At 30.8% G+C, this 266,229-nt stretch overlaps 26 protein-coding genes and 1 non-coding gene across 47 annotated transcripts; 14 read left to right on the plus strand and 13 right to left on the minus strand.

Moving 5' to 3' along the window:
* Nucleotides 1–1,684: 1,684 nt before the first annotated feature.
* On the plus strand, nucleotides 1,685–5,095 carry LOC114182591 (cysteine-rich receptor-like protein kinase 10). The gene is made up of 7 exons (XM_028069488.1): nucleotides 1,685–3,225; nucleotides 3,393–3,530; nucleotides 3,601–3,722; nucleotides 3,807–4,017; nucleotides 4,193–4,430; nucleotides 4,523–4,676; nucleotides 4,763–5,095. Exons 1-7 carry the CDS (start codon nucleotides 1,701–1,703, stop codon nucleotides 5,093–5,095), a joined length of 2,721 nt encoding a protein of 906 aa, XP_027925289.1. The 5' UTR covers nucleotides 1,685–1,700.
* A 7,310-nt stretch (nucleotides 5,096–12,405) lies between these two features.
* LOC114180276 (embryo-specific protein ATS3B-like) lies at nucleotides 12,406–14,278 on the minus strand. Its single transcript, XM_028066569.1, has 3 exons — nucleotides 14,035–14,278; nucleotides 13,809–13,922; nucleotides 12,406–12,970 (listed from the first exon to the last, which is right to left on the minus strand). Exons 1-3 carry the CDS (start codon nucleotides 14,155–14,157, stop codon nucleotides 12,632–12,634), a joined length of 576 nt encoding a protein of 191 aa, XP_027922370.1. The 5' UTR covers nucleotides 14,158–14,278; the 3' UTR covers nucleotides 12,406–12,631.
* Nucleotides 14,279–18,252: 3,974 nt separating this feature from the next.
* On the minus strand, nucleotides 18,253–19,665 carry LOC114182405 (embryo-specific protein ATS3B-like). 3 transcript variants are annotated; one of them, XM_028069276.1, is made up of 3 exons: nucleotides 19,485–19,665; nucleotides 19,291–19,404; nucleotides 18,253–18,645 (listed from the first exon to the last, which is right to left on the minus strand). In XM_028069276.1, exons 1-3 carry the CDS (start codon nucleotides 19,617–19,619, stop codon nucleotides 18,628–18,630), a joined length of 267 nt encoding a protein of 88 aa, XP_027925077.1. In that variant the 5' UTR covers nucleotides 19,620–19,665; the 3' UTR covers nucleotides 18,253–18,627. The 3 variants fall into 3 exon arrangements, with proteins under 3 accessions (XP_027925077.1, XP_027925076.1, XP_027925075.1); XM_028069275.1 differs by having other exon boundaries at nucleotides 18,253–18,755; XM_028069274.1 differs by having other exon boundaries at nucleotides 18,253–18,758.
* An 8,396-nt stretch (nucleotides 19,666–28,061) lies between these two features.
* LOC114182076 lies at nucleotides 28,062–31,388 on the plus strand. 2 transcript variants are annotated; one of them, XM_028068826.1, is made up of 4 exons: nucleotides 28,062–28,323; nucleotides 28,392–29,301; nucleotides 29,384–29,532; nucleotides 30,947–31,388. In XM_028068826.1, exons 2-4 carry the CDS (start codon nucleotides 28,396–28,398, stop codon nucleotides 31,197–31,199), a joined length of 1,308 nt encoding a protein of 435 aa, XP_027924627.1. In that variant the 5' UTR covers nucleotides 28,062–28,323; nucleotides 28,392–28,395; the 3' UTR covers nucleotides 31,200–31,388. The 2 variants fall into 2 exon arrangements, with proteins under 2 accessions (XP_027924627.1, XP_027924626.1); XM_028068825.1 differs by having other exon boundaries at nucleotides 28,072–29,301.
* Nucleotides 31,389–32,200: 812 nt separating this feature from the next.
* On the plus strand, nucleotides 32,201–35,001 carry LOC114182409 (probable ribosomal protein S11, mitochondrial). 2 transcript variants are annotated; one of them, XM_028069279.1, is made up of 3 exons: nucleotides 32,202–32,409; nucleotides 33,869–33,939; nucleotides 34,027–35,001. In XM_028069279.1, the coding sequence occupies exons 1-3, from the start codon at nucleotides 32,286–32,288 to the stop codon at nucleotides 34,738–34,740; spliced, it is 909 nt and encodes a 302-aa protein (XP_027925080.1). In that variant the 5' UTR covers nucleotides 32,202–32,285; the 3' UTR covers nucleotides 34,741–35,001. The 2 variants fall into 2 exon arrangements, with proteins under 2 accessions (XP_027925079.1, XP_027925080.1); XM_028069278.1 differs by having other exon boundaries at nucleotides 32,201–32,409; nucleotides 33,869–35,001.
* A 396-nt stretch (nucleotides 35,002–35,397) lies between these two features.
* On the minus strand, nucleotides 35,398–36,337 carry LOC114181485 (CDGSH iron-sulfur domain-containing protein NEET). Its single transcript, XM_028067954.1, has 2 exons — nucleotides 35,985–36,337; nucleotides 35,398–35,706 (listed from the first exon to the last, which is right to left on the minus strand). The coding sequence occupies exons 1-2, from the start codon at nucleotides 36,227–36,229 to the stop codon at nucleotides 35,607–35,609; spliced, it is 345 nt and encodes a 114-aa protein (XP_027923755.1). The 5' UTR covers nucleotides 36,230–36,337; the 3' UTR covers nucleotides 35,398–35,606.
* A 2,196-nt stretch (nucleotides 36,338–38,533) lies between these two features.
* Nucleotides 38,534–47,090, plus strand: LOC114182259 (K(+) efflux antiporter 5). Its single transcript, XM_028069087.1, has 20 exons — nucleotides 38,534–38,979; nucleotides 40,521–40,564; nucleotides 40,788–40,855; nucleotides 40,983–41,067; nucleotides 41,170–41,231; nucleotides 41,813–41,888; nucleotides 42,047–42,121; nucleotides 42,667–42,738; nucleotides 42,941–43,024; nucleotides 43,117–43,185; nucleotides 43,293–43,370; nucleotides 43,489–43,577; nucleotides 44,055–44,151; nucleotides 44,239–44,292; nucleotides 44,579–44,674; nucleotides 45,253–45,441; nucleotides 45,524–45,601; nucleotides 45,824–45,868; nucleotides 45,940–46,035; nucleotides 46,764–47,090. The coding sequence occupies exons 1-20, from the start codon at nucleotides 38,748–38,750 to the stop codon at nucleotides 46,800–46,802; spliced, it is 1,728 nt and encodes a 575-aa protein (XP_027924888.1). The 5' UTR covers nucleotides 38,534–38,747; the 3' UTR covers nucleotides 46,803–47,090.
* Nucleotides 47,091–55,166: 8,076 nt separating this feature from the next.
* LOC114182511 (LRR receptor-like serine/threonine-protein kinase ERL1) lies at nucleotides 55,167–62,916 on the plus strand. The gene is made up of 27 exons (XM_028069395.1): nucleotides 55,167–55,470; nucleotides 57,065–57,203; nucleotides 57,302–57,373; nucleotides 57,474–57,545; nucleotides 57,665–57,736; nucleotides 57,824–57,895; nucleotides 58,049–58,120; nucleotides 58,280–58,351; nucleotides 58,475–58,546; nucleotides 58,633–58,701; nucleotides 58,856–58,927; nucleotides 59,033–59,104; nucleotides 59,180–59,251; nucleotides 59,329–59,400; nucleotides 59,489–59,560; nucleotides 59,671–59,742; nucleotides 59,842–59,913; nucleotides 59,990–60,061; nucleotides 60,155–60,226; nucleotides 60,326–60,397; nucleotides 60,490–60,561; nucleotides 60,665–60,736; nucleotides 60,812–60,885; nucleotides 60,984–61,115; nucleotides 61,196–61,534; nucleotides 61,628–61,998; nucleotides 62,218–62,916. Exons 1-27 carry the CDS (start codon nucleotides 55,353–55,355, stop codon nucleotides 62,575–62,577), a joined length of 2,970 nt encoding a protein of 989 aa, XP_027925196.1. The 5' UTR covers nucleotides 55,167–55,352; the 3' UTR covers nucleotides 62,578–62,916.
* Nucleotides 62,917–64,236: 1,320 nt separating this feature from the next.
* Nucleotides 64,237–70,217, minus strand: LOC114181704. 6 transcript variants are annotated; one of them, XM_028068233.1, is made up of 17 exons: nucleotides 69,575–70,217; nucleotides 69,235–69,321; nucleotides 68,795–68,933; nucleotides 68,303–68,384; nucleotides 67,874–67,921; nucleotides 67,461–67,558; nucleotides 67,277–67,355; nucleotides 67,101–67,163; nucleotides 66,950–67,000; nucleotides 66,626–66,684; nucleotides 65,733–65,811; nucleotides 65,504–65,560; nucleotides 65,374–65,427; nucleotides 65,167–65,232; nucleotides 65,025–65,066; nucleotides 64,725–64,826; nucleotides 64,237–64,559 (listed from the first exon to the last, which is right to left on the minus strand). In XM_028068233.1, exons 1-17 carry the CDS (start codon nucleotides 69,753–69,755, stop codon nucleotides 64,545–64,547), a joined length of 1,302 nt encoding a protein of 433 aa, XP_027924034.1. In that variant the 5' UTR covers nucleotides 69,756–70,217; the 3' UTR covers nucleotides 64,237–64,544. The 6 variants fall into 6 exon arrangements, with proteins under 6 accessions (XP_027924034.1, XP_027924030.1, XP_027924033.1 ...); XM_028068229.1 differs by having other exon boundaries at nucleotides 64,237–64,826; nucleotides 68,303–68,381; XM_028068232.1 differs by having other exon boundaries at nucleotides 64,237–64,826; nucleotides 65,516–65,557.
* Nucleotides 70,218–75,163: 4,946 nt separating this feature from the next.
* LOC114180329 (putative box C/D snoRNA protein SPCC613.07) lies at nucleotides 75,164–77,972 on the plus strand. The gene is made up of 5 exons (XM_028066624.1): nucleotides 75,164–75,526; nucleotides 75,970–76,177; nucleotides 76,435–76,503; nucleotides 76,619–76,751; nucleotides 76,892–77,972. The coding sequence occupies exons 1-5, from the start codon at nucleotides 75,283–75,285 to the stop codon at nucleotides 77,513–77,515; spliced, it is 1,278 nt and encodes a 425-aa protein (XP_027922425.1). The 5' UTR covers nucleotides 75,164–75,282; the 3' UTR covers nucleotides 77,516–77,972.
* A 373-nt stretch (nucleotides 77,973–78,345) lies between these two features.
* On the minus strand, nucleotides 78,346–78,416 carry TRNAG-GCC. The gene has a single exon. It is a non-coding gene; the product is annotated as a tRNA-Gly (tRNA).
* Nucleotides 78,417–81,500: 3,084 nt separating this feature from the next.
* On the plus strand, nucleotides 81,501–85,807 carry LOC114182735 (probable aminotransferase ACS12). Its single transcript, XM_028069668.1, has 4 exons — nucleotides 81,501–82,109; nucleotides 82,269–82,397; nucleotides 84,198–84,358; nucleotides 84,433–85,807. Exons 1-4 carry the CDS (start codon nucleotides 81,678–81,680, stop codon nucleotides 85,286–85,288), a joined length of 1,578 nt encoding a protein of 525 aa, XP_027925469.1. The 5' UTR covers nucleotides 81,501–81,677; the 3' UTR covers nucleotides 85,289–85,807.
* Nucleotides 85,808–89,651: 3,844 nt separating this feature from the next.
* On the minus strand, nucleotides 89,652–91,984 carry LOC114182434. Its single transcript, XM_028069300.1, has one exon. It carries the CDS (start codon nucleotides 91,395–91,397, stop codon nucleotides 89,967–89,969), a length of 1,431 nt encoding a protein of 476 aa, XP_027925101.1. The 5' UTR covers nucleotides 91,398–91,984; the 3' UTR covers nucleotides 89,652–89,966.
* A 13,179-nt stretch (nucleotides 91,985–105,163) lies between these two features.
* Nucleotides 105,164–125,815, minus strand: LOC114181786 (cleavage and polyadenylation specificity factor subunit 1). 7 transcript variants are annotated; one of them, XR_003603923.1, is made up of 27 exons: nucleotides 125,324–125,815; nucleotides 122,698–122,844; nucleotides 121,745–121,898; nucleotides 120,108–120,243; nucleotides 118,911–119,056; nucleotides 118,246–118,341; nucleotides 118,073–118,125; nucleotides 117,746–117,877; nucleotides 115,897–115,948; nucleotides 115,662–115,781; nucleotides 115,403–115,534; nucleotides 115,104–115,232; nucleotides 114,823–114,900; nucleotides 114,346–114,486; nucleotides 112,151–112,245; nucleotides 111,682–111,878; nucleotides 110,646–111,424; nucleotides 110,183–110,263; nucleotides 110,030–110,095; nucleotides 109,866–109,943; nucleotides 108,927–109,154; nucleotides 108,709–108,840; nucleotides 108,454–108,630; nucleotides 107,955–108,140; nucleotides 106,765–107,147; nucleotides 106,154–106,392; nucleotides 105,164–105,245 (listed from the first exon to the last, which is right to left on the minus strand). XR_003603923.1 is itself a non-coding variant. In XM_028068340.1 (26 exons), exons 1-26 carry the CDS (start codon nucleotides 125,626–125,628, stop codon nucleotides 106,278–106,280), a joined length of 4,335 nt encoding a protein of 1,444 aa, XP_027924141.1. In that variant the 5' UTR covers nucleotides 125,629–125,815; the 3' UTR covers nucleotides 105,755–106,277. The 7 variants fall into 7 exon arrangements, 5 of the variants coding, with proteins under 5 accessions (XP_027924141.1, XP_027924140.1, XP_027924142.1 ...); XM_028068340.1 differs by lacking the exon at nucleotides 105,164–105,245 and having other exon boundaries at nucleotides 105,755–106,392; nucleotides 115,104–115,229; XM_028068339.1 differs by lacking the exon at nucleotides 105,164–105,245 and having other exon boundaries at nucleotides 105,755–106,392.
* Nucleotides 125,816–127,350: 1,535 nt separating this feature from the next.
* On the minus strand, nucleotides 127,351–130,628 carry LOC114181208 (ATP-dependent Clp protease ATP-binding subunit CLPT1, chloroplastic). The gene is made up of 6 exons (XM_028067593.1): nucleotides 130,319–130,628; nucleotides 130,167–130,202; nucleotides 129,942–130,051; nucleotides 128,262–128,441; nucleotides 127,736–127,863; nucleotides 127,351–127,658 (listed from the first exon to the last, which is right to left on the minus strand). The coding sequence occupies exons 1-6, from the start codon at nucleotides 130,525–130,527 to the stop codon at nucleotides 127,617–127,619; spliced, it is 705 nt and encodes a 234-aa protein (XP_027923394.1). The 5' UTR covers nucleotides 130,528–130,628; the 3' UTR covers nucleotides 127,351–127,616.
* A 6,878-nt stretch (nucleotides 130,629–137,506) lies between these two features.
* Nucleotides 137,507–144,885, plus strand: LOC114181708 (65-kDa microtubule-associated protein 3). 3 transcript variants are annotated; one of them, XR_003603905.1, is made up of 14 exons: nucleotides 137,507–137,624; nucleotides 138,797–138,880; nucleotides 139,008–139,214; nucleotides 140,586–140,831; nucleotides 140,950–141,159; nucleotides 141,269–141,424; nucleotides 141,511–141,670; nucleotides 141,755–141,906; nucleotides 142,383–142,470; nucleotides 142,632–142,705; nucleotides 142,808–142,882; nucleotides 143,117–143,381; nucleotides 144,059–144,227; nucleotides 144,360–144,477. XR_003603905.1 is itself a non-coding variant. In XM_028068238.1 (13 exons), the coding sequence occupies exons 2-13, from the start codon at nucleotides 138,812–138,814 to the stop codon at nucleotides 144,710–144,712; spliced, it is 2,055 nt and encodes a 684-aa protein (XP_027924039.1). In that variant the 5' UTR covers nucleotides 137,507–137,624; nucleotides 138,797–138,811; the 3' UTR covers nucleotides 144,713–144,885. The 3 variants fall into 3 exon arrangements, 2 of the variants coding, with proteins under 2 accessions (XP_027924039.1, XP_027924040.1); XM_028068238.1 differs by lacking the exon at nucleotides 144,059–144,227 and having other exon boundaries at nucleotides 144,360–144,885; XM_028068239.1 differs by having other exon boundaries at nucleotides 144,059–144,449.
* A 1,203-nt stretch (nucleotides 144,886–146,088) lies between these two features.
* LOC114182138 (AT-hook motif nuclear-localized protein 6) lies at nucleotides 146,089–152,772 on the plus strand. Its single transcript, XM_028068915.1, has 5 exons — nucleotides 146,089–146,925; nucleotides 149,256–149,323; nucleotides 149,957–150,088; nucleotides 151,422–151,583; nucleotides 152,074–152,772. The coding sequence occupies exons 1-5, from the start codon at nucleotides 146,574–146,576 to the stop codon at nucleotides 152,383–152,385; spliced, it is 1,026 nt and encodes a 341-aa protein (XP_027924716.1). The 5' UTR covers nucleotides 146,089–146,573; the 3' UTR covers nucleotides 152,386–152,772.
* Nucleotides 152,773–154,708: 1,936 nt separating this feature from the next.
* LOC114181555 lies at nucleotides 154,709–155,536 on the minus strand. The gene has a single exon (XM_028068035.1). It carries the CDS (start codon nucleotides 155,280–155,282, stop codon nucleotides 154,821–154,823), a length of 462 nt encoding a protein of 153 aa, XP_027923836.1. The 5' UTR covers nucleotides 155,283–155,536; the 3' UTR covers nucleotides 154,709–154,820.
* Nucleotides 155,537–167,741: 12,205 nt separating this feature from the next.
* On the plus strand, nucleotides 167,742–171,914 carry LOC114181232 (enolase-like). Its single transcript, XM_028067627.1, has 17 exons — nucleotides 167,742–167,896; nucleotides 168,251–168,314; nucleotides 168,590–168,654; nucleotides 168,819–168,866; nucleotides 168,965–169,051; nucleotides 169,164–169,244; nucleotides 169,332–169,433; nucleotides 169,510–169,590; nucleotides 169,716–169,790; nucleotides 170,044–170,106; nucleotides 170,176–170,256; nucleotides 170,369–170,563; nucleotides 170,651–170,701; nucleotides 170,830–170,918; nucleotides 171,028–171,079; nucleotides 171,234–171,290; nucleotides 171,591–171,914. The coding sequence occupies exons 1-17, from the start codon at nucleotides 167,831–167,833 to the stop codon at nucleotides 171,669–171,671; spliced, it is 1,338 nt and encodes a 445-aa protein (XP_027923428.1). The 5' UTR covers nucleotides 167,742–167,830; the 3' UTR covers nucleotides 171,672–171,914.
* A 2,774-nt stretch (nucleotides 171,915–174,688) lies between these two features.
* Nucleotides 174,689–179,803, plus strand: LOC114182692 (uncharacterized protein At2g17340-like). Its single transcript, XM_028069607.1, has 12 exons — nucleotides 174,689–175,061; nucleotides 176,117–176,182; nucleotides 176,267–176,333; nucleotides 176,468–176,536; nucleotides 176,856–176,996; nucleotides 177,545–177,673; nucleotides 177,791–177,877; nucleotides 178,276–178,350; nucleotides 178,433–178,510; nucleotides 178,633–178,710; nucleotides 179,317–179,379; nucleotides 179,472–179,803. The coding sequence occupies exons 1-12, from the start codon at nucleotides 174,892–174,894 to the stop codon at nucleotides 179,550–179,552; spliced, it is 1,104 nt and encodes a 367-aa protein (XP_027925408.1). The 5' UTR covers nucleotides 174,689–174,891; the 3' UTR covers nucleotides 179,553–179,803.
* Nucleotides 179,804–195,939: 16,136 nt separating this feature from the next.
* Nucleotides 195,940–201,274, plus strand: LOC114180999. Of its 4 annotated transcripts, XM_028067306.1 has the most exons (4): nucleotides 195,940–198,563; nucleotides 199,828–199,952; nucleotides 200,467–200,683; nucleotides 200,892–201,274. In XM_028067306.1, exons 1-2 carry the CDS (start codon nucleotides 196,135–196,137, stop codon nucleotides 199,892–199,894), a joined length of 2,496 nt encoding a protein of 831 aa, XP_027923107.1. In that variant the 5' UTR covers nucleotides 195,940–196,134; the 3' UTR covers nucleotides 199,895–199,952; nucleotides 200,467–200,683; nucleotides 200,892–201,274. The 4 variants fall into 4 exon arrangements, with proteins under 4 accessions (XP_027923107.1, XP_027923108.1, XP_027923110.1 ...); XM_028067308.1 differs by lacking the exon at nucleotides 199,828–199,952 and having other exon boundaries at nucleotides 195,941–198,563; XM_028067307.1 differs by lacking the exons at nucleotides 199,828–199,952; nucleotides 200,467–200,683.
* An 8,096-nt stretch (nucleotides 201,275–209,370) lies between these two features.
* Nucleotides 209,371–211,943, plus strand: LOC114181559 (pentatricopeptide repeat-containing protein At3g62890-like). Its single transcript, XM_028068039.1, has 2 exons — nucleotides 209,371–210,069; nucleotides 210,217–211,943. The coding sequence occupies exons 1-2, from the start codon at nucleotides 209,395–209,397 to the stop codon at nucleotides 211,411–211,413; spliced, it is 1,872 nt and encodes a 623-aa protein (XP_027923840.1). The 5' UTR covers nucleotides 209,371–209,394; the 3' UTR covers nucleotides 211,414–211,943.
* Nucleotides 211,944–213,226: 1,283 nt separating this feature from the next.
* On the minus strand, nucleotides 213,227–216,503 carry LOC114182420 (protein PPLZ12). Its single transcript, XM_028069288.1, has 5 exons — nucleotides 216,209–216,503; nucleotides 215,905–216,025; nucleotides 215,719–215,810; nucleotides 214,050–214,146; nucleotides 213,227–213,856 (listed from the first exon to the last, which is right to left on the minus strand). Exons 1-5 carry the CDS (start codon nucleotides 216,401–216,403, stop codon nucleotides 213,483–213,485), a joined length of 879 nt encoding a protein of 292 aa, XP_027925089.1. The 5' UTR covers nucleotides 216,404–216,503; the 3' UTR covers nucleotides 213,227–213,482.
* A 14,071-nt stretch (nucleotides 216,504–230,574) lies between these two features.
* LOC114181613 lies at nucleotides 230,575–231,851 on the plus strand. The gene is made up of 2 exons (XM_028068114.1): nucleotides 230,575–230,732; nucleotides 230,939–231,851. Exons 1-2 carry the CDS (start codon nucleotides 230,676–230,678, stop codon nucleotides 231,545–231,547), a joined length of 666 nt encoding a protein of 221 aa, XP_027923915.1. The 5' UTR covers nucleotides 230,575–230,675; the 3' UTR covers nucleotides 231,548–231,851.
* Nucleotides 231,852–241,853: 10,002 nt separating this feature from the next.
* On the minus strand, nucleotides 241,854–245,543 carry LOC114182451 (probable LRR receptor-like serine/threonine-protein kinase At5g10290). The gene is made up of 4 exons (XM_028069320.1): nucleotides 244,835–245,543; nucleotides 243,869–244,129; nucleotides 242,899–243,771; nucleotides 241,854–242,550 (listed from the first exon to the last, which is right to left on the minus strand). The coding sequence occupies exons 1-4, from the start codon at nucleotides 245,268–245,270 to the stop codon at nucleotides 242,069–242,071; spliced, it is 2,052 nt and encodes a 683-aa protein (XP_027925121.1). The 5' UTR covers nucleotides 245,271–245,543; the 3' UTR covers nucleotides 241,854–242,068.
* An 11,412-nt stretch (nucleotides 245,544–256,955) lies between these two features.
* On the minus strand, nucleotides 256,956–259,495 carry LOC114182300 (chlorophyll a-b binding protein CP26, chloroplastic-like). Its single transcript, XM_028069149.1, has 6 exons — nucleotides 259,200–259,495; nucleotides 258,976–259,060; nucleotides 258,808–258,858; nucleotides 258,591–258,711; nucleotides 258,003–258,137; nucleotides 256,956–257,374 (listed from the first exon to the last, which is right to left on the minus strand). The coding sequence occupies exons 1-6, from the start codon at nucleotides 259,414–259,416 to the stop codon at nucleotides 257,114–257,116; spliced, it is 870 nt and encodes a 289-aa protein (XP_027924950.1). The 5' UTR covers nucleotides 259,417–259,495; the 3' UTR covers nucleotides 256,956–257,113.
* Nucleotides 259,496–260,496: 1,001 nt separating this feature from the next.
* Nucleotides 260,497–263,939, minus strand: LOC114182301 (ATP-dependent RNA helicase glh-1). Its single transcript, XM_028069150.1, has 3 exons — nucleotides 263,743–263,939; nucleotides 261,737–261,908; nucleotides 260,497–260,811 (listed from the first exon to the last, which is right to left on the minus strand). Exons 1-3 carry the CDS (start codon nucleotides 263,870–263,872, stop codon nucleotides 260,718–260,720), a joined length of 396 nt encoding a protein of 131 aa, XP_027924951.1. The 5' UTR covers nucleotides 263,873–263,939; the 3' UTR covers nucleotides 260,497–260,717.
* Nucleotides 263,940–266,229: the final 2,290 nt, after the last annotated feature.

Below are 266,229 nucleotides of genomic sequence, written 5' to 3' on the forward strand. Positions count from 1 at the left end.
TTCTCTAAATTTTTCTCTTGGGAAGGCAGCACCAAAGGAACTTCGAAATTACATGACACAGAAATGTGGCATATCTCGTAGCTCGACAATGACTGTGAAGAATCCCTCTAGTCAAACATTAACAACCAATAGAAAATTCCTCATCACAACAGTTACCTTCATTGGTCAATGTTAACTTAAAAAAGAATATTACAACAATTGTTTTTTTTAATATAGGGACTAAAATCATGAGAAAAATGTGAGACCAACCACGAATAATAAATTATGAAGACACTAAAATTATAATTTAGCCTAAGAAAAAATAAAAATCCATGTAATATATATGAGTCCAGATTTTTTAAAGGTTAGGTTGGGGGTTCGATTTTCACTGACAACAACCCATCCAATATGAATGGACGGAAAAGGGTGATGGGTTGGGTGCATTGGGATGCAGTAACCTAACATGGTTGGGACACCACCCGGTATGAATGGACGGAGAGAGGTGTGTACGTTAGGGATGTTACAGTTTTGATATGTCTAATAGTCTCGTAACGCTTAAGAGTCAAAATCAATGACAATTTAAACATTTTTTTTGTAATTAACACTCTGACACCCTTTTAAGAATAAAATATTGATATAACTCTAAATCCCAAAGCAAACAATATTTCAGATGTTATCTTAATGAATTTATATGATCATAAGATTTATAATTGAATGATAATAAGGAACTCAATAACCAATTATATTTATACTTATTTTGATTTTATAGTCTTTATTGAGGAAAAAAAAATCTTTGATTATGTAGAAAGTACTTACTCAATTCTCTTATTCACTTTTAAACTTAAATATTTTATGATTTTTCACTCTTACTTGAAAGTCGGAGAATATTTTATTACTGGATCTCTCGTTATGTTTATCAACCACTCAAATGTAAGTGTATGAGATTTTTGTTGAACAATATAGAGTGCTTTCATTTGGGTAATATAATTCAAGTGGATTCAGGTTTGGCATATGTTTTTGCTGTTGATTTTTCTCTCCAACACAAATAAGACACTCCAATATTTAAGTAAATAACTATTGAATTAAAATGACAATAAATTTTTATTCAGATCGAGAATTTGGAATGTTTTTCGTGTTTTATATGACCTATTAATGATAAATATTTTCCAAAAGTCAATATAAACGTGTAAGAAAGTCTAACCCTTGCTGAACTTGACAAAATGGTGGGCGAACCAAAATAATCATTGATTGTAACACAAATTAAATGTAGTATATATAGTATTTATAAAAAAAATTCCTTATTTATTACATATCGTCTTAATTTTTCCAAAATTTGTAGAATTTTTTGTAGAAAAAAAATCTCAATAAAATCTTAAAATTCATGGAAAAAATCGTACAAAAAGTCCACAAAAATTAAGTGATCTATCATTTGTTTTGCACCACAAGCTAAGCTTTCCAAGTTTTATTCACCTTATCACTTGACCTATCTCATGGTTGACTATAATTTTTATTAAAGGATTAAAAGATATCGGTGGACATAAAAAAAAATGCTAAATAAAACTTAACAAATAACATAATAGAAAAAAAATATATAAAAAACACGACACTGATGTTTAAAAGTAATGGATTATGGAATATGTGATTATAAATAAAAAATAGTTAGTAGTAGTGACTTGCTTCATATGACAATGCTCTCAACATTTTTTTCTTACAACGCATGCATGGCTTCATACAACATTCTCATCTTCTTCATCCTTAACTTCCTCAACTTTGCAATCACCGAGCCACAAGATTATCCTCCACTCTACCAATATTGTTCCAGTGAACAAACCACCGACAATACCTCTCTCCAAGTTAATGTCAAAACCCTCCTTAGTAACTTGTCTTCTCTGTCCTCTGGCCACACCCAATACCACACCAATTTCTCATGCGCAAACCCCTCAGACTCTATCTATGGCTTGTTCATGTGTAGGGGTGACACTTCACCTCATCACTGTCAAAAATGCGTTCAAGGTGCCAAAACCAAACTATCCTTAGATTGTTCTTTGTCCAAGGAATCTGTCACTTGGTACGAAGAGTGCATGGTTCGGTATTCCACCAACTACTTCTTCTCCACCGTGGCCACAACCCAGTGCAACACCGGCAAGGTGGTCTCAAACCCTGAAAGCTTCATGCAGTTATATTTTCTGACCATGAACCAAACAGCAGATGAAGCAGCACGTGTTCCAGAGGTTCACAACAATACCAAGATGTTTTCTACGAAGCAAGCACACGTGTCTGGTTCTCACACCCTTTATTGTATGGCTCAATGCACACCAGACCTATCACCCAGTGATTGCAGAAGCTGCCTCGGTGAAGCCATAAGGGATGTTCCAAACTCTCCACAATGTTCTGGGGTGAGACTCGGAGGGAAAGTTCTTTATCCCAGTTGCAACATTAGGTATGAATCTTATCCTTTTTATCTCGTTCCACCAACAAACCCTTCATCTGAGCTTGTTCCCGAAACAAGAACCTCTCACCATGCAGATTTAACGTTTTCAGAAGACCCTCTTTATCTCTCTCACAATTGTTCAAGCAATAACAAAACCCTCGTTTCTAATAACGCTTCACAAATAAGCCTCAACACTCTCTTCTCTTACCTATCTTCCAACGCCACCAAAAGGAAATATTACGAAGCTGATGTGAACAGCACAGTTTATGGCCTCTTCATGTGCCGAGGTGATGTCTCCTATTGCGTGTGTGAAAAATGCGTCCAAAACGCAACACGGCAAATAGCATTAGATTGCAAGTCCTTCCAAGAGGGTATAGTTTGGTACAGCCACTGCATGGTTCGCTATTCCTTCAGAAAAATTTTTAGAACAGTGGAGACAAGTCCTAAGTTTTCGGAGCTGAATAAGACTGTCGGAATCGAGGAACAAAGTTTCTTCAGTGTTACGTTGGCGAAGACGCTGGATAAGGTTGCGGTTATGGCAGGGGACAGTGATGACAGATTTGGAAAATACTCAACGAAACTGAATGATCAACAAACCCTTTACACTCTTGCTCAATGCACGCATGATTTGCCTACTGACGATTGCAAGGGTTGCTTGGGAATTTTGATAGGAACAGAAATTCCATGGTCTGGTTTGAAAAGCATAGCGGGAAGAGTTCATTATCCTAGTTGCAATATCAGGTTTGAATTTTCCCAGTTTTACTTGGACAAACACCAGCAGCACAGTAAGGGCTTTTATTCATCTGCAAAACCAGGTATAATAATATATGTAGTTGTTGTATAAAGCTTCTTCGCAAAATCACTGAATTTTACTTGCAAAGATTATAATACTTTTGAATGACTGTGATGATGTTTTTATGTTTCATGTGCGTGAAAATTATCATAAATAATACTGAAATACTTTGTGACTTGTTTTATTCAGGAAAGAAAAGAATCAATGTACGAAGAATTATATTAGTTACTGTGCCCACAATTATTTTGATGAATCTCTTGTTCGTGGCTTGGTATTTTCAAAGGAGAAATACAAGAAAGAGCCATGCGACTATTCTCAAGGAAAATTGTACGTGCTGTAAAAAGATTACTTTCACTGATACAAGAAGTATAACTAACAATTTGATCATATTTGCTAGTTGGTCATGAAACTGCCACTTTGGAGCCCTTACACTTCAATTTGACAGCAATTGAGTTAGCTACTAATAATTTTTCCAACGAAAACAAGATAGGTAGAGGTGGATTTGGAGAAGTTTATAAGGTAAAAGATCGATAATATATAGTCTTTTCATTGAGTAAACAAAATTTGGATATATTTAATGTTTTTAATTTGTAAATATTGTAGGGTATTCTTCCAAATGGACGTCGAATTGCGGTGAAAAGACTCTCAAAAAGTTCTAAACAAGGTGTTGCTGAGTTCAAGACTGAAGTTTTATTAATTGCAAAACTTCAACACAGAAATTTAGTAGAATTTATTGGTTTTTGTCTAGAGGAAGAAGAAAAGATACTTATCTATGAGTATGTGCCCAACAAAAGTCTCGATCACTTTTTATTTGGTTAGATACTTTCAAACTCAAACTTCCTAGTCAATGTTTATATTCATCCTTATATGGTCTCTTTCAATCAAGTTGATTTAGTCTCTTTCAATCAACTTCATTTAATTTCATCCATATATTACATATATTACAAAGACATGTTTCATACTTACATATTATTTAAACTATTTTGTAGATCCTCAACCACAAAAATCATTAAGTTGGTGTGAACGATATAAAATTATTGGAGGTATTGCACGAGGAATTGTTTATTTACATGAACATTCTCGACTTAAGATCATACATCGTGATCTTAAACCAAGTAATGTTCTACTTGATGAAAATATGACTCCAAAAATTTCAGATTTTGGCATTGCTAAAATTATTGAAATAAGTCAAGACCAAGAAAGCACAGATTTAATTGTTGGAACTTGGTAAGTTGACAATGTTCATCTATCTTTCCCTTTTTTGTTTTTATGAAACATATACTTGAATAAATGTTAATTTGTGTAATTTTATTTTATAGTGGTTATATGTCTCCAGAGTATGCAATGTTTGGACAATTTTCGGAAAAATCAGACGTGTTTAGTTTTGGAGTAATGGTTTTAGAGATTATTACAGGAAGAAAGAATATATATTCTCCTGAACCACGTCGTATAGTTGATGGTCTCCTAAGTTATGTGAGTATTGTAATTAAACAATTTATTTCTTGGTTTCAAACATAAAGCAAGGACCTTTTATAATGTCTAATTTGACATTATTATAGGTTTGGAAACAATGGAGGGCTCAAACACCATTAAGCATCTTGAACTCAAGTATTAAAGAAAATTATGCAGAAATTGAAGTTATAAAGTGTATTCAAATTGGTTTATTATGTGTTCAAGAAAGTCCCGATGTTAGACCAACAATGGTAACAATTGTTTCATATCTTGATGGTCACTTTAGTGAATTGCCAACTCCACAAAGACCAGCATTTTTCTTGCACGGAAGAATGGACTCAAAATCTATTGGGAGGAAATCTAGTTCTAGGAGATTTATGAATATTTCTACACCATTATCAATCAATGAAATGTCTACAAGTGAATGTTTTCCTCGCTAATGAATTAATTATCATGAGTATTTTTATTGAATGATAGTGCCTTGTCTCTAATAATTGTTAAAACAAATAGGCCAATCTTCTTAAACTAAGACCGGGGGGAGGGGGTTGAGTTACTTTTGCAAAAATTTAGCTTAATTTGTTTTTTTCAAAACCAATTTTTAAAAAGAAAAGCTTGTTAACACAATGTGATTGGATGCTTAAGTGTTGGATTGTTTATACCATGACAAAATAAGGTGAAGGAAAGATAAAACACACATAGGGGTTTATACTGGTCTGATTCCTTAGAATCTACATCCAGATTCCCCTAGCAAACACAACTAGAGAATTTTTCCTATTTCTCAAAAGATTTACAAGATTAACAAAGGATTTAGAAAATCTTAACTCAAAGACACAAGACAAGAAAAATACTTATGCAAGGGTACACACATTTGAAGTAAACACAATCACAAACTCAATGATTTTCAGATAACAAAATACATATTCTAAAAGCAGTAATCAGATTGAATACACATATTCAATCAAATTTTCCTTCATCTTGACAAGTCAGGATCCATTTGTTTAACTCCAATCTTGAAGGTTTTGTATGAACTTCAGTTGTTTCCTTCAATGTGCTCCAAGAAGACTTTCTCTGAATCTTTTCCAGAAATGAATTGTTCAATTTTGTCAAAACGAAATTCCATATTTAATGATCAAATACTTATTCTAAGAATTTTAGTCGACTCTATTATTATCCTAATGGATTAGCTCTCTAATCTATTAGATTATTAACCTAATAGATTAATTTGACAGTTTTTCAGATACCTTTCAAACTTTTATACCATGTTGATTCATAATAGATTATGCAAAAGTTTAAGATTCTAATGAGTTCTAGTTTGGCCTAATTCTAACACATCTTGACTTTTATCCTAATCATACGGAGAAATACTTGTCATGGTCCATTTTCCTATTTTAGAGACATCATAAAAAATGAACAACTCTGCCACACACAGATTTCAATTCTAGTTCAATTCTCTAGGCACAACAATCACCTTTTTTTTTAATTTTTTGGTAAAATCTATTGACAATTCGAATTTACCAACGAATTTGTTTTCATCAATAAATTTTGTCAATAACTCCAATAATTTGTGTAGTAATCGTCACGAAAAGGAAATATCGTTTAATCACATTCATTTCGAGTTCAAGCAAGCATAAAGAAAAGGAAAAAAATCATGTCATCTATGTAAAATAAGTAGTTCTTGATTACTATCATTTGTACATCAAACAAATGTTAACTTTTTAATACAACAACATTGCAATTCCAATAATCGTGTAATGGTTTGTAATAATTGTCTAATATTCTAAACTAAGGTGTTTGCTAAAAAACCAGAAAAAGTATAAATAGAATTTACTAACCTAAGTTGTTTCCTACAAATTTGATTTATGATTCACTTTAAAAAGTCCCTGTTAAAATATGCAATAAGGCTTTAGAACACAAAAAGAGTAAAGAGGTTTTAAAATAGTAAAGAAATTAAATAGAAGGACATGTTGATTCTCTAACTCTTCCATAGTTTAATTCTTTATCGGCTATTCTATGATTATCATTCATTTAATTTATAAACAGAGATTAAATAAGCAAGATAAACATCAATATGTTTAGATTATCTATCATTCCAACATATAAAATTAAGACACTATTTAGACTTCATATGTTCCAATATATACATATAAAATCCTACTATATGCTTTTTGTTAGAAAATGATTAATCAAATAATACTATTAATAATAAAATTATTATAATATAATAATAATTATTATAGTTATAGTAATAGTAATACTAATACATATATATATAAATTAACAAATATTAATCACAGACCCAACAATTATAATTATAATAAGAGATAAAAATAAATGAGAAAATGATAGAGAAAGTCTGGGTTGAGGCACGCATAGCGCTATCCTGAGAGAGAAAATGCTCCTACTGCACAGGATAAAAAAATCATATGTGCTTCTCTCCCAAGATACAACAACCCGTCAGATCAATCGAGTGCAGCGAAGGATCTTCGAACCTTATGAACACCATTGTTTTAAGAAATAGTATAGAGGAGAAAATAAGAACACTTCTGGGAAAACTCTAGTGGTTTTTGTGTTAATGTTGTCTTTGTTGTGTATCTCCCATACATCTAGGTGGTATTTATAAGTAGAAAAGGGAAACACAAGAATAAATTGTAATAAGAAATATAGTTGTTAACCATAAATAACATTAACCCATAAGATTAAAATTTCACGAAAATTTCAATAACAATAAAATTTTTATTTTAATTATTTATTTTTTAAATTATAATAAAATATTTCCAATACTTCCATGTAGAATAAATGTTTTAATTAACTTGATATTAATTAGTTCATCTTAGTTTTTTACTAGTTGAAATGAATGTAAGTGAAAACTTATTTCACTACACTTATTCCAACGTATATAAATGAAGTGCTAATTATATTTCATAAGATTAAATGAATGCTCATGAAGTACTACTTTTCACTTAAATAAAAGGTCAATAGTAAACCGACAAGAAATCTAAATAAATCAATAAGATTAAACAATCCTACAAACAATAATCAGGAATAAAAACAAGAAAAGGAAAATATATTTCATTTTAATAAAAGAAAAGATTAACAAGTTTATTGCACGTCATTTTTTAATTAACTATGAAATTACAAGAATAAAGACTCCCGAAACATGAAGAAAAGTGGTGGTAGATGGATAAGGTGATCACTACTATCTTCTTTTTATAGTAGTTCTGGATGGACTTTGGTTGCTGCAGTAGCCACGTTAAACATCCCAAGTACTCTCTTCAATGTGATCTTGAAATCACACTCAAACCTAATTTTGTTACAAATTTTATGCTTGTTTTTTGAAGATATTCAAGAGCTTAATTAGAGATCAAATTCAATTCATAAGATAAACCAAGTTACTTCCAATTTTATCTCTAAGGTTATCTAATGTAAAAATGTTCCTTGAATCTAGCAGATAATAACAAATTAATCAATACATTTTATCTCATAGAAAATTTAGCTCAGCATTTGGTCTAAATGGATCCTCAAAACCTTAAAACAATATTGCCTTGGATTCTTAATAATCCTTTTTTCAAATATAAGTCTTTTCCACATTGGTATATTTCGTGACATTTTTATTTATATCGTTATTTATTTTAATAGTTGTTACAAAGACAAACTTAACTCTAATATCAATGTTGAGTCTTTCAAGAGAGTACATAACGAAGATCCAATAATAATAAGTTATAATATAAGAGACTACAAAATCATTTACTACTCAAAATTTCAATTAAGAAAATATGTTTATGAGTTGTGTTTCTTATATATTACTCAACTTTTTTATTCTATTTAATTTTGGATTAAAACTCATACTTGAATTCTTAAGATAAATTACAACAAAAACAAATATAATTCTCCATGCAAAATTTTAACTCAAATAGAAAATATTTTAAGTTAACTAATTTGTGAAAATAAGTTATGGGTACGGATGACTAAGTAAATGAACTTGGTAGGGTAGTTGGTATTTCCAACCTTCACCTACTTTGGTACATCTTACCTATTTTGTTTTACCTGGTTTGTCAATTAATGGTCAAAAACCAGAGAGAATGTACTAGATCGTCGATTCACATTTTCAAATTAATATTTAAAATAAAAATTAGTTTAAAAAATTAATTTTTGTATTATATTATTTTAGTGAGACGAGTATATATATTTAAATCAAATACGTATAAATTAAGTTTAATTATTAATTGTAATGAAAAGTAATAATCTTTTTAATTTGTCTAAATGTTAATTAATCAATTGAGGATTAAAAAATATTTAAATAATTAAATGTGTTATATATATATATATTGTATATATTAAAATAAAAAAATTAAATAAAAAATAAACTAGCAATCTAACTTGTGAGTTTAGACTAATCAAAATTTCATTTTATCGTATCTCATTTTCTCTAGAATAATAATTGACCATATCAAAATAAATATGACATATTTTTGTCACCCTGAATAAGGATTTTTTTTATGTACTTATTTTATCATTTTAGTTCATAAATTTTTTATTATTTTAATAATATAATATAACATTTGACTATTTTTTATCTCTACTAAGAGACTTTTATTATTAGATTTAGATGATGACATAATAAAGAGAATATTATATTATTAGAAATGAATCGAGTTAAAGGAATAAATAAGTAAATTAACATACAGAAGTTAAAAGGAGTAAATTAGTGAAGAGAAATATATTGAGATAAATAGGATCGAGAAAAATGATTGAAAGAAAGTGTTGTCAAGAGATCGAGAAAATTTTGGTTGAGACAGAAAGACACCGAGAAAAGGACAATCGAGATAGTGACTAAAAATGAATCGAGAAAGAAGTTATTCACAATAATAGCTAAAAAAACAAGAAATAATGGTCATTCCTAGTACAATGTGAGTGGTTTTAAATCGTTACTTCATTTATGTAATTGAACTTTTATCTTACTGTAGTGTAACTATCAGAAAAATGGGGAAATAAGAAAAGGTAGTTTAAATGTAAATTAGTGCAACAAATTATGGATAGAATTTCGAACAAGAAGAAATGATTAATTTAGTGTTGGTTATAACAATTTGGATTACCGCTTTTATTGATTTTCTTTATCCTTTCTTTTTTATCTTTACATTCCTGCAAAATCTTCATTTGCACTCTTTTTTTCATCTATTATTTTCTCTAATATGATCTTATTTAGGAGAGAGTACAATTGCTTTTGAATTTAAATATTTTAGAGGCACGACAAAAGTAAATCAAAGAAGAACGTAGGATAAAATAGGGCATGGAGGACACCACAATCTAGCAGATTTATCAGTCAAGTGAAAGTTCGCCACAAAGATATTAATCTTTTGTAAGAACATGAGACTTAAGTCAATAACAAAGAGAATCATCTCCTTAATGAAATAAAATTCAATATATAACTAAAAGTATTTAGTTTTTGATACCTATATATATAGACTAATAAGTTTAAGAAAACATATAAATCCAATCCTAAAAGAAAGTTCAAAGCCCAAAACACAGAAATATAACAGAAAACGCAAAAATTAAAGACACAGATTTTCACCTAGTGAGGCCCACTCGTCCAACGAACACAAACTGACTCACCCAACGAGATTCATTTGCCCAACAAATTTAACATTTTGTAAAATTAAAATAAAATTATAATTTATTTAATTTCCTAAATTATTCTTCAATTATACTCACAATCTTCTGTTTTTTAAGTTCTCTCTTCCAATAAACATTATAAGCTTCATGGAGATATATTTTAATATTTGACCTTGTCATAAATCATTTGAATTGTAAATGTTCATTCCCAAGTTCTTCTTATATATGTTTTGGAGATAGTTCTCTATCGTTCTTCATTTTATCTTTTTTCATTTATCCATCATTTCATCTCTAAATACAAAAAATACCACAAAAATACATACATCGTTGGAGATAAATATACAAATTCTTAATTAAAATATATGTTAAGAAAGATTTTAATGATTTGAGGACTGTGACTTTAATTCATAATATTAGTGGATTCTCATCAACTTTATTTTAATAATAGATTCATAAATATTAACGCACTTGACTTGAAAATCATAAGTTTGTTAGTCCATCAGAAAAGAATTTATGTCAAATTGATTTGATTTATTGATTAACACTTTGAATTGTATGAAACCAAAATCCTGAAGAAAACACTAATATCATAATGGGTACGTTGTATCATCGTTTAAAAGAGAAGACTTTAGCTATAAGATTAAAATAATAAAATTTTAAGGGACCGAAATAAAAAAATAACACATGTTTAAACCTAACTCATTTATTATTTAAACCAAACTCATTTATGATTTTATGTTATCTTTAACCTCTTTTATGCCACTATTCCACTGTTATGCACATGATCTTTATGTCAATTAAAATTTATTAAAAACCTAAATTACGTCTTACATCTTCAATATCATGACTTTCATAAATTATTTTATGAGTTCTTTTATAAAACTCAACATCTCTTAAAGAGTCAGAGAGATTCTTTATTGAGTTTTTTATATTATTTATCTGTTGTACTTTTATAATATTTTTAATATTCATAAGAGCACGTAGAAAAAATTCACTAAAAATTTGACTCGGATAGGGATCTAGTAAATATTTTTATTGTTGTCAACTTATAAAAAAAATATTTAATAAATTTATTATATTTTAAGAGGGGAAAAATAATATTATTAATATAGCATGCATACACCTTATTTCATTTATATTTATACTTGTATTAAAATTATATGTAAAAATAATAAAAAGTTAATAAATTTAATTATATATTTTATTTATTTAATTTATATTAAAATAGTACTTTTAAGAAATATAATCTTTTACATTTGAGTGTATTTATAGCAATAATGATATAATTTTTATAATTTTGTTAATAGAGAACACAAGTAAGTATATCGAGAGGTGTTAAATTTCAATATTTTTTATGTTAGATGAAAGCTTGTTAGGACTATAAATGAGTAACATTTAAAAAAAAAAAACTTAATAAACATTTAGAGCGTTAAAGTAGATAGAATGTCATAATTTCTAATATTAGTCATACAAACAAAGGGTATATATTCTCATAAACCACATTAATAAAGAGTGCATGCATCATTATGATAATGAAACACATTACAAAAATTAAGTACACATTAATACTAAAGTTTAAGGGTGATGCAACGACAATGGTGACTATCTATCTTATTAAGAACGATTTTTTTAGAATGTTAAAACACAATATAGATGTTAATACGCCAATGAAGCATTATACGATTGAAGTGAAGAATTGAGTTAGAATTGATTAAATTATAAACAGAATATAATGATTAAATACTCCTAATTTTTTATATATAATGATTAAATTATTCAATTTTTCATATTTTAAAACTTTAATTTTTACTTTTTATAATTTTTAATTTGAGTTTTAGTTAACACTATATTTCAAAATAAAATAAGAAAAATGAGCATCAATCTGTTACATATATAGAGAAAATAGGTATCATTTATTAGAAACACACAAAAATGTAAACAACTGCTCTAAAAGTAAAAAACTTATGAAAATCATTTTATAAAAAACATAAAAGAAATCTTTAAAATTAAAGAAAGTGTGAATTCCATTTATCAATCAAAGGCATGTGAAATTCTTCTTGAAGAAAAACTTAACCATTGAGTTATATTATATCAATAGATAAAAACCACTTCCTCTAAAAATTGCATTATTAGATAGATAGATATACCAGCATTTCTCCTTTCATAAAACTACCATAAATTCAACATAACATAACTCCCATAAAGCATAAAAACAAAGTCACAAAGTAACTGACTTTGGCCAAGGGTCTTACACATCTCATCTCATCATGTCCCTACTTTCTGCTGCTATAGAGTGCACTACTACTAAGTTTTACCTTTCATATGTAAAAGCACTTTTGGTGTATTAGATAAACTCCATAACACTATTAAAGCAGAAGGCTAACAAAAAAGCCTGGAACCAAACTCATGAGCCATTTCTGAGATGATAGTTGGAATGCAGAAGAAGAAGGAGAAGGAGGAGTTTGGCACACATTGTAGCCATACCATGTGTCATTGGGAATGGAGGTGCTGAAAGGGAAAGTAACAGGCTCTGAGTCATAGCCAAAGATTTTCACACTCTCAGGTTTCCAACCTTGCTCTGCACCTGATCTATAAAGATACACAAAGCAAATGGGAGATGCACATGCACCATCTATCTGAAATGTGTCTGAAGAACATTGCTCAAATGTCTTTGAAAGTGGATCATCTAGTCTTGGCACATACACCTGGTAAATCATGTTGCAAGCAAACAAATCACATCAAAAGGTTTCAGGCTGCTGCAGAGCCTTTGTTACTCAGATTTTTTTTCACTTTGAATGTGCAACTTTCAAACATGGGTTTAAAGGTATCTAGCTGTTTATTTCTAGTGTTTTAGTCAAATGCAAAATGTTATTATCACCCACCTAAAGATAAAAAAGAATGATTATTTTTTCATAGTAATTACAAGTAAAGAATTTTAGGATAAAAATCATTAAATTTTCACCTACAAAGCTGGCCTATTTGTTGACAAAATTCATGAACCAAGTTACAACAAAAATATATCTGAATAATTTTTTATTTAGTATAACAAAAACAAAAATTAATCACTTTTTATTAAATATGAGCAAGAATCTAGTACTCTGTTAGTTGGCTCTCAGCAAGGTTGTTTGTTAGCCTTTAAAAACAAAAACAAAAACCTTTTCAGCTGTAGAACAAGGGATAGAAGAGTACTTATTTGCCCAGTTTATTTAGAAAAAGATTTTTTTTTCTGTCAAACTACAGAAAACCAAAACTGTCCCTACTACAAAACAATAAACAAATCTGGCTCCACCAAAATGAAATGTAGATAAACAATATTTAGAACCATACAGTAACAGTGTGAACTGCTGCAAAATAAGGAATATCCATGACCTTTTATTCTGGAGTTCAACTTCAATTAAGGGTTTGCTATAACTCTTCTAGAAACAACATATTCATCAATATTTCCTTCAAAAATATATCTTAACCCCTTCTTTAAACACATACCACAATGAATAAACAACTAAATCTTGAAAATCGAAAATTATTGAAGGAAAAAGGCAAAACCTGGTTTCCTTTACCATCTCCAAACGCAATACTGATCTTATCCGTTGTGAACTTGGGCGATGAACAACTCGTGCTTATAACCACCAAGTACGAACAGTTTGATGCAGTTTTCATCTATTGAACAGACAAAATAAAAGCATTAATTGGTTTTCACAGACAGCACAATTAAACTCCAAAAATGAAATACAAAAAAAAAGGGTCTTCTTAAAAATCAAGATTAAACTACCTGAATATACCCAACAGAGAAGGATTCAGCTGCATGAAGTTTCCCAGAAACAGCTTCGGACTCTGAAAATGAAAGGCTCACTGCAGAGGCAAAGCATAACAAGAAAAGAACAAACTTGATCATTTTCTTTTTCAGAAACTGAAAACCCCAAAATTTTGTGAAATTCTGCACAAAAATGGTCAAAGTTCAATGTCTGTGTCTCTTTGTTTTGCTTTGGAATCTATGGGTACAATATTTATATGCATCACGGCACCACATAAACGGCAGGGATAAAGGGTCGTTTAACGAAGGAAGGATAAATGCGACTTTTCATCTATTGCGTTTTTCCTTGTCCATGTCATTCCATGTTCCATGTTTTTATTTTTTACTGGTATATCCTTTCCGTGCTTTGCACGAGTTTGAATTTTAAAAGAGATGCATGGACATAGCAGTAAGGTAACACTAAAAACAACACGGGACCACGAAATTCTGAATTAAAATGAAACGTGTCAGTTTAGCTTCTCTTCCATTTTCTTGTTATTTGTTCTTGGTAGTAGTAATAATAATAATAATAAATATCAACAAAAAATTGTATTAAAAAGTGAAAACGTGCTATCTCTTCTTCAGCCTAACAACTAACTAAACTAACACATATTTTGTCTTGAGTTAAGGTGTATAGCATGTATCATACGATATGTATTTATATATTCATATATTTATTTTAAAAGTAATAAGATACAAAATGTAAAAAATGTGATATAAGTATATTGAGAAGTGTATAATAACTTTTAAAAACATAATAAATATATGATTACTTATATTTATATTTGAATCCAAATTAAAATTGTCGTATCAAACTTATTAATATAAATAATTTAAATTGTTGTCATCATATTAAATTAGTATTATTTTATAAAATAGATACTTTATTTATAAGTATCAGTAAAATGTCATGTAAAATATCAGACTCAGCAAGTTTTTTTCAGACAATAAATCTTGAATCTGCATTGCTCTACTACTATAAATACTAAACACAAATCACAAAGGTGCAACAAAACAAACATGGATACAAAAAGCACAACTATAACATCTACTAATAGTCAAAACCTTTTGACACTATTATTTCCCCAAACCATTAGAATTAAGAAAGGAAAACTACATCTGATCTAGTCATGAGTGTGCACTCTCATTCCTTTATAAAGATGTTTTATGTTTTAAATAAAGTTTCACAAACAAACTCTATTAAACTTGAATAGTTAAACTCGCCACACATGACAAACCCATAACCCTCAAGTCATCCTAAGGACGAATTGTTTTGATACCAAAATGTAACATCCCAATTTTAGCAGCTTAAAAACTAAGAAAATAGGATGTTTTAGCCCAGTGTTCAAAACAGGTAATCTAATGTATAAGACATACTAATACGGTCTTATAAACGATATGACTATAAGAATATAACTTTTACACAAAACAACTAAAAACCAAATCTAGCTTTATACACAAATTAACCACTTATTACAGCTTCTCGTTACTCCCACTAAACTAACTCATAGCTCCTCATCCTCCAGAGGTTCCTCTAAACCTGCAACCACCTCTGCTTCCACCAAATAGGTGATCATCGCAAAAGCAAGACAAACAACACAAGACAAAAATATAGAAAAATGGTAAGCTAATGTGCAAAAGGGATATTCATACACACATATATTTAAATTGTGTCAAATACTTACAAACATGTTATAAAACATAACTCTGATCTATAATCACACAAGTAGTTGACACTAGACTCAATGATTTAGATCATGCTATTGATGATTAAAATGATACATGCAAGCGGAAGAGAGCTCACATGCGACAAAAAAAAAGACCAAAAAGAGGACAAAAACTCAACTTACGCAAATGTTGATCGGTCAAACTTGAAGAACTCGTCGAGAGGATCAATCATACAGTCTCGAATCTTCAATCAGATGACCAGAGAGATAAAACTCTAAACTCCTAGAGAGAAGTCAAAAAACTCTAAAAAAGTGATTTCTAGCATGTTTTAAAATAATAAAACTCTTTTATATCAATTTTATTTACACTACAACTTTTTAATAATAAAATAATTGAATCTCGCTACTTTTAAACATGTATCACTTTTACAACATTTTTTAGGATCTTACAATATTCAACTCAACTATTATGGATTCAATATTTAAAAATTGATAAATTACTCTTTTGGTCCTTCTATTTGTCAAGTAATATCAATTTGGTCCTCAAGTATTTTTTGTCTCAATTTGGTCCTCATTTTCTTAAAAATGATTCAATTTAGTCTTTGTCGTTAGTTTGACCAGGCGATGTTAAAGTCAATGCCATGTGTCAATTTTTGATTTTTTTGAATTATTTATTTATTTTTTACATGTGTCACTTCACAGTTGTGTCACATGTCAAAATAATTCAATTTTGTCCCTATATTTGTTTTTATTTTCAATTTAGTTCCAATTTTTATAAAAATGAAGCAATATTGTCCATCCTTAAATTGATACTCAATTTACTTCTTTTTTATAAATCTTATGGTGATATTCTTACTAAAATTAATGTTTTTATTAAATATTTCTAGAAATATTTTAAATTAACTTTAAATTCTATACAAATCATTAAACTTTGGTTTTGTTTTAAACTTTAAATTTAGTTCCTAAATTTATGTGTGACAAGTTATTTGATTTTTAATCTTCACTAAGTTTGTATAATATGATACACTTGATGTCTTTATATATGATGACAAAATTGTTAATTGTTGAAATTAAGTTTGGGGTCTACAAATATTTAATAAAAATGTCAATTTCAGTAAGAATATCATCAAAAGATTTATACAAATACTAAATTGAGTGTCAATTTAAGGAGATACAATATTGTTTCATTTTTACAAAAATTAGAATTAAATTGAAACTAAAATAAATATAAGAACCAAATTGAATCATTTTGACACGTGACATATGTGGAGTGACACGTGTAAAAAATAAAATATTTTTAAAAAAATAAAATAAAAAAATTCAAAAAAACCAAAATTTGACACGTGACGTGGACTTTAACACCGTTTGGTCAAAATTAGCGACAACGACCAAATTGAATCACTTTTAAGAAAATGAGGACCAAATTAAAACAAAAAAAACTTGAGAACCAAACTGATATTACTTCACAAATAGAAGGATAAAAGAATAATTTAGCCTTAAAAATTATATTACAAGTCTGGAAATTGTTTTCCGAAATATAAAGGACAGCTCCAAATAAAAAACAGAAAGGTATGAATGAAATTAAAAAATAAAAACAAAAGAGTGCAGGAAGAAATTGATCAGGTGCAATAAGCAATTGCTATCAAGTAAACCTATATAAAATATTTGGATGGCCCGTTAAGACAAATAGTGCTGTTTGTTCGGGTTCATATTATTTGAAATGTTAAAAAAATTCAAAAATATGAAGATACTGTTTTGAGATATAATCTACAAGGTTGATTTGAACTTTATGAAGATATTGTTTATTATAATTTTTGTTGGAATATTGATAAAAAGTGATCAAAATTACTACTATACATGTGTTATTCATCTTTTAAAATCATGTAGGTATTATATAGTATAATGTATGTGTATCTGAGTGCCAAACGTATATAAATCACATATAATTACAAACCAATATTGAAACATTCAAAATGTACATTTCACATCTTTATTGTTATTTTTTAATGTTAAATAGACTTTTTTTTTATTTTAGTATATTTCATATATTTTATATTTTTAAAATTTTTATATATCTAGCACTTCCAAAATATTTTTTTGAGATTTAGCATTAAGATAATCTTAATTAGTATAACTCATTATGAATAGATATTATTTGCTAAATAATATACATGTCATACTCGGTTCTATTCATCCTATATAGTATTGTTAAATTTTTTTCTTCCAAAACATCAACAAACATGGAAGATTTTCCGACCACATTGATTTTGTTATTTGAAATTGCAACCTAGAAAAATGCATTTCAAATTCATAAGTTTTGTGATGTGAATGTTTTAAATATGATTACAAGTTTGTAATTAATTATTGTTAAAATAATATGGATGTTTTCAAGTTAGGGGGCATTTTTCTTTTCATTCTCAATGTACAAAATTATGCTTGAAAAAATAAAGTCTCTTGTTTAAAATAGAGATTAAATGTGAATGTAATCACGCTAAATCAACTTTTTGTTAGGTTTACGAAAGATACAACATCAATGAAACCTGAGTTCAATTATATAAGATATTGACATCACTCTCAATCCAAAACTTTAAGATGATGAGTTTATGAGCCTTGATCTTTATATGTTGTTCAACTTTTTCATTTTTACTCAATGTAAAACTTAGACTCACGTTTGAATTTCTAATACCTTATTAACTCCTTATATAAATTCTTACACTCAAACAACATAACTATCCCCTAGAAAAAAACACCATTTCGGAAGGGAAGGCCATTTGCCAGATATGGTGGATGACTCGTATTACACCAATAATGGCCATACCATTTAGCATCAGGGAGGGAGAAGTGTATATTGATTATGGGAAACCATGTGTTGTTGTAGCAGATTTTCACTGATTCAGGTTTCCAATCATCCACTGCACCAGATCTATATAGGTACAGATAACAAATATCAGATAAACATGCCCCATTTATCTGAAATACATCTAAAGAACATTGCTCGAATATCCCTGGACCATCTAATCTTGGTTTGTATACCTGCTAAATCACAACATTTGAGTATTTTAAAAAAAAGATACTTAACTAAGTTAAAAAATAACTAAGAAAAAATATTCAATGGTTCTTATAACGATTAAATATGTGTTTGATTCCTTATTTTTCAGTAAAATTTGGAATTAGACCTTTTTTGAAACTTTGATCTAATTTAGTCCCTAACTTTAAAGATGCATAAATTTAGTCATTTTAACTAAATTTTGTTAAGTTTACTCGATGTTTTAATTGTGTTTCATGATATCATTTGAATTGTTTATACCTTTTGAATTGTTTCATAATAATATTTGACTTAACATTAAAATAAAATTGCATTAAACAATATAAACAACTCAAATATAATCTTGAAATACATACGAAATATCAAGTAAATCCAACAAAATTTGATTAAAATGATTAAATCCGCATATTTAAAAAAATAAAGGACTAAATTAGTTCAAAGTTTCGAAATGGACTAATTCTAAAATTTACATATTTAACCCAAACATTTAAAATTAATTGAATGATAAATGCGAAGCAAAACCTCGTTGCCATGAGCATCTCCAAAAGCAATTCCGATCTTCTCCCATGTGAACTTGGGTGATGAACAACTTGTAGATATAATCACAAGGTAAGAACAGTTCTCTGGGGTCTTCGTCTATTCAACACAAAAACTAATCATGAAAAAACAAAATAGAAAAAAAAAGGTGTTGCTCGAAAGATCACACACTTTCGTACCTGAATATAGCCAAAAGAGAAGGAATCAGTATCAGGATTTTGAAGAGAATCAGATTTGGACTCTGAGAATGAAAGGGTTAAAGCAGAGGCAAAGCAGAGGAAAAGAAGAACCTGCTTCATCATTTTCTTCTGCATAAACTTTCACTACTAAAGTCAATATAGAAGTAGTGCTTTAGATAACTACCAGTTTAATTATATGCAACTATGTACCTCAATAAAGGACCACCCTAAGTTATTATAAAATAAACACTACTTGTTTGAATTAGATTATTCATAAGTTTTTTCAAAAAAAAAATATTTATAAGTTAAAATTAATTCATACATAAATTATAAAAGTTATATCAGATTTTTTATAAACTAATCATAACATGAATTAGTTCCATTTATGAAAAAATGACTCTTTTTTTCACTTTTGAAACACTTTAATGAAAAATAAATAAATTTATATTTTCTGTCAGAGAATTTTTTTTTTAATTATTTTTCTGTTGTGTCTTAAAAATATATTTATAATTAATGACTTTAAAGTTTTAAAATACATTAAAATAATATTTTTTAAGGATAACACAAAAAAAAAAAATCATTAAAAAAATTGGACTCAAAAAATTGTGACATGTATTTCAATCCAAAACAAATTGGTGGTTTGAGTGTAATAACTTTAGCTTTGATAACAAAAGGTGAACAATAATATCAACTAATCAAACTTTCACAGACATAAATTTTTTAAGATACATTTTTTTAAAGCTTTATATACTTCCTTTACGACATGAATTAAAGTGCTAGTGAAAATAATTCATGAAATATTTATAAACTATTTCCTAAAAATATATCAATGAAATATTCATTGATATAAAATATGTTTTCATGATTTTTTTTTGACGGTTTTACATTTATTACTGGGAACAAAAACATGATAATAATTTTATAAATAAATATAACTTTTAATAACGGTTGTTTGAAAGTATCGTTAAAAATAAAAATAAAAATTGAAAAACAGTGATAATTTTACGAAGCAATGTCCATGTCACACCTACTGCCCTATTACCGCGCTTGTTGAATTGTTGATGGACTTGTTGGTCCTTCTTTGCCTCTGCTCGGTGTCGCTCCTATTTGTTTTCAATTAGTATTATCTTTTTTTAAGATGAACATTTAAAACCTAAGACGTAAGATGTACGAATATAATATTTGTATATTTGTATCGATCAAGATAAGTATTTGATAGGTGTAAGCCTTTTTTTCTTTTCCTTTGCTGTCCCAGAGGAGTGGGTCTGGCCCTTCGTAGACCCAAGGGCAGCCCTCTGAAGGGCACCCTACCCTAACACAAGCTCTCCATTCTCCTCATTCCTCAACTTTTCTTTTTTCAGAAACAGCAGTTCCATACCTTGCCCTCTGCTAGGTACTCTGCTAGGGCACACCATCCGCACGTCTCCAAGCTACCAAAACTCCTTTCTTTGTTTCAGGTAAGTGAACTTCGAAGCTCCTGGTTCGTTCATTCCCTTTTCCTCTTCGTTTAAAACGCGTGGTGCGAGTTAGAGTTAAGATTCTTAACTTCAGTTTTGTCCTCTTTTCCAGTTCTAGCCCGCTTCCTTGGTTCAGGAGCTGTTATTTCGTTGATCGCGGGTCTGTTGTCTTGTGGTACTTAAACCAAGGTAAGGGAAGCTAGATTCATCGGTTTTAAGTTATTCTTGCCTGTTTTCGGTCGTTGTCTGTTTGTATGCGTGCATAGTGTGTTTTTATTGGATGAAATGGAGTTGCATGTGTGTTTGGGGGTAGATCTGGGCGGTTTCCGCCATTGCATGTGGGTGGACAGCGATGAACTCTGCTATTTTCGCCCAAGTGAGCTCGTCTCGCCTAGGCGAGAGTATCAGAGCACTCCCTGCCACGAGAACTCGCCTAGGCGACCAGTCCGCGTTCTGAGCGACGACATGTCTCGCTCAGGCGAGGAGGTCTCGCTTGAGCGAGAGATCGTGAAAACCCCACGTTGCTCATCTCGCCTGAGCGAGAAATCGTGGAGACCCCACGTTGCTCATCTCGCCTGAGCGAGAAATCGTGGAAGCCCCACGTTGTTCATCTCGCCTGAGCGAGAATCCGCTGCGTCAGTAAGACCAGCGTCTCGCCTGAGCGAGTTTGCGAATGTGTGACATGTTTTCTTAACTGTTTGGGTGTTTTGGAATTCTTATGAATGAAATTAGCATGCTTGGTATGAGATTGATCATGAGTTTGTGGCTTCGTGATGTTTTAACATGACAAGTGGATGAATGACCAAAAAGAGGTGGGAATTGTATGAGAAATATGTTTGTGATGATGAGATAGGCGTAATTCCATGAGTCCCATGGGGAGACTATGGTGGCGTGTAGTGTATATATTAAGGTAAGGATTCAAGTAAGGATCGCATCCCGAAACTCTAAAGGGTCAATGAGTCTCAAGTAGAGCAAACTGACCCAAGTGGTGAGAGTAGCGGGAGGCCCTAGTCTTTGGCAGGATAATGGCCTTAGACGTGTAAAGGCTAACCTTGTGTGTGGTAGGGTGAAACCCATTGGCAATGGCTCTGCAGAGCAGTAGAGGCCACCACAAGTGCAAGCGTCCAGTGAATCCGATCTTAATATATGTAGCCGGATAATTTGGTAGAGTTGAAGAAGCAGATAAAGGAACTGCTTGAGAAACAGTTTATACGACCGAGTGCTTCGCCGTGGGGGGCGCCTGTCTTGTTGGTAAAGAAGAAGGACGGTGGCTCAAGGTTGTGTGTGGATTATAGGCAGCTGAACAAGCTGACTATCAAGAATAAGTACCCCTTGCCAAGAATAGATGATTTGATGGATCAGCTACATGGGGCGTCAGTGTTCTCCAAGATTGATCTCCGGTCGGGTTATCATCAGATTCTGGTGAAGGCAGAAGATGTTGAGAAGACTGCTTTTAGATCCAGATACGGGCATTACGAGTATGTTGTCATGCCGTTCGGTGTGACTAATGCCCCGGCTTTGTTCATGGATTACATGAACCGGATCTTCCGTCCGTTTTTAGATCAGTTTGTCGTGGTCTTCATAGACGACATTCTCATCTACTCCAGGACGCAGGAGGAACATGCCGAGCATCTGAGGGTAGTGCTTGGTATTTTGAGGGAGAAGCAACTGTTTGCCAAGTTGTCAAAGTGCGACTTCTGGATGAGAGAGGTGCAGTTTTTGGGGCACATTATATCAGCTCAGGGTATAGCTGTGGATCCAGCTAAGGTAGAGGCCGTGATACAGTGGGAGTGTCCCAAGTCAGTGTCAGAGATTCAGAGCTTCGTGGGTTTAGCTGGCTATTACAGAAGGTTTATAGAGGGGTTCTCCAAGATAGTGGCACCCCTGACACAGCTAACCAGAAAAGACCAACCGTTTGCATGGACTGATAGATGTGAAGAGAACTTCAGAGAGCTTAAGCAGAGGTTGACGAGTGCTCCAGTGTTGGTAATCCCAGATGTGAGTAAACCCTTTGAGGTTTACTGTGATGCCTCTCATCAGGGTCTTGGATGTGTGTTGATGCAGGAGGGGAAAGTAGTGGCTTATGCTTCAAGGCAGTTGAAGGTTCATGAGAAGAACTACCCCACTCATGACCTAGAGTTAGCAGCGGTGGTTTTTGCTTTGAAGATATGGAGACACTACTTGTATGGTGCACAGTTCCGTGTGTTTAGTGACCACAAGAGCTTGAAGTATCTCTTCGATCAAAAAGAGTTGAATATGAGGCAGAGGCGGTGGATAGAGTTTTTAAAGGACTACGACTTCGAGCTTCTCTATCATCCAGGGAAAGCGAATGTGGTGGCAGACGCATTGAGTAGGAAGACAATGCATGTGGCACACTTGATGATGAAAGAGTTGGAATTGCTTGAGAGTTTCAGAGACATGAAGCTACGGTTTGAGTTGGAGCCGGAATTCATCAGGTGTAGCACCTTGGTCATATCTAGTGACTTTCTGGGTTTAATCAGGGAAAGGCAAGCAAGTGATGTTAGCCTACAAAAGGTGAAAGAACTACTGGGGACGGATCAGGCCAAGGAGTTTGCCTTGGGGAATGATGGTGTGTTGAGGTTCAGAGGCAGAGTTTGTGTACCAGAGGATGTTGAGTTGAGGAAGTTAATCCTTGAGGAGGGACACAAGAGTCGTCTTAGTCTGCACCCCGGCATGACTAAGATGTACCAAGACCTCAAGGAGAACTTTTGGTGGCAGGGCATGAAAAAGGAGGTTGCACAGTTTGTATGCCTGTTTGACTTGTCAAAAGGCAAAGGTGGAGCATCAGAAACCCGGTGGAACGCTTCAACCCTTGGATATTCCGGTGTGGAAGTGGGATAGCATAGCCATGGATTTTGTTACCCACTTGCCTCGCACCGTGAGAGGACATGATGCTATATGGGTGGTGGTGGATCGTTTGACGAAGAGTGCTCACTTTTTGGCAGTGAATCTCAGAATGTCCATGACCAAGTTGGCCCAGCTCTACATCAGAGAGATAGTGAGACTTCATGGAGTGCCTAGTAGCATAGTGTCTGATAGAGACCCCCGGTTCACTTCCAGGTTCTGGCAGGCACTGCAGGAGGCTATGGGCAGCAGGTTGAGGATGAGTTCTGCTTATCACCCTCAGACGGATGGCCAGTCAGAAAGAGTGATTCAGTCTTTGGAAGACTTGCTGAGGACTTGTATCTTGGATCACCTTGGCAGTTGGGACGAGGTGTTACCGCTGGTAGAGTTTACCTATAACAACAGTTACCAAGCGAGTATAGGTATGGCGCCTTATGAGGCTTTGTATGGGAGGAGATGTAGGACTCCCTTATGTTGGTACCAGGATGGTGAGTCAGTTTTGGTAGGACCTGAGTTGTTGCAACAAACCACAGAGAAGGTGCAGTTAGTGAGAGACAGGTTGCAAGCATCTCAGAGTAGGCAGAAGGCATATGCAGACCGAAGAAGGAGACCCTTAGAGTTTGAGGCTGGGGAGCATGTGTTCTTGAGGGTGACCCGAACCACTGGTGTGGGGAGGGCTATCCGCTCAAGGAAGCTGTCTCCTAAGTTTTTGGGTCCATATCAGATCTTGAGGAGGATAGGGTCCGTGGCTTATGAGGTTGCATTGCCACCCCAGTTGGCTAATCTACACCTGGTCTTCCATGTTTCACAGCTACGGAAGTATGTTTTTGACCCATCACATGTGTTGGAAGCGGAGGATGTGGAAGTCAAGGAGAATCTCCAGGTAGTGGTGCAACCCGTGGCTATAGAGGACCGCAAAGTGAAGGAGCGCAAGGGAAGAGCCACCAGTCTTGTGAAGGTCATATGGGACCAGAGGACGGGTGACTCTACTTGGGAGCTTGAGGAGGACATGAGGAGTTCATATCCGCATCTGTTCTGGTAAGTCTAATTTTTCGAGGACGAAAAATTTTTGTTGTTGGGGAGATATTGTAAGCCTTTTTTTCTTATCCTTTGCTGTCCCAGAGGTGTGGGCCTGGCCCTTCGTAGGCCCAAGGGCAGCCCTCTGAAGGGCACCCTACCCTAACACAAGCCCTCCATTCTCCTCATTCCTCAACTTTTCTTTTTTCAGAAACAGCAGTTCCATACCTTGCCCTCTGTTAGGTACTCTGCTAGGGCACACCATCCGCACGTCTCCAAGCTACCAAAACTCCTTTCTTTGTTTCAGGTAAGTGAACTTCGAAGCTCCTGGTTCGTTCATTCCCTTTTCCTCTCCGTTTAAAACGCGTGGTGCGAGTTAGAGTTAAGATTCTTAACTTCAGTTTTGTCCTCTTTTCCAGTTCTAGCCCGCTTCCTTGGTTCAGGAGCTGTTATTTCGTTGATCGCGGGTCTGTTGTCTTGTGGTACTTAAACCAAGGTAAGGGAAGCTAGATTCATCGGTTTTAAGTTATTCTTGCCTGTTTTCGGTCGTTGTCTGTTTGTATGCGTGCATAGTGTGTTTTTATTGGATGAAATGGAGTTGCATGTGTGTTTGGGGGTAGATCTGGGCGGTTTCCGCCATTGCATGTGGGTGGACAGCGATGAACTCTGCTATTTTCGCCCAAGTGAGCTCGTCTCGCCTAGGCGAGAGTATCAGAGCACTCACTGCCACGAGAACTCGCCTAGGCGACCAGTCCGCGTTCTGAGCGACGCCATGTCTCGCTCAGGCGAGGAGGTCTCGCCTGAGCGAGAGATCGTGAAAACCCCACGTTGCTCATCTCGCCTGAGCGAGAAATCGTGGAGACCCCACGTTGCTCATCTCGCCTGAGCGAGAAATCGTGGAAGCCCCACGTTGTTCATCTCGCCTGAGCGAGAATCCGCTGCGTCAGTAAGACCAGCGTCTCGCCTGAGCGAGTTTGCGAATGTGTGACATGTTTTCTTAACTGTTTGGGTGTTTTGGAATTCTTATGAATGAAATTAGCATGCTTGGTATGAGATTGATCATGAGTTTGTGGCTTCGTGATGTTTTAACATGACAAGTGGATGAATGACCAAAAAGAGGTGGGAATTGTATGAGACATATGTTTGTGATGATGAGATAGGCGTAATTCCATGAGTCCCATGGGGAGACTATGGTGGCGTGTAGTGTATATATTAAGGTAAGGATTCAAGTAAGGATCGCATCCCGAAACTCTAAAGGGTCAATGAGTCTCAAGTAGAGCAAACTGACCCAAGTGGTGAGAGTAGCGGGAGGCCCTAGTCTTTGGCAGGATAATGGCCTTAGACGTTTAAAAAGGCTAACCTTGTGTGTGGTAGGGTGAAACCCATTGGCAATGGCTCTGCAGAGCAGTAGAGGCCACCACAAGTGCAAGCGTCCAGTGAATCCGATCTTAATATATGTATCCGGATAATCGAGTCATAGTGTTTGCTTGCTTGTCATAACATGAATTATGTGCCTCTGTGTTGTATGTCTGAGAATGTTTACGCACTTATTCCTTTATACCATGATAAGTCTTATATTGCACTAGCTTACCCTTGCATGTTGTGTTTGTTTTCTGTTATGTTTTCTCTCTTGCGATGATCACCTTACTGGTGGGAGCAGATGAGAGGGAGGTTCGTGATGGATCCGGGAGACGCAGCGGTGCGGCCTAGACTTCCCTGTCTGGATGTATTAGGAATAGTTTCAGGGCCATGAGGCCTTTTGTATTAGTTGCCTTAGTGGCAACCTTTTTGCAAAACTGTTGCACCCCTTTTTAAATTTCCTTTTACTTAGGACAATGTGGTATGCCTAAGTTTCTTTTAAGTGACTCCGGATGACTGTACTAGTTATCCTTCTTACGTTTCATGTTTATCTGCTTAGGTCTCTTTATCAAAATTTTGTGATGCCTTATTAGGTAGAGTATTCTATTAAAAATGGGACGTCACAATAGGTCGATATATTTATTTTTTTAAAAATATTATATAATACATGAATTATATATATTAAAAAGTGTACAATAATTTTAAAAATTATGATAAATATATAATTATTATTGTATTAATCGAAATTATAATTATATGATATGGCGCGACGGTACATACGAGTCCGGTTTGATAGCAATGCTACCGGCGGGTTTAGGGGTTGGTCACGGCTGGTGTGGTTCGAGTGAAGCAGAGCTATGGGTTGAAGATGACAAGGAAGAAGCTCGTAGGTTGTTCTTTTTTTTAAAACGTGTTAGGAATAAAGAAAAACAATAATAAGTAAAAATAAAAATAATCAGAAAATGAATATGGGCTGGCCTTTTTTGGACTTCTTTGTTTGTTATACTCACTCTTTTTGTGTTTTTAAAATATTTTGGGTCAGATCATTATTCGTACCCATCATTTTGTTGATGCACTCCCACTCTTTTTTAAGGTTTTGGACCGGGCTTTATAATCTTTTTCTATTCTCAACAATTTTATTATTTAGTTGCGCTTATTTTTACCCATATACTAATTTATTCTTTATTTAAAAAAAAAGAAAATTACAATTATAAATTATTATAATGGTGTTTAAAATTATTAATTGTCATATTAAGTATTGTAGTGTACTATGAATGAAACATAGGTGGATGTGTTTAATTTTGCTAATGTTGAAAGAGTTTTTGATGGAGATGAAAAGAGAAGAAAGAATGGTGGTTCTCTCTATAAAGAAAAATATAACAGAGTAGTGATTGTGTGAAGTGATAACTTTAGGCGAAGGTGAAAGTAGTGGAGTGAATCAAATTCTTACATGCAAAGTAAACGTTGGATATACCCTGTCATGTAGCACTCTCTCAACCACTTTAATACAAATTTAATTAAATTATCACATGAAATATTAAAAAATATAACTAAATACTGAGATAATAATTATAAAATAAATTAAAATGAAATTAAAAACAAATTACTAAATAAATATAATTATAAAGTATAATATTTAATAAATAAAATGAAAAAAAAAAATCTTTCTCAATTTTTGAATAGACAGCCGCTTACAAAATCTTTCTCCTTTATCATTTTTTTTTTACTTTTTAATTTTGCATAATTTTTTAATTTAACTTGTTACAATAGCCATTTAATATTATTTTACTTGTAAGATAGGTTAGAAACGATAAAATATTTACATTAATTAATGAGTAATAGTAACTATATTGAAAAATATTCTATCAATTGAAAATATTTACAAACACATTCTTTGTGCCTACTACTTGAGCGCAGGGCATAGCAAACACCGGTTTCATTTCATGATACCGAAAACCACTCTTCACTTCAATTTGGTTTTCCTTTTCTGTTCTCACGTGTGTTTCTGTGATTCTCTCTGTCTAGATTCTTCGATTCTTAACGTTGTGATGTTCTCGCGTCTTCGTCAACCTTCCACCTTTTACCATACTCCTTCGTTCATCTCCACGATTTGACTAACCGCGGACCCAGAAGAATTTTGAGTAGCTCTAAATCTTCAGATTTCCCGTGTTTTGTTTCTGTTTTTGTAATTTGGATTTGGCGTTTTCAGGATCATGGGGTGGTACAGAACGGTTTTTCGCAACTTGGCTTCAAGGGTTACGTCTCAGACTTCAATTTTTCAGCCTAGTTCGAGAATTTGCCAATCAGAAGGAGCTAGCTTTAAGGGGTTCTCTTCGTTTTGTTCAATTTCTCAGAGACTAGGCGCTCGAGCCGTTTATGGAGTTAACAAGAACCTTCGCAATCCGTTTCTTTTTGGGGCTAAGAGATTTTACTACGTGGATCCTTACAAGGTCCAGCATTTCAGGCCAAGAGGGCCAAGGCGCTGGTTTCAAAATCCTAGGCACGTTTTCATTGTTGTCGTGGTTGGTTCTGGAGTTTTAGTCACTGTTTATTTTGGGAATTTAGAAACAGTTCCTTACACCAAGCGAACCCATTTGATTCTGTTGTCAAAAAGCATGGAGAGGAAGCTTGGGGAGAGCGAATTTGAGAATATGAAGGCTGGTTTTAAGGGCAAAATATTGCCTCCTATACATCCTGAGAGTGTGAGGGTGAAAATGATTGCAAAGGATATAATTGGTGCATTGCAGAGAGGATTGAGGAAGGAGCAGGTGTGGAGTGACTTGGGGTATGCATCAGAGCATTCTACGCTAAGTGAAGAGCATGGAAGGGAGACATTGAATGCATTGGCTGCTGAGAGTGGTGACAAAATTGAAGGGAATTGGAACAAGGAGGATGAGATTCTTGATGACAAATGGATTCAGCAAAGCCGGAAAAAGGGTCAGGAGAAAGGTTCCGAGGCTGCTACATCACATTTGGATGGATTCAATTGGGAAATTTTGGTGGTAAATGAGCCTGTAGTTAATGCTTTCTGCTTACCTGGTGGGAAGATAGTTGTGTTCACTGGTTTGCTTGAGCATTTTAGAAGTGATACAGAGATAGCAACAATCCTTGGACATGAGGTATTATGCCTACACCTTACATCTTGCTAACTTGTTCTTTTATGCAGACATGTGAGTTTATATGGGTTTTCTTGTTAATTAGATTGGGCATGCTGTTGCAAGACACAGTGCAGAGGGGATTACAAAGAACCTGTGGTTTGCTATTTTACAGTTGATCCTTTATCAATTTATGACACCTGATATAGTAAACACAATGTCATCCCTTTTCTTGCACCTACCTTTCTCCAGGCGGTATGCTTTGTTCACTATCTCTCTTTCTAACCAATTGATTTTCTCTGTGACCTTTAATAATATTAGATTCATTTAGTGGAAATTCATTGAAAGATAATACTTGTCATGACTTGTTGAAATGTGTTGAATTTATAAAGCAGTGCTGTTGCTTTGTTGGATTTCTTAATAAATTGCTTTGCCAGATCAAGCAGAACGAGTAGATTATCACAATGTTCCTTCAATTTGACTGTTGAACCATAAGTACTTGTATTTTTCTTACATGTGAAACATTATATGAACTTGATATCAATTAATTTTCTTTGAATAGTTAGAGATCTTTTTAAATTACAAAAGAAGAGGCTAAAAACAGAAACCAGTTCATGTCCAATTATGTGTTTACTATCTATATGCAAATTGCATGATTACTATATATTTTACTGTGACTTGAATATATCTTGTGTTCAGATGTATGGTTTTTGTACCATTATAGGATGAATCCAGTTGATGGATACATGTTGAATGACAGAGTTGATATAGGTTGCAGTTGTATGGTCAATAGTTATCCTCTTAGCTTCTTAATCACAATAGAATGTAGGGATGTATGATTGATTTCTTGAATATCCTACAAGCGACAAATCCAACCGATTGGGATGATTCCATATGGCTTGGACTCTGGACAGTAATGAGAAAAAAAAAAAAAAGCAGAACATTCACTATGCTTTATTTTATGAAGGCATTAGAAAGCAAACCTATATATGGTATGTTCAATGCTTAGCAGTTATCATCTACATGAATTACTGCATAAATGGCTTTAGTAAAGGAGCGAATGATAGTAGATGAGTGCTCAATATAGGTGTTACGCAAATTAGTAAATTCAATGTATTAATTCTATAATAATGTTTGTTTTACAAAAGCGAAATAGGTTTCATTTTCTGTCCTAGTGATAATTTCTGTTTCTTGAACATAATTTATTTAGAAGAGGGGGGTGCTTTATTTCTTCTCAGAACTAAATGTTCTCACTCAGTAGAATATTGACCAATGACAATTGTATTTTGATGAATTTAAACCTATTCTTGAACTCGCATGATATTTGATGAACATGATCCAAGTGATAATCAATTCATCTTTTTAATAGTGTGTTCATCCTCTTTTCTTCTTTTTAATTACCTTTTTCTATTACTATTTGTGGTTAGATTTTTCATACGCTTTGTGTTTTCTTTCTGCTTTTCAAGGTTGGCTTTCCATTGAAATTGTACATGCCTGTTTGTGTTTGTTCTTCTTGGTAGGTTTATTTTCATTGAAATTGAAGATTATTATAATTACAAAAACCTTCTGTGATGCAATGCTAATTATGGAGGCATCAAGAATAGTAATATTCGTTTAATGATTGGTTTTTTGGGTTACAAATTTTCTAAAAAACTCAATTTATTCACAGGATGGAAATGGAAGCTGATTACATTGGCCTGCTGTTAATTGCATCAGCTGGCTATGATCCCCGGGTGGCACCTAAAGTGTATGAGAAGTTGGGAAAGATTTCTGGTGGTGATTCTGCCCTCAGAAATTATCTCTCTACTCATCCTTCCGGAAAAAAGAGAGCAGAATTATTGGCCCAAGCTAAGATAATGGAAGAAGCAGTTTCTATATATAGAGACGCCATAGCAGGACGTGGAGTTCAAGGTTTTCTTTAGAACTGCACAACCACCCCTTTACCTATTCAAACTTCAATGGAAGTTTTTTGGTTCTTTATAAACTTCAATGGGAGATTCGGTTTAGCTTAAACTGTACAGAGTTGCAATCAACTTTTCTGTTTGATTGTGTGAGAATACCCCTCTTACATTCTCTTACAAATGATAAATGCAGAGGAACTTTTTCTATGATGTGCAGTGAATTTATTAAAAACAGCTTATAAGGAGTGATTATTGAGTTGGATAACTTTGAATTCAATTCGAACCAATCTACTTATTTGAATTTTTAATTTAAAAGAATGAAAGAGAAAAAACAACGAGTTGAAATCGTATTTAATGAATGAAGAAAATGAAGTTAATACCATAAATAGAAGAAATTTCACATATGATATTCCTGAAAAGATTAAATCTATTCTTGTAATTATAATATCCGTTCTTATCATATGTATGATCTCACTCTACTTCAAATTGGTGATCTCATTAAAATTTAGTATGTTATTTCACTGATTACTTTCACTGCTTTTTTTGTCAATTTGACACGTTCATACGAACATTGTGAAGTCATTTTTGAACACAGCTTCTTCCCTAAATTGACTAAACATCTAAAGTTTCCGACATCTATGAAGAAAAGAAAGAACTTTGCATTGAAACATAACATAAACAATGGCTAAAAAGAACCTTTGCATTGAAACAATGGTTAGAAAATGCCATTTTTTATAGTTGAATTATTCCTTGGTCACTGAAAGGAAGAATTTATATAACTGTAGAAAAGTTCAAGAGTGAAACTGTGAGACTGAAAGTCTCAGTCCTGACGCAAGAAACAACATGGGAAGAACAATCCTTATAATTTTCCTTTTCAGAACATTTAACTCAAATTTTTCGATGTTTTTTTGTTCGAAACATGTTTGTGACTTCTATTTAGGCATTACTCGCAAAGTCTACCATTAAAATAAACACAGGCCCATTTAAACAAGCCCAGTGTCTTTTAACTGAAAAATAAAAAATAAAAATTGAGTACTCAGTTCTTTCTTTCTACTAAGGAAGAAACGAAACAGAAAATCAGAACCCTAACATTACAACAAGAAACCAATGTATCGATTTTTCTCTTGCATTCGCCATGGTCGTGGATCTTCTCTTGTATCTCTCCTTGCACCCAAACCTGCGCTTCCATTCGATGCCGCTGTGCGACCTCGCCACTTACCTCTAAACGACGGTACTATTCGAATCTCTCTACCTTCACTTTAATCGGTTTTGAAATGGAGAAACGAATCGAATCATCTTTCGTTTTGGTTCTCGAAACTGAGGAAATAGAAAGTCGCAGCGGTTCTTACATTTGTAATTTTGATAGCGTCGTTTGGATGTGTGGATGGGTAGAGATTAGAGACCGTGTTGGCTGTTTTCAAATGGGAAAGTATATTATGGCAAAGGGAATGTTCATCTTCCCTGATTTGTGTTGTTGGGTTTGTGCGAAGTGGTGAATTAAGTTGTTACTTTATTATGGATTTCACTTTAGTGCAGTTTTTAACTATGCTGAGAAGTTCGTCATTTTTAGGTTCACATTATGTTTTTTGCGTGTGATAATAGTATTAGATACGATGTTGGATTTGTGCATGAGTGCTTTGCTCGTGGTTTCCTCTACCACTTGTTATATATCAGGATTGTGCTGTGGGTTTACTATTTACTTTGCTCCCAGTTGTGGTTGTAACAGTGGCTTTTTACAAGGAATAATGTCAATGGGGAGACTGTAAGTCTTTCCATCTACCCTTTCTCACTCTGATTTCATTGTACTTTTTCATAAACTCCCTTTTTGCTTAGTGATCAATAACAACTTCAGTCAATGCAAGCCAATTGGACTGCGTAGTGTTGCTAAATTTCTATTTTAATATATACTGAACCTGTATTTAAACATGCAATTACCTTAAGTTGTTATCCAAATTAATGTTCGCAAGCTCCAAGATCTTACAATTGAGGAACACGGCTTGTAATCATTTTTTTAGCTTAAATTACATGAATATTGTATGCTGAACAAAGGTTTTGGAAAACGGTCTGGCCCCTTGATTTTGGCAAGATTTGGAAAAGCTTCGATCCGGACGAAAATTCAATCGTCATTGCAATTTAAAACCTTGTGCTGAACTTGGAAGTGGTCTTTTTCCATGTCTGGAGGAGTGATTTTTTTATTTTAATGTCATGAAGAGAGAGATTTTGACAAATCAAATGGACTCGTTTCTATTATTCTTATATGAAGGAATGAAAATTTAAGCTTCCGTTGTTGTGGGAAAATGACTGTACCCTTCTTTTGAAAGATTTTGATAGGGATCTTCAAGCTATTAGAGATTGTGAGGATCTTGCGTTCTTCATGTTGAATAACTTCAGACCGTCTATCTTTTTCTCATCATGATGACTTTTGGATGCCTACATTTAAGGGGTTTATCTTTAATTTTTTTTTGAAGTACTGATTTCCTTTTATTTGGTTTGAAATATTGGTACAGTAGTGACTGGTTACTTTGTTTATTTGGATTTTCTTGACATGTAGCGTTTGGGGCTTATAATCGAATTCTGATTCTTAAATGGTTGAAATAACTCTATCATCTAATTTTTCATATAGAGGTTTAATTTTTTTTCCAGCTTATCCCCCAACAGTGTTTATAAGGAATTTTCTCTTGTAACCGCAGGACACGTTAGGGGATTTTCTAGTTCAAATTTTGATTGGAGGATTCAAACTAGCCAGAATGTGAATGAAGAGGGGAATGCTCGTCCAAACTTCATGCAGAATTTAGAAAACAGAAACCCCAGAAACTGGAATAATGTGAACCAGAATGTGAATGCAGAGGGGAATGCTCGTCCAAACTTCATGCAGAATTTAGAAAACAGAAACCCCAGAAACTGGAATAATGTGAACCAGAATGTGAATGCAAATGCCAACGCCTATCCAAATTTTATGCAGAATATAGGGAACAGGAATCCCAGAATGTGGAATAATCTGGGCCAGAATGTGAAAGCAAATGAAGACGCCCCTCCCGATTTTATGCAAGAAAAAGAGAACATAAACCTCGAAAGTGAGAATGATGCTGGGACTGGCTTGAATTCTAGGCCTATGGACTTTGTAAGAGGAATTTTAGATGGAGATAATTTTACGAGAGGTTCTTCTTTTGAGTATCAGTATGAGCAGGATGCCGATCATGTTCATATAAAGATGTTACGTAATAATACCTTTGTGACTGTAACAGATTCTAAAGGAAATGTTAAACTCAGTGGCTCTGCTGGTTCATTGAAAGACCTGAAATCAGGGCAAAAGCTTTCTAGGTATGCCGCCGAGGCAACTGCGGAAGTTGTGGGCCGGAGATCTAGGGGTTTGGGATTGAAATCTGTGGTCATGAAAGTGAATGGATTTACCCATTTCAGAAGAAAAAGGCAAGCAATACTGAGCTGGAAGGAGGGCTTTACTGCTGATTCTCGAGGCGGTAGAAATCCAATTGTATTCATTGAAGATACCACTAGAAAACCCCATAATGGCTGCAGATTACCAAAGAAACGGCGTATTTAGGTGTTTGTTATTGAGGTGGTCGGAGAAAACATTATTTTACTTGGATGAAGACACACTTTAGGTCCTGTTTTGGGCACATGATGATACTTATCTTGAGCACATTATTTGTAGACTATCCATTTCCTTCCTCCTTTGTACAATTTTGAAGATTCAATAACCAGAACTTTCTGTAACAGTATTTACTACTGATTGTTGATTTTGTGTCACTGTCGACCATCCTTTTATACATTGAATGAATATTAAAGTCGGCAATTATTAATATTCTGGCGTTTGAAAAATGCTTTATTCTATTATATGTAGATTTGTATTTCACACCATTGATTTGACAGTTTGAAGAGCAATATAATGGGGTGTCATGGATCTGCAGTCTTGTAGAAGACAAGATTTGCAGAGTGACACACTCCCCTTAATGGCTGTCAGTTGATAAATGAATAGATTGATATTCTTCTACATGTTAACTAGAAATTACTCAGTTAGATTCTCAATTAGTTGAAATGAATTTCATTGTTAGATTCTTTAATAAGCTCATTGATAGAATTTTTATAGGTATAATACACTATAATAAATGTCCTTCTAGCTCAAGGACTATATATATTTTAGATGAATACAATGTTTTAAGAAATTACTTTCACATGGTTGCACACTGTCACTCGCAGCTGAAGATAAAAAAGATACTGACACTTGCAGCTGACTTAAACAAAATTATTGCAAAGATACAAATCAAAATAGACAGTAAAAGGAATCACATTCACAACATAAGCCAAGTTTCAATTAAAACATTGAAATGCAAAGTCTGATTCATTAAATAATTCCTTCTAAAATTTAATGTAATTCTCCAACGAAAACAATCCATGATCATCATAATTCTACTTTTTCAAAAGAAGAGGCCCAACATTATCACCAGTGGCTTTGTTATGCTTCACATGGCTTCCATCACACAGAGGAAAAGTCCCAGATCTCCAACATCTGCACCAAAAGCACTCAGTAAGATGAAGATTTGTTGGATGGATGTAAATAAACCACATACATGTAACTTTCAAAGGTAAAACCATATCAAGATAGACTTAACACAACACTTTTCATCAAACAGGAAGTATTTCGATCTATTTTTTCCTCAAACAAAGGATATGCACCCTATTCTATTGCTTTCTTGTCTCTTTCTGCTTAACCAAAAATGGCGCAGAAAAGTATGATACAATGTTAGAATTAACCAGAAAGCAAGAGCTTGATAGAGTGAAGCTTACCTGCAATAAGCAGTGACGGGCTTAGAGATTTCAGTGACCACAACAGAATCCACCACCTTCTCTTCACTCTTCCTGATATCAGGGTTTATACCCACAGCCTCAGCTTTCACCAACACTGCACGCTTTGGTCTCCCACCACCACCAACACCTAAAGAACAACCCTTGAAATGGGTACTAACAACAACCCCTTTTGGGGTAATCCCATTGAAGAAACTTACACCAACTTGGCTTAAAACAGACTCCATTCAAAAGGGTCTCTCTCTCTTTCTCTTTCTTTTTATTTTTTGCTGTGTTTATGAGTTTATTTTCCTTTCCTTTTGGCTTCACAACAACTATCTTGCAATGAACCCTAATGGATGAGATAAGAGAGGAAGAGGATCGAATCTAGTGACACGTGTTCCTGAACTTGTGGACGCCACACTCCTGTGTTCTACAACACGTAGCACTTTGAATGGACACAAATACACATGTTCTTGTCCTACTTCTTTTCCTGTGAAGAAAAAAAAAAATCATGAATGAACATGTGACCAATCTATCACAAAGGTGTAATTATTTTTTTCGTTTTTATTTTTACTTTTTTTTAAATTTGATGTTATTTTTATTAGATTTTTGAAATCAATCAAATTTTTTCATTAAATATTGTAGTTATAAATAAAGATAATTTATTTTATCGTGTAATTTAGTATAGAGTTTGATAAAAAAAAATTAATCCATTTTAAAAGTTTAACAAAAATATCAAATTGTATCAATTTTTAAAAAATTTAAATTAAATTATATTATATAACTAATTTAATTTTTTAATAAAAATAAAAAATAAAAAAGAGTTAAATATATTTTTGATTTTTTAAGTTTTAGTAAAATTTGGAATTAGTCTCTCTTCGAAATTTTTAACTAATTTATTTTTTCATTTATAGAAATGCGTAAATTTAGTCTTTCTAACCAATTGATCTTACATCTCAAAACCCATTTCATTAATTTTCATTATTAGTATTTGAATTGTTTACTTTTGTTGACACATTTTCTCTGACACATCTCATTTTCTCTTTAATGTTAACTTAAACATTATCATAAAACGCAATTAAAATATCAAATAAATTTAACAAAATTTGATTAAAATGACTAAATCTATACACATATTTATAAAAATAAAAGACTAAATTGATTAAAAGAAAGACTAATTTTTAATTTTACTCAAACTTGAGAAATAAACATATTTAACCTAATAAAAAATACCATAAAATTAACTTGACTTCTAAGAAAAAAACAAAAACTACAAAAAGAATTAAAAAAAAAAACTAAAAAAGAAGTGTGGCGGTGTTGATTAATAAAACAGTAAAACAGGTAAGTTAACGAAGAAGACAAGAATTAAAATGTGGTAATGATTAGTCATAAATTGTCATCAATGCACCGCAATACGTAGCTGCCAACAAAAATAACACTACAAGTGCTGAACATTCAATGCAATGTCACATTTGAAACTTAATTTCTTGTCGGGATTCAACATCTTTACATGAAAAATATTAGAACTTAAGAACTTAACAATAAACATTCATTGAGAAAGTAAAATTAGTGGTTAAATTCTTTAATCTTGTATCAGGTTTCATACTACTGTTTCGCTATGACTTTTAGGCCAATTTGAAGTGGAACAATGTCAATATTATCGGCATAATTTTGAAGTTTAATTTTAATTCATTGTTGAATATTACGCCATTATGTAAGAATTTAGAATCTAGAGATCTAAATAATTAATAATAGTATTTTTTTTTTCTTCCAAAAGCAACAGGCCACCACCACATTAGTTGTACCATCAAATAAAAGTGACTCAACTTCCACCAAATCTTTTAAAACACAAAACGTAAAGTTTTCTTCCTTTCAACTAACTAAACTTGGAAATGAAAAAGTGAGGGAAAAGAAAATAGAAAGCTACTATAATTAAAAAAAGAACAATATTTTTCAAGGTGTTTAGCTCAAAATAATAAATTATAGAAACCCACTTAGAAAATTAACTTTTTTTTAATATTTTCATTTAATCTTGTCTAATCATAAATGGCAAAATATGTAAATATCAGGGTTAAATATATTTTGGTTCCTTAACTTTTAATAAATTTTAGAATTAGTCTATTTTATACGTAAATTTAGTTTTTTTAATTAAAGTTTGTTAGATTTATTTGATGTTTTATACGTAATTTAAAATTGTATTTAAAGTTTTTATATAGTTTAATATATTTTCACTTTAATATTAGGTTAAATACTAATATAAGATGCACTTAAAAGATTAAATAAATTTAATAAAATTTGATTAAAATAACTAATTCACATATTTTAAAAAATAAATAACTAAACTAATTTAAAATTTTAAAATAAATTAATTAAAAAAGTTAAGGAAATAAAAACGTAATTAATCCTAAATATTATATATAAAACATTAATGGTGTTAACGTATTTTTTTTGACTAAAATATAAAAACATAAAATATCTCACATTTATTCGCGTAAAAGATCAATGAAATTACGCAAAACCCCAACAAAGTGAAAAAAATGTGCTTGCATTGATGCATTCACAATAACAACAATACCAACCACGATAATGCAAATGCAACTAACGAGAAGTGTAGCAAGCTTCGTCTGAAAACAGAGAAAACCGTTTTCCCACTCTGCATTCATTCGCTTCCATTCCATTTCCTTCTCTTTTTCCCACTTCTGCGCGTAACCCAGTTTTTTTTTTTGGCCCGACCCGACCCGAAGTTTCGCCACCGGAACGACGATGACGACGGCGACTCTCGGCCCGAAGGAGCGGCGGGCGTTTGGGCTCTGGTGCTGTGTTGTGTGCCTAGCGATCTGCGCTAGGGTTTGCGGCGCGGCCAGATCGGACAAGGAAACGCGCGAGAGGTTCTACGGAAACATCAATTTGACGTCGCCCGAATCCAACAACACATTCGCCAAGATGTTCGATCGCGTTCTCGAGAAGGAGTTTTCTGAGAATGACCAACCAGAAGGTTTTGTTTTCCCATTTTCTAAACAAAATGTAATTTTTGCGTTGTAGTTTAAAGTTCCGTTTTTTTTTTTAGTTTGTTTGTTTTGTTGCCGAGGAAGTGACTTGGTGTTTGTGTTAGAGAACAGAACATGCTACTTACTGGAGAGTCTTAAAGCCGAACACGAACTTGTAGTGTATGTGTAGTCTTATTATAGCTTGAAAGAGAAGAGAACCTTGGCCCAGGAGGCCAAAGTTGTGGGATGAATAAACAGAGAAGATTCTTATATTAAGTGAAATTGCTTAAATAGACTTTTGTTCTAAAAAGAATCCCGGCTAGTCCTGTAACGGAGGGAGGATCACACCTACAGTGCACATGATTACCGGCTATTTCAGAGGGTGGTGTGGATGATGCCATTCTCATTTGTCAGGGGAAGGTGGTGCTTTTCGTGCTTTAACCACAAGTGAGAAGATTCTAGGTCTTCTTTATTCTGGTGCACTTGGGGCCCCCACGGGCTTTTAAGGTAGTCTGGTGATAAGGGTTAAACTGAGGCGTGTTATCTTGTCTGGTTGTCTAGGGTTGGTTGGAATGCAATTTGGGATTATTTTGCTCGATCGGCCGGATAGTCTGGTTCGCTAGCTGGGTAGTTGTAAAGTAGTGAACAGGTTGCTAGAAGTAAATATGGAGCATTATAACCTAGGTTGATTTATGGTTGGCGGGGTTCTGGACTTGGAACTTCTTATGGAAGAGGTGAGTAAGCATCGAGATTGGCGTGTGGGGGGATTTACTCAGACAATTCACCTCCTTCTGGATCTTACTTCACCGTTTTGGCATTTCTGGGCTCGGTGTTTGTATTCTTTTCATCGTGAGATTATAAGTAGGTGGGGTAAAGTGAAACTGCATATCAACTGGTTTGCTTTCCCTCTTGTTCTTTGTTGCCCAATGATGGTGGAGTGATGGGGTGTTATAATCATCTCTGTTGCACGATGAGTACTTATAGCATCTATATATTCTGGATCAACGGCAAGGTTTGAAGGATAACAGTATTGTTCTTGTTTTGTGAAATTAGCAGTAAATCATGGTGTGGGGGTTCAACTGTTCTCGTCAAGAGATGTGTTTGGGGTTCATGTTGAGAGATGCATAAAAATCTCATTTGCCCCCTTAGTACCTCATGTTTAGACTGAAGCTAAAACCTTGTTTAAAAAAAATAAAAAATGGATGCTTCGTGTACATTAAAATGTATATTTAATGGGTGTACTAGTACTGGTATGGAATTGATAGATCTGCATTTATTCTTATAAGCTTTAATACTATATAATAATTGCTATACTGCTACAGTTTAACTGTCTTTTTTGTGGTTTTACTATTGATGTCAACATGGATGATCTGTTATTGATTAAATACAGTGTAAATGTTGCTCTATTGTAATTTATTTTTCAGAGTTTGCTTGTGAAATGAAATACTAGATCCAGCTGTCACAAATCAATTTATAGATCTGAAGCTCATTGAGTTCTTTCTTTTAGTAGGTTGTCTGCTATTCTCACTGTTTTTTTTTTCTTTAACAGAATCTGACAAAAGCAGCTTCAATAGCAGTGTAGCAGATCAGCAGGTAGGTCCAGTACTCTGGGTATCAATAGTTGTGTTGAATTGGATTATTCAGTGGAGAACAAGTCGATGTTTCATTGTGTGTGTATAAAATGAGTCGGGCTAAATGTACATCAAATTCAGTTTCAAATATTGCATGAGAAGTTACATGACATGAGTCTATATATCTGGTATCCCACTCTTTTTAATGTAAAGATGAGTTTTGAGCATCTGGTCTTCTTTTGCAGGCTGTATTGGAGACTGTAGCTAAAATTACTCATGACAAACCAAAGAGAAATGATACACATGAGGGAAAGTATGGTCATATACTGTGCAATCTAGTTTCTCAGTTGCATCTTATAATGAATTAGTAGATGTAATCATGTAACCCCGATTGCATACACAATGACTCATTATCTTTTTTAAATGATCATTTCCCGTAGTGCTACGAGAGCATTTCAGTTTCAAGATGTGTTCTCACTGGAAAATGAAGATTCGGATGATGTGACAACTTTGATTGATAAAAAGGTGTGATAAAAGCCCTGACTCTTTTGGCTTGTTCTTCAATATGATGTTAAACTACTTTTATTTATGTTTCAACCTCCTTACTTGTTTATGCTATTATGACAGGACAATGTCTTCGTCATGTCTAACAAGAAATCCAAATATCCTGTGCTTCAAGTGGATTTGAGGTGATATGTTATGAATTTTATCCTTGCAATTACTACTCAGGGAATTCTTTATCAGCTTGATTGACTAATCGAAGGATAGGATTGTGTTAAGAAATTGCTTTAAGTCTGGACTAAATGTTCTGTATCTGGGCAGTTTTCTTTTCATAAATCAGTACTTCTGGATTATGGAATGTGTTATTTTAGTAATGTATTACTGTTAAGAGCGGAATTGTGTTAATTGGAAGGTATAATTGTGAAAATGTCAGATGAATCGTCCTGCAATACCTCTTTCTGTGCTTTTCTCTTTCTTCATGTGAAAAAATAAATGGGTATGGATTTTTTTTCTTGCGCAAGGCTTTTTCACCAAATGCTTTCAAGTTATTTTTGTGTTCTCAAAATACAGTTGCCAGGTATCAATGACTTTTAGAGTGAAGGATAACTTACTTTCCAATGAGTATCCAAATTTTTTCTCCAAGATTATAATTATGAATTTCTTATAATATTAGATTGTGATCCTTTGTGTTTTTGTAGTTCTTGAAATTTGAGTTTCTTCAGTTTGTTCTATTATGAGACAACCTTTGAACAACTGCGCGCTCATGCAGGCTAATATCAGATTTGGTGGTTGTAATAGTTTCTGCAGCCATTGGTGGGATTGTCTTTTCTTGTTTGGGACAACCGGTATGTGATTGTTACTATTTCTCGTTGTGACATTTAATGTCCTTTATGCAGTAGATGATTTTCATATTTAAATTATATTTTGGGGATATTAAGCAATTTATTTGACTGGAAATCTTTGTATAATGTTGGATTTCATGTATTTTTCTTAAAACATGTAGGTTATCGTGGGCTATCTTCTTGCAGGCTCCCTTATTGGACCTGGCGGTTTGAAATTTATCAGTGAAATGGTGCAGGTATGTTGTTCTAAGTGACTCACTACCATTCTTACTGGGGAAAACACAAGTCCGTCTAAGTAGGGGTGGGAACTCTTAATTTACATGCAGGTTTTATGAGATTGAGTTCATTTAAATCCAAATTTGAAGATGGTGTTGGATGGGAGGAAGTGTATTAAAAAAAACTTGTCTCATATTGACTAAAGATAAATTCAAAGTAGATTATATAAGTGGGGGGCAACTCTCACCTAACAAGCCAGTTTTGTGGAGTTGATTTAGGCTTAAATCTGAATTCGTAGGGTTCCTGGGCATGTTGAGTTTCTAATCTGATCAGTCTTTATAAAACTTGTGCCTTACTTATTGTAGTGGTGGTTAAAAATCACTTTTGCAGTGTACAATCTTGACCTTCTTCAGATCTAGATTTCTTCATATGTGCACATATCATGATCATCATAAGCTTCCACTACATTAACTTGAAACATCAACTTAAGCTGTTAATTGTTTTTATGTTTTTACTCAGTCATTATGCACCTGATATCTTTATTTTCCTTGTCACTTTTATGCAGGTTGAAACTGTTGCACAATTTGGTGTAGTGTTTCTTCTCTTTGCTTTGGGGCTGGAATTTTCCCTGGCAAAGGTTTGTTATTCTTGTCTTGCAAAAACTTTCTCACTTTCATCCAATTTCTTGCTATAACACTATTCTTACTAAATCTCAAACCATATTTTAAGATTGTAAAGAAATATATTATTATCCTCGTCTAAGGTTTTTGATTTGGACTTGTGTATTACTAAAACTTTTCTGTTTCCATTTTCTTATTTTAAAATTTTTGTGCATGAAGTTAAAAGCTGTGGGGGCTGTTGCTGTTCTTGGAGGACTACTTCAAATTGTCATTTTTATGTTCATGTGTGGCATTCTTTCCATGGTATGGTGCTGACTTGTCTGATTTGTTCTTCACTGGAATTAAGGAGTTACAAGTTTTTTTCAGTAAATGTTATTGTGCATTTTTGTTTGCAGTTATTTGGAGCTTCATTGTCTGAGGGTGTTTTTGTGGGTTCCTTTCTGTCCATGTCATCAACAGCAGTAGTATGTTTTTACCCCATTTCCCAAAAACATACTGTAAATATTTTTATCAGTGGTTTCTAGTTGATTCTAAGCATTGGTCGCTATTTTTTTTTTTTACCTTTTTCCAGGTGGTGAAGTTTTTGGTGGAGCGAAATAGTAGTAATGCTCTTCATGTTCAAATTACAATTGGGACTCTTATTTTTCAGGTATCTTTCTAGTTAGTGTTTTAAATGTTAAGTTCGTTAGCTTTTCATAAGGTAATATGTTCTTAAGTTAGACTTATATTGCATATCAATCTTTCCTCTACCACTTGTTATATATCAGGATTGTGCAGTGGGTTTACTATTTGCTTTGCTCCCAGTTTTGGGTGGTAACAGTGGCCTTTTACAAGGAATAATGTCAATGGGGAGACTGTAAGTCTTTCCATCTACTCTTTCTCACTCTGATTTCATTGTACTTTTTCATAAACTCCCTTTTCGCTTAGTGACCAATAACGACTTCAGTCAATGCGAGCCAATTCGACTGCATAGTGTTGCTAAATATTAATCTTTCTACTTTAATATATACTTCATGCAATTACCTTCGTAAAGTTGTTATCCAAATTAATGTAAGCAAGCTCAAAGATCTTACAATTTAGAAACACGGCTTGTAGTCATTTTTTGAGCTTAAATTACATGAATATTACCAAGATATTTTGGAATTTGTCTTCTAAACTATTTAAAACATACCAATGGGAGACCACAAAAATTCAGTTTTATTGAAAGAGAGTGACCACAAAAATTCAGTTTTATTGAAATATAGGTTTTCTTTCTGGGGAGGTGCAATTTACCTCAAATTCAGCTTATCGTCATCGGGATAGGATCTAATAATCTAACTACTTTGAATTTCAGGCTGCTAGTGTTGTCTTTGTATATCACTGCTACATCCATATTGTCATGGTCATTTGTTCCTCGATTTCTTAAACTGATGATGCGGTTGTCATCTCAGGTTAGGCTATAACATAGTTTATTTACTACTGTCTTGCTAGCACTATTAGCAGCTCATGAATTATTTTTCTTCCTTTCTGCTCGCCAGACTAATGAACTGTATCAGCTAGCTGCTGTTGCTTTCTGCTTGTTATCTGCATGGGTAAGAAAAACAAATGCTGATTGCTGTTACTGATTCCTTATCATTTTGTTGCTTCTTTTATGCATAGGTTGTGCACTCTTTTCGAAACAGTTGTATGATAGACTGGAATGTCATGCATGTTATTTTTGGAATGAAGAATATTGTTTATGCATGTATATATTCCGGGGTGCGGTCCAGGCTTCCTTCTTAAAAAGGGGATTTAGATCCATTATGCAGCCTATTAGTTAAACATTAGCAATAGTAATGGTGATGTACATTTTGCTAAATTTTTATAATATCTTTCCAGTGCAGTGATAAGCTAGGCCTTAGTCTTGAGCTGGGCTCATTTATGGCTGGTGTTATGATTTCCACAACAGACTTCGGTCAACATACTTTGGACCAGGTAATATTCATGACTGATAACTTCTGAATTGTGTCAGACTTATTTTGCTTTGCATACATGAAGTACTTTCTAATAATTATTCATACTCTTTAGTCTACAGATACACTTATCTTTGGATCACTTGGGGTGCACTTCACATAGTCCATTATTTTACCATCTTTTGTCTTGCAAATACCATGTGTTACAACGATTGGTTTTTTCTGTTATCCCAGTTTTGGAACACTGGACATGCCTTACTTCCAAAATGTTTTGGGATGTTTCTTTTCTCCCAAAGTTCTAGGTGCTCAGTTTCAACTTCTGTGTTATCTTTTGTACTCAGCTCATGTTATTTTTAAGGGAGCGGATATCTTTAATATGCGCCACATAAGGCAGCCTTATTGCTTTTGTACTTTCTTTCCCCCACCCTTTGTATACAGACTTTGAAAGATTATTTTTAACCTCCTAGTTGTACTTCTTTTTCTCACTTTTCTGTTTCCTATAAAAATACATACAAATGATGTATTTGGGGATAATTTACTGCTTTTGAATTATGAATTATTCTTTCAGTTATTGATTAAAGTAGAAGTTCTCTTTTGTAGGTGGAACCAATTCGTAACCTATTTGCAGCTCTCTTTCTCTCGAGTATTGGAATGCTTATACACGTGCATTTCCTTTGGAACCATGTGGATATCTTGCTGGCATCTGTTATTCTGGTTGTAGTCGTTAAAACTGCTGTTGTTGCTGTTGTCACCAAGGCCTTTGGTTATAGTCTTAAGACGGCATTTATTGTAAGTTAATAAGTCAGCTTGTTGGAAGATATATTGATTAACTATACACAGTTTCTTATGTCAACACTGAATGGCTGTTTAGGTTGGTATCTCGCTTGCCCAAATAGGTGAATTTGCTTTTGTCCTCCTCAGTCGTGCTTCAAATCTTCACCTAGTTGAGGTTTTTGCTCTCTCTCTTTCTCTCCTAAGGTTCATCCCAAGTTACACTGGAAAAGTACCTCGGGTTTTCCACTATTCTACGATCAACCCAAACAATTTGTAGTTTAATTGAAAACATTATTTACACCTTCATGATACCTTTTCTTGATTGTATTCAGTGATTTATGTAATTTCCCTCTGTTCTATCCTTCTCTCTAGCTGACCAATGATTATAATATTTTAGGGGAAAATGTATCTTCTTCTTCTAGGAACAACGGCTCTCAGTCTGGTAAGTTCATTCACCTAGCTGTGTCATACTTCCTTTGAATTATTTAAACTTATCGTATTGATTGAATACAGGTTACGACTCCACTGTTGTTTAAATTGATACCTGCTGTCATGAATCTGGGTGTTCTCATGCACTGGTTCCCATCTGAGAGTTCAACACAAATTGAGGTGTCTCTCTTTATTTCTCCCTTTTTGATGGCCTCGTATCAGATGATTTTCTCTCAAACAACTAGGGTGCTTCAGAAGCCTTATTTGAGCTGGTTATTAAAAATAAACTACATTTTGAACTTGCATCGAATCATCACTTTACCATTCATCATTGGCTGCAATGTTATTAAAAATAAACTACATTTTGAACTTGCATCGAATCATCACTTTACCATTCATCATTGGCTGCAATGTTTTTTAGGTGGGGTTATGATTCCAAATCAAATAAAGCTTTTTTGGGGGTCAACATTACTAGTTCAATATGATATTTTTTCAATCACAGATCATATCACTAACTTGAAAGGTTAAAATCTTTCTACATATGATTCATAGTTACTGTAAGTTGATTGGGGATGAATGCTTTACTAGATATTTCCTACCATTGCTTCCTTATGTAGTTGTGTGTTTTTGAGACAGTTTTTTCTATTTTTTCTGAAGGTCACTTCTTATGCATTTACTTTCAAGACACATTCTTCATCCTAACTACTGCCATATTCCTGCTAGATTTTTGTTCTCTAGGAGTATTCCATTTCCATCATGATATACATTATCTCTGTTTGGTATTAAATTCAGTATCCTTGGCTCCATCTTTACATCAGTATTGAAAAACCAAGGATCCTCTGCTCATGCTAAAAATCATAGATGATATAACAAACAACGTGACCTGTGTTTTATTGTTATAATAACAGGGGAAAGTATCTGTGAATGAAGCAAGCAGAATGTTATGAGTGTTGAATTATCAGGTAGAGAAAACAGGATTTCCTTACTCTGTTTCTGTTGCAAGTCCATGGTGAGCTTCACATGAAACAGTGAGCATATTCAGTTCTTCCATTGATAGTTATGGAAGATGTTGTGTATATAGGCATATGATTTTTTGTATTCATTGAGCAATGTATATAGGGAATTGTAGGCCAATCTTATTGCTTACGCTAATCCTATCACATCATACGCTGCTTTCCTTATAATACCTTAGCTGCTATCAAATTGCAAAAAAATTCACGCTGTAACTTTCTAAACATTCATTCCACCAACACTCTTCTGTAACACTTAGCCAGCATTTAATGGAGATCTCGATCAATAAATAAATAAATAAATTCTAATTAATTCCATGTTATTTGATGTCATTTTTTGAAACTACTTCCGCGTCAAATCTGGGTAGCCTCTCCAATGTAATTAAGAGTAATTAGAAAATGCATTTTTTTAATATAAATAATTATATTTTTAATCCGTGTAAAAGTAGTATTTTTTTAATTAATAGTGTACAGAGACAAGATCGTTAAATTTGAGACTATGGTTAGCACTGTGAAGGATTCATAAAATTGTAAATTATGAAATTGGTAAATTTTAAAGTATGTGATATATACCTTAATTATGTTTTATTTTAATTGAAATTTATTTCCGAAAATAATTTTAATTTAGATGTGTTTGAATTTTGTTAATTTATTCACCAATCAGTTAAATAAGTGTTGGAGCTGAAAAGAAAGGTGGACTTTATTTGCATTTTTTTAATTAGGTGGTGTTAGCAGCAGACATAATAAGATAAGCTTTTAGTTATGTTAACCTTTAATTAGGTTTGTGTTTTATTTGAATACAATAAACTTTCTAAAAAGGTGAAAGTAGTGTAATAGACAATTTAGAAAAAAAAATGGCAATCCATACTATTTTATGGGTTTTTTTTTTAATTTTTTTAATTTTACTTTGTTATGATAGTATGTAAGATTTGAACTGAAAATATGAAAAATCGTAAAATCTTAATTATACGAGTTAAATAAGAATTTTAATTATAATGATAATAAATGTACCAATTAGGCGTAGATAGAAAGGTTTTGAAAATTAAGAGACTATGAGTCTCTGAATATAAAATCATAATTGTTCCAGACATAAAATAGGAACAAATTATTTTCTTTTCGTGTAAGAAAAATAAAGAAAAGAAAACTTTGCTTTTTAACAGTTTAGGGAAGGAAGTCGAATTGTTTTTTTCTACAGGAAATAAGGGCTAAATTATATCATATAATATTAAATTATCTGAGTTGGTGGAAATTATTTATTATGAAAAAATAACTATTTTGAGTTGGTGTAAATTGATAATATTTATTACTTAAGTTAAAAGTATGTTTGCACTTAAGTGTATGTTTGAGGAATATAAGGTGATTGGGAATGAGATGTTACTATCATATCATCCTTTCTTTCTTTATTTCATGATTTTGGGGAGTGGGCCCCACTATGAACCACCACCGCCAGACGTGCGCCGCGGACGGCGGGTCACTGGCTAATATGGCGCCGGCAGAATCCCCTGCTGATTCCCATTGCAACTCTGGTCTTTTCTTTTTCTTTTTCTTCTCTTTTCTTTTCTTTTCTATAAAAGTTGAATTTTTTGTGTCGCTATTCATATTCATGGTTCACGTCATTAAATTTTAGATTCCACTCTGTTATGTAAGTTTATTAACCATTTCACTGAATATCTTTTCTTCTGTGGTAAAGTAATTGTTACTTTTTAAGCTTAAAATACAATAATATAATATGATCAGGTTTAAATATGTTTTTTTTCTTAACTTTAAGTAAATTTTAGAATTAGTCCATTTTAAAACTTTACATCAATTTAGTTTCTCATATTTTGAAATATGTGAATTTAGTTTTTTTAATCAAATTTTTTTAATAGTTGATTAAAATGACTAAATTCACATATTTCAAAGGATGAAAGACTAAATCGGTCCGAAATTTTGAAATAAAATAATTTCAGAATTCACTGAAAATTAAGAGACTATTAATCTATTAAAAAGTAATCATTGTTCGGGACATGTCAACAAAATTAACCCGTAATTCTTATATAAGACGGTCAAACATAATTTTTTGCATGTCAAATATAAGATAAATCAAGTTGAGACTGGGTTAACCTACGTTACCATCTCTAAAATTATTATATTTACACACATAATGTTTACGAATATGTATAAAAAATAGTTATATTAATTGATATATTTTGTTTATGTTGGCTTTTATTCACTCTTGTAGTGAGAATACCTACAAAGTTATCATGGTTTTAGATAATAATCACAAAATCCATTAAGGTAATGCGATGTTCTAAATTTTCTAAGAACTTTATCACATAAATTAAATCTATCGTAGGGTTATAAAAGAAAAAAAGGTCTAGTACGTTATAATGAGTGCATGTACCACACTATAACAAAATAACAAATGAATATTTTAAAATATTTGTAATAAATAAGGTGTGTACTTCTCGTCACATATAACACAACCAAAAAGTAGATGTGAGCCAAACCTATTAATAATTGAATTCAGTTATATATATATATATATATATATATATATATATATATATATATAACTGCATAAAATAAAAAAGCTTTCGGTGGTTGGGGAACGTCCTATTTTGCTTCCAATATACCAAGTTTCCTCTATTTATGTGTGTTTTTTTTGATGTGATAACTATCACCACCATTTATTGTTTTAAACTATGAGATAGTTTAAATCAATTAAAGCAGAAAATGATGTTTTTATTTAAATTTGTACTTTTTTTTACTAAACTAGATAATTTTCATTCACTAAATTATTTACATATATATATATATATTATTTATTTTCCTTTATCCAACAAGAAAAAGAATGGTTATTGCAGCTGTGGTATTTATTTATTGTTAACCTCGTGTCTGTGGTAACATATTCACGTGATCTAATCCGCCATAATAATTCCCCGGAAAAACAACGTTGGAAAAACTTGCTACTTCAATGAAATCACACTTTCTACTTCCCTTCAAAATCAACAAAACCATGTCACAATACAAAATTCATTTTTTTTCAAAATTAATTTTTTAGCTCCAAATATTATAATTTCAAATAATAACCTTGTTTCGGATTCGCCCACGAGAAAAGTGAGTCCCAATTTTTTATTTTTTAAAAGTAATTTTTGTTTGAAAACAAGTTTTTGATCTATAAAATCTGAAATTTTTTTTTAAATGGAGTAAGTTTGGTACGAGTGGTGTGATGTTTTTCATAAAAGGAGCAAGTTTTTGGTAACATATGTTGAGAAGAGACGGCTGAAATTTCTTTTATAGTAGAATGATGTTTTCTTTTCAGGGAAATTTATTCGGAGAGATTATAAAAGTTTTGTCCGATCTATAATAATATATAGAAATATTTTTATATTTCATTATTCTAATTTTATCTTTAATTATTATTTTATAAATAATTTATTTTAATTATTATTCTAAAAAATTCTTTTATTTTTAATATTTATTTTTAATTTTTTTATATATTTTATTTTTCTAATTTTATATTTAAAAATAATTTTATATATTATTTTTAATTATATATTTTTTATTAAAAATATATTTAACTTAATTTTTTAAAAAATTAAAAAATGTAAACACACAAACATAACACACCTTTATTTTCGCTAATTTATATAAAGAATTAACCTTAACTTAAATTTTTTAAATAATAAATTTATTCAATAAAATTTTTAAAAGTGTCAAAATCTTGACATAGACATGTATAAAAGTTTTGGGATACCAAATACATAAAATATATTAGAATTGAAAATAAAAATAAAATTAGTTTAAATTATACATAAAAATTTATATTAATATAAAAAAATTGGGGAGCCAAGCACCGGGAGATCTTTATGGTGACAAAGGGCCATGCCTCCAAATTGCTTTTACATCTATATAATTTAATATATAATTTTAAATATATTTTTTTAAAATATAATATTTTTATTATATTTAATGTATTTGATATTTTAAAAAGTTTTTATAAATTTATATTTATATATAAAGAAAAAGTTGTTTTCTTGTCCACATTTATATTTTAATTTTATTTTTTAAATACTTTTAAAATAAACTTTTATTAATATTATCTTTTAGATGATCATTCGTTTAATTTAATATTTTTTATTTGACTAATTTTTAAACTTAATAATTATAAATAAAAATTAATTTATTATTATTAATTTTATAATTATAATAATATTATTAATTATAATTTTATTATTTTTTATTATCATAAAAAAATAAACACAATGTTTTTATCAGTATATATAAAAATTTTGAAATTATTTTTTGTTTCTATTTTGGTTCAAAAATATCAAGTTAGTCATTCAGTTTTTTTTTAATCTTATTTTGGTATTGATTTTTGAATTTTTGAAAAAAATGATGAAATTTAGTTTTTTTCGTTAAATTTTTTGAATTAGATCAAGGTTTTTTCATCAAAATAGTATTTCTAAATAATGATGGTTTGCTTTGTTGGTCTAATTGACACAATCATAATTTTCATGAGAAATCTTTGCTCCATTTTAAGAAATTTAGTGAAAAGAATCAAATTACATCAATTTTTAAATCCAGACTAAATTAAGACAAAAAAAAAAAAAAAACTAGAGGACCAACTTGTTATTTTTAAATAAAGAAATGAATCAAAAGAATACTTCAACCAAAACTTTGACACACCAAATTATTGGTCGAAGATCCACCGGTGGAGCCGAGACTAGGGATGGCAATGGGTCGGGTCGGGCACGGATAGTATGATACCCATACCCGACCTACTAAAAAAAATCCGTCTGTTTACCTGCCGGGTATCCGCTTAAAAAATACCCGCGAATATTTTTAAAACCCGCGGGTACCCGTGGATACCCGATACCCGCAAATATTTAAAAAAATATGTATTTTATAAATTTTTTAATATAAGATTATAAAAATAAAATATAAATTAAATTAAATTATAATTATAATTAAATTTGACATAATAAAATATACTGTTACTTCTAATTTTAATTAAATTTAACTTAATAAAATATAAATTAAATTTTAATTTTAATTTTTTGCGGGTGACGGGTACCCGCGGGTACGGATAGTATGATACCCGTACCCGACCCGTTTATAACCGGGTATTAAAATACCCGCTACCCGCTACCCGCGGATAATAAATACCCGCGAGTAGTAACTATCCGTCGCGGATTTTATCCGCAGATATCTGCAGACATAAATATTTTTGCCATCCCTAGCCGAGACCCTTCTCAAAATACTGAATTACGCCTTTTATTTATTTTTTTAGTTTTTGTTCGTGTGGTTATTGTTATTGTCCTGACAACTTTTTTATTGTAATGATCTAAATCTGTCATGACAAATAAATTCTGATACTATGTATTTTATTTTAAAGAAAGTATTTGAAAAAATTACACAAATCATATTTCTGTATTTAAAAATCTTAAAGATAATGAGTTTATATATTTTTATATTATATTTACTTTTCTTGTTATTCCTTAAATTTAAATTTAAATTCCAGTAGAGATATATAAAAAAAAATGATCACTCTTATGCATTTTTCGTATAAAAAAACTTGTACCACTTCTAATATAAAACATTTAAATATTTGTAGGTTTTATTTCTTTATATACTACTATTTTTATGTGATATTTAAATTCTTAAGAAAGAGGGATTTGTTTTTGTGTGTGTTGATGGATTTTGATCTGGTGACTAATAGGGTTACCCTTTGGTTGTTGAATTGAGGGTTGGAAGAAAACAAAAAGAGAAAGAAATGATAGAAAGAAGTACATCAAAGAAAACATAGACTTTATAATTGAAGACGGAAAAGGACTGCACACATAATAGGCTCAGCTTTATACGATGCAAACCCTATCTATTATTCAGCTTCTTAAAGCTGCATTACCTCAACCTCTTGTTGCCTATTTTCCAAACATTCTTTTCAAATTAATATTACTATAAATATATCTAAATATATTCTATATTTTTTACCATTAAAGTTTAATAAAAAAATATCTATAAATTTATTAATATAAAGTTGGGTCAAATTGCTATCTATTATCTAAATCTGATAATTTTTATTATTTAATATTATCTGTTCATCCAAATTTATTTCAAATTACTTTCATTAGTACATATACTGATTTTAATGGTTGGTTTAATATGCTTTTAATATACTAACTATTTTAAATTTCATACTAATTGTACTATTAAATAAAAAAATCTTTAACTTGGTTTCTAAAAATAAATCTAAATTATGAGATTAAATATTTATGAATAATTCAACAAAATTTTGTCACTAAATAGTTCGAATAAATGTGACTATATATTTTAAGTATTGAATAAAAGATAATGTTATGCTTAGTTTAATCTTTAAAAAAATATTTATAAGATGATATTTGTATTATATTTGTATATTAAAATTTGACCTTATTTATACTTGTAGATTAGATTTTCCAATGTCAATCAATGTAGTAACAATCTAAATAACAAATTCAAAAAATTATTAAGATAAAGTTTTAAAAAATTGTTGTAGTAATAAAAAGTTATTAAACCTTAATTGTTTGTTCTATCAGTTATAGCTTCTTATCTCTATCACTCCTCTATATAGTGTCAGAACTATGGCACGCGCCACCAACTTTTTGTATCTTTTATAATGTAATCAAACTTTTAATTATTCAACATCTTTATGACTCATAAATAATACAATTATTAACTTTTAGACAATAGTACCTATAATTTGTTTAAATTGTGTGAGAAAATTATTAATATTTCTCTTATTGATAAAAAAGAAAACAAAAATCTTGAAGAGAAAAAGGCGAAAATCTTTATCCAAATCCCATCATTGAAGTATAATTAAACCTTTTACCGTTAATTATAATGAAATCATTTTGGTTTTTGTTTTTTCCTATTATTCTATGATCACTCATCACATGATGATATTTCATTATTTATAGAACTTTTGTGCAGTAACATTACAAATGTTAATTTGAGTTTGTACTTTTATCTTCACCAATAATACATAATAACCAACATTCATTTATCAATTAATATCTTGTCTTTTGATTTATGAGGTATAAAATGTAATGCTTTGACATTGATTTAAATTTTCATATATATGTTTTTTACAATATTTGATTAAAAGTATTATATTGATTATTTTAAAGTTTAGACTAAAACAAAATTTGAGACAAATTAATTTTACGTAAAAGTTTTAAAATTTAAAAACATATTTAACTTTTTATTAATTAATATCTTATCATTTTATTAAAATATAATTTTTCGACACAAATTAAATATTTTATATAATTTTTTTATAAAATTAACTTAATTTTATGAAAATTAAGTTAATCATTTATTTTTACTCATATAATCTGAGTATAACTGAAGTCGAAAACCCGTCAATCATTCATCGGTATATAAAAATTATTAAAAATAAAATAAAATAAAAAATACAAGACATCGAGAATCATACCAAATAAAATTTACAATTTACCACACACATATACGAATAATACCCGTTAATATTTAATTGTATAATAATTTAGTGTAAAAAATGTTATAAAATATTAAACACGCAAATGTAACTTATAATTTTGAATTATAGTTAAATTAATAAACCCCAGCTCAATACTTTTGTTTACACACCCACATTATTATTGATTTTTTCTATTGTTTTTCATAAGAAACTTTAAAAGAAGTTTCTTACAAATTTAGATATAAATTCTGCAAATGCTCACGAAATATGAAAATTCATATAGTATGTGAGTGGTAAATTTTGTTAATTTGAAACTACCGAACAAAAATTAAAACTCATATTTAATGAGGATAAATAAGTACTAAAAATATATTTAAAAAAATATATATAACCTTTTTAAGAGCATAGAGCTTAGTTATTCTAAAGTCATAATTTATAATTTTTATACTCTTATAATTGAATATATCTAAAAGTTATTTTTTATGACTTTTTAGAATAAAAAAAAAAGTGATAAAACTAGTTTTAAAACAGTATATCTTACTCATAATAACTTATCTGTGAGATGTAACGACAAAAGTGAGTTTTTTAATGGTCACTTGTTGTTATATTCTTTGAAAAGCCAAAAATGGTGACTTATCCTTTGAAAATGGTGAAAAGAAAATGGAAATGCAGTGCAACAGAGAAAGAAGAGTGAAGAGTGAAGGTTGAGAAGGTGAAAGAGAAGCGCGTGGAACAGCATTGTCGTATGATTTAGCAGAAGTACTACATTGGCATTGGCAATGGCATTGCTATTGTTTTGTGTGTAGAGTCCGATAGACTAGAATGACGGCTACCATTTATGTTTCTTCATTCTCTCTCTCTTCATAAAACCCATTTATGTTTTTCCCTTCACTTCACGCCAAACGCCTGCACTCTACTCTACCACTCTCCCTCCTCTTCTGTGACTTCCTCACTCATAACCCATTCTTCATCATACTTTCTCACTTTCACTCTCTTCCATCTTCATCTCTCTCACTTCTTTTCCAATGAAAGGTGTCTTGGCTTTTCTTGCCGAGCTCAGAAACCACTTTCTGTTGCTTCTCCTGGCAATGGAGTTCCTGCTGCTTCTTCTCTCTCCTTTTGCTTCTCCTCTAAGTGACGAAGGTGTGTGTGCACTCTCACTTTAGACACCCCTTTTGTTCATTTGTTTCCTTTGCATGGCCCAGAGAGAAAACAAGAGTTTCTCTTGCGTCCGTGCATGTGGGTGTGTACGAGGATCGTGTTTTGTTTTTGTTGGAGGGTTAAAAATGTAAGCTTGGTCGTTTTCATGGGGTTTCCTTGAGGACTTGAATGATTGCAGAGTGACTAGTGAGTGGGTGGATGAGTGAGTTCACTTGTTTTTGGTGGAGTTTGGTTTAAATTTTATTTCTATTAATGGTCTTCTGATAATTTCATCTGTCGTTTTAATGTGGATATTGTAAAAGTATAGGACAAAATAACTAAACCTTGTTTTAAATATTCCTTCTTTGCAGAAAATATACAAAGGAGCAACAGTTTTAAATTGTAAAGAACAGTTCTTTTTTCAACAGTGTTTTTTTTGTGTGATTTGGTGCTGAATGAGAATTTTTTGGTGTTTTTTCCCCACTGTTCATGTTTACTGTGCTTTACTTATGGCTTCTGTTACATTGGTGTCTGGTTAATTTTTGGCGACTTAGCAGAACTTTGTTAGGTTGAAAGATTTGAGGCGTATATTTTTGCTGTGATGTGTCGATTTTGTTTCTTTTGAGAACTAAACTCGTGCTTTGTGAGTTCATCTATTAAGTGCTTTTTCAATTGAATGTAACAAATGCATTTCTTTTTCTTGATGCCTCTTGAGCAAAAGGCAAGTTTTTTTTTTTTTTTTATCTCATTAGTTTGAGGTGAAAAATATAAAAAGTTAATATACCATAAAGTAACAGCTAAACAAGAATTATCAAGCGTTCAATTATGCATTTAATTTTTCATTGTTGTATTTTTGGTTAAGTTTATATACTTTTATGTTAGCATATATTAAATATTAATTTCTGTCCTTGTATATATCTTGTTATGTAGCTTCAACAGTAACTCAAACTAAAAGAAATTCGAGTCCTCATAGTTAATCACCCAAACCTGAATCTGTAAAGAATAATCATTTAATTTTCCAGTCCCTTTTATCTCTTTCACTTTTTTTTTTCATTTGCTTGGACAAGGTTAACCTAGTTGTATCCATCGTTTAACATTTTTACTGTAGTGTTTATATCTTTATTTGTTTGATTTTCATTAGTTTAAATTTCTCACTGGGCCTATGAATGTTGAAGAATATTAAGCATGTTTTGAACCTTTTTTTTTAATTTATCCCTTTTTCAATTAATGTATTTTCATAGTCAAGTAATGTTTCTAAGCCATGTTCTAATTGCAATCTCTAAATGGGAAAATTTGACATAATATTATGTTGGAAATTACATAAGAATGGATTGTGAGTCACTTTATATTGATTGTGGAAAATGTCTTTTGAAGTTCAACGTGGAGCAACAAAAAGTTGTCCCTTTTTGATTTTGTTGTGTATTTTTGAGATACAAGTATATGAAGAAGACAGAAAGCAGGAGAGAGATGAAGATAGTTGCATATAGAGTCAAATAGTGTGTCAATTTTCTTACTGTTCAGAGAATATAACTGATTCATTTTACATCCATAAGGTTTTGTTGTGCTTGAATTTTCATGTACGTGAAAATGTATGTAGGACAAGCATTGATGAAGATTAAGGCTTCATTCAGCAATGTAGCAGATGTTCTGCATGATTGGGATGATTTGCATAGTGACGATTTCTGCTCCTGGAGCGGAGTCTTATGTGACAATGTCAGCCTTACTGTTATCTCTCTGTTAGTCTTCTATCTCTGAACTTTTCAATTGCATTAATCACTCTGATTAGTTACATTTTCTAAGATTGAACGACTTACAATACTTCTTGTTTCTAAAGAAACTTGTCAAGCTTGAACCTTGGTGGGGAGATATCACCGACCATTGGTGACTTAGGAAACTTGCAATCCATGTAAATATCATTTTTTGGTTGATTTGATGACACTCTTTTCTTTCTTAGTTTTTTTTTCTTCTTACATTTAACTTGAATCATGCACTTCTGGCATTGACAGAGACCTGCAGGGGAATAAATTAACCGGTCAAATTCCGGATGAAATTGGGAACTGTGCTGCACTTATTCATCTGTATGAACCATGTTACGGTCTTGTTTCTGTTTACTTATTTGTATGCTGTTTTTCCACATTGTTGAAATTTTCCATGATGCAAATGCTGATCACATTTTCTTCTTCATTTTAATTGGAAGGGATTTGTCTGATAATCTGCTATATGGTGATATACCTTTCTCCATATCAAAACTAAAGCAGCTTGTGTTCCTGTAAGATTGAAATTAGAATTTGTATTCAATGTTTTACATTGGTTTTATCATTCTACAACAAGTCCTGAGTTGAGCTTGCGAATGCAGGAATTTAAAGAGTAATCAGTTGACTGGTCCTATCCCTTCAACATTAACCCAAATTCCTAACTTGAAGACTCTGTAAGTTCCCTCTTTGTCATCTTTGCCGTATAGAAATCAAATATATGATCCAATGTGAGTCTTGTGATAGTTAACAAGTCGCTATGTTACGATGTTATAACTGTGACTGGAGCTTTTCACAATGTTCTAACAATTGTATGGTTATGTTTTCAGCGATCTTGCTCGAAATAGACTCACTGGTGAGATTCCAAGGCTACTCTACTGGAATGAAGTCCTGCAGTACCTGTGAGCTCTTCTTTAATCTTTTTTTACCTTAATGTTAATTATTTTTTCAGCTATTACAGATTTCTTGTTACATCTTATTATACTATGCAACTGTATCTTATAAATAATGGTCGAAAGCTTACATGGTTTTGTACTGTTCGTGATATAACCATGAGATAGCGGCTTGCGGGGAAACATGTTGAGTGGAACTCTGTCGCCTGATATCTGTCAATTAACTGGTTTATGGTATTTGTGAGTATTTTGAACCCTTTCAATGAGTTTTCTCTTCTTTTTTTCTTTCTTTCCTTCTAAACATCCTTTTAATCTTTGGTTTATTAAGTTTTTTATTTTGTTGTGTTTTACGTGACTTCTCAGTGATGTGAGAGGCAATAATTTGACTGGCACCATACCTGACAGCATTGGAAACTGCACAAATTTTGAAATCTTGTATGTTACATCACTGGTTCTTTTAATTGCTGCATTATAGTTCGTTTTTGTCCAAATTGTAACTTAACCTTTTGAATGAATTTCAGGGATCTGTCATATAACCAGATTTCTGGGGAGATTCCCTATAATATCGGATTTCTTCAAGTAGCTACTTTGTAAGTACATGGCAGTGAACTTGTTACTATTGTTTTGTTGGGATATCAGATTATGTTCTTAATATCTTGTATCACCTGCTTGTAGATTTGTTTTAATCATCTTGTATCCTTGAATTGTATATAATGCATGAATCGTTGTGACTTTTCTTCCCAGGTCACTTCAAGGAAATAGACTAACTGGTAAGATTCCGGAAGTCATTGGTTTAATGCAAGCCCTTGCCATTTTGTAAGTATACTAATACTGAACATATGTTGTTTGATTTTACGTTTCTGAAAATAATTTTGGTTCACTGATGAATCGTGTATAACGTGTACTATCACATTGTGGCAGGGATTTGAGTGAAAATGAGCTGATAGGACCCATCCCTCCCATACTAGGCAATCTGTCTTTTACTGGCAAGCTGTAAGTATAATCACACACAGAGTAATAACTTCTATTAGTAATGATTTGTCTCAGTTTTTTTCTTCCATAATTTAGGTACCTTCATGGAAACATGATTACTGGACCAATACCTCCAGAACTTGGCAATATGTCAAGACTTAGCTACCTGTGAGTTGATCTCCAATTTATTGTCTTCATTGTGTCCTGCTTTTTTCATGAAGTTAAAAGAAGAGTTGTTTTTACAGGCAATTGAATGACAATCAACTAGTTGGCCAAATTCCGGATGAACTTGGGAAGCTCGAACACTTGTTTGAATTGTGAGTTAGATCTTTCTGCCTTATTATTATTATTATTGCATTTCTCAATTTGGTGGTGTGTTAATTTGCATCAGTTAATGTCATCCAGGAATCTTGCCAATAATCATCTTGAAGGATCTATTCCACTTAACATTAGCTCCTGTACGGCCTTGAATAAGTTGTAAGAATTCTGAGCTCTAGTTTGAAATTTTGTGGAATGCTTTTGAACATTGTTTATTTTTTCATTACCTTAGCTTGGAATATTGTCCAATCATTTGTTTACTTCTGCAGTAATGTGCATGGAAATCATTTAAGTGGTTCAATTCCTTTGAGCTTTAGCAGCCTCCAGAGCTTGACTTACTTGTATGTTTCATCTTACTGCGTTTAGACTTCTTTCATTCTTTTGTAGTGGATTACTTCTCAATTTATTAATATGATGAGAAACTTTTGTTGGATTGCCAGAAACCTTTCTGCAAACAACTTCAAAGGGAGCATACCTGTTGAATTAGGCCATATAATAAATCTTGATACGTTGTAAGTTCCATGAAACTATATCTAACCTAACAAAATTGCTACATATGCTGATTCTTTTTTTCTTTTCATGTTTTAGAGATCTATCTAGCAATAATTTTTCAGGGCATGTTCCAGGGTCTGTTGGTTATCTTGAGCATCTTCTAACTTTGTAAGGCAAATGCTGCTTCTAAACAATTTGATCTACCTTATACTTTGTGTTTCACTTGCTAATGTAGCTGTGATATTTTCACATTGTATATAGGAACTTAAGCCATAATAGTCTTCAGGGTCCCTTGCCTGCTGAATTTGGGAATCTTAGAAGCATACAAATTATGTGAGTTTTGTTAAACTTTGTAAAGGTTAAATTTCACTTGATTCCCATTATATTATTTGTTTCTATGGTTTTATAAGTTTTTTTTTTTTTTTCCTTCAGTGACATCTCATTCAACCTTCTGTTGGGTAGTATACCTCCAGAAATTGGTCAGCTGCAGAATCTAGTGTCTCTGTATGTTAAGCAATGATGTATTTCCTAGTTGATATTTTGAAACTACTCATATTCTAAATAACATGCTATTCGTTTCTCTGTAATTCTAATAGGATTTTAAACAACAATGATTTGCGTGGGAAGATTCCAGATCAGCTTACAAATTGCTTAAGTCTTAACTCCCTGTGTGTATTCCTAGCAGCTAGCCATTGCCTCCTTTCTGATTATTTTCTACAGATTTGTGTTGCGTCTGAGTAGTTGGTCTAAATGCTTTATTTTATTTGTTAGGAATGTCTCATATAATAACTTATCCGGGGTCATTCCTCTAATGAAGAACTTCTCACGGTTTTCAGCTGACAGGTATTGAAGGAAACTGTAGGATATTCTTGGCTTCTTAATTCATTTATCAATGACTTGTAATATGATATGTTGCAGCTTCATTGGAAATCCATTGTTATGCGGAAATTGGTTAGGATCCATATGTGATCCTTACGTACCAAAATCCAGAGGTGTGTGATATCCATCTTAGATGACTTGATAGTTACAATTATATGTATGATGATTATATCTATACATAGTTACAATTATTTTGTACTTCTTTGTTCAGTGGTTTTCTCAAGGGCTGCAGTTGTTTGTCTCATAGTTGGTACCATCATATTATTGGCGATGGTAACTGTTGCTCTCTACAGATCAAGCCAATCCATAGAGTTGATTAAAGGATCCAGTGGAACTGAACAAGGTATGTTCAACATGATACTGTCTAGTATTGTTATGTTAGAAATTCTCATTTGTTTTTCTCTTTTTCTTCCTTCTCTTCAGGGCCACCAAAACTTGTAATTCTTCATATGGGCCTGGCCATCCACACCTTTGATGATATCATGAGAGTTACTGAGAATCTCAGTGAGAAGTATATTGTAGGATATGGTGCCTCAGGTACAGTGTACAAGTGTGTTTTGAAGAATTCCCGGCCAATTGCAATTAAACGACTATACAACCAGCATCAACACAACTCAAGGGAGTTTGAGACAGAACTTGAAACTATTGGTAGCATCAGACACAGGAATCTTGTCACTTTGCATGGTTATGCTCTAACTCCTAATGGAAATCTTCTCTTCTATGACTATATGGAGAATGGCTCTCTCTGGGATCTTCTACATGGTATATTTACTTACACTAGAACCTTATTTTAAGGTAAATATGTATGAAGGTGGCTTAAGATTGTTCTTGTTGCTTACCTTTCTTTTCTAACAGGTCCCTTGAAAAAGGTAAAACTTGATTGGGAAGCACGGTTGAGGATTGCTGTGGGAGCTTCTGAAGGACTTGCTTACCTCCATCATGACTGCAATCCTAGAATCATTCACAGGGATATCAAGTCCTCAAATATTCTGATAGATGAGAACTTTGAAGCTCGTCTCTCTGATTTTGGCATTGCCAAATGTTTGTCAACTACAAGAACACATGCATCAACATCTGTGGTTGGGACAATAGGCTATATTGACCCTGAGTATGCCAGGAGTTCTAGGTTGAATGAAAAATCTGACGTGTATAGCTTTGGTATTGTTCTACTTGAGCTATTAACAGGGAAGAAAGCAGTGGACAATGATTCCAACCTGCATCACTTGGTAAGTGTTTTCTGCATTTTTTTTCTTCTAATAGTTCTGTCTTTAATCAAGCAGAATAGTGTCTGTAACAACACTATAACAACCTCTTCTACTTCAACAAGGCTTTGTTGTCATCCAAAGCTAAACCAAACACATTTGTGTATGCAAAAGAACTCATACATGATTTGAGATATGAAATGTTGAAGCTGGGAATAATGTTGTGTGGAACATGGCTTGCAGATATTATCCAAGGCAGATAACAACACTATAATGGAGACTGTGGATCCTGAGGTGTCTATTACCTGCATGGATCTGACCCATGTAAAGAAGACCTTTCAGCTTGCTCTTCTCTGCACAAAAGGAAACCCTTCTGAGAGGCCAACTATGCATGAGGTTGCCAGGGTTTTGGCATCACTACTCCCAGCACCTCCCAGCAGCATCTTTGCCCCTCCTTCAAAGACCATTGATTATGCACAATTTTTGATTCAAAAGGGTAACAACCTCCATCCCCCACAAATGGAACGGTTACAATCTCAGAAATGCTCTAATGATCAATGGTTTGTTCGCTTTGAGAATGTTGTATCAAATAACAGCCTATAGGCGAAGCCAAAGGTTGGGGTGAAGAGGGTGCTGAAAGAACTCCAATCTTTTTGGAAATTATTTGATAATTTCCCCTGAAACCATTGGATTGTTATAGTTTTTGAGACTATCAAGTCTTAAACATTTAACAGTAAAGAGAATAGGGCTTATATATAGAACTGTATTTTGTAGAAGTATTTAGTCTTTAGAGTAGTAGTCACTCAATGGTTCCTTTCCTTCAGACAGTTTGTGAACTGAATTACATCAACTGAATTACTACTATATTCCTTTGTATGCTCAAGAAAACTTTAGAATGATAATCTTTTGTGAATTTTCGATATTAAACTCTTCTTGTCTTGTATTCGGGTGTCATACACGAGTCTAGAACTTTTACTGGATTTCTTGGTGTGATCCTCTGTTTAACATTGAAAATATACTGTTAGTATATATTTATATACATATTTGTAGTTTTATCGTATAGTGATGGTACTTTTGTCTAAATTTTAGTTTTAATTCATTTTTTATTAATAATAATTGTGTTAACTTTGTATTTTTAGTTCATCTCATATTTACTCTCATAAATTTTTTGGAAACATTATTTTTGTCTTATTTCAATTACATTGATTCTACACTTTTAGGTGTCTGATTTGTTGGATTTGGATTTTTTTTTTTATTTTTAAAAATTTTGATATATTTATTGAAAATTTGTAAAGAGAATCCTACCGTGATTTTGTTTGTTTTAGCTTACAAATTTTTAATGACTTCTAAAGTTGATTAGAGCTCAGATTAGGTCTATAATTTCTTGAGTTTGCAAAATTAGAATTTAGGTTCAAAGCTTATGGGAGACCTAATTCTGGTCAAAACTACATATAAAAATCAATTGCACAATTTTCAATCATAGTTTTTTTTTCTATATATTTTAATCTTTTCATATTCTTCTATTATTCTTTTATTGTGTTTTAATTATTTTGTAATTGATAACTAAATCTCTCACGAAATCAACATTAAACAACATAAATTGACTTTTACACTAATCATTCTTCGATTAATTTTTTTCTTCTTTTCTTCTTTTTCTCAATTTCTATTTTTCTTTCTGTGATAATATGTTTCTCAAATTAAAATTCAAATAATGAATTAATTGAATCTTAATTTGATAATCCAATATGAATTGAAATTTAATTTACATATATTTAATTAATTAATTAAATTGGTTGATTGTTGAACTTAAATGTAATATACAGAGAACTGTATTATTTGGATTGTTTGGTTGTATGAATATAGGATTGATCTCTTCTAATTTTCTGAAATTTCACTATTCATATTTAACTTTATTTTTCAATTTTATATTTTACATTTTGAAGCCTCTAAATATTGAATAACCTAAATTATGCTTTATATTGAAAGTATAGAAAAACTTAACAATTTTCCATACAATAGTGGAAGTCAATAACCAAACAAGTTAGGTGTTTTCATATTATTCCAAGTTTTATTTCAATTTTGAATAAATGTTAAACATTACAATATAGAGCGGCATAACAGTATTTATTATTTTAATTTAAAATATTATAATTTCTGTAAAAGTAACAAATGAGTATTGAGAGTTAGTGTATAAGTAAACGCAATACTACTGGTTGAAGCTTGTCAAAGAAAATGAATCTGAAAAAATCTCAAATGCTTTGAACTTACAAAAAGCAGGTAAACTGTAGTGGAAACAAGCAACAATTTACAAGTATAGTATTATTCTATTTTTACGCCTCAACTGTACCACATTTCATTTGTGTCTTTGAAGAATCTTCAAAGTATAATGCTATGTTGTTCAATACATACATAAGTGCATTAGGTTTTATCTTGTAACTTCCTCCCTAACCAATCCTTTGTTTCCACATATCACCAAACAATGCCCCTTCGTTGGTTTCCAGTGTTTCTTATTGCTGAACTTCCTGTCATTCAGAGTAGCATTTTGTGGAATTTTAACCAAATGTTCTACACTAACGAGCACCAATCTGAAACACCACTATATTTTCTATTAGAATCATATTTCCTGAGTCAAAAACAACAAGTTGCTGCAACTTTAGTACTTCTAAGTTAAGTTCCCATAATGATGCCATCATTATAAACATAAAACAACCTCAAAAAAACAGATTAGATTTGGAATTGTGTCTACTTGCCAGCATACAGGTCTGCTTTGAGATGAGGGACCTCATTTCATTCACACGTTGATACTGCTTCACACATGATCTCTGCATTCCTTCTTTCACCACTTTCATTCTCTAGATGTTAAATGTCAAGTATAAAACAAGACTTGCATATGAGTAATTGTGAAAAATAGATTATTTCAATAATTCATTACATCATGTTCTGCAGAGGTGTTTTTTCAAACATCTTCTCTGCATATAGATTTTTATGCTGTCAAGTGTGAAACATGAATGAATGTGAAAAAAGCTTTGAAAGAATCTACATTACCATACCTCGTTATCTTGAAAGGATCCATGTCTATTCTCCTTCGAGCCCTTCAATAGAATAATAATAGGAATATCCATGCTTTAGTAGGATGCTATATTCACAAACAATCTTAGTTTGTGTCATAAGAATATGGTAAGAGAGATAAACCTTGGACATTGTCTGCTTCTTTGATGATGATTTTGCCGTTTGTTCCACCTCAGAAGCCAGTGTGAGCTGCAAATTGATTCGGCCCCAAGATTAAAAACCAATATTTGTGTCTTTATGCAAACATGAATCATTATAAGCATTGAATTATGCATAAAATGTGAACCTTAGAACAGATTATTTGATAAGAAAATGAACAAGTTTTAGTACCTTGCTAAACAATTCAGAGGGTGGTTCATTTGTAGAATCCTGGTCGTTTAGCTCCTATGAATGAAAAATTGAATTACAATATAAAAACATGGTAAACTCAGAAAAGAAACACAAGAGCAAAACGAATTACCAATGGATATACTTTAATATTTCGGAAGACACCTCTTTCACTTTTACTTGAGAGCTTCTTCAACAAGCACCACAAACATCAGTTAATAACACTCTTCTATGTTTCAAATATAAAAATCTAAATTAATTTCATCCTATTTTAGTATCCCATTTTTAAAATATTATTAATTATTTTTAGTTAATATGATTTTTTTAGTTATATTAAAAAATTGGATGGAGAATTTGCTTACCTTAACATCAGAGCTACCTCGAAGTTTGTTACTGGTTCTACATTTTTCCTGCACTGATCCCACAGTACCAGAGTGTGTCCTGTGAGGGAAGAGAACATTCCAAAAAAATTGCTTATTTATATGCACTCAAAAGATACATTAATGGAATCATTCATTACTGATCCCACTTATATAATTATTAACAAAAATATTTTTATATCACATTATTTTATTAACTATTGTCTTTGTCTTTGGAGTAATTAAAGCCTCAGAAATAAAAATGCTTATTAAGACAGTCTAAATATTTATCAGTATATTTCTATGTGATTTTTACTGAAAATTTTTATTAATTTTTTCTAATTACTTTTAAATAATGATTAATAAATAAGTTTCTCCAATACATACTAATAGTTTATATGAAACTTATATTAAATGCGAATTGATATAAAATAATGAAAATCTTAAAATTAAAAATTTGGGTGTTATACAAAACACTAAATCTTAATAATGAAATACAATATTTTAAGTTACTATTAGTCATAACAACAACACAAACCCAAATTAATTTTTTAAGTTACAAAAAACCGAAGGGTAAGTAAAATATTATAAAAGTTTAAATATTTACAAATTGTGAAGCAAAATTTATAAAATATAACAACTGTTTAAAAGTAATATAATTTAATGGAGTCTATTTAAAGTGAAATAAAAACCAAAACATTAATTAAAAATACTAAAACTCGCATTGATTATGTTAGTATTTTTGAAAACTAAAGCAAACCACAAAAAGTATTTCGATAATAAATATTTTTCTTTTAAGTTTTGAAAGAAAAATGTAAGTTATTTTAAAACCACATTACAAAAAATAAAAACTGCAAACAAAACATATGTCTCCATACAGTATTATATTTTCATACCTTCTGAGATTCCCTGTTTCGGTATTTGAGATAGAATTGCATTTCAGACTTCTTCGCCCCTAAAATGAAAATCATATAAAGTTATGAATTAACAGAGCACTAATAACATATTTTCCAAAACATTTTTAATATATAAAATTTATTTAAAATTATAAGAAGTTCATTGAATAAAATATGTTTAAAAATATCTTATCAGAAAGGAGAATATGACAGCTTGGAAATACAAAACTAAATAATTTTACTTTAAATAAACAGAAACAGAAGCAAACAATTCTTAATACACAACAAGAACATCAACAAATAAAGCAAATTTAAGTAACTAACATTATTAGATGTGTTTTGCATTGCCCTCTCTGATGTTCTCAAGTGGAACTCCTGAAAAACAAAAGTCAAAAAACATAATAAGTACTAACTCACTACATAGAGTTTGATGCACAAGAAAAGAAACATTGTGACAGAAAAAGTTATTAATTACTTGACATTGAGTTGGTCGTGATGTTTTCATCTTAGACGATGTTTGTGCAGGACCCTCCAAAATCTGCCATATCCAAAAAGTTAATTATTATATTATCAAAAGTATGCATTTACATGCTGTATGATTGAGTGCTAATTAGTTTCTTCGCTAAGTACAAACTGATAAAAAGCACTTACTTTTTTATTCAAGGGTTTTGCTTTAGACTCCTGAGAACTTGATTGTGTAGGTCCACCTGATTCACCACTGGTTTTACACCTATCAAAATGCACAACACAACAATTTATCATGCTGGATATGGTTTATTACTAAAATGTAACAAAACCATGATGTTCAATATAACTAGAGAAGTAGTTGATATACTTGTTCTGTCTATGTGCCCTAAGGGCTGTCACCAAATTTGGTTCTTTAGCAATGGTAACATTTGTTTTAGATGCTGAATTGGGAACAGGGTGATCAACCTGCATCATAATCCAAAAAGGGTTATATGGTTCATGTAATAGTTTTCAAATTTTCCAATATTTGAAAGGTTTATTCAATGTGATTTTTTTTTCTCAACCATTTTATTTAAAAGGAGTCTATGTTTCCTTTTGTTAAATTGGTGTTAACATCATTTGAAAGGGACTACGTGTTAGTGACTCTGTGTTTCTCCAATCGTTTACTCTTTCTATGTCTATTCATCTGGCATTTGTTTCTACTCTCTTTAGAGGTGCAGTGCCTAGAAACAGATAGAGTGAATTTGATGGATCATAGTCCATAAAAAGATGATTCATTACCTCCTCAGTCTTATGTGTAAAGCGAATTTGATGCTTCAAACGGGCAACCTGTCATGAATAACAAAAAATCAAACTGAAGCAATATTAACTGTAAACACATTTAAAAAAAATGCAAAGCACATATTTGCTAAATATCAGTTTTTCATGGAGACTAATCCAGATTAAAAACATTGTATATCCCTAATGTTTAATTTCCAGAAAGAATGCAATCTAAGATAAGAACATATACTCCTGTGCAAAAGATAAAAGAAGACAATTGCTCAGTTTTCTTAGTTGAAAATGAAAAAGTAGATTGCAACATGACATTAAGGTATTGTGAGAATTGAGAGAAAGAGATGCATTAATTGTAAGTACTACCAAATTGTATTAAGCTAAAGTTAAGACTCAAAAACTTGAGAAAGAAAGTTTATAATATAAACTATGTCATACCTTGCGCAAGTAACCAGCTTCTAGCTTTTGCCTTTTGGTTAATGCGCTATCTGTGGGAGAAGAATTCGGTCTCTGAAACCTGCTGAGATTAGATGGCAAAAGAGATTAACAACAAAGGAAAGTAATAAGAAATGGATAAAACAAATTTTCACCAGGGAAAAGACATAACAAAGAAATGTCTTGTTATATTATTCATATTGATATGATAAAATGCCAGAGAATGACATCAATATAGCTTGTAAGATCTAACACAGCAATAGAATGAACAATCAATAATCAAGTTTTTATGAGAGAAATGACCAGAGAATCCATAACAATGTGAATGTTCTTATAGTGTCATTCATTCATAAACTGTCATATATAATAAGACTATCAATGTAAAAAATTACTTCATGCATAGAAGAAGTTAAACTCAAAAAATTGTGATTGAACACAAAAGATGACATTGTTCATCATCAGCATGAAAATCAGGAGGTGAGAAATAACTGATACCTGATGGACTCAGGGCTCCGAACTTCTAAAACGTTCTTCTTCTTGGCCAAATTACTTGCTGTTGGTTTCATAAAAGAGAAATCTTTTCCTTTACATGGACTTGACTTTCTGAGAGGCTTTGTTTTCCCACTTGACGTATCTTGTTAAAAGAATAAACATGTAATCAGCTTTCAAAACTACACAATTTCTTCTCAGATTTCATACACGCAGCTGAATTTGGAAAACTGAACAATCTCATGCTACAAGAAAGGGACCATTTTAACAAAAAAAACATCAACAAGAAGTTCTAATATTCATTTTGAGCAAATTCATATATTCGAAATGCAAAATCTTAAGATAATCATTTTGAGCAACATTGAATCCCTGAATCACAAGGCAAACAATAAGCATCTAAACATTGTGTCATTTTAACAACAATGTAGAACGCATGAAACCATTACCTGTGCTATTATCATCATCAACATCTGAAACATGTTCCTTCTCCGTGCTACTAACACAGTTTCCCCGCTTCGTCTTCAAGAGAAACGCTACACACAAAGCAAAGGAAAAAAAGAAAAAAAAACAATCAAAACCCTTTTTTCATTTTGAGAAGCATTCAATCTTAATGCAACGATCAATCAAATATCGCCATGCATAGTAAATTACAGCTTGAACATTAAGACGAGAATTAAACTCATCCAACGATTCATCAACTTCAGACAGAAGAAAAAACAAACTCAACCCATTTCGCCAAACACGACAAAAGATAACAGCGTTGTTTGATTTTCGTGAAAGTCTTACGTGAAGGTGGGTAGCTCGTGGCGTATTCAAACCACTGCTCTGCTTCGGAAGCGTCCCAAGCCGTCTCTCGACGCGTGAAAGCGAAGAACTGAGGCGCGTCGAACTCGTATTCAATGTCAATCTCCTGTCCCTCGGAAAGAGGAGCGTATTCAACCTCGATTTTCTCGAACTCTTCATCCATGACACCTTTCTCTCTCTTTCTCTCTCTCTCTCTCTATCTCTCTCTCTGTTTTCTCTCCCCAGAGCCTAATGAGCTGTGATCAATGCACGCGCACTAAGTTCATAGCCAATTCAGATTCTGAAGCAAGTTTTTTGAAATTTCAACGATTCCCCAACGTGGGACTCCCTGGTCTGACTCGGAACACGGCCAACAGAAGCTACGAAACAGTGATCTCCAAATGAAGGATTGAAAAATGATATTTTTGGCCGCAATCCCGTCACCTCCTCTCTCGTTTCTGGGAAAATTCGGGGTTGGTCGATTTTCCCGGAAACGAGAGAGAAAGTTAGGAATTGAAGCAGTTAAATTAGAGTTTGGAAGTTTTGTTTGGTTGTTAGTGTTGTTCCATTGATGGGGGAATGAGGAAGAAGAAAATGGCGAAGATTTGGTTGGTGAGAGAAGGGAATGGCGAAAGAAAGAGAAGAGAAGAAGAAGAAAGAAAAATAGTTGAAGAAACGTCGTTGGGTTGTTGGTTTTGCTTTTATATATATGGCGCCTAAGATTGAACCAACATTGCCAATTTTGAATTTTACACATCATCTCACACCATTCCATCAACAAGATGATGTAAGATATGCTAAATTTTTATTCAAAAAAAAAAAGATAAATTATGAGACTACATAAATTAAATTCTTTTCTTATAGTATACTTTAATTTCGAAAAAATCATAGAAGCTAAAAATATATAATATTTGTGTTTATAAACTAATGTCAAAATTTTCAGGTTCAATCTTTTATTTATTGTTTGATTCTTGGAAATTGATTCCAGTTAATTGGTTTTAATTCTGTCATGATATTTTAAGGTGGTTATCCATATATTGAAAACAATAAGTTATACCATGAAAGTGTAAAACAGTTTGATATTATAATCATAACTATTGAATATACAAAATCATAGCTGTAAGTTGTTGTTGTTTATTGATCATAAATGTAAAACTATTTTATTATTCAACGTATAATCATGAAATTAATTCTGGTATTAGTTTAATTTTTTTTTAACTTATAAAATAAATCCTAAGATACATTTTTCATGAATCTACCTTTTACAAAATAATGTTATTGTTTAGATTTTTTGAATAATAGTAAATTGAGGAACATGCAGTATAAAATATTACATTAACTATTTCTACATATGGTGGATCAAGCTTATCTAATATTTATTGATTTTATCGTACATTGTACTATTGTTGGGTCACGTAACAGAGTGTACCTACATGTTGACTTTTGTTACGTTTTACATGGTCAAAATTCAATATCTTTTAACTTTCTATAATTTTCTTTTTTCAACATATCTCTGTAAACTATCTGTTATATTTCATCTCTTTCATTAAAATTTCAAATATAGTAATGATCAAACTTATGTTAAATAAGTTTTTCTTCGAGCATCACAGTAAAAATGGTCGATTGAATTTTTGAGAAATTATCAATTTAGTATTAAAATATATAAAAAAAAATACAGAATGACTCTTGAATATAATAGTATAATAAAAAATATTTATGATGATCATAAAAATTATAATTTAATGATAAAATATTATTGTAATCTTAGCAATAAGTGTTGTATATTCTACATTAAGATTTGAATCAGAAATTTTTTTAAAGAGAATCTCATGATATTTATTTTTCCTTATGGATTTGATGAGGAACATGAAATAAGACACGATATGTAAGACCTTCAAGAAAACATAAAAATAAATAAATAACCTTCAAAACCGTTCATGTTTGAGAACAGAAAGACAAAAGCACCATTTTGATGCAAAGTTTTTGAAAAATTATCCAAATGGGTAGATTTAAAAAAAAATGAATATGGATAAGTTGTATCACTTGATATAATTTTATTAAAAACAAATCTTGTTAAGGTGACATGATTTTGGTAAAAAATATTTTTAAGTTGAAACTATATCAACATAGTATGACTTTATTTTAATTTAAATTGAAGTTAGGTCAAAAATAACACCATTTTAATACAATTTTGGTAGAAGTTATTTTAAGATGTATAACTTAATGTTTGGAACTAAAGTTATATTATATTGATATGATTTCAACTTTAAAAATATTTTAAACTAAAGTCACGTCACTTTAACGAAGTATTTTTTTTACATGTAACCGTATTTACCTTGATATAATATCCATCTTCGTAATATTTTTGAAAATTACCTATTTGTATTTTGTTTTCTTTTTGTAAAAAATTAACCAGGTGCTTTTGTCGAAAGAAACATGGGTTAATTTTCTATCTGAAAACCTTAAAAGCTTTGTGCATTAAAAAACATATTATGTTTAGCATGAGACACGGATTTGGTTTCTCTTTCATGAATTGATGAAGTGAAATTGAAGAAAACATGTCCCACTCCATGTTTTGGCTCATAGCAGAAGGGAAGTAGCATTTGTATGAGTCATTTATTAGAACCCCACAACACAACCCTAAGACATGGGATTTTGAAATTTAAATAGAGAAATACACAGAGAAGAAGAAGAAGAAATAGATATATAGGGTTAGAAAAATACAAGTATCGATTCATAATGCAAAATTCTAAACCACTTGTTTGTCTTTACGTGGAAAAAAATGGGTTTGCCATGCAGTACGGAAAGCCATGTTACTATTGAAACCTTTCTTCTTAATGTCTCCAAATGGATGCACGTTCCAATTTTGTCCTAAGTGTTATGTTTTCTATGAACCTTGGTAAAGGACAAATCTGTCATTTTCCACTCAACTCAAACGCTCCTCCTCGTTCAAATTGGACAAATAGTGTAAGTGAATTAGGGTTGTCAATTCATGCTCCTCCATTTATTATGGCTTGATTTATGTGAGGAACAAAATGGGTATCCAACCATACCACCAAAACGTCATTCATAAACATGTTTTATAAAACTCGTGATATATTATATAGTCAAAGAACGACAAAGAAATAAATATGATGAAGAAAAAATATTATTTCAAAAGTTATTAATAGTGAATCCTATATATTACTGTTTAAGTTACTAAGTTTTGTTGTTTTTCTTACGCATGTTAAAAATTCGAAAATTTTCATCTATCTTGCTTTTTTTTTTTTTCTCTTCTCTCCTCACTTTCTCATTCAAGACTTTTAAGAGTTCATGATGAAGAACAATTCATTGTGGAGTTCTATAAACACAGTTCTTGAACTGACGAATCCATCTAAAAATTCAGCTATAAAGATTGTTTTAGGTGTTTGACTAAATTATTTTTGTAACTTGTTTATAATCACATGAATGTATTTATTTTGAAATTTGGATTTTTTACTAAATTTCTATGTGCCTTTCAAATATATTATGTACATTGATTTTGATGTTAAAATACTAACATCAATGTACTTATACTATTCAGCAGATAAAAAAAAAAGGAAAAACTTAATAGATATTTTGAACTCACTGTATTGTTTTGAGATTGTTTTCGATATAGTAAGTAAATGATCTTAAATTTTAGTAAGTGTTTTATTATGATTGTCTAAATTTATTGAGCTATTGATAAACAGTTAATAATATATTAATGGTTAAAATCTTAATTTGATCCTCTACTTTTCATACCATCTGATTTGGTTCAATTTAGACTTTTTAAGTGAAATAATTGATATATTAATTTTAATGAAAATCTAATACCATTCTAAAAAAATTGACCTAATTAGATCATTCTATAAAATTATAGAATTAAATTGAACCAAATAAAAACCAAGGATTTAATTAAATCTGTTATAAAGAATAGTGAACTAAAAGAGAATTTTAACTTATATTAATTTTAATAATTCTAATATATTAAGAAAGAAATTAGTTTCAGTGAGCCACCTATTGGACCTAACTCATTTTTGGACCAAACAATTTTAGTTCAATCATGGCTAAATGCTAAAGCAAAATTCAACATACAACATATATAAAACATATATAAGTTGGGTTTGAAACATTTTGGTGAATTTTCCAATTGAGAATATGCAACACTTCTGATTTGTTTCGGAAAGAAAAGTTTTAATCGTAGATTTCAGAAGTTAGTGACTACAAAAGTTAATTCTAATTCACTCGTAAGAATACTTATGTAAAAATGAATCCTACTGGAACACAGAAAAGTACAAATATAAAATCCCCCGCCATTTTCAAAATGGAATACCAGTTGATCGAAATTTTGACTTAATTTAATTTTTCAAATTTTAGAGATTTTTAAATTTAAATTTTATTAAATTTATTTGATATTTTAAATTATTTTATAATAATATTTAAATTATTTATAATATTTGACACGTTTGAATAAAAAATATTTAAATGTTTTTTTTACATTTTCTCTCCTTTTCTCTCTCTGCAACATTTTGTCTCTTTTTCCTTTGCAACTGCATCAGCAATGGAATAATTAAGGATGATGGTATCTTTTCCTATTATTATGAGGCTTCTATTAGTAATTACGAGAGTGAAGAAAGCAACAGCCTTATTTGGATTTCAGTACACCTCAAATGCAATGTTAGAATAAATTGAACCTGTTGCTTGGATTTGAACCCACCCAGTCCAGTATATGGTTTTGGGCCGAGAGAAAAATAAGAGGATTAATATCTCTATTCACCACCCCCAAATTTTTAAAAAAATTTCAAAAATAATATTTTGATTTTAACCCGTTCCCTAACCTCCATCCGGATTTGGACACACATATGTATAAAATATGTGTTTAGATGAAATTGGTTTTGATATCCTTCTTAATAATAATTATTAAAAGAGTTAAATATTTTTTGTCTTTCAACTTTTATTAAAAAATGGAATTATTCTATTTTAAAAACTTTAAATTAATTTAATTTTTCATTTTTAGAAATATCGTAAATTCTTTTTAAGGTTATTCAACATTTTAAACGAGTTTCTCAAAAATATTAAAACGAACATATATGTTAAACGGTTTAAACAAACTGAAATATTATAAAGAAATATATTTAAAATGTCAAATAAATTTATAAATATTTGGTTAAAAGTACTAAATTCATCCATTTATATCGTTGGTGGACTAAATTGATTTAAAATTTCTAAAAGAAACTAATTTTAATTTTCATTAAAAATTGAAAAACAAAAATATATTTAATCTTTATTAAAAAATCAATTAAATTATTAAAGTAATTGATAATGATTACATATAATATTTGTTAAATAGCCACACGTAAAATGGTTGCAAAACATGTTCTTATGAACTTAAAAAAAATCACTATCTAAATCATTGACATTGTTTTCTACATAGTCTCTTTATTATTTAACCATTATTATTCTTTTATTTATTTTCTAAAAGATATATAGACATGAAGGTTTTTTTATTAGTTATTAAAGAAGAAAAGATATTTAACATTTTAAAAATTATAAAATATTTAAAAACCATTACTATTTAATAGTTCTTCAGTTTCTTCTTCCTCCTTGTTACAGAACAATCCTGTGTTTCTTTCCATCGTATGCCCTAGCCGCGCCGAAGTGCACTCACCGTGACGAGATTTTGAAGCAACGCTATCAGTGGAATCACAAACATGTCCTCTTCTTTGCCACAAACCGAAGAAGAACAAGCCGCAATTCGAAAACTCACGAAAGGACCAACAGTGTGTGAAGAGTGCAAATCGAACCCATGGAAATACACGTGCCCCGGTTGCTCCTTACACACTTGCAGTCTTCCTTGCGTGAAATCTCACAAAGAGCGAACTGGGTGCAGCGGGAAGAAGAACCAGACTCTGTTTGTTCCTCTTTCGAAGTTCGACGATAACATCCTTCTATCAGGTACTTTGTTTCTTAATCCTCGTACTCGGTCTTAAATGCTGATAACTTTTTTTTTCCTACTTGATTGCATAAGCACAATAACATTGTTTTATTCCTTAATGTTCTTCGATTAACCAAAGCGACCTTTTGTCATGTCATGTTAGTTTGAGTGAGAAAGCAATTTTCTTGCTGGATAGAAAATGAGTTGAAGTACTCTTTAATTATATTTGACAAAAATTATGGCTTTGTATTATTTTACTCGTAGAGAGGATGAGACCCCCTTTTCAATTATTCATGAAATTTACAGTTGTTATTCTTGGTGTATTTTTCGGCATTTTTCTGTGCATTTTTTTTTTTATATTACTTGTTGTGTCTGATAGGATTTTTCATTAATGGGTACACCTGCGATGTTTGTTGGTGGATTCTGTTAAAATCCGTATGGCTAATTTGTTTGTTTACTTTAGATTATAGTTTGCTGGAGGAGGTGAAGAGGGTGGCTGAATCTGCTCAGAGAATGAGATCTAAATTAGGCATTCATTCATATTCATATTTCAGGTTACCTCATCCACTTAAAAGCCTAAAGAATGCTGCTGGGAGCAGGAAAACCAAACTGATGTTTCTACCTCCTGGAATGTCGAAAAGACAGAAAAACCAGTCTAGATATGATCATAGGTATTTTTCATCGTTTTATGATAACTAGCTTCAGTTTCATTATTGTTTCCTTGTTTAGTTTTTTATCTTTTGGTGTATAGTGGATATGATCTGTAGTATACCTAGTGGATGTGTGTGTGGTAGTCTGATTATTAGGTTTTCTTATCAAGTTGTGTGATTTATATTCTAACACAATCTCAGAGGGAGGTCTAGCTTGTAGGAATGTTTCAATTTTGGATTGTGAAGGTGGTAACTTTTGTTTCATACAATGCTTTCAGGAAGAAGTTTATATCTTGGACAATTGAATGGCGTTTTCAGTCAACAGATATTGTTTTACATGACCATGGGTGAGTAACATTGATGGTGCCTTTGATTTAGAATACAAATTACTGTACCTTACCTTCCTAGTGCATGCTTGGAGTCCATAGAATATTGAAAGGATGTTGTGCTCATTTTGTCTAGAGTTGATGAAAATTCAAGCTTTTACTCCATTCTAGAGAAGCACCTTAAACCTGGTCCATGGAATAATCAGCTACGGCCATTTTGTGAAGTCCAGCTGGATTCTCTGAAGCTTTTCATTCGTAAATACCCAAAGGTGGGTTTTCTTTGCCAATTTCTACTGTTGAATTTCAGTATCGTACTGAACTTGCAGACTTGTAGGATCACATTGACCGAACACATTAAGACATGCTTTTATTCTTACTCATTAGTTCTATCTGGTTCATGCAAATACAGGGTCCCAAATCACTTTTCAAAGAGATAGATATTAAAATGCCAATCAGAAAGCAACTAGCAGATATAGTCATTTTGGAGTTTCCTGTTGTTTTTGTTTTCTTGCCGTCTCACAGAATCAATTTTGAAGTTATTACGGATGTGAATACAAGAAAGCATAAATCACCACAGAAAGATAGTGAAGAAAATCAAATCCCCCAAGGGTTATCATTTAGGGAGGAGGTGATAGAAGATGACAACAGCTCTGTAGATCCTCAGGTTTTTGATATAATGAAGCAAGTGGAATCAAGTTTATCACATGAATTGGTGAACCAACATACGAGTTCTGAGATAGCACCAGATGATTCCTCCAACAAGTCTCTGTTTGAAGGAGACACCGGAGGTGATCTTTCACATTCTTTGTCAGAAACCAAGAATCTAAAGCTACCTGAAGAAGATATAGATTTTGACTTCGATCAAGATTTGATGGATTTCTATCATGACATTTTGGATCAAACAAGTCCTGGGGATCTTTTTGATTTTGATAGTGATTTTGCCAAGAAAACAGAAAATAAAATAGATATAATTGGTGCTAGTGAATTATTCCCCTTGCCAAATGAATTGGAGGAAGGGGAAATCCCAGAATAATTGGTAACTATAATTCACTCCTGTTGAATAATTGGAGAGAAAAAGAGAAAAATATTCACTGCACCAATAGGTTGAGGTTGAGGTCCAGTTGTGTAGACATGATTGTAAAAGGTCGTGCATTCCTTCATGTTGAGCTTGGCAGAGATTGAAGATTACTAGCTTTTTGTGATACTTGATCACCATAAGACTTGGCAGTAATTTTCACTTTAGATGCAGCAATGACTCCGTAAATCCCTTCGTGAAGATCAAGGTGCTCCCTTGCATAACGATTCAGACACACCACAGAAGCCGTGGGTATTGGTTGTTTTTCTCATCACTTAAGGGCAAATTTTGGTATTGGTTGTCACTTTTGTTTGTTTACATACTTTTGTGGAGGAATTGAATTCAAAGTTACCTAATGTCACTTTTGTTTGTTTAATCCTTTTATTAAGGCTTCTTTATTGAAGATGTTCTTGGAGACTGCAATTGAAATTGAAATTACTACATTATTAACTTATTTTATTAATTTACACTAGAAAGAGTATAAGTTGTAAACTTATGTATGAGCACCTAAATTTGTTTGTACAAGTATGCATTTTCATCCTTCATTGATTTCAACCATTTTTTGAGTCAACAACTAACAATTCTTACTAAGTAGTAGCCTTCCAATTTTTATTTACATAAATTTCCATGCTCAAAAACAAGCACCCTAACATTACTTAGCAAAAGTCATAAAAACTTAGGAAAAAAAATCATAACTGAACCAGGTCAAAAACAAGCACTCCAACACGTCTTTGCAAAAGTAAAAAAGAGATATTTGCACGTCTTTGCAAAAGTAAAAAAGAGATATTTGCACCAGCCGGGAATCGAACCCGGGTCTGTACCGTGGCAGGGTACTATTCTACCACTAGACCACTGGTGCCTACTGTTATATTGCAATATATATAGTATTTTTTCTTGTAGTCTTCTCTTCTGTACTTATACATCATTCTAGAGGATCTAAATGTCATATTGGAGTGTTGATTTTGCATACTTGTTTTTGTTTTCTTCGTTTCGAAACAAATTAAGGTACGTGATTCTAGTTATTTTAAAATATATTCAATTTCCTTTGTCATCTTATTTGAGTTTAGTAGTTATAATTATGATTTATATTTGTACTACTGTTGATGCAATGTAAATCTTGATAAAAGTTAAAAAATGTCATCCTGTCTTTGAACATGACAAGTACAATCATATCCTTTCATTTTCACTTAAATATTTCATTACGAGTTAATTTTTCACATATTAACTTCTAAAAATTAAAAATTTCACCTTATTAAGTCAGACAGTTGCATTTTCAATAAAAAATAAATAAAAACATGTTTTACATTATGACTCCATAGGTGTTTGTTCAATTAAAAATCATTATAAAAAATATTCATAACAATCTATTTCATAAAAAAAAAAAAATGAAAGTTTTATGAATGTTTTTATTCCATTCATCGTGTTGTGTCTATAGAACATGAGAAAAGAAGTTATGAAAAATACATTTGATTAAAGACAATTTTGCAAATAATGAGAAAAAGCTTTTGAAACTCGAAATTCATATTGGGCCAAACGGTGTTATCTGTATTGCACGGTCAACGTGACCCATCAAGCTCTCTAACCTCTTGTATTTACTTTTTGAGGTAATTATTTGGTACTGCTCTTGACTTTTCATCAATGTACAGATGTGTTTGTCATCTTTTATTTTATTTTGTTGTTGAGTAACATTATTTTTATATATGTCTGCCCTTTTCTTTCGTTTATGTTGAGTCAGAAACTTTTTTTACTAAATGAAGTTAATTAAATTTAAAAATTATGTACCTGGCTTCACTTAAAAAATAAATAAAATTGCAATGCCAAGTCGTTTTTACATAACACAACTTTATTGTAAATTTTTATGTTATCTTTTATGACATTTTTATTTTGAACTAAAGTGATCGTTCTCTATGACAACTTCAATATAATTGATTTTTGACTGAAATCATCATAGGAATGAAATTCATTATAGGAATGAAATTGAAATCGTTATTCCTTATGATAACTTCGATGTAATTGTTTTTAATTGAAATCGTCATCTCGTAACAAGTTTAGCATAGTTCATTTTTAATTAAAGTTAGAAGTCGTTAAAAGAGACTGACGACATCAATTCAAAAATAAATTACACTTTTGTTATAGAGGGCGATAACTTCACTAAAAAATGAATTATGTTGAAATTATTATATGATATGACGACTTGATCTTCTAAATAGTTTTTTTAAAAGAATCAGCATAATTTTCAAATTTAATTGAACCCATTTAGTAAAAAAAATAATAAACTGAATATTTTTCAATGATACAATTTATTTATATTTAAAATAACATGTATCAATACTTAAAACTTTAAATTATTTATTAACACATAAACTTATCATTACTTATGTTAATCAAATAATATAATTATTTAATTATTATTTAGGTGATTAATGTGGGATATTTAATATTAGGCGGATATCAATATTTTGTATCGTATATTGATAAAAGTATTATATATATATATATATATATATATATATATATAATACTTTATTTTTATTTAATGTTTTTTATATTTAATTTTAATACAATTTATAATTTTGAGGACAAGTGTTTAATATAAAAAATGGTGGTTAGAGCGGTTATAGAGCAAGAGCCGATTGAAAAATTCTGTTGTACATTGGAAAAATCCAATTTTGCTATTTATAGACTAGGAATAATAGGAACAACTAAGAAATGAAATTATTCCTGAAAATATAATTTATTCTCATAGTGTCAGTGGTAATGCTACTACAAATTTATTAAATAATTCTAATCTATATTTTAGTTGACGTTAATAAAAAGATAAAAAATAATATTAATTAATATTAGAAGAAAAGAAAATATCATATTCAACATTAGTAAACAGATATTCTTAATATTAATAAAAAAATTAACTAATGTCAGCATAGAGATAATAATATTACTTTAGATGGAAAAAAACACCCTTTTTGATTATAATAAAAACTAATAATCATGGATTTTTACCTTGAAAGAGATTCATAGTGATACCAGTAGAGGATATGATATTTCAATAAAGATCGAACTAAAAAAATATTAAAAGAAGAGAAAAAGAAAAAAAAAATCAAAATTCATATTTTGTAAAGAAATTTAAAATCTTATATTTTTAAATAAAAATCAATATCATAAATTTGTAAAATTTCAATTCTTTTAATTTTTCTATTGAAATAATATACATTAGCTTCTTTTTTTTTTATAAAAGCAATTACCATCCAAAAGTTATTCTCCAAACACCAGAAAATCCTTTATTGTTTTGAAGTACTCAATAATTTCGCGATTGTTAGGGTAAATTAGTTAGCTTACGAGGTGCTTCAACGCATATCTCGATTGACTCAAAATACTAATTTTTTTCTTTTTTCTAAAAATGATCGTTTAAACACTATATTTTAGGATGAGCATGATTCAGATCCAAGTACAGTATAGTCTAATCAAAATTTAATATTTTAAAATTTATGTTTGACTATTTAATTTATCAATCTAATTAAATTAATGTTGTCGAGTTTTTTAGGCTGTGGACCAATTCGGTCAAACTTTTCTAGATTACAAGTTTATACTAAATTAAATTTTTCAATAAAAAACTTATTTTTATTTTAAATAATTGATATAAATATGAAGACTCTTTAACTAAAAGATAATAATTATTCATTTAAAAAAGACCCCCAATCTACTGTATACTTTTTAATATTTTTATTTAATTTAAATAACAAATATATATAATATGTAGTTACGTAGCATGACAGAAGAAAACAACAAAATCCGAAGAAGATGAAGAGGCGATTGTAGTCCGTTGAGGGGTGAATCCTCGTTTCCTCCTCCTTAAAATAATAATAATAATAAAAAAAAACAGAAAATAAAACAAAATCGTGAACTGGTGTCGTTTAGAACTAGGAGGAACAGGAATAGGATCGGAAGGGTAAAATGGGAAAGCAAGAAGGAAACAAAAGAAAGAAGAGAATCAGAGAGACAGTGGTTGGTTGTTCCTTCTGCTTCTTCCCTCTTCGTTCTTTCTTTTTCTTTCTCCTCACACCACACAAACCAAACCCCTCTCAACACTCCACCCTCACTCCCTCACTCCCTCTCCGGGTCAATGACCCACGCCCGAAAGCCCACCAAGCCCAACCACCAGCCCCACCAGGCCCACAACCCTTCATTCTCCACCACCGGCATGAAACTCATCGTCCCTCTCCAGGGCGTCGTCCAGGGCCGCGGTGGCCTCCTCCTCGGAACCCTCGTCCCCTGCGCCCTCTTCTACTTCCTCCAGCTCTACCTCAAACGACGCCGTTCCAACTCCTCCCCTCCCTCCCCCTCCTCCGAGCCCACCCTCCCCCGCACCTCCTCCCGCTCCAATTTGTCCACACGTGGCTCCATTTCCCGGGTCCGCCTCTCCAAGCTCGCCACGCAGATTTCCCGCCCCGACCACTCCCTCTACTACGTCGGCTTGGAGAGGGTTTCGCGAGATCCCTACCACGTCCTTCACAATCCCAATGGGATTATTCAGTTGGGATTGTCGGATAACACGGTTAGTTACTCACACATTACCGCACTGTTCATACACTCTTGTTGATTGATATTTGAAAAACATTACGGTTGTTACACTCTTGTTATTGATTAATTTTAACTGATTGTGTATAGTGTGTGTTGCTAATGTGGTTGCTGTTAATTGTTGAGGTGGGTGTAGCTGTGCTTCGATTTGATAGGGGAATGGGTGGCGCGGAACTTGGAGGGCACGATGGGTGGCGGTGTTGATTTGGGTATCAATGGGATTGCGCCGTATCAGACGTTTGATGGGGTGATGGAATTGAAAATGGTAAGAGCTTTTGTTCTTCGTAGTGTCAGTGGTAATGCTACTAGTGCCGTTTTTTTTTTTGTTTGTTTAGTTTTTGTGCGTTGGTTCGGATCACCATGGCCCGGCTAATCTCCATGTGACATGTTACAGATTTTATTAGCTGTTTTTTATAAATTGAAAAACTTGGTTATGTGTCGAGTGGTGATTGACTGGGACCATCGACACATGGTAGTCCTGGAGCATGCAATGATTTCTCGCCAGTGGGGGAATGGAGTAGAGTGTTTGAATTCACTTCTTTCAAGGGGAAGTTGCATGTGTACATTATCATTCTGTGTTGTCGTTTAAGGTTTTGGGGGTTGGTTATTAATAGTTTTGTTGGTATTTGTTGTGACTTGCGTGTGGGGTAGGAAGATTTGGAAAGTCTAAAAGATGAAAATTTATCGTGTCCTTGATGAAAGTGAAAATGACTATCAATTTTGTTTCACTTAGGGAGTAAATTGGCAGTAGAAGACTAATGTGACTTATCCTAAACCTTTCAAGGTTCAAGTTGGTGTTTTCACATTTTGTTGTTATTTTAACAGTAAGGTAGGAATGTAGGAGAGCAAGACAGGTGGCATAGTGTCATGTGAACTCAATATTCAAAAAGTTAAAACTGTTAGACACTGTACTGATATATTGGCGGGTTTTATAGCATTTCTAACACACTCCCTTGCCCAAGAGCTTTTTACCATGGAAAGTGAATGATGCGGGCCTATTTATGCTTGATTTCGATTTGAATATTTATTTAAGAAGTACGGGAGCAGTAATGATCCAACCCTAGACCAGACCACTTGTTTATATTGGTTTTGTCATGACCAATCATTTCAAAAGTTTAATTTGTTAGGCGAAGGAATGCAAATGATCATAAAGCATTTCTAACATAACGGAGGATTGGAAATGTTCTAATGAAAAACATTATCATTACAGCCCTGGCTTGAAGCTGATGCTAGCTAAGTTACAAGCTTGTAAGCTGATAGGTTTTGATTTAAGTATTATTAGTTATAGCTTCTCTTGCTACTCAATAATTTAAAATGCAGGACTTGTGCTTTTAGAATCCGTTAAACTCAAGTTTGAACACACAAACCGGAAGATTCAGTGCATGTTTGGGAAAAAGTTACCATCAACGTGAAAGGACGTTTAAAATATGGCAGACCAGTGTTAACCCCACTTTTACCTAATGGGAAAGTGTGATTGTCTGCTTGAAGCACCTCAAATGGCAATCCAAACACACCCTTTGGTGGTAGAATTCTGTAATTGTTCCAAAATGTGTAGTACAAATTCAGAACACTAACACAGGTGTAAAATCTAACAACGAGTCTCCTTCTTCAGACAAACTTTAGTTATTTAAGATGAATAAAAAATGTGTCATACATCCTATTTAATAAGTACACGCCTCTAACTGCAGTAGAGCAGATCTTATGGCTGTCCAGCAGTTACTAAACACTCAAATTGCGCACAATACATAAGATAAATGTTCTACGTGAATCATTACATTTCAAAATTCTCCTTTTAAGATACGTTATTGTATGCTTTTGAAACTAGTTACCTTTACTATAGTTCTGTATAAACAAGTATTTTGGTCTTAATTAGAGTTATCTGTTGTTTTAAAGGTTAAACTTAAGATGTTGTCCTTTGTTGGTTATTTGTCAATATTTGATATGGACTTGTCTATAAACTGATACTGTTCCCTTATAATCTTTGTTATGTTCAAATTTGGTTCGTTGAAGGGCATGCTGTTCTTCTGATTATCCACTAAACTTTTGTTTTGCTTTGATTTTTCAGGCCCTGTCAGATTTTATGCATCAGGTGATGGGGGAATCAGTAAAATTTGACCCATATAATATGGTTCTAACAGCTGGAGCAACTCCTGCAATTGAGATATTGTCCTTCTGTTTGGCAGACCACGGGAATGCATTCCTTGTCCCTACACCATATTATCCAGGGTAATTTCTGACACTTTCTTGAATTGAACTGCTCTTACTAATATATCGTGCTAAATTTAAATAGAACTGTGCAGATTTGACAGGGATGTAAGATGGCGTCCAGGGGTAGACCTAATACCTGTTCATTGTCGCAGTACTGACAATTTCAATCTAAATATCACTGCTCTTGATCAAGCATTTAGTCAAGCAAGAAAACGAGGAGTCAAAATTCGTGGAATTCTAATTTCCAACCCTTCAAATCCCGTTGGCAATATTTTGACACAAGACATGCTATACAGTCTTCTGGACTTTGCTGAAGACAAAAACATTCATATCATTGTTGATGAAGTATTTGCAGGCTCCACGTACGGACGTGAGAAGTTCGTGAGTCTAGCTGAAGTTCTTCTTGATTCAGATATAGACAAGAGTCGGTTTCACATAGTATATGGCCTGTCAAAAGACCTCTCTCTTGCCGGATTTAGAGTTGGGGTTATATGTTCATTCAACGAAAGTGTTTTGGCTGCTGCCAAGAAGTTGACCAGATTTTCCACTATATCTGCTCCGACCCAGAGGTTAGTTACTTCAATGCTTTCAGATAAAAGATTTATTCGGGACTATTTAGAAATCAACCGAACAAGAATACGACAACTGCATGCTGTATTTGTGGATTGTTTAAGTAAACTAGGAATAAAGTGTGCCAAGAGCAGTGCTGGTATGTTCTGTTGGGCTGATATGAGTGGATTGATCCGACCATATAGTGAAAAAGGGGAAATTGAGTTGTGGGAGAAGTTTTTAAGTATTGCTAAGATCAATATAACTCCTGGATCAGCCTGCCATTGCATAGAACCAGGATGGTTTCGAATTTGTTTTACTACCATAACATTAGAGGAGGCCCCTCTGGTTATTGAACGAATTAGGAGAGTTGTTGAAAGTTGTAATTCTTCTAGTTGAAGTTTCATTATTTTCATTGACGTTTACGGTTAGTGCTGATGTTGCAGTTTAAAATTTTTGGAAAGGAATATACATCTCTAGTTATCAACTTCAGCTTATAACGCCAAGTCTCAACAGAGTAACATCAAAGTTTGCAACTAGAGTTTGGTTTAGTGTAAGATTGGTTTTGGCCTGGGAAACTACTCTTTAGGCTTTCTTTTAATAAACATACCCAGGGCAGTTTCAGTCTTGGAAAGAACTAATTATTGAGTAGTCCTTCATTATGCCACTGGTTTTTAAGGTGCATACAATCTTCAAGAGGTATTTTTCTCATGATTTTGTGCGCATTTCTTGGAGGAAGAAAGTGTAAAAATTAGTTTTAAATGTACTTTTGTACAATGGATGGCATATCCATGTGGCAGTGTACCTTTGAAAGGGAATTCAGTTTTGATATAAATTTTCAGAAATTTATGGATGTTCAAATGAATGTAAATCTCAACTTTCCTATCAAGAGATGTTAGAAAGGAGTATAACTTTGGATTTTGGGGTGGTCCTACAAGAATGAAACTTTTGCTTAAACTAGAAAGAGATGGGAAATTATCCTTTGGGGTCCTGTTTTCTCATTTTAACTATGCAGGTAAGCTAGTACACAGTGGATACAACAGAGAGATGCATTATGGGAAAGAGTGTCAAAATCTCTCTGCTGGACTATTTGCCTATGTTAGTCAGTTGTTTCGTATGGCAGGAAAAAAGGCAGAATATTTAAGGGTGTTGTTTGACAGGTTTAGTTTTTAAACAAAGTGACCATATTACAATGATTGAACAACGTAAGTTAGACACTTGACTGTTATTATAACAAAAATGTTCCCAACGTTGCATGGGACATCTCATAGGCATGCTTAAATATAATCATTAAAACATATGATCATAGTAATTTTTCTAGTGGGCCTTGTTTGGGGAAGCAAGCTATCAATCTAACTGTTATCCATTTTGTAAGGAATAGACCCAAAAGTGGCTTTTGTTTCCAGCACCCCATCATTACTAACTTCACCTCCATAGTAATAGAAAAAGTTATGGGGAACTCTGGACAGAAGAACAAGAGAGAGCACGTGTTGAGGAAAAACAGTTTGTTTTGGAAAGCTTTTTTTCTAAATTTATAACGTTCTCAAAAATTTATTCTAAAAAGTTTATTTTAAAAAGTTTGAACCGGAAAGTGTGCGAACAGATGGCGGGGGTGCACGAAGAAAAGCCCATAAATTTTATTTACTACATTGATGTCTGTCCAAAAGTTTTTCATGTTTATTTCGACCTTGACCTCATAAATCAAAGTTTATCACTAGATTAAAAAAAAAAACTATATCGGTTTTATTAGTTTTATTGATGTTTTCTTTGATAAGATTTAAACATTCTCAATAATTTATGTAATCAATATTTAATTAATAATAGTGAGAAAGTTAGAATATTTGTTTTCAAGGATTTTTAACTTTTTCTTTCAATAAATATTTGTGGCCATTTTTTAAATTATATTTGTTATCAGGTGACACCGTTATTTGAGATAGTTACTATTTTACAATTTATTTAAAATTATGCAATCAAGATCTTAATTGAATAAATTAACTTAATGTTATTTTTTTTTTTTGTTAAACATTAGCTATTGATTAATTACCAACAAATATATCAGCCATTATTCACAAACATAACATAACCCCGTTCTATTCATCTAACACGTTAAACATAGAGTCTCTCTTATAGTATAATGAATACTATACTAAGATAATAATGCAGAACAAATTAATATTACACGTTTTATCTAATACATAGATTTTATACTAATTGCGTATTAATTTCTTTCCCTATCTTTTATAATTTTTATCTTTTGTAACACATTTTTTTCTAAAGAAAGTCATACTTTATTCTGGTTATAAATATTTGTGCATCTGATCTGTCATCTTGTTTATTTTTCCTCAAATAAATGCAAAACAATATCAAGATATTATTAACCCTTATGCAAACCAAGTAAAACATGTTCGTTGTTAAAAAAAAACATGTTTCCCACACTTTGTGCCAGTGGTTGTCACTTCTATGGTTCTGCTACAAACAACGAATGCTCACTGCTTAATTAAATTCTAATGAAATTAAAAATTTAATGTTAATTTTTGATAAATGTGAGTTGACATGAATTTTTAGGTTAAACATAGTCAAGTAGAGGGTTGATTGAATCGAGATGAAAAGGGCCTTCCAAATTGGATTGTACAATTTGCCCCAATAATGTTTTGGCCCACTTGAATCAACTTGTCACTACCATATGAGGCAACAATGGTCAAATTTCTTGAGAACCTCTTCACATAGATCTCAAGAAAACCTAATTGCCCTTCCAAAAAAAATTGAAACTTTGAATAGTGTCATGTGCCTTTCTTTATTTTGATTAACTACTCAAAAGAGAAAGAGCATGATTTAGTTGAAATGATGATATAGAAGAGATAGGGTTCAATCTTTTTTGCTCTTCCTTGGTAAGTTTCACAATAAACAAATACAAATAGTTGTTTGGTTAATGATGTTTTGTAGGGTCTAAGAGTTATAAATATTGAAAAGGGGTTAACATTTATTGGAAACTTGAACTAATTGGACCACAAAAGGAAGAAAAAGATGAAGAAAAGTCAGCAAAGGAAACTAAAAAAATAACAATGGTTACCAACAAGTTGAGGGCAAAAAAAAAGGATTTTTTTTTTCTTCTCTTTAGATGTTTTTGTATAATTAAATGAAATAAAGCCATTATAAAATTCTAAATTTTAAAGTAGATGATATTTCAAAATGATTCATTATAAAAATATTATCTTATATACTACTTGAGGTATTAACACTATAATTTTATGCTTGATTGTGATATTCTAAATTTGCTATGAGTGATGGAGTGCTTTGATTTGGTTCTTAGCAAAATTTAAGTTCTTTCTATTCTAGCCTATAAATTTATGTTCTGATATTCATAATTTCCCATAAGATATCTGAATGTCCACTTCTAGAGTGTTATAAGTAGGTATGGGAAAACTAGACTCAATCTTATTATTAAATTTATTTGAAAGTTACATATGTTTTGTATTATTGCTAGTTAATTTTAAAATTACAAAAAAGTGAGAGTTTGAAAAAACGAGGCAGTATCATAAATACAAAAAGATTTGGGTCTGCCAATCAAAATAAAAAGATTGGGTTTAGTTTTCTCCAACCTACCTTATATATTACTCAAGAGAAGAACATTTGAAAGTAATATATATCAAATTTTAGATTTAACAATTTAACTAATTTGAGTCTTTCTTGTAAAAGAAAAAAAAATTTGACTCTTGCAAGTTTTGGCAATTAACTTCAAGTTCAATTATCAATGTCCTTGGATCTCAAATTTGAAAAAGTGAAGAAAAAAGAAGAAGCTTTTGAATTGTGCATAAGACCATACCAAATGAGAATACTTTAATATTTAGATTACTAAATTTAACATTTATATAAAAAATGGGTTAAATCCGAAATTAGGTGATTTTGAAATTAATATTTGCAATAGATTAATGTCTTACCAAGTATAGTGATTAACAATACATACCTTTTAAATAAGCAAAACTTTTAAATAAAATCGACTAATATTGGAATTATATTTTTGCATTGTCATCCAATTATAAATTTTAAGGTCATAAAATTGTCACTTTTATAATAATTATATTAAATGTTGTACATAGATTAATCATTCCCAACTAGTTGGTCTTGTAAAACTATTCAACATATTTTTTTAAATTAAACAAGTGAATTACCTATAGGCTAATCTTAATAGATTATCATTAATTACATGACTCTATGCACACTAAATTTCAATAATTAAATTATTAAACATTTTGATTTGTTTTCTGGTGGAGAATTTTAAAGGTAGAAGATAATGTCCCCTTTATAAAGAATCTATACTTATATAACTTTAAAGAGAGAAGTGAAAACTTTAAATTATAATTCTATGCTTCAAATTATTTAAGATTTAATATATTGAATATACTTACTTACAAAGTTAAAATTAATTTATAACACAATATGAAATAACTAGTATGAAAAAACCCCTTCCTGATTTCCTGATTTCCATGATGCAGAAAGAAAGTGCAGTGTTCAAGTGTAATCTGATTAATGTTCAATGAAATAGATTGTTTATCACTCATCACATGAACCCCATAGAGCTGAGTGTGTTGCTATGGTACAGCCACAAAATTCAACATTAATAAATCTGATTAAACCCCACTAAGTAGCAGTTGATGATAAAATTAATTATGACAGAAAAACAATACACAGGAATATTTCCACATGATTATGGACAGTATATATATATATATATATATATATGAATCATGAAAGGCCTTGCATATTTCTGGGAGATTTCACTCAAAATTAATAAATCATTTATATACATATACAGACCCGGGTTAGAAACAAATTACCAAACCTCAAGGATCTGAACTTACCACAATTAACTACCTAAAATCAACCATTCATAGAGGCAAAATTAGAACCCTCATGAGAAAGTTCATGATCAAGGTTTTAAATTACAGTTTCATCATGATCTTTTGATGCTGTGAGAAATCTTTTAAAACCTTGATCATGAAAAGGAAGAGTAAAAGAGTAAAAGAGTGAAAGAAAAGAAAAGAAAAGAAAAGAAGAAAGAAGAAACTGATTTGTCTCCTTAGCTTGGCTTGTGCAAGCTTAAGAAGCCATTATTAAATTTGGTACATTCAAACAATGCCTTAGCTGTCATTTCCCTCTCAAACCTCCAAACATAGTTCAACCCCACAAGCAGTTCAGTGATGGCAGCTTCTGTCTTCTCTTTGTTTGCAAAGAACAAAGTCTGCAACAACAACACATTGGTTTTTGGAACCAAGTTCTGTTGCTCATAGCTTCTTTCACTGTGCCACTTTATCATGTTATGTGCCAATGGTGCCAGCCACCCCAGAATCCTCCCCAATGCATCCCTCCATTCTCCGGCGAGCACGTGATCATCACATGCAGAAAACCCCACCCTTCTCAATCTTGCCCTCAAAGATGACCTTATGCTACTTGGTAACATCCCATACAAATCATCTCTAGCATCCACCCCAACCAACTGGGGTGACTTTATCATCTTCTCCAACACCATCACCAAGTTTGCATAGTGCAAGGCCAAAGCTGAAGCACCCAAAGTATCACTCTCACCATCACCCTTCAACTTCAACACCTTGCAATTAGACTCGAAAAACCCATTTCCCAAATTTTCATTTTCGTCGTCAAGTTTTGAGCTTTTCAACGGCCCAGATACAAAGGAGCATGAGGAAGAAATAGGGTTTTGGTGATCGGAGGGATAAACGGAAGACAAACTACGTGACAAAAAGGGAACGCTACTACTATGGCCGATTCCGAAGACAACTTTAATCCGCGCTAACACGGTGAAAACGAACCTTGCTAACAACAAAACAACCCCGTCGAAGTTTTTGTTCCATAACGAACGTTCCTTCAAGTTCTTCACCTCTTGCTTCTGCCAGAAAATCTTCTGCTGAAGATCGCTTAGTTTTTTGTGAGAGGAGTGTTCGGTGGCGGCGTTGTCAGCGCTGAGAAGCGCTTTTCTAAACGCGCTTTCGAGGAGCGTGAGAGCGTCGATTTCTTTGTGGAGTGTTGCCGTGAGAGTCACGTAATGTTGCAGTTTTCTGTGTTTGGCTTCGATGTCTTTGGGAGTGGTGAGGGTCCACGCGCGCGGGTCGAGGCCCGAGTTGGCGAACTCGGTGAAGATTCGGTGGAAGGATCGGAGAGAAGGGTCGTGACAGTAGTTGCTGAGTCGGGAGACCGAGTTGGCGACGAGTCTGAGCGAGTCGGCGAACTCGGCCACGGCGAGGCTCAGAAGAAAAGACTCGTTGTTTGAGATAAGCTTGCGCACGCCTTCGAGCGCGACGGCGTCGTTTCGGAGGCGAACGACGTTGGCGTCGGAGAGGGACTGCCAGAGGTGGAGGAGCTTCGACATCACGTTCGCGATCTCGAAGGACAAAACGGCGACGTGCTTTGGCTTCGACGAGGAAAACGACGGTTTCTTCGTGAGGCTGTGCGACAGCGCCGTTTTGACCTTGATGAGCCAGGTTTCGAGGGCCATGGAAAGTTCAGATTTTGGTTTGACGGGGTTGGAGGAGATTGAGTTTGGTGAAATGGGTCGTGGCTTTTTCTCGGTGAGTACGTGGGTTTGGGTGGGTTTGAGGTTGAACTAGGTGGTGAGCGCCATGTGTTTGTGAATATGCACGAAAGAGAAAGAGAGAAATATTTGATAGATTGGTGGTGTGGTGTTGTTTTTCTACAGAGAGAAATAAGGATGAAGGAGATTGCGATGTTAGAATGTGTGAGAATGTGTGAGGTGAAGACGTAATTAGAAAGAGAGGGGTGAGAGTTAAGTGTGGTTAAAGTATTTAAAGTGTAGACCCACATGCAGTTTGTAGTGGCTGAGTGTGGTAGATTGTGGCGTCAGAGGGTTGGTTTATTGTCAATTCTTGTTAGGATTTTCAGTCGCTAAAAAAAGCGCGTAGAAGCTTCACTCATGATGCAGCTGTTTGCTTTGTGAAGGTGTTTAAGGTGTGGGGAATGGGGGTTTATGCACTTTGGTTTGAATATTTATTTAGCTTTTTTGTGTTTGGAAAAGGCTTCTGGCTGGTGTATTATTGATTTCTTAGTTGGTAAAAGAGACCTTTTCTGTTGTGTTTGGATGCACAGAAACGCTTTTTCTTAGATGCTGCTATAATTTATCAGGAGAGAGAGGGCCATGTAATTATTGGCTCTTTCTTTTTTGGAATTTTATATTTTCTGTTCATATTCACTTGTTTGTATCGTTCCTATGATTAATTAAGTGCCTCTTAATTAACACTTTCTTCTCTCATCTCACATGCACAGTAAAAGAAAACTTGACAGTTCAGTAATATGCTAACACCACACACATCAGTGATGATTAGCAGAAGAATGCTCTCAACTATGTGACTAAATAATTTCAGTCTTGCTTGGTCCAAACATCTTTCATTAATTCAGTTGACTGATATTTTGTATCTTAAAATACACTCAAGTACTCTCTAAGTTCATCCTATATTACAGTGAATTCAATATTCTGAATATTATGAAACCATGATGGAAAATAATTACATATGCACTTTAAATTCCACTACAACTTCACTATTCCTTGTTTTGGCGTACAAAGTATGACATCCAGAAAAAGTTTTATGTTAGAATGTTTTGCGTTTGAAACAGTGTTTGTGTAGATGAAATTATTATATGGCAAACAAGTAATGTCAACTGTCAGAAAGCAATGCTTAGTGTGCATAATTGATGAAGTTTGACTTGGAATAGTTAATGAGGGTGAGGAAGCAATAAAAACACATAGATAGTGGCGTAGGCCTAAAAGAATGATACATTCAGAATAGCATACACATATAGTGCAGATATTTGGTGGTGGAAATATAAAGAAAACTCCTCCACTACCTCACTCATTCACATCACATGGCTAGTGGGTTGGCCAGGTTGATACAAATATTTCGAAACTCATCAAATGCTCCCAACGTTTTTCTATCTATAGTCTATTTTTTAATATAATATGCAGATCTTGGTGATGAAACTGTAACAGTGAATGTACATCGGAGTGAAGGCACATTCAAAGGGATTTGCATTACCAGATAGATTTTTTGTGTTGTTTCTCTGCTTTTTTTGTGTTGTTTTTCTGCTGTACACCGATGAACACTAATTTTGATATTTTAAAATATATTAAAAGAATTTTTGAAGTACCAAAAAGTGTGCTCCAATGAGAGCTGATGAGAAGAGGGTATGTTCACTTGTTATCAGAATAAATTATCTGCAAGAGTTAGTTTTTGACCTATGCCTTGTCTTTAGCCAACCAATGGAAGGGCAGTGAAGGGTTTCCAAGCTGAGATGTTGGAAAATGAAGAGACATTATGAGCCCATTTTTCATTGATATTGATGCCTATAGAGAGAAAGCATGATCATGCATTATCTTATTATCTTCATCTTTTTTGTTTTTACATATGGTGAATAATAAATTTTCTCTTCTGGTTCAAGAAAGACAGCCTGGTATGCTAGTTATTATTTTATCCATTCACTCACCCTTCTGCACATGGGACAAAGAATATATATGGTAAAAATAAAACAACCTCAACATTATTAAGATAGCATTGCACAACTATTTTCTCATTTTGGTGCATTAAAACTTGTATTAAAGGAAAGTTCTTCGTGCAAGGTTAGCTTAAAAACAATCACAGAAAAGCTTATAGAAAAAAAAATCAAACTTTACTACTGATTTTGTGTAAAAATCTAACCAAGTAAGACTAATGACTCATCTTCAGTCAATCTTCACTTAATGTGTAACTCTTAGCTTTACATTTACAGAAAAAAAAAATCATTATCTAACTTTGAGATTTTCATTCAATGAGCTATTAGTCACTTCATACATAAGAGTTTTACACCGCATTCAATCTCAAATCTTAAAATTTGTAAATTTTTTTCTTTATATATTATTCATCTCATTTATCTTTATTTGTGAGACTTCTGACTTCATATTTGAATTTTAAACATTATTCATCTCGTTTATCTCCACTTAATGTGAGACTTCTGGCTTCACACGTTTAATTTCATTTCAGACACATGATATATAATATGCATATGAGTTTATTTTTCTATGTTGGAAATTTTACATCAACTAGAAATAAAATTATTTCATAGTATATAAAATGAGGTGTAAATCCTACTTTTTAAGTCAATTTTATGGAGTTGAGTTAGACTTAAAATTCATTTATAATATTGTGTATTTCATTGTTCATTTTCCTAAGCAAGCATGGCCTGAAGCAGAGGGATATGCAATGAAAGAACAAGAAAACTAAGTTTGCAAAATCCCAGATAAATATATATGTTTGTTGAAGAAAATTTTGGAAAAAGAAGCCTCCAAATGAATCTTTGGCATTCTGATGATGCATTTGACTGCAAGCTGGAAACACAAGACATGTGATGTGAAGAATGTGATCCAAAATATATAGTTTTATGATCACCATGCCACCTTGGTAACTCAGTGAATCAGTATTCAATGCAGCAGAAACAAATGCAAGATGAGTGTTTGAAAAGACAAAGAAGATGAAGTTTAATTTGTCTTTTGTGTGTGTGTGCAATGAACCAGCACTTATTTTTGAAAATCTAAGAAGATTAGATTCTTTTGCTTGTAAGAAAAATGAAGTACCGAAGTACATGTTGATGAAATGTATCAAGGAATGACATAAAAGATGCAATAAAATGATATAAAATTAATGGCACAGTAAGAAGAAGCAGACCATATCAGACAATCCCCGCAAAAAGTGTAAGCCACGATTTTCTCACGAAGAGAATCAGAGTTCACACTCTTCACTCATTTTACATTATTTTACATTAGTCATTTTAATCAAATTTTGTTAGGTTTATTTAAAATACGCTTGAAATGTCAAATAAACTTAACAAAATTTGATGAAAAGGACTAAATTTACGTATTTCCAGAGATGAAGAACTAAACTGATCCAAAATTTTGAAATGGACTGATTCCAAAATTTACTAGAAGTTAAGAGACAAAAAAATATTTAATCCGAGATTAAATGACTTAAGATCTTTAATAAAGTCTACACCGACAAAAAAAAGTATTTTACTGTATTTTTAATTTTTTTACTTTCTTAACATTTTTTTAAGATGTTATATCAATAAATAAGATAAATTTATGATATATAAATCTTATATTAAAATTAATTTTGTAGAGTTTAAATTTAAAAATTACCTTGAGATTTTATGAGATTTAAGATTTATGTTAAAGACTAGTAACTATTATTGAATGTTATATCCATTATTTCACCTCTATTATAAGTTAATTTTATAAGACAGTTTTAACTAATTTATAGAAAGTGGAAAACTTGCAGTTTACAAAATTGTGGTAACTTCTATGCAATTTTAAAAACTCGTGTAAACTTATGGACGGTGTAAAACCATATAAAATTATCCAATGTTTAGAATTCTAAGACTTACCTATTTTAAACTCTCATAAAGCTAAAAAGTAATATTTTTTAGTGATTTGTTTGAGGTTTTAAATCATGTTCTTTGTATGTTCTTTTGAAACATTATTTATGTTTTTTCTTATGTTTAATAAATATATCTCGTTTTAATAGAAAAATATTTAAACCAATAATACATATTAAAAATATAAAGAAATAAAAACAAGCATTTTCAGATTTTATACTTATATTTGAAATGAACATTGATAAATAACGAAGGATTAAATTAAACCATAATAATGCTGTAGTTAATCATAAATTTACATAAAATATAAAGTGGAAAAATAGTTTTCAATTTTTCTTGGTCTTGAACAATTATTATGTTTTTCATTGGATACATTTCCTGATCGAACCTAAAATATAGTAACACTAAAATTATAGTACAAAATGTTATTAATTTAATTAAATTTCAAATATTACAAATTACGTATGAAACATAACACGGTCACCTAGATAATTTCTTTTTTTCCTTTTCCTAAAAACATATATGAGTGGATGCATTTATATATGCTAGGTCTTGTTAATTACTAAGATTTTTTTTTTCTTAAGTCAATTTATATGCCATAGTGTGGATGTGTATAGTACTACAAATTATGTTTGAATTCTCATGAAATCACAAGACAAATCATTGTGTGTTGCTTGATTATTTGTTAGAGTAGAACACTATTTACCAATCATGTTTGGTCAAATACAACAATAGTCAAAAAGAAAAAAATGATTTTGGTTTCTGTTACCAAATGTTTGACCTAATATACAATATAATTTGTGTTTTTGTATATGTAATTTTTGTAATTTTGTGAATGATAGTTAAAAGTTTAAGTTTTGAATCTAAATCTCATCAGATATCTGAAAATTAAACATTGTATAAAAAACAAGACTCATATATCTATTATAAGTTTTAAATTGAAATGGTGTTAATTTTTTTATGTAAATTAGACTCAATTCAATTCATATTGATATAACATATTTCAAATGAAATATCTTGAAATATCCATAAACATACATAACAATTCATGTATCATTTTTTGGTTACAAACTTTCAAAATGGATAGATACCGTCCTTTCAACCTAGTGATGTGACTTTTTTTTTCATGTTAAACAATATTTTAGACTAACATTGAGTTGAAATAAGTCAAACGGTATAACAACTCAAACATTAACCTATAAGACGCAATTTAACACGTTAAAAAAGTTTAATACAATTAGGTTAAAATAATTATATTTATTCATTTTTAAAGTTTAAAGACTAAATTGTATAAACGTGTGTGTGTGATATAGTATAGAGAAATATTATGGTGATGATATTTTGATTTTGATGTTGAAATGAAACCACCTTATCTATCTATATTGGAGGTTTCTGTGTATAATAAGTGAATAACACTATACATCTTTTGCTTTTAGATTTTGCAATGAATCAACCATGCACGTAACGCTCACACAAACCACCATTTTTAATGCCAAAGATAACCATTTCTGTTCTGCCGCTTCAAATTCACAATCACACAATACAATGCGTACAAGTATTTTTTATTTGTCATTAACAAGATACTGTGACTTTTATTTTTGTTTTATTATTTTTAAGTCATTGGTCAATACGATTTTTTCCTTTTATTTTTTTAACATGTTAGAACGAGTTTATCAAAAAAATGAAAGAAAAAAAGACAAGTTAATCAATAATTTTAAAAAATTAAAAAAGAAAAAAGAAAAACAAGTTAAACATGAGTCAAAAATAGAAGGAGAAAATTGACATCGTATTATTCTATTGACGATAAAATAAAATACTGAATATTTTAAAAAAATATTAATGCACCCGTGGGGCTATAAGAACCATGCATATACGAACACCACAAATTAATTACTTAAATAAGAAATTAATGATGAGACACCAAAGTGACTTTTTGTACATTTTAGGTAAAACAACCTTATTAAATAGCCTCATTAAGTCTCTAACATTTATGTCATGCAAAGCTTTTGAGATGGAATTTATAGAGAAAGTAACTTTTAGTATTGTTATATGAAGTGAGTTAATTAATGGAAGAGTTGTTTTATTTTATTTTTTCTCATTTATTATTTCTCTTGGTTTATTACAACTATTATATTAAAAGAAAATCTCAATAAGTGTTGAAAATCTCACCAAAGAAACAATTCATTTAATATACAAGTAGGAGAAATCTTACACTATAATAAAATATCTTATTAACAACCATTTTTAGTCGTTTAAAATTGTTAGTCAATATAATGATCAATTTAAATATCAATTTATAAAATAAAAATTATTGGCTACTAAAAAAATAATCTCTATTATGAGTAAAAATTATAATTGGTCGCTAAATTGATCACTAATAATCAGAGACTAATTTAGAAACCAATTCATTTGGTAGCCATTCTTTGGTAGCTAATGTTTAGTAACAAATTTCCTTTAGTAGCTAAAATTTTGGTAACTAAATTTTAGAAATCAATTATAATTTTTTATTTATAATAATGAGTATTTTAGTAATCAATAATTTTTTATTTTTTAAATTGGTATTTAAATTGGTTATTGTAGTGAGTAACAACTTTTGACCACTAAAATTGGTTGTTAATAAGGTATTTCTTGTAGTGTTGTTTGTATTTGATCTTGAAAAACTAAGATTGTTAAAAGAAAAAGTATTTGAAAATGCAATCAAATGGTTTGATAATAATAATATTGACTTATATGTTTGATAATACATGTTTCGGTACGCTCTACAGTTTTATATCGTTTAGAAGTCGAGACTAAAAATAGTTTAAATATCCTTTTCTCTTTTCAATCTCCAAGATGTTTTTTATGGATAACATGGTGACAGAGCTCCGAGTCCCAAAATAGACAAAATAACGACAATCAACGAACTTGAGATCAAAATATTAGTGTCAACTGAAATTGTGATAGAATTTCATACTTGGAAACAGATAGTACCTAGTATACACAATAATTGACCATAATAACAATCGACGAACTTGAAATCGAAGCAATACTATTTATCCAAAAGAAATTCATATCTTGTTACTTAAGAAATGTGAAGTGCTCACATTCCAGAAGAAGAAGAAAAATAAAAAACACTTTATTAGCCCTAATTAAGAAGATAGCATGTTCATCACAGTGTATTTGTGCACAAGTAAAAAACAGCAGAATTAAGATGATGTGAGTGAGATGGTGACAGCAGTGTTTGGAAATTAATAATATTATTCATACAAAATTGTTAGCAGAAAGGTTTTAAGCATTTCAACCACACTTTCGGCTCAATGAATTTTCATTCATTAGTGTCTCTTCATGCTACACAACAAATTTGGTTTATTAATTAATTAACCATTATTATCATTATCGAGTTAGTTGGGAATTAACTGTACAATATTAATTTACTAATCAACTACTTTTCAGCATGTTCTTCAATAATTGTTCAATCCCCAGTGCTACTAATATACATTTCTTACCCTATTTTCAATTCATATCTTCAAGTTGACCTATGTAAATTGATTTTCTAGTCCTAATTATGTGTGAGCACATTATATATGTGCATGTGATTCTTGCTACGTATTTAATCTATTATTATTATATTATTATTATTATTATTATTCCGAGATAGGGTTAATTAATTTAATATTTGGTGATTTTGTATGAAAAGATACTTTGATATATGTAGCAAGATTCTAAATCGAAGTTAAGTTAGATGTGTAGTTATTTAATTTTTCTAATATAAATGTTTCAATCCCAAGTTTATTATCATAGTTAATATTATTATATATGAAGTATTATATGTTTTAATGATGGGTAATTTTTCTAAATGAAATGATAACTTAGAGAAAAGAATATTTATAAACAATGATTTCAACATGTGACATTCTGTATCGTATCGAAATATTAATATTATATTACAATGAAATATTGATCTACAATATATAATATTAAAGGTTTTTTTTTTTTAAATATTTAGTTGGATTGACTTCTTAGTTTTGTATAAATATATTCAGAAGCTATTAAATTCTGAGCTACATATTTTGAAACATGTGTTGAACAAATTAGGCAGTGGTCCTTGGTTATATACTAAAAGAATATCACAAAAATGGGTTTATTCGGATTTGTGAAAATATAAAATATGAAATATAAAAAAAGTAAATAGATAAATAAAAGAAAGCATGATGATATATAGTTAAAAGTTTGATTTGTGAGTCAAAATGAAAATCGAAAGCTAGGATTGAAGAGAAGTGAAATTGGAATCCAGTGGCCGCAATGACTTTAGAATGGACCCATTTTTATGATAAAAGCATTTCAAAGGTGTTTGAAGAAATGAAAGGTTCTCTTTTCATGTCAAACCAAACACTCATTTTGCCCTCTCTTTCTCTCTTCATATATATGTATGTGATTGTGACCTAAGTGTGCCTTCTTCATATCCCACTATCAAACATTAACATGCTTTCGCAATTTTAGGTTAAAAAAGACCAAAACATTATGGTATGTCGACAATATATATATATATATATATATATATATATATATATATATATATATATATATATATATATATATATTGTGAAAATAATTCTTCATAGTATATTCAATAATTTTAGGGTTAAATATGTTTTTTTTCAACTTGAAGTGAAAATTAGAATTAGTTCATCCTCAAAACTTTAACTAGTCCTTCAATTTTAAAACTATATGGATTTAATTTTTTAAACAAATTTTGTTAAATTTATTTAATGTTTCAAATGTGTTTTATGATAGTCTCTTAGCTAACATTAAAGCGAAAAATATGTCAAAAGGGTGTAAACAACTTAAATATTATCGTGAAACATATTTAAAACGTATAAAAAACTTCAAAATTTGGTTTAAAAGATTAAATTCATACATTTTTAAAGTTGAAAGACTAAATTAGACCAAAATTTTAAAGAGAGACTGATTTTAATTTTTACTGAAAATTAAGGGATAAAAATATATTTAATGCATAATTTTATATCACTTAAAGAGTAAAAGTTAAAAACAATTTAAATATGCATTCATTATTTAATTTTTTAATATATTTTTTTATGGACAAAACTACAATATTTGAAATACGATGCTAATAATATTATCTCAACTCATCGAAATATGTATATAAATGCATGGCATGGACATTTGAGAAACCTATTATGAATTAGGGTCTCACATTTGATCAGAATTGAAGGAGTTATGTTCCACTTTGGGTAGACATTCTTTTTGAGAAAATGGTCCACAAATTAGGATGAAAATGAATATAAGGAAAAAAAAAAGTTGATGAAGAAAATGAATTATAAACATGGGGAATGAGATGCATGATTCATTGATTCTTTCTTATCCCATTCTTCATTTCCATTTTGTTTCTCTTTGTCCCCACTCAGGAACTGCATTTCGCACGTGTGTCATCATCATTGGATATACGTGGTAGACCAAATTATGCAATCAGTCCCACGTGCGTGAACCCTACACACGCGGGACAATATTAACTCCTTTCAAGATATGTTAAAAATTCAATTGCTAATTAGGGTTTAATTAGGGTTGTGATGTCCTTTGTTGTTATATATAGGTTTGGATAACGACAATCGATACTATGTGATGGTAATACAAAGGTAATTGGCTTTAAGTGACAGCCATAAATATTCGATAAGAAAATATTTTTCACGAAATATTGTAAGTTTATTTGTGCTGGGTTTATTTATTTTAAGAAAAATGATTAGGAAAAAATTATATAAATATAATAAGTCTAATCAATATAAGAATTGATATTTATAACAATATATAAAGAATATTATTTCTTTTTGTCCACATTTTTAAATTTTAATTTTACTCTAATTATTTTTTAAATTTTTAAAAATTGATCGTTATTTTTATAAGTTTTTTATAAAATTGTCAGCTTCTTCTCTTATTCTCTATTTATTAACAGTTACTCTCTCATCTTTTTTAATATATTTCATTTTATTTTTAATAAATATAATTTTATTTTATATATTAACTTAATATCATGTATATGTAAAAAATGCGTACAGACAGGTGTGATACCGTTGTGTTTACACTAGTTACTTTTAAACTAAATTAATTAGATATTGAATTTATATAATATTAACTTTGTTGTTTCAACTTATTCTTTGTACTTGAATTATTTTTAATCATCTATCTTTTATCAAGACGTGGTTTTGAGAAGATGTGTATGTGTGATTGAATTCGTAGTTAAAAAAAAATAGTATATCCATTGAAATAGTTGGTACCCAAAGGTTGACATAGAACCATAATCTAAGAAAATAACTAAATAAAGCTTTTAGAACATAAATTTAGAAGAAGAAAAAAAAAATCATTCAATTAAAATAACCCTTCAGACATTCTCATCATTGTGGTGTCAAATCTTGAAAGTGGGGTTACTACGAAGAAATGTTAATAATTATTATGGGGGTAGTTAAAGCTATTAAATTCTTTTGAGAAGGAGAATTTGATTGGTACTTTTACACTCAACATAGCTGCTTAATAACGCGCACTAATCTCTTTCAACATTAATTACAGAAATAAAATCTAATTAAATGCCATGTTTTAAGACATCTACCAAACATTTGAAGTAATAAAATTGAGTTATCTTCTTGAAAAGTCAACATGAATTTGTTATGTGGAAGAGGATGAGTATGACAATAAGTGCTCCCAATTTCAAGATATCAACGATGATAATGATATGATGCTGAAATAATCAAATGAGAAAATGAATTAAGAAACGAAGAGGATAAAACATAAACATGAACTTGAATACTTTGCATAAGATAATTGATATTGATATATATATATATATATATATATATATATATATATATATATATATATATATATATATATATAGGAAAGGAGAACAAAGATAATGTTCATTAGTTTAATAAAAAAAAGCATAAAATTAGAAGAAAACCTCGTTAAATAAAAAACATTATGCACTAATATAAGTGATTTTTAATCCATTTAAATTAATTATAGAAAACATAGGTTAAAAAAAAAATAAGGGTATGAAGAAATATGTTGACTAAAATTCTCTTCATTTCATTACATTTTAAAAGTTTCAATCACAAAAGAATCTAATAATCCTATCAATGTCTCGATTTTTTTTTTTTAATTCTATAATCTATATGATTTCTTTTAGCCTTTTAGTTTTAGCTAAAATTGGTTAGATTTTGTATGCTTTTGCCGAACCTACATGTGTTTTGATAGAAAGATGAAAAAGCTTTGTCTAGCCAGGTAATAAGAGGTGCAAAAAAGGATATATATATATATATATATATATATATATATATATATATATATATATATATATATATATATATATATATATATATATATATATATATATATATAAAAGAAAGAGATAAAAAATTTGTGAAAGTATATATTTTTAGAGAGTTGGTTTATTTTTATATACATTATTCAATATATATATATATATATATATATATATATATATTTATTTATTTATTTATTTTTTATTAAACCAATAACTAAATGAACTTTTCGAAGAGATATACGAGAGAGACTCAGTACCATGAAATCATGAGATAATTTTTATAAAACATCATGGCATCATTTAATTTAAGATTTTAAAGATAAATTTATAAGTCTACCTTTGTTCATATTGTTAACTTTTTTTTTATTTTATATAAAATTCAAAATTATATTTAAATTCTAAAGAGAATTACCCGATATTAATATTAATCGTTCCATTTTCGGTCACCATTATGAAAATGATTGTTGCCTGTAAAGTAACCTAATTGTGCTTTTTCTTTTCTTTTTTTCCTTTTCTCTTCATCAAATTAAAATGGTTACGTCCATGAGTTAAGACTTGAGAATTTTATTTTTCTTTTCCAGCACGTTTCCCACAACAGTCCACACACATTAGGACAAACCGTCTTGCTCTTAGAATCCATCTTCTTCACGTCCTTAGAGGAAGTGATAGACTAGTTAACCACAACCATCAAACCTTAATCACATTCACATATCACACCAATAATATTACACTAAATGTCTTAAACTAGTTTCACCAAACGTATACTCTCCAACACATTTGATTTAAAGTTACTTCATTCACCAATTTATGTTAAAGAATGATAAAAATAATAGTTGTGAATTCACCACTAATATTAATCCTCACTAATTGTTAGGTTTCTCCTTATGTTAAAATTAGTCAATTTCTTATATTAATCCTCACTAATGCTAATATAGATATCGTCTGTTAAGCTATAGTACATTATAAAATAATATATTCATCACAAAAGAAATGTATATTATTGTTGTAAACTTGAAATTTAACTCAATTCTATAAAATTTGTTTGTAAAGTCAGATTCAGTTATGTATTATAAATTGTCTTATTTTTAGTTGATGTGTAACTTTAAATATAACTCCTTCACGCTAAGGGCATATATATCTCAAACATAAAATTAGATATTAATGAGTGATTCAGTAACGATCCAATAATAATGACACGATATATCCAACAAAGAACAAATCTGGTTAGGATAGGTATCAGATAACTCTAATATCATATTAAGTATTTTAAATCTAATTTAACTCTATCAAACCGTTTTGTAAGGTGAATTTACACTACTTGTATATTATAAATTTGTCTTATTTTTAGTCGATACAAAATTTGTAAATATTGTTGTATTCAGCATAAACTTACATCATTATTTATACCAAAACATCATTTTATAAGTTAGTGTAAGTATTGAATAATTAAGTGGAGAAAAAAGGAGTAGAATCTGAAAAGATCACGTGTGATGTGAATGTGTAGAATGAGTAGGAATTTGTCATGGGATTTACGCAATTGCAATCCGAAGCTGCCTAACTCACTATCACTTGCGTGTTGAAGGAATGGTGTATGAAAATAGCAGCAATACTAAAGAAAAGTTGATCGACAAATGGATAATACCGACAAAGAATTTACCAACAAATGGGAAGAGTTGTCAACTTGAGTTGAACTTCATCACCATGCTGATTTGATTAATACTAGACATGTGGAGTTAACTCCTTCCCACTTTCACTTTCAACTTTAATTAGGTTAACGGCTTCAACGCATCTAAACAGAGCATTTGTAAAGCAGGTTTACGTGGTTCGCATTTATGTGTTGTGTTACACGTGCAGTCATAATTGGATCAATAGAACCAGATCATAGGTATCAGTTATCTTTTAACTCATTTTGGTAAGTAGCAGATTTTTATAGCTAGCTAAAGAAGCAAAACATAGGTAATTGATTCGCTGAGCTGTACCATGTATACCAAATTGAAATGACGAAAATGGTAACTTGAATTTTGAGGTATCATAGATGGGAGTAGAGAATAGGGGTAACAATGGTAGTAGCTATTAAGCTTGAGTTTTAGAAGACATGATATAATAACAAAAACAAAGACATCAGATAAAAAAAATAACACAAAAAGGATAAATTGATAAAAGTGTATAAACAGTAAACCTTAGAGTCAGTAACAAAAGGAAAACTTTCCGGAGAACCATCAATAACTGCAAACTTCTAACTTGAAATGGTGTTATTTCAATGTCCATGGTTACTATAGATAAGGGAAAATGTTGAAAAGTGTGTAAGAAAACGACTGATGTAATGCAAAAGAGATGAAAACAGCTTATTAAGTGATTATAAGAGGTTATACATTGTGAGGTATAGTATCCGGTCATAAAAGTTCGCTAATGGAATCATTGAATCTTGCCGAAACACATCATTCGGTGATTTGTAATTGAGGCCCCAAAGAGATTCAGCATTCGTCTTCCTAGTAGTGGACATAATTGGTGGCATCCAATCATTCTTTTTTTGCTTTTTCCGGTCAGGTGAGGAGCATGAAATGAATGCTAACTTTTCAGCAGCCACTGGCTTTTGTTCCAAGGATTAATCTTAACCTTAGATAAGATATTGGCAGATAGGGTAGTACATTTAGATTCCATTTTATACTTCAAGGAAGCAAGATTTAAATTACTGTTATAAGGGGGATTTTGATGCAATAGGTAAATTTGCAGACAAATGTAATTACAATCACGATTGTAATGTCCGAGATTGCACCCTTAAATTATGGTTGCAAAGACAATTTACAACCAAGCATAGAAGTATAATTTGGTCAATTTATTATCATTCTTAATGTTCCCAATATTGTTAATTATGATGATAGTCTAATTCTCATTTTCAAAACAGAGAACTATTTTTAAAATATCAGTGGATACACCCATGTATCATGACTGATCCACAACAGATGCACATGACAACTTGTCTTATCTACAAATGCTAGTTATTATTATGTTAGTAATTAATATGTTAGTTATTGTTAACATAAGAATTCAAACTCACGACTAATCTTTCTCTCCTTCAACTTCTACACTAAACCAACTCCATATCTCTTAACAGCCATGACAGATTAAAATATCAATTGCAACTAATACGTCATATTATGGAGTGAAAAATAATAATACCAATAATTACATATTACAGAGAACTCTGAATGCTGACATACAGAACAATATATGCCTCTATAGTGGGGTTATGTTTCCTACTTGTTTCTTTAGGAGAACAAAATCCATTTTACATCGACCTCGTCCGTTAGGAAATAAAACAGACTCTCCTACTACTACAAGGTCTACATAACTATAATTAAAGGACATGCATGAGGCACATGGCAAATTGACCTTTGATGTACAGAATACAGAATATAAAACATCCATTGGAATCAATTATGGATATCACTATCCTAATACTGTCTGCTTTCATTGTTTCCAACGGCAGTAAGAGAATTAGGCTACATGATCTAATGACTTACCCGAGCCTTCGACATAGTAAAGCATTTCTCGATAACAAGGCCTGATCGAATCAAAATAAACAGATGCTAACAGCATGGGAAAATATGGCAGCACTGTCCCTTGATCTACAAAAGATGACCGAGCTTACAAGAAGCTTGTTCCAAGAGACAGATCACTTAGATTTGAGAGAATTTGTGATCGAGTTGTCCCAACCTGATGAGCAATTTCAAGCTGTTCCTCCAATGGAAGCATTTCATAACTGTAACACAGAAGCAGCATATAATGAAATATGAAGAGACAAATGTAAACATCTGAAACAGGTAACGTCTGTAAGTATAAGGTATAGCTTTTCACCTTAATAGCCCATAGAAAGACTAAGCAAGTGAACAAATTTACCTAGATTGTCTTGCACTGTTACTTTGGTTTATTATCCCCCTATTTATTCCATTTCATTTTGGAAACACTCAAGATTTATGCATTTTATAGGGCCATTAATTGGTGGATGCAAATCACAATTCTTCAACATTTATAGAATAACCAACAGCCTTTATATTTAATTCTTACGCAGACTCAGTTTAATATCCATTTTTCAACCCCCCGTACAGTAATACTGGCTGAAGAATGAACTTACTGGCATAGCAGCTCGCAGTCAACTATACTGTCAGGGCCAGGCTTATGAGCCTTTCCATTTGACTGAAATTGTCTGAAAGCTCTGGGGTTCAGGCCAGCAACATGGGCTACAGCATCAACAAGCTTTCTCTGCAAAGACTGCAGTCTACGAAATGTGATTTCATCAAGCGGGGCAATGCAGCCAATACTGCCATCCAGGGTCCCAAATAATAACGCAAAACGATTGGTTTTATCTGAGCCTGGAGCTGAACCAGCTCTATCTGAAGTGGATAGCATTTGCAATCTTAAGAATTTAGTCACATGAGCACCAACATGAAATTCAGCTCTTGAAAGAAGCTTCTGTCCTTTCCAACTCTCGGACATCTTTGGCGCATAGTAAAAAATCTGTGCATCATACATTTCAAAGGACTTATGTCAAGGGAAGGACAAGATAATAAAACAAAACTAAACACAAAGATATAAATAAGGAAAGAACTGAGGGGAAGGAAAATTTTCAGGTTAAGCTACCCTTAGTGAATTCTTCTAAATGGTGAATCAGGAAACAAAACTACCTTGACGGAACATTGCTAGCGACAGCCTATAGGGTACTCTAATTCGATTCTAGTTGTTTCTAAGATCAAATACAGTCAAACCATATCACTGTTGAGGTTGGACCCTCGCAAAACAGTATATGGTCATTGTAGATTTAACAAGTTTGTATTTTAACAGGCAAAATTGTTTATCATAGATAGAAAATTCATATTAAAGATTCATCTTGCAATTTGGGGAATAGTAGGTTTGATGCCTGTTAGTATTCGGGACTGTTCATTTTACTATGGTCCATTGGATGGTGCATCTCCACTAAAGACTGTAAAATTTTCTCTCTGATAAACAATTTTCTGTCTCTGCTTTGGAAGCATCTTGACTAGAGACTAAACAGGGGCAAAACCCTAATTACAAAGAGAGCTAAGTCTTTAGTCAAGACGAACCTTCCTATGGAAATTAAACTGCTAAGGGTCCATAAAGACTAAAAGAATTCCTAGACACAAGTCAAAAAAACCAATATGCATGTTATTATTCTTCATATTATGTTCGAGAAAAAAATTTTAATTAGAAGAACTTCCTTTTATTTGCACTAGAAAACTTTCAAAAGTGTAAATGCACATCACAAAAAATGAAAAAAGTAAATTACTATTCAATCGTAAGACAAACCTGGATATTTTTTTTATCATCTGAAACCATGAGACTAAGAGTACTTCCATCAATCAAAAATTCTGTCGCAAAACAATCGAGAGAAGCAAAATCCTTGGCTAATAAACTCAATTGAGCACCCTGCTCTTTCCAACTGAGAAAGTATATGCTTTTATGGATGTCGCCAATAAGGATGAAGTTCTTTACCTACCAAAATGACGACAACCACTAATCAAGACATGGGAAAATAAAAAGCTCGATAGCATACACTCATCTGTATTTCTCATGTTATTTGTTCCTCTGTCACATTTCAAAACTCTATCATATCAAGCATCACAATGAAATATTATTGCTCTTGAAAACAACATAGAAAACACTACTAATTTGACCCAACCAACAAATTTTAATTCAATAACAGAAACTTCAGAACATTAAAGACACAACTGCGTAACCAAACTAAATATGTTTTCTAATGGACATTTATTCATCATAGTAAAAGATTTAAGGAACAATCACTCACAATATTTAAGCTCACAACATGTAATGGTGGTGCATCAAAAAATGCAATACCATTCAACTCAGTGCCATTCCACTTGTGCAGAATAATTTTTGGACCAGACGCTATTAATAGATGGCCCTGAAGTGAGGCCAAGGCAGATATAGCACCTTTTAATTCCTTAGAATACACCTCTGAAACCTGTAAAGAAGATGAATATCCATGACAGTGTCCAAATAAAGGCATCACCCAAATTTAGAGTGAAGGGCTTGTGGATACCAGAGATTGTGGATTATCAGTATTTTTCCCCAAAGAAAACAGGAGGATGCGTCCTCTTGCAGCAACATCCTCTCCTTGCACATAAGCAGTCCCAATGGCTAAAAGTGTTTCATTTTCTTTTGAGGTTGTATTCTACAACAAAGATAGATTTCAGAGAAATTTATAAGGATCAGCCGCTATCAGCATCTCATTTTCAAAAGTGAAGAAAAAAACATTACCAGCAGGGTAACCATCCTCACAGTGAGGGCATTTTCAGAACTTTGCATAGGTATTGTTGCTTTTGTTTGCCAAGGGCCACCAGACTTTTCTGGTTCCATAATTCGAACCTCAAATTCATCAATAGGATAAAAGCGGTTTTGCTCATCAGAATTCATATTCTGACCCTCACTCTGATGGTTGACATCTTGGTCAACCAAAGAAATAACTTGATTTAGTGGTTTAAGAACCTGATGAGAATGATTAAAATGTAGCATCACTTTCTGAATAAAAAATCTGTGACTAAAAACTAAAACGCAATCAATAAAATTGCTGCTTCTAATTATTACAATAATAAACAACAGAACAATTCAATTAATGGAGTAGGAAAAAAATGCTTAGCACTAGGCCAAAAAAAATATAAAAACCATCAATTTTTAGTTCCAAATATTGAATGCACAAATAAGCTAAATTACTTAAAATTGACAAATTAGCGACTGGATATTACGTCGTAAGAAAAACCTACATATATTTTTTATTGGATAATAAGAAATACACGGATAAGATAGAATATAATTACTAATCAGAACACAAGCTAATGGAAGAAGAAACTTCATAAGCAGGATTAGTCTATGCAATCTAATTCTTAGCTTAAAAGTATAAAACAGCTTGATGTACTGCGTGTAAGTGACTACAAGTACTTAGATTATGAAAAATATTTGACATCTTGTTTAAGCTTATTAGAAAAATAATTACATTGTGTCAAGATTTTTCATAAGCTGCAAGAAATAAAAGTTTGAAAATAAGCTGATCCAAATTTTGACGAATACTCAAGTCTAAGACTCCAACCACAAAAAATGCTTGAAATTGTTATTAAAATAGTAAGAATTATATGACCTTGTAAGCCTAAAAACTATGTTCTTGAGCATTTCAAGCAAATTAAAAAAGATAGATGTACTTACAGGAAACGAGACAATAAGTGGATATAAATTCTTCTCAGCAAAATATGTTACTTGGTGTGGAGTGGCTTTTAGTGGAATCTAAGAATGATATCACAAATTAGAAAAGATCCAACCAAATCAGGTAGAAAATCTAGAATTTATATTTTGAGCTGTAGAAAGCTAACTTTTTGTACAGGCCAGTAGCTGTCATAGTTTGAACCAGAAGGCAGCTGGCATATCTTCAAAACACCCTATAGAGTAGATAAAAAAAACGTTAGCCACAAGTATATATCTAGTTTGTGATAATTTATCCATAAAAGCAAAGTATCATCCTTTACCTGTGATGTAACATATATAAGTCCATGATTGCAGTTCACGTTGTGAAGTACAGTAAAAGCAACAATAGACCCATCACATAGCTGCATAGAAGACAACAGTAAGATAATTTTTCAAATTTCTTCTGTATAAAAAAGTATTATCAAAAAGAATTATAATTTACATTTAGGTAGTCAAATCAAGCAAAAAAAATGCAGTCATCCAATGTACAGCCAACCCATGAGGGTTCAAACATAATATGCAGACCAATCAGTTGGTAAATGCAATCGGTAGTGGAGCCTACTAAAAAGCCTATTAAATTAAGAGCAGCTAATTTATTGTCACAGCCTTGTCCAACTTCATTGAACATACTCATTACAAAGAAGAGCCATGTAAAAAGTTATAGGTATCCCCAACAAATCTAGAAAGAAATTATACCACAAACACTAAATGGATATAATTAGATAATGATGGATTTGTTCAGACCTGTGGATGAACACGAAGTCGTTCCCTCAACACCATGACCCAAGCTGGTCTTGACCCAGACAGGAAGAATCCTTGATAATTACCAATATTCTTAAAAATAGTAATTTGTTGACGAGGTGATCCATTAGATGTCTCCTCCCTAGCATATGCATCCAAGGGCACACGAACAAATCTCAAATTTCTAAGCCTGGAAACATTGGTAGTGCCAAGGCCAACGGATCCTCCCGCTGATGCTGAATCCTCAACTTTAGAAGTACCATCTGGACTTTCATAAAGATAAGCATGGTAACAAAGAATAGTTCCATCACTCAAAATCCCAAAAAGAAATGGACGGCTATGTTGCCCAGACCATCTCTGTATAGCCAACTCTTCAACCTTCATATCTGGTACATTTTCCTTCCTCCCTTGGCTGACCACTCCATCTCTATCCCCCATTTTAGAATCTTTTAGTACTTCTTTCATCAGAGCATCAACAAGATGGCTCTTTCCAGACATGAAATTTTCCACAGAAAAGACACAATTGAAATTGGGCACATCAAATATTTCAAGGTTGCCATTATCAAAACAAACTACACAATAAATATCCCCATGGTCCTGAGCAGCACCATCAGTACCATCAATAGCCTCACCAACACCAGTTGAAAGCCACGCATCAGTACTAGTCTTCCTCAGCCAAGGCTCAGGTCCTTTATCATGGTACAGTGTGCATGAAGAAACTGATCCCTTGGTGCTCTCGAATGAAGCTGGTGAAGTGACAGAAATTGTGCAGGTAATAGGATCTGTAAATTGAAATGACAAGGACAAAAAGGCATCACAAAAAGAGGGGAAAACAAAGCTAAATAGCATTTTAGATGCCTGCACCATGTAACTCAATCCATGTTTGTAGGTTCCAAAATAGTGAAAACAAGCAGCACAAGTAACAAGCAGCACAAGTAACGCAAGCATATAATAGACAAAGAGGACAAAGCTTATGAGAGCTATGAAAGTGGAAATTTATATAATTTGTTAGAAGGAAAATAACTAACCAAAAGTTTACCTCCAATCAGAAGACGAACACTTCCATCACTCATTCTGAGTAAGACAAATGGATCAGCTATAGAAACAGAAAGTGCTACAGCACTCTCAGAAGCAGAACCAGATTCTGAATTTGAAGCTCCAAAGGTTACATCTTGGGTCATAAAAGAACCATCTAGAATTCGAGCACCACGTTCATACACTTGGATAACTCGACGCCTATGAATAAAAACTGGGACAGCATTAGTTGTATTTCTATAATTATGGAAAATTGTGACAGACATTGGACTAGATGAAAATTAAAAGGGAAATAAAGGTACATAGAACACACTTTCCATTTCACCAGCAAGTGATAACAGTTCATGGCTCCATGCAATATGAAATCAATAATCCCAGTCAAATGGTAAAAATCTACTAACAAAGTAAAATTATAACCCATCTTCTAATTTTATTCTTACAGAAACATCAATAACCAGCCAATAAAGACCCACCTTCCAAATAAATTTCCCGCAGCAAGTGTTTTTCCTTGAACATAATAGTCCACACTTTCAGTAACCTCACTCAGAAGATCGGCTGTTTCTAGTACCTGTTAAAAATTGGCCAAGAAAACACAAGTAACTTCGTTATGTAAACCATGACAAACTATTATGATTTAATTTTGTAATAACGGATAACACATCAGGGGGCGGATGAGCTTTGAAGAAAGAATAAAGCCTCAGTCTAGCCAACTTTTTAAGTTAAAAATGATGTTGAAGCTTGACATCCCCTGGAATCAAACAAAGGATTGTTTTACTTAATTTTCTTTTATTATCCATAAATTAGGTATTTGGTCATGCCTGTGATTGAGTTTTCCCTTATTTACTATATAAATGTCAAAACCCGAATTTCATTGGCAGTCCAATTAAATGCCTCTCCATTGCCAGCAAACTAAACTTTCTACAAACAAGTGGACTTCTGGTTCCCAATCTTGCAAAACTTAGTTCACTAAAGAAACCCAAATTTTCAAGAGTTAAATAGTTGACCCTTACGCAGTGTTCGTATGAAGGAATTGCACTGTTGAATCAGATTTGAGAGCGCAGATTTTGGTCATCTACCTCGTTCACTTTCGATGATTTGACGGGATATACAAGTGCGTATTTGGGGGATGGATGGATTAATCCATCCCCTCAAAACTGCGAAGATAGTGTGGAATGGTTATCAGATGACGAAAATACCCTTTCTATTTATTCCATGTAAAGCACCTGCATCTGCTGCCAGATTCCTTCCTCTCTGCCAGATTCCTTCCTCTCTACCGAGATTCCTGACCAATATTTCCTGCCAGATTCTGTCGTATATTGTTTAATTTTGGAAGATGAGTTTAAAATGGAAGCACTAGTGTCATTCTGAATGGTGGTCTGGCACAGTGGTGTTTTCAGAGGTGAGATATGGTTTTTGAGAGGTGAGTTATGGTGTGTGTGATTGTTGAGTCCATGGAGGGGGAAGAAGATGAGGTGGTTTGGTGTGGTGGTCGAGGAAGAGGATGAAGGGTGGCAGTGGTTGGCGGTGGTTGTTGTTGCAGCGCGTGGTGGGGTGGTGATATGCACCGGTTAGCTAACCGATGTTGTAAGTGTGTGTGAGTGATGGCACCGGTTACGTAACCAGTGCCTCGGTTATAAAGGGACTGACACCGGTGTCGTGTGTGTTTTTTTTTAACTTTTTTTTTACTTTTTTTTAACTTTTTTTATATAACTTTGTATAATTTTTTTTTAATTTAATTGGATAAATTTTTTTACATTCATAAAAATTTAATTTTTTTTATTTTAAAATTTTATACAATTTTAAAATTTTTTTAATTTGTATTAATTAATTATAATTATTTTTATAACATCAAATTACAAAATCATTCTCTTTTTTCATCAAGGGTATTTTGGTAATTTTTTAATTCTATCTATTTTTACAATTAATTTTATCTATCACATCAATCAAATCTCTCACTAACTCCCATAAAACTAATCTCCAAATCCACTCACTTTACTCTCTAAATCCACTCAAAAAAATACAAAAATTCATCCACCAAAATCTATACAAATCTATCTTCACACTCTCCCCCATATCCATCCCCTCAAAAGAACACACCCTTAATCTGCCCTGCTTCCCAAAATGCAAAGGATGAAGAAAGCTGATTTGCCACTCGGCCAACAGAGACAAAAGTAGACATGACAAAGACATGAAGGTTGAGTGGATAAAACTCAGCGATGATTATAGACACTGTAATTAGATGCCCACATTGCTTGCATAGTAGAGACCAATAAGTCAGCTCATGAGCACCAGTCTTCAATTTCCAATTAAGAAAATTAACAATAAAAATATAAAAAAAAAGAAAAAAATCAAAGGAAGTATAGAAATAAGTTATAATACAAGTTTATAAAATACTTGACATCACGTATATACACATACTCGTATAGAACTATCTCTGAAATGTTGTATTATAGGAACCATTACTAATGTCATGTGATTCCCAATTATATATCCATATTCGGAGCTTGATTTAACCTACCTACCATTTTGATTAGGCACTGATGTAATACTTAAATTCCGCACTCCCAAATGATTTGACTACAAAGTCAATCGACAAGTAAACATTAAAATCAAAACGTATTAGACTTTAGCCATAGCTTATTCTTCTAAAACTAAATACTGTATTTACCATTGTACGAGCCTCCAAACTAATAATAAGATAGGCATGATACTCATCATCATCATCAGCCAGCTTAGAAGAATCGGTATTATGAGAGCGTGTGCTCTTATGATACACAGTCCAAATTCCTTTGCAACCAGGAAGTTCAACCTGAAAGTATGCATTACACACAAAAAAAAACGTATGAATGTTGAATACCATTTGCAAGCTTGTCAATCAGAAATTGATTCATAATTTATTAGATTCTTTTTAGAGCATTCAACAAATTGTTAAACAAACAACTAGATGGGTGGAAGTAGCATTAGTATATTAAATGTTTGATGTATCTGATAATAATGGACTTATTCTGTAATTATAATGATAAAGTATAAAAAAATTAAAGTTTCAGAAGTTTTGTTCATTGACATAAAGAAAAACTTAAAAATTATATCATAAACATATTTCATATATTAAAACATGTCCCAACAACGAAAACCATGGACAAACCTCAGTAATCACTTCTGGACGAATCGATTGCCGCAGAACACACAAAGAACCATTCTTTCCATGACCAGAACAGCACACCTGCATAGTGGCTCAATATATGTAAGTTAAAAATCATTGAGAGGAATTAAACTAAGACAAGCATAATGTAAACAAACTCTATGGAATACTACTATTATACAGGAAGGTGCTACAAAAACTTCTTTCACTCCCCGACCTGTTTCCCTGTCTAAGTAAAAAGTAATAGAGCCTGGATTAAAACGAGTAACACAAAATTTACTAACCAATTCATAGTTACTCTGTTTGGCTATCCCTGTAGCATTTGCATCAGCGTTTATTCTTAAACCATATGAGAAATCTTTCAAAGGACCAACATTAATCAATGAATCCCTCACAGCAAACGAGAAGGACTTCTGCAGCAAAAATATAATTATTTAAGTAGTTCAGCAAATTTAATATGCAAAAGAAATTCAGAAAATACCACAGAAAAGACAACAACGAATGCATCTATAAACAACTAAAAGACGTTAAGATGCCCACTAAATCTCATGAGACTTTTCCTCTATCCATATCGACACACTACCTGAGCTGATTCTGTTCTATTTGGAGCAGACCCATACAAGGAGAGCTCTTCACCACTAACCATGTCTTGCAAAGTATCAGAAGGTGACCTCCGCAATCTCTTTGATGGAGCATCCACTTCAATATCACCAACCTACAAAGTTGAAAGGGAATATGTTATAAATTACCTTAGTGATAGAGAACGCAGAAGTAATGAAAAAAGATGACAGCAGGCTTGCTAGAAATATTCATAGAACCAAAACACAAACCTCCTCCATTACCTCTTCTTTTAAATTGGATGACAACATTGAACCACCAGATCCACAAGAAAATTGCACCAACATACTATCCCCTAACCGACTGGCGAGAAAAAACAGACAATTCCCAATGGTCGTAATACCCTTATATAATAATGCAAATATTAGAAAAGCTGGTCAATGAGAAAATTAATCTGAAAATGTTAGATTTGAATCTATAACAACATTAACACAACAGGTGTAGAATTTTCAAACTTACAGATGACAGAACTGAAGCTTTTGACTTGGAAAGATCAAGTCTCTGTACAACCCTGAATGAAAAACAATAATTGTTGATTTATGTACAGAGGAGATTATACGATAATTGTGTTTAGTAATGCCTAGGGCGCATGAAAATGCAACAACAGATGGAAGAGGGGATAATGCATCAACTCCTTTTTTATCTTCAATCACGCTGTCTAGTCTATAACTCTTCAAAATGATTTCCATCTACCAATCTACTATAGATCACGAATTTAAAAACTTATTTTTTCTTTCTTTGATAAAAAAATAAATAAAATCTTTTGGGTACAGAAACACCTTCCACTTTCAAAAAAGAAGCATGAGACGATAGCATGAAAAAAAAAAGGATAGACCACAAAAACACTAAAAGAATGGTAAGATTCTCTTTTATGCAAAGTTGTGTTTGAGTGAATGGATGAATTTGAGGTAAAGTGAATGGATGAATTTGAGGGGATAGAGAAGGGATTATGGTGTTGTTTGTTTTAAGGAATAGAGAGGTCAAAGTGAAGAGATTTGAAGGGAAAGTTTGTGAATGATTTGATAGATGTGATAGATAAAAAAAAATGTTTTAATAGATTAAAATGTAATATTACACCATTGTCCTTGCAATTAAAATTAATATAAAATAAAATCTAATTAGTTAAAATTAATTTAAAATAAAATCTAATATTATTATTATTCTTTTATTATTATAGCAGCTTCTTCTTTCACAGGAGCTGCTGCTCAGCCCACCAACCATCACAACATAGGAAATAGGGCACCTCCTGGGCAAGCAAGGAAGCACCATCCCCACACAACCAACCACCACACAAGCTCCAACAGAACCATCACACAACTGTTCAACGTCAACAGCACTACCCACGAGCACTACAACCACCACCACCACAACAGCCACCACCAGCCATCACACCAGCGCCCACACCACCCTCCACATGACAAAATAATGCATTGAATCGGTTTCGCAATAAACATAATTGGTTCTAAGGCCAAAGAATCGATTCTAAACTCCATAAAATTGGTTCCCTGCTGTATAATCGATTCCCACGTTTATGTAATCGATTCTAATGGTTGCACAACATATTCTCACCTCTCACAATAGCGCAACCTTAACAGCATCATGCAAGGGTCATTAGGCGTGATTTAAAACAAAAGCATGGCCAATTTAGTAATGTTATATATAAGGTTGGCATAGTGGCAAAAGTTGGAAGGAAGGTGGAAGAGATTGTTGGTTCAACTCCCCCCACTAACACTTAGGAGTTATAAAGTTGGCTTGGCAGTAAAGTTAGAAGAGAGAGTGGAAGAGGTTGTGGGTTCAACTCCTCCATTAACATAATACTAACAACTAACATTTGCCAATAAAAGAAAAAAATGTTGTGCATACACTAAATCATAATGGATCTCTTCAGCTATGAAAGGATTTGAATCCCTACCCATCCCGCCTCTCCCACAAATCCTCTCAAATCAACTAAACCAAACATGCAGGACACTTGCATATCCATCCACTTCAACAGTAATGAAGCGGAAGCAAACACTGTGTAAGTCGGTTAGAGTGTACTTTCAATCTACACATCTACCTCCTAATCAGCTTAAAATGAACATATGACCCACAACATAAAGAATGTGACATATGCAAGTAGAGGAATAGACTACAGAACTATGAAAGACTCGTAAGATTCTTTTATGCAAGAAAAATGATACATTCCTGTTATAAGTCAGTTGGAGAGTACTATCAATCTACACATCTAGGTCCTAATCAGCTAAAATGAACATAAGACTCACAACATAAAGAATGTGAATGAGGGAGATAAAATGAAAAATTAGCATACCTTCCATCATAAACAAGTGTAAGCAATAGCAGTTCGCCAGTTTTTGTAGACAGCAAGGCCACATCGCTCAACAACCAAGTTGCATTGGCAGAATCAAGCTCCACGTTAAAACTTGATCTCGGCATCTCTTGACTGGAAATACAGAAGGGAATTGGGGTTATAAAAGCTAACATCCAAATACAAGTCGAGGAAATTAGTCAATGTGCATACGAGGATGTCAAATGACAGTATGAAAAATGAGGGTAATGTCAAATAATTGTAAAAACTAACGCTAAGAATGTTGTTTCCTTTTAAATGAAGAGTATATGACAGAGAAAGAATCACCACCTATTGTCAGGTGAAACAGCATAGCTGTTCAAGGCCAATGAACAAGAAGCAGACTGCAAAAACAACCTATATAATTAGATTATTCCCTGTATAGTGCAAACCAAAAACAATAAAATGCAAAAATACAAACACCCGCAAAACTACAATTAAATATGCCTATGCAACTCGTTTACCTGACTGTGATAATGAACAGTGTTAGCACCTATTACAAGAACACCACCTATTGGTGAGGGCACAGCAAGAAGTTTGTATGCATCATGGGGGAGATTCTGTCAAAATTAATACAACAGAAAAATTTACAAAAACAGTTTAGTGTGTAAAAAAGAGGAGCGAAAATCAGCAGAAGTCAAAAGATGCTGGACTTTAAAATACATATGATTTCCATGAGGAAATATTACTCAAACCATAAGGAGTACATGGGCACATTGATTAATCATTTACGAAAGAGATCTCACATTGGAAGAGATGGTAAATTGTTAAAAAAAATGTCAATATAATAGACACCATTACTCACATTCACTTTTGTTAGCCTACATGTTAAGCAACAACAAAACTAAAATTGTTTAAACAATATAACAGACACCATTAGTTACACTAATTTTGTTTGGCTGCAAGTTAAGTACAAACAAAACCAAAATTTATATAATGAAAAGAGCATTCTAAATAAAAAAGAAATACATAGCAAACACCAATAACGAGGTCAGTAAACAAGTCATATCTTAAATACTCCTGCTTATCTAAGATATTGAACTTCGGAGGGTAAAAATCTTTTATTTCTGCTATTGTCAGTTTTTAAAATCACATTGAAGTGCCATCTAGGCATCTACGTTGAACTTACAACAGCTGACCAAATAAGTGGATGCTGCTTTAAGGTTGTACTGATACTAAGTGCTGATATCATGCAAGTATGATGCTTCCATGAGACACGCCCAGCCCAAGTGAGTTCACGTTCATGTAAAATAACCATTACAGGTTCAATGTAGCCTGTATGACACATTAAATCAATACTTGTTAAGTAAAAATTAACACAAACTTATGCATATTACTATCTTTTCATGCAAAGAAAATAGATACACAAGTAATACAATAAAGCACCAGAACCAAAATCCATTGTATTTTTATTTTTAAATGATTATTGTAAATTATTTTAAATTAGTTAATTCAGTTTTTGATCCAGAAACAACACAACTAATTATTCAAATTATAAAAGAGGGCTACCAAATAAGCAAACAGAAAATAAATTTAAGAAACATGTCATTTTAATCAAACCAATAGTCAATATTTATTGTGCACAAACGCCAAAAAATGTTTATTTATACATTTGAACCATGTATTATAATAACAAAGTAAGTCTGTCTCTTCCATCGGTGTATGAATGAATTAAATACATGCATATAGAAAATAAAATGGTTATTAGTTTATAACTAAAGAATTAATGTGCAAATCCATTATGCCTTGTTTGGCTGAGGCAGGGTTCATAAGTAGGCCTTGTTACTGTGCATAAGCAGGCCTTGTTATTTCAAACTTACAGGAATAATTTCTTTGTATGTTTCACTAAGGCAGGGTTCACTTACAAAGACAATCCTTTTTTCTTCTAACATTTATTATGGCTATATTAAAGTTACGAGTTCTATTTCACTGTGAGGGAAATAAATTTGCAGAATGGTTCATCAACTGGAGCCAGTAACTTTCTTGTGGATTTAATGTGATTCATGTCCCTTCTAGTGATTCATACATACTTATTGCTGCTGATATAGGGAGATATCTTTAACGAGGATGGTTTCATTCTTCTTTAATTTTGCACCCTTTGGATTAAACCCAATTTTCTTCTTCCCTCCACCACACGACAAAATCAGAAAGGAAATATACCATGCATTTAAAGAAACTTATAATATTGATGTTACGATTAGCAACACTGATCCATTTTTTATCAAAACTAAATATAGATTCCATCAAAGAGCTAGAAGTTTTATTTTATAATTTATAAATACATAATCGAGACAAGATGATAAATATTAATATTCTCTTCACGCACCATGGACAAACGTAAAATCTTTTACATGCCTCATATCCAAGTCACGCAGGTTTATCATATAAGATGACTCGATTCGAGCAGCAACTGCTCCTGAAAATCCCAAGGCATCGTCGTCCCCAACTAAACCAGAACCAGCCTGAAAAAAAACAATACAAGAATAATATGATTAAAAACAATAAAAAATATAATAGATAAAGAATTTTTTTCAAGATAAATTAACTAACAAAATGAATCAACGTTGATTTTAAATGTTTTGTGGATTACAGAATGCAACGCTGGGTTACAACAGGTTGTTTGCGTCACAGTTACTTGATTGAAAATTATTAAACAAAAGATCAGGTAACCTGGTAATCCCTAGATTGGATCCCATTCTTCTTCTGCATTAATATGCACGTACAATACAATCACTGGCTTAATGTAACACTATCCTAAAAATTAAGGCATTCTCTTTAATTAAAAGCACCAGATCACTACTTGTATAACATTGCAATGGTACCTAGCTGTCTTAATTCCTAATCCAATAAAAACTACTAACACGGTCTAACCACTAGATCATCATTCAAATGACATGTTCTTGTTGGAGATCCCACATCAACTAGAAATATGACTAAATTATAGTATATAAATGAGTATAAACCTAATCTTATTAACTGGTTTTGCGAGGTAGAATTAGGCTTAAAATATACTTTCCAGGATAGTTTTAAAGTTTATTTTAGCCAGATTTGTTAAGTCATTGTGTCACCTGCTTCTGACCACCCACAAATATTTAGTTCCATACTCAAGATATTCAGTCCTCAGTATGAGAGTGTGTTGAAAAACTTGCATTGATTAAAAGATATGGCCAAATTAATGTATAAAAATGGGTGCAAACTTCATCTTATATGTCAGTTTTATGAGATTGAATTAAATTTAAAGTTCACTTTCTAAGAGTTACTAAAGGTGTGGACCAAGAGATTACCACCCATAGGAACTCCTGGATAGGTCAACTGCAGCTTAGGTAATTGAAATCCCACCAAATAGACGAAAACAGATAAAGATTGTTAACCCTTAAAGGTTGATTTGTAGCCTTGAAATGATTTTAAACAACCTAAGAATCGAAAGAGAATTAAGAAAACAATTGAAATTTAGTTATAATAACAGGACAGAATCCAGCAAATTGAATATGTGATACCACCAAATCCTAAGAGCCCATTGATGTAAAACAAATCAAGGCACAAAACACAATGAAGGGAAGCCTTTGCATGGTTTGCAAATCCACAACAAATCATTAGAATCGATCCTTTTATGTAATTGCAATTCAAATTAAAGATGTTGCCTTGGATGAAACCTTGGACTTTCAAAACAGGTTTACCAAAACAGGTTTATCCCTGTTTGGAGAAAATATGAGGAATTTAAAACAAAACCTGCAACAGCATGACTAAACACCCTAAAACTTGAACCCAAATCCTACTTTCTAGTGCACATGCAAGAAAAGATAATGGATATTTCAAGCAAGTTCCCTTTAATAACATGAAAAGAGACCGGGAATTTTAGGCTATCCCTTCTATTTCTAGTGAACAATGATTCTTTTTAATAAACAGGTAAAAAAGGAATAGTATGTAATAAAGTGTTTAAATTCACAAGGGAAAGAGAAAAACCTGAGTGGCCTTTAGTATTATCATTTGCAAATCATATATAAGTGCTCCACCACACCTGCCTTGAGGATCAACCTTTACCACCGGTCCCCTTGCAAATTGTTCTCTTCCTCTTTTCAGATGAAGCCACTCTGGACCCTCAAAACAATGTAAAGAACTAGGAAGTAGAAACAAGAGTTAAAGACAAGACATAAACTAAATCCTTTACACAAGGCGATATGAGTTTGATGTAAAATGACTTGGATTCTGATTCTCAAATGAGTACTGGCATGCTACAAGTCAATGAACTAACTGTTTTATGTTATATTCAACACCCTGTCCGTAAACAACAAAACAAAAAGAAATGGCAACAACTTGCTTTATCCAAGCCCTGTACCATATTCAATCCCTCGAAAAGACAATGGTAGACTTATATCACGGCAGTCAAATATCGTCAAAATAAAAACATTTCTCTCTTTACACCTTGAAGTAAAACAAACATAACAAAAACACCCCAACCTAGACTGAACATAGTTAAAGTTTTCACCACAATACCAATCATTTCCATAAGCAGGCCACATGGAGAGGTTTTGATGACAACTGTTTAATACAGAAAGCATCTTGATGAGAGGATTCAACCTAGTCTTCCAACCTAAATGTTGAACTAGAATGTCCATACACCTACTCATAACACTCCAAATAGAATACGATACCCCGCAATTCAACTAAGTAGCTAACCATTTTAATATCAAACAAGTAGCACAAAATGTGTATAGTAAGAGTATAACAAAGAGTTGGATAAATCTATTCTCAATGGAACTCCTAACAAATTTGAAGGCTAATTTTTTCCTTCCACTAATGATTCTTTTCACTTTTAGTCCTCAGAATTATGGAGCCAAATATGACATTATTAATAACATAATTTAACAAAACAAAAAGATATGTCGTTGATAAGCTAGTTTAAACTATGCACTCACCTAGTTCGAAGTCCATGAATAGAATCATCATACTCGAGAACAGAAATCTTTGCATCTGCAAAAGTTAAGATGATAGAGTCTCTCTTCCTAGAAGCATCACCACCTCCAATGCTCAACACAGCCATGGTTTCAATATTACCATGCAACCTGGATCATGTGTATAATAGCATGTGTCAGGTAAGATGCCCAAATCAATCACTAAATCCAATAGATTAAAGAAGCAAATGATCGGTCATGTCCAACATTTCCATTATCACCAAGGAAATCCATGTGATTATCACTAACTAAATTCCCTTAACCCAATCCATACAACACTTAATGAAAATAAAATAAAATAAATTTTCCAAACATCACATTTTAAATTCACGTAAAACTTGAGTCTGTCAGTAAAAACAATGGCTAAAAGGAGCAAGAGCAAGCAATCTACTCAATATCCGGTACCATCAAGGAAACCCACTTGATGACCACTAACGTACATATCAATTACAAATCAATATTTAAGAAAACATAAATATTTACAAATTTCACATTTATGTTCCAGCATCAGCACCCCGGTTAGATTTTTATATTGCGGCATAAGATGCTCCACACTCAACTCCATCAGAAAATTCAGCAAACTGACAAATCTGAACATTATCCCAGTCTAAATCCCAGCACCATTAACCAAAAACTTACAATTATCACAACTTTATTGCCACTACTCAATCCACAACATACCTATCAATTGCTATGAGAACTTAAAAAACAGAAAAAATATAAGCTCTTTTGTTCACTACCCTTTTATTTAATCACAGGAATACTCAGTGTTATCAATTAATGGCCATGGTGGTAAGCAGTGGATTCTTTGCCTGCCATCATAACAAAGTGTTGGCAAATCGGGTTTTCTGTAGCAGCACACCAGCTGCTTTGAGCATTGCAGAATTATCATTGCAGAAATCAAGCTACACCTCCACACCTCTATCATAAGGAAAAAAAAAACCTTTGAGTCAGCCCAACCGAGACCCAAGGCAAAAGAAACCCTAATTTTGTTTTTCATCAATGTTTTGGATTCTTATACCCAACCCAAACCCTATAAATTGTTTATAAGATTCATAGAATATGAACTTTAAGTTTAACTCAATCTTATAAAACCAATATGGTAAATGAGCTTTGCACTCACTTATACATTATAGTGTGATCTTATTCCTAGTCAATGTGGCATCTCCAACACACTCCCTTCTTACCAAGAATTGGACATCTCAAGCATGGAACTGAGAAAAACCCGATAGCAGGTGACATGAGTCCCAACAAACTTGAATAGGATAGGCTTTGAATAGCTCTAATACCATCTTAAGAAAGTAGACTTTAAGAGTAATTCAATCTCACAAAAAAGCGACTTAGTGAAGAGAGGTTTACACCTACTTATATACTACAATTTAGTCTTATCTCTAATCAAGATGAGTTCCCAAACATATTTGTATGCATATACTGTATTTTCCTTTTGTCTGTGATGCTTCTACTGTAATCTATTATGGCTCCTGATATATTTTTGTAGAGGACTTTTAGGTGTTCCCAATATTTTCTGATATCGATAACATTGTGGGTGTACTGCTTTGCATACAATCTTGTTTGCAGCAGGGTTGAACTTTAAATGTGAACATGAGCAATTCAAACTTCGATCTGCCACGTCATAGCTACCACAAGACCCAACCCCTGAATTCCACTAAATCCTCACAGCCTCTCCCCTTAACTGCAACAGTAAATTCAGCAAAATAACAAAGCTGCAAACCAAATCTACATCACTGCAACATTAACCAATCACATAAAATTATCACATACTAAATCACCACTACTCAATCCACAATGTACCATCAATTGCAAACAAGAACTAAAAAATAGCTACAAAACAAAAACTATCTTATGGACCACAGTTTTCTTTCTAATTTCTCATATATGTACACAACCATATTTGAGTACAGTCAGAAACTCTATGTGACAAACCTCTCTCGATGGAAAATCAAACCTTCGTTTGCCACGTTGTCAGGAGAACTAACCCCTCCCATGAAATTCTAGCAAATCACGCAACAATCATGGTCCAAATGTCTAGTTCAGATCATTTCCAAGAAACTAATCGCTATTTTCTATTTCTTTAAAATAAGCTAATCCAATCACAATTCAGACTCCAGAACAAGTGAACAAAACACTAAATGTGCGCAGCTCTCTCAATTGCAATCGGAACCCTTGTCAGTTGTTCGACACATTATAGAAATGAACCCCTTACCCTATAATCAACCCAGCCACTATTGGCACTAAACATTCTAAATTCCAGCAAGTCCATACAACTACCACAGCTCAAATGCCTAGTCCAGATCATTTCTGAGTAATCGCTATTTTTACTATTTCTTTAAATAAACTAATATAATCAGAATGCAGACTCCAGAACAAGTGAACAAACACTTAAGTGAGCACCTCTCTCGACGGGAATGCAACCTCGTTGGTTGGTCGCCGCTGCAAATTCACACCACTACCCTACACAGCTTAAAAATGTATGGTCTCGAGGAAATAATCGCCAATTATAATTTCTCAAAAATGAACTAATCTAAGCACAATTCAAACTCCAGAACAGATAAGCGGAAAGAGGCGAAACCTGTAGTGGCACACGAGCTCAAGGGAGGCTCCCTCGATTCCATCGAGGAGAGTGCCGCGACGAGGGTCGGCGGCCTTGTTCGGCTGGTCCTCTTGGATGCGTACGGCGTAGACCTCGAGGACGTTGGCGGCGGTGACGACGAGGTTGGGGAGGGGGCCGACGCGGCTGGGGCGGGAGGGCCACTCGGTGTCTAGGTCGTCGGTCTGTAGCGGAACGGAGTCGGCTCGTGAGTGCGTGAGGAAGCCGGCGGCGCAATTCTCGATTCCAGTGGACCACTGCATCATCTTGTACGCCGCGAAACTCATGGTTGAAGTAGACGCGCGAGATTGAAATCCGGAACAGAAACTGTTAAAGAGAAAAAGGATTGGGTTATGTTGGAGCTTAAACCCTCGATTAGGGTTTAGGTTCGGCGGGACTGGTGTTTCTGTGTCCCCTCGCTCTGATATCTGTCTGTGTAGTTCACTCTCCGCGGCGAGGGAAAAAGAATTTGAGTTTGGCTGGAAAATAGTTTTGAAGAATTTAACAAGAAAAGAAAATTAGTGACATTGTATAATTATTACACATGCTTTTCAAGTTTATACATAAAATAAATTTATATTTATTAAAAATAAAATAAAATGAATGAAAAAAATAATAATAATTTTTGATAAAGATAAATATTTTTATAAGAATGAAAGTAACAAGTTAATTTTTTAAAAATTTAACAAATAATTATATTATAAAATATAAAATTAGAATTATAAAATGTAAAAAAATATTTTTATATATTATTATAAATTATGAAATGTAAGTAAAAAACATAATTATTTTTATAAATAGTGATAATAATATTTATTATATTATGCATATGAAAATGAGGTTATGATAATAAAAAATAACAAAATTATTATGATTATAAAATTATTATGATTACAAAATTTAATATCAATAATTTATATAATTCTATTAATAATTTTTATTTATTTTATAAGTAATTTTATGATTAAAAATAATTAAATCTAGAAAAACAGTAATTGAAGAAAAAATCATTAAATATAAACAAACAAATTAAATATAATAAAACAGTAAAATTGATGAAAAAATTATTTCAATTTGAAAAGTTTTCATTTAAATGATAAATTTAGAATATATATGTGAGGACTGAAATTATTATTGAATTTTTTGAGAGAAAATCACTAAAATGACTTCTTCAGTTTTACTCAATTTAAAATTTAAATTCATAACAATTCCTTATATATAGATATTAACATGTATATTAGATTTAAATTTGATATGTGTATTTATATGAATAATTCTTTATATTTAGACATAGACATTAGTGTATATATTAGTTTTAAATTTGATATGTACGCATTTATATGATTGATTTGCTTACATCTGATATCATCTGAACCGTTAAATGATAACAGTATTACCATGCGCAATGACATGTTTAACAAAATAAAAGCTTGTAATGTGCTCAACCAGAAATCAAAATTTCACAAATTGAGAATTAAAGAGAACCAAATAATATCTCGACTTAATTTAAAAATTAAATTCTCTACAAAAAAGGGGACATGTTTACTTGTTCGATTTCTCAAATTTCAAATGAATCTTATATCATCCATAATTTATAAATTATTTATCCTAACTTTTGTAAACCATATAATACCACATATTTAAATATTCTAAAAAATCAAAGTTGTTATAACAAACATTTAACTTTATTTCATAAATTTCATACTCGATCATAGATTAATACTTGAAGCATTATCACTTGTTCAAAATATTTGTTTTCCTTAAACAACTACGTTTATATTGCAATATCACTTCACTTGCTCCTATGGTAGATTTAGTTAAGCAACATTGATTAACCAACAACAACAATTTTTATGTGCATCTACATAGAAAATTTTACATCCAAAGTATGGGTGATTTATGCTTTCTATCATTTCTCTGTCATATCGATGAGGATCATTGAACCTCATCTGATTACTTTCTTGTTGGCTAAGCATGAAACAAATCAATGATTTTTTTCACAGATTATATAAGATACTTCGAGGGTTCATTACAAGTTTAATTTCATAACGAACGCTGTTAGGAAAATTGTACAGAGATACAATGTGAAGTCAAAAAGGGTGAAAAGTTACGAGGCAGAGATGATACAGTGTGTGATTGCCTTTCCACCATCACACACTGCTTAAAAATTGACCTCAACAAAACTTGTATGAATTAAAAAAGAATAAGAAATGCATCATCTCCAAAATGGAGTACAACACAGTGTTTGGAAACAACCATTAGAACAAGAAATTTTTTATGTTTGCCTTTTGAAACTCAAATCAACATCTCCATCAATCTGCAAACACAGAAACCGTATTTGTACATTAACACATTAAGGTGTTAGCCAGCCAAAGCAAAAAAAAGGAGACTTACTGTTTTGGAAAGTTCTTTGGCTTTTTCATCATCGAAACCCAGAGAAGCCAAAATTATTTGACCTGCTGATTCTTTTTGTGACCAAATTCCTAGAAGCATATGTGTCACGTTTATTTCTCCTCCTTCACCTACATTTTATAACATAATTTCAGTAAATACACAAGAAATTGAGTGAGATCATAAGAGAGCAAGATCAACACTGTAGAAATGCAACATCACAAGGTCATATTGTAGATACATTAGGCAAGCAAAACTGGACAAGGATGAGGCACAAAGTTATACAACCATTAAGGTTAATCATGTTTTTAGTCCCTAAACAGTTTGCAAATTCATTTAAAATTAATTTTCATATTTCAGCATCTTTCTATATCAAAAGAGGCACAGCTTCATTCTACTTGGCAACGCAAATGCACCAATGGATTCATTACATGCAATAAGTAACTAACAAATGGAAATGTTTGAAAAACGAAAATCCCAAATGGAACAATGAATCTAGCTTATGATCATTTGTAAAAACCATGCTTACCTGATTTCAGTTTCTCCTGAATAGCCCATTCAAGGGCTAACTGGGCTGGTTCAGTCAGAGGAGGATGTTCAGGGCTGAAATAATACAAGTCAGATTTGCCAAGTAGATTTAAAGTTTCTTCACGTACTTTGAAAAGTGTAATTCCATTAGCTCTTAAGAATTTAGCAGCTCTACTTGTTCCTGAAAGAAAAAACAAAAATGATTATGATGGACCAATACATTCATCAGGCCAATGCATCGGTGCCAAGGTTTAAGGTATCTGTAAAGTGTCAGCAATTAAGAATAAAAGAGTGCTTAATATACATATAAAGAGTACTTAGAAGTTAGAACTTTTGCTTATTGGTACAGCTAATAATCCCTTGTTATGAATTCTCGAGTTACACATACATAAAATATATAACTTATGTGATTTATTCCATGAAATCATATTCAGGATTTGATATTTAATTACCACTTTATTAAAAAACATGCAATGTTGGTAGAAGCAAATCTCACTCTCACTATTTGTATATACATTTGGTTTATATATAATAATGATTTTGTGAATTGTATATTTTCATAAATATATACTTTGAACACATGCTAACATATTGTATCCTATCTTCTTTAAGATTAGACGAATAGTCATACGACATGTATTGGATATTTGTATTGTATCCGTGCATCATAAGGGTATACAAAAGGCACAAAGCCAGAGCAACATTTAAATTGATTAAGTGCTCAAGAAGGCAAAATACCTTTAGGAATTCAAATGGCAGGATCTAGTGCCAAACTTATTTCAACTACAAGAAACGAAGTAGATTCTAGTGCCAAACTTTGAAAGGCAAATTTGGTTTAGGTTTCACAGCATCTGAAGTTATAATGACAGACAACCATGAATATGAAACATAGAGGGAGAAGCCACAAGTAAATGATTATCTTCAATGAAAACTTGAGTATGTCTAGAGATATATTATTGTTGAACCCATAACTCATTTGGAAGGATAAAACAGAAAAATAAATTCTAACCCCCAATGACTATTCAAAAAAGATAATTTGCATCTTTACTGATACCCATGCAACACAATGCTTAACTTTCTTCATAAGCACTAAAGAGAAAAAGAAATTAAGAAGTAAAATAAATTCTCTTGTAAGTTAAATCAACTTATGCACTAAACATTTATAAAAAAAAATCACTTAACCTCTCTTGTAAAGTTGAATACAGCTTTACAAAAACAACTTAATTTTCATTTTACCATCTTATTTTTTGTCACCTATGTAAGTGTGAAAAGATTTAGGCTTAAATCCGCTTGTTTATCTCCGTAGTTTCTTCTATGTGCAATCTTGGTCCTAACAAAAAACTAAGAGCACATTTGGTACTCCGAAAAATTCAACAATTTTGGTCTAACATTAATATATCATCTCATTGCTAAAAGAAAATGCTGAAGTGTTTCCAGTGATAACATATGCGAGAGTTTATTCTGTTTTTGTGTGATAACAAATCTTATCATTAAAGATATAACATTGCTAACACACATATGACAACTTATTAGCAGTGAACTAAACGTGCAATTAAACGTTTATGGGGTCCAAAATTGCAGCTGTAGGAGCCAAAATTTATCTAAACAAAATGCATTCAAAGATAGAAGCACTAGTTTTCATGGCTATAACTGAAATTGAAAAACACCAATTGCAACAAACCTTCAACCAAAATCCCCATCAGAATAGCCTCGGTTCCCGTGTTGGGAAACTTGATCTTCCTCGCCTCCAATTCTGCCATTGCATACGATTTTATAGCCCTCGCCGACCACCTGAACCAAACACAACCCTCAACACACATAAACACACACAACCAATTACCACACTGGTAAACGCCAACAAAAGCAGCAGCAGCAGCAGCAACAACAACAACAACAACAAACTCACTTTGGGGTTTTCTCTGGCGCGTCAGAAAGGGGTTTCCTGCAAACAAAAAAAAAGGTGGAAACTTTCAGCAGTGCGAGACGACCCAGAAGGAAATTCGAGAGACCCATCAGCGTGGGAAGGTTTCAGGGGCGTTGGCAGAGAGAGAAACTTACGGGGAGGGGAGGCTAAACGACACCGTTGCTGACGTGGCACGGCAATTGGTATTGGGGAGGGAACATGATGATGAGGTGGCGCGTTGGAGGGTGATCCTGGTGCCGAAGAGAGAGGTTGGAGGAAGAGTGCAGTGGTTGGAGTTGGAATGAGGTGTGGAGTGAGGGAAGAGTTTGGGTAAGGATGGAGAAAGTGTGGGGATGGAAGCCATTGGAAAGAGAGAGTGAGGTTTTGGGAAGAGTGGGTAAAGAAGAGAGGTTTTTTCTTTGTTCACTTCGGTGAAAATTATTGGGAGAGAAAGGGTTATCGTGTTTGCTTATGCTATTTTGAAAAACAATATCCTAAGTTTATGATTCTTAAATTCTTAAATGGGGGACGAAAAACCTTAACAATTTTAAGTTTCATAGATAATTTGTGTTTAATTAATCATATGTTATCCATTCTTCTATTTTTATAATACGTGTCATGTTAATATCTATTTTTAAAAGATGTCAATTGAGTTCCAATTGAATATCAATATGACATATTGAAACAAGAGTAAATATCATTCGACTAATTAAATTTTCTTCTTTTTGTAAGGTGTAACTATAAAAAATAAGAAATTTATTAGTGTATGTTATTGTTTTCTAAATTGTGTTTATTAAAGTTAATTTTAATGGCGAATATATGTTCTTTTAAAAATTATTGGATATTTAAATGATAATATTAAGTATTTTAGTTGGTGGAATGCTCACATAAATAATCAAGTTTGCTATCATATGTATGAAGAATTAAGATGTCTCTCTAATAATTATGTTGTAGAATATGATATTCGTAAATGTATGTTTCATAATGACATTTTTAGAGCACCTAAAATACACATTTTACATTCTTTATTATTGTTTCTTATTTTTCAGAAAATAATCTTACTTACCATTTCCATGAATTTAATCAATCCAATATATGCTTGAAAGTACAAAATGACAATGGAGCAATTTAAATTCACATTTGATCACATTATTTATCGTAGTTTCTTTTAATCAATATCAAAATGAGATTAAAGTACCATAAATACACAAATCACATTCAATGAACACATTTATATCAACATGCAACCTCGAACATATATGTTATATATACAAAAGTCTTATGGTATGGTTGATTCAAGAATAATTATATGTTTTCTGTGACCAAGCCAAAATAAACAAAATAGCAATATTTTGGTGGAATTGATCAATAATCATGTGATAAAACATGGGATGGGTTGCATTATTATTAAACCACATGTTTTGACGATTAGATTATTTAGTACAAAAAAATAGTGCCTTCTTATAAATTATATATTTTGACTTTGTAGTAAATTATGAATTTAACATATAGTAGTGAAATGGTTTAAATAATAAAAAAAATTGTTTGGTTTTTTCAATTCAATCTTAATTTTTCTTCTAATAAGGTCTCAATTTGTGTCGATTTTACTCAACATAATCATTTTTACAAACGTGATTTCAATAATAAACGACAATGAATTTTGTATGATATATATTAGTTTTTGGTTTTTCTAATTTAAAAAATATGTTTACATGTCAAGTCAGTATCGTGTCGCGTGATACTAGTTGTTCCACGTGTCATGGTCAGTGACATTTGTTAGTGTGAATGTCATGTGTTAGTGTCACTGTCTTATATTAAATTTGGTTCCATGTATTCATAATTTTTTTTTTCAATTCAATCTAAATTTTCTTAAAAAATGAGCAATTTTATTTTTTTCTAAATTGAGACCAAATTTAATTTTTATATAAATGTTATATATTTTTTATTAAAATATTCACAATTTAAGGTTAAACTTAAAATGAAAATTTTAAATGTGGGGACTAACACCATTGATTTCAAATTTTAAGAGGTTAAAAATCATATAAACTACTTAATATTTTATGTTATTTTAAAGTCAAAATCAATTAAATAGTCAAACGTAAAAATCAATAGAACATTTATATACAAATTAAATTTTGTCTCAATTTGAAAAGGGAAAAAATTGTGATTGAATTGAACAAAAAAAATAAATATAAGACATTTACATGCGACACCTAACATGTGGTACTGACATGTGTCATTAATCCTGACATGTGGCATTACTACTACCACATGGCACGATGTTGGCTTGACATATGAACATTTTCTAATTTAAAAAATGAATTGATATGTAGACATTTTTTAATTAAAAAAATGAATTGACATGAGACATACACTTTTCACTTGTCAATAATTATTTAAGCTTTATTAGAAAAAATGACATGAACAAAATTAACCAAAATTGGGACATTATTGAAAAAAAATGATTGAATTGACAAAATCAAATGAAAATAATAATTAAATGTATGTTTTAACCTATTAAAATTAAAGTGGTAGGTTTAACTTTTAAAAGAACAATTGATCATGGGATTGTTGAGATACATAGTTCATCTTACAACCAAAACTACAAAAAAAAAAAAATAGCTAAGTTAATTGTTCAATGACATTTGAACAACTAAACTACACCCTTGGATATAAATAATTAAGATAATTAATGTATCATATTAAATTATGTAAAACGAATTATTATAATAAGAGAAGATGAGACTAAGGATGGTCAAGGTGGGATGGAATGAGATCATGTCATATTTATTTTTAAGATAAAAATTCATCACCATCCTATAAAAAAAAAATTATTTCGGAGGTAGGCGTCCACCAACATTTGTGATCGAAGGAACGAGATAATTAAAGAAATAAAGAACGACATTAAAATTTTATCAGACTTATGATGACATAATTGCCCTTGTAAGTAGACAAATAGATTGTAATATCCTATTACTTTGTTTATCTAAAATAAGATTCGTTCATGTTTAGAAGGTAGTTAGTTTTTTATGATTTTATAACTGATCTTAGTGTATAACTCTTTTGTATTTGTCATGAACTTAAGACAATATAGGAAGACGAGATACAAACTTTGGAAAGATAATGTTATCCTAAGTTTTCTTTGAATTTAATTTACTTACAAAATATTTTAAATATTCACAAATTCAAAATCGCGTGAGAAATTTTGTCTTTAAGTATACAATTATGAAAAAAAATGGATATTAAATGTGAAATTGTTATTAGAATTTGAGTGTGACAATAACTCAAATAAACATATTTGCATTAAAAGAATTTCAAATTATTTTGTCTATTATTAGTATTATTGATTTAACTCGTTTCATTTATGGAGAAGTAGTATAATTATCAACTTTAGTGTTAACCGGTTTTGTCTTAACACCTAAAACATAACCCATCATAGACTTTTCACGAAGAAAATTTATTATAACATAACTCACAAGTCCTTGGATCGAAACCAGACTCGAATACCATGTTGAAAACAAAGAAATACATGAAAAAATGGGATTGTGTATTATTGATTGTCTATAAAGTGTTCCAGTGGATGTGTTATAAAGTACACACAAAACTAACTCTATGTATCACAAGTAAATGAGCCTACAATATGGATGTATACTAATATTTAGTTCACAAATCAATCGACAAATGTCTCTTAATTATTATATTTTCCTCAAATTGCTAAAATAAATAGTATTGTTACAAAAGTTGATACTAGCAAAATTAAGAGAATCTTTATGCTCAAATAGAATATATTAATAAAAAAGCAACATACACTAAAAAAGTTTGTTAGAGTGTAAATGTAAGTTGAAGTATAGTATTACATGAAAATAAGAAATTAATTAACATATAATTATGAAAATCTCACAATTTTTTTTCATAATTTAATTTTAGTTTAGGTTAAATATATTTTTATTCTTGAGACTTTAACGTGAGATTGAAATTTGTTTATGTTTTCAACTTTGATACAATTTGGTTTTTAAATTTGAAAAATGAATGGATATAATACTTGTAACCTAATTGTGATAAATGTTTTTGATGTGTAAAATATGTTTCGGGCTAGCGTTTGAGTTGTTTACATCGTTTGACATATCCTAATTCAAATATCAGATATAGTCTATAACGTAGTTTGACACGTAAAAAATATATTATATTAAGTTTTTAAGTTCAAAGACAAAAATGTATTAAAATATTAGATAAAAAACTATTTTCAAATAAAATTCAAATTTAGGCAATAAAAACATATTTAACTTCTTAACCTAAAATTGAGGTTATTTTTTAATATTGTTTATTCATGATTCATTAATTAGAAAACTCCTGATTGTTTTCTCTTTGGCTATAAAACAAATTTTGGATATATTTTATACCTTTTATGTCTTTTTTGCCTCACCAATATATAGAATAACCTGTCAGAGAGTTCACTTTGTGCATTTGAAGTGAAATTTAATTACTCCTTTATCCTTAGTTGGGAAAGTTATAAATTAATATCCGTTAACTTTTGAAAAAACATCTCAATTAAATTAAAAAAGAAATTATAACTGTTTGGTGTGATTTTTTTATCTTTTTCAAAATTTTTTGTTGTCCACATGGCAGGATAATATCTCAAGTGTAACTATTTTTTATTTCAATTTAATTTTTATATATGTCTCTTTTATTCCATTTAATTATTGTTTTATTGAAAATATATTATCCTTATCAAAATTAAGACTAAATTTATTATCAATATAAATGTTATACTAATAATTTTTAATAGAACATGGACTTTAACATATTAAATTATTTTATATTATTAATCCATGTTTTGTTAATCAATATTTTTTTTATAAGATGAAAAACAATTAAGTATAAATTGTGTATAACATATTTTTTAGATTCAAATTTATTAAAAAATCACGATTAACAAAACATATATTAATTATATACATTATTGTAATATATTGAAAAATCATTTTTAAAAAAGAATTATCAATATAAAATTTATATAAATAATAAATTTGATCTCAAATTTAAGACAAATAATATTATTATTTAAAAAAAAAACTAAATTAAATAAAAAAACATATACAAAATTAAATTGAAATAAGAAAAAATAGACACAATATCACACATGTAAAACAAATTATTCTAAAAAAGGTAATTAAAAAAAACAATCTTCTTTCTAAAAATTAGAAAACATTAACAAAAAATCACAAATTAACATATATCGCCATTTATAATTTAAAAAACAAAACTAACTGAAACAATTTTTTAAAAATTTTGGAAAACAAAAAATTAATTGGTTAACAACTTACAACTTTATAACCAAAATGTAGCTCAAAAGAGTAACTACATGTAACCAAAATGTAGCTCAAAAGTGAGTTACGATAATATAAGACTTTTAAAATCATTTTGAATCTGATTAATAATAATAGATAATTAGAACAAATATCGATAAATTATAAAATATTATATAAAACAATTATATATTAAAAAAATTAAAAGACTTTATATTTTGTTTTATATTAATAGATCTACAAGATAAAAGATGTTATTCCATCTGTATCATGATTATTATAAACAGAAACGTAGTTCAAAAAATTTAACAATTAAATTTTCTAACTTAAAGTGACATCCGTTTTTAACTAAAATACAACAAAAAAATCACACTTTTATTAATAAAATTTGAAAATATATTATAATTTTATATTTCACAAAATCATAATTTTATAATTATACAATTTTAAATTAAAATATTAAAATTAGAAAATATAAATTAAAAAATTAAAAAATATAAAATTATAAATTTATAAAAATATGATATGTGGTAACAACTTAACATGGTGACTTAATCAATTAATAACAACATCATCCTATTATCATAAATAAATTAACAATGACAATTCAATTAAAAAATTAAATTACTTAAGAGACCACACAAATTTATCATAAACTCAATTAAAAATTCTAAAATTTATAGAAACTTAAAACATGTCCATAAAAAATTGTTATCAAATTTCAATATAAACAATTTCATTTAAATTATTTTCATCAATATATAAAAATTTACAACAAAACTAATTCCATTAAATTTTATATTAATTCTCAACAATTACATTTCAATTTAACATAATTTTATAATGTAAAATTATTACTTAATTTTATTTAAATAATCCTGAAAAATGATTTCATCTCAATTTTTAAAAACCATATTTTAATTTAATATAATTTTATCAATATTGATTTATATATGTCTACGTTAAAATTTAACTGTCATGAGGAATTTAGGAAGTTAATTATAGAAGTCGGTTATAAAATAACGTGTTTTTTAAATGATTACTAATTTCAAGTCTTAAACAAGTAAGGTTTTCCCGAAATACTTATAACAAATGTTTTTCTTCTATCAATATTTCCAAATTAAACTGACAAATATAATTTACATTATTTATAACTAGTGTAAACACAGGCGCTATGATAGCGCCTGTGTGTACGCATTTTTTGAATTATATTAATAATTGATGATATTGTAATGTTATTAATTTAATAAACAAAATAACAAAATAAAAGTATATTTATAAAAAATAAAATAAAATGTACGGAGAAAATAAGAGAAAAATAACTGTTGATGAATAGTAAGAGAAAAAAAGAAAAAGGAGATAAGTAAATAATTTTATAAAAACTTGTAAAAGTAACCGTTAATTTTTAAAAATTTAATAAATAATTAAATTATAAAGGGTAAAGTTGGAATTATGAAATGTGGACACAAAAGAGGGAATCCCCTTTATATATAGTTATAGATTTATGTTAAATTATTTTTATATTTAATAACAAAATAATATTTTATCAATAAAATTATTATTTTTAATTTATTATATTCATTACATAATTCACTAATTTTTATAAATTTTTATCTTCATTTTTCATTCGAATTTCATAATTTTTCTTTTCAATTTAAACAACTTAATTTCCATCTTTTTTTTTTTTCGAATCTACTTTAATCTATTATCTAAAATCCAATCCTAAAAACAAACACAAACTTAGATTCTCATTAATCAAACCCTCTACTATAACTCAATTAATTTTTAGTTTTTGTTAAAATGAAAAATAAATAAAACATTTAAGTAGATGAAAAAAATAGTTCAAGAACCCAACAAATGGTTCAATCATAAAAAAAAAAAAAAAATCTGAGTAGAAAACAATAATAATTAAAACGAAATCAAAAATCCACTGTAACCGCTCTTTAACGGTTCGCCTTCCTCAAACGGCTACATTCTCTCTCTTCGCTCTCTGTTCTTCCTATTTTTTTAATTTCTCACCCCCAATTCAAAAATTCACAAAAGCTGCATTTTCCTGGGAAACCCTTTTTTTCATTTTATCGGGAAAACCAATCCCCCTTTCTTGCCAGGGGGGTTTCTAGACCAAAGGCAATTCACCAATCCCTTTCAATCACAGGTGAAATTTAAGATCCTTTTCGCTTTTCTGGGATACCTCAAAATCATATTCTGTTCGTGAGGAAAGTGTATCGATCAAGTTTCTAATCTGGGTTTCACCAATCAAGAAAAAAAAAAAAAACCCATCAACCTAAATTTAGTATCGTACGTTGTCGTTCTGTTCTATGTCCTTTACATCCTAGGTCATTGAAACGACATCGCTTTCCTTTTTAATCTGTTTCGGGTATTAGTTCTATGGCCTTCTTTTCTGGACAATGCATTTGGTTACAATATTTTCCCAAGAAAGCTACGTGTCTGCTTTGAAATATTTCATGCTCAGTTTCTTGATCGAATCTTTCGGGTTCAATCAATTGTGTTGTGTTTGATTATCTTCATGGGGATGTTGGATTTATTAAAATGATCTTACATATTAGAGGCCCAACACTTGAGTTACATGGTAAAATGATGGAATGGAACCATGCCGTCAGTAATTAATTATTCAGAGAGAACATATTCGGATGCACCGGCAGTAATGTGGCATTCTCAGTGTATCTATTATTCTGGTTTATTCCAAGCCATGGAGACCTAATTTTAAGATGATGGTGTGGGTTTTATGTTTAGAGCGATAATTGTTCAGTGGCAGTAATGTGGCATTCTCAGTGTATCTATTATTATGGTTTATTCCAAGCCATGGAGGTCTAATTCTAAGATGATGGTGTGGGTTTTATGTTTAAGAGCGATAATTGTTCAGTGAATAGAACAGTATATGACCTAAGTATGGAAATTTGATATTTTGAAACTTGTACATTTGTGCCATTGTTTTACTGATTTAACATATAGAGCCTTGACCAGATGGGCCCCCAATGGCTAACCTTTATTCATTGGCTATCGGTTTTTTTGACATAAACTAAAATCTTTAATGTTTCTTGTAGCAATAGTGTATTTTTTTTTCAAGTGAGAATCGTACCACAATATGAGCATGCTGTCATTTAAAGTGACAAATCCTTATTGACACTGGAACCTTCTTAGATCGTGACTTGTTTTGAAAAGAGTGACCATGGATTTGTGCAAGTATTCTTAATTTCTACTTTTATAACACATTAATTTGGAATGATTGTTTTTCAAGTATATGTTCTTTTCGCCTTTTGGGGAACAATGTATTTTTACAGTTTTTTTTGTTCTGGTTTTCGGTAGATACAAGTGATAAAAATGGCTAAAGCTCAAAAGGGTCTTTTACAATCCAATACAACATGTGAATCTCTTCTTGACGAACTTCAGGTATACATTAAATTTTGCGGCAACTTATCTTTAATGCTCCCTCTGCCCCATTGGCCAAATAAATAAAATAATGTGTGCAAAACTGAAGAACTCTTACTTGTTTGTCTTGGCTAATTTTTCACAATAGATAATTTGGAATGAAGTCGGGGAGTCTGACACCGAAAAAGATAGAATGTTGTATGAGCTTGAAGAAGAGTGTGTAGAAGTATATAGAAGAAAGGTAGATAAAGCAAATCGGTCTAGAGCTCAACTAAGGCAGGAGATTGCTGATTCCGAGGCAGAGCTTGCATGTATCTGCTCAGCAATGGGAGAGCGACCAGTGCATTTTAGGCAGGTTGGGGGTTTTATGAATCACTAATTTTTTTATTTTATTTTAGGGCTTGTATGTGTATTGGTTAAATAAAGTGGTTTTTTTGGTATAAGACAAATCACACTGCATAATTACGAGAATAGGCAAGTTTTTTGAAAATTACGATTTTAGGCAAAACATACTGGGGTGGATGTTTTCTCATGAAGAAATCGTTTGACTCTTGTGTGTTTTTGGTCGAAGTCAGAAATCGTAAAAAGAAAATGTCAAGGGGGCACGTTTTCTATTAGAAAACGTCAAGGGGGGCACAAATGTGTGGGGGCCCTACGTTTTTAGAAGAAAACGTCCTAGGGGTGTACGTTTTCATGGGTTTTTGTTTCTTTTTAATTTTTTCTTTGTGCACCCCCTCCATCTATTTTGGTTCCGAATCTTCGTGTTCCTTTGTTATTAATGTTATGTGAACCTGCTTTTAAGTGCTTATATATTGAAACACGATGTCTGGGATAACATGTTCGACTTCGATTGGATTAGACGAAGAAGATTCTCCATAATTCCATGAATTCATTATGTTAATGTTGATATGGAAATGGGTTGTAAGAGATTTGAGATGTGAAGTGAGCGGTGTATGCATAGAAAATTTGGTAAAAGAACAAATTGTGGTGTGTTTCAATATATAAGGACTTAAAAGCAGGTTCACATAGCATTAATAACAAAGGAATATGAAGATCCAGAACTAAAATAGATAAAGGGGGATGTGCAGAGAAAAAATAAAAAAAAATAAAAACCCATGAAAACGTACACCCTTAGGACGTTTTCTTCTAAAAACGTAGGATCCCCACGCTTCCTGACCAAAAAACGCATAGGGGTCACACGATTTCTTCTTGAGAAATCGTAATTTTTTAAAAAACTTGCCTATTCTCGTAATTATGTAGTGTGATTTGCCCATTACAGAAAGAAAACCAAATAAAGTGGATACAAGAACTTAAGGCAAATGGCACTGTATGTTGAAAGTGATTGCATAAGATGTATTAGTGAAGTTTAATGGTTAACAATAAAAGCTTTGGTACAGATTTATGTCTAAACTGTTCTCAATGAGTATATGTGTGCCAAGGGTAGCTGTTGAGTTGAGAGGGCCCTATGTATTCTCGTTAAAATTAGCGTACCTTGTAGTTTTCTCAGTTCCAAGTCCAGGTAATGCAGGAAGAGTTTTTTTTTTTTGGATCCTTAGTAGCCTACGACACTTGTCAATATACCTGACATGGATCACTTACGACAAATTGCTTTTGTATAGTTTTCTTGGATGTTACTGTAATGACCTTAACAATTAAGGTTATTTTGTTATCCAGTTGATCTACTAAGAAGAGGATTGGTTCGTTCTTGTCTTTCATATTTTTCTAGTTTGACAAAAACGCTGGAAGCTTGAAGGAAGAGCTGGCAAGAGTTCACCCAGAGCTGGAGGAAATGCGAAAAAGGAAGTTTGAGCGTAGAAATCAATTTATAGAAGTTCAAGAACAGATTCAAAGTATCTCAAATGAGATTTATAGTACAGGAGAATATATTACAGCTGTTGTAGATGAAACTGATTTGTCATTGAGAAAGCTTGAAGAATTGCACAGAGAGCTCCTTGCACTTCAGAAGGAGAAGGTCAATAATATACTTATAGTTCCTCTTCTATCTCTCTCGGAGTTGTATTTGTGTGTGTGTGTGTAAAGCTAGTGCAATTTAAACAGTCACATATTGTTCTTTGTTACTTTTCATGCAGAGTGAACGCCTCAAAAAGGTTCAAGCCCAAATGTATACATTGAATTCTCTCTGTTCAGTGCTTGGTTTGGACTTCAAGCAGACAGTCAGTGGAGTCCATCCTAGCTTAGGAATTTCAGAAGGTCCTAGGACTGTCAACAGTGAAACCATAAATCAATTGGCTATTGCCATACAAGAACTGCGAAAAGTTAAACTACAGAGAATGCAAAGGGTAAAAACTGGCAGTTTGTGAATATAATTTTGATATGAAACATTACTTTGTGTTTATAATTTGATGTTATTTTCTCTGGTTGATAGTTAACTTGATTATTGTCTGGCAGCTTCAAGATATAGCTTCAACAATGTTGGAGCTCTGGAATTTGATGGATACGCCTGTTGAAGAGCAACAGATGTTTCAGAATGTTACTTGTAATATAGCTGCTTCAGAAGATGAAGTAACTGAACCAAACAGCTTGTCTGAGAACTTCATCAATTATGTGAGTTATAGTTACTGGGGAAATAAGTACTGGTTTTCTTGATCCGTGCGGTTCAGATTTCCTGTAGAAGTAACATTTTCATGCAGGTCGAGGCAGAAGTATCCAGGTTGGAAGAGTTAAAATCAAGCAAAATGAAAGAGCTTGTTTTGAGGAAAAGAGCAGAGCTAGAGGAGATATGTCAAAAGACTCATTTGATTCCAAATATTGATAGTGCAGTGGAACACGCTGTTGAAGCGATAGAGTCTGGTAAGTTCCGTACGAGAAACCTGTGAATGAGCGCCATTGTTTCCTAGGCAAACTAAAAAGTCTGCATCTTCCTTTCTTTATCAGGAGCGGTAGACCCAGCTTGTTTGCTCGAACAACTTGAACTTCAGATTGCCTCTGCAAAAGAGGAAGCTTTTGTCAGAAAAGAAATACTTGAAAGAGTTGAGAAATGGTTAGCAGCATGTGAAGAAGAATCTTGGCTCGAGGAGTACAACATGGTTAGTTTTTTATTCTTTACCATCTCTGTTATAGCAGGTTGGTACTAACATTGAATGGTAATTTCGACTGTTGGATGGATAATAGTTCGATGTTCATAAAAAGAAAGTTTTTCATATTTGTTTTTCCATGAAAAATATATTTTTTTTTATAAAAATCACCCTTTTTTGAAAAGTTTAGGTGTAAGGTTTTCGAAAAAAAGAGAAAGATTTCTGATTATTTTTTTTAGTAGCTTGTGAAAAAAGCTATGATAATAACTACCTTTCAAATAAAAGAATTTTTTATAATTGTAATCAAATAAAAGAGTAGCTTATACTTCTTATAAGATCGCTAAAAATAGATTTTTTATGCATTCTTAAACACCCTTTTTTATAAAAAGCACAAATAAAGGTCTCCTAAATGGTGTAAATGGATTCCCCTTCCCATGTCTATCACACTTCTCAATTTGTTAATTTTACTGCCATTCTGTTTCTTCCAGGATGAAAATCGATACAATGCTGGGAAAGGTTCTCATCTTACTCTCAAGCGAGCGGAGAGAGCCCGTGCCTTGGTCAGCAAACTTCCAGGTGTTAGATCTTAATTGTTTCTTTGTCAGCCATGTTGCTTTGTTATTGGACTTTTGACCATCTTAAGGATACTGAATAGAAACACAGCTTTACTTTTCCATGCCTTGATGTTTGTTTATTAAAGCATAATGTCTTTTTCATTTTCTTTTGTTTGCATACAGCAATGGCAGAGGCTTTAACATCAAAAACTATAGCATGGGAAAAGGACAGAGGCATTGAGTTCACATATGATGGTGTAAGTACCCTCACCTAAGAAATCATCGGGAAAGAGGTCATCTTCGTGTCTTGTTGTTCAGCAAGTCTTTCAAACTAATTTTTGTTGTACGTGATTTTCTAGACCTGTCTGCTCTCTATGCTTGAGAACGACTCGCTATCACGGCAAGAGAAGGAGCAAGAACGTCGTAGGCAGAGGGTATATGGACCACTTGTTGCATTTAAAGATTCTCTAATATAAGTTCTGTAGTTATAAAAAACACCCTGATTTTTGCTGTTTTAAAATCCAAGCAACATTTTATGGTTTGTCTTTTTTTCTTCGCAATCTACACTCATTTGACACTGTTTTTTATTAATGGGAGAGTGGGAATACATTTATCAAATGAGTGTAAAAGTGTGTCAAACTAATTTTTTTCTTATGTATCTGTTTCAGGAACTGAAGAAACTTCAGGGACAAATCACAGCGGAAAAGGAAGTACTCTACGGGACAAAGGTAAGCCCTTCAAAGACCCAGAATGCAAAAAAGACACCAAGGAGTGGAAGCGCAGCATGTAGAAGAATCTCCCTTGGATGCCAGACACCAAAATCTGATTCGAAACCTTATCAGTCACAGTTATCCTTCACAAAGAGGACAGAAAAAGCCCACCAAAATGATCGACTAAATAATCTGGATGATGATGTTTCATGTTTATCATCAGGTAGTTAACTTCTCTTATGCTCCCCCTTCCCGTGTTTCATGCATCTTGCAGATTTCTCACTGTTTGGTTGAAAGAAAGAACATGAACCAATGGAAAATTCTTTTAAGAATTTGCTTCACTTAGTAAGGTGGTTTGGAATGTGGTATACAGATTCAGATCTTGCTAAGCACAATATAAACATTGACTGAGCCAAATTTTCTGTCTGCTACATCTTTTTTACCCATTTTCATTATGGGAGTAGGAAGTTTTATTACTCAGATTCCATTAACAATTAACGTAGCATTTTTTCATTCTTTTAATTTTCATCTCAAAATGAAAGTCGGCATCAATTTAGTTAACATGCCAACTTGCCATCTAAACTGCAACAATAGTTTGTCGGATACCTGTTTATGTTTTATTTGGAGAGAAGAAAAGATTCTCCATAGGATTCTCCGAAATACTCTTGATGATGATGGTTTTTTGGTAAAGGCTGTATGTGGCACCAAGGAATGGTTTAGAAATTTTTTATTCGTTTGACGTTGAAGGCTGTATGTGGCATGTTAACGTAGCATTTTTTCATTCTTTTAATTTTCTTCTCAAAATGAAAGTCGGCATCAATTTAGTTTACATGCCAACTTGCCATCTGAACTGCAACTATAGTTTGTCGGATACCTGTTTATGTTTTCTTTGGATTTTAGAAGAAGATTCTCCATCGGATTCTCCGAAGTACTCTTGATGATGATGGCTTTTTGGTAAAGGCTGTATGTGGCACCAAGGAATGGTTTGGAAATTTTTTATTCGTTTGTCGTTGAAGGTGGAGGCCAAAGCCACATCTCAGCTGGTTGATTTTCCCATAATTTCTTGCTGGTATATCGAGCATTCCTTTGCTGTTTGTGTTTCATATAATCTGCAGAAAAAGCACACGTATATACTTAACGATTTTCTGTCACATTCATGCATTTAGAACTCACCACTCATTTTGTTGTTCTTATGTTATAGCTAGAAAAGGACTTGATACTGCTGGTGTTCCTATGAAAAAATTCTCTACTGGTGCTGAGAGTGTTCGTATAATGGAATCTCCTTCTACCCGCCAACCTTTTTCCCCCATCTCTTTAATGGTATCATTAGCTAAAGATGCAAATGCTGTAGACGATATACAGAACAAGAAGTTGCAGAAAACATTAGTAGTTAGCAATTTTCCATCCATCACTACTACATCAAAGACAACCATAGTGGTGGATGAAGAAAATAGAACTCCTATGAATACGTCCATGACTCCAACCCCTGCCTCAGTTCCTTATGGAGAAGAGACCGAATACTCCTTTGAGGAAAGAAGGCTCGGTTTGTGTTAGCATAACTGGTTTGTTTGGTTTTCCAGATTACATATTACACAGTTATTGTAGTTACCTGTAAATGATAATCACAAGTCAAATGTAATTGGCTTCCCGATTATGTACATAATCTCAGAAGGGGGCTTGGACTGTGGTGTGGAAAGTACATATTAATGATAAATCTTGCAATCTAATCTGATGTTTCTTTTACAGATTACTGTTTCATCTCAACTAAAACCTGCCCTTTTGTTCCCAGATGTACTCTTCTTGCTGATTTGATGACACCCACTTTAAATAAAGAACAAAAAGTTAAATGAAGAGTAACTACAAAATCTGAGATACGTGTGGGAGATCTCATTCACCTTAATCACGAAACCTGAGAAAGTCAACTTTTTTAATTAGCATAAGAGAAAATTCTATATATGCTATGTGACTTCGAGTGCTGACAACTGTCTACAGCTTATCGTGTGGAGTCAACACCTAGCACAAAACCAAAAATAATTAATACCAATAAGTAAAGTAGTTTACTTTTTAAAACACAATTTAGTTGTGAAACATTACCCTATTAGGACTGGTTCCCTTTCCTTAATGTTCATTAAATAGATCTTCTATGTTTGGGAAGTTGCTGCTACACAGAAAATAGCACAGTATCCAGGCCTAGATATAATATCTGTTTATGGATACCCTATATTTATATCAGAATTGTAGATGCAGGACCATAGTATTAGTATTTGGTAGCCTCTTCTGTCTACAAGTGTTTTTTTGTTTAAATTTGTGTCCTTTTTCTTCTCTAAGAAGAAAAGGTTTTAAGAAATGGCCCTTTTAGTCAACTCAAGCTGTGAAAGAGAAGAAAGAGAGAACAGAAGGTAAAAGAATAATGCAAGAAAAGGGAGAAGAGCAGTGTATGCGTTCCAGTGGCATCTTAGAGTAGATTCACCAAACAAATGGAGTATTTCAATTCATTTTTCTATTGGCTTGAAAAAACATCTGTTTATGTGTCTTGGTCAACTTTATTTTAACTTAAAAGACAAAGAACTTGTCAGTAGTTGGAGCAATGGAATGGCTCCATCCAGCCTTTGCTTTACAGCTTCTAATATTTTTTTTTTCTTTTGTTTTAAAAAAGCAGTAAATAAATAATTTGCAATTTTTTATTAAAAGTTTTTTTTTTCCATAAACATCAACTATTTTTTTATGCATTCAAATTGATAAGTATCTGTATTCACAGTCATTTATTAAATCACCTTTATTAAATTTCCAAGACGGACGTGAACCAATTTCTTAACCAAAATTCATACTTTGAATTTTGCAATTAAAATATTAATTATTAATTAAATTCCGTGTTATTTAATTACTTTATTACTTTATCATTTTACATTTTATTATATTTTCCCATTTTCAACTTTATTTATTTACTCCTCCTTTTCCTGCAAAACCCTAATTTCAGACATCACTCCGGCGAATTTGTGAACCCCAATTGTTATTTTCTCTGTAATTGTAGAATTTATTTTTCAAAAAATTTGCAATTTTTTGAAGCTTTTACCGCTCTCTGCAATGGTGGAGATTTGAGCCACAGTATCGCGTCTTTCTCGGAGTTCAACCCCAACCGTTCAAAATTATGCTTCTGGGTTTCGTCATTTCAGACAAAAGTTTCTATTTTTGAAGTTTTTATGAGCGGTTGCAACTTTTTCTGTGCTCAAACGTCAGTGTACTGTTTTTGGGTACGTTAGTTCTGCATTCAAGTACATTTGTCTTCTTCGAGTTGAAAAAAATCATTTTTCCTTTTTTTTTTTGAATTGGTAATTCCTTGAATCTTCAATGGGAAGGGTTTAAGCGTGTTTTAAGGTTTTGGGGTGTCTTTGTTTTTCTTTGATTCGAAAAAAAAATGGAGGAAAAAGAGATTTTTAGTTCTGGGCAGGCTGTTAAGGTTGTCGAGCCCCCCCAGAGCTTCCACGTGGCACTAGGCTCCGTGCAGTTTTCTGGGCCCACGGGGGATTCGCCGGCACCGGTGAGTTCTCCGGTGATTACTTCCGGTAGTACAGAGGGGAAGAAGAAGAGGGGCCGGCCTAGGAAATATGGACCGGACGGCAATGTGGCGCTGTCGCCGATGCCGATATCATCGTCGATTCCATTGACCGGAGACTTCTCAGCCTGGAAAAGGGGCAGAGGAAAGCCAGTTGAATCAATCAAAAAGTCTTTTAAGTTTTATGAAGTTGAAGGTCAAGGTGCAGGACAAGGTAAAAAAGATTGCTCATTGATTCTTACATTTTTAGAGTTTAATCTTATAATAGTTACTGCTTTGTTTTTATGTTTTACTGTTGCATTAGCAGTATATTCTTATTTTCCCCTTTCATATTTAGCAGGGTTGTTATTTACTATGTAAAATGGATTTATATTTTTGACTTGTAGTTGATTTAAGTTTGGTTTTCAATGTTTGTTTTTGTTTCATGAATTTTATTAATGTCTTTGAAGTGGATTTTGTATATGGTGGTACAAGTGGACCCTTGTATTAGATTCCCTTTAGATCTGGAAATGAAGATGTGTGGTGGTGGGAGGGGATATTTTGTGGTCAAAGTGAAGTGAAGTCAGTTTTCAGCAAAGGCAGCATATGATCCTTCTTTTTTCTTTACTTAGCTGATTTGACAAGGCTTGCAATGGTCTATAGCCTATATACTATCGATTTGGACTTTGGACCATGACATGTTGCAAAATAGGAACCTAAAGTTTAATAATATGATAGATGATTCTTGAAGTTGCATCTTTGAAAAAATGGCAGTGGATATAGGACAGTAGGCTGGAAAATTTTGTAGCACATTTTAAGATTAATTATTCCAATCAACATGTTGTTAGTGGCTGGATAAATTGATGGTTATAATTCAAATATAGTAAGTCTCAATTTTATAGGATACGGTTCCACAAATCATGCAGTCCATGCATATGCTACATTAACATTTATATCTGAAGATATTCCAGGTTCAGAACATTTTTATAGATTTAGCTCTGGGCCTCTTAATGTTCTGGAGGAAGTTTTGGAATGGATGAAGCATAGCATAGCTGTTTCACTACATTGTGCATTTGGTTAATGATTAATGGAAAACGCTGATAAATCTAGTGTAATGATATGTTTGAATCAGGCGAACAATGTATTTGATACTCTGCCTACTGTTTTACCTCTACCATGTCATGGTATAGATGAGGTTTAGAATATGGTGTGTAAAATGAAATAGATAATTTTTTTTTGACAATTTTAGCGAAAAAGTATATAAATGGTGGTTATGCTCATGAAATTAGGTTCCGGTAATTCTTATGATTATGATCTCCAGCTTATAATGGGCATGATGGGAAACATTCAGTTATCTGATAAACAAAAAGTAATCAAGAATTGAGGACAGTTAATCTTGATTATATACAGGATCAACTGAACCAAGTGTGAAATTTTGTAAACAACACTAGTAATTATTAAATATTTTTGGCAAAAGAAACTTTTATCAATCTAGTTGTGAATAATGTGATTTTATTATGATGATATTGCATATCATGTTAATTTTTAGCTTTTGGAACCTCTTGATATTTCTATCTATAATTTTGGAGATTTATAATTCGTCCATTTTATTGGACACAGACCAAGAACTATGAGATCGCCCCTTTCATTCTGTGGTGACGGCAGGATCGCTGTAATTGTATAGCAGTATCTGAAAACATATCTTGAGGGCGTCCAAAATGGAATTTTCTTTTGACCCTTTTTTTTTTTATCCTTAACGAAAATGTGCAAAAGCTCTATTTGCCTCTGCCATTCTATGAGTCTCTTCCTTTTTGCGTATGGCATCGCCACTACCTTTGGCAGCATCCACTAATTCGGAACTTAATTTGAAAGCCATATTTCGACTGGACGTTTCCTCTTTCTCATTCTTAAGCAAGTACCCGAGAGGGCTTAATTGATCCATGATTTATGTTTGTTTGAAATGATGTGGTAAAAAGCAAGGTGCGGCTTGAAAGACATGATTAAATTAGGGGTGGATTCTGATATCTGCCATTTTGAGGAACATGTCACAAGAGAATTGGATTTGGTTAGACAATGTTTGGTAAGCTATGTTCTTTGGCTTCTCAAAAGCTAGATCAAATGTGTTCTTGGACATTTGTAATATTGATAGATATATACATATATTGTAAGTAGCACATTGTCCATAAAAACAAAGTGGTGCTATGAAATGTCAATTAGTTTTTAAATTGCATGAATTTTTAGACTTTTTCTACTTTATAATTGATCATGTCACAAACACATGCAATTTAGGGTATTATTCAGAGGAATGCAACTTATAATGTTAAAACCTCTTTCATTGTTGTATTCCTTTGAAAACTATCTATTGGTCAATAGAGCTTATTTCCCTGGACATATATGTCAGATTGAAAGTGGATCTAATGAACTATCTCTGACCCTTTTTTATTCTATTGTTTGCTTTTACATAATGAAATCAAAGTGGATTTTTTGTGTGAACAGTAGCTTCCACATTGAACTATACATTCTCTTTTGTCTACCAATTAATCTTCCTACATATTTATTTTATAGGTGATCAAATTGCATACTCAGTTGGTGCCAATTTCACACCTCACATCCTTGTAGTAAATGCTGGCGAGGTAATCAGTTCATTTCCTCTAAAGCTATTCTTTTGAAAATAATCATATTATATTTGTCTGTTTGTTGAAATTCCATAATTTTCTTGTAAATGTTGTAGCACCTCTTACCACTTAAAATTCTTATTTCCTTTTACCATGTAATATTTTACTTTCTTCATTTGGTGCAGTTTCACTCTCTTCAATGCTTTAATAAAATGATATCAGTGTATATAACTAAATACATAAAGATATTTGTTTGATTATGCGTGTATGGGTAGGATATCCTATTAATATTATGTGAAACAATAAATAATAATTAACCATGTTACTGCTTGGTTACTTAAAATTTTGGTTGTAGAAACTTATTTGAAACAAGGGTTGAGTGTTCCAAGATGGTGTAACTAGAGTTGAGCTGGGTATGAACAATATGTTAACAAGGATTCAAGTTAATGCTTGCTTTACCAACTGAAGGTTGTGATTACTATGCTACCATGGGTACTAACCTAAGAATTAGTGGTTCTTAGAAAAGCTGAAGAAAATATGAAATCAGCCTTTTTGAAATCCGTTTGTTAGAAAATTAGTTTGGAGGAGGAGAATAGAAGAAAGTAAGCGTTTTTTGTGAATGTATTTGTGAGTTCCTGTGCCCTGTTTCAGGATGTTACTATGAAGATTATGTCCTTCTCTCAACAAGGATGTCAAGCGATTTGCATTCTGTCTGCAAACGGCACAATTTCAAATGTTACACTACGCCAACCAACTTCTTCTGGTGGTACTTTAACATATGAGGTTAGTTCAGTGCTAACTTTCTCTATCAGCTATTGTATATGTAACATTAGGTTGGTTGCCTAATATATAATACTCTAATATTCTTGAGTCATACGCTACCACATGTCTAAAGAGTTTTAAGTTGAAATATCCAATGTCAGTTTAAATGCATCATGCATCAAATTCTAACTGTTGATAATAATGGCATAGGAGGATCATTATTTTGAAGTTTTGTTAAATTTGATTTTGGCAATTGACTAAGAATCCATCCTAATATTTGGCTCTGTATGATTTGGTTTCTTGCAATATTTGTATCAGCAAATGTTGTTAGTTCTCTAATATGTTGTCAGTTAATAGATGATACTTTAGTTGATTATTATGCATTAAGCCTTTGATTCAGACACGTAGAAGAATTGGTAAAATGTTGCTTCTTATCCACAAATTCTAGATCTAAGCATGCTTGTTTTGTTTCTTATATTTGTAATTTTTGGTTGAATACTGACAATAAAAATCACCCCATTGTTCTTCTTTAATAGTATACAGCATCTTTCGCATTTGAACTCTACAAGTCAATGCTGCTTAGTTTTACACACTTTCCATGATTGCCCTTGTTTTGACATAATATAAATTTGTCTTATAACTTGTTCTGTTCTTTATGACAATTCACGTCTTCCTGCATGCAAAATTTCGTTGGAAGAATAATTATTTTGGACCTATTGGGACAAACTTTTTCACAAGCATTTCTAAGGGAGAAACATGAGGGAAAAAAAATGAAATTAGCTTCTCCACAAGTTAAAATTGTTACGAGCAAAGCAATAAAAGAGATGAGAGAGAAAACAAAGTTTATGCATAAAATAATTTATGCAAACTGAAAGTTCTTTCATATAATATCTATACATTTTTATTTTTTAATTTGTGCATTAACTAATTTTAGCTTATAGAAAACTCATTTCATTTTTTCTTTTTATTTTCTCTCTTAGAAGTACTTGTGAAGACGCTTGTCGAAACAGACTTTTTTTTCACAGATAAAACTCATTTCATTTATGGAATCTGAAATTTGATCTGGCTATCAAGTGTTCATTTTCTTGTTGTAATTCAGCTTAACTTGTCTTTGATACACTATTATCTATTGAGAAATGCTATTAACACTCTTTTACACCGACTAAAAATCCCAAATTGATTCCACTAATGATTGTGTACCCAAGTGGAGTCTAGCATGAGCTTTAATCCAGGTCACATTGTTTGAAAGAGAATGTCAAAAAATGTGTTTCTACTGTTTCTTTCTTTATGTTGTACTTGGTTAAGTACTGGAGAAATACTTAATAATTTGCTGGAACATATTTGGTGCTTCTAGGGGCGCTTTGAAATTCTTTCCTTGACTGGTTCATATATGCCAACTGAGAATGGGTTTACAAAGAGCAGATCTGGTGGAATGAGCATCTCATTGGCCGGTCCAGACGGTCGAGTAATGGGGGGTGGACTCGCCGGTTTGCTGGTAGCTGCCGGTCCTGTGCAGGTAATTTCTGCTGAAGATGATATTTGAGAGTTTAAAAAAGATGAAGAAATAACCTTATAAATTTGCTTACTAAGGTTTTCTTAACCTTTATTAAATATGAAATAAGAGTAAACAGAAGATAGATAAGACTATGCATGACAATAATAACCTTTATGAAATAAGACTATGCATGACACAATAAGAAGTTTTTACATTGTCATCTAATCTTATCTAATCACAGATTGTCAAATATGATAAATTTGTTGATTTTTATGACCTTAAACACAGCAGTGACTTTTTATTTGTTCAAAGTATATAGAAATGAAACTTAAAAAATGGACTATATCAGTCCAAATCACTCTCATCATAAACATTGTAGGCTAGACCCAACAAAGAGTTATGATGGACTTTCTTTATGCTATCTTGAAAGAAAAATGATGCAATGAAAGAACTAAACTACATGTATGAGATACAGTTTCCTCAGAAGTTCTTATGCCATCTTCTGCATCAGGTTGTTGTGGCTAGTTTTGTTCCTGGTCACCAGCTAGAGCAGAAACCGAAGAAGCCGAGGGTGGAGCATGTTCCAATGACTGCTGCACCTATACATGCCAGCCCTATTCATGTGAGCACTACTTCTGCAGAAGATATAAGAATTGGTCTTGGTGGAGTAAAGCCAATCTTGACACCAGCAGCTTTTCAAATGGACAGCATCTTTGGCAATGGACAACCTTCTGATGATGAGGCTCCTTTCCCTGAAGAAGAAGAAGATGAAGAAGAAGAAGAGCCTAACACAAGCTATGCAGATGCTGAAGTTGCTAGCTGAACATGTTCCTTTCCAAGTATTTGGTGTTCTCAACAGTCAAATCAAATCCCATATAGACTTACTCGTGCTTGACTCGTGCTGACAATTTAACTCCACAAAAGTCTTAGTGTGGGATGAGGAATCAAGGTTGGTTTTGACTTGTGAAATTCTTCACTTTAGTGTTAGAAAATCTGTTTGTTAGGCTTTCATGGTTCTGTTCTCATGACGCATAACTAATATTGTTTTACTCATAGTTTTAGCAGATAGATGTAGGATATATTTTGTGCCACGTTCTTATTAGATTTCATTACATTGTTTGAAATGAGTGCATGTGGGTGCTTTCTAAACTGTAATCTAACGATATTATTTGTTGTGAAGGAGGAAATTACATTTTAGCATTTACTTCAATGTTTTCTCTTTGTTTTACCTTTTCTTGTCTTCTCCTTCAGCTCTTCTACATTACTTCTGGTGAAAGGGTCCCCTTTAATGGACAAAATGTGGTTTTTAAGTGACATGTGTATACAACAAAAGGAGAGACAAAAACAATGTTGTTTGAGGAGTGGTTGAATTTTAGTTTGGTCCCTTTGGCCTTAGCCTTTGTTTCTTTCTAATTTAGTTACCAACAACCACATAACTAGTGCTTTATGTGCAACCACAACCATAATTCCAACACAAACTACCACCAATTTTTCTGAAGAAAGGGAAAGCAGAGAGAGTGGAAGAGGTTGGGGAGAGGTGAATGCATGGTAATTGCATAAGAGTATTAAGAAGTGAATTTTAAGATTAGTTCAATTCTACAAAAGCAGAGTTAGTTATGCTAGAATTGTGTGGTGGTTGAGCAATTTTATGTAATTGGTATCACTAGTTTCTAGTGTTAAAGACAAGAAAAGGAACGACTATTTCTAGAATCTATGTACTTTAGTTGTTTATTTAGTTTAAGTGTTTTATTCTCGTATAATAAATAATCATGAAATGCATATTAAAAAATTAGCTTCCTTGCAATGCTTTAAAATAATGGTTTTTTTAATTTATATGATATCTTTTAAAATTGATAAATGAAAAAAATTAGTGAGAAAGGTGTCAACCAAATTAAAATATTACAATGCTGAAGATGTGTCTTCATTGTTTTCCTTCACCCAATGGCCATGTAAACCATTATTACCATGAAAAAAATGTACATTTATTAATCATTTTGTACTAAACGAGCAAATTAGAGAAAAAAGATGTAGAAGTATTAAAAATTAAATAGGATTGACCTATTGTCAAACATAAGACCAAAATCAAACATAAATATATTTTTTAGATCTAAACTTCTAGAATTGTTGAGTGGCTTTAGAGCTTATTCAAAACGTTATTGTGTTAAAAAATAGTGTAATAAACCTATTTTTAATATAGGTTAACAGACTGAAGTTTTTACATAAACTAACATATCTAAATACTTAAATAAAACAAAAATAATTCCAATACTATAAAAACAAATTAGCCCAACAACTATATCCTATTATATTATATTATTTACGTTTATTAAATAAGTTACCTTTTAGACTTAAATGGTCTTTTGTTTTAAGCCTTAACTTTATCAATAAAAGACATAATTAACAAGCAACAAATAAAGTTCAAGAATTTTTGTTCTGTGAATTTAAGAAAAATATATTTGCATATAACTTTTCAGAAATAAATATACTTTAACTTCTTCATTTTTATCAAAGGACTGATTCAATTACTATATCAGAAACTCTTCCATGTGTGGATCTTACACAGCACTAACCGATTCCTGCATGAAGTGCTGTGACTACATGCAGTGAGAAAATAAAGTGCAAGAATCATTTCAATTAAACTGGCATAAAGTGCAAAAAAAAAAAAACTAAAAATATCAACTTTTTTGTAGCCTATTTTAACAAGAACAATATATCATGAATTTCTCAGAAGCCATGATTTTTACATACCAAGAATTTGGCTCCATTTCTTGAGCTTTAGGATGAACCTTTCTGCAATGCTTCATCCCAATTACCATAAAGAAAAATAGAAGTAACTTGTTGGCTAGTGGCTAGTGCATAGTAAAAAGAAAAGGAATATATAGCAATAAAGAAATTCCCAGAAAATGTTTCTTTACAAGAAAAGAAAAGAAAAAAAAGAAGGATTCCCTACATATGCTGCTTCCAAGCATGATCTTTGTGCACATCACTTTTTCCCCTTATCCAGAGCAATTAGAATAAAGTTCTGCATTGGAATTTCTTATCTTTAACTTTCATTCATTTTCTGGTTTAACATACCATGGTTTTCATGTTGGAACAAGTGCCTCCAAAGCACAAAAGCAAGAGGGATTTGTTTGTGTATGCACATATAAACAACTATTTCTATGTTATTTTCTTGAATGATACATACAACACAACAAAATTCACCACAAGACTCAAAAGTTTCTAGCAATAACCCAATGTTAAGGCTTAACTCAGAAGTTATGTGCTCAACAACTCTTCCTTCCACCCTTTGTTAACTTTCTGAATGAATTCTTCCACTCTTTTCCTCAGTTCATCATTGCTGTCATCTTTTTCACTTATTCTGTCATCATCCTTTTCCTGTTCCACTTTTTCTTCATCTTCATTGCTGCAATCATCATTGCCTTCAATTTCAATGTTCTCAACTGTTCCTGCTTCATGATCATGTGACACTTCTTCCACTTCCACTGCTTGTGGCATTGGTGTTGTATCTTTCTCCACCACTGGCTTAGAGTTATTATTAGCTCCTTTTTTCTGATCATTTGCACCCTTCAAAAGATGAATTTCACTTTGTTGATGAATGCTGAGGCTAGGCTTCAAGTCCACCAGAATTATGACTATGATCAAATTGCAGAAGCAGAAGATGAATGCTGAGCTGGAAGCAGCTTGAGTGATGAACTCCAACACAGAACCAAACATCATGGCTTGGAACAACAATTAGGACACAAACACAGAAAAGGGCACCACAGAGTGAGTGAGAGAGGGTGAACAAAAAAAACAAGATTATCAGCAACAGCTAACTCTACATGCAATGTTTTGAATGAAGACTTTAAGGGTCTATTTAAAGCCCTATTGGGATAGATGCAAACGTGGAAAGAACCCTTTTTTTTGTAGCAAATTTTAAGGAGTTTGGTGTGAAAGCTATCATCAGAATGAAACAATACAATATAGTATACACACATTTGTGTATGTATATATGTGAAAGCTATAGAATATAGAATATGGCAATATAATACACAGTTTGTATAATAATTGATTGATTCGTGTATTAATAATGTGTGTGTGAAAGGTTCTTCCAACTGTGTGTGGGGCGTTTTTTATTTCATTGATTAATCAAAAGTCTTTTGTACTATGCAAAGAGCATCACATGGAGCTTTCTCAGCCAGACATAGGCACAGCCCTATGTCATAAATCGACATCACCAACCAAAAACTCTTACGTTTTTGGTCTCTCTGTCATGTTTCTACCCTTTCTTGTTTCTAGGTTTGTTGATTTTGTAACCATGGCAATTAAGAAAACTAAAGAAATGGGTTAAGATTTTGTTGTGCTGTTTTGAAGATCTTGGGATTTTTTACTGTGACTTGGTGAAAATGACCAGGGACCTAACTCTGAGCAAAACACTGTTGAATGTTAGAAAAATGAGTTGTTTTATTAGCCTTGAAAATGTCACCTATGATGTTCATAGCTTTGTCCCTCATCGGATATTTCTGTGCCTGTGACCGAAAGAACGTCACCTAAAATTTCTGAGAGCGAAATTTATGTTCAAAGTTTAATTTAATATATCTGCTTCATTCCCTTATTTTAATTCATCACAACGTTATCATTCAAAGTTTTATAATTAAATGGTTTTAACATTTTCATCTTGTTGTATATTTTCAGCAACCATGGTAATTTTTTTTTTCTGACAATATACCATTTTAATTTTTAAACTAACCCTTTTTTTCCTTTTTTTTTCTAAATTTAAAAAATATGTAAATTTTGATCGGTTTTCTAACATGAGATCGATATATTGAGAATTCGACTGTTTGAAAATTAAATTATTAATATATCTACTTTTATGTCTAAAAGTCGGTTTAGAAAGTCAAATTTTAATTTGCTTTTTTTTTCTTTAAAATTGAAAAAAAAAATATAAGGGAAACCAATTCATTTCCAAAATCTCATTTTAAATGAATATAGTTTGAGAATTAAAATAGATTAATTTATTTGAATACTTTTTTTAAATAGGTTTGTTTTGAGAAAAAAAATCACTTTAATAATCACAATTATTGACAATAATATTTTACAACCAATACATTTTACAATGTTTAATATTTTGTTAAAACTTAAAATTTCGGGGAAATAGGATTTTTTGTTTGTTTGTAAATATAATGCCTTCCTTATTTTCATTACAATGTTATAATACTCATTATAAATTACTATTTTTTTAAGCTTATACCACATTTTATTTTCTTCAATTTATCTCGGTAATAGTTTTCAATATTTGGATTCAAATAAAAAATAAAACATAATTTTATATTCTGAAAATCGTTTAAAACAAATATTTTTTTAATATACATGCAATAATATGACAAGAATATTTAGGTAGATGTAAGATTATTCTTGTTTTTAAAAACTAAATTAGCAAGATTAATTATGCATATATATTAAAAGTAAATATGAAGTTATGTAAACTAAAGTAGTAACATGTATCATCTGTCTTAATAAATTTCAACACGTGCCAATTCAAATTAATAATAAATAATAATAAAAAAATACTTTTTTTAAGCATTTGCATGCTCCTATGCCTAAGACAAATTTGGATAAATTTGTTATTATACCTTTATAAGAGAAGAAATCAATAAAATGAAAAATTAAGAAATGGAAATATCAATAAATATTCTCTCCATGCATCATAACTTTTGAGAAGTTTTATAATGTTTTTTTTAAATTAAAATGTACGTGGTTAAAAGTTTAATTTATTTTACCTTCTTAGTTATTCTTTTCTATTTTCTTCTCAGATTGATCTAAATTCTTGAAGTTCTTTCTTCAACACGTAATTGCATTTCTGTAAAAAAATACTTTTCAATTTAAAGAGTAAAGAGACCTTTTTTCTCTTTTATTTTGAAGCTCAAATTTAAACAAATAGGTTTGGTCCAACTAAGCCATCGATAAATATTTAAAAAAGATGTAATGATATTTAATTTAAAATTCTAGACAGAATACAGTGGTAGATTAAATAATTATATTTATTCATTACCCTTTGCATGCACGTACCAAAATTATTATTCTCACTTCTTATTTTGTTATTATTTCCTCTCTTCAAATAAATTAATTTTTCGTATACCATGCTATATATATATATATATATATATATATATATATATATATATATATATATATATATATAATACATAATTCGACAAAAACAACTAAGAAATTCAGTTAACAATATATAAATACATTGAACATTGTTCAAATAAAAAATTAAACTTTATTCAAGTAATTATTAATAATGTTGATGATTGATGCTCTTAACCATCAACAATTATTATTTATCTACCTTGGTTGACTTTCAAGTGAATAATTAGATTAAGAGTCAATTTCCTTTTATTGCTTTCTCATTACTGCTTATTGGATCTTTGTTTATTGTTTCTGACACATAAAATAATGGCTTTTATGAATTCAATGGTTTCATTAAAATATTTTGTTGTTGACTTATAATTATTTACATGAATTTTAGTCACCCAACAATTATTCGTGCATTTCGATGGTTTGTTCCATAGAAAAACATCTACGTTGTTAAACTCTACGTAGTTAAGAAACATTGTTAATGGAAATTGAGTAATCTTGTGTCCTACTCCGTGTTAGATGTTATGAATCTAATATAATTTTAATCATAACAATTGAGTTTTATATATAGACTTATAGTTATATACTCTAATTCTAAATCATTCAACTATGATAACAATTGAAGAATTTATTACTAAGATTAATACCATATAAGAAAACATGTTAAAAGAATAAAGTAATCATTGATTATGTTTGTATTGAGTCAAGGAAAGGAATGTTGATCATGTATTGCAAATAAGACTTGGTTCATAATGTAACACTAATTATAAATGTGTTTATAGTTTCAATATAAAAATTGATTTAACAATTTTTTTTTAATTTAAATAGTATTTTGGTCCCCATTTTTTTTCAATTTGTTTAATCTGTTTTTTTTTTCATGATGAATTTGATCTTGTTTTGTTAAGTTATGTTGAATTTTAGCTTTATTATTAACGCCATTTAAATTGATGACGAAAAAGTGTAATGACCGATCTTTTCATATTATGTGAATTATTTTAATTATGTTTGTTTGTATTTTGTTTAAATAATTTTTTAATTTAGTTAAATTTGTTAATCTCACCATCCATTACATCACCCTCACTTTTTATTTCTTGAATTTTCACCCAATGACGAACCTACATAAGAGGGTCATGATCCCCAAAAATTTTTATATATAAAAAAGTTAATATATAAATAAAATATTTTTTTCTTAAATTTTAATATATTTTATATATTTGTATACATTTATCATTACAAGAAAATATTTCATTAATCGAGATGGTAAATAAACCCATCCCCGTGGGTATTGTCCGAACCCACATTGACTGGGTATGGGTATGGGTATGGGGAATCCCCGACTTTTTCAGTTGGGTATGGGGATGGGTATGAGGATGTACATATACCCGCCATAATACCCGTCCCCGCCATATCTCCATTCTCGTTTAAATTATTAAAATATTCACAATTAATCAAGTAACCCCTATATATATATATATATTATTTTTTTTCTATTTTTTTTCTTTTAATTATTTGGTTTGTCATCAAACTCATTCTCATCTCCAATATATTTTTTATCTTATCATAACCTTTATGTAATTATGCTAAAATGATGTATGTTAATTAAAAAAAATTTATGCCTCACATTTGAATATTTCTATTATTTTTTAATATTTTTATTTATTATAAATTTTCCTTTCACATGAGAATGTTTATACTCTCAATTTAAGGTAATATAAAAAAAATCTTTACTTATTATTATTATTATTATTAATTTTTGTTTAATTTAAAGAACTCTTTTGTTCCATTAAAATAATTTTCGTTATTTTTCAACCATTGAGTATATATATTGATATTTGAAAAATTTTCTTAGTTCTCTAAGATATTTTTCGTCTTATGATACCTTAATTATACATTTGATGATTTTCTTTGTGTGATTTTTTTCGATAGTCTCTCAAATTATTTCTAAAACACACATTTGTTAGTTTTTGAATATTTTTATTTATTGTTTTTATTTTCATCATGTAAAATAATATTTCGATATATTCTATCTAATTATCTTTTATTTTATAACTCATTATTAATCATACTATAATTTTTTCACTTTAAATTATGTTTGAAGTGGTTAAAATTATATATATATATATATATATATATATATATATATATATATATATATATATATATATATTTAGGAATAGTATATGATAATTCACTACATGAAAAACATGAAATGGTGATTGATTTAGTCAGTAACCCATATCATTCACTATTTTTCGTTATTGGTGGTAGTAGTTGATTTATTGTTTGAATCAATGACTAAATTAGTGACCGATTCAATGATCGAATCGGTACTTGATTTAGTGACCAATTTAATTACTAGTTTATTTGTAATTTAATGATATTTCTATTTAATTTTAACCACTTCAAACATAATTTAATAATTAGTTCTCTAAGGTATTTTTCATCTTATCATACCTTAATTATACATTTGATTTCCTTTGTGCGAATTCTTTCAATAGTATCTCAAATTATTTCTAAAACACACATTTGTTAGTTTTTTAATATTTTTATTTATTGTTTATTTTCATCATGTAGAATAATATTGCGATATATTCTATCTAATTATTTGTTATTTTATAACTCATTATTAATCATACTGTAAATTTTTCCACTTTAATTGTATAAATAACTTTTATTTACTACAATATAAAAATTTAATGTAATTGCTATGAATATTTTTTTGTCACTATCCAATATATATTGAAGTTCAAAAGATACAAAATCTATGTCAAAAATTTATTATTATGTTTATTATTTGTTCTTTGTGTCATTTTGATCGAGTGATGTATTATAACTTTTATTAGTGTATAAAAAAGAGATTCATTAGAATTTAAAAAATTGAAGTAAACAAACATTTAAAATATATTTTAATTTGAATATTTGTTTTCCTTTTATATATTTTTGAAATATTTTTTATTTTTATCAACTAAGTTCATCAATGTTGTAGTTTACAAATTTAATAAATGTTTTGGTTCTCATGAAATTTTATTTGGTATTCTAATATAAAATGTAAACAATTATAATTTATTTCAAAGTATTTGATATGGAAGAAACAATCATCTTCTTAATATTGAATATTTGATAATATTATGTTTTTTTTTACCGTAATTTATTTTCTTTTATAAAAATTAATATTGAAGTAGTTAGAACACGGGTACGGGTATGAGTACGAGATTATACCCGTTACCCGGTGGGAATGGGGATGAGACAAAAGTTTGATACCTGTTGGGTTTGGGTATGGGGATGAGGATGATTTTTTTATGCGGGGATGGGTATGGGATAGCGAAACCCGTCCCCGCTATGCCCTGTTGCCATCCCTACTCATTAACAATTAATTTTAATGACCGAAAATTGTTAATTATTATGGTGAACAATTTAGATAGTAATTTACAAAATAAAGAATTATTGGTTACCAAAATAATCACTATTATGAATAAAAAAATTATAACTGGTCTCTAAAATTTTGATACTAAGGTTTTGACTATCAAATATATTAGTTTATAATTTGGTCACTAAACATTAATTGACAAGGTTTTGGCTAAAAAAATAGTTTTTAAATTAGTTTTTAATTAATTAGTGATCAATCTAACGACCAATTATTATTTTTTTCATAATATTGATTATTTAAGTAATAAATAATTTTTTATTTTGTAAATTGATATCTAAAATGATCACTATAGTAATTACAATATTTAGTCACTAAAATTTTTTATTATCTGAGTTTTCTTATAGTATACGTAAATATTTTAGCATTTTCAAAATATTTGAACATATTTAACAAAATAGAAACCAATTTAAACGCGAAAAAGAAAAACTGAATTGACCTAGAATATAAAGCTATCTAGGCACCCCATATTTTTCTTTTACGCCCTATAAATACAAAAATCCCTACTTTGATCTTAAAAATAAATTTTAGAATGTGTAGTTCAATTTTTTTTTTTTTTGACTTCAAAAATCATTTTCAGGTTTGATGGAAATCAATCTTTGCATGAAAAAAAAAAAGTTTGTAGATCGCACAATTATTTTTTAAATTTGTAAATTATGTAATCCAAAAGCTTATATAAGATCATACAATCTTAAAGTTTTTATGAAAATAAATAACTTTTGGATTGTATAATCTAAAAATAAAAAATGACTTTTACACCACACAATTCAAAAGTAAAATACAACTTTTAGTTTATATGGATAAAAAATTAACTTTAAGTTTATCAAAATACATAACACCGTTATTATGTATTGTAAATTGGCTTTCCAACATATGCACTCTAACCCATTTCATTGATATAAGTTAAGAGTGAATTATAAACATAATTCAAATACACAAAATCGATTTGTGTATATTTATATATTGTAAATGTTGTAAGGTGTAAAACCAAAACTATATTCAGTTTGTTCAGTTTCTGTTATTTCTGTTATAACAGTTACTCTCTCTGTATAAAAACGCTATTTGCTTTTACGTTGAATAACAAGTTTTACGTCTTTCAAGATATACACAGTGTTTACTCTCTTTACGTTAAAATCCTTGTTACTTTACGTTGCTAGCTCTGAATTCAATATGGTATCAAGAGCATAGGTTCGCCTGTGTAGTTGTTCGTCTGTATAAAGAAGAGCATCGTAGAGAAGTGGTGCACAGCCAGGAACGTAGCACAATCTTCAAAAGTGAAAGGTGTCACGAAGTGTGCAAAAGTCTGAGGAGTTTTCAGAATCAAGATGGCCGGAAGTGGAAGCATCATACAAGGAGGCTTACCAATCTTTGATGGTAAGATGTTTGGAAGATAAAGATGAAGGCTGTGTTTCAGTTCCAAGATGTGGCAGAAATAATTGAAACGGGTCTTGGAGAACTTAGCAGCAAAGCTACAGACGAAGACAAGAAGAATTATAGGCTGCAGCAGAAGTTGGACGGCAAAGTAAGGTTCTTGTTGTACCAATGTGTAGATTCACAAATCTTTAACAAGATTTCGCAAGCTGAGACAACAAAAGAGGCTTGGGAAATATTGATCAAGACATATGGTGATGATAAGCACAAGACAGTGAAGCTGCAAGCGTTAAAAAGGAAGTTTGAATTTCTGATGATGGAGGACAGCGAGACAGTAGCTCAATACTTGAACAAAATTCAAGAACTGGTGAATGCGATGAAATGCTGTGGCGATAAAGTGTCAGAACAACACGTAATACACAAGGTATTAAGGTCATTTCCTCCTAAATTTGACAATTTAGTGATAACTATAGAAGAAACAAAGAATCTTGCGACACTGGAGATAGAGGAACTCCAACACTCTCTGGAAGCACACGAGTTTAGGATGGATGATCGTAAACACTGCCAAGAACAGGCGTTACAGGTCAGAACAACTTACAAGACAAAGGCAAAAAGCTTCAAGAAAGAAGGAAAGCACCGCAAGAAACAAGAAGATAAATCTGAAGATGAATCCAAGAATGGAAAAGATCAGAAAAGACAAGGAAAGGATGATAAGGAGTGGAAAAAAAAATTGAAGTGTTATAACTGCCAGAAGCTTGGGCATTTTGCTCGTGAATGTTGGTATGGTGAAGGTGCCAAGAATAGACCAAAGAATCAAGCTAACTTGGCCCAAGACGCAGCCTCTTCTGATTCTGATGTGGTGTTGCTTATGGCCAAAACCAGTAGCGCAGATTCAGAGGAAATAGCTTCCTGGTAGACGTGATTGGTTTATCAAACTTGATGATTCTTCGCAGGGGAAGATTAGGTTTGCGGATGATAGCAGCCTAAATTCAGAAGGCATTGGTCGAGTGGTACTACAAGATTCAGAAGGCAGAGAAGTAGTGATTGATGGTGTTCTGTATGTACCAGGTTTAAAGACAAACCTCCTCAGTCTTGGACAATTGTTGCAGAAAGGTTTCTTGATGGAAATGAAGGAGAATGGTCTAAATGTTTACGACCAATCGAAGAGACTAGTTGTGCATGCAGATCTCTCGGAGAACAGAACCTTTCGTATTGCAATGAATACGCGAAAACACCAATGTCTAGCTACAGCAGTGAACAAGGATGAGTGGATATGGCACAACAGGTTTGGGCATCTGAATTTCCAACACCTATCAACTCTAAGTGCGAAAGAAATGGTCAATGGGCTTCCACCGATCAAGATTCCAGAAGAGGTGTGTAGAGAATGCATACAGTGCAAACAGACTAGGCCAAAGTTCAAAGAATTCGTCCCTACGAAAGCCACTGAGAAACTAGGAGTTGTTTACTCAGATGTCTGTGGTCCTATGCAAGAAGAAACGCCTAGTGGGAACAGGTATATCCTCACGTTCATAGATGATCTTACTCGAAAAATGTGGATCTATCTAATCAAAAGAAAGAGTGAAGTGTTGTCAGTGTTTAAAAGATTCAAAAATATGGTGGAACGACAGAGTGGGAGTAGCATCAAGGTTCTACGGTCTGATGGAGGAGGGGAATACACAGCAACAGAGTTCAGGGAATTCTGTGAGAAGGAAGGGATTGTCCATGAGTTCACTCCTCCATACACTCCTTAACATAATGGAGCTGCAGAAAGAAGAAACAGGACCTTGCTTAACATGGTTAGGTGTATGCTGAAAACCAAGAATATCCCAAGGTTCCTGTGGGGGGAAGCAGCAAGTACAACAACATATGTGCTGAATCGTTCACCAACAAGAAGACTGGAGTTGATGACACCTGAGGAAGCCTGGACAGGTGTCAAACCTGACATCTCACACCTCAAGATATTCGGGTCTCTCTGCTACAAACACGTCCCTGATGCTTTAAGAAGAAAGCTGGATGACAGAAGCACACCCCAAGTGCTGATCGGCTACCATGAGACAGGTGGCTACAAATTATATGACCCCAATTCAAAGCACGTGTCCACTAGCAGAGATGTGTATGTGGATGAGTCATCTAGCTGGGACTGGACAGTGGCAAGCACGGAAGACACCAACGCTCCAAAAATCATTTTAGATGAAGAAGAAACTGCAGATAAAAACATCACTGATTTAGTCGTGAGGAAATCAGGACGAAGATCACAACCACCATCATATCTTCAAGACTATGATATCACCCACGATACTGTTGTGACCTCTGACGGGAGTTTAGTGCATTCTGCACTAATTGCTGAATCAGAAGCAATCACGTTTGAGGAGGCAGCACGGGATGGTCACTAGTGGCGTGCAATGGAGGAGGAGATTGACTCCATTAAAAGAAACAACACCTGGGAGTTGGTAGAGTTGCCTCTGAACAAAAGGCCCATTGCTCTCAAATGGATTTACAAAGTCAAGGTGAATGCTAGTGGTGAAATTGTGAGGCACAAGGCCAGGCTTGTGGCAAAAGATTTCTTGCAAAAGGCTGGTATAGACTATGGAGAGGTTTATGCACCAGTAGCGAGAATTGAAACGGTCAGATTAGTAGTGGCTTTGGCAACTAACGAGAATTGGAGTCTGCACCAACTAGATGTAAAATCTGCATTCCTGAATGGTCCCTTAGAGGAAGAAGTATATGTGCAGCAGCCCATTGGCTTTGTGCAGGAGACTGATAAGCACAAAGTATATAAGCTTAATAAGGCTTTATACGGGTTAAAACAAGCTCCAAGAGCTTGGAACAAACGGATTGACAAATTCTTTGATGGAATTGGATTCATGAAGTGCATATCAGAACATGGAGTGTATGTGAAGAATACAAATGGCAGCAGAATCGTCATCTGCTTGTATGTGGATGATCTCTTAATTACCAGCAGCAGTGAGGAGTGCATCGAATCATGCAAAGCAGAGCTGATGAAGGAATTTGAGATGAATGATCTCGGAAAGCTGAGTTACTTTCTCGGCATTGAGTTCACACAAACAAAATCTGGGGTAATCATGCACCAAACAAAGTACGCTCGTGATTTGCTGAAGAAATTCAGTATGGAGCAAAGCAATTCAGCCATCACACCTGCTGAAACTGGTATGAAGCTAGAACACAACCCTGATGAAGAGGGGGTAAATCCTGCAGTATATAGAAGCATTGTAGGAAGCCTGAGGTATCTGTGTAACACTCGCCCAGATTTGAGTTTCAGCGTTGGGGTTGTCAGTAGGTACATGCAAGACCCCAAAATATCACACTTGTTGGCCGTGAAACGCATCATGAGGTATTTGCACGGGACTGAGCAGTTTGGGGTGCTTCTGTCCAGAGGAAATGAAGAGCTAGTAGGATATCCAGATGCAGACTGGTGTGGTGACAGAACTGACCGGAGAAGCACTACTGGATACGTGTTTTTCTTGGGAAAGACCCCTATCTCGTAGAGTTCTACCAAGGAACCAGTAGTGACACTCTCATCATGTGAAGTTGAATACATAGCAGCATCTGAAGCTGCTTGCCAAGCAATCTGGCTGTGTTCTCTGTTGAAAGAACGAGGAATAAATCAGAGGTGCAAACTGAAGTTATTGGTTGACAATCAATCAGCCATAAACCTGGCAAAACACCCCACCTCCCACGGAAGGAGCAAACACATCGAAACAAGGTTTCACTTTATCAGAGAGCAAGTTTCAAATGAAAAACTGGTAGTGGAACATTGTAAATCAGAAGTGCAGTTTGCGGACATTCTGACTAAAGCTTTGAAGCATGCAAGGTTCAAGTTTCTAAGAGAGAGTATTGGTGTTGTAGATGTATCTAGTTTGGTTTAAGGGGGAATGTTGTAAGGTGTAAAACCAAAACTATATTCAGTTTGTTCAGTTTCTGTTATTTCTGTTATAACAGTTACTCTCTCTGTATAAAAACGCTATCTGCTTTTACGTTGAATAACAAGTTTTACGTCTGTCAAGATATACACAGCATTTACTCTCTTTACGTTAAAATCCTTGTTACCTTACAATGTTAGCTCTGAATTCAATAGTAAATACTTTATCTTAATCGTTTTACGATTTCCAACGTATACAATTTGAAGTACTTTTTTTTTAAGCCCATAAATAACATTCATGAATGGTAACAGCAACAATAATGGATCAGCTATGGAGGGCTATGGTAAGTGGTGGCTGCAGTAAGGGGTAGTTTGATCCTTTAAGCACCCCCATAAATGTAGATGAAAGCAACGTGGGTGTAAAAAGAAATGGATAACTACCATTATTCTTGGCCCATTACAAACCCAAGCCTTCAAATTGGTGAGAATTGACATTAAAATAGTAATTCAAGAAAATTTTGAATATACCTTTATAGCTTATTCTAAAAGAATGTGTTAGAATGTATGCAATTTCCCTAACATTTCTCTATTCAGTTAGACCAAACATTATCTTACCTTTTTTACGTGTGGGTTCAATTTCGCATTGTTACATAAGGGCTGCATAAAAGCAAAAAACTTTGGTTAATAATGTTTTTTATTTCACTAGTGGTAATCATTATTATTGTTGTAACTAGTGCCTAATTAGTTCACCACAGTTAATTATTTCTAACCATGAACTCTCTTAGAGAAAAAACTATCAAACACTGCCTCTAGTTTTAGAAACTAGAATGCGAAACTGTTGGCTACGTTACGACCTTGAATATCACAAATCAACCACCTAGGCCATGTAAGAAAACCATAAACACAAACCTATATTCATACAAAAAAGCACCTGTAACAATTAAATACAATTAATAATATATGCTAGAAAAAGTAATTGCTATTTTAACAGGCTTTATTTTTAAAAGAAACTAATAATAAAAGAGTTCTCTTCTCATTACTAAAATAAGTTCTTACATTAAATTTTAATATTATTTTCTGAACCATGTTAAAATATTACTGAAAAGTAATGTTAAAAATTTTCAAAGGTAGTTTTGCTTTTCATTGATTCAACGTTTTCGAGAACCTCGGCACCTAGAAAGGGAGCTGAAGCATTCAGCATATTCCTCTCTGCGTGCTTTAGGGACCCACTCGCATCGAAGCAAGAGTCTCGTGATGCCCCACATAAACCATCTCAGCCGTACACGTCACTCTTCTATTTCTCACGATCAACGGTCTATGTTCAACGTCTCTCCACCGTCGCCACGTACCAGCCCCCTTTATAAATGAACCAATCGCTCTCGTACATTATTCACACTGCTTCCTCACTTTCTCTGAAAATCACAGCGACGCTCGGAAAATTCTAAACTGTGAAAGAGTAACACTGCAATGGCAACAATCAAGGTCGTTAAGGCTCGCCAGATCTTTGACAGCCGTGGAAATCCCACCGTCGAAGTGAGTTTCTCTCCGTTGACTCTCTTTCGCCATTCGCTTTTGTCGTTTTCTGTTGGAAACTGAGAAAATGTGCGGGAAAGGAGAGAAAATTAATTTACGTTCCATTTTCGGTTTTACATAGAGAACGTTGATTCGTTACATCACTTGCATCCTGTATTTTTACGGAATGGTTTAAGCGAAGCTTTTATTTCTACATTATGAAAGCGGTTTGTTACTGTTTGGACGTTGAGAAAATGTGCGGGAATATGATCCACATTCTGTTTTGGTGTTACTAGATGATTTGTTTCTATTTTTGTTACGAGACTGGTTTATGCGAAGCTGTTGTGGATTCTGAATGCCGTTTGTTGTTATCAGGTTGACGTTACACTCAGCGATGGAACCTTCGCCAGAGCCGCCGTGCCTAGCGGTGCTTCAACAGGTAAATGATCGGTGTTTGTTCAATAGAAGGAAATGTGTTTGTATGTTCGCTGTTCTTGTGAGATATTGCTTGTCTCGTTCTGTTTGAAGCGTCATTATCGTACCGACCAGGGATTGTTGGGTCTGTAGTGTGGTAGTTGATTTTCTAGAAGTCGAATGCGAAGGTTTTGCATGTTATGTTCATGTTTATCTGTTTCACGGTTCGTTTCATATGGTTGCGGCATGGGTTGGTAGTTCTGAAAGTGGTGTGCCTTACTCGTTTTGCTTTCTGTGAAGGTGTTTATGAGGCTCTGGAATTGAGGGATGGAGGCTCGGACTACCTCGGTAAAGGTGTTAACAAGGTGCTTGACGTTTGATATTCTGTTGTTTCATTTTTATGTATTTACAAGGTCGTTTGACGAAAAGAATGCAAAAATGATAGTCAATAACTTTTTGCATTTACTTTTTTTTGTCGTTTATGATGTGTTGTATCTGATAATAATACCTCATATTTGCCTTGGCGTAGGCTGTGGAGAATGTGAACACAATTATAGCACCTGCTCTGGTTGGGAAGGTATTATGCAGCTTAAAATTGGACTTGTGGAATATTGTTAGGAACATATTAATGGTGGAAATTTGATTTAATTTGTTATTTGTTTTTTGTCTTTACAGGACCCAACCAAGCAGACTGAACTTGACAATTACATGGTACAGCAGCTTGATGGAACTGTTAACGAGTGGGGGTGGTGCAAGCAGAAGGTATCGCTACATGATTTCGTTTGAATTATTGAGTTCGGTGACTGCATCTTATATAGCTGTATTGGGCGTTCATTTTATGCTAATTAGTTTTGCGATATGTTGACATTTTCAGCTGGGTGCCAATGCTATTCTGGCAGTGTCACTTGCTGTCTGTAAGGCTGGTGCTGAAGTGAATAAAATTCCTCTGTACAAGGTATGTGAGGTTTTTCGGTAATAATAACTCTTATATGTGAATCTTGTGATCTTATTATATGTGTTTTTTTATTGTTTTAATTTTCAGCACATTGCTAATCTGGCTGGAAACAAGACTTTGGTGTTGCCAGTTCCTTCATTCAATGTTATCAATGGAGGTTCACATGCAGGAAATAAACTAGCTATGCAGGTAATGTCTATTTAATGCAATAGTTGAACAGGGACAATTTCTGATTGAAATACGTACCTTGTGTCCTCTTTTATAGGAATTTATGATTCTCCCAGTCGGGGCATCTTCGTTCAAAGAAGCAATGAAAATGGGCGTAGAAGTATATCATCACCTAAAGGTTACAGTCCTTTCTTCCTAACTTTTTTTTTTTTTTTTCACAAAAGGAAAAACAGAAACACAAAATGGATGAAAGAATTAACATTCATGGTCATGAATTAAGATGTTGACGTGTTTATCTTACAGGCTGTGATTAAAAAGAAGTACGGACAGGATGCTACTAACGTGGGTGATGAAGGTGGCTTTGCTCCTAACATCCAGGTTTTAACCGGCTAGTTTTAGTTTTATTGATCTTGTAATTATTTAAAAGTACTATATTATTTTCTTGCTTGCATTTAGCTGCTTGATTTATGTTTTCGTATATACCAATATCTTGCAATGTAACATTCCTAAGATGTGTGAACAACTATAATTTTTTGTTACATGATTTTTTCTGTTACATGACGTCAGTTATTCTTATCATCTAGTTCAATACAATTTTATCTCACCAAATCACGTTTGTTTATTTTTTTAGGAAAACAAAGAAGGGCTTGAGCTTCTGAAGACTGCCATTTCCCAAGCTGGTTACACTGGAAAGGTTGAATCTCTGTCTACTGAATCTAATTTAGCACCTTAACATATGGCTTACTAATTTCTATCCTCACAGGTTGTAATTGGTATGGATGTTGCTGCTTCAGAATTTTTCAATAGCAAGGACAAAACATATGACTTGAACTTCAAGGAAGAGGTTGATATCTTACGAACCTTTTCCCAGTTTTTCTTAAATTTTCATTTTTCCGCCATTAAGGAGGAGGTTGTCAAACGCTTTAGCTAGATAACGTTCTACTACCTTGTTGCAGAATAATGATGGATCGCAGAAAATCTCAGGAGACAGCTTAAAGAATGTGTACAAATCATTTGTGACAGATTATCCAATTGTGTCTATTGAGGATCCATTTGATCAGGATGACTGGGAGACCTATACAAAATTAACAGGTGAAATTGGTCAGCAAGTGCAGATTGTTGGTGATGATCTCCTCGTGACCAACCCCAAGGTATGCGTTATTAACTCCAAATTTGTGATCTATGTACTGCAAGCACGTATCATTTTGACATTATTGTCTTTGTTATTAACAATGTAGCGCGTGGAGAAAGCAATTAAGGAGAAGGCTTGCAACGCCCTTCTTTTGAAGGTAAAATCTTTTTTCATATGCTATAGGATCGAATTTTAGACTACCGTGTTATTTAAATATCTTTTTAATCTGAAAATTTGTTTATCCACTTTAAGAAGAAATTTTCATTTTTATACTTCCAATTTTAGGTGAATCAAATTGGTAGTGTAACCGAAAGTATTGAAGCTGTGAGAATGTCTAAGAAAGCTGGCTGGGGTGTCATGACTAGCCACCGAAGGTAATGAATGTTCATTTTCCCCCTTGTATGCATTTGTTCTGTTTTTTTTTCTTACATTGTATTACTCTTTCTAAGTGCAAACTAATGTGTTTCATTTTGTATGCTGCAGTGGTGAAACTGAGGACACCTTCATCGCAGACCTCGCAGTTGGGTTAGCAACAGTAAGTACTCAGAAGTTTTTTTAAAATCGTTTGTTAAGGTTCTTCATTGTTTTAGTAGTGAACCTTTGCGGACAAATTGTGTCTGAATTTTAAAATATGAACATTTAGCATACACGCTGATATAATTTAATCATGCTACGTCAATATCAAACAGGGCCAGATCAAGACCGGAGCTCCCTGCCGATCTGAAAGGCTTGCCAAGTACAATCAGGTAAAAATTACAAACCTTATTAAAGTCTTTTTTGTTCCACGGCCTGAATATATAGTGATTACAATACCTTACGCCATCTCCAATACAAGAATACAACAGTTACAATAGGGTCTTATTTTACTTTTTGTGAACTTATCATGTCACTTATACGAATCTTGTATTGAAACGGAACTTTCAGAAATATCTTAAGTGACATTATTTCACACTAAAAAAAGAAGGTAATATAAAATGGATGTAGAGAGCTTACCTGTTATATTAAGTTGAAGTGTTTGATTTAGCTTTCTTTGGTGTGTTTTGCAGCTTCTGAGGATTGAGGAGGAGCTCGGTTCAGGTGCTGTTTATGCTGGTTCCAAATTCAGAGCCCCGGTGGAACCCTACTGATTATTTAGCATATGCACACCAGCAGCATTTAAATAAGATTCTATCCACTGCATGGGGCTTCACATGTATTTTTGTTTTTTTTCAAAATTTAAACTTGTCTGAGAGTGGGTTTTTTTTGGCGACAAAATAGTATAGCAGTATGTCTCTTTTGGCCTGCCCTGGCTTGGCTTGGCTTGGCTTCTTATAGCCAATTATGAACTATTACTACAAATATTGAATGAATTTTATAGTTTCTACATTCCATTTTCTAGCAAACTCCCCCAATCCTCAAATCACTCTCATCTCGATCGTGTCGTTCAGCTTTACCATCTCATCAATTAGAATTAGCATCTTTAAATTTTGACACCTTAAGCAATATTTGGAACCGGCCATTTTGGCAACACTATTTGTGTTCTAGTTTATATATTTGAGGAATGTGATACTTAAATATATGCAAAATAAAATAGGTTTGATTTAAACTGTGTACTTTGATTTGGATAGCAGACCTATAATTTCTATATTTTTAAGTCAAATGAATAATATTTTTCATTTTTTTATATCAATGAAAACGTAATTTCGATTCCTATAATCGTTATACTAACCTATGATAGATGAAAATATTTAGTTAACAACAATAAAAAAAAAAAAACCAGTTATGAATGAAAAATTGCATTTACATGTATAATAAACTTTTTTTTTTCTTTCAAAAATACTTCTTTCTTTTGTTGGCGTTGGTATTTCTTTTAGAATAAATATATGACTTAGGAATAAGTGTTTGGATTGATCTCTGTATACGGTGAAACAAAACATAATTAAAAAATATTTGAAGTAAGCAAACTAAACATCAATGAGTTGAACTTTTCTAATGTGTTATTTTGCTCATGTTCGCAAATAAAAAGTTGCTATTAGTTGCAAACAACAGTATAACATGGCATCACGTAAACCAAAAAATATAGTTGCCATATGATGGATGTTTTTGATAAATATCTCATTAAATTTAAAAGAAGAATTACTTTTTTTTCTATAGTCAATTTAGAGTTGATAAAATTAACTCAAGTGTTATATTAAATATTTCAATATTTGATACGGGAAAATTCACTCGTAGGCATATTAAGAAACACGAATGAAAATAGTTAGAAACTCAATTCGACAATTAATTTATTAATGTTAAATTTTGAGTCTGTTAAAATTTAAACGAAATATTAAAAGAAAAGGATGTATCTGTTGAGAATGAATCTTCTATAATTTTAAAGATTGTCTAAATCTTTTTCTTTTGTTATTTTTTTATTGGTTAGGATGTAACAAATTTGATTAGTTGTGTGGTGCGTCTTCTCTTATGTATATTAGGGGTTCATTATTTTACTCTAATAGAGTGAGAAACATACCAAAAGTTTTCACATAACTTTTTTTTTTCTTACATTACCTTTTGTTCTTTTTGTTATATTTGTTATATTTTGTTTTGCTATTTTCTTATATGGTACTAAAGTTAAGTCGACTATTAAATGTTTAAAGAAGAGATCCTAAATGTTTGATTCCAATTATTCCATCGACGGACAAGAGGCAACATGCTCTCATTGTAGGAGCCACTCGAGTAGTCCACTGATAATAGATGAGTTTAGCATTGAAGCCATGTACCCAACTCACAAAGTCAATATTTTTTTCTAAAGTTACAAATTCATTTTGCTGATTTCTCTTGCTTGCATTATTCTATTGACTAAAGATTGTTCACCTTGTAGACCTCATACAATTATGAGTACGACAAGACATTAGAGGCACTCAGTCCTTCAAATTTTTAGGGTCACATCAAACATCACACAATGTGCAATGTTCTTCCAGTCACTTGGCCTTACCTTCGATTAAACCGTTTTCATGATGGACAAACTGTTAAATAAAAAAGATAACCCCTTCTAAAGAAATATGCATTAGAATTGTTAGTTGGAACGAGACTTTTAGAATGCAGACTAACATCTACTCTTGCTAACAATGCCAAGAAAGTTTCATTTACTATAGGGGAACCTTTCTATGATGATATAGCTTATTGATGTCCCATTTGACACTTTATGTATCTAACAAACACAAGACTCAATATTACATTCATTCGTCTTCCATTAGGGAGCAATGTTTTTTTTTTTTTTATCAAAAAATATTAGTTGTTGGTTTTTTTATTATTGGAGAGAGTTGAACTTATAATTTCTCCTACCATTTTTTATTCTAAACCCGTAAAACCAATCTTATTTATCTACATTGCATACTGTTATAAATTTTGTCTTTCATAAGTGAACAATGTATATCTAATTAGATTGTCACATTGTTAGAGAAAAGGATGGTCTTTTTCTCCTAAAATTTCTTCCCATTCTTTCTTCTTAGTTGACAAACCTTTATACCAAACCTTTTGACCCTTATTACATTCAAGTTGAAAATTTCTCATATTAACTTTTGAATTAGGACACATGTCATCTAAAGGCTAATTAAAGGCTAATTAAGAATCTTTTATAAATCTTGAAGATGGCTTAATTTTCTTCTTTTTTTACGACTTTTTTTTTTTCTTAGATGTAACAAATTTGATTAATTATGTAGTGTGTTCTCTCATGTATATTAGGTGGTGTGCTTTCTCTCTCACTCACTCTCTCTCACACACACACACACACACACACACACACACACATATATATATATATATATATATATATATATATATATATATATATATTATGCAAAAGAAAGTATAACAAATAAACTTATAACTTAGGTGGCTGCTCCCAATTTAGTAAGTCACCTCATGAGTCGTCTTCATGACATGTGTGGCCAACCAAAGCTTCTCAGTTTGAGGCAAGAGATGACAAAATTTCAAATATCAGCAGTTTGAGATTGATATATAATATTATAATTAGATTTAAAGATTTTTGTAGCTTTTAATTATTTTAGAAAGCTAAAATAAACCCATGAAAAATTAAAACTGATTATTGTTTACTTATTAAGAGGTATTATTTAGTGAAGAAAAATAATTTGTTATTATTTTTTTTTTTTACCAGAAAGGCAAAAGAAGCTGAGAGTTTCGACTCGTGTGGGAAGTGAAAGTGAGGAGAGAAGCGCCACTCCGTCACGCTTTCTCTCTCATCTCTCTCTGTGTCTCTCTCACTGCAATTCCTCTTGGCGAATTGAACTCACAACGCAACTTGGATTGGATCTTATCGTTATTTATTCATTTTGCAATCACATTGATTCGTTCTTGCTGTGGAAAATGGAAAGCGCATCAGAGCTTGTGGAATTCCCATTGTTGCTGACACCAATCAATTCCCACTACAGAGCATGCACCATTCCCTACAGATTCCCCTCTGATAACCCCCGCAAGCCCACTCCCACCGAAATCTCTTGGATTGATCTCTTCCTCAACTCCATCCCCTCTTTCAAGTCCGTTCTCCTCTTCTCTCTTCATATTTTCACTAAAAAAGTTTTTTTTTTCGAACCCGATTCGCCGTTTTTCATCGTTCTCAGCATACCCTTTTGCTCGTTCTGCCCGATGATGGCTTGTGTCTGTTAAAAATTACTTTTTTTCTGTCGTACAAATCGATAGCAAAAATTGGTCGTTTTTATATTTTTTGCTTTTCCTATGATGTTTGATTGTGCGATTTTAACGGTAATCAGGATTGTTTATACTGCTGTCATAGTTACCTCTTGTGTTTGTATGCTAACTTATTTGATTCGTTTTCTTCTGCTTTCTAAAGTGTGTCGACCATTGTTCTTGTAGTTGGATTTGATTTCTTTTTTTTAACCATTATATGTGTTTGTTTCTAATGGTGGTTGGTATGTATGCTGGTGAGAGATGAACCAGATATTCAGGTGGTGTCACCATTACCATTTGTTTGTTGCTTATCGTTCAGCAAAATAGCAGTTTGAACTGCCAAAGTAGTTGGTACAATTGGAGGTCAATGGTCCTGATTATGCTTGATACTTCTCATGACATTTTTTTTAACTTTCTTCACATTTCCTTGGTACTGGTTTGGGGTTAGTTTGTTTGTTTTGGTTTCTTTAGGGACTTTAGAGGTTGCAACCAAAAGTCCAAAACTTACATCTAGAAGATGATTTAAGAGTTGTCTCTAGGTAAGTAATAATGAAGCTTCTTTATAGGTAGTTGAGTGTTTGGTAAATATTTTATGTAAGCGTCTTTAATGAGAGACCAAAATGTCAAGATCATAGTAAAGTCTCTAATAAGTAATAACAATGGATGTTTAAGTTGTTTTAATAATGATTAGTGAATTTGTTGATATACCTTTTTTTTTAATCAACCCAAGCACATCATATGACCAATCAATTTGACTCTCAGTCAAGATTTTAGACGCCCATCTTTGTTCAATTTACAAACTTGTTTTTTCCTAATCAATAAAATATGTGATTTTATATAATTGCATGGATTTCATTGTTTATGTGTTTCTTGTTAACATCATCATTTAGCTTTGGTTTGGCAGGAAGCGTGCAGAGAGTGATTCTACTGTTCGTGACGCGGCCGCTAAAGCTGAAAAATTTGCTCAAAGGTGATCTTTTTATCTACTCTAGATAATAGCTTGTGGTATTGAATTTACTAATTTTGTATTTTGTTTATGCTTTCCCTGGAAAAGATATGCTGACATACTTGAAGACTTGAAGAAAGATCCTGAAAGTCATGGTGGGCCTCCTGATTGCATTGTATGTTCTACACTATAGCTAAAATTATGCCCCAAGCCTCCCTCCCCCATAAGAGGAATTAGAAGATAAAAGCAAACAGCTGGTGATGTTTCTAATTTCCTTCATTGTTTTTCTTTGTGTTGCTGATTTTTCAGCTTCTTTGCCGACTTCGTGAGCAAGTGCTCCGAGAATTAGGATTCAGAGATATATTCAAAAAAGTCAAGGTAAACTGCTATTGGGGATGCCATTTCCTTATTTTATGGAGCTATGGATGATAAAAGGTTGAATAAAAATGTCTTCCTGTTTGATTGTAGTTGAAGAAATTTAACATCTTGCTTGCCCTGTGGAGGAAAATTGAATGGATTTGTTTTTTGTTATAGTTTGTTGAAAAGCTCTTTAGTTATTAGTAGAAGTGGAGAAGATTTTACCATTTATTATCAATTTCAATAAAGAAGAGCTAGGGTGTTATTATGACATTATTTATGCACAATGTAGTTTTATGTCACTTAAGGTATGTTACTCTTCTCTGATTGACTTCAATAGGATGAAGAAAATGCCAAAGCCATCTCACTTTTTGAGAATGTTGTTCAACTTAATGATGCCATTGAAGATGAAGGCAAGCGACTTGAGAATCTAGTCAGGGGAATTTTTGCTGGAAACATATTTGATCTTGGTTCTGCACAGGTAGGATGATTTACTATGCTTTCTTTGATAACTTTGCATAGCTAAATTTTGACTCTTCTCAAACCAGACTTCAAATACTAATTTTTTACCCGTTAAGCTGCCGTCTCTATGAATGTTCTTTTATGTCCATGTTACAATACCAACCTCTTTACTCATTATTCCTTCCATTTCCCTATTATTTGTTTTGGTTTAGTTTAGTTCAGTTATTCTATAAAGAGACATGGTGTGATTGATATCATCAAAATACAATATTTCATAATTTGGTTGGATTGTTGGCATTACTAATGTATATGCTTATTCATTTTTTTGATATTATTTGATTTAGTTCCTCAATGCCATGTGAAGCATAAGGGCACATGGTTTGGTTAATTATCCTTAGTGAAAATACAATGTTCCTTTCCGTCTTCCTAGGTTGCTGAAATTTGTCATTGGTAACTGGATATAATTAAAGCTTTACTCATGTCTGATCTTATTTTCCTATCACACGTGTTGAATTACTGCTATTTGTACTTTATATATTAACTAATTCTTTTTACAATTTCTTGAAGCTTGCAGAGGTTTTCTCTAAGGATGGAATGTCCTTTTTGGCTAGTTGCCAAAATCTGGTTCCTCGACCATGGGTTATTGATCATCTTGACACTTTCAAAATGAAATGGAGCAGGAAGTCATGGAAGAAGGCAAGTGTCATGTGTATAAATTCAAGAGACACAATTTTATCATTAATTATTGAGTGAGTATTTTTGTCTCCTGACTGCCGTTGCTAATGTTCTAATCTTTGCCCTTTATCATGGCAGGTCATCATATTTGTTGATAACTCTGGTGCAGATATCATTTTGGGTATCATGCCATTTGCAAGAGAGCTACTTCGGCGTGGGAGTCAGGTTTGTTGACTCATTCATTTGCAGAAGAAAAATTCACTATGGAAATATTGTGTAGAGATATAGGATAAGGAACCCTTCTTAAGATAAGAACGAAAGATGAAAAAAAAAAACTGAAAAATGAGAAAATCAATGGAGCAAGAATGTCCAATCACTGACAAGCTTACCTGATTTACATGGCCATTTGCACCACATAAAACCCAAATGCATGTGAAATTTCTTTAAAAATATGAGTTATTATTATCCAACCAAATGAATTTTTACCAGATCATTTGTTATCACATGGCCACAGATGTTTACTGGTTTTATTCCATTTTAGTTATCTTTTGAAATTGAAGCTGCTTTTGATATTCTGTTCTTGCAGCTGGCCTAACATTTTACGTGATTATCTATGGATGCAGGTTGTATTGGCTGCTAATGACTTGCCATCTATCAATGATGTGACTTGTGCTGAGCTAGTTGAAATTATATCAAAGGTAATGAAAACAAATATGTTTAAGTTTTTCAAATGGCCATATTCCTCACTAACTCCTTTCAATTTGGTTTCCACTTAACCAGTTGAAGGATGAACAAGAACAGCTTGTGGGTGTCAGTACTTCAAATCTTTTAATTGCTAACTCTGGCAATGATTTACCTGTAAGTAAAATGAGCAATGATATTTGCTATTTAGCAAAATTATGTATTTTAGCTTATGATATTGGATCATTTATCTGACACGATGATCAAATCTTTCTTGAACTTGTTGAAACGGATTACAGGTTATTGATCTTACAAGAGTGTCACAGGAGCTTGCATACCTTGCCAGTGATGCAGATCTTGTCGTCTTAGAAGGGATGGTAAGTTCTTCTAGAATATTGTTTGAAACTTCTACGTGGAGTGGAATAGGGTAACAAAGGAAATGGTTTTAGTAGCAATAGAAATATTGTAGTTTCTTCATTGTTGGAAGTCCCATTTCGTATAGTGATAAGATCAATTCACAATATATAAGTAGATGTAAACCTTACCTTACAAACCGGTTTTGTAGTGTTGAGTTAGGATTAAAATTCACTTCTTAACATGGTATCACAGCCATGAGTTAGAATATATCCTAGCGAAATTTATTGTTTGTTGGATTGATTGTTCCACTCACTATCAGTCTGTAACGGACCATCCATTAATGTCTAGTCTCATGCATGAGATGTATATGACTCGGCGTGAGGGGGGTGGGCTAGAAGTTCTATATCGACTAGAGATAAGAACAATTCACAATATATAAACGGGTTCAAACCTCACCTTACAGGTCGGTTTTACGGTTTTACGGGATTGAATTAGATTTAAAGTTCACTTCTTAACATTCATATTAAATTCTTCCATTGCATTATATTATATCATAACCCCATAACCCAAATACTGGTTTATCAAATTCAAATGTTAAACAAATACTAATCTAATTCTTTTGTCAGGGCCGTGGAATAGAAACAAATCTCTATGCTCAGTTTAAATGTGATTCCCTGAAGATTGGAATGGTAATGCATCTTACCATTATTTTACCTTCTTCAACAATGAAAATTTGAGCTTCTAATGATTCCTTATTTCTTTATTGGAATCCTTTTCTTAGGTCAAACATCCTGAGGTTGCACAATTTCTTGGTGGACGTTTATATGACTGCGTATTCAAATACAATGAAGTTTCATCTTAACAAGCCTTATTCTTTTCTCTACTAATGCTGCACAACCTTCATATTTTCTACCGTTAATCCTTTAGTTTGGTACTTTTTAGAATGTCATTTTAGTGTTATAAAAGGTGATATGACTGAACCATTTTACTTGTAATAAAAAGCGATTCTACATACACGTTTTGTTCTCATGCTGACAGAAAGGTAACAACATGCAGTTAGAAAAATGTTAACCACATACTATTTCATACATTTTTATTTCTTATCAGTTCAAATTCATATTTAAGTAACAAAGTGAGACTTGTTTCTTGTAATGAAGCTCCTGAATTTTAACTAACACCAGAACTGTATCTTTTCTTTGTAAGGAAAACTTCATTTTTCGTAATTTTGAGACCTTCAACTTTAAAGCGCATGTCAATCCTGTTTGCACATATCAAGTTAAAAATGAGTCGGTTTAATTCATCTTATTTTTTTAGTAAGTTAAAAATTTTGTAATTTAATTTAATTTATCACAAGTTTATGAGTTAAGTTGTTTGAGTCACTACAATCATAATGTCCATTTATTTTATAAAACACTGTTATAAAGGTAGTAATTAAAAATTAAGGTATTAAATTATATAATTTAACAAATAAATAAATTAAACTTCTTAAAGTAGTTAAACATTATTAAATAATATTCTCATTTTTAAAAAGATTAAATTTTTAATCTACATGATTTCAAGTACTAAACAATTAAGACATGGTTTGAATTGAATCTTGACTCTTATGTATGTGTTCATTAAATACATGGTTAGATATCCAACATTTCCCTTTTACACAAATCATGTTCATACCTTACTAATGATATTTTAATGTTTAACTTCTTACAAACATACTTTCACCATTGTAGGACTTTTCCAGAAACAAAAAACTTGGCCACTATTGCTGAATTTTTGTGCGTTGGTTAGTGTAGATCTCATGTAAAATCTGCGTAAACCAAAAACAGTAACACTTATTTGCTATCATACTTGTTTTGAAGTGGCACAAATAACCATTATTATGAACATGTGATGCAAAGGCTTATTTTTTTTTTTATTATTGAATAAGCATTAGAAGAAGTATTCGAGAAGGAGTGGATTTCGTACACATATATAATTACTATAATTAAAGGAAGATCCATTGAATCTTTAAGTTGGCATTGTTTTTTTGTAAAGTGTTGTATAATGAAAGTAGGTCTTTAGTCTTAGCCATATTGTTGCCATCATGGGATAATACAATTCTTTAATTCACCAACTATAACCTGTCACAACTAATAAAAGGAATCTACACTATAATTATACTATTATATTATTGCTGCAAAATATATGCGTCATTTTTTTTCATATTTAATTTATCTAAAAAACATCTACTTCATCACTTTTAATAGGTCTATTATTATTTTCTTCATCTATAAAGTTTAATCATGAAACCTTAACATATTCTACTATGATTTCACACATTAAATTTTTTTAGTTAAATATGTTTTACTCCCTCAAATTTCAATGAATTTTGGAATCAGTCATTTTTCGAAACTTTATACCAATTTAGTCCTTCATCCTTAGAAATGTGTGAATTTAGTCATTCTTACCAAATTTTGTTAAGTTTATTTGACATTTTAAACGCATTTTATGATAATATTTGAGTTAACGTTGAAGCGAAAATGTGTTAAACGGTGTAAACAATCCAAATATTATAATGAAATGTGCTTGAAACGTCAGATAAACTTAACAAAATTTGATTAAAAGAACTAAATGCACTTATTTTGAAAGATGAATGACTAAATTGGTCAAAAGTTTTGAAGATAGATTAATTCCAAATTTTGCTGAAATTTGAGGGACCAAAAACATATTTAACCCTTAAATTTTCTTATTAGATAATATTAGTCGTTAGTTTTTGTTAGTAAAAGAGTTTTATAACCTCTTTCTATATAATGTTTTGAGTTTTTTTTTTTGTTTTTCTAAATCTTTTAGGAAGAACCATCAAGTTTTTATTTTGTAAGTTTTTTCTTTTTAATATTTTGGAAATCTTGGAAAACATGTTTAATTAAGAGAATGCTAATACATTTAACACGACTTTTCAATTATTAATCCATCAGAAGATTAATAAATACAAAACTAATGAACAAAACGATAATAAAGACACTAAAAAAACAATTATTATTTCACTAATGTTCTTGTTATTTTACCTTCAATATGTAATAGTTATATGTGCATCTAATTGTCCTCTGCTCAAGCATTTAACATTTGTTTTAGTAATTTTAATTGAATTACACTAAAAGAAAATGAATAGACTAATTATCTTAAATTTTCGAGATCACAATAATTTTAAACACTAAATTAATGAAGATTATTTTGTTAATTTCATGAACGGACTAAAATTAACGATGGTTAGTTAAAATAGTAATTGAAGCGCGTGAGAAAACAAAGCATTTATCTTTTGGCCTCTCTTTTTCTTTTTGAAGATATACATACCCTACCGTATCACCCTTTTGTTTGGTACCCTATGGACCAATTATTATATATACTTTTTCTATATTCTCTTTAAAAATAATTGTGTAAGAATAATTTTCAATCACTATATACAATAAATAATTTTATACCACCAACAATAATATTCTTTGCATCATGAACTCAACCACTAAATTATGAATTAAAATAATTTTTAATTTCATAATTACAAAACTATAGTTTTATATCATGTGGCGTCTAATTTCTTACACGAGTTGTTGTGTCATTTTCATCAAAAAGATTTTCCCATTATCTCTCCTAATTCATCTAAAAAAGATGATAAAGGACATTACGAGAGTAATAACCGTGTTTGAAGTGAATTTTAAGTCTAGTTCAATCCCAGAAAATCAGCTTGTAAAATGAGGATTGCACCAACTTATATATTGGAAATTGACCTTATCTCTAATCGATGTGGACTTCCAACAAGTTGCAATTTTAAATCTCAATTAACAAGCATTCGAATCACAATGAAATTAACATTTTTGGTGATAATAAGTTTTTAATTATAATATTTATTGATAAACAGAAAGATATGAATAAATATTAGAAATATAAAGTGTGATTATTGGTAAGGGGTATCGTAGAATGAAAGACAGTGATAATTACATTGCAAAGGCGAATATACTGATAAGAAAGAAAAGAAAGATTATTGATTATGTGTTTGAACTTTTTGTGTACCCTACTTTGTTGATAACAAATATAAGGCCAATATTCAAAAGACACATGTGGTAATATGTATTATGTAATGATTAACCATAATCATAATTAGTGACACCACCATATAATAATACTCCATAGAAACACACATTGAGGTTTTACCTTTTTCTTCACACATGGATGAATCAATGTTGTTGTTCAATTACAAACCCTAAAGTTCAAATTTAAATTTCAAAATTTTTTGTAATTGCTAGAACTTTAGCTATATATGTCCTAAAATGGCTCACACAAGCTAAATTTACCCATCATGTAATCATGAAAATACAAATGTTTGAATTTCTAATAAGGTGCCTTAGAGTGTGCTAGAATTAGGGTTTTAACATATTTTATTTGAGATTTTTCTTTTCATCTGAAAAATCATCAAAGAAGTTTATTAAATGAATAGTGAGATTTTATGATTTTTAATGGTTTTAAGAAATAATACATTGTTGGGAAATTTTACATTGGATGCCTCAAGTCTTAGAGTGGAACTTATATCCTTGAAGATTTTACTTAAACTTAATTAGTTTAAGATGAGATATAATCTGATTTCAGAGCTTACAGATTTAATTAAGTTTTAGTGTTTAAAATTTAAGAAGAGTTCAATATTGATATACTAAATTTGAAAACAATTTAATTATTTAACTCTAAAAGAATACGATTTTAATCCTCAAATTACCATTAATGGATTAAAAATGTATTTGCAGTCTTACAAATCTAATATATAAAGAATAATATATATATATATATATATATATATATATATATATATATATATATATATTAAAGTTAAATCACTAAAAGTATAATTAAATCAAATAATTTAATTGAATTTAATGGATCTATTTGAGCTTTTGCAATCCAATATTAGGTTAAAAGATAGTAAAAATGATGATTTTTGTCTAACAAGAAAGCAAATGTGAGTATCAACAAAATACACAATCCACTGATGTTAGGTGTGTGTATCACATGAAGGAAATCACAAATATCAAACGTGAGTATCAACAAAATACACAATAATATTATAATATACCACTCAAAATAAAATCACAAATAGCAAAATATTAAACTAATAATAATTTAAATTTAGACATATATTTTTCATGTATCGAATTTCAATCTAGGTAGAATGGTGTAAATAAGATTTTTGATAATAATATTAAATTATTATATTATAGTAAATGAAATGTCCTTATACCATTACAGTAATAAAATTACAGTTATGAGAATGAGTTAACAAAAAATTAATAAAAATATAAAAAATCATCAAAACATTATTCTACATGAAGCAACAAATAAAAATATTAAAAAGAAGTAAAAATGATTAAATGTATCTTATAAACTATTTGATACACTATTAAAAAAAAATAGAACGGACCCCGAAGATATGATAAAAATCTTTAGACATCAAATTAGTTAAAATGTTGAGAGATACTATTTTTTTTTAATGAAATAGTTATTCAAATGAAACAAAAATTAAGGACAAAAAAGAATAAACAAGATAAACTTTTTTATACTACTTAGTAAATGAAGAGTTTATGCATTTCACTCTTAAAATTTAGAGTCAAACATTTTCATATGAAAAAATAAACAATAAATAATCAAATATAAAACCTAAAAAAATTTTGATTCACAAAAATTGATAATACACCCTCTAAACATAAGTCTATAAAGAAAATAATGTGTAATCAATGTTCTAACAAGAGAAAAAATATATTACCGATGTGAGTGAATTTTGTGGATATAAAACAACCCAAATAATTATAAAATGAGAGAAAAAAATGTGTATTAAAAGAAATTTCTATCAAAGATTAATTTGCTAAATTTATGGTAAACTTTTGGTTCATTCCAAGCCGAGTTATTTTCGGTTTCCATTTACAAATAATGTTAATCTTTCACTAAGAAGTTTTACAATCAATTTTGTGCATAGAATAATAAATTCATATAAAATAGCTTAAATTTAATGGTCATTTTTGCATGAGAGGATTTCTATTTATATACATATTGTAAACAATAGTTGGAGCTCGCATACAAAACCCATATTCTTGTGGCCAGCTTAATCAAATTATGATTATCTTTTGTTTGATATCTTGTAACACTAAACCTACTATATATAGAACACCTTTTCTTTGAAAAATCCTTTTATAATATTTGACAATACCATACATTTTCAAGAAGGGTTGATCAATTTTATCAAAATATGCATAAAAAGTCGCGAGTCAATATATATGAAAAATAGCTAATTAACAATTCAAAATTCCATCTTAGTACGTTAGAAGTAGATTTTAAACTTAATTCGATTCCACAAAATTGACTTGTGAGTAAAGTGAGATTTGCATTTTATCTATATATTGTGAATTGACCTTATCTCTCGTCGATGTAAAACTTCTAATACACCTACCATACTAAGGTATATCATCTCATACGTAGAATTAGAAATTAATAAGTGATCCGTTAACGGCTCGATATCAGGTGAAACAAAATGTCCAAAAAAAGCTGGTTAGAATAATTTCTAACTTGGTTCTAATATATATTAATATATATTAGAAGTCATTTACTCTTTTATTGACCTTATCTAATCTCTTTCAACTTCTTATATATTCATTATATTCTTTATCATTTAAACTGCTTATTATATAAAAAACATTACATAAATATTTAAATGTATATTTTACAAAGTACGTGTCAAATAATAACTATTATTTTATATTATCTATTAAACAATGACATTTACAAAATCACAATTAACAATAAAACCACTAAATTCGAAATTAAAATAAAATCATTACCTCTTTATAAGACAAAATAATCAAATTTCACGTTATTGACGTCACATTTTTCCATGGTACCAAACACATTTCTAGTTCTTCAGTACAATGTGGAATGAATACGTTTTTTTTTTTTTATTTTCTGGTACAAAGACGAGAATACCAATTATGTTTTTCTTTTGGAACACTATAATCATGTTCTTCTTCCCCATTAACTGTACCAAACAAAATCCCCAATTTTACTAATACTTTTCCAAATTGGGAATTATATATTTTATTTTACAGCAGGAGTCTTGAATTGTACTCAACTAATTTAAAAAAAAAAGAAAATGCATCCAATTATCTTGGTTGCTTGAGTGAGTACACATGTGTGTGCATGATTTGCAAAAGTTGAGGCATTATATGACATAAAATACTGTGGATGTTTTTTTTTTTAAAAAAAAGGTTTCGATAAAAGAATGAATTAGAATGTGTTGTTATGGCTTTATTTTGAGGTCTTTTAAAAGGTGAATGAGACATAACACCTGATAATACATGTAAAGTCTATGCTTAACAACCACATGCTTTAGGTTAAATCATTTCATCATTTCCTCACCAAAACCAAGTATATGTCTACATAACACCTTTGACTTTTCATCTCAATCATACACTCTTCTTTCTTCTTTCTTCCATTTTTCATTTCCCTTTTCTCTCTCAATTCAATTCTTTCATGTTTATGCTAATTAACAATTCTACATATACTATTTACAAACTGTTGGTGGTTGTCACACACACCTCAATGTTTTCATTCTAGTTAAATAAAGTCTTCAATGTTGTATACATTATACTATATTATATTATAATATAATGTAGGTTTAATTAAATTTTTAAGTTTTTTTTAATAAGTTGAAGTAGTTTTAACTGAGTTTTTATTAGTTTTTTTATTTATTAAATATTTTAATATTTTAATTTTTAATTGAACTTTTATCATTTAATTTTCTGTTAATTAGGTTATATGATCATTATCTTGTTTTGTTATCTTACTTACATGTTTTCACATGTCATTACAAGAAAAAATAGTTTTACTAGAAGTTTATTTTTTTCATTATTAATTGTAAAAATCTCCGTTAAGTAATTTATCTTAATTAAGAATTTCTTTGTAGCTAAAAAATGTGAGGTTTTCTAATTAATATAAAATTTTATTGTGGTTACTGTAAAATGACAAATAATTTTATTGTTTTAATTGAAGATGTGTTGATAAAGAATTTGTCGTACAGTTTGTTGTGCCCACAACTCGTTTTTCATAAAAGTAATAAAAATTATTTATATATCTTTTTAAATTAATTCTATTATAATTTCATATTAACAATAAAACCTCACATTTTTTTTAATATACATAGACAAGTAAGATAAAGGAACCGATACAATATAAAAATTACACATCATCTAGATAAAGAAAAAAAATTAAACAATAAAAACTCAATCGTAAAATAAAACAATTTTATATATTAAGTAAAAAAACAATAAAATTCAATTCAAAACATTTAAAATTTAATTAATTCTATATTATATATTATATGTCACGTTATTATTGAAAGTTGTCACATATCATGTCTAACTTATATATAGAATTTATTTTATTAGAAGTATTCTGATGTATTTTAACCAATTTATTTTTATATTTTACTTAGTTAAGATTGCTATTTTTTTAACTCTTAAACTAAGTAAACAATTTGAAGACTTAGTATGGCATCTGAAATATTATAAGTAAACAATATTATAAGTTAAAATGTTCATGAGTACACGATATATATTTCCTTTTTCTTTGAAGACTTATTATAGTCTTTTAAATATATCTTTTGTGAAGACATATTATATGTCATCTGTAAAATAAAAATGGAAATGTGATTATATAAACAAGTAGCTAAAAAAGTGCTTCATAATAAATATAAAAAACAAAATAATTGAAAATGTATAAATTGGAACGTTCTCATCCTATAACTTAATAATAATTAAAAACATAAATATAAACTATGTCTTTTTCTATCACCAAAAAATAATATATATATATATATATATAATTATAAAGAGTTTTTTTTTCTATTATCTATTATATATTGTAGTATATTGTAGATATCATACAACCAAACATAACAAAAAATGCACTTAACTCTTCATTTAATAATCAATAATTTTACTTTTATATGTAGTGACTGTGAAGCTATAACAGATCCAAAGTTTTGGATTGTTATCAAGTCTCGTACTCTAATATATCTAAAATGTTGTTCAGTTTTCCACATCCACTTGCTGTTACACCTTTGCTATGAATCTAATTTTAGTGGTGCATCCAGGTTGCTTCTAAATATGTTAAGAGTTGCATGTGACAAAATTCTTCCATGATCCCTGCACAGACAAAACAAGCACCAGACTAAAAGTCTAACATTATTAAGATGTCTTGAAAAGAGACAAAACACCGAACTCACATTTTGTGTTTCCAGGTAGGTATTCATGGTCCTTACACAATTCTTTATTTGTGATTCTAGTTATATTTTCAAAGTAACAAAATAATGCACAAACAAAACAAGCATCAAACTAAAAGTCTGACATTGTTAGGTTGTCTTAAAAAGAGACAAAACACCAAACTCACCTTTGTGTTTCTTGATAGGTATTTTTGATCCCTACAGAGTTCCTTATATGTGATTATGATCCAAACATTTGATTGTGCAAAAATAAATATTTTTGTTACATCAACTTTTCTTTGCCTAAAACACAATTTTGTTCTTATGAATGATATCATATGTTCCTTATAATTGAAATTCATACATCCTTTCATAACTTATTTATTCTATTATTATGGATCAATAAATCGCATTAACGTAAGTGATGATGATGATCCCTTGTTGTACATCTTGTTTTTAATAAAAGTAATAAAATTATTTATATACCTTTTTAAATTATAATTGCAATATCATTTTATATTAATAAGAAAATCTCACACTCATATCTTATTATGCTTAGACAAATAAATAAGATATTGAGACAATATAAAAATTACACATCATCCAGATAAGAAAAAAAAAATTAACATTAAAAAGTCAATTGTAAAATATACAAATTTTAAATATTAAGTAAGTAAAGAAAACAATAAAATTTATTTTAAAACATTTAAATATATAAAAGATTTAAATCTAATTAATTATATACTATATATTATATATCATAAAAGATTTTAATTAATTAATTCTACATTATATATTATATGTGAGTGATTATTGAAAGTTGTCACATACCTATGTCTTTTAAGTCTTTTAATAACTTATAGATAGAAGGTATTTTATTATAAGTATTCTCATGTACATTTTAACCAATTTATTTTTATATTTTACTTATTATAAAATACCCATACTATGTATGATAACAAAATTCCATGTTACTAGTTGCAGTATTAGTTGCTAGATAACATGTGTGTGGATGGATGTAACACCTATTCTTAAATATCCTATTTGTTATTTTTTATTGTTGATTTAAAACAAAATATGTAAGATTTTAATAAATTATTTATAAACTTTTTATTTATTTATTTATTTATTATTTAATAATCATTATATATATATATATATATAATATTTGTATTCATATCATAGGTTAATTAAATATAATTTTTTATTTTGAAATATAAAACTGAAATATATTATATGACATGAAGAAAGGATCGTTGTGGTGCTTCTCATTAATATATTTTTGGCATCTTCCGTTGAGAATTTTGAAGGTGAAAATGAGATTATGGATGAAATTATTAGAAGTTGAGAGAGGGGAAGTCAAAATTATAAAATAGAGAAAATGTTGTGAGAAGTGAAATTGCCTCATTAATATTGATACAAAGAGAGGAACATTTTCAAAAGATTTGACTATTCTATATTGAAATACGGAAATCCCACTTAATAATTTAAAAATAATAATTCACATATATCTCTTGACTTTAATAAAATATTTATAGTTATTTTGTTATTTAATACATCACAATATATATATATATATATATAAATATACAAAAATTAATATTTATTGTTGTATTTAAATTTAAAACTAATAATTAATTAAATAAAATTAAAAAGAATAAAAAAAATGCTACAGAGAATAATATTATTCTGCTTAAACATTTGTAAAAGGAGATTTTTTTTTTATAAAGCTGACCCATAAAGAAAGATTATTTTATTTTGATCTAGTAGATCTACCAATAAAATTATATATAGTGATACCTTGTAGAAACTAATTGGACAAAATGTAACTCAGTGGCACATATTTTATAGTTAAGTAAAAATAATTATAAATAAAATAATTTAATTATTTTAATTTATTTTATTAGTTAAGTTAAAAAATATATATAAATAAAATGGTTGAATTATTTTATTTTATTTTATAAAAGTTATTATCTTTTTAGGACTTACTTTTTTTTTAATCTTATTTCTAAATTTGATAATTAATTGCTATGCTTTTTTAATATTTTAACTTAGTAAAATTAAAATTAGTAGAGAATATAAGAATTTTGTTTAGAGAAAATTGTTTTTAAACTCCTAATTCTTTTTATCTTGTTTGTATGTGATATTTAATATATAGATTATTCTGCTATATTTAATAGTTCAATTAGGTGTACATGTTTTGTAAATTATTATATTGGTAAAGGTAGTTTTTGAACATTTTTGAACTTTGTAAATCTTTTTTCTTTTTGCATAATCTATTTGACAGATGTCAACTTTCAATATGAAAAATTGGCTCAACAGATTTAGAAGAAAAAAAAAAGTAAATTAATTTATTTATTTTTTAAAATGAGTTCAATTAGCTTAGATGTTTAGTCTATGCTTTTACTTAATGGTCTTCATCAAAGTTATAACTTTAACTTTTAATTAATAGTGTATTATAATTATGACTAGTTTATTACACAAATATCAGTGCATCAGTAAAATTATTGCTATTTGTTGAACTCTTAGACTAAGTAAGCAATTTGAAGACTTATTATGACATCTGAAATATTATAAGTTAAGTTAACATGTTCATGAGTACATGAGATATATTTCCTTTTTCTTCGAAGACTTATTATAGTAAATATATCTTTTGTGAAGACGAATTATATATCATCTGAAAAAAAAAAAGAAACGTCATTATGTAAACAAGTAGCTAAAAATGTGTTTCATAATAAATATAAAAAAATAAAATAATTGAAAATGTATAATTTGGAACGTTCTCATCTATAACTTAATAATAACTAAAAACATAAATATAAATCATATTTTGTTCTATCATAAAATAATATATATATATATATATTATATATATATATATATATAATATTTTTATATACTTGAGTTTGTTATATTTTTGTAACATAGATAACACACTCAAAAAACTTATTGTAATTATATATATATATATATATATATATTTAGACATCATACAAAAAATTGTACCTAACTCTCAATTTAATAATATATAATTATACTTTAATATCAGTTTAATAATTAATAATTATACTTTAATATAAAGTGGTTATGAAGCTACAACAAATCCAAAGTTTGAAATTGTTATTAAGCATAATATTTTAACATCAGTCTTCCATATCCTTCCATATCCATTGTTGTTGCACTTTTGCTATGAATATGATCTTATTGTTGTATTTAGGTTGTCTCTAAATATGTTAAAAGTTGCATGTAACAAAATTCTTTCATGGTTCCCTAAACAGACATAACAAGCATTAGATTAAAAGCTTGACATGGGTAGGTTGTTTGTCTCAAACAAAGAAAACACACACTAGACTCACTTTTCATGTTTTCTGATAGGTATTTATGGTCCTTACATAGTCTCTTATTTGTGATTTTGGTTATATTTTCTAAGTAATAAAATGAATGCACTGAATTAAACAAAGAATTCAGTCTTAATTAGAAAAATTAGCTTTACTAATTTTATATTTCACTTAAGCCCAAATATTTAATTGTGTTAAAGTAAATATTTCTTCTACATTTATCTTTTCTTTCTCAAAACACAATTTTGTTCCTATATGATTCTATATATTCCTTATAATTAAAATTTATACACGATTCTATAAATTATTTCTTTTACTGTTAAGGGTCAATAAATCGAATTGTTGAAAATGAATTTCTATCATTTTCACCGTATGTTACACATATTCCAAATCTTTTTTTGCTATATCATGAATATTTTTTTTAAAGTTACATATTCAAATTTTCAACTTTAAGTAATTTTCATACTAATTGTACTTCATATGGTCTCATTTTTTCTCAAATATATAAAAATGTGTTAAACAAATAGTTCAATGGCCAAAAACTCTAACAATCATTTTCAAATACTTAATAGGAGAGAAATTTTGAGCACTTTGAATTTTAAAATTTATAATTTTTTTAGAAGATTTGATGGTTCGTCTAAACCAAAATTCAAAAATAATTTATCAATTTTGTTCGGACTATTATTTTTTACTTCTTTAGTATATATATATATATATATATATATATATATATATATATATATATATATATTAATTAGGTCATTTTAATTCTAAAATAACATTCATTAATTGAACAATCCCACTAAATTGATAACTCAAAATCATTCTAAACAACTCACTCAACACAAAATAATTTTATTGATCCCTTCTCAATCAATATTCGAAATATTTATCCTGTCCATTCACAACAAAATTATCATAACATATGCTATTCGTATGTATACAAATATCTAAATTCAAACATCAATTCATTCTAGATAGATTTCATTCAATAATCATCGATATCAACTACTAAAATAATACTCATAAAATTGTCAAATATATTTACCACATCATGTTCACATCAAATTCCTAGAATAACTTCCATTACTTATACTAAGTTGATCGACCCTAACAAAACTTTAAAAGCTTTCACTCCAAGAGCTTTGACTACTATATTTGTATATAAAAAAACCCATATAAACAATATCAAAACATACTAATAATCTCTCAGATAAACAAATATTTATCTGGAATTCTTTTAAGTCACATACAACAATTTTTTACTCTTTTAAAAATTATCTCAAGAAAAATACGAAGATAAACTTATTAAAAAGAAAACATTACAGTAAACTAGAATCATTCTATATTTTATGTCAAAATCTATATGATGGTCTTTGATATTTAAAAGATGAGTAGATGATGATGTTATAAAATTAAAACTTAAATAATAATTTTTTATTTAAACTTCCATATGTTGATAATAAAATATTCAAACTTTCCTTAAAATATCACTTATTTTCTTAAATTTTAAATCTATAACATATTTATATTATATTAAACATATATGTGTTTGCCAAGGAGAAATATAACATTGTGATTTGGCCTGAAAATAAGTTTACTTAAATACAGTCGTCTATATATATATTTTTTCTAATTACCATTTGTGTAAACGACTCTGTATAAAAAAAATTTGTCTAAGAGATTATTTATGAAAAAAAAATGATTTTTTTATAAATTAATTATTTATATAATTGTTTGTTTTCTTTAACATCTTATAGTTAAAAGGAAGTATTACCTTTTATTAATGATACAAAGTTAATATTTATAAAATCTCACATTTTCTCATTGAATACAAACTTATAGTATATTAATCTTGTACACAGATAACAATAATTTTGAGTTATTTATCTGACCAAATAAACAGTTATTTTAATTGTGTGTGTTTCACGGGTTACAGTATAGCTAGTGTCCTACATTTTAGATGCATTTTTGTAATCACCAGTTACATTATTTTAATAATAATTTACTTATAATAGTTGTAAAGCTGACTTCATTTCTCTTTCCTAATGTCGGATAATCATTTTCTTTATATATATATATATATATATATATATATATATATATATATATATATATATATAACTTATAAAAAGAAACAAATGCAAGTGTTTATTATCAAAGTTTTGAAATTAATTGGTCTGATTCAGATTTTATATGAATTGTATAATTTTTTATTCAAATCTTGTTATGAAAATGTATTAACCTGATTTAGTGTAGTTCAAATATTATATGAATTGTATATTTCATGATTCGATTTGAACAGATAATTTTTCGTTGATTTATTAATTTATATCTATATGGATTTTAGTTACTCCTAATTCATATTATGTTTAGTCTAACATGTTCATATTATAATTTAATTATATTTGCTATTTGTTTGAGAAATAAATAAAGTATGAGAATGTAATTCCATTAAGTAACTAATTTTATAAAACTAATTATTTATGAAAAGTAAAATTTTAAGTTTATTTAAATTTTATCAAATTAGTTTGTAAAGTAAAATATATTTTTATAAATATAAATTATAAATTTATATTATTTGTAGTTGACACGATATTTTTAACATATTCGTTCATGTTAAAATAAATGTATTTTTAAGTATATAACTAAATAAACGATTCGATAATAATTCAATAACAAATAATATAATAAGTTAAACTAATATCTAATACTATTTTAACAAGTAAATTTTAAAATTAACTTTGATATTTTAAATGAGTTTATAATATAAAATTTGTACCTATTTCAATCTCATCATTAATAAATGAATCTCTAATAATATTTAAAAAACAATAAAACATTATTCATATTATTATTATTATTATTATTATTATTATTATTATGAAACATTAGTATTAAATTTTACCCTAAACTAAAATAGGTTAGAACATGAGTTTTTAGAACAAAAGTGATTTTTTTTATTTTTATGAAAGCATTGTTATCCTTTTGTCAAAAGTAAAATTTAGTGAGTGATAGTGGAGTGTAATTAGAGAGACAATGGAGGAACAAATGAAATAAGAAGACGACAAAAGTAAAACAAGTAGCTTAATAATTGAAGTTAACCCTAAAATTTTAAGTGCTTTTCTTTTTGTTAGGGTGAAAGTGATTTGAGAAAAGCTATGAACCATAAAAAAAAATGTTCTGATGTTACTCCAAGATCCTGTTGAAATGGAAACTAATGTCTTCTCCATTAATAAAACCAATCAAAATCACCAAATCAATGCCATCAACCTCTTCTTCTTTATTGGATTTTAGTTAATTCTTCATTTATCATCAAAATCATTCAATTGTTACTTCCTTTTTTCTTAAATTAAAACTGCATTTTTTTCATTTAAAACTACCCACTCTAAAATATTTTACTATTGAACATAATTTCTAATTTGTCTTAATATTTTTTCAAAAGCTAAGACAATCAATTTAAATGTATTTATTATTATTGATGATAATACTAATGATATCATTTTCATGTTGATTAATGTTTTAAATGGATGCAATGGATAGAGTTATAATTATGAGTTGATGAGTGCTAGTTCATTCATACATTTCTTTTAAACCTTCACTTAAATAAAAATAAGTAACTTAAAAAAAAATTCGTCATAGATATATATAGTCAAAGAGTAAATTAAATCCTTTGTAGCACTTTTTAGAAACTCAATTATTTTATTAAAAAAAAACAAAAAAAAAATAAACAAATCAACTTTTATGAATGGAATTAGGCTTTATGGGTACAATTATTTCTGTCTCCTCTTTTTTAACGATTTCATTTATATATACATTTCAAAATCACTCTTTCAAAATCTGAGGGGCAGAAAAATAAAATTATTTCAATTTAGTTAAAACATAGTTTTATATAGAAAAAAAAAATAGACACATATCTTTATCGAATATTATTTTGAAAAGTCCATATAATTTTAACTGTAAATTATTTGTAATTACAGTCAACTATATTTTTCTCCTATGACAAATGCTTAACTTGCATTTTCTTATCACAAAAGAACAAGTATAGATTAAATTAAGCATATTTTAACGCAATTAAGTTTTTATAATTTGTTTCCTTGTGCATTGATAGGTAATTTTAACATCTATGATCAATTTGGTGACCTTGGAAACTAAAGTAAAGATTTTAGGTAGCATTTGAAAGTATATGATAATAAATATAATAAAACGTCACTCTACCTACTAAAATACTACAACTAATAATAGGATGTTTATGTTAATTGTCGGTAACATTAAACAAATACAAACTGCTGTTCATCTTTCTAACAACAATGCTGTATATTTCAAAATTAAATAAAAATGTAACATATTTATTTTTTTTAGACAACTTTATTCATGTAAATGATAAAACTCCTCTGAAAAGAAAAATGGTAAAACATAGAATTTAAAATAAAAGAAAATTATAATGTGTATCTTAAAATTACAAAAATATAATTATATAATTAAAACGTTAGAATGGAAGGTATTAACTACTTGTGATGACATTATAGTATGTCTACTATCATATGAGACATAGTATTAAGACATAGTATTAAGAAAAAGAAGAAATCCATAAACAAAGAACAAGTTGAGGTTTTGTTTTTTCAGAAAAACTATACTCTGCTTTTGGTTGAGAAATACAAATTTGGTTGACTCACCCTTCTCTCTCTTTCTCTCTCTCTCTCTCTCTGTTCCTCCATTCTCTGGTTCCTGTTGAGTAGCTCCACTCTATATGCACCTTCCACTCCTTTTTCGCTCAGTTACTCTCTTCATTCACATCACTTTCTACACCTTCTCTTCACTCTGCAACCCTATATGGCTAAATGCCCCAAAACGACACCCACTCCCACCAAAACGGTGAAACCACCGTCACCACCCCACTACACCCTCCACTTTTGACGCTCCACCTCCAAGCCATGACCTCAACCACCTCAACCTCCACCGACCCACTCCCATCAGACGACGGCGCCGCCGTGAGGGCAGTCAACAAACGGTTCGAAGGGCTCCTCACTGTGCGGACCAAGGCCATCAAAGGCAAGGGAGCCTGGTACTGGGCACACCTCGAGCCCATACTCGTCCCGCACCCGGACACAGGCCTACCCAAATCAGTGAAACTCAAATGCTCCCTCTGCGACTCTCTCTTCTCCGCTTCAAACCCTTCAAGAACGGCTTCCGAACACTTAAAGCGTGGAACTTGCTCCAACTTCAGCTCCGGTTTGAGACCGGGTTCGGTCCCTTCTCCCCTCCCCATTTCCTCCATCACTCCCGGTTCGAACCGCAAAAGGGGTTCGCCTCAAATGGGTGCCACGTCACCCTCTTCTTATCAAAATCACTCCTTGGCCTTGGTCGAGTCTTCCCGCTTCGACATGGGGTACACCCAGATGCAGAACAGTAACAACAACAACAGCAATAGTAATAATAATAATAACAACAACATTATGCACTTGCAGCATCACGGGCAGAGCCAACAGCATTTAATGTTGTCGGGTGGGAAGGATGATTTGTGTGCTTTGGCCATGTTTGAGGACAGTGTGAAGAAGTTGAAGAGTCCCAAGACGTCTCCTGGTCCTGCTCTGAGCAAGGACCAGGTGAATTCTGCTTTGGACTTGCTCTTCGATTGGTTCTATGAGACCTGCGGTTCTGTGTCCTTGTTGAGTCTGGAACATAGAAAGTTTCAGGCTTTTTTGAGCCAGGTTGGGTTGCCCGCCAATTTGAGGAGGGAGGTTTCTGGGGGGAGGCTTGATGCTAGGTTCGGGGAGGCCAAGGCTGAGTCCGAGGCTAGGATTAGGGACGCCATGTTTTTTCAGTTGGCGAGTGATGGGTGGAAGAGTGGGGGTTTGTTTAACTTTAACTCGTGTTGTGGTGGGGGGGAGAGTTTGGTGAAGTTTGTGGTGAATCTCCCCAATGGGAGTAGTGTGTTTCAGAAGGCTGTGTTCACTGGTGGAGTGGAGAATTCTAAGTATGCCGAGGAGGTTTTGTGGGAGACGGTTACTGCGGTTACTGGGAGTGTTGTCCATAGGTGTGTGGGGATAGTCGCAGATAAGTTCAAGGCTAAGGCGTTGAGGAACTTGGAGGCACAGCACCATTGGATGGTGAACACTTCCTGCCAGCTTCAGGGCTTGGTTAGCTTGATCAAGGATTTTAACCGCGAGTTGCCGCTTTTCAGGTCTGTGATCGAGAATTGCTTGAAGGTTGCGAATTTCATGAACAGTGAGTCGCAGGTGAGGAGTCTTTTCCTGAAGTGCAGGGTGCAGGAGATGGATTGTGGCGGCCTAATTCGCGTGCCTTCACCCAAATGTGATCCGTTGAAGAATTTTCAACTGGTGTTTCCTATGTTGGAGGACATTTTGAGCTGTGCCAGAGTGATGCAGATGGTTGTGATGGAGGATGGGTTTAAGGTGATGTGTATGGAAGATACTTTGGCGAGGGAGGTTGCAGGGATGGTGCAGAATGAGGGGTTTTGGAACGAGTTGGAGGCGGTTTATTCACTTGTGAAGCTTGTTAGAGGGATGGTGCATGATGTTGAGGCTGAGAGGCCATTGATGGGTAGGTGCTTGCCTCTTTGGGAGGAGGTGAGGAGCAAGGTGAAAGAGTGGTGTGGGAAGTTCAACATTGTGGAAGGAGCTGTGGAGAAGATAGTTGAGAAGAGGTTTAGGAAGAATTATCACCCTGCTTGGGCAGCAGCGTTTATACTTGATCCACTTTACTTGATTAAGGATGCAAGTGGAAAGTATCTTCCTCCTTATAAGTGTTTGACGCGAGAACAGGAAAAGGATGTGGACAAGTTACTGACGAGGCTGGCTTCGAGAGAAGAGGCTCATGTTGTGTTGATGGAGCTAATGAAATGGAGGTCAGATGGTCTTGATCCGCTTTATGCACAGGCTGTTCAGATGAAGCAGAGAGATCCTGTAACAGGGAAGATGAAAGTTGCAAATCCACTGAGTAGTAGGCTTGTGTGGGAAACATGTTTGAGTGAGTTTAAATCCTTGGGGAAGATTGCAGTGAGGCTTATTTTTCTGCACGCAACTTCATGTGGGTTTAAGAGTAATTGGTCTTTTATGAGGAAATTTTCAGCTAATAAACAGTCAAGAGTTGCCTTGGAGAGGGCTCAGAAAATGATATACATTGCAGCTCATGCCAAGCTTGAAAGGAGAGACTTTTCCAGTGAGGAAGAGAAGGATGCAGAGCTGTTTGCCATGTCTGGTAGTGAGGATGGCATGCTGGCTGAGGTTTATGCTGATGCTCCCTTAGTGTAATGTGCTTTTTTTCAACTCTTATAGAATTGTGTAATTTTAGGATTTATCAGATTCTTTCCACAACTCTTCTATTATTCCCTTACATCTAGTTGAAAATTTTTCATGACTTTGGGGTTGAAACAGAAGGAATATTAGAAGGGACCAAAAAAAGCATGTTGTTAGTGACTGTGTTATGATCAGCTTTGATTCTAATGAATCATCAATCTTTTTTCCAGTAATTATTTTGTACTTTTAGGGTTTGTAAAGGAGGAAGTCTTGCTCTTTTATCAGCATAACAACAATCCAGGAAAGGAGCAAGACCAATGTCATGTCACAAAAATTTTGCTAGTTATTTTGTAATGAGAATGATTATTGAATCCTAATTCTAATATCAATCTACAGCCTAAAGAGATGCGCTTCATTAATGAATGTGTAAAGTTTTCCTTAATGAGAAACACCTTGTTTACAAACTTCCTCTCATGTGAAAAACTCAATTCCTAATTCCTCTTCCACTTGTTCTTCCGCTTCATTTTCTGCTGGTCAAGTACTGGAGTAGAAGCATTTTTTATTCTCATGGAACTAGCTTTCAGGATTTGATTAATTTCTTTATTAAGCGTCCGTTGTTCGCTTTCTTAACTATTGACATTGATATGATATAAAGCACTCATGCAAAATATTTAAAAATTCAAAAGCAAACTGAATTTTATGGTCTGTATGAAAAATTATTAAAAAACAAGATTAAAGCCTATATCTAGAGCAAAGTTTTTGTTTTCTCAACGAAAACAACGTTTATCTGACATCATGGGGTGTCATTAACGTGTTTTCTTCACCTGAAGGGGGGAAAAAGACACTACAAATAGTCCATGGAATTTTGATTATATATCTCAATTGATAGTTCATGTCTTGATATGCCATAACACAATACATAGTCCATAGATTCTGCTTGCCACACCAATTTGCGTGATTGAATAGAATAGGATGAATTATCATACTGTTTGACCACCTGATTTCCATCACATCCAAAGACTTTAATGCTCCAGTTTAGTTCTAAACTGAGTTGACCAAAGAACAAAAGGTGTCTCACTGCTTTCTGCAAACTGCCTGATGTAGAAGTTTCAGTTTCTCGTAGGGTCTAGCAAGATAAAGAGTTTCCCTTCATGTTTCCTGATTTTTAAAACCACTTGGGCGTGGACCATGTTGTTGTTGGACTTATCCCAACTACTCTCATTTTGTGTTCTTAGTAACAAAGAAACAACATAATTCTCAATTACATCTTATCAGTTGGTATCAACCATCAAGGTTCGTGATGCTGTTACAAACCAGTGAGCCAGTAACTGAGCATGACTAGTTCACTTTCAAGTAAATTTCAACTTCCAAGCTCTAAGGACAGCATTTCTATTCTAACGGTATGTGTTGTTCCTTGGTCTCTCTCTTTCATAGGGCTGGCTATTGATGCATGTGAGAGCCTTTAGAGGAAAGTGGAAACATATATTTGGCCGTTATTTGGCCTCACCTTTGAAAACTGATTCAAGTTTTGGCGTCTTCTGTTCTCATTACTGCACAAAATTGTCACACAAGTCAGGCCCCTTCATCTAATTTATATTATTTTCATGAGTGGAAAGAGAGAACACAGCTGAGGCTATCTCTACATCTGTTCCTAGTCATGTTTCACCACAACTAGAGACAGCATCCGCATGGTTAGTCATCACAAAAATGGGAGCACTATACCTGAACACCATACCAAATTAATAACAAAAGTTTCTGATGAAATTTATGATGTTTCTTCATGATGGAGGCAATCTCAAATGATATGGAGTGTCTTCCTGCCACTAGATGCTCTCATGAATAGGGAGATAAGTTACTAGAAATGTTACACTTAAATAGGAGGCTCCCAGAATTTGAATGTTACTTTTTGTGCAGAGTTGGAATGGCTTGAAGCAGTAGTAGGGTGGCAAAGCCAACATGGTTTTAACGTGTGTCAACCTCGGAAGAAGATAAGAATCTTTGTGTCCGTAGAAGCATTTCTCATAGATAATCTGGCATATCTCCTGGTGTGTTTGTTTACTACAAAATGATTAGGCCCACAATGGAGAGTGGATATCCATGTCAAAGGGTGTCATGGTCAAAGGAGAGTGAGGTATGAGTGGCCTTTCTTCACATCAATCCACACACTGTTTCTCTCCCTATATATATTATGTGTGTGAATATTGTTATTGTTTTTGTTTAGCAAATGTCCCACAAGCTTCGGTAACTTTCCTTTGAAACCTTTTTTTTGTGATAATTTATTTGTTAATGGGGCCTTGTTTTCCATGTTTATCTCAATGTTGAAAATTGGAATTTTGCAGAATTAACCGTTTAGGTTGCCATGATTGCTGAAAAGGCTTGAAAAAAAAAAAGTTGAAAGAAGGAGTGTGGCCTAAAAAATGGAAAAGGAAGAGACCTGTCGGTATGAGAAGGTACATGATATGGTTGCAATATGCAGATTATTGGAGCCATGAACAGAAGAAGGTTGGTGATTCAAGGGTTCTGGTGGTGATGAAATTGCATATCATTTTTCACCCTTCTTGTCAGTCACATGCACATGACACCCTTTTTGTTGTTGTTGTCACCATACTATAAATTTCATAAAATTATGCAACTGAAATCTGAGATACTATCAACCTGATGCAAGCACAACAGTTTCCTAGTCAATAATTAATACAACTTCTGCCTCTCTATTCCGTGCAAATAGAACTTCTGCAGATCATGCAACTCTGACATCTAAGTTGGGTAAAATGTGTTTTAACACAATTTATTTTTATACAATTGATTTTTAACCACTAAAATGTATAATCACATTAATCTTCACTGTAGATTTTATATCAGAACGGTTGTACAGTGAGAGGAATTGGTTCTTGGTGTAAATCAAAGATGCTCAAATCCATACAAGAAATAAATAAATCACTAAATCTTATTTAAAAGAAAATCAAAACTTTGAAAAGTGTACGTGTTTTGTAAGTTGTCATTTACTATCAATTTATATCTGTATATGGCTGTACTGTGTAATAATAATAGTAAAAATAATTTGAAGAGAAATTATTGTATCAGTACAGAATTTATATGCATACTGAAGTAAAAGCTGAAGAATCATTAAAACGATAATAACCAAAGACAGCAGAATTTGTACTGAAGTTATTTTAAACTTGTGATTGGTTATGTTCATAGATACTGCTGCTACATGAACGACGACTCTAGTACTATATTCCATAATAAATCATGCCACAATATGTCCTTTTACTGCACGTACAGCAGCTTGAAACTAGCATCAATATAGCCACCCCTTTTATCTACTAACTTTTCTCCATCCTTTTCCATCATGAACCTATTCTCTTACATGTTATGAAGTAGTACTCTCAAAAAGCCTCAACCATTTAACTCATTTTAGACTGTATATTTATTTAACTGCACTCAATTATACACTGAGTTCACTGTTTTTGCATTGTAGCATACTGGTAATTTTCACTGATATGTATATGCTTAATTTAAGTATCTTCACCCACCTCAAGGGAAGAAATAATGAAAGTTTCTGTAGCTTCTTAATGGCTGGCTAAAAGTCAAACATGGTTGTAAATGAAAAAGTTATGTGGCTGGCTGAACTCATTAGTAGTGCAGGGTGCTGTGTTGCTGATTTCTTCAGAACTGATTTATCTTTCTACTCAATTTGGTGTAGTGACAGTGGATCATGTCGGCAATGGCAAGCAATTCTGACTGCTGACCAACTAAAAGAAAAAGACCCTTTTTTTTTCTTTCTTTTTCTTTTTAATTTATACATTTTTTTCCCTTTTGCTTGATGTATGGTATAATTTCATTTTTCATTCCAGTCTGGTTGTTCTTGTATAGGAGAGGAGGATGTTATGATTGGCATAGGACAAAGCCATCTTTTTACAAGAATCTTGACACTTTCAATGTTCCCCCATGATTAATCTTTCTTTTTAATGTCTCTCCTTTTACATCCCACTAAACAAAACCTAAAGATACATTCTTTTTACCTGATAATTTATGTTATGGACTTGCATTTTCATTCATCAATCTTTTCTTGGCTCATTCATTCATTAACACAGGAATTAAGAAAGAGTTCTAGTTCTTCCCATGCATCTCCTTGTCTTGAGAGTAACAAAACAACATTCTTTTTCTGCTATGAATCTGCTATGAATTTGAATTCTCAACTTGTTTTTCTTATGTATTTTTAAAATATACGGATTAACACTGATTTTATCCGATGTCTGAACATATATAAATGAATCAAAAGTACATGTAAAATTTGCCATATAATAAAGATGATGTAAAATTTTAACAAGAAAAGATTCATCCTCATCTCATCACATCAAAGATTGAAATAGCTAAAGGTTTAACTTTTACTATCTTGGATTAGGTGATTTAATATTCTGATTTCCAAATACACTGTTGTTCTCACAGAAAAAGTGTAAAAACCCTAATATGAGAAGGAATATTTTTTGGAGGTGATTTGAGAAACAGTTGATATTCCCTCCTTTGCCTTCTTGATTGTGTTTTTGATGCCAATCAGCTAACTAACCATGTAAAGTTTAACCTTTGGTAGTATTTTGGTAGATTTGAAAATTTTGAGATTGTGATGATGACAATGATTACATGTTAATCAATTAATTCTTCTCCTATGAAATTGTGGACTGTGCAACAATGATTACACATTAATCAATTCATCTTCCATATCTCAAAATCTTGACCCTTGGTTTCAAGATCCATGGCTTTGCTTGCTACATACCAGCTTGCCCTACCAACCCCATACACAAGGTAGTAGAAACAATGTGTAATAATGTAAAGCACACATTATTCCTTGTTTTTTAGGGCAAAGCAATCATAACAATGTTATACACATGTTGGTAGAATAGCAAAGAGGACAACAAAAACACAAAGATAAAAGAAAATATAAATTTATATTCATTTTAATTTGCAATGTTATAGATAAACTCTTATTTTATGTTTGTTTTTATCTAAAAGGGTTTAACCTAAAGTTAATTTGCATTTAAAAAAGAGAGATTAAGTAGTGGATCACGTGAGTACACACCTATAACCTTCTAGGTATTTCTCTTTAGATTAGGTTTTTCTTTTTATTTGGATTTTTCTGTTTTGCCATATTTCTGACAAAAGAGTCTTTCATGATGTGAAAATTCCATGTTTCGTTATTTCAATAATAAAAGAAAAAGAGTGTAAACCACTTAATTAGACTGAATTTAGTGGGAAGAAAATGACCCAACTAATTGAAATATTTTGTTGGTCGTGCTATATTTATTTGTTAGATAAATTTTATTAAATATTAAAAAGGGGCAACAAGTATTCAAGAAAATAAAAAACACTATTTTGATAGTCTAAATAGATAATCAAGTTTGATGTTTTCTGAATTCAAATTGGAATGATGAATTGACCAAAGTCGATTTTTTTCATAAAACGTGTTGGGTTTAATTTGGTTGGTAGTCAATTCAAACTCACTTGCACTCTCAAATCAAATTTTGAATTATGTGCAAAGTTCAAATTTGAAATCATGTTTAGTTTTTATGTCTTTGAACTACAAAAGATATACTATTCATTCAAAGTAAAGTTTCTTATTCCTCTTTACCCATTATATATACAACTAATTCAACTTATACTTTTTAATTTAATTTTTTTTGCTACCACATATTCATTGCAAAATCAAAGCATAATAATATATAGTAAAGGTTTCTTATTTTAATAAGGACTCTCTAAAAGCCATTTTTTCTTTCCTTTATGCAATTGCAAAGGCTTTATTGAAACTTCACACCAAGATTCATCTCACGTGACTTAGTATTCTATTTGTTTAGATAAAAATTATTCATATTCTCTGATTTGCATAATAGTTTTCAACAACACTGATGAACATGAATCTAGCAGCTAATTTTCATGAGCAAATCAAAGGTGAAAAAAATATCACATAAATCTGAGGCTCAGATTGAAAGTGGGATTGGAGATATTTTTTATTCTCTTTGGTTTTTGTTTTCTCCTTCATTATATATATGGTTTCAAAGAGTTCAAGTATCAATTTCAACCAATGCTTTGTAACAAACATCATATTCATGCAAATTGCAAATGTTTAGTGGAGAGGTGTTTGTCCATATTGGACACACAGTAATTCACATCCAAACGCTCAGTAAAATCTAGATGCATCTTAAAAATAATTATTACGTCATTTCTTTAGGTTAAAGACAGTTTAAATATATTTTTCTTTTTTAACCTTCTCATTCGTCTTGTTCCGATACATTCAATAAGTTTCACATCGTTTAGGAGTCGAGGTCAAACGAAGTTTAAATACTCCTATCTTTCTCTACTTTCTGAGGCGCCTTTTAAGGACAAAACCGTGACGGAATTCAAACGATCTAAAGCGGACAATATCTCAGAAATGCGATAATTATTCCTAATGATGACTGTCGGACGAACTTGAATCAGAATAAGTAGAGTACTAATTGAAGGATACATGATGAAAGATAAATATGAAGAAGTGATACATAGCATGTTAAATTAGACATTTACCACAGTTGTTGCATTTCTGCATACACTTGTTGGGCATGAAACTTTAAGTACAAGCCATTATGTGCTATTTTGTATCACATGGTGTGTTACTTTTGCAGCTCCCACTTCAAGCTTGACCCTACAAACTTTGCCCAAACAAATCTCCTCTGCATGAGATTTCTTTCTTTTCTCATTCTGTCTTCACTGTTCTTCCCACCAATCTATGGCATAATTGGCTCTTGTATCAGTGGCCCCAATTTTAAGAGAATCACAAAAACAAATAATAACAATAATTATATCAATAATTATTATTATTGTATGGTATTATTAGCCTATTACCATCAAATCCTTATAGAATTTCCATTCATTAAAGATGGGTCCTAGCATTATTACACAATACACATTAGACAAAGACTAATATACATAAATATCGCTTATAATTAATATAAAGATAAGTGAAAGTAACTCTAACAAGACTAAGACTATTGTTAAGATAGTATTCTTAGGTTTCAAATTAGTTCAGATTCTCTTAATTTTTTTTGTGTTATCCTTTATTTAGCATTAAAAATAAGGTTAAATATGTTTTTGATCCCTCAAGTTTAAGTGAATTTTAGAATTAGTCCATCTTCGAAACTTTATATCAATTTAGTCCTTCATCTTTAGAAATGCGTGGATTTAATCCTTCTTACCAAATTTTGTTAAGTTTATTTAACATTTTAAACGCATCTTATGATAATATTTGAGTTAACATTAAAACAAAAAATGTGTCAAACAGTGTAAACAATTCAAATACTATTATGAAATGCGCTTGAAACGTCAGATAAACTTAACAAAATTTGGTTAAAAGGATTAAATTCACGTATTTTTAAAAATGAAAGACTAAATTGGTCAAAAGTTTTAAAGAGGGACTAATTCCAAATTTCATTGAAACTTGAGGGATCAAAAACATATTTAACCCTTAAAAGTATATTATATTGGTATTTGAATTTTTTTTAATATATTTAAAAAAAAAATAGAGTCATTAATATATTTTGAAGGCACATATGAATAGTACAGGAAAATCTATCAAAGAATCCAAATCCGTTTAAAACTTAGATGTTTAATATGGTTTTGATTTAAAATATATAATATATATATATATATATAATAGCAGTTATGAAGAAGATTTTTATTACTCAATTAGATTACACTACTTTGGGAAAGTGACCAACCAATAATAATCATTTAGACTTGAAAGCTAACGATGTACCATACCCTCATTATCAAAGTAGTTGATGAAGTTCTCATGAGATATGAATGTTATGCTATGGTCTTGAAAACCCTAGGAGGATGAAGTAGAGAGAGAGATAAGAAGAGTTTTTGAATGAAAAGAAAGAGAATAAAAAGTAGAAGGGAAATGTGATGTTAATAATGAAGTTTTGTCGTCTTAGTTAGAACTTTACTCTCATAGAGAAGAAATTAGTGCAGCCATCAAATCTGGAATTTACATTACCTTACCTAATAATGGTTATGGTGTATGATCATTACAAAACTTTATTATATACTTTTCATATTCTTGTATTCCTCTAGTTTCATAATTACTATTGTACTCCCAAACAATCCCTACAAGTGGCCACCAAAACCTATTATTGTTGTACTAAACATCATAGCAAAAACACATGTAAATCTAATCTCATTGGACCACCTTAAACCTAATAGCTTCCTAACACATTCTTAATCATCTTCGTTTCTAACAATAGTGTTTTGCAATATCATATTAATTATATCATATACCATTGTTTCTTAAGTGTAAATTACTCTAACCTATCTTCATTATACTATTTTTTATTCTTATTCATAAACAGTTTCTTTTGTTCTACCAAATTCCTTTTGATTAACTTTGTGTACAATGTATTATATATTAATTATAAACAAGGCCAAATATTTTGTTGGTACGAGAGATTTTATTTAGGTTTAAAGTTCACCTCTAACATGGTATCAGAGTCACGTTAGAGCCTATTCTAACAAACTTTCTTGAACATTTTGTTCCATCCGTTGTCGAACCGCTAACAGACCACCCACTAATTTCTAGTCCCACGCACGAGATGAATATACCTCGGTGTGAGGGGTGTGTTGGAAGTTACATATCGACTAAAGATAAAATCAATTTACAATATATAAGTGAGTGCAATTCTCACCTTACAAACTGATTTTGTGGGGTCAAGTTAGACTTAAAGTCCACTTCTAACTATTTTAATTATTGAAAGTATTTTTGTTTTATACAAAAAAAATAAAAAATATGTATTCTCATGCAAAGCTGCGTCTGTTGAGGCAAAAGTTTAACTGTTGAAGAATCTGATAACTATTAAAAAGTGCTTTTGTATTTTACGACCGATTTTATTGCTTAAAACAGTGTTAAATTTGATTGAAATTGATTTTAAACATTGGATTGTTTTTTATTGGTTTTAATAGATATAGTAATTATATAGCGAATTTTAGTTATGATGACCAGTTAGATTATTAATTTGGATATATAACTTATTATTGTTTTGTTATATAATATTTGTTTATCATGTTGGCTTTAAAATCATTGTTGATTTGGTTAAATAATAATTGATTAATTGTGACTGTATATTTAGCTTTTTATAATCAAGAATTATGATCACCCTATTGTTTGGTCATACCTTGAATTTCGTTGCAGATGGTAATAATAAATAGTAAAAGGCTGAAGACTCAAACGGAACCAATTATTTGGAATATTATCATTTGAGGCTATTTTTTTATTTTTTATTTTCACACAATAAATTATTAAGTTTTATTGTTCTTTTTAAATTAAATTTTAAGTGTGTGTCATGTAAGACGATATAGACACATAATATTTTAAAAATATCTAATAATATCTATTGATAAGCTATTGTCTAATTTAGTTTATTTATTACATTAAACTAAATTGTGATGTTTTCTTTTAGAGGAAAATTGAATTTTAAATGGGCTTTATCTATTTTTTATTTTATTAATATATTTGTTATCCTTTTATTTATTCATTATTTATGCACTTTTCAAAATATATATTTGACATTCAGAATGAGAAAGAGATGACAAAGGCCTTCTCTTGTTGCACTTTTATGGAAGATAAAATGGTAATTTTAGAATTTGGAGGTTCAGATATAATAAATTATGGGGGTGGTGGAAGAATAGTCTTGCAATAGATATGTGATTAACAATTATTTGGGCCATGGGCCAATGTTTTAGAAGACACATTTCATAACCAGTTTGACAAATACATATGATTTTTAGGAATAAAATCTTCAATTATATTATAATTCTAGAAACCAATGAATAAAGTAAGTAGATGAATAAAAATTTATACAACTGTGCATTAATGTGTTTATAAAGGAAGAAAAAAAGTAGTAATCCATTTGATTAAAGGATATACATTCTTTGGAAATTTGTATTAAAAATAAAAAAGAAAATAATTTACATTCTTTTTTTTTTAGAAACCTACAAATAAAACTTTTGAATGGTTTTACAATAATACAGTAAAGTTATGTATACATTAAAACAATCTTCTTGAAAATATTATATTTTGTATATGCTTACAATAGTAAATATCTAAACGTTAAGAAAAAAACTAAAACATCAAGATCAAGATCAATCGTTCAAAGCATATAAATATAAATATGTCCTCCACAAATTAGATTCGTTAATATATATATATATATATATATATATATATATATATATATATATATATATATATATAAAACTTAATTCTACAAAATAAATTTTGAACTAAGATTTAAATTGTTCACATATTATAAATTGATTTTATTTCTAGTAAATATGGATTTTCAATACATCTCTTACTATGTGATATATACTTTTTCAAGCGTGCGAAAAACTAAATAGTAATAAATATTTTGATAACAATTGAATATCAAGTGAAACAATAAATTGAACAAAAAAAATTATTTTATTATGATAGATTTTATCCGTGACTCTGTATCAAAGAAGTGATACCATATTAAAAAATTAATTTTAAACATAATTCAAACTACAAGACTGTCTTGGTGAAATTTACAATCATATAACTTTATAAAAATATTATTTACTATCAGCACACAAATTTTATTTACTCCAAAACGAATATTAGAAATTTTGTTGTTATTTCTCACCATTTTTTACTACATACTCAACAAGTATCAGAAAATTAAATGGGCCATGGCTATAATTATAATAGGCCCAGCCTGTAACGAGGTTTGGGCTATCTATCAAAAATTTTAAGTTGAAGTGTTCTTTCTTGAATCAGCATGATTTCATGCCAAAAAAATGATTCGGTTCTACTCAACCTCTGCAAAACCTTTTCATTCTGATCACTATTGTAAAATTGTCTCTTTGATTGACTCATGCAAGTCGATGCAACAAATTAAGCAGACCCATTCACAATTAGTAACCACAGCTCTAATATCACACTCTGTTTCAGCCCACAAGCTCCTCAAGCTTGCAGCTCATGTTTCTCTTTCTTATGCCCACAAATTGTTTGATCAAATTCCTCAACCAGACTTGTTTATTTACAACACCATGATCAAAGCACATTCTATGTTACCTCATTCCTGCCACAATTCCTTTTCTGTTTTCCGCTCATTAATCCGGGATTCGGGTCTTTTTCCGAATAGATATAGCTTTGTGTTTGCTTTCAGTGCCTGTGGCAATGGGCTGAGTATGCAAGAGGGACAGCAGGTTCGCGTTCATGCTGTGAAAGTTGGTTTGGAGAACAATATATTTGTTTTGAATGCCTTGATTGGTATGTATGGGAAGTGGAGACTTGTGGAGGAGGGCTGGAAAGTATTTCAATGGGCTGTGGATAGAGACTTGTATTCTTGGAACACCATGATTGCTGCCTACGTTGGATCTGGTGACATGATTCGAGCTAAGGAATTGTTTGACGGAATGCAAGAAAAAGATGTTGTGTCATGGAGTACTATAATAGCTGGTTATGTTCAGGTATTGCTGGATTTGAAAGTAAACAAAATAATGATATTGGTTGAAAGTGGACATTTCACTAGTACGCGGTTGAAAGTATGTCATATTGGTTGTGTTTGACTTAATTGTTAATGTGCCGTGTCTAAAGTTACTTCATGCTTACTATAGGTTGGTTGTTTCATGGAGGCTTTGGATCTTTTCAACGAGATGTTGCAAATAGGTCCCAGGCCAAATGAATATACCCTTGTAAGCGCTTTTGCCGCTTGTTCGAATCTAGTAGCACTGGATCAAGGAAAGTGGATACACGCTTACATTGGAAGAGGCGAGGTTAAGATGAATGAAAGGCTTTTAGCTAGTATCATTGACATGTATGCAAAGTGTGGGGAAATAGAATCAGCATCCAGAGTTTTCTTTAATTACAAGGTAAAGCAAAAGGTTTGGCCATGGAATGCCATGATTGGTGGGTTTGCAATGCATGGAAAACCCAACGAGGCCATAAATGTTTTTGAACAAATGAAGGTTGAAAAAGTTTCTCCTAATAAAGTCACATTCATTGCCTTATTGAATGCTTGTAGCCATGGCTATATGGTCGAGGAGGGGAAATTATATTTCAGATTGATGGTTAGTGATTATGCTATTACCCCAGAAATAGAGCATTATGGATGCATGGTGGATCTACTTAGTCGTTCTGGTTTCTTGAAAGAGGCTGAAGACATGATTTCAAGCATGCCAATGGCTCCAGATGTTGCAATCTGGGGAGCACTGTTGAATGCTTGTAGAATCTACAAAGACATAGAGCGGGGACATAGAATAGGAAGGACCATTAAAGACATGGATCCTAACCATATAGGGTGTCATGTTCTACTGAGTAATATATATTCAACATCTGGGAGATGGAATGAAGCAAGAATGCTTAGAGAAAAGAATGAAGTCAGTAATGAGAGAAAAAAGATTCCTGGTTGCAGCTCAATTGAATTGAAGGGGACATTCCATCAGTTCCTTGTTGGAGATAGATCTCACCCTGAAAGTAGGGAGATTTATTCATTTTTGGATGAGATGACGATCAAGTTGAAGAGTGCTGGGTATGTTCCAGAGTTAGGAGAACTTTTGCATGATATTGATGATGAGGAAGATAAAGAGACTGCTCTGTCTGTTCACAGTGAGAAGTTGGCTATTGCTTATGGATTGATGAACACGACATATGGAACTCCAATTCGCATTGTAAAGAATTTAAGGATTTGTGGGGATTGCCACCAAGCAACAAAGTTCATCTCCAAAGTTTATGATCGGGTAATTATAGTAAGAGACAGGACAAGGTATCATCACTTCAAAGATGGAATCTGTTCTTGCAAAGACTACTGGTAGATAAGGAAGCAGCTACATATGTCAATGAATTTCAGCCATCATTTTTTCCTTTTTGCCCACCTTTGACACAATGGAGCATTTTTTGTTTATTTGGCAAATTCATTCACACATTGAGTTGACCAGACAAAGATATGCATTTGATGAGAGATTTTTGCTAACACAAACGATAATGTTGCCCATGTGATCAGCTCCCGTATTACATACTAATAAGAAAAGTTCTAAGAAGGAAGAATGGCCTTCTATGAGCATTATTTGCATTGTTGAACAGTTCGCCAATTGGTTTATTAAAGGGTGCTCTTAATTTTGGGGATTTTAGCTAATTCTTGAAGAGTGCCCCTTACGGTGCTGTCATTTCTTTACAGCTTCAGATAATGGAAGTTGCCTGAAGTTTGTACACTTCTGTTTCTATTGTATACACTATACATGTACTGAACAAAGAATAGCTTGTTTATGCCAGCTCAAGTTTTGTTCTTGTTGGAACAGGTAAAGCACAACCACTGAGGAGTAAATTGTATAGTTCTTCTTGACCATTTCGTATAGGTCTCTCTGTTCCAAATTTTTTTATTTTATATTTGGATATTTACCAATACCTTTTCCTTAAGGTTATTTCCTCAGACCGTCATTATTTCAGTTTTATCATGGTTTCGTGATTGTATGGCGCAACTTTTATGAGCTCAGTAAAGTTTTGTAGACTTGGTACTTTATGAAACCTTAAGCTGAGCATCTTACAGGCTTAAGAGCGAGCAACTCTGAATTTTGGACAAAATAGATGTAAATGTTAGAAGCTACGTGAATATGGGATTAGTTTTAAGATTGCTTCCATGATGTTAAATAATATACGAATTGAAAAACTATGAAGGTTGGTTGTCGAGAATCTTTTTATAAAGTTATACTTAGGGATGGCAAAAATATTTGCGTCCGCAGATATCAGCGGATAAAACTCGCAATAGATAGTTAGTATCTGTGAGTATTAAATACCCGCGGGTAGCGGATATTTTAATACCTGCTTCTAAACGGGTCGGATGCAGGTATGATACTATTCGTACCCGCGAGTATCCGTTATCCGCAAAAAATTAAAATTAAAATTTAATTTATATTTTATTAAGTTAAATTTAATTAAAATTAAAATTAACAGTATATTTTATTGTGTCAAATTTAATTATAATTATAATTTAATTTAATTTATATTTTTTTATAATTTTATATTAAAAAAATTATAAAATATATATTTTTAAAAATATTTGTGGGTATCGGGTATTCACGGATTTTAAAAATATTCGCGGATATTTTATAAACGGATACCCGACGGGTAAACGAACGGATAACGAACAGATTCTTTTTTTCCGGGTAAGTACTATTCGTACCCGATCCGTTGTCATCCCTAGCTATACTATTAAGGGAGAATATACTTGCATCTCCTGAATCTGGAAAATAGAAGCTCAAAATGATTCAAACTCATGTATTGAAAGCACAGACAAAACTTTCCATTCTCAACACTGTTGTGCAACACAATACTAGAGTTTGGCTACACATTTACAAATATATATATATATATATATATATATATATATATATATATATATTCAAAGGTAAAAGGTCATTTTGATATTTGAAAATATACAAAGTTATCACATTAATCCTTCAAATTAAAAAAAAAAAAAAAAAAAAAAAAAAAAAAAAAAAAACTAAAAATACAATTCATTAGTCACAATAGTTCAATCGAAACTTGAGTGATAATATATTAATATTAATATGTTCATAGATAAAAATTACAATAGATAATATTTCAAAAAGGTAATCCACTCCAAAAAAAGGAAGGCCACAAACTGTTTCTTTTAATTCATATGAATTTGGTACTATATTCCCTTTCGAATTTCTAAAATATAGCATGACAGCAAAGTTTACATAATACGACTGAAAAACATCTGACTTTACATCCAACTGACCAAAAACTTTTATTCCACAAAAACTAAGCAGAAATTTATTACTTACACGAGTAATACCATTATAATAATTCGACTATGTGTGTGACTGTAAAGGGCTATACCTTGGAAGGCAATATTACAAAATCAGTCCTCCACATTTACTTGAGCACTGGCTGCTTCCATCAGTCCATTGCGTATCTGCTCTCCAACATCCCTAACATGGCCAGGTCCGTGGGGTATAAAAACAGTGGTATTCTTTGATGAGTTCCCAAGGTCTTTGATTGTGTCAAAGTACTGAGTTATCATGATAAGATCCATCACCTCCTTAGCATTAGTGCCTTCTACTTTGTGAGAGAAATTCAGGATGTTCTCTCTCAAGCCATCTGTAATAGCTTGCCTTTGCCTAGCCACACCAACCCCACCCAAATACTTGGCCTCAGCTTCAGCTTCTGCCTTTTTAACTAGCAATATCTTTTCAGCTTCTCCTTTGTACTCACTTGCAAGTTGCATCCTTTGAGCTGTCAAAGAAAATAAATCCTCGCTGAATACCGTGGCATAGAATTGAGGGTATCATAATCTTAATTAACCCACTAATATTTGGATTGGCGGGAAAGGATGGAATAGAATATTAACGGTATCATGCTCCATTTTCTAATTGATAAAACAAAGATGAAAAATAATGAAAGCCATGAAATTTATTTCATTGTTTACCTGCATTGATCTCATTCATTGCCTTACGCACAGAAGGATCGGGTATAATATCAACCATGAGTATGTGCTCTATATTATACCCATACTCTCCCATCACCTGATATTCAGGAGATAAAGACCATTAGTATTCAGAAAAATAATTAATCAAGGATGAGTGGACAAGCAAAGCAAAATCTTATCAAGTTATCATATTTCAAAACACTTGCTTATAAATGTTTGCTGTCTCCGGCTGCTACCATTGTTGTTCGCTGTCTTTTTCATCTGGAAAAGTCAGAGTTATGTGCACCGTAAGGAGCACAACCCAACTTCAGTGTTTGCGTAATCAGCATCCTTGCACAGTCGGTAAAGTCTCTTTCCTAACGGATTACGATTTTCACTCCATGTCTCCCGAATTTGTTGCTCAAGGGGAGTATGGTCTAGTGTGTAAATTACATTGCTCTCTTTGTGGACTAAAGCAGTTATCCCAGGAAGTGTGTTTATCTGATAGTCTATATTGATGATATAATTATTATAGGAAATGATCCCACTAGGATTTCTCAACTAAAGGAGCATTTATTTAGCCATTTTTAGACCAAAAACCTTGACTATCTGAAATATTTGTTGGGTGTTGAAGTGGCTCAATAAGAGGAAAGTTTTGTTGTTTTACAAAGAAAATATGCTCATGATATTCTAGAGGAGATAGGGTTGGCAAATTGCAAGCCTATTGACTGTACTATAAACCCACATCAAAAGCTAACGATGGATCAAGGTGAAATTTGTTCAAGATACACAGAAATGTAGGAGGCTGCAGGCCGGGAGAGTGGGGGAGAAACTTAGTTATCTAGATATTTCTTATGCAAATAGAGTTGTTAATTAATGCAAAATGTTTACATTGACCATTGGAATGTTGTAATTCACATTCTCAAATATATCAAAAAAACTCCAGGACAAAGATCGTTATGAGGACATGGGGTATACTCAAATTATAGGGTATTGTAATGCAGAATGAGCTAGTTGTCCCATACCACAAAATATTGTGTCTTCATGAGGGAATATCATCTCTTGGAAGAGCAAGAAACAAAATGTTGATTCTCAATCCACTGCAAAATTTAAATATACATCTATAGCTTTGGCCACCTGTGAACTTGAGTGGATTAAGTAACTGCTTCAAGGGTTGAAATTTGGGAAGTTGAGTAGATGAAGTTGTATTGGGATAATCAGGTATTCCTTCAATTGCCTCAAATCTAGTGTTTCATAAGAGATTCAAAGATTGGCATTTTGTCCAGAAGTTCTTGTCCAAGGAAATTATTGGTTTTATGAGATCTAATGACCAACTTACAGTTATTCTAACTTTCTCTTTGAGAGGACCTAGAATTCAGTTTACATATTCCATGCTCCGTGCATACAATTTAAACGTACCAACTTGAAGGGAGTGTTGGAATCGTGATTATCATTTTATTGTATCATAAAGCTGTTTTTTTTTTGTATATGTACCTAGCCTAGGATTAAGTGTTATAGGTTGTAGCTATTCCTTTTATTGTACTTTTCTCATCTTTCTTATATATGTATAAGACCCATCGACGGAGAACAATAGCTCACTGATTTTTACTCTAAATCCATGTCTTCTTATACCAGTGTTCGTAGGCAAGTTTATACAAATAATACCTACTACTTACAAATAAGAAGTTACCTTTTCAAGTTCCTCCAAGACAGCTTTGGCAACCTCGCCCTTCTGCTCAAAGAGCTCATCCAAGTTCATTCTCGGAACAATAGCACGTGTCACTGAACCACCAATCAAACCACACAACACACAGTCAAAACAACCAATCAAAATTCACACAATTGTGCACAAAAAAGAACCGTTAACAAACACAACCATCGAAAACATAAGCCTGGATCTGCTCCTGAGGATTCTGCAATTCATAGAAAGCATCATCCGCGTTTTCCTTAATCACTCGGTACTGAATTGAACACAGCAACTGCACAAACACATTGTCCTGCCCCACAATTCAAAATTACAAATCACTCAATATGCCTCCTTTCTCCATTATCATTAATAGGTCATAATCTGCACTAACTAAAAATCACACACCATGCTAACAAATTAAAAACATTACACAATTGTGACATAAAAAATCTGACAAAAAAAATTGGGAATTGAAACGTAATTGATTGGGGACCTTGGTTTTGGTCTCGATGCGGACGTCGAGGGAGGAGATTCTGGTGGAGAGGATTCCGGCGAGGCATTCGCCGGCGAGAGGATTGAAAAAGTGGAAACCAGGTTGCGCAAGGCGGTGGAAGCGACCCCACTGTTCGACGACGCCGACGCTAGATTGAGCGACGCATCCACAAAAGAAACAGAAGGTGTTTCCCATCGTTGCTATCCTAGAATCAACAACAAACAAACACTACCTTAACGAAAATATCTTCTTCTTCGAAGTAAACATGTTATATACTTTCATACTCAAGAGGAAAAGTAATCATGTAATAGAAAAATGTTAATTGGGATTAATGTTTAAGATTTTCTTCATGCTTTTAAATACAAAATAATATATATATTTTCAATGGTTCTTAGTAAATATTTTTAGAATTTATATGAATGACGACTTTTAAATTGTCCAAAAGGAAAATGTTTTATAATTACATTATCATTAAACTTAAATGCTACATTTGTCATGCTTTTAATTTGTTGAATGAAAGTACATAAAAGTTACACTAAATTAAAATGTTCTACTATATTTAAAAGGGGATTTGTATCACAATTCACGAGTACTACTTCACGTGACCATTTAAACATTGGAGAAAGACTTGCCCTCACAAATAAATTTTTGATTGGATAGGTGTTGAAAAAATCATTTTAGATATTTTACAATATCTTTATATTGTTTTTCTTTATTTATTTTATAGAATAAATACTAAAAATATCTACCAAAGTATTAAATATTTATGAAAATCATAAGAAAAGGTAACAAATCCCGTGTTTATATTTAATGCTAACTGCCTGTAGAAAATTTGACAAAATGTGACGTGTAGCACATTTTTTTATTTGCTAACGATATTGTAATGATTAAATATAAGAGCCATTCAACGATAAATAGAGATATTTATTAAAAAAAATGCAAGTTGAGACAAAATGAAATTAAAATGAAACATAATAGAGTTTTAAATATAATTTATTTTAGATAAAGTTTCGCTGTGTTATTTGTCCATAATTATTATAAAATTATGTAATGCCCTATATTTTTAAAATAAAATACTTTAGCGGTGGGAAAATATTATATAACCTAAAATTATATTCTATTAATTTGTGCATTCAACTTCCCACTTCAATAATTTATAAAAGAGAAATAGTTAAAAATATTTAATTTGAAAAATCCGTCGGTAATTCAGTTTTCAAAAAATTTATCGATGATAGTAAATTTTTAAAATTTGTCACTGCTTTCATTAATAATGAGTGTCAATTTTCTCATCAAATTTAACGAAATTTTTATATAAATTAATTGGATATGTGTGAGAAGAAGAGAGGAAGAACAAGGGGAAGGAGAAGGAGAGTAAAAAGAGGTGACAACAACCACAAATGCAACAATGGTAGTGATGATAACGACAAAGGAAGTGACAACAACAACAATAGTTATGGCGGCAATAACAACAATGGACACAATGACAATAATGATGAACACGATGGCGATGACACAACAGACTACAATGACGATAATAAACACAATAGTGGTGACGACATGACAGAGGAGGAGAGGAAAAAGAAAAATAACAAAAAAGTAAAAAAGATCAATTTTTGAGATGTTTACAAATAGATAATTATGATCGGCCAAAATTTATTGGTAATTATCAACAAATTTACTGATGGATGTTGGATATTAACAATTAACTAATAAAATTTTCTATCTATAAGTAAATTTTACCAACAATTTTTTTGTCATTAGGAATATGTCGATAATTTTGATTTATCGATTAGTTTTGATGATTACTGACAAATTTCTTCCACTAATAATCTTTTTTTTTCTTTTTGTGTAGTATAATTGGTAACCAATAATCTTTTTTTTTTCTTTTTGTGTAGTATAATTGGTAGCATTATGTATGAAATGATGTGCAGTGGACTCAGTATAACATATGTTGTTAGCATATATGCATAATCCTGTCAAGGATTATTGGAACGCTATGAAATAAATTTGCATGTATCTTAACAATACTTATAATATCTTACACTTACTAAGCCTCTTTTAAATGTCAAGCTTTTCAACATTACTTGAATCTAAAGGACTTAAAATACATAATGAACAACTAGTTGAATTTGAAATCTACCTGTCATGTGGCTCTCATCTTATTATTATAGCCATTAACTTTTAATGATTTTAATTATATTTTAGTTTTAGCCACTAATATTATTGGTTCTAATTAGTTTCTACCACCTATAAAAGAAGGCAATAGTTTAGTTTTTGTAATAATCCAATTCGTCAATTATCTAGATATTTATATGTGTCATATTAGAAAATCTAGATACTTTAGCATTTAGCAAATTAAGAAGTTTATCATTGTTACTCCAAAAGTTTTATATAAAGATAGGACATAGCATAATTAATTTAACTGAAATATAACAAAATAAAGTTAACAGAAATGATAACCATGTTTGAAGCTTGTTATAGTTAGGAAGTGGCAATGTAGGCCGATTCGGCTCTCCCCGCATTTTTAATGCAGGTTGAAATGTCTGGCTCGCTTTCATAAGTGCAGACCTGTGGGCCAATCTGCTTTTTTTTATTATTATTTTTATGATAAAACGTTCAATGTTCAAAAAATTGGGAAAGTTTAAGAAGTTCACAAAAATATTAAAGAAAAGACTTTGGAGAGTTGAATGATAAATTGGTAATTCAACATTTTCATCATATTCATATTCGTACTTTGACATACAAGATGTATTTTTCAAATTTTAATACATTAAACAATACATAATACTTGTCTTTTTCAGTCATATAAATTTAGAACGTTAATGTAAGAGTCAAGAAAAAAAAAATAACTGATACACACAAGTGCAAATTTTTTTCTTATGCCGGCTTGCAGGTCGGTCCGCATGAGTTGCAGACTTCGACAGGCCGGACCACTACAAGCCTGCAGGTTCACTGCCCTGACCTGTCCCATGTTATTTTTTCTGGCTTGTGGGCCGACCCGACAAGCCAAGCCCATATTGCCACCTCTAGTTATATTTAAAAACAAACCTCTAGTTATATTTAAAAACAAAAGAAAAAGGTGTATAATTTTTACAATGTAATCCACCAATAATTTTTAAGAGTATTGATTATTAGATTTTATTATACAGGAAAAAATATGGTTTATATGATTATCTTCAATAACAAATTATTTTTATAAAAAAATATGTTAATTTGATTTATAAAGAAATGCACTCAAATTATTTTCAAATTGGTTGTCAGGTGTATGTTTATATTCATTGCACGAAAAAACATATCATTTTTTTATTCTACAAATATTTTAGTAAGAATGAACTAAATAAATATTGAGATTATGTTACTTATTTCTACAAACTTTTCTACATTTAAAAATTGTGAGAAAAGAAACTAATTAGAGACAACATCAAACTTTAAGCTTAAAAAGTACAATTAAGTACACAAATTATTCTTAAAATAGCATTATTCATTTTAAAAATTAGTAGCAATAATTAAGTAGCCACTGTTTACACTAATTTACTCATTCATATACCGTCAGAGGCAAAATTTTTATGTTTCGGATCATAGGAAGACCCGTTAACGAAAGCATTTTCTTAGGGGTCTTTTTCCTATTGCACCCTATTATTATTAAATACAACCTTACAATAAAAAAAATATCATTTTTCACTACAACACGTCACCACTGCATTTATTTTGAAAATACTATTCTAGAAATTTTATTTTGGAAATCATATTCTGAAAATTTCAAAAAAAAAAATTCAAAAGATTTTTAAAACATGTAATCTGGAAATGATTTTTACAAAGGTTAAAATTGTCATTTTAAACATTATGGGAGTGCAAGAAGAAAAAGTCTTCTTAGGACCACGTTTGACCCATTTGGTTTTCTGGTCTTATTATCTAGCCACTTCTCACAATATTAAATTTTTCTTTCTACACTCCCATCATAATTTTTCGTACACCTCTTTTCTTTTGAGAAATAATACTATATTACGTTTGTCTTCTTTATATTTTAAAATAAATCAAAGAACATGATAACACTAAGACCAAAAAAAAAAGAGATTTGATTATGAATCGTGTAATTAATTATAATATACACACAGACAGGAACGAAATTGTATTGTCATGTGATTAGTCTAAATGTTATTAACTTTAGTAACTCAAATTATTATATTTGATTATGTGTGATAAAATCTAATAATTAATGTTTATTTTAGTTACTATAATTTGATATCCAATTTTATGTTCTTTATATTGAACTTCTCAAACGACAGGAAACTTCTTTTGCAAAACTACATGTTTCTGGTTATTTTTTTTTTTAATTTTAGTATTATTATGAATATATATTTGTATAGCAATGTTTTTTTCTACAAGTTCTCTTTTAACTAGACTTCGGTATATTTTTGTTCTTTGTAAACATACTACTGAAGAAAAATCTTTATGTAATGTTTAAGTCTTTTGATTTTATTATTTGTCATCCTTTTCCTTCAGAATTTCTGTGTGAGAAAAAGCAAATAAAAAGACAAAACAAAATATTAAATAAAATAGATACACAAAAGAAATTACATGAATCAAAGTTAAAATTAGTGTATAATTATGAGATAAGACGTAATAAACCACATTTAATTTTAGTTTAATTTTATATGATGGGGGACTTGATATAATTAGTTATTGATAAGTTGTTTTAAGATTTTTTTTTTCTCTAAAACTAACAAAGTTCTAGTAAAACTAGATGTAGTTGAGAAATACTAATAAACAATACAATAATGTAGATATTAATTGTTAAAGTTTGACTCTTCAATTGTTTTGACCAAATCCACTGCCTTATTGGACAAAAATAACCTTGAAGAAACTGTTCAAGTATGAAACTGTGTCCATAACCAGGTATAAACACATATAATTATTGCTAAAAAAAATTAAATTGACGCTTACCAATCATTAACATTTATATAATTTATAACAAAATATACAAATAGATACTTTTTTATCCATATTTTATTATTTAATTTTACCATTAATTTTTATTTTAAAAATTAATTATTTTATAAATAATTTAATTATTATTTTAAAATTATCTTTTACTTTTAACAGTTATTTAAAAAAATTATATATTTTTTTAAAATTTGTTATTTAAAAATTAATTATATATTTTTATTAATCTTAACTTAAATTTCTATAAATTAAAAAATACAAATACCTGTATTTTTCACTGGTTATATTTAAAGTAACTATCTTCGATTACCCTATCCGTAAAATCTCTTACCGGTTATTTATATATGCTTAAAAAAAAAAAATTACACCGCTGAGTTCGAAATGATCAAAGTCTAACATATTAATTAATTGCAATTTCTTTGGATACCGGGAAGTCATACTATATAATATTTGTATTTTCTATTTAATTTTTGTTTTCTTTATTCCTTTTAAACTGTATTATTACACTAAAAAATATTAATTTTAATGAAGATTTATTAACGGAGGTTATAAAACCTTCAATAATTTATATATATCATGGAAATTTGTTAAACCTTTGATAAGTATCAAGGATTGTAGGATGATTCCCGGAAAAATTTAATTTCTCTTCACATCTTTTTTTAGACACTTTTTATATTTAGTTTTTAAAAACTTTTTAATCACTTTCTTCGTACGTTCGAAAACAGACTTAGTATACACTAACGTTCGAATAACTAACCTAGTTCACTTTATTCATATATTCGAAATCCACTCTCCTCAAATTTCACCTGGTTACGATTTTTCCTCAATTTCACTTTCACTCTTGATCTCAATCTTAGTAAAACCATTTGCATCTGCAGTTGTAGCTCGCGATTTCGTTCGAATTTTCACCTTGCTTCCAAACGGTAATGGTTTTCCCTTTCTTTTCTTTAGGTTTTCAACTTTTTTTTGTCTTGTCTTTAAATTCTGACTTTGAAATCCTTAATGTTTGTTTCTATTAAGAGATCCAATTATAGGTGTTGCGTTTTCTGAAATCTAAAGTGCATATTCGTTGCTCGTTCAATGGCTTTGCATCTCCGTTGCGTGGACTTGAACCGGTACGATTCTTCTCTCTTAGAACAATAAATATAATCACTTTTATGAACAAATATTTTATTTCTACTATGATTGTTACGCAAATTGTGTGAATTGAAATTCAGTGACGAACAATGCAAGAGAGGGGTGGTGATTGTGTTGTGTATGCATAGTGAAAGGGTAATTTGCATGAATTGGAATTCATAGTGACGAACAATGCAGGAAGGGGGTGGTGATTGTGTTGTGTATGCATAGTGAAAGAATTGAAGTAGATTAGATGTTTGTGTTATTGCTCCGGTGGAGAAATGAAAATTGTTTTTCACATTTTAAGGAGTGAAAATGGAGTTGTGATGTTTTGCAGACATGACAATAGAATAGAAGAAGGTTTGGTTTGTTTAGCATTGCATAGAAAAATGATCATTTTTCTTTTCTAACTTTTTTTACTAGGAGTTATACACTCAAGGTATTTCAGCATTTTTTTTTCATATAATATTATATTAAATAATAATCAAAAAAATTTCTAATTGTAAAATGAATATTTAATTTTTTGTATGATGTTAATAGAATAACATTTTTATATATTTTAAAATTAAATGGACAATATAAATTTTTTTATGTTTTAATTAAGGACATTTATCTACATTTTATGATTTTTTCTTATAAAAAACATCATATTGATTAAAAAATAAATAAAATATAATGAAAATTAACAATGTTTTTTAAAATAGAAATTAAAAAATATATATAAATGAAATAAAATAAATGAGTATCATTTTATTAAAATATAGAAAGTAAAGATCATTTATTAAAAACATGAGGGACATACATGTTTATTTTGAAAAAAAAAATTACAAAAGAAAAATCAGTATCACTTTATTAAAATCACAATAGAGATAAATAATTATTTCATAATTTTAAGTGAGATAAATAATTACTTTAGAACTATAGGGGATAGAGTACCATTTAGTACAATATTTTATAAAAGTGTAACCTGTTATAAGATCTTTTCAATTAATGGCAAGCGCATAAATTGTTGTAATGAAATAATAGGAAAAAAAACATTATGTTAATTGTAAAAAAAAATATATTGATTTCAGAAACGAAAAAATGATAATGAAGTTTTTAAAAGTGCAATCTGTTACAACCAATCTAAATTTTGACAAATTTGTAGCAAAAGTAAAAAATATGTTTGTTAAGTGATAATACTATATATTTACATTAGTCCAATTTTTTAAAAACATATGTAAATTGAAATAATAATAATAGTAATATATGTTTAAGAACCAAAAATAGCTCTAAATTTAATACGTAATATCTTTGATCTATATATAGATGACACGGGTGGTGTGTAAAATTTTTGCGTAGACCTTAAATAGAAGGTATGAGTAAAAAAAAAAATTAAATATATTTTTTATCTTTTAACTTTCAGTTAATTGTGAAATTAGTCTATTTCGAAACTTTATACCAATTTAGTCACTTATCTTTCGAAATACGTGAATTTAGTTTTTTTAATCAAATTTTGTTAGGTTTATTGGATGTTTCGTATACATTTCAGGATTGTAGTTGAGTTGTTTATACTTTGACACATTTTTGCTTTAATGTTAAGTCAAATACTATTATGAAACGCTTTAAAAATGTCAAATAAACTTAACAAAATTTGATTAAAATGACTAAATCTACATATTTCGAAAGATGAAGGGCTAATTGGTCCAAAGTTTGAAAATAAACTAATTCTAAAATTCACTAAACATTAAAGAACAGAAACATATTAAAAAAAAACTACGTTGGTTTTAATATTTATGGTTTTTCTTATAAAAAATTGTATTATGCATTAGTATTTACTATGTGATTAGATAATTAGAAGGCAAAATTTCATAAAGCAATAAACATTAACTGCACCTAAATTTAGTCCCATGTTAAACGCACTTTTTTCTCCTTTTTTTGTGCCACAATGAAAAAAGATATGCATGCATATTTTTCACGTGTGGTAATGTACCTACATTCATACATATTTGGTATATAAACACCATCATTGATGTATGTTCATAAAAGCCTTGTTCCTTCATATCCAAAAAAGGCAAAAAATAGCACCAACAAAGCTTATAAATTAGGTATGTAGATCCATACAAACATGTGTTCTCCATTCCATGGATGCACCCAAAACCCATCTACAAGAATCTATAAACCCATAACTTGTTTATTTCTCTATCATATACTAATGTTCAACATCATTTGTTGTATCTATATCTATTCATTAGATTTTCATAATCCAATTGGATTTTGGTACGAAATGGGACAATAGTAATATATAAGTTAAATTTAATATGAATGAAAAAAAAATAGTTTAAGATATGAAAGTTTTATATCAAACAGAAATAAGAATGATTTATATTATATAAATAGGTACAAATCTCATCTTTCAAATCGATTTTGTAAGATTAAATTATATTTAAAGTCAATTTTTTTAACACAACATCATACTCATATAAAGTCTATTTCGATGAGATTTATTCTTATTGGATTTATTGTATCACCTAAGGTTAAATATGCTTTTGGTCCTTGGTCCCACAAATTTCAGTGAAATTTAGAATTATTTACTCTTCAAATTTTTTGGTCAATTTAGCCTTTTATCTTTAAAAATGCGTGAATTTAGTCATTTTTTTAACCAAATTTTGTTAAGTTTATTTGACGTTTCAAGTGTATTTCATGATAGTATTTGAATTATTTATACTGGTTTGACACATTTTCGGTTCAGTGTTAACTCAAATATTATCATAAAATGCGTTTAAAATATTAAATAAACTTAACAAAATTTGGTAAGAATGACTGAATTCACACACATTTTTAAAGATGAATGACTAAATTGGTATAATATTTCGAAAGTGGATTAATTTCAAATTTTACTAAAACTTGAGAGATCAAAAATATATTTACTCCTATCACCTACTATTGAACTATTAGTGAACTATTAAGTGTAATATTTAATTTTACGTTCAAGATGTACATGTATTATAGTGTATATATTTCATATTAATTAGAAATAAGATAGATTTACGGTGTTACAAAATTCATCTGTATAACTTGTCCCTAAATATTTGTTATGTTCTTCATGAGTGGGTTAGATATATAATAGAAAGAACATTAATTAGACAGAAAATAGAGTGATGGGGTTGTGAATGTTAACGATGTTTTTGGTAGGGGAAACAAAGTGATGTGATCTAGATCTGTGTTGAGGGTTATTGGAACAGAAAGAATCAAAGGGAGTTGTTAATGTAACATAGCCAGCTAAGTTCATCCTCCAACAATTATGCAACCTCTGACTAAATACACTTCGTGTTTCTTTCGTGTTTCTTTCGTGTTCATGTTGCTGTTGGCACCTATCTAGGGTTTCACAATTATATAATATATTTATTTGTATCTGTGTCTTCTTCCTTTTAGTTTAATATAGATATTAGTTATCGATGTATAAATTCTCTTTTGAGAAAAACAAAGAATTTTAAATATGTTAAATGTGAGTTATTTTAGTTGAAACGGTTTAACTCTTGTATCTGGTTAATTCATTTTAATTTATTAAATTTGTTATGTTTGGAAAAAATATTTCAATTATCATATAAACTATAAAATAAAAAAAAATTTAGATGTTAATAAAAAGAAATTGTTGCTGAGATTTATTAAAAATAGTTTCATGAAAGAGAAATAGTAATATCAATTAAGAAATTCTAATTTTGCAATGAGTAAAAAAAAATCTAATTAAACGTCAAGGAAAATTTCTAACTAGTATTTACTGATTTTTTTTATTATTAGTCGCATTTTATTTTATTAATGTTGGTAAAAAATTACTTTAATCCTTGATTTTTATTATAACAAATCTTATTTGAAAATAACTTTGGATGAAAATCGAATAAAAATAACATTTGTTGATCTTAATGAAAAAAAAAGTGTTTGACATATGCCAAAACATATATGGACAAAAAATCCTAATTAATGTTAATTGAGAATATATAAAAAATACCTAGAAAAATCATAAATTTTGATTAAAAACAAAACACCATCACTTAAATCAATAAAAATTGAGTAGATGACATATTATGCCTTTGCCAAAATCATGATACTTTAACCTAGGTGGAGAAAAGAAAAATAGAAAGAGAAGAAACATTGATTTAAGATTAGAGAGAGTATACAAAATTTTAAATTTGTAAGTCTTTATACATTGAATTAGATTTTTCTAATTTTAAATAGTAAAATCATCCTCATAAAAAATAAAATAAAAATATCTCTATTCAAATGCTATATTATATCTTAATATATTTAAAATTCTTTATGAAAATAACTATCTTCTAAAAATTCTTAATCAAAAGGTTGAATTAATGATTTCAAATTTATTTAGAAATAAAAAATAAAATTTTTATATAATGAATATAAAGATGTCATATACACTCACTCAATCAAAGATATTTGAAGCGGATAACACTATCGACAACAAGTTTCACTTTTAGCAAATTCAAGAATTGATCTGTATATAATTTTTTCAAACTTTCGTTCTAAACTTTTGTATTCAATTTTAACTTGTAAAAAGCAAATTCATTTTTTTTTCCTGTTCAACAATTAAAAAAAAATTCAGAAAATAAACGTACTTATTATAATACCAACCAAAGATAAATGTCAGTGTATATATATATATATATATATATATATATATTAGTAAAATATAAATTTAGAATTAATTCAATCTAATAAAATGAAAATTTACTTTGAGGCAAGCAAATTTGATAACATTATTTATAAATATTATTTAAAATGCAGTTCTTAGAAAACCATTATTACAATGTATAGTTTTAAATGATAGACAGTTAGATAAACTTTTTTATTAACATTTTTAACTGAAGAAATAAAACAAAAATAAAATAAACCTATTTCACATCATAAAATGAATCTATACATAAATTAATCTGCAAAAAATCAATTAGGAATGGAGCTTGGTGCACAATTGAAAAGTAATCCAATATGAGTGGTATGTGTAAAATAATATCACAGACGACAAAAACTTTATTAATGAAAATATGTATTAGTTTATTAGAAATTATTAAATATTCTTCAATTTTTGTATTTTATTTTCCGTGCAACGGTTGATTGTTAACTCAATACCGTACCTTAGTTCACCTATCAAACTCAAGGTCCTTTATTTTAAAATTTTGAGTGAAATTATTCAATAACTAAAATTATTTTTTGCATATTAAACAGAATAATTAAGATGTGAGTCAAACTTAGTGTGGTTTATAAATTATTCATTAAAACATGTGCACAATTTGGAGAAGTGATTCTTTGTGTGAAATAAATATGCTTAATCTTAGATTCTACAAAGTAAAAAAATAAAATATCATGGTTCATCTCTTATTTTTATGGAGGACTCATGTCCTAAACTTAATATAATTATAAACATGTAACAGCATCAATTATATACATATTCTAAAAGATTTGGATTTGATTTTGATCAATTATATATACATTCTATGTATTCTAAAAGATTTGAATTTGGTTTTGATGTTAAAGCTCTCAATAATTAAGAAATAAAGTAGATATGATAAATAGTGATATATTAATTTCCTTAATTTTTTTAATCTTATTAAAAAAATTAAATACTTATTTATCTTTTAATTAACTACTTAATCTTATATACTTGTTAAATTATTTTAACCATTTAAAAAGCTGAAACAAAATTAACATAATTAAAATTTTATATGAAGATAATAATTTTATTAAACTAAAAATAAAATATATCAATACTTGTTAAAATTTACATATTTAAAGAGAAAAATATATCTAAATTTTCTTTTAAATATTTTCACATATTCCCTTTGTTGTATTGTGCATGTGCATAATGCAAACATAATCCGTACAATAAAACCACTGTGCATGTTACGGCTCAGCATGATTTTGGTGTGCATGCACACTAAATATCATTGTATATTCTCACATGTTTACTCATTACTTTGTCTTCAAAAGATTAATTAATAGTAGCAAATGATTAATTGATTAAATTTGACGTGATTTTTCAGAAACATATAATAATATTCATTGAATGTGTTTATATTTTTAAACAATAAATGTTTTGTCTGTAATAAACATTTTTTATTTTTATTTTGGTATTATATGTTTATACAGACACACTAAAATTAAAAAAAAAAAAATTGTCCTTCCACTTGGACATTACAGCTACAATGGCAGAATATTTTGACTGATACAGTGATGCAGTGTGTTTGGTCGTTTGAATTATGCTTTTTGATTATTGTGTTTCGAATATTTATTGTCTATTAGAAAGCAACTCGATAAAATTGAATAATATCTAACACATTTCAATTTTTAATCTGAAGTTAATAAAGATCTTAGGTTATTCGAGCAACATTCTATAACAAGTACAAATAAGACCATACTTTACAAGCTCATCTTCCAAAAGAATAAGTTATAAGTTTAAATTCATTTCATACAATGCATGTAATATATATATATATATATATATATATATATATATATATATATATATATATATATAAGGGTTAAATATGTTTTTAATCCCTTAATTTTTAGTGAATTTTGGAATTGGTCAATTTCAAAACTTTGGACCAATTTAGCCTTTTATCTTTTGAAATACATAGATTTAGTCCTTTTAATAAATGAAATTTTATTAGGTTTATTTGATATTTTGTACACATTTCAGAAAGAATTGTATTTGATTTGTTTATCATGGTTGACACATTTTTGCTCTAATATTAAGTTAAATACTATTATGAAATACGCTTGAAATGTCAAATAAACTTAACACAAGTTGATTAAAGGGACTAAATCTACGTATTTTGAAAGATGAATGACTAAATTAGTCCAAAGTTTCAAACTGGACTAATTCCAAAAAAACAAATTACATGAATCACTTAAAGGTTATTTCAATAAAAATACTCTCACATCTTTATCAAATGATTGATATTTAAAAATAATATTTAAACAATATTCAAATAAATATTTAAAACATCAAGTATGTGAAGTATAATTAAATAAATTAGGGTTAAGTATATTTTTTGTCCCTGAACTTTGACTCAAAATTGGAATTCGTCCCTCATCGAAACTTTGATAAATTTTGGTCCCTAAACTTTAAAAATGAATGAATATAGTCCTTATAACCCAATTTTGTTAACTCTTTTTTAGGTTTCGAACGCATTTCTCAATAAATATTGAGCCGAGAACGTGTCAAACGACGTAAACAACTCCAATATCAACATGAAACACATTCGACATGTTGAAAAAAGTCAACGTAATTGGGTTAAAAGAACTATATTCATTCATTTTTAAAATTTAGGGACCAAAATTTATCAAAATTTCAACCATTGATGAATTCTAATTTTTAGCCAAAGTTCAAAGACTAAAAACATATTTAACCCAATAAATAAAGAGGTCATTAAAGTACAAAGGGATTTCCTTTTATTAATACTTATAAAATCTCCTCCAAACATAAAAAGAAAATACTAAAGTACGGACCAATTGGACTTGAACAAGTAAATTACCTAATTGCCCACGAAGAAAATCCAAATTTTGGAAATTACTTGTGTATTTCCTACATTTGGATAAACTCCAAAACGATATTGTCCTTTATTCTGATATGAAGTTAGTCGAATCGGTTAAGTTTTTAGGTTCCTTTTTATAAATAGTTTAAATCATTCAACGTTCTTTTTTGTGATTTTGTGTAATGTGTATATCCAGGAAACTCACTTATTTTTCTTTGGTCAACATAAACATTGATGAAATCCATCAGTATATATGTATATATACTCTGTATCTGCATAACTTATCATTCCACTACATAATCATCACAGCATCCTTAATTTTCTTTAACAAGTTAACAAGTTTTGTACTTTCTTACTAAGAAGTTCAGATACAGATACGGACAGGAAGATACGATTAAATTGAACAACATAAAACATGGGACACGTCCATTGATGAGACATAGCCAGACTTCATAGTCTTATCAGTTCTATGTAAAAAACTAACACATAAAATAAATATTTAAACAATCTTTTTATTTTTATAACGTTAAATAATCTTATTTCACTTTTAATACTTAAAATAGTTTAAATATTTTTTATTTCACTCTTAAAATACCTTTTTAAACATAAAATCGTAACATATATAAATCTACAACCTGTTAATTAAATACCATTGTCACACATATTTTAAAATGTTACACGTTTTTGACCATGACCCACCACATGTGTCCAGCCAGATCCCATGTTTGCTTCTATGTATATATGTATGTATAACCTCTAAATCAAATCCAAGGCACACAACATTTTCATCAAAACTTTGAATACCCTCTTTCATTTCTCCCAAGAAAAGGCTCATAGAATCTCAAAAAAAGAGTCATATAACACTTTTCCATAGAGCCATGGCTTGCTGGTCTGCAGAAAATGCCACAAAGGCCTATCTCAACACACTGAAAATGGTTAGTTAGTATTCTCTTCATACCTTAATCCTTAACCAAAGTTTTTTCTTATTTCCATATATACACAAGACAGTTACAATCACTGGTTTTAATCTATTGACCCTTAACACAAATCTCTGTTGCAAGAATGATTGAGATGAATAAAACACCAATTTTGATATTGTCACAGTTTTTTCTGATGTGGTTTTTGGTTACTTTTTCAACAGGGTCAAAAGGCAAAAGAGCCAGCAGTTTCAGAGTTCATATCAGCACTAGCTGCTGGCAACAATGCGCACCAGATGGTTGTGGCATGTCCTGGTGCAGCAGACTCCATCACGCTGGCATTAGTCAGTGCTGCACATCAAACCGGTGGCCATGTTGTCTGCATTGTCTCAAGCCATGATGAATTAAATGCCTCAAAAAAGGTTCTTGGAGTGAATGCCAGTGAAGTTCAGTTCATTGTTGGAGAGGTTCAACAAGAACTACTTTTGTTGAGGCAAGCAGATTTTGTGGTGATTGATTGCAACCATGTGAGCCATGGAGAGATTGTTAAGGCAATCCAAGATGGTGGCATGCAAAATGGTGCAGTTGTTGTTGGCTGCAATGCACTCAGCTGCAGAGGGTCATGGTGGTCTTCTGGATCAAGAACCCAGTTGCTGCCTATAGGAAAAGGGCTTCTGGTGACAAGATTTGGAGCAAGTGCTGCAAGTCCGAAACATGGATCTGGAGTGAGTAAGACCAGAAGTAGTCGTTGGATTGTTAAGGTAGATAAATGCACTGGTGAAGAACATGTGTACAAGATCAGAGTTCCACAGGGAAAAGTGATTCAAGCTTGATCATGTGGCTAAGTGCTTGGTTCAAGCCACCATGCTACTTTTCCATTACTTCATAGGGAAAATGGAGTGGTTAAATTTTGCAATCAAACTAGAGGAGTTGGTGTTGGTCAAAGTTCAAATGTATATATAGCAATTTATAGATATATTGTTATTACTATTATTACAAAAAATGTTTGTTGTCTTGCATAAGTACTTCTGATGAAGAGAGATCAAAAATTCGACCATTCTCCTTCTCAAAAATATTGTGTTCATTTCCTCTTTGTAGCAAATAAAATGACCACAACAAGACAAAGTTATACCAGAAGTTTTCTAGCAGACATTCTGAGTCATAAAATTACATGTAAATCTTATGAAACAAAACTCTTATATTCAAGTTGAGATAAACTTTCAAGTTGATAAAAAATAGTAAGATAAATAATATATAACTAAAAAAATCTATAAACTTATCGTTTTAAGGTTGAGTTAAAAGTGGTGTTCTTTATTTTCTTATTTATATTTATTTGTGATACAAGAATCTAACATATTTCATGAAAAGCTCTCCCAAACTTAAGCAAGTTAAATTTTTTGAAAAAGAAAGTAAAAGCTCCTCTTTCTCTGTGTCTCTCCCATATTTGTTCTCTCTTTCAAAATACAATTTTATTTTCATTTTTGGCTAGTCTTCATTTCTGCATTAATAATTAAGAGCATAAACAAACACACCTTAAGTTGTGCAACAAACCCTCTATTATATTGGCCTTTGTCTACATGGTGTAACAATTTCTTTGCCTGACCAAATTTGTGTTAGTTGATAGCCTAAAAATTTCTTCAAGATGAGCACTTTATCTGGTGAATAAGGCCAAAAGTTTATGCAGTCAAATTGAGAATTGAAGTTTTTTGGCACCCCAATTATTGAAGGTTCTTATGAATGACAAAAAGTGTGCATTAATTAATGGAGATGCACATTTTTATTGGAGAAAGTTAAAGGCACAGAGCATCATACATGTGAAAGAAGCCAAAGACAGTGAGAAGCAGCAGGTACAGATAACAGGCTGTGCACACAACAATTAGAGTACCTTAAGGTCACTGTTTTGCGCTATGACTAGCCTTTAACTATAATAAGAGAGCCACACCTTATAGGGTTCCTACCCTCTCTAACGTGGAGGTTGTGGTTTTGTCCATAGAATTACATCATCTCCAATTATATAACGTTAAGTTTCTCAATACATGTACAATGGTACTTTCCCACCAATTTTTTTTTAATATATTTATTATCTCTATATCTAAAGGTATTCTTTTTTGTTGTTGTACACATTTACTTTTTAAATGTTTTTTAAAATAAAAATAATTATTTTATTAATATTATCTTTTAAGTGATTATTTGTTCAATTTAACATTTTTTGGATTTGACTAATTTTTTAAACTTAATTATTATTGATGAAAATTAATTATAGTAAAATTATAAAAAATATTTGTATTTAATTTTATATAATTATAATAATAACAATTATTATAATTTTATTATTTTTTATTATCATAAAAAAGCAAATACGATATTTTTACTAGTTTATATAAAAATTTTGTGATTACTCTCTTGGTTCATATTTTCGTTCAAAAATATCAAGTTGGACCTCTAGTTTTTTTTAATCTGAATTTGGTCACGAAATTTGAAAAAATGATGCAATTTAGTTCTTTTTCGTTACATTTTTTGAATCAGATCAAGGTTTTTTCATCAAAATTAAAGATAGTTTATTTGGTTAGTGTAATTGACATAATCCTAATGTCAATTTTGATGAAAAATCTTATTCCCCTTTAAGAAATTTAACAAAATGATCAAATTATATCAATTTTTAAAAAAACGGGACCAAAATGAGACCAAGAAAATAGAGGACCAACTTGACATTTTTGAACAAAAAAATGAACTAAAAGAGTAATTCAACCAACATTTTGACACCTCCAAAATTTTGGTTGAAGATCTGTCGCTGTTTAAAATATCAAATAAATTTAACAAAAATTGGTTAAAAGGACTAAGTTTACGTATTTCATTTCTACAATTTGGGGATTAAATTGAGTTAAAGTTTCAAAAATGAACTAATTCTAATTTTCACTAAAAGTTTAGGAACCAAAAACGTATTTAACCTTTTGTAGATATACATGTCCTATATATTGTTGAAATTTATAGAAAGATATACGGATGAATTTAATATTTCCATGTTATAAGTTATTCATAAAAATATGATTTTATCTTATAAAACTTAAATTTTATAAATTTTTTTAATATATAAATTAACTGTCTTATTATTTTAATGTGAAACTTTCAATTTATAATTATATTAACAAATATGATATATATTTTTTTATAAAAAAAATATTTACATAAGACACTAAAGGTAATTCAACTTCTGTACATGACAAATCAAAATATACTAATTGTTTACACTCCTTTATCATACTCAAAACATTAACCCTCAAAAGGTTCTTATCAGTGTGAGTTATATGCCTACTAAATACTTAAGCCAACTCGTTTTACCAATTTCGTTTTTTTTTTCTTATTTATGTTTTTTTTTCCTTTTAAAGAACTCAAGACACTTTACTAGAGGAATTTGGTATTACTCATACCTCGAATAACTTATATATAATAAAGTACATTTGAATTAAAGTTCTTAAACGTTAGAAGTATTTTTAATCTAAAAGAACAAAATTTTCCGCTTATTTGGTACATTGGAATATGTTACTTAGTTTTAAGATTTATAAAAATATATTCGAAACTTTAAGCCAAACATAGTCTAATTGATGCCTTTATGTTTTTTGGGTTTCTGTCTTTTTAACATGTGGTTAATTTGATTACCAAAATGATTAGGATCTAACATTCCATGCTATTTTCCCTTTTCTGTTTCTTCGAGGGATAATGGATTAAAGTTTTCCGTTAACATACCTAAAAGATAGTGTTCTTTCATTCATATATATATATATATATATATATATATATATATATATATATATATATATATATATAACGATTAACTATGTTTTTTTATTTATAATACTGATTATTTTAGTAACCAATAATTTTTTTGTAAATTGATCATTATAGTAACAAACAACTTTTGGTCACTAAAATTGTTTGTTAATGAAACATATTCTTGTAATGTTTGCACTCAGTTATATATTTAAATTAGTCTTATGTCTAGTCGATGTAAGACTTCCAACAAATTTCCTCAAGTCGAAGCATATATATTTCGAGCATAAAACTAAATATTAATAAGTAATAGAGACTTTAGAATGGATGAAACAATAGATCCAACAAACAACAAACAATAAATTTTTCTATGATATTAATCCATGACTCTAGTATCATATTAACACTTATTATCAATGAAAAATGGTAACATGTAAAAATTAACATTAATTATCATATACAATATGCAACTAACTTTAAAATCAAGAATACTAATTAATTAGTATTGATTTTTTAAAATTGATTTTAAGTATGAAATGCTCTAATTTAACAAATGTTGATAAACAATATGACAATTCATTCATTATAATCTTTGAAGAGTTGAATGCGAGGATTTAGACTTCCATGTATTACAATACTTTATTTATGTTTAAATATAAGCATTTGAATTAGGACTTAAATACACTCGAACTTAAAAGAAACACATAAATTTATAACATATAAATAAATAATAGTATTGATTAGACTGATAGTTTAAATAAATTTATAAAAAGATTAACACTAATTTAAATAAACATTAAAATAAAAAATACCTCCAATCAATAACACCTTCAATGAATATAAATACAAATAAAATAAACCGACTTAAATAAATATTAAAAACAAATTAAATTGAAAATGGGTTAAACTAATATATACTAAAACAAACATCAGAAAAAAAATTTAATATTACTTAATCAAAACAAAACTAATTTAAATAAATACTATGATGTTTGTTAATATAATTTAACTTCAACAAATATAAATATTAAAATTAAATACAATTAATTTTGGTTCAAATTCGACTTTAATAAATATTAAAAATAAATTAAAATTAATGTTCAATTAGTTTATACCTAAGTTGATAGATTAATTGTATCAATTCTTTTTCTAACGTAGACATGCAGTTAGTTGGTTATGCCCACTTTAAATTGATGGGTAATATATTCTATATTCCTTTTCATATTTAGCTAACATTCTTTCATATTATTAACTCTTTCTTCTTCTCTTTTATTGAATTTGGAAAATGTAGACCAATATATAAAACTTATTGTAGAAGTGAGTGAATATAAATCTAGTAATATTGATTCAACTAATCTAATAGATCATCGAACTATATCATTTACATAAAACGAGTATTATATGATAACAAAAGTACAAAGTAATTGAATAGAAAAATATTTATTATATAATATTAACTTCACTACCAATTTTATAATATCAAAATAATATATTAAAAATTTATATATTTAATCATTATTATTAATATAATAAAAATAAATATTTACATTATAAGAAAATGACTTATTAATAACCAATTTTAATAATAAAAAATTGTTAGTCATTATAGTGACCAATTTAGTTATCAATTTATAAAAAAAAAATTTTGATTACTAAAATAATCACTATTATGAATGAAAAATTATAATTGATTTCTAAATTGATTTTTACGATTTAGTTACTGTTGTAGAACAATTACCATTCACTACATTTTCTCTCTCTTTTCCTTTGGAAATAGAAAATATCATTTTTATTAGTACCATTTTACCTCTATAAAGGATTGTTAAATAATAGTAATCCATGTTAAATTAACATTTTTTTCGTTGAACAATTAGATCACTATAGTATCATGTTTTAAAATAAGTGAAGAAATTCAATATGTCTTGTTTTCATTTATCACTTTTAAAAATGCATTTATTATTTTTCATCAAAACACCTATTTTTCTTTTTTTAAAAAGCTCAAGATTTAAAAAATAAACTATAAAAATTAAAAATGGGCCATGAAAAAACACATAACCATTAATTTTCTCTTTCATTTTTTTTCTTCTGAAACAAAAGAGAGTGAAACAAACAAAAACAATAACTAAAAAGACACATGAAAGAAAAAAAATTTCTTCTTAATCAACATTCTTACATGGCTAAAAGGATGATTTGTTTTATAGCCAAGTGAGGAAGACAAAGACATAGTTACGGGGGTTGCTACCTGCCCTATAACATGGCCCTTCTGCTTTTTGTCTCTGCAATCACAACCACAATCTTTTTGTAATGCATGTTGCATGCATGGATAACTCTACTATATATGCTATCAGACACACCACAATCTAATAAATTATTCACAAACTATTTAATTAGCACCCAACAACACTTGGTGTCTCCTCGTTTACTCAATCACTCTGCATGTGATCCTGCAAACCCTTCTCTCATCCATACACTTCTGCATAAATTAAATCACAAGTTGTTAAGGTCAAACTTGTAAGTTTTTTGAATTTAAGTGAGTTTAAATTCTACGTTGAGCAGAGATGAGAATTGAAAAAGTTACCCATTATATACGAATGATAAGGTGACTTAATAGTTAGATGGAAGAGAATAGAGAAAAAGGATGTGTTTTTCAATCTCCTCTCCTAACTAGTTCGACAAATAAATAAAGACGGATGATAATGAGGGCAGGCACGTGCCATGGCCCCTCATAATTTTGATTTTTTTTTAATTATGTATATATATTGAATATTTATTAAATTTTTTAAATTGTAGGTAGTATATTTTAGGAATTGATGAAAATTAAATTGTGTATTTTTTTATTTCTTTTATAAAACACAATATTTCATGTTAATAGATAATAAAGAATAAAAATATTTAAGTTTATTTTTTTGTCACAGTTTTTGAAAAATAATTGACCACTAAGATTATATTAATTACATCAACAAAACAAATCATTTCAACTTTAATTAAATAATCATTGATTCGTTTCAAGAAATTTAACGTCAAATTGCATTAATTTTTTAAAAAAATCAAGACCAAATTGAGACTAAAAAACTAGATTATCAACTTAACATTTTTTTAAGAAAACATGAATCAAAAGAATAATTAAACCAAATATTTATTAAGATGGTTTTTATTTTCCTTCTTATTGTCTTTTTAGTTTTTTTTTTTCACAAATTGTGATCATCTCTCAGACTCTTGTATGTTTTCTTTTTGTTTTTGAAGAAAAAAAAAGTTAGACACAAACTCATTATTTTTGCTTTCATTATTCATTTATCCTCTTCTTTTCTTGTCTCACTTGATAATGAAAACATTATTTTTTATCTCATTAGCTTTTTGTCTATTCATTTTTTTATGAATATAGTAAAAAAAATAGCGTATCAAGTGTTTTTTCATAACTGATTTTAAATTGTGATTTGATAATATATTTTTATTTTAATAATTATGTGCCTTAATTTTTTATTAGATTATGATAATTACTTTTTAATATTATTTACAAAAAAAAATATTGATAGAGAGTAAAAGAATAAATTCATTGTTTAAAAGTGATAAAAGAAAAAACTATTGATGAAAACAAGATAATTCTACTTTTTCACATATTTTAAAGCATTATACAGATAATCAAGTTGTTTAGTAAATAAGTTATTTTTTGAAACATTATACTAATGATTAAATCTAATAATTTCAAAATTATATTACTTTGACCTCTCCAATATTTTTGGTCAAGATCTGTCACTGCAAATAAATTTAGAAGAAAAAAAAATAGATTAAGTCGTGGGTTCAACTTCCCTTATTGACAAAACTTAATAACTAATATTTTTCGATGATAAATCACTCGACATTGTATCATTGTATTGGCCACATAAAAGCTGGGAAAAAAAGTATTAAGAATGATTAAAAAAATCTTCTAATGAGGTTTAATCATTAGCAAACTAGATTGATTGATGATAACCTCTAAGGTTAAAGAAACAATTATTCTACATCAAAACTGGGCTAATTATTGGATAATTGTGGGAACATTGGATAAGTTTTATCGCACCCGATTATTACTAAATGCACCTGTCATACGATATAAAAAGATTAAAATATCCTTCCCATCGTCACTGGTAGTTTGATCTCTTGTCGAGATTCGAGAACACTTCATAATCAATATAAACTATTATTCTGAACTGCTCGAATATATTTTTTTATGACAGTTCTAGATTGTAGAATTTAAAATCATGATTTCAGATTATGTAATTTAAAATATAATTATGAATGTTTAAATTATATCATCTGTAAATATATTTTAGATGGTATTATATAGAACTGTATCATAAATTATACCATCTCAAATTTAAATATGATACAGATTACGTAGTTTAAAATATATTTTAATTCAACTGTGAAATCTAAAATCTTAAATATAGTATCCAAAATATAATTTTGAAAAAGTTATCTTGAATTATTCAATTTATAATTCACTATTGAAACAATAATTACAAACCTCTGGAAACAACTAATGCAGAACATATTTAAGGATAGATTTTTTTCAAAAAAAAAAAATTAAATAATTACAAACTTCATAATTCGGAAAGTCTTCAAAATACTCTAAAAGAAGTGTGGCTTTTTATTTAAATAATAAACAAAAATATTTTTGTAAATTCATTATAGTTATGGGGTGAGAGAATAAAGTATAGAGGTGGGGTTAGAAAATGTCACCATGCAAACTCAAAAGATCTTCTATTCTAAGTCCATATACACACTTAAACACACTTAAATATGTTGGGCTGGATTTGTGGGGACAAAGGATGGGCCCTTAAAAATTTATATATTTTTAAACCTTATATATACTGTTCCATATGTTAATAAGTAGGTGTTATTTTTGTTTTAACGAGAGACTCTATATTGCTTCATTACAATAATTCCTGCGAAATATTAAGTTGTTATTATATTAAAGAGAATGTTAATTAGTGTCATAGAGATACTGATTAAGATATAATTAATAAACATAGTTTATAATTAAGTATAATATTAAATGAATTATAACTTTATCTTAAGTGTTATATAACTATCATTTAAAGGCATAAAATAAAAGTTAAAACAATTAAATAATATTTGTAATGTAGTTAAATAAAATTATATTAAAAATATGAATATTATAATACTGTTGTGGTTTAAAAGAATATAACAAAATAAGATTCAAATTAAATTTAGAACTTTGCAATAATTTTTATAATAAAAATTATTAATACAATATTATATAAAATAATTTAAAAATAAATAACTAGTTTATTGTGTAATTAAAAATAAAATAGAAAGTTAAATTGAGGAATGAATGAAAAAATTAATTATAAAATTTCACTAAATGAGATAATTTTATTATTTAATTATTTTAATGATATAATTACGTTAAAATTATTTTACTATTTAGTTATTTTTAACTTTTTTTTCATCAAAGAAATAAATGAGAATTGTATAATATTTATGGATATTTTTGTCCTTTAAATAAAGTAAACTGCATTGATGATTATTAATTATTTTAGGAGAATGCTAACGAGTGTCCTTAATACACTAGTTAAAGAATAATTAATGCGTATTGGTTCCATATTTTTATATTAAAAGTTGAAATAATTAAGTATATTAATTAAAATAGTAAAACTGTATATAACAAATTTTATAAAGATAAAAATACTTTTTAAATTTTTAGACAATAACTTACTAATACAAAACAAATACTTTAGAATTTTTAAGGTCTCTACTCAAATTAATATTTTAGTTGTTTTTTTCCGTAAATTTTTTAAATGTTTAACCCTATCTTTTTTATTGGTTTTTCAGTTAATATAAACTTATTTAACTTTTAGTAACACTAAAATATAGTTATTTTATTATTTAATTGTTTTTTAACTTTTATTGGTGAGCATTAAATAAAATATTAAACACATATAAATCACACTTATGAGTATTTTTGTCTTTTAAATAAAATAAAAATACATTAATAGTTACTAAGTTAGATTTTATTTAATATCACACTCAACTATATACTTTTGTAAAATTCAATGTATATTAATGATTCTTAACTAGTGTCCTTAGGACAATGGTTAACAAGATCCATTATTTTAACCGATGTCCTTAAGGCACCTTTAGCTAAACCTTTGTATTAATATAAACATTATGGATTTTCACCATTTTTGGAGCTTCTTTACGAGGGCAAACTCGTAGTTGGCATTGTTGGTAATCAAGAAGGTTGTAATTATTTCATTGTATGCTTGTATTTATATTTATTTGTTTATCCAAAATTATTAGTCTAAGATCCACTATTTAGTTTTTAAGAATCATGTCAATACACCACCAATGAATAACATTGATATTTTACTTTAGCCTGCTCTGTTTCTTTATTATTCATTCAATGATAGCTTAGGTTTTATAAAAAAGAAGTCATATAATAATAGTTCATTGAGATGAGCCAAGGTCAACACCAGTTAAAAAGAAAAAAAAAAAAAAAAAACATTGTTGAATTCATCAACCAATGTACATGGGAATTAGAAGTGACAAGACATCATTCCAGTAAATCATCAATTCCACAATTCACCAAGACATGCTTTTACCTGCATGGGGTCTCAGAAATCAATTATTACAGTTACATATGTACCACAAAGAAACATGCAATTATAAGCCTTCACAACATGTTCTGTGAGTTGGATCCAACACATATCAATGGCCCTCATTGTTTGCTGGTAGGCTCTTGATGAACACAACCAGTGACTTGATTAATTGAAGAGATTTTCTATATTTATGAACTGATCCACTTTAACACCATTTGAATCTTTTTTTTTTTTTATAAACATTAATAGAATAGCACAAGGGTAGGCTAGCCTCAAATCCTATTTATGGATAAATTTGTTTGAGTTTCTTCTTTTTAGAACATCACAGTTTCTAATGGAAAGAAACAGTTTTTACAGTTCTTTGTATACGTTTGTTCAAACTTCTATCAGCTGTTGCACCTGTTTCATGTAAAAATCACTTTTTTTATCATTTTTTCAAAAACACATTACTTTTAGGCTTAATAATTTTCACCCTACATTACACTACAGAAAAGAAAGTGGTAAGCCCTAGCACTCAAAAGCATCACTAAAAGAAGCCACAAAGTAATAATCTCAAATCAGCATTCCATAATCCAAAAAAGGAATGGATGCTTTACAAAGTGCTAATAGCAGCAATAAAGTATTGTAGCACTAGGGAATTTGATGCATTGCATTCATGACAGTTCATTTCTATATTGCTTTTGCTTTCTGTCCATGGTTGATTGGAAAAAGGTGATTAAAACAAAAGAAAAGGAAAAACCAAAATGCAGACTATTAGAGGGAATAAATATGGCTGAAATGAATAGAAATAGAGATAAAAATCACTTACCTAGACTAAAACCAAAGTCCAAGGCATTCACATTCATTCACATAAAAGCTAGTCCTACGTTAAGGACACAGAAACATGTCATGCCTTAAAGGGTCACCATCACCATGACCATGACTATGAACCAGTGGCCAAATACTAGAAAACTGATGTGGTGTTGATGGTTAAACTAATTCAAATCAAAGACAGCTACTACAATTCCCCAGTTCTTGAACAATGGCTTCCATGGTTGGCCTCTCAAATTGAGATTCATGGGAGCAAAGTAAAGCCATTCTTGCTAGTTTAGCTGCCTCATATTCAAAGAACTTGCCACGCAAATTCGGGTCAATAAATTCTTGGAATGTAAAGGACTCTGCTGCAAGGCGCATTGCACTTGTGATCTTCTGTTTCCCTGTGATAATCTGGAAAAGAAGCACTCCAAATGCATAAACATCACTTTTCTCTGTGAACCGGCCAGTTGTGGTGTATTCTGGAGCCAAGTATCCCTTTGCTGCACTACCCTTTAATGCAGAGAAGACAATGTCATTGGTGAGAAGCTTGTACAGGCCGGAATCTGAAAGCATCGGGTTGTACCGCCGATCGATTACCACTTTCTCAGCTGAAATGTTTTGGTGAACAAGGGCTGGTTTGTTTGCTTTGTGTGCATGTAAATACGCTATACCTGGTTAAGAAAACAAGGTTTCTGTTCAGTGATTAAATGATCACTTCATCAAAATGAATGCAAATGGATCACAACAATGTTAAAGGAAGTTTAGTCTACAATTAGGCTATAGGTTTGTAACTGAGCATGTGTTTATTTCAAGCATTATGATGGTGTTAGCATAGCATCTCTTGAAGCATCTATGAATAGTAGCAAGAAAAGAAATGCTATCAGTTATTCACCAAACATTTTTCTTAGTAATAGCATGTTGTTGGTTGGTGTATGTATACTTTATATCTTGGAATATTGAAAAGATGCTGATTGTTGAAGAATCAAACTATTTTAATAAAAGGTGTGATAGAAAGTAACCTTTAGCAATTCCTTTCACAATAGAAACTCTAGTTGACCATTCAAGAACTTCTCCATCACCTTCCTTCACATCAAGGTAGCGTGTAAGGTTTCCATTAGGAACAAAATCATAGACCAGGAAGCATTCCCCTCGTCCCCTTGAACAACAAAATCCTCTCAACCTCACTAAATGCTCATTTCTCAGTGAGGTCAAAATGTTCAATCCCTTCAAAAACTCAGCTTCATCTGATTTGCAACTAGTTTTACTGATGCTCTTGATAGCAACAGCAGATCCATCTCTCAAAACCCCTTTATATGTTGCACTAAAGTTGCTCTTCCCCAACAGATTCAACTCTGAGAAATACTGAGTAGCTGACTCCACTTCTTCCAAGTTGAACCTGAAGCTCTGAAACAAATCTTGCTTATCCCCATTGAAATTCCTGCTATCAGCCAAAGGGTCCCACCCATTAGCATACTCAAGGCTAACCAAAGGAGATCCATTTTTCCTGTATATACTCTTGGCTTGATCTGTACTTAGTCGTCCTTCAGAGGTATCAAAGGCACTTCCAAGCTTTTGTTTCCGGCGCCTATACACGGTGAAGGTCAAAACACCAATTGCTGATACTGCAATTGTTACTAGAACAATGCCAACTGTGATAGATGTGGCTTGTTTGGATTTTGATGGATTTTGGCAATGAGTTGTATTGCAAGGAAACTTTACATTAGCAGTTTCTGGTATATCTCTAGAGATACTTCCAACTCCTGCTCCATAAGGTTCAGGTCGAGTGAGATTAACATTACTTGAAGCAGTGCAAGCTTTCAAGGATGAAAACCCAACTCCACATAACCCCACATTGTTTTCATACACAAATCCCTCCTCTAGTCTCTTCAAAGCTTCATCAAACAAAGAAAAGTATATTAAACTTATGTTACATAAAAATATCAAAAAGGAAATTCACAGAACAGAACCAATAAAATGGCATCATTATACCTGTAGGTACATTCCCAGAGAGAGTGTTGTTGTGAACATCCAGAACTTGCAGTGAAGGAAGATTGGCTAGTTTAGTGGGAATGGAACCAAAGAGAATATTAGAACTCAAATCTAGCCTCGTCAACATTTCCAAATCTCCTAGAGTAGCAGGGATAGCTCCAGCCAACTGGTTTGACTGAAGAGCAAGAACACTGAGCTTTTTCAAATCGCCAAGCTGTGTAGGTATGCTTCCTGTTAACTGGTTATAACAGAGCTGCAAAACTGCAAAACATGAAAAAAGAACAGATAAGCACACTCCCAAACTTAAACCACCAATCAAACACTATTTCTACGAAAAAAGCGAAAGCAGACAGTAAGAAATAAGTTCTGGGCAATAAATCCTGATATGTGTTTAGAACTTTTTTTTATGAACAATTTTGGATGCTAGAATTTTGAATGCATTGTAGCATTACATAAATCCTTCATTTATGCAAAAAAAAAAAAAGGTAAGAGATTTCCACAAAAAAAAAAACATTAAATAGATCTCAGAAACTGGGACAAGAGGTTAAAAATGCTGTTATCCTTTAATTTTCTAGTTCACACCTACCTCTTGCAGTTAACACCAGGTTGTTCAAAATAATCTTAATAGTTGCAAAAACCGCCTTCTGGTCCAAAACCATATAGTGCAAAAACATTCAAAGCTACCACTCTTTTTCCTTATCAAGTGAATTAACTATTTTGGAACATCACGGTGCAAGAGAACCAACCATTGGACGGAGAAAAAAGGATAAAAATACCAAACACAAAAAGAAACTCAATGGCACAGCAAATAAACAAAACAAAGCTCAAATCTTTCGGTAAAGCCCGCAATCGCACAGCATTTAAAAGACCCAACAAAAAACCTTGGACAGAGGACCACAAGAAGCCAAATCAAGGTGGGAAACACTGAAAGTTTCAATTTTTACACCAAAAATGGCATCATTATACCTTGAAGCTTCTCTATCTTGCCAATCTCGGGTGGGATTTCACCAGACAAATGATTCACATTCAGGTACAAGTCACTGAGCTCAGTCAAGTTTGCAACTTCCCTTGGAATCTCCCCATACAAAGAATTATAATGCAAGTAGAGTCCTGTCAAGTGCTTAAGTCCACCAATGGCTGGCGAAAGCTTCCCAGAGAGACCTTTCCCCTGCAGAGAGACATTTGCCACCTGACCCTTCTCATTGCAAGCCACTCCCTCAAAGAATCCACCACAGGGGTTGCCATCCATGGTCCATGAGGACAAAAACCTCCCCTCTGGATCCAAACTGGATTTCAGGTCCATCAGAGCCTTAAGCTCGTCATTACCACAAACACGTGTTGGGTTGAAGAGCAAAACCAGGAGGGTGAAGAAGAGTGGAAGGAGATGCACTGAACAAGCCATGTTCAGATGAAAATGGTTACTGATTCAACCAAACTTATTGTTTTCAACTCTATGTTGTTGTTCTGAAAACTATTTTACTAGATTCTGTAACAGCAGTGTTTGTGTCTGGTTTTGTGCGTTTTTCTTTTTCTCTCTACTAAGAGGCCAAAGAGAGAAGTGGTGGTGGAAGTGACAAAAGGTGCAGGGAAGTGGACATGTCAGAAACTGAAAAGGAAACATAAAATAATAAACAGTAACTTCAAACACAGGTGTAAAAATTGAAGAAATTTGAAGACAAATTTGGCCAAACACAGAGGGTGTTAATGTAGCTTATCCTTTACTTAAGCAACATGATTAGTAACTATAACTACAAATCTTGTGAGAATAAAGAAAGGGGTGAAAAGCAGTGGTGCACATTGCATGGAAGTTATGATGCACATGCAGTGTTGACCATTAGATTGGTCGAAGCTTGAAAAGGTGTGTGAGGGTTGTGAAGTTGCATGTTCAAAGTTTGTGTTTGGACGTGACATTTGTTCTCTGATATTACTGCTGTGTATTCATTCCTTGGAACTGAAAAGAGGGATTTTTATTTTTGGGTGGAGAGAAAGTAAGATAGTGTCACAGTGTGGTGCATGCTATCATCATTTTTATTATGATAACTAAAATCAAAAGAGATTCTTCCACCTATCTAAACAAAGCAGAGAGAATGATGTAAATTTAATTAATATTCTTAACTTGGCACTCATAATGAATTTGTCTTATTTTCATTTAAATTTAAATTTTGCTACTGTCTAGTTATTGTGGTTTATCTCACTTTATTTATCTTTATTTTTCTACTTTAGATTTAATTAAAACCTAATTATTTCTTTAATTTCAATATTTTTAATTATCTTTTTTCAATTTTTTATATTTTCTTAACTAATTTTTTATTAAATAAGTTTTTGTTAATCAAAGTTTTTATCACATGAATTTTATAATTAATTTAAAGTAATACTATAGCAAATATAAAATAATGAACATTTTTTATTGTTTTAATAATGAAACATGTTACATAACCAGATCATTATTTTTTTATATGATTTTTATATCAGTATTTCTATTGTGAGAAAACTATTAACATTAAATAATTATTATTTACCAGAATAACAAATTTATTTATCATTGAATAATATCATTCTATATTAATAGTAAAATTTATGTTTTTTACTAAATTAAAAAAATAAGAAAACAAATTAACAATTACGTTATCTAATTAAAAAAATAAATAGAAGATATAAAAATTTAAAATATTTAATAAACAAAATATTAATAAAAATTTGATTAAAAATAAACTTATAAAAACATTCAAATTTAATTAGATATTTAAATAAAAAATTGGTAATTAATGAATAATTATTTGAATTAAAGAATAAGTAGAAAGAAAATAAGAATAGAAATATTTTATTTATTTTTCTCTAATTTCCTTAAGATTTGCTTAAAATTAAAAGAGATTATTTAGATGGGAAAGTGAAAATAAGAAAATGAAAAGGAAAAGTGTAGTTTACATTAAAAAATAAGGAAAAAAATAGTAAAATGTCAATTTTTATTCACTTTTTTCTTTAATTTATGTATTTCAATTTTCATTTTTTTACCCCCTTCTTTTCACTCTTCAGTCCTAATAAAAACTACAACAATACCTTATTTCACGTACTTTGTTTTTATGTTGAATCCAAAAAATTCATAAATTTTATAAATATGTATGATTTATCTCACTTCATTTAATTTTGTTCCTGACACTCTAACTTTATCATCTCATTATGGGACATACAGCTTGCAGTTGTATCCATGATTTTTTTTTTTTCAACTGCATTTATGAGTACTGTTTTGTCAGTTTAAACCTTATTTAATGCTAAATGCATCCATTTTGATATTTAATTGATTTTTTTATTAATTTCATTATTTCATCGCAAAAAAAAAAAATTAGTACACTTTAAAAACTCAATTTGGTATTTGTTTGGTTTAATTTAAATTCTTGCATGTGTCCCCGTTCAATATTTTTCACAAAAAATATATATATCCATTTCTTATAATCAAGTAATAAAAAATTTAATTAAAAGTAAGATTGTATTCTATCATATGTATTTAAAATTACTTTAGGAATACAAAACTGTTGATTGATATCAAAATTAACTTTTCAAAATTGGTCAAACTAGAATTATTGAGCGAGTTATGTGCTTCTTGCTTAGCTTCAAAGCTTACTTTTTGTTCAAGAAAAAATATTTAAAGCTTTGGAGACGTTTTTATATTATAAATATGTTTTAAGGAGTTTTTTTAAATTAATTTTAGAACAAAATATATATGAAAAAGCAGTTTTATTTTTTAAAAGAACGATATAATTTTAGTTAAAAAATGTTATGGATAAGCTTTTCTAAATATACTATAGATACAAAATGTTTACTAAAGTTTAGGGTATTTAAATGTGTTTTAAAATAATTTAGCTATTGAGAAAATATTGAAGGTTTTTAAAATTTACATTATCAATTTTAATATTTTCTTTGTTATTCTTGACGAGACGGTGCAACGTGCCAATAATATATATATATGATGAAAATCAACGGATACCATTAATTGTGTGGGTCCTACTCTGTAATCGGGTTACGTCTGTCACGTGGAAAGGGTACAGCATGATCCACACGCGCTACGAGCGCGTGGTAGGCCTTCTTGGAGTGGGCATAGATTCCCTCGTTTAATCAGACTTTTCAAATTCAAACTTGGCCACAATCCTGTGCTTCAAGACCCATCGTAAGCTCAAACTCGCTTTCCATGTGATTCGTTCAAAATTCAAGTTAGTCAAAAACAGAACTTTAAAACACAAATAATATTCACATAATTATTCTTAGACAATATTTATCCCACACTTAATAATATATCAATGATGTGTATGAAAAGTTATGATTGAATTGAAATTGAATACTATATTATAACTAATCGTATTTTTGATATAGATTAAACGTGATAGTGTAAATAAATAAATACTTTACATTTACAAGATGATAAAATAAATAAATATGTTTATCGAATTATAATGTGATTTTGCATTACCTATTTCATCAATTTATATATAATTTTGATCTAATTATCAAAGTTACATATTTCATATCTTTACAATTAATTACATTTCTTATATTTAAATTTATCATTTGAGAATTAGAATTAATTTCTATTTTATCTAATTTTATCATGTGGATGAAGAAAAAATGAATGGATTTTAGTTTGAAATAGTTTCAATGGAACAAAAATTAATTACTTTCCAAAATTTGAAACTAAAATAACATAAAAGCAAGAAGATAAAATCATGGTTAAAAACTATAATTCATTTTTAATAATAATATATGAATATGAGAGTTAATAGCTGGAAATTGAGATGAGGTTTATAATATTTTAAAAGCATGAAAGAAAACCTGAAAAGTGCGTTTTCTCAAAGCACTTTTTTTCTCAGCTTTTTTGGGTTCTCCCCATTTGTGCTGTTTCAGAGGTTGCTGACACCCCTTCCCACTTCTTCTTTCTACATTTTCTTCTCTCTCATTCATCTTCACATTACACACAAAAAATATCAATCACAAAATTTTAAGATTTAATTAATCGGATAATACTCACTTTTATTTATATGTATCAGTTTAGTACTCGCTTTTAAAAATATATTAATTGAGTCTTAACTTTTAAAAAAAATATCTCAATTAGGTCCTTTCCACCAACAAATTATTAACATTAATAATGGTATAAATATTTAAAATGACTTACAAAATTAAGTATTAATGTTTATATCAAAATTTAGTAGTAAAAATCATAAATTAAGTTAACGATTTTAGTATTTTTTGTCCAAAAAAATCTGATTAAGACACTTTCTCACAAATTTAGACTAGATTGACACATTTTTAAAAGCGGATACCAAACTGACACATCAAAATAAAAGTGAATATCGTCCGACTAATTAAAAACCAAATTTTAATTAACTTGTAATTTTCTATTACCATCTCTCACCATGTTCTTCAAAATATTGGACTATTGTGATGGAAGATTCCTTTATTTAAATATTTAAACTGTTTCCATTTTGTCCTAATATTAATATAAGTTAAAATATCCATCCACCTTTTGTTTTCTTCCATTGCCCAATAGCCATGGCCTAAAATATTTGACCATACTATACATATCTCTAAGCCAGACAAAAAATAATAGTAAAATGTATTTTCTCACAAAAAAAAAAAAAGAAGATGATTCCATTTCAAAAATTCTTTTTTTTTTGGGTTAATATGATCTTAATCATGTAAAAGAAGAAGAACAATAATCCAAGTCGTAAGAGAAGAGTAAAAAGTTCATGATGCAACTAACATTAGGTTAAGACAAAGAAGAATATGGAAAGATTGTACCAAAAAAAAAAAGAAAAAGTGGTTATGTGTCATTAGCATTAGTTTAATCACAAATTGTGTGATAAATCACTATTAGTGTTGTTGTACCTTTCTACTTTGTCCTTGTGTTGAAGAAGCATAGATTCCTTCACAAAGATTAGGTTTGAAGTATTAGCCTTTTTCGAGATTGGAGCATAGTGTGAATGTGTAGTGAGATAACTATGTTTTAGTGCATTGGTTAACTAAAGATAAAATTAAATTAAAATGTTGGTAATTATTAATTAATTAGTGACCCAAAAAATTAGGGTTTTGGCACAATAGATAAATATTGCATTTTGCTACTTTTGAGGCCTTGGATTTGCTGTAGCTTGGAATCCTAGACTTGCCCTTTCTAAATTAGACTATTAAACAAGAAAAGTAATGGACATTGGTGAAATTTTATGTGTATGAATGAACTTAATGGACTTAGGTGTATTCAAATTATGAGTTTGATTTATAATGAAAAAGTAAAGTATCTAATTATTCATTAAAAAAAATTGCATATGTTTAACAAGTGCATATATGGTGTCATCTATTAGAGTTCACAAAATATGACGACTAAAGACATCGATATAAAATATGTATAGGAATATGATAGTTTTTCAAAATTATACAACATAAAATAAGTAATATAATACATAAAATTAACACGAATCAAATTATTTAATTTAAATAGAACAATGCTACGGGCCAGTATATCATAGTGAAATTTTTTACAATAAAATAATTTTTTTGAACAAACTCTAATAAAATATCTTTCCTAAATCTTTTTTTTTTCTATTCAAAATATTCATACTAAAGCATTTTATAGCAAACATGATTTATGAGTAATATAACATTAATCATTCCAATTCAGTTATAGTTAACAATTTTCTTTCATTAAAATAAATGTCTTGAATAAAGTTATCACTCTAATATTGACGTAAGGTATCATTCGTTTATCATATCAATACGTTTATATCAATACGTTTATGTTAACCAATGAATAAGACACATAGATGCGACAACGTCCCTGTGTTCGCACTTTTTAATATTTATAAAAGTTTGAGTTAAGATCAATAAAAAATATATAAATAATTTTTAAAATAATTGTTAGATATTAATTAGAAAAATAAAATATATACATGAAAGAACATTTAAAATAATTATTAAAGATAAAAAAGGTTTTTAAGATAATGATTAAGAAGAGTTTTTTAAAATAACAGTTAAAGATAAACTATTTATAAAATAATTAATTGTTAAAATAATAATTATAGGTAAAAGTATAAATATGAAATGTAGACACCAAAGATGATCTTCTTTATATATTATTATAGATGTAACAGTCTACTATATTATCTTAGGATATGATTACTAAGAATTTCATCTCTCGATATTAATATAATAATACTAGTGAAAACACATGTACATTGTGTACGTGTATTCACATTTTTTTATTTTTTCATATAAATATGAGTTAAGATCAATAACAAATATATAATTAACTTTTTAAATAATTTTTAAATGTAAAATTAAAAAAATAAAATATGTACACAAAAAAAGTTTTTAAAATAATGATTAAAGATAATTTTTTTAAGAAAATGATTAAAGATAAATTATTTATAAAATAATCAATTTTTAAAATATTAATTATGGAATAACGAAATATTAACATATTTTTATATATTATTATAGATATAATTTTGATTCTGATGTTAAAAGACATTTTGAATATTTAAAAATAAATTTAGAACCAGATTTAAAAAAAATGATATTTAATGTTTTAAAGAGTGAACACAAGATCTTTTTGTTGCTGATAAAAAAAAAATATTTGTGTTTTATTCTTTAAGAGTGAAAGAAGAACCGTGAAATATTAAGAATTTGATAGAAATTCACAAAAACATTTGTTTGGAAGATCGTCCCCGATCGCATCTTCTTATCTTTCACTTATTTTCCATTAATCATTTATTACACATACTATTTTCTTTTTTCTTCCTCAATCGATCAAAAAAACAAAATACATGTTTATAATTACTTGCGAGTTCAAATATTCTTTTCCCCATGGAAGTTATATTTTTATCACTCACTTTCACCACACAATTATACCATTCTAGAATATTCTATTTGCAGAAATCTTATATTATTAACATATTTGACACTGTACGTGAGGATGGAAATTAGATTTTAAAGATGAATTATCGTTTCTTAAACTTTAACCAAAAGGATAATAAAGTGATTCCAAAAGCAATCATCATTCTTCTCAGATACTGACTGAAAATTATTTTAATATATCCAATAATCTTATATTATTTAGAAGTTTATATAAAATAATTTTAATATATATCTTTTTTCTTAATTTTTTTTAGACATCTTTTAAATATAAAAAGTATGAAAAATTTATAGATTTTGAAACAAATCATATCTTTTAAATTTTAATAATGGACTTTAATAATCAATGTTATCTTAACTAAATTGAAGTTAGAACAATAATGATTACCACATATTATATTAAGATCGTTATTATATCATTTATAGTGGATTTTTTTACTTTCACAAACCTCTAAACTAATATTGAACATGTTCATGGAAGATTCCGATAGAATAATACGTATTTTAGTACCTAGTTATGACTAATCGAACTATTTTAAAATAATATCAAAAGAATCATATAGTAATAATCACGTTAAGACGAATAACTTTAAGTCCAAATCTAATAGATTTAATAAGACATCATATATACCTCATTCATATGGTCCCAAATTCGAGAAACCCTATATTAGTTTTTTCATAATCAAAATGCCGTATGTGTGTTTTTCTTACACACTATGAAAAAGAAAAAACTTGAGTGTTTGAAGAAGAACAATTTGAATAGAAGCATAAAATCATTTTGCTCAATTAACCTTAATATCTTGTTTTTGTGGGAAAAATGAAAAAGAAAAAAAAATGAAAAGATTAGTTTCCATAATCTTCTTTCCAACCAGCTTAATAATGATGGAAACAATAATCAGAATTAAAAAACTTGGATGTGACGATTTTAAGGTCATGTGGCTAAAAATTATTAGCCGTTATTCTCTCATCCCTGTTGGGTAGTAATGGAGCAACTGCCAACATAGAAGGGAAGGAACAAACATGGAAATTAATTATCATGCTTTCACATTATTCACTTCTTCTATATAATTTTTTTTCTCTCTATTCATGTGCATAATTATTGAAAGGTAACTTTGCATCACTATAATATAACATGGTGAGTACTCAATTCTCTCGTGGGTGATTGGAGATATTTTATTTGGGTTAAATTTTTAATTTTGACCATCCTTTTAATTTTCGATGTGTAGTTTTATTTTCTAAAGAAATTTGAATTTTGATCAAATTATCAAGTTTTTTTTTTCGATTAATGAAATCTTAGATACGTTGGAAGTTTTACATCGACTAGAGATAAAATAATTTCATAATAAGGTGAGGTATAAATATCACATTACTAACCAATTTTGTGGAGTTGTGTTAGACTTAAAATTCATTTTCTAATGAGATCTAATAACATATTCAAGACACCATAAAAACAACTTAATTAATTAAATAAATAAACAAATGTACCAAAAACTTGGTATGAGATGAAATTATGAGTATCTTCATATATGGAAAACTATGAAGTTTAAAGATAAAAAGGAAAAAGAAAAAATGATGGATGAAAGTTAAAAAAGATAACAAAATTGTAATGTATTATTGTATTTTTTATAGAGTTGAGTTAGGTTTAAAGTCCACTATTTAACGATATCTAATAACATATTCAAGGCACCATAAAAATAACTTAATTAAATATGAAAAAAATTTACCAAAAACTTGGTATGGGATGAAATTATGAGTATTTTCAAATATGGAAAACTACAATAGTTTAAAGATGAAAAAGAAAAAAGAAAAAAAATGATGCATGAAAGTTAAAAGATACCAAAATTATAATATATTTTTTGTATTTTTTGAAGTGTGAGAAATTGCATGATGATCTAGAATTGTCTTAATTGGAGAAAGTTTCTTGGAAGTTTTCTTTTGTCTAGTATGAGAATTGAAGTGGGTGTGCATGTGTGCTTTGTTTTGTGCATTCCACTTAGAAAAATGGAGTCTTTAGGAATGGGTCAACATCAACAACATCAAGAGCATCTCTTTTTGATAGAATATGCAGAAAGCTTAGGCTGTCTTTCATACATTACACTGCAAGAAAAGGGTGAAAAAGATAAACACAAAACCTAAAATAAAAAAACCAAGATTCCAACCATAAAGTTGGAAATGATGACAATGGACCCAAGTATCCAACTTAAGTAAAAAAATATTAATTAGGTTTCCTTTATCCCTTTCATTAGATTGTTAACTAATTAATAAATACCATGCTAAAAAGAGAGGTTTTTATTATACTCTAGTTTATTATGCAAGCCCATGCTAGATAAACCCATTAAAATAGCTTTAAAGTTTTAAAGAAAGTATCTTTAATTGTATTATCACAACATGAAAATTATAAATAAAAAAGTTTGTATTGATTAGTTTAGAAGGAACTACTCTCAACTTAGGTAAGCATTGTTCAACGAAGAACATGGTGTGTGACGTTAAATGAACTTATTTTAAGGAAATGAGAATTTAATTTGTTAGACTATCACAAGAATTGGTTTAGATATTGTGATAAAATGCAAAAAAAAAAAAACAAATATATAACAAAGATTAAAATTAATTACAATCTTAATCGTATAATTTTGGATTAAATATGTTTTTGGTCTCTCAAGTTTTAGTGAAATTTGAAATTAGTCCCTCATCGAAATTTTTGACCAATTTAGTCATTCATCTTTAAAAATACGTGAATTTAGTCATTTTAATCAAATTTTATTAAGTTTATTTGAAGTTTCGAACGCGTTTTATGATAATATTTGAGTTAGTATTTAAGCGAAAATGAGTCAAACGATATAAATAATTTAAATACTATCATGAAATGCACTTGAAACGTTAGATAAACTTAACAAAATCTGGTTGAAAGGACTAAATCCATACATTTCTAAAAATGAAAGATTAAATTGGTTAACAGTTTCCAAAATAAACTAATTCCAAATTTTACTGAAACTTAAAAGACAAAAAACTTATTTAACCCTATAATTTTTAATTAATAATCAAAAGTAAAACAGAAATAAGTAAGCCCCTGCAAATACTCGATCTTACGTGGGATAATTTATACGTTCCCTCCTTTATTTTTTGTCTAAAAACTAGTTTTCGAAAAAATAATTTTCGAAGTATGAAGTATGAAAAGGTGCAAAGAGAAACAGAACGAAAAAGGGTGAAATATCATAATCAGTTCCATAAAGAGAGGCCAGCATTATTTCTACACGGCCCAAGTTCCATAACGGAGTTTCTTACTTGAATTACTATTGTCCCTTTATTTCTACTTAAAATCTCCATATGTTTAATGAAAATATCTTTAAAGAAAAAAGTTTTTACTCTGTTTTTCCTTTACAAAAAAACAATACAGCAGAAATAAATTTTTGATGTATTAATTTTTCAAAAACAAATTAACATAATGGACAATATTAACATTAGAAAATAAGTTTCCGTTGTGTTATGTTAACTTTTTTGAAAAGAAAAATTAACGGTTCTGTTTGTGTTAAACTAATTCTTTTTCTAAAATATAATTTTTAAAAAATTAATACATCAAAAATTTGTTTATATAGTGTTATTTTTAACGAAAAGAAAAGGTATTGAAAACTTGCTTATGATGTATTGATTATTTTAAAAGAAATATAACATGTGGATAACTTGTTTTTATTGTTTTTTATTTAAATTGATACAAGGAAAAATAAATTTCTGTCTTTTTTTTTTTCAAAAGAATAAGTTACTTATTCAGTAAAAACATGTTTATGTCGGAAGTATTTTCAATTAAATACAAAAAGTTTGACTTTTCACTTTGAATGGGAGTTTAAATAGTAACCTGGGGGTGTCAATGACAGGGATCATTTTTTAGGTGCTGTGCTTTGCTCTAGAGTGGACTTTTAGACTGGGCTGCATGGCCTTAATTTTTTTTTATAATTGCACCTTTATACATATATATATATATATATATATATATATATATATATATATATATATATATATATATATATATGTATGTATGTATTCTGAAATACACAATCTAAAATATATTTATATTCTGTATTATATAACTCAGAATTATTTTTTATTTTGTATTTTAACATGTACAATCTAAAATATAAAAAATTATATTCAAAATTCTAAAATTTGGAATATAAAAATTTATGGGGGTGTAGGTCGAAATCATTGAGGAGAAGGATGAAATGGCCTTCAAAAAATTATTTCAAAGCAAGAAAAAACTCAATAATAAATTAATAATTTGAACCGAGACAAAAGGCAATAAAAAATAGTTTCTCTAAATTGAGTTTGTATGATTAATTTTTGCTCACTAAAACAATAAATAAACTCATGGGTTTGAACTTTGCATGTCTTGGATGCACTAAAGCATGTTGTTTAAATTTTGGTTTTTAGGAAAAAAATGTTTTTTAATAAAACAATCACTTATCATGTTTGGATAAATATATTTAAAAAAGAGTTTTCTGTTTTTTCAGAAGCATTTATCTCTCACAAAAATGTTTTTTAATAAATAACCACTTAACATGTTTGAATAAACTTGTTTAAAAAAAAACAGAAAGATAAAAATACAGTTCTGTTTCTTTTTAAAATAGTTATTCCTCATAAAAATAAATATATACGTCATAAAAGAGAGAGAAATAAGTTGTGACACCAAAATAACAAATAACAATTTTTACTTAGAATCACTTAAAAATAAGTTACTTTTTTAACAATCATTTTTTAACAAAATCAACTTCATTGATTGTGCGCCAACCATGATTTTGCTTCCTAATACATGAAAAATCACCTATGTCATTTCTTATGATTAGCTTTCACAGATTCTTGAGAGTATATACTAGCTGAAACTCTACATGTTTCTGCAACCAGTTATTGCTACAAAACTGCAGTATTTTACTGTGAACTTAACTTATCCTGAAGTTAATGATTTTTACCATACAATTTCCTTGTATAATTTTTTTTTTTTGCGATTATTTTTTTCTGTCAAATGATGTCTGTATCAGAATTAACTGAGTCTGAGATACACATGATTGATCTACAACCAGAGAACCTCATTGCCATGCCCCATTTGAAACAGCTCAAGCACTATGAATTATAAGTTTGAAATTAAGACTTTGCTTCTACGTAGTGTTTTTGTGGAATGATTTAACTTAATCAGAGACAGAAAAACTGGGAGAAATTGAATTTTGTGAAGTTGAGATTGAGGGCAGGCTCTACAAATGAAGAGTGAGTTGAGTTCCAAGGAACAAAGATAGATTTGGCTTAAAATATCTCATTGATATGTATTGTACATTAAGATTGGAGAAAAACATGAAGAAGATGAATGGTTTAGAGAGTTGGAGCTCTTTCAGCATTTCCAGCAATGACTGTGAGCAAGTTGTTGCCAAAAGGGTCACTGAGATGCTTTGCAAGGTTCTCAACAGGACCTTCTCCAGTCACATAGGCTTGGAAGTAGAAACCAAGCATGGCAAACATAGCAAGTCTACCATTCTTGATTTCCTTCACCTTTAGCAGTGCAGCTTGATCTGGATCATTTGCAAGCCCCAATGGGTCAAATGGACCACCTGGATGAAGTTTGTCTTCGAAATTCTGCTCAAAATATGTCACAATTTGGTAAGTCAAATGATTAATCATATCTTTGAAAGAGTGTTCATGCTCCACAAAGTTCATTATGTGGAGAAAAAGTTATGGGAACGGATTCAGTGACTTCTTCTCAAGAAAAGTCACGTAATTTTAGTTGATTTTCATGTGTTAACATTGAACAAAGTTAACTAAAGTTACGTGACTTTTACCAAAGTTACTGAATCCGTTTTCAATGCAGTTTGTTTCCTATGATCATAGAAGACATTCATCTAACTGTGAAAATATGTAACTTGGTGTTGGGATGAGAATGTTATAGTAAACTTTACTTCAAACTTGCTTATGAGACAAAGGTTCTAAACATAACTCTTTCAAATTCAATATCAGATGAAATCAATATCAGTGAAAATAGAAAGTTTGCAAAAGTATATACAAGCTCACACTAGAAGTTTTGTTACAAGTTTCTGAACATGCATTGCTAATTTTCAAACAGTTCACAAAAATAACAGTAATAAGATTGTTCGGTTGAATAAAAAGTAGCCTTGTTGTTGTAATAATCCTGATGCTACAACAGAGATTAAGAAAAAATGCAATGAGAACTGCTGCAGAAAATGTTGTGATTGAGAAATTTACATACCAGGCCATTGATAATTCTGTAGTACTCTGCACCTCCCACAAGAACTATCTCAGCAATGACAGCCACAATAAGATTGATGGGAATGGGTTTCCCAAAGTAGTTCAACGTACCCCCATCAAGAAGCAGAGCTCCTGTCTGCACAATTCCATAAAGAAAATTGATTTGGCTTAGTGTAAGCAATATGTAATCACAAAAAGATTGGTATGAGCTAAATTGAAAGGTTGAGATTAACTCTATTGAGTAAAAAGTACATTATTAGCACAATTATCAGGATTTATTCAAGACATGGGTTAAAAATGAGCACTAAAATTGAATAAGAGATGGATAAAATACAAGTGAAAGAAACATTCTTCCAAGTTCAAGTCTATGTTGAATTTACACCATAATTGTCATTTACAGTATATAATTAGGAACAAACATCTCCTTACAAACTAATTTTATAAGTTTGAATTAGGCTTAAAGTCCTGTTTAAATGAAATTATAGTTTCAAAATTTGGTTTGAACTTGTAAGATCTATTTAGTCTTGTCAGAAAAAAACAATGTATTACTAAACTTGGCATAGTGAGAGTTGCTAAAGAGAATGCAAACCTTGAACCAAACAGCCTCAGGACCACAGTTTGCTCCATATTTGTTGAAGGCCTCAGGAATGATGAATCCAGCTGCACCAAGCATTGCCCATCTGGCGTGAATCAACTCAAATGCCTGATATCTGCATCAGACCACAAACCAACCTCCCCAACATTACAACACAAGAAATGTAACACAACACATAAACAGACATCTAAATTGTGAGTGTTAGGCATACTTGGCAAAGTCCTCTGGCTTCTTGCTGAGACCAAAAGGATCATAACCATAACTGCATAGACACACATTACAGAATTAAAATAAAAATCTTCACAAACATTGTATGTTCAATGTCTGGTGGTATATCAATGTGAATTAAAGTGGACTAGAGGGAGGAGAAGCCACATACTCTCCGGGGACTTCTCCAGTCAAGTACTCTGGGATCTCAGATCGGTCCAAGAGACCCTCTGGCAAGAAGATCCTTCTGTCAGGACCTGCAAACAAATGGGACAGCAAAAATTTATTTAACTGTGTTCAAATTACACTGTAGAGTAACTAAGAAGGCTGTGATATGGATGTGAAGCATCAGAAGCAACATAACTGAGATGAAGCACACATAACTCGAGGACTTACCATACCACTTGGCAAGCTCATCATTGGCAGGGGCAACAGCAGCAGCTTTTTTAGGTGGTGCTGCCTTCTTTTTGGAGAAAAGAGCCACAGTCTTGAAGGAGGCAGGGCTAGAGGGAGATGGAGCAGGCCTTGTGGCACCACTGAGGTTGATCGGGTTTCCAAGCATTTCTGACATGCCAAGGGATGCAGCAGCAGTGGAAGCTGCAAGGGAAGCCATGCTTTGGAAGCCTCAAAAACTCAGGTGAATGTGTCACAAGGAGGAGGGCAAAGGATGAAGGGTTAAGCGAATGCTGATGCAGATACTATATGCATGGACTGGTGGATGTAAACGTGCCACGTCAGATTCATCAACATGGACTTTGATTGGCCTAGACGTGAGATTTGCAATCCAATGCAAGGATTTGATTGGCTAAACCCTGATGTGTGAAGGATGATGGTATCTCCTGAGCTGGAAGATTGCTTGGTTCTTGATAACATGTTTTATCCTCTAACATCTTGGACCTTTTTCCATCAACCATTTACATTCTGTATACCCACACAGGCAAGGTTTTTAGGTTTTTTGTAATTATCTTCAGACTCAGCAGAAATAAGGGCTACCACACAATTGAAGTTACACTCACATGAGTAAACAGTAAGAGTGAAAGAATTTGTTTTCTTTTGGGTCCATTCTGTGGGCGGTCTTGTATTTTGAAAGAAAATCTCACCAAGTCTCGTGTGTGGACCACCAGATTTCACAAAAACAACATTGTGAGTGCTTCCAAGTTTATATCCCACAAAACAGCTTGTGGCTGTTCTTCTACGCAAGAGTTCACTTACTGATTTGCTATTTACGAAAATACTTGCAAGTATTTCAGTGTTTGTTAAAGAACGACCCACCCCTAAAAATCGATGAATCGATGTATCAGATTTGAAACCCCTGTCCGAATTTGATATTAGAAGGTTCATCCAATAGTATGAGATTCTGTTATCAATTTAGACCAAGAAGACAAATAGGTTACAAAGTCACTATTAAAACTAGTAATCATTAATTAAGTTGCATAGACTAAAATTTGTTAAAAGTTCATAACCTGTAAATTTCAGATTAAAAAATTATTAAATGAACCATACTACACACATCACACCAAATCACTAATTCACTCAAAATAACCGGTCTAGTTAGAGGTTCCATAGCATTTCCTCCAACAACCAGTTCGGACCAGCTATATACCGGTTTTGATGACACTGGTTAATATCTCGGGTGCTGGAAATTGACCAAAACCTGTAAAAATTAGCTTATAAGGCCACACTAATGCTCTGGTTACTTCACAATATTCTGGCATTCAATTTCATACCCCAGTTAAACATTGGCAGAATTCAATAATAGCCCCGCTAAGTATTCATATGAAAATTTAGTATCTCGTGTACTTCTACGAGTTTGAATATGCAGAGTTTGCCATGAATTAACATATAGAATTGAATATACTAGTAGAGAGTTTTTTCTTTATACTTTATACAAATGTACTTCAATGGCTTCTTCCATTATCTTCTCCACTTGTCAAATTCTTTTGATGTTGCCTTGATAAGCTTTTTAGTATTGATGACAAGGTCGTCCACAAGTGCAGAAATATCATCCCTGAAAATAACACGAAATATCCAAATGGCGTTAAAAATGAGATGAATTTTGAAAAGCAGCCAGAAGTCACGGAACAGTATCAGATGGGATAAAAATCTTTCATGCAATAAGATCTTTGAAGTTATGTTATGGTATATCTGAATAATAGTGAATAGAGCTCATTATAACCACATAATTTGACGATGTCATCTTTCATAAAAGTCGTGGAGTGCCATCATGTATATCAAACAAGATATTTTTTGAAGAAGCATTAGTCAAATCATGTGAAGCGACAAGCCTTAAGAATTAATACTACTTGAACAGCAAGGCTGCAAGATTTTCGTACTACTAAATTTTTTTGTTAAAAGTGGCAGCAAAATCTTAAGAGTTTTATTTCAGGTTCTGGTGTTTTTTATTGGAGCAATCAATAGGCCTGAATGTGCTAAGTTGCTAACATTTTTTAGTATTCTAAGCACCTATCTATCAATTTCTGTATCGCGTTTTATTTTGAAACCAGATCAAATCATCAAGTCCACGGATTTTCTCAACGCCACATCTAAACACCGATCTTCTTACAAAATTAGTAGTCTCAAATTTAATAAATATATAAATCTAAAAATTCATTGAGCAGCTAATTGACCGAACAAAAATTTACGAAAATTTTAGGATAAGTAAAAATAAGAACTTTATTTGCATTCTACGCCAAAGTCTTCACATTTTTTTCTGACATTATTTATTCATATTTGCAAAATTAATTTTTGAAAAAATATCAAATACAGGAATTTTATCTCTTTTGGCAATTAAAAGTATTGGCAAAGAAAATAGAAAGGATTTTCACCAATTATTAGTAAACTAATAGGATGAAATAATTAAAAAGGGTTCAGACAGAATGATAATATGTACACCAAAAAACCAAAAAATACGGATAGTTAGATGATTTACTTACTCAGATATGCTTCTAGCTCCACGAAAAGGATTTCCAACATTAGAGTACTTCTTGTTTTCATCTTGTGCAATTCCTTTCCCCACACCATAGCCAAACCCTAAACCAACACCACATCCAGCACCAAATCCAACACCAACCTGTAAACCAGGAATTCCAGGGCCAAAACCCACTCCTGAAATCAAACAAATGTTGTGTAAGATTCTATGAAGCATAAAACATTACAGGAAATATGTTCAAACTTAATGATTAAAACAAGAACAAATCAGTAAGCAACAGAAAGAAACTATATCTCCTCACTGCAATAGGGCAAGGAATAGTCCTAATTATTAATAGCCCCATCCGAAGAGGCAAGTACAAGCCTAAAGCCATGCACAAAAGAATCTACAGCAATGTTGAAACAAAAAGATGAAAAGTAGCAGACTACCTCTTACTATTATGCCATTTTAGATTTATAGGAATATTTTCAGTTTTTCACCAATTCCACCGAGGAATAAAAAACCATTGGTCAAAAGTTAACAAAGATTTGTCAGAAGGCATAACTAAGGATGTCAACAAAGTGTATGGGTTATACCATAATGATCAAACCAACTACCGAGCACAAAAATTTAACTGTAATTTACCAATGACTTGCACTGCCTTAATGGGCATCTCTTCCAGTACCCCATAAACATCGATTCGCCCCCCCCCCCCCCCCCCCCCCCCTCCTTCCTTCTGGGATAATGGGTATTCCATAATTTAGTGTTTACATTTCGGAATGAAAAAGACTGAGTATAGGGTTAGAAAGTGGCAACCTGTCTTAGATAGTTGACTCAGTCATATTTGGCTCAACAGGAGAGCAATAGCCCAAAATAGAGCAAAACAATCACAATGTGCAACTGAGCAACTGTAGGAGAGCCCCCTTCCATTCATTTATAGCTAACACAAATTTATTAATCCCAGTCCCACCAATGATTCCCAAGAATTGTCAGCCCATGCAAGAACTTAATGCCAACATCTCCAAGAAAAAGTATAATTCCTATTTTAGTTCTTCCCTTTTCTCTCACTCCATCGCACAGATTTCTCTCCGGAAAGTCCATCGTCTTTAATGGGTTGAAGTCATTACTTAGTCAACAATAAAAAAATATCGCACCTTTAAACACTACAGATTTTGAGATTTCAATCATTCAACAGCAAACTAGAACTCAAATGACAAATAAAGGTCTATAAAGGTACAAAATGTTTTCTATGTTCATTATTTTTGTTCCCCACTTGTATCTTGCTTTGGAGGCAGTCTTGTTCAATGCATCGTCAGACACTAAATGTGAACACTACTCCAATACATTACATATTCAAACCTTGGTTCACCAAATTGTGAAGAACATGCCTTTCCACCACACTCAACACCTTAGTATTTCTGTTTTTATTTCTAACTACAAACTTCACCTTTCTCTCACATTTTCTTTAGCACAGACCACATCTATCCTCCTAAGGAGGAAAATATTGCTCAAGCTAACTAAGAAAATTATGAATGACAAAGTTCTCCAAATGAGTATTCGACAAAGTTACAAGTGGAGGGCTTAACTCGACAATTTATTCTTTCTTTCATAGAAAACCATATGCAACTTAAACATAAACATAAAGTACAAAAAAATGAAAATGGAAAACGATTTCTCAATCCAAACAGTCCTTTTCTTCGCCGAGTGATTAAGAATGGTTTTACACAAATTTTTACACAAGTTCTCTAAAAAGGAAAAATAAGGTTTTCTCTAACAGTGCTAAAAAAAATAACTTAAAAGATGATAAGAAATTGTTTCTACAAATTAACTTAACAAACTAATTTTCATTTTTTTTTTCCTTATTTTCACTGGTAGAAAGACTTAAGTATAAGCTCAATGCCCTAACTTGATTTTGCACATAAATTTTCAAGATTCACATGCAAGAAAACTCTAGTGACACAATGATTTTTCCCGCTGAAATATCAAAGCATCGAGTAACAAGTATGCGAAATTGAAGCAAGTGAAGCGAACCTCCGAGAACGCCAGCGCCGAAACCAAGGCCGCAGCCGGCGCCGATGCCAAAGGCGGGGCCCAACTTGCCGAATTGGTCGGACTTGACCAGCGGAAGCTTCCACAGCAAGCCCTTGTTGTCGTCGTCCATCTTTTGCAGTTGCGATGTATCTGTTTGCAGTTTCTGTCAATCTGCGTGATAGAAAAGAGGGAAATAAAGGTCAATTTCTTTTCTATTTAAATCTCGAAGGGTAAAAAATATTCTATTTCTCATTTTCTTACAGAAAAGGAAGGAAGAATTTTGGATGTAGTGTTAAAATAATTATTATTAGCAAAATAAATACAGGCTTGACCCTTCTGCGTATATAATTTTTTAAATATGCGTGATAATATTTTATAAAGTAATAATATTGTAATGTTTTTAAGTTAATATATAAATTAAAATTATATTTATTAAAAATAAAGTGAAATATATAAGAATATTTGAAAGAATATAAAGAAAAAAAAAGCAGAGATAGCCGATTTTATAAAAACTTGTAAAAATAACAGTGAATTTTTAAAAATTTAATAAATTATTATATTTAAAGAGTAAAATTGGTATTTTGAAATGTGAACACAAAAAAAGAAATCCTCTTTATATATTGTTATAGATAATATGGTTCTAAAATTTATATTTTTATAAAATAAAATTAAATAATAGAATTTCAAATAATGTAAATTCTATAAAAGAAATATTAAAATGATATAGGTAGTAGTTTTTTTTAAATAATGAATTTATGTAAATTTTGCTTAAAAGAAAAATGATTCAAATTATTATTTTTATTAATTAATAAACTTTTTTATCTATTAGAAAGTAAAATGACCTAATTAAAAAATATATAAAAGATAATTAGTCCTTGAAGATATAAAATTATTAAATTAGAGGTATCTTGTAGAGATAAAATTAATAAATTTATTATATTTTAATTTGAAATTATTGATGTTGTAAAAGAATGTTGCTAATCTCAGATATATTACTTGTCATTCTGAACGTGATATTGGCCTTCAAAAATTAAAATTAAAATATTTATAGTCTTACATAAGATATAATTATAAAAATATACTATTTATATACACAACTTAAGCTAACAAACCCTATACAAAACTAACCACTTACTAAAACTATTCATGACCTTCCACCAGTAACTAATAGCTCTTCATCCTATAGAGGTGCCTTTATACCTACAACTTCATATGCTCCCACAACAAATATGTGATCATCGCAAAAGAAGAGACGAACATCACAAGAAGACACGAAACACACAAAATGGTAAGCTAGTGTACAAAAGAAATATTTATACGTATATTTATATCATCCCAAAAACCTACAAACATGGTATATAACATATCTATATCTATAGTCACACAAGTAGTTGACACTAAACTAAATTATCCGGATACATGCAATTGACATCATATTTCCTAGTGGCCTACACCTATGGTGGTTCCCAAACTACGTAGAGTTTGACTTCAAGGGGTTATCACCCAACCACTCACAAGGTAAATTTTCTGCCTAGGACCTAATAAAGTCCAATGACTAAGACCTCCTTGTTCTCTTCACCACATAACCTACTCTACTATACTTGAGTGTGAGTAGTGATTGGAGAAAGGATGCCTCCTAATAATGAATCCTTATGTCATTGCATATACTAAAATACCACCACTTAGAATTTCTCCTTGAAATTCTTTCATCAACAACACATTTCATGCTTATAATCATATATTCAACTTAATTTATAGCAATAACGACTATATAATCTAGTTTAAGTATACACATGACATCCAAAGTAACAAAAAAAAAAAAACAAAATGGGGCAAATGACGTTATACATAAAATACTTTCAAACGGTGAAAATCAATTTTCTAACCACAGATTTTAAAACAAAGATCTCATTAGTCAAAGTGAAAATTCATGTGTATAAGATTAGTTGTCAAAATTTCAGCTTAATCCAACAGTTAACAGAGCAGGAATCTTCATTTTACCAAGAGGATGTCGTGCTAAAAACTGGGTAGCGCCCAACACCAGATGGCGTCCAACATTGATCAATTTGTAAAAACCAGCGATCAACGTTGTCATGATGAGGCTCAACTTTGTTTCATCATTCACGCTCAGCGTCTAACACTAATTTATCAATTTAAGATTTTGTAAATCAGCACTTGTTTCGTAACTCAATTTGGGTCTCCTCTTTTAGGTATTGGTTTAAAACAGTCTTTAAATCATAGAAATTGGTGCTAGTTTAATTGATGGCTCAAATCCTATATTTCCCTGCATTCCTTCACAACCAATCATACAAGATTCATTATACAATTTTCATACCAAAATCAACCATACAATTAATGATCATTACCGAACTCAATCAATCTCTATCAAACTCACTCACACAAGCAATACAAACTAGCTTCCCTTACTTGACCAAACTGCACAAACAACCCTAAGACAACTCAACATATTTAGCTCCACAAGATGCT

This window comes from Vigna unguiculata, chromosome 4 (genome assembly GCF_004118075.2).
Source record: "Vigna unguiculata cultivar IT97K-499-35 chromosome 4, ASM411807v1, whole genome shotgun sequence".
NCBI classification, from domain to species: domain Eukaryota; kingdom Viridiplantae; phylum Streptophyta; class Magnoliopsida; order Fabales; family Fabaceae; genus Vigna; species Vigna unguiculata.

Bases quoted from the DNA above. Each gene is read 5' to 3' on its own strand.
- LOC114182451 (XM_028069320.1), bottom strand. From the start codon at position 245,270: ATGGCTTGTTCAGTGCATCTCCTTCCACTCTTCTTCACCCTCCTGGTT. The intron at 244,130-244,834 runs GTATAATGATGC...CATGTTTTGCAG, and splicing joins CAAGATAGAGAAGCTTCAAG to TTTTGCAGCTCTGTTATAAC. The intron at 243,772-243,868 runs GTATAATGATGC...TGTTTGATGAAG, and splicing joins CTCTGGGAATGTACCTACAG to CTTTGAAGAGACTAGAGGAG.
- LOC114181555 (XM_028068035.1), bottom strand. From the start codon at position 155,282: ATGATGTTTGGTTCTGTGTTGGAGTTCATCACTCAAGCTGCTTCCAGC.
- LOC114180329 (XM_028066624.1), top strand. From the start codon at position 75,283: ATGTCCTCTTCTTTGCCACAAACCGAAGAAGAACAAGCCGCAATTCGA. The intron at 76,504-76,618 runs GTGAGTAACATT...CATTTTGTCTAG, and splicing joins ATTGTTTTACATGACCATGG to AGTTGATGAAAATTCAAGCT. The intron at 76,752-76,891 runs GTGGGTTTTCTT...ATGCAAATACAG, and splicing joins TCATTCGTAAATACCCAAAG to GGTCCCAAATCACTTTTCAA.
- LOC114182434 (XM_028069300.1), bottom strand. From the start codon at position 91,397: ATGGCCCTCGAAACCTGGCTCATCAAGGTCAAAACGGCGCTGTCGCAC.
- LOC114181708 (XM_028068238.1), top strand. From the start codon at position 138,812: ATGGCTAAAGCTCAAAAGGGTCTTTTACAATCCAATACAACATGTGAA. The intron at 138,881-139,007 runs GTATACATTAAA...TTTTCACAATAG, and splicing joins CTCTTCTTGACGAACTTCAG to ATAATTTGGAATGAAGTCGG. The intron at 142,471-142,631 runs GTGTTAGATCTT...GTTTGCATACAG, and splicing joins CTTGGTCAGCAAACTTCCAG to CAATGGCAGAGGCTTTAACA.
- LOC114182591 (XM_028069488.1), top strand. From the start codon at position 1,701: ATGGCTTCATACAACATTCTCATCTTCTTCATCCTTAACTTCCTCAAC. The intron at 4,018-4,192 runs GTTAGATACTTT...ACTATTTTGTAG, and splicing joins TCTCGATCACTTTTTATTTG to ATCCTCAACCACAAAAATCA. The intron at 4,431-4,522 runs GTAAGTTGACAA...TTTATTTTATAG, and splicing joins GATTTAATTGTTGGAACTTG to TGGTTATATGTCTCCAGAGT.
- LOC114181613 (XM_028068114.1), top strand. From the start codon at position 230,676: ATGGCTTGCTGGTCTGCAGAAAATGCCACAAAGGCCTATCTCAACACA. The intron at 230,733-230,938 runs GTTAGTTAGTAT...CTTTTTCAACAG, and splicing joins ATCTCAACACACTGAAAATG to GGTCAAAAGGCAAAAGAGCC.
- LOC114182692 (XM_028069607.1), top strand. From the start codon at position 174,892: ATGGAAAGCGCATCAGAGCTTGTGGAATTCCCATTGTTGCTGACACCA. The intron at 177,674-177,790 runs GCAAGTGTCATG...TTATCATGGCAG, and splicing joins GCAGGAAGTCATGGAAGAAG to GTCATCATATTTGTTGATAA. The intron at 178,511-178,632 runs GTAAGTAAAATG...AACGGATTACAG, and splicing joins ACTCTGGCAATGATTTACCT to GTTATTGATCTTACAAGAGT.
- LOC114181704 (XM_028068228.1), bottom strand. From the start codon at position 69,755: ATGGATGAAGAGTTCGAGAAAATCGAGGTTGAATACGCTCCTCTTTCC. The intron at 69,322-69,574 runs GTAAGACTTTCA...CTTTGTGTGTAG, and splicing joins CACGAGCTACCCACCTTCAC to CGTTTCTCTTGAAGACGAAG. The intron at 68,385-68,794 runs GTATCAGTTATT...ATCTAATCTCAG, and splicing joins CGGAGCCCTGAGTCCATCAG to CAGGTTTCAGAGACCGAATT.
- LOC114182405 (XM_028069274.1), bottom strand. From the start codon at position 19,619: ATGCAGAAGAAAATGATGAAGCAGGTTCTTCTTTTCCTCTGCTTTGCC. The intron at 19,405-19,484 runs GTACGAAAGTGT...TGTGTTGAATAG, and splicing joins TCTCTTTTGGCTATATTCAG to ACGAAGACCCCAGAGAACTG. The intron at 18,759-19,290 runs GTTTTGCTTCGC...GTTGTGATTTAG, and splicing joins GAGATGCTCATGGCAACGAG to CAGGTATACAAACCAAGATT.
- LOC114182076 (XM_028068826.1), top strand. From the start codon at position 28,396: ATGGGGTGGTACAGAACGGTTTTTCGCAACTTGGCTTCAAGGGTTACG. The intron at 29,302-29,383 runs GTATTATGCCTA...CTTGTTAATTAG, and splicing joins CAACAATCCTTGGACATGAG to ATTGGGCATGCTGTTGCAAG. The intron at 29,533-30,946 runs GTATGCTTTGTT...ATTTATTCACAG, and splicing joins CACCTACCTTTCTCCAGGCG to GATGGAAATGGAAGCTGATT.
- LOC114182420 (XM_028069288.1), bottom strand. From the start codon at position 216,403: ATGGGAAACACCTTCTGTTTCTTTTGTGGATGCGTCGCTCAATCTAGC. The intron at 216,026-216,208 runs GTCCCCAATCAA...ATTGTGGGGCAG, and splicing joins GCATCGAGACCAAAACCAAG to GACAATGTGTTTGTGCAGTT. The intron at 213,857-214,049 runs GTAAACAATGAA...TTTCTTTGACAG, and splicing joins AATGAATGAGATCAATGCAG to CTCAAAGGATGCAACTTGCA.
- LOC114180276 (XM_028066569.1), bottom strand. From the start codon at position 14,157: ATGATCAAGTTTGTTCTTTTCTTGTTATGCTTTGCCTCTGCAGTGAGC. The intron at 13,923-14,034 runs GTAGTTTAATCT...TCTGTTCAATAG, and splicing joins TCTCTGTTGGGTATATTCAG to ATGAAAACTGCATCAAACTG. The intron at 12,971-13,808 runs GTTTTGCCTTTT...ATGATTTACCAG, and splicing joins GAGATGGTAAAGGAAACCAG to GTGTATGTGCCAAGACTAGA.
- LOC114180999 (XM_028067306.1), top strand. From the start codon at position 196,135: ATGCCCCAAAACGACACCCACTCCCACCAAAACGGTGAAACCACCGTC. The intron at 198,564-199,827 runs GTAATGTGCTTT...ACATCTTATCAG, and splicing joins TATGCTGATGCTCCCTTAGT to TTGGTATCAACCATCAAGGT.
- LOC114181232 (XM_028067627.1), top strand. From the start codon at position 167,831: ATGGCAACAATCAAGGTCGTTAAGGCTCGCCAGATCTTTGACAGCCGT. The intron at 170,702-170,829 runs GTAAAATCTTTT...TTCCAATTTTAG, and splicing joins GCAACGCCCTTCTTTTGAAG to GTGAATCAAATTGGTAGTGT. The intron at 171,080-171,233 runs GTAAGTACTCAG...AATATCAAACAG, and splicing joins TCGCAGTTGGGTTAGCAACA to GGCCAGATCAAGACCGGAGC.
- LOC114182409 (XM_028069278.1), top strand. From the start codon at position 32,286: ATGTATCGATTTTTCTCTTGCATTCGCCATGGTCGTGGATCTTCTCTT. The intron at 32,410-33,868 runs GTACTATTCGAA...TTGTAACCGCAG, and splicing joins CCACTTACCTCTAAACGACG to GACACGTTAGGGGATTTTCT.
- LOC114181786 (XM_028068339.1), bottom strand. From the start codon at position 125,628: ATGAGTTTCGCGGCGTACAAGATGATGCAGTGGTCCACTGGAATCGAG. The intron at 118,342-118,910 runs GTAAGTTCAACG...TAATTTTGACAG, and splicing joins CACTTATTTGGTCAGCTGTT to AATCTCCCCCATGATGCATA. The intron at 106,393-106,764 runs GTAAGTTCATTC...TCTGTGTTACAG, and splicing joins GACTGCGAGCTGCTATGCCA to TTATGAAATGCTTCCATTGG.
- LOC114182259 (XM_028069087.1), top strand. From the start codon at position 38,748: ATGACGACGGCGACTCTCGGCCCGAAGGAGCGGCGGGCGTTTGGGCTC. The intron at 43,186-43,292 runs GTATGTTTTTAC...ACCTTTTTCCAG, and splicing joins CCATGTCATCAACAGCAGTA to GTGGTGAAGTTTTTGGTGGA. The intron at 44,293-44,578 runs GTAAGAAAAACA...ATATCTTTCCAG, and splicing joins TCTGCTTGTTATCTGCATGG to TGCAGTGATAAGCTAGGCCT.
- LOC114181559 (XM_028068039.1), top strand. From the start codon at position 209,395: ATGATTCGGTTCTACTCAACCTCTGCAAAACCTTTTCATTCTGATCAC. The intron at 210,070-210,216 runs GTATTGCTGGAT...TGCTTACTATAG, and splicing joins TAATAGCTGGTTATGTTCAG to GTTGGTTGTTTCATGGAGGC.
- LOC114182511 (XM_028069395.1), top strand. From the start codon at position 55,353: ATGAAAGGTGTCTTGGCTTTTCTTGCCGAGCTCAGAAACCACTTTCTG. The intron at 57,546-57,664 runs GTATGAACCATG...TTTAATTGGAAG, and splicing joins TGTGCTGCACTTATTCATCT to GGATTTGTCTGATAATCTGC. The intron at 59,401-59,488 runs GTGAGTTAGATC...AATGTCATCCAG, and splicing joins CTCGAACACTTGTTTGAATT to GAATCTTGCCAATAATCATC.
- LOC114182300 (XM_028069149.1), bottom strand. From the start codon at position 259,416: ATGGCTTCCCTTGCAGCTTCCACTGCTGCTGCATCCCTTGGCATGTCA. The intron at 258,138-258,590 runs GTTTGCATTCTC...GGAATTGTGCAG, and splicing joins CTGAGGCTGTTTGGTTCAAG to ACAGGAGCTCTGCTTCTTGA. The intron at 257,375-258,002 runs GTATGTAAATTT...TATTTTGAGCAG, and splicing joins ACAGAATTATCAATGGCCTG to AATTTCGAAGACAAACTTCA.
- LOC114182735 (XM_028069668.1), top strand. From the start codon at position 81,678: ATGACCCACGCCCGAAAGCCCACCAAGCCCAACCACCAGCCCCACCAG. The intron at 82,110-82,268 runs GTTAGTTACTCA...AGGTGGGTGTAG, and splicing joins TGGGATTGTCGGATAACACG to CTGTGCTTCGATTTGATAGG. The intron at 84,359-84,432 runs GTAATTTCTGAC...AGAACTGTGCAG, and splicing joins CCTACACCATATTATCCAGG to ATTTGACAGGGATGTAAGAT.
- LOC114182138 (XM_028068915.1), top strand. From the start codon at position 146,574: ATGGAGGAAAAAGAGATTTTTAGTTCTGGGCAGGCTGTTAAGGTTGTC. The intron at 146,926-149,255 runs GTAAAAAAGATT...TTTATTTTATAG, and splicing joins AGGTCAAGGTGCAGGACAAG to GTGATCAAATTGCATACTCA. The intron at 151,584-152,073 runs GTAATTTCTGCT...CTTCTGCATCAG, and splicing joins TAGCTGCCGGTCCTGTGCAG to GTTGTTGTGGCTAGTTTTGT.
- LOC114182301 (XM_028069150.1), bottom strand. From the start codon at position 263,872: ATGGACGACGACAACAAGGGCTTGCTGTGGAAGCTTCCGCTGGTCAAG. The intron at 261,909-263,742 runs GTTCGCTTCACT...GTTTGATTTCAG, and splicing joins CGGCGCTGGCGTTCTCGGAG to GAGTGGGTTTTGGCCCTGGA. The intron at 260,812-261,736 runs GTAAGTAAATCA...TGTTATTTTCAG, and splicing joins GGAGCTAGAAGCATATCTGA to GGATGATATTTCTGCACTTG.
- LOC114181208 (XM_028067593.1), bottom strand. From the start codon at position 130,527: ATGGCTTCCATCCCCACACTTTCTCCATCCTTACCCAAACTCTTCCCT. The intron at 130,203-130,318 runs GTAAGTTTCTCT...TTTTGTTTGCAG, and splicing joins TCGTTTAGCCTCCCCTCCCC to GAAACCCCTTTCTGACGCGC. The intron at 127,659-127,735 runs GTAAGTCTCCTT...CTGTGTTTGCAG, and splicing joins CCAAAGAACTTTCCAAAACA to ATTGATGGAGATGTTGATTT.
- LOC114181485 (XM_028067954.1), bottom strand. From the start codon at position 36,229: ATGGAGTCTGTTTTAAGCCAAGTTGGTGTAAGTTTCTTCAATGGGATT. The intron at 35,707-35,984 runs GTAAGCTTCACT...CTTTTGGTGCAG, and splicing joins CCCGTCACTGCTTATTGCAG to ATGTTGGAGATCTGGGACTT.